Source organism: Mustela nivalis (assembly GCF_964662115.1).
Source record: "Mustela nivalis genome assembly, chromosome: 12".
NCBI classification, from domain to species: Eukaryota; Metazoa; Chordata; class Mammalia; order Carnivora; family Mustelidae; genus Mustela; species Mustela nivalis.
The window spans coordinates 45,930,154-46,210,933 of NC_139031.1; the positions used below are offsets into that span (position 1 = coordinate 45,930,154).

Consider the following 280,780-nt stretch of genomic DNA (forward strand, 5'->3'; position numbering starts at 1 on the left):
TAAGAACAAGGACATTCTCTTATATAACCATAGTACAATTATCAAGAAAAACCTTAACACCAATAAAATGCTATTCTCTAATTCATAATCTATATTTAAAATACAGCAATTGTCCCAATAGTACCCTTTCAAAAGCTTTATCCCCCCTGTTCAATGTAGGATCATGTGTTGCATTTAGCTGTCAGTTTATTATGCTCTCTCTCTTTCTCTCTCTCTGTCCATTTCCTTTGGTTTGATACTCTTTTTTTTTTTTTTTTGAAGCAAGGATTATTGAGATATAATGAAAATCTAATTATGGGTATATTTGATCATTTGATATTGTCCTACACAGCTCTTGGATAGTCTGTAGTTTTTTTTATCCTTTGACACTTTTAAAATCTTTGTAGTTCAGCTTGGATGACTTCTTTTGACCTATCTTTATATTTACTGATCTTCTTCCAACCGGTTCTATCTCCTAATCAGCCCTTTAAGGAATTCTTCATCTCTGATATGTTTTTTCCCCTGGCATTTCTTTTGTTTCTTTTTAAAAAACATGTATAATTCTCTGTTGAAAGGCTGCATCTGTTCATGCATGTTCTGTAGCTTCCCACTACATCTTTTAATATATTAATCTAAATTGAATTAAAAATCCCTTTCTAAAAGGTTCAACATCTTGGTCATCTCTGAGTCTAGTTTTATTGTGTCTATTTATAGTCTGTATTTATCTAGTTTTATCTTTAAACAAGAAGTAGTCTCTTTTATGTACTTTTTTGCTTTTGTAAGTCTTGTAAGTCACATACACATATATCTGTCAAACAGTATGTTTAACCTCAATTTTTAAAATCATTTGTTTTCGGAAGAACTTGTTATGCATAGTAAGTAAGAAGATTTCTTGATTCAAAAGACTGTTTTTGGAGATTTTGTACACATAGACAGATGTTCTTAAGTTAAATTTGTGCAAGAGTTTGTGCTAACAGATATGCAGATTAACGCCTAGTGATGGGTTTTCTTTTTACTTAATTCTTTTCTCTCCAACAAGGGGTAAAAATTAGGGACCCCTTTCAAGTAAAATTAATGTGAGACTCCTTTTGTTATGAATAGCTCTGTGAACGGGATGACGTTTAGATGTCTGAAAGAGTTCAAGGAAGGAGAATAAAAAACTATGCACTTCTTAAAGCCCCATGTTTGGGGTTCTTCACGTCAGCTTGAGAAAATCCCCAATCATGGTATCATGAATTCTCAGTTAGACATTTTTGTGGTGCATTTGCTTAGGAAGGAAACTTATCTTATAAAAGGCAATGACTTTCTGATGCACACATTGAACTGTAAACAAATTCTCAGTCTGAAACCAAATTGGTAGAAGAAGAGCCCAAGGAATGATCTACAGTAGGATTTGTGCTTTCTGGAATAGTGCCTCTCTTCTGGCAAGGACTGTGCAAACTTGACACTGTATAAGAATTACCAGATCTCAAAATTTTAGACAGACAAATTATAGCACATTGTCACAGGAAAAATAAGAATACCGAATTTTCATATTGCCCACATCAAAGGCATTATTACCTGATGCCATGGACCAATTTACAGAAAGGAGATGCTGTATTTGAGATTTTATCTTGGCTTTATATATGGATTATTTCATTTATGTAAACAGTTAAGGTGGATGTTACATAGAGTGAGCATGTAAGACCCACGTATTGGCTGTTTGGGGACAGAAGATAATTAATTTACTTAATTAATTACTTAAGTAATTAATTTACTTAATTTAACAGATTCTCACAAGCACGTATATTGTGTCAGACACTATTTTAAGAGCATCCCTCATGCTAATTCATTCTGTCCTCAGAATAACCCTCTAACGTAGGTGCTATTACTATCCTCTCATTGGAGATGAGGAAACTGAGCCACAGGGAAATTATGTACTTTGACCCAGAATCCTGAGTGGGGAGGTGTTTGAGTCTGGACGGGAAGCCAGACTGCCTGACTCCAGAGCTCTTGCTGTCAACCCCGACCCTCTGCTGCCTTGTGTGTACACTTGACCACTGATAAAACATCAAGGGATTGTCCTTGGGAATAGTTCATCCCCGCCCCCACCCTCCAATGTAATGCTTTAAAAATCATCTCAAAGCAGGGGGGCCTTTATTTTTGGCCTATTTTTCTCAATCTGTGTAATACACCAAGGGCGATATCAATTCGTCCTTAAATATTTAATGAGAGACAGGCCGTCCATCTCCTAGACACAAATGCTTCACTCTGTCTTGACATGGAGGGGTCAACTGTTGTGCACCATGGGGTCAGTTGTTTCCACTTGTTTGCAAGCTCCCTTAGGACACAAACCTCATTTTGTATTTCTTCTTGTGTTTCCACAGTGCCTGAACTCCGAGTTGAGTCCCTGGTTACCTGCTTACTGATGAGTGCTGCAAGGCAGCTTTTCAACCTTTTCCCACCGAGACACTGTTCACGTAAGTGACACACACTTGTGTAGAGGGGCAAGACATTTACTAGCCATAATTCTACCCAGATATACATTTATATAGCAACAGTGGGAAACTGATGTAAGATGGTGGTATGAGATGACTCTACTTTTTCTTTTCTTTTCTTTTTTCTTTTTTTTTTTTGACTCTACTTTTTCTATCTTTATTATAGGAATACAGTTCTCAAAAGGTGAACATTTGGGAAATGTAGCATTTTTCCCCTTGTCTACTGTTTATAGATTTCACATTACAGAGAACAGCTCTAGGATTATGCATCATTTATGATGGTAGTCCTATCATCTAGCATAGTGCCATAGTAGGTTCTCAATAAATGTTAGCAGTTTGTTTGTTTGTTTGTTTTTTAATTAAGCCTTAGTCCTATTAGAAAAGAAGTTACTATATCTTTTGGGTCTACCAAAAGCTGAGTTTTTACTTTCTAGACACGGAATGGAATATTGTTTTGTACATGCTAGTGACTTTATCTTCCACCTTGTCTCCATTCTTTAGTAACTTCTTGCCCTATGGAATCATGACCAAGACTTTTTTAAGAATCCAAGGCCCAGCAGTAATTTATGAATTTCTTTCGGTACCAGAAAGACACAATAAGACAAGTGTTTTTGTGAGATAAGAAACATTTCCGCGACACTGCGAGGCATGAATTGAAGTATAGGCAGGTAGTCCTACCAGGTGAATGATTATCTGCCGTTGCCAGAGTGAGCAGGCTCAGTGGCTGATGAAGCCATTGACCTTGGCATATTTATCATCATTACCCCAGGGGACAGAAACCAATGTATCTATTCTTGCGAATACACATCCATAAAAGGAGGCACAATCCAGCGGGAAAGAATTTGTATTTATAGGTGGTGTGTGTGTGCGTCTGTGAGAGAGAGAGAGAGAGAGACAGAAAGAGAGCAAGAATGTTTCATTTTTTATATTTTCTTTCCACTTTTAACTTTTTGCATGACATCCATCTCTCGTCTGCAAGCTCAGATTCCTAATAACCACTCCAATCTGCAAGACTTCAAGGGGCATAGTTTTTCCTTATAAGGGAGCTGAATAAGGCTGAAAAACAAAGACAATCTGTGTTATCATCTCTCAGACTATGATTGCCATCTGAAGAGGGGAGGCCAGAGGTGAAGGATGTGACCTTGGATGATGCTGGTGCTAACTATCCCCCCCTCCACCCCCCGCATAGTGCTATCTGCTTTCTGGATTGGAGTTTAGAGACAAATTTGGGGACCTGAGTGCACACAGAGCACCAAGCCTGCTTAGGTGATAGTGAAGAAGAGCCTCCATGGAGGCTGTTGAGGGGTGGGGGGTGCAAGAGGGTAGGGGCCAAGTGCTCGGTCCATAGCAGTCCTGGGACAAGATTCATAAGGGGAGAGAGGCTTTGTTTCCGGAAAGAAGTGGTCGCAGTTTCAGTTTGTTTGGGCTGCTGCATCAGAGTGCCGCAAATTGGCTCAAACAACAGAAATGTAGTGTCTCACCATTCTGGAGCCAAGAAGTCCAAGGTTGAGGTGTCGGGGTTGATTCTGTTAACTCCATGCATCTTTCCTAGCTTCTGGTGGTCTTCTGGAGATCTTTGGCCTTCCTTAGTTTATGCATTGGCTCAATCTCTACCTTCTTCATGCAGGATTCTCCCCATGTGCCTGTGTTCAAATTCCCCCCACCTTTTAAAAAAAGATTATATTTATTTATTGGACAGAGAGAGACACAGTGAGAGAGGCAACTCAAGCAACACAAGCAGAGGGACTAGGAGAGGGAGAAGCAGGCCTCTCGCCAAGCAGGGAGCCCGATGTGGGGCTCGATCCGAGGACGCTGGGATCATGACCTGAGCCGAAGGCAGACACTTAATAACTAAGCCACCCAGGCGCCTCCAAATTTGCCCTTTTTATAAGGACACCAGTCATACTGGAGGGAGTATGGGACCCACCCTACTTCAGGATGACCCCCATCTTAACAATAATTATATCTGCAATGGTCCTCTTTCCAAATCATGTCATATTCTAAGGTGCTGGGAGTTAGGGCTTCAACATCTGAATTTGTAGAGTGGGAGGTCACACAATTCAGCCCAAAAGAATTCAGAAATGAGTTGGTTCAGCTGGGGGTACCTTTTTTTTTTTTTTTTAAGATATTTTTATTTATTTGAGAGAGAGAGAGCAAGCAGAGGGGATGGGCTGAGGAAGAGGGAGAAAGTCTTAAGCAGACCCCCCACCGAGTGCAGAGCCTGATAGGAGGTTCCATCTCAGAATCCTGAGATCACGACTATGAGCCTAAACCAAGAGTCGAAGTCTGAACTGACTGTACCACCCAGGTGCCCTGGGGGTATCTTCTTATTAATTAAAGGCAATAGGAAAGACTCATGAAACCGAGAGAAGAACCAAGGGAACAGTTAACTTTTTTTCCTAACGAAGAATCAGACATGGGAAAGCAAAGCTGTGGGGCAAAAGGGTAGGATTCCCTCAGCGTTTATCAGGACAGTCATCTCTTTGAGGACACTGACAGTATCTAAGTTGAAATATGATCTCTGGGTCAAAGAGGACCAAAGCTTTTGCAAAGTCCCTGTGGTATGAGAATTCTAGCTGCCCAGAAGAATTACCCAAAGTCCTTGGCCTGATGCCTTCAGAAATATGGGTGTGCTTACTGGAAGGGCCTTCCGCATTCCTTGTGTTCTCAAAGATGGTGGGAACTATTGGAGGAGGCTCAGCTCCTGCAGAAGCATCCCATCTTTCAGCCACTTTGCTTCCCCATTTGTACGAAATAGGTCAAAATACATGATCTATTTCCCTGACAAAGGCCAAGATAGAATGATATTCAGTTAAGGTCGGGTGCCAACTGCTCCGTTCGATGCTGGCATACCTTACCTCAGTCCTCCCAGAAGCCTATAGTATGACTCCCATTTTCCAGATGCAGCCATCAAGGCTCAGAGATCACGGACTTGCCCAGGGGCGGTGAGTCAGAGCCCATCCTTACACACACTGTATTTCTTTCATCCTGCCTCACTGCTTCCCTAAGTATCTGAGGGTGAATCTTTGAAGAATGTGACTTTTTAAAAAGATGTTATTATCACAGTGAGGTAAGATTTCATTTTACCCCCATGGAGCCTCTGGTGTAAAATGAGGAGACCAGATTCAGATGATCTTAGTGGATCCACGTAGCCCTAGCATGCGTCTAAAATTATGAATTTATTTTCCTCTTTGGGAAGTAAGAAAAAGAGGATGTAGGCTGTCCATTTGGGTTTTTTTTTTTTCCTTTGTTTGTTTGTTTTTTTAAAGATGGAATTTTAACATCTCCTTGAGGAATTTCCTGGTTCTCAACCAAGTATGTAGAGCCTGTCTCTCAGAAGCTCGGCTATTTTTGACTGCAGTGGGATTACAGTCTGCTGATTTGGGCGGTAATGTCTTTGGAGCCTCATATGTTTCTGTCCTCTCTTTCAAGCGCCCCCGTGTTCCTACTGCTCCCGCAGAACTGAGTGCCCGGAGCCTGGTTCGCAGCGAGCAGTAGCCCGTCTCCCTGGCCAGGGACACACGCTGGTCTTTCTGGGCCGAGATCGACTTCCGCTCTGGGCACATCTCCTGTGGGCCCTGCGAACAGGCTTTGACTGATTGAGCTCAGAACACTCGCTTGTTTGTGGATATGGTAATGACGCCAGTAAAATTCAATTACTGTATCCCAGAGGACCTCGGGGAGCGATAATAAATTAGGGAACATGAGCTTTGGAGTATCTGAACTGAAATTATAATGGGGCTATTGAAAAACAAACAAACAAAAATCCCAAGCATTCATTTAATAATAGATGCTGCAGTTTTCCCCACCAAAAATTAGTTCATCAACCAACCTTTTGTTCTCGTCATAAAGGAATGTGCCCTCAACACAGCCAAGAACATTTTATCTTAATTACTTGGTATTGTCGTAGCCCCCAGAGCACACCTGGCTTCGGGGTAAGTGGAACACAGGGAGGAAGCAGCCGCCTGGAGGGGTCCCCCAAGGCCACGGCACTAATCCACTCTGGGCTCACAGATGCTCGCTGCCGCCCATGGCCTTGGGTTTCAGGTTGCCATCTAGGCCTGGGGTTTGAATGGAGGTTGTAATCTCAGAAGGTCCGGCTAGCACTTAACCACTGACATCCATCAAGAATGTCAAGGCTCGCATTGTCTCATTAATTTGAACCAGCTTTCCTGCTATCAGATCCCTTTTCATTTCTAACCTTTCCACCCTGCCTTTCTTCCTCTGTGCACAGTTTATAGCGTCTCCTGTTTGTGGTTTCCGTCGGAGACTTGTGCTCTGGGAGGCCACTCTTGGGGAGGTGGGGGAAGGTGCCTGTGCCCTCCTCCACGCTACAAATCGGCTTTGCGTGTTTCTTCTCCGATGTGAAGGTCAAGCACATGGAGAGAGAAAGAACATTGACAGCATTCTGGATGCATCTGTAGCCTCTATTCCGTAGATAATTTTCAAGCTAAAATTGCTATCTTCCTCACTTTATCTCCTTTCTCATCCAGATTCTAACATCCAAAAGTGTAATGCAGAATTGACGGATTGCTGAACAGAGGAGATATGAAGAAGATGGCCAAGGTGCTAAAAACAAACAAACAAACAAACAAAAAAACTGAATTAACACCAGCAGGTCATTTTCCACCTCTAAGAGACCAAGCCCCTTTCTCAGAGAATTGCTCCTCCCTGCCCTCCACCGACCACATGAAGGACTGTAAACTTGGGTCACACTTACTTTCCATGACTTTCTGAGGCTGACTGATCTTTGACCCAAGCTAGGCACAAGAGAATTTTGCTCTGGGAGCTGCAGCGTCAAACAGCTGTTTGTTTGGCTGGAGCTTGGAGAAGGTAGAGCTCTGGGTTTTAGGGCTGCCGTTTTCAGCTGTGTGTGCAGACAGGTGGAAAGTGAGGGGGTGGGATAAGTTTTGCCCTGAATCCGAGATGTTGAGAGAAGCAGACCAGAGATGTCCACCCGTTGTATAAAGGATGACCCTCCACTCTCTCTACAAACAACCCTCAACATCTGCTAAGACCTTGTGCCTAAGGCGGCATCTTTAACCTCAACCCTTTTTTCCCTCTTAATCTAATTAGCTTCTTGGCCAATGCCTGTGCCACGTTCATCTTCTCAGTGCCTTAACCATTTTCCTCTAATACCCACACATTATAAAAATTTAATGTATTATTTCATCAGAGACAAGTGATCTGGCAATTTGTGACACACTGTCTTAGGACTTGTCAAAATTAAGGGTGAGTCTTTCCATCCCAAAGAGACAGACGTTTCAGGACATCAAGAGACAAAAAAGCAGCCAAAGGAGGAGCTTACTGTCCTTTTATTTCCCGTGAAATACAACGCCGAGCAGGGTTCATATTTTACCCACACTCTTCCTGTCCTCTGCCAAAGGAGGGATTTCATCCAATGTCCCAGCTGTTCTGGGGTCTGCACTGGGGGGGCTGGGTGGGAAGGGGGCGCACGCAGGAGGGTTTTGTTTTGCTCACATGCCACAGCTGTGCCTGAGGCCTCTGTACAGGCAATCAAGCGACTTTCCCTCAGGCAGAAGCCTAGGGAAACGTCCAGACTGACTCTCCTCATTTGGCACAATGAAGGGCAAATATCTCTCCATTATCTATTAGGAAATGAATTAGCAAGCACAATGTCTAAATAAAGGGGAACTTAAAGAGGAGATCATATTTCCCATTCCCTAGGTGTTTGGGCCAACTGTAACCTAAACCTAGGCAGGCCAATCTCTGTGCTGGGCTTTTTACACGTACCTTATCCAAATGTCACAGTGGTTCTATAGTATGACGATGGCACTACGAATTTTCTAAGAAGTTAGGTGACTGACTCAAAGGCCACACAACTGGCAAATAGAAAAGTTGTTAAGTGAAAAATCTGGTTTATTTTTAAAGGTCACATAGTTGGAATGTGGCCTTGAATTTACCTTACTCTTAAAGCTAGCCTAATTCCATTGCACTCCAGTATAATATTTCCAAACTTGTCTGATAAGACTCCTCAGGGTAGTGCTTATTAAAACTCCGGTCCCGGGTCCAATCCTCCTGCAGATCTAATAAACCAGAATCTCTTAGAAACGGGTATGGTGGGGCACCTGGGTGGCTCAGTGGGTTAAAGCCTCTGCCTTAAGCTCAGGTCATGATCTCAGGGTCCTGGGATTAAGCCCCACATCGGGCTCTCTGCTCTGCAGGGAGCCTGCTTCTTCCACTCTCTCTGCCTGCCTCTCTGCCTACTTGTGGTCTCTGTCTGTCAAATCAATGAATAAGATCTTAAAAAAAAAAAGAAAAAAGAAAATGAAATGGGTATGGTAATTCACCCCAGGTGAATATGACCTGGTAAGTTAGGTAAATATTGCTGGAATGCCTTAATTTCTTTTTAACTTAGCAATTCTTGGCAAGATGTATGCAATACAAAACAAAACAAATAAACTTTATTTAAAAAAAAGATTTTGTGTATTTATTTGAGAGCAAGCAAGAGAGAGAGAGGATGAGTAGGGGGAAGGGCAGAGGGAGAGGGAGAAGCAGACTTCCCACTAAGCAGGGAACCCAAGGTAGAACTTGACCCCAGGACCTTGATCCCAGAATCCCAGGATCAGGACCCAGGCTGAAGGCAGATGCCCAATAGACGGAGCTACTCAGGATTTTCTCTTTTTAATATGCTTTTTATTTGGGGATAATTTTAGATATGCAGCTACGTTGCAAAGATAACGCAGAGAGAGCTCTCCCACCTTTCCCCACCCATTTCCCCCTCACATGAAGATCTTACACAACCATGGTCCATTTGTCAAAATGTGGAACAAACACTGACAAATGACTATTAGCTGTTAGGATCACTTGTCCTGGATATGAGGATGCGGAAGGAAAGAGAAAGACAAGCCAGACCATAGTTCCTTTTTCTCTCCTTATTCCTAAGTAAGCTGAAGCCAGACAGGATTGGCAGAACGTGTGTTCAAGAGGCAAATTGAGTTTAGACCTTTGCCGCATCTATTGTCAGAAAGAACACCATTCTCGGCAGTCACACTGCTAACATTCCAAAAAATGTTGACATCACTCCAAAGGGACCCACCCTTATTGCGAAGGGCACCAGAGAAACCCTGCAGAGGGACTTCAGTCCCATCAATGTAAACTCAGTCTCTTTGAAAAATTAAAAAAAAAAAAAAAAAAAAAAGAGGCTTCGAGTTGACAAATGGTGGGAACTAGAAAAGAATTGCTATTGTCCGCACCTTCAGTAGTCAAGGGTGTCACACTGGGTTTCCGTTACAAGCTCAGGTCAGTGTGTGCTCACTTCCCCATCAATGTTGTTATTCAGGAGAATGCTTCTCTTGTTAAAATCTGAAATTTCTTGGGTGAAAAATACATCCACAGTGTTTGGATGAGGCCACGTATGACTCGTTCAGTATTGCAAGCCCTAGAGAGATGAGTTAATTCTTGAAGGAAATGGCATTGAACTTGTATCCAACTCAGCTGCCTTGACTCAGCAAGCCACAACAGTTAAAAAAAGCGAGGGTATCAGAAAATTTGGGGATGGGGTCTAGGTTTCTGAAAAAGGAAGAGTTCATCAGGTTGGTGAGTAAGGCCTACGTTGTCCAGCTACCAAAATGACAAGATGCTGGATGATTTTTCAGACGTATTTGTGATATTTTAAAGAGGCAATAAAAGCTGTATTGATTTGGGGCTTTCGCTTAAACCAATAAAAAAAAAGAAGCAAGTTGAGACTATTTCCCGCAGGACTGAGATGGTTCTGGTAAGAACAAAATACATATGCATGTATGAGCTGTGAAATGCAAATTGTGTAATTTTGGTGATTTCATGGATGAGTTCAACGCGTTTCTATTTGCCTTTAAAATTGGCATTGCGAAATTCATACTAACAATTTAAATTTTTGTTTTCTTTACTTGGCATGGCCTCAAATAGCAGATAAAAAAAATACCGTAACTAGTTGAGGTAGAGGCTGGAGCAGAAGGAAAAAAAACTATAGGTTAGTTCCCCAACAGCACTTTTTTTCCCCTTATTTTTTGGACCAGGGGCTCCACATTTGCCTTTTACACAGGGTCCCACAAATTATCTAGCCAGGCCAGCCCATCCCTAGTTAAGAGCCATTGTCTTTTTTTTTTTTTTTTTTAAGATTTTATTTATTTATTTGTGAGAGAGAGAGAGTGAGAGCGAGCACAGGCAGACAGAGTAGAAGGCAGAGTCAGAGGGAGAAGCAGGCTCCCTGCGGAGCAAGGAGCCCGATATGGGACTCGATCCCAGGACGCTGGGATCATGACCTGAGCCGAAGGCAGCTGCTTAACCAACTGAGCCACCCAGGCGTCCCAAGAGCCATTGTCTTGACAAAGCCACTGATGGTGACGACTGTGGCACCCAGACAGATAACCCAGACAGATAACCGGAAAGACATGTCGGGGGAAGGGGCTTTTCTGCCATCCTCGGCAGTTAGAGCAGTGAGGCTACTCGATAGGGCCTGGGGCAGTGACATTCCTGTGGGATGTTCCCAGTGGCCAAGTGTTTCTGGATGCAGAAAGTGTCACGGCAAATGCCACATCAAGAAGCAGTTAGACACTTGACCTGCCCCAGGCATGTGGCTTCCGCACGTACCACCCTAGATCGTCCGGCTTAATTATGCTTGTGCTCCAGTGGGCAGTGTTTCTCTTTTAGCAGGAGCATTCAATCAAAGAGATATCCTCGGCATCTCCAAAACCTGCAAACTCATTAAACACAGAATGGGGTGTTTCTGTGAAAAGACCGCACTGTGGGCTTGGGACAGCAACTTTAATTTATATCTGAAAACAAATTAGCCTAATGGAGCAGAACGGATGCAAACGGCTGTACGCCCAGCCTGCACCAGGAACCAGAACATGGCTCTTGGGGTAATTAAAGGACGCGACCGACCACAGTCTCCACTGCTCTGCCGCTTGTGCTGCAGAGTGACTTTTAGGATAAGGTGTTTCTTTTAGAATAGGAAGGATTTCCAGCTGGTGGGGTGAGGTCTGTCTTCTCTGTGGTGTGGGGTCATATTGCTGGGACACCTGGAAAGAGATGGCAACCACAAGCGGGAGGAGTAACCCTTCGTGTGCCAAGGTGTGACTACAGGCAGCCCTGGTTGTGGGCGTGTCCTCTTCATCTTGGTGACAGCTGTGTCACCCAGTGGTGTGACACGGGATCAAGCATTGAGCATAGTTAGTAGGCGGTCAACTCAAACGTCCGCCTAGAGCCCTTCTGTCTGTGGAAATCAGAACGGGGGTAGGGGGGCGGGTCTTCTTCCTCCCCCTCCCCAGCCAGCCTCTGGAGGCTTCTCCCAACCTCCAGCCTCCGGTTCTTCTCTATACCTCTTGTTCTCCTACTATATCTTCATTAGTCTTCTTTCCTGTCTTTTTCTTCACCTGCACCAGTGTGATTTCTGCCAAGATGGGAACTCTCTCTGCCTTGTTTGCTGCCGTTTTCTGGGTCCCTTGCACATTGCCCAGTACATGGTAGGGGCTGGGTAATCATTTGCTGAGTGAATTGTCAAGTGGAACTGGCCAGCCTACTTCTCCATATGCTGCATCCCAACGCCATCAGCAACCCCCACCCCCACGCCCTGCTGCAGCCGCATTAGATCTGTGAAGATCTGTAGCTCACCTCCACACATCTGCGTGTGCTTTTCCTTTCTCCCACAATACACATCTCCCCTTTCTACCTGTGCTCAGGCTCTCCTTTCTCCCTTCACATCCCACTGCAGCTTTTATAACTCCATAGTGCCTTCCCACGGTGCACACTCACAGCTGAACCATGCTCAATGGGGCTTCTTTAGTTAGCATCAGCCTCAAGTAACGCTAAGCAACTTCTGGGCCAAACAGTGCCATGTGTGTCTTTTCCCCCAACCCAGGCACTTTAGGTGTTTGACAAATGAATATGCAAGCACCCTGTCCAAAGACACACAGCCTGATAGCGGCAAGGACCAGGCTAGTGCCCAGATATCCGGTCTTCCATCTGTGATACCTTGTTATTTCCATCAAAGAATGCCTTTGAGAGGACATTCTCACCAATTCTCCCTGAACCCACAGCATAGTTTTTGCACTTCTACAAACCTCAGCTTCCTGGTTCCTATTCTTTCCTCCTAAAACAACCCTTTCCTTAATTTGTCTTTGTCCTAACTCCTTACCTTAACCAGTGTCCTCTGATTAATTAATTTTCACAATGTGTTAAAAGCATAGAGAGATTTTGGGTGTGAAGATTTTGTTGGAATTTGCAGATGTTTTAAAGTTACTTAAACCGAAGGAAGACATCCTGAGCACATTTGCAAGTTTTTGGGTGTCTGTTTTATGAATTCATTTTCTTTTTCACGAAAAATTTCAAACATACATAAAAATAGCCAGACCAGTACAATAGTAGGAATAGTACAACCTTACAGATTTATCACTCAGATTAACAATTATCAATGATTCGCAACGTTTCCTTTTCTTTTGTAGTCTTTGTTGAATTATTTTAAAGCACATTCCAGACAGCATTTCATTTTATCCTACTTCAAAATGCCTCCTTTTTTAATGTAACGACACCTACCGAAGGTACAATAATTCCTTAGAAATGTAATAAAATTTTATTGGGGGTACTTGAAGGGGTGGAGCTTCTCTGTACTCTCTAATTGTATCACAGAACAGATTAACCCCCACTAAGGAAGGATGTGTGCCTCCAATTACTTTCTTACAAATTTTAGATGGAAGTGTGAAATGTCTCATACTTTTTGTCCTGGGTGAGTGGGGCTTCATTAGAACTTTCATAACCATCTTTGGGCTCCTGGGCGGCTCAGTTGGTTAAGTGCCTGCCTTCAGCTCAGATCATGATCCCAGGACCCTGGGATGGAGCCTGTGTCTAGCTCCCTGCTCAGCAGGGAGTCTGCTTCTCCCTCTTCCCCTCTACCCCTCCCCCCCAACCCCGGCTCATGGCTCATGTTCTCTTTCTCTCTCTCAAATAAGTAAATAAAATCTTAAAAAAAAAAAAAAAAAAAAGAACTTTCTAAATCATCTAGAATTTTCTCCTCTTAAGGTCTCAGTAGACGCTGGCTCTGGAGAGCTGCATGCTCTCGGTGGCCCTCCCGCGGGCCGTGCTCACACTCTTCAAGCCCTTTGAAAGCTCGCCCTCCACTCACCACCCATGAGCAGTCTCTCTACCACGGTCAGGTTGCACTTCGATGATCAGGTATTTTCATTTTCTGTCTTCCTTGTTGGCCCTGACATTCCATAAACATAGTGACAAGGTAACAATAAGGAGAAGGTATTCGGATTAGTTACGTGAATTAATGTTCAAGTTTAAACTTTCAAGATCCCGCTACACCCACAGCATCCACAGGGCTGTGGAGAGAGAACGGAGGAGACAGGGGGATGAGAACCACCTAGCAGAGCCTTTCTTGCCTCCCCAGAAACCAGTGACCGTGGGTGCGTCCTCCTCAGAAGACCCTCGGGCTCCTTCCAAGCGCCAGCACCCTCCCAGATTTGGCAGGACCCAGTTCCTCCCCCTCCCTCCTTCCTCCTACCCACCCCTGAAGCTCATTTCCCTTCCTTCTAGAGCACAGCTTTGTTTTCTCCTGTTGCTTAGCAGCCTGGTGCACTCTGGCAGTGCTGGCTGCCGCCTGTCCATTCCCGCCCTGTTCCCATTATTCAGATTAACCCTATGTGGCTGGACATAGATTAAAAACCTGGGCTTGTGTGACAGTTCCAAGAATCACATCAAGCTGTCAACAGCAACCTACACTTTGCATTCCCTAGCACGGGGTCCTTTCCGGGGGCAAGGAAGTGCAATGGGTGAGGGCTCCGTGGTCACACACACCTGACCTTGACTTCTGGTCCCACCACTTAGTAATGGAGTGACTTAGTCAGTTCTAGGAGGTTACTCATTCTTTCCAGCTAAATCTTGGTTTTTGCACCAGTGGAAGGGAATGATAACGGCTGCTGAATTTGCCTGCTCTGAAGGTCGAATTACTCAGTGGGTCAGGCACTCAGTACAGCGTCTACTATGTAGTGAGAACTCAAGAGACAAATGGCTCATACTGATGCCATTTGGACAGCACTGCCGTACCTAGCATCTGCTTTCACAACAGTTTTAGTTACCTAGTAGAGGTACCCGTTAGTACGTTCATTTTGGGCGTGGAAAACACAGGCACAGAGAGGTAAAGCAACTTGCTCAAAGGCAAACAGTTAAACTAGTGTTGGAATTAGACTTGTTTTGCATTTTTCCTCCTTTGCCACTGGGCCCTAGACATAGCTAAGTCTTTGTTTTTTTAAGATTTTATTTATTTATTTGAGAGAGAAAAAGAGAAGAGAGAGCATGAGTGGGGGTGGGGAGGGGCAGAGGGAGGAGGAGGCTCCCGGCTGAGCAGGGAGCCTGATCTGGGTTCCATTGCAGGACCCCAGAACCATGACCTGAGCTGAAGGCAGATGCTTAATGGACTAAGCCACCCAGGTGCCCCCAGATATATCTAAGTCTTAAGATCCATCCCCTTCCAGACCCTTCTTCGGGGAAGGGAATTAATTTGGAAGCAATCAACCCCATGGGTCTTGTTTCCCATTCTGAAACAGTATAATATTTGACCAATGTATCAAATCACCCCCACGATGAACATACATGTGCCTCCATTTCCATGTCTGGTATAATGAGAATGAACAAATAATTTGGATTTTGGTCCAAATCAGAACACAAGGACTAGAAAGGAAAACTTGGTTTTGAAGTACATGGCATTGAATCACACTGGCAACCCAGGGAAGCAACAGGGTTTAGGGAAGTCAAGCTTCCTACAAGAAAAGGAAGGAAGAGTACATCACGCTCATGTTGTCCGTCTTTTTTCCCAGCCCATAATGGACATAACGATACTACCATCCTGATTAGAGTTGGTTAATCCAGGCGGGTTCCTAGGAGACACAGGCTCTGGTTTAGTGCCTGACCCTCCCACTTCCCTCGGTTGTGCTTTGTAGCCTTAAGGCTGCACTTGACCCCTGCCTGGTCGCTGTCTCCCAAGGACCTACGCCAAGGCTTTCAAGTCCCTTGAAGGACCAGCTTCCAGATGCCACAACACTAAGTGGCATTGGAGTATCACTTTCACAATCCTGTTAAACCCTGGACCATCGTGTCGTATTTTCTTTAAATGCACTCCTTTTAAAATTTAAACAAATTTTAAATCCTTGTATTTGTCAGGATAGGATGGGCTTTGTTGCAGTAATAAACCCGGACATCTCAGGGACTTAACACAGCAAAGGGTGATTTTTTATTTATGTGAAATCCAATGTGAGTCGGATAACTTTCCAGGGCAGCGGTCCTGGAAGATGATTCCTAGACAAGGGCCCTTCATCCAGGCTCCCTCGCTTTCTAATGCCACCACCTCTTGGTGTGCTGGAGAAATGTCAGGATGGGCTACCCCACTATGTGTCACTTTGTTATGTTGATTATTTTGAGTTGAAGATGCTTGAAAAACTGCAAAGGCAGGGAGAAGACAGGCTTATTCTGAATTCCCCTTATTTGCCTAAATACAGAGGTTCCAAAAGGACTCAACTGTCCTAAACCCCCTCCCTGAGAGTTGCACCGACCAGAGAGGACTGATTCTAATCATAGAGGGGGACACCACACCCAGACAAACTGGGTCACAAAGGATCACACCTCCCATCTGTTCTTCTAAGGGCCCGTTCACCGTTTTGAAAAATCCTTTCTCTCCCGCGAGTTGCCTTTCCCCCACTCCCCTTGCTAAGATGGTCTATAAGCTCTCCAATCTCACTGAACTTGGGGGCATTCAAGTTTTCTCTTGCAATGCCCCAAGCACAAGATATTTCAAATTGATATATTTGCATACCTTTTCTTCTGTTAATCTGCCTGTTGTCGGTTTACTTTGTAGACCCAGCTCTCGCACCTAGCTGGGTGGAGGAAAGGGCTCTCTTCCCCTTCTGTGGTCCTCCAAGATCCCTGAGGCAGAAGAGGCGGGAGGCGCTGCCCGCAGGCTCAAGACTGTTTCAGCCTGGAAAGTGGCATCTGCTTTTTCAACTACTCAGTTGGCAGGTCAAGAGCAACCCGCGGCCCCGCCTAACTGCAAAGGGGCGTGGCCACGGAGCGGGGATATAAGGCATTTGCCTAGCAGGACCTGCGTCCACCGCAAGGACCATAATGGAAAGCTGGTGTTACCGCTTGCTGTGAATAAGAGATGGTCCTAAGGAGACGTAATGAGAACAATGTCTTCAATTCTAGGTAGATATTTTTGTCTGCTAACCATTCTGATGCTTAGATTTATTGTCTTGTCCTAGAGACGCTGGGGGGCGGGGCGGACGGTGGAGACAGAGATATGGAAGTTGAAGACATGTTAGCACCAGATGGAGACGCCTCTCTCTGAAGGAATCAGAAAGATGGAAGGATTATTGAAACAGGGAAATAACTTTCTCATTATGTGAATCAGTGTTTTTGTTTAATACCTTGCAGATGCCCTATCTAAAATCATCTCTCTTTCCACCTAAAAACCTCTGATGCACCGCCGATGTCCACCTGCTAAGCTCTGGGACACGCTGCGTTCCTGGGCTTGAGTCAACATCACTCTCCAAGACCACAAAGATATTTATGAGATTTGCCCTGTGCCTGGCCTGGAGCACAGAGCTGATGATGGCTGTCCCTACCCGGAAGATTTCAGAGAATGGAGAGACAGAGAAATAAAACAACAGTTATAATACAGCGCACAGAATGCATTGGGAACTACGACCTGTTACTGGAGTGATCCTTGAAGGACAGCTGGTTTTTCAAGAAAAATTCTTTTGTCTTTTTAAAAAAGATTTTATTTATTTATTTGACAGAGAGAGATCACAAATGGGCAGAGAGGCAGGCAGAGGGGGAGGAGGAAGAAGGCCTCGATTCGGGGCTCCATCCCAGGACCCTGAGATCATGATCTGAGTCAAAGGCAGAGGCTTAACCCACTGAGCCACCCAGGCACCCCTCAAGAAAAATTCTGTAACGTTCTGGTTGTTTTGTGTTCAAACTAGTTGATTTTGCTTCCTTGTAATTTTTCTTTTGGTAATATTAACGGTATTCTATTTAAGGTAAAACCCACTGCTAGAAGGAAAAATCCCAGCTAATGTCTTCTATGTACTTTGAATTTAGTGCCTCTTGAGACATGAAATATTTTCAGGGGGCCATAGGATAAGCAACACAATACCATTCCAGGATGTGGAGAAGCCAGATTGCCAGTCGTGGAGAAGGTCAATAACAATGTCAGATCAATATAGCAGTTACTGATGGGACTAAAGGGACAGGGAAGGCGGCAAGCTCTGGGACTAGCCCAGGCTCTGGGTCCTCTGTTCAATGTAGCACCGACTGCCTTGGTGTGCAAGTTTTCTTCTGGTAAAATCAGAGAGCTGGACCACATATGCAGTTCCTGCTCTCTGAACGCTCATAGATGCAAAGGAAGCTCTCCCATCAAGCTTACCCTCAGAGACCAGATGACCTTGGAGCGCTTGGGCTCTGTGTTTAGCCACAGCCATTCCCTCATTTGTTATTCTAGCGCATTTGAGTTCTGGTTTTAGGGGTTGGGGAAACAGTATTAACCTCATCACTGTTGTTTTCATTTACTTAGATCTCATTAGTACTTACTCCATTCCAGGCACTGCTCCAGGTGCTTTAGCAATAGTAATTAACTTGATCTGTATAAAATGAGTACTGTTACCATGCCGATTTTAGGGATGGGGAAACTGAGGCACAGGGGGTCGAATAACTTCCTTGGTGTTAGCAATCTAGAAAGGGATAGACAGAGGTTCAGTCTCAGGCAGTCTGGGTCTAGATTTTTGCAATCACTACCTTGCCCTGTCTCTGGGCAAAGTAGTTGAAAGTGCTAATAATAATAAGACAAGGAATGGAATAATGACTCATGCAAAACAAGTATTTTTTTTTTAATTAAACAGCATGAGAAAATGACAGACATAGTGCATGTCCTTGAGTGAAGTCCTTTTAGAAAAGAAACACAGAGTGAATCACACAGTGTGAGAGCAAGGCCTAATGGACTTACCAGGCCTTAGGTTCATTAGCTCATTTGCTCCTCCCAGCACCCTGAAAAGGTAGGGCCATGATCATCCCCAGCTAAGTAACTGGTTTAAGGTCACGAAGCTGGTAAGTGGTGGAAGGGAGATCCCAGACCCAAGTGCCTAGAGGTAGAGTTTGTGCTCCAGACCACTGCCTGGCCACCTGCAAGGGTGAGGCTAGGGGGTCCAGTGAGGGGGGCAGCTGGTAACACCTGTGCCAGGGACAAGAAGGCTGTCCTAAGTTCAGGTGTCCTGGGGGCTATTCCTTGCAGTAAAAGGCTCTCCCAGTGCTGGCAGGCATCTGAAAGAAGGTTGCAGCTGCCTTAACAGAGTTCTACCAGACTGACAGGTCTGCTTAGGGCAAAGACTACTCGGTGCCTAGGGGATGCATATAGACAAGAAGAGGGTCTGGTTTTAAGTGCTGCAGGACTAGATTACACCCTTGTTTGGTGGAAATCCTCTACAACCTGCAGTCACTCCAGACCAGCGTTCCTCAACCTGAATTTTTCTTCCACTTTGCCTTAAAATAGAGGAAAAAATGTTGGCTTCACACGCACAATATTTTATCATTCAGGTTTTTTTTTTTTTTTTTTTTTTTTTTTTTAATGTTTTGGGGAATGTATGGCTGTGGCGAGGAGGGCTTGGGAGGAGCATACTCCGCACACTTCTTTACCTCTATTTTACTTTATCTAGCTGTGTCCACAGAACGGGTGATCAAGCTCTTGTCTTGCACTGCACTGCCCCCCAGCGGCCACTCTGTTTGGCAGCACACGGAGGAAAGGCGTTAGTAAATGGCTTTTTAATGCGGAAGTCCAGCGGGGGTTGGGGGCGGGTGGGGGGGTGGACTCGCAAGGGAGGGGGACGGGGTTCGTAGAACAACTGAGGCTTCTGGCTTCGGCGGAACTGGGACCCTCGGGTTTCTCCACCCGGCGCGCCCCTCTCCTCCGCGAGCCCCACCCGTCTTCCCGCATCTCCACTTCTGCACATTCCAGCACCCAGTGACCCCTGGCTCCTTCCTGCCCGCAGCCGGGGCTTCTTCTTTGCGGAGAGGATTCAAAGCTGTTTCCATTTTAAACAGAAAGAGCCTCCTGTCACTAGAAACATCCGACAAGAAGCGTTTTATGAATGCTCAGAAGAGCCCAGAAATGATTCAGCTGAAAAAATATGGATGATTTGTTGTTGCTGGTTTTGAGCTAGATCTCGAAACGTCCCCCAGAAAGTCCTTCCTTCCGAGTGGAGAGTGCTGCTTTGCAAGTGCCTGTCTGTTCCCCCACCCAGCCCCAGACCACTTAGTTAAGCCGATGCGACAGGCGTAGCTCTGCAAATGCATTTATTTGTCATCTTAAGAGCTTTGGTGAGCCCGGTGACATCTCAGAGAACTAGAAACCGCTCGCTCTAATGGCCTTCTTCTGTCAGTAGGTGACACTGTGCAATTAGTAATCCTATAAAGCTTTTTAAAAAGGTGGAAACCCAGGAGAATGGAGACAAAAGAAGCTACTCTATGATTTTGAACCTGGTCTTCAAGAAGAACATTGTTAGAATGTATATCTGCATACGGGCTTCAATGACAGGTTCAGCTGTCTCAAAATATGGCACTCGAACATCAACACACCCAAGCTTGGATGGTGAATTCATGATTGATGTTTATTCTTTTTGCAAAGGGCGTTTTCTATTTCCAGAGAGTAAAAATTCATTGAGGGCTCTGGGAGATAGAAAATGCTTTTGGCAATTAGGTCAAACAAATAACCAAAAAGTTTCATTCTAATCTAGAGCTGTTGACATAGTTCTGATTTTAGGCCTTATCACCAAAGCACAAAGAGCAAAATGTCTGGAGGGTCAAATCCTGTGAAGGGGAAATTTGCAGAAGCCTTGTGATGGGCTGCAGCTGGGTACCCTTAAGATTTATAGGCTTAATAGAATAAATATGCACTTGCTTATTTCTGGTTTATATGAACATTCATCAGATGAAGAAACCCCACTATACCTTTTACCCTGCCCCGCAGTTAAAAAAATTTCCCCTCCTCTTTTCTCGCCTCTCCGTGTGAATGGTTTAAGCAACAGCTTGTGTGTTGTTGCCGTTTTTAAAGATTTTGTTTATTTATTCAACAGGGAGAGAGGGAACAGAAGGAGGGGCAGAGGGAGAGGGAGAAGCAGGCTTCCTGCTGAGCAAGGAGCCCCATGGGGGGCTTAATCCCAGGACCCCAGGATCATGACCTGAGCCAAAGGCAGATGCTTAAAGGCTGAGCCCAGGCGCCCCCAAAGCTTGTGTTTTAAAACAATAAAACGTACACAGAGGTTTTCTAAAAAGAAATGGACAAGATAGAAACCTCCTATGTATTTGTTTATATTTCTGAAGTTTACTTAGCCTTCCTTGCTTCTTGGTTTGACCCTGAGACCCCAAGTTCACAGAAGCCTGAGCTCCAACACTCTGGCAATAGATACTACGTAAAAGAAAAGACAATATATATTTTGGTAGATGTTAACTTGTCAATACGGTCAAGATGGGATTTGTGCGTATGATCAATACGGGTGCTGGAGTCTGCAGCCTGGGCCAGCGAGGTTGGCATGGCCGTTGAATTTGCCATTCTCCGATCCAAGGATCTCTACTGGCCTTACAGCTCCATCCACATGGTCCCCAAGATGAGTGGAGGGAGCTACCGTGTGACAGAGGTCATAGCTGGCTGCTGCAAACTTCCATAACAAGCAGTCGAAGTGTTAAGGAATTTTAAACCCTCCAAATGGAGAAGCGGGATGAAGCAAAAACAATACATGATTGATCACCGGTGGTTCATATAATCAGATGATCCATGTTAGCAGAATGTCAAAAAAAATCATAGGAGCAAAGTCTAAATCCTGTCTCTAGCTCTACGGTGCCTGGGGCAATGTGACCTTTTTGGCTTATTATGGGATATCCTATTGAAGGCTTCTCTAAATGTGCTGGAACTCTCATAAGAAAAGAAGAGACCCAGTGTCCTTAGAAAAGGTCGCTTCCTTTAAAGAGGTGCTCCCTTCACTGCTGACTCTCCCTTCACGAATTAAGCCAATTACTAACTTCACATACAGCCCCGTCCAGCTCCTCAGCCCTGCCTCCCCTTCCTCCATTCCTTTCATCTCTTTCCTTCTCTCTCCTTTTCCAGGACAATTTTGTTGCAGGCACTATGCCAAGGACTGACAGCCTGAAGACCTCGGAGAAATTGTTTCAGCCTTTCAGGAGATGAGAGGCAAAAGGTTTGACAACAAAGGCACAGGTAGGGGCAGGTCCTGTTCCTGTGAAGCCTGAAGCCATTCAACTGGGGAAACTCTTAAAAAAAAACAAAACAAAACAAAAAACAGCATGTGATTATAAATACAAAACCAGGCATGAAAGTGAACATTTACTGAGAATGAGAAAACCTATTACCACAAATTACTGGACACGTGGATGGTGAGGTTGTCGCTCCTGAAGATCTCTTTTGGCAATGCCCAGAACTGCTAATTGGAAACGCTTTCTGATTGCAGCCTGACTTGCTCCGTGTTGTTCCCCTCTCTAGAGTGACTCGGTGACTCCTGGACCCCCCAGGGGCCTGAGCTGAAGAAGCCTTAGGTTTTATTCACTCTTTGAGGTCCACATCTAGTCTCAGGAGCCCTCCATTGTTCAGAGTGGTCAGCAGCTGAAAGCAGCCGAGGCTGGGCGGTGGGTCCCGAACAGCACAGGACAGCCGGTATCCTGGCAGCCTGCTGGGAGGTGGCTCCCGGTCGCAAGGCACCCAGCAGTTTGGGTGTGAATTTCACTTCTCAGAGGCTCTTTTTTCATGTTTGTAAAACAGGGCTAATCAAAGAAGATGAAGCATAGAAAACACACGGCCGAGGGCCTGGCATGGAGCAAACACACACGGAGCCTTTGCCTGACGGAGGAATTTATTTTAGAGTTTGAACTTGGAAGTTATTTGTGTGTCTCTCTGAACGTGCCTCACTCCCTCCCACCTTCCTTCCCTGTTGACTGGAGGAGACATGGACTATCAGTGAAAAATCCATTCCCTAGTTAACGTTCTCCGGCTCGCCTTTTACACCGTCTGTCGGATCCAATCCATCACGAATGTAATCATATTATACATTGCCTTTTCTATGAATAAGAAATGAGGGGATGGCATTTTGTTTGCGGCAGTCGCCTATCATGAGGGACTAGCTACAGAATGCAGGTGTTAGCTCCAATGGCTGAAGGGAGGGTACAGATAATATATCATTTCATATTTCTGGGATGGAAGACAGGCTCCTTGGGGATTCTGGAACTGTGGAAGCTGTGGTCTCCTCATGATCAACACCTTGGAGGCCAGTCTGTGCTGGCTGAGGGGGAATGAATGGAGACCTTAGGGTCCAGCCATATTCACCTGGGTAGTTGTGGGGAGTGCTCTAGAGTTAGAGGGCCCAAAGGGTTTAGGCAGAGAGTCTGTGGGGTTTATTCTCTCTCATAGGCATTACTTAGATATCAGGACCTCAGAAAATTCTTCAGAGCTGCAGTCTGTGGGTGCTAGGAATAACCACTTAACTTCTTAACATCTCCGCTTCCTTAGCTGGGAAATGGGGGATCAGAGCTCCCTTACCTGCTTCACCGGATCACGTGGAAAACAAATGTAATAACGAAAGTGAACATGCCTTGTACATTCCGGGAGAGCTATAAAATATTACTGTTAAAGTCAATAGCACTAATTAATCCTATCAACTTCATGCATAATTTCACAAACAACTCACATTTCCGGAATGGCTTCCTCATGCATTTTGGTGCTGCTTAATTGTATAGATGGGTTATGGAGACTAATTCTAAATGTCCAACTCTACTGGATTCCCTCATTCAAATTGGAGTAATACAGGGAATGTAATTCATACATTCACAGTCTTCTTGTTTTCAGCTGGGTTCTCTCTAGCAGGTTGCTCAGGAATTTCTTTAATCAATGAAGTAGCGCCACCATGTGGTCCAATGACATAATGCCCTCCACTGCTCGTCTTAGAATTTTAAATGATGAATATTGGTGAGTAAATGCCAGAAAGACTATTTCCTATTTAAATAAAAATACATTTCATATATTTACCTGTAAAATTCATGGAAATAAGGGTAATTTAAGGAAATTTAGTGCAATCTTCTGTCAGCTGCATTTGTGAACTACTTGGTAGAGGTTATCCATTTGTTTTTGGCATGAACATGCTTTAGTGATATTTCTGAATGATAACAAGCCTAATATCAGTCACAATTCTACCTTTTTGATGGTTGCAACTATGAAAATATACCTTTTCCAGGACATCTCCTCCAATTCTCTGATTAACAATTACGTCTGATGTATATATTTCACAAAATACTTTTTATTGAGGGAGGGTGGTCTATAAGGTAATACATATTTAACAACAACAAAAAAGAATAAAAAATTTTAAAATGCACTTAGTGCTGTACTCATCTATACTTGAATTACACAATTTAGGCTGAACACTTTGGAAATGGTGTGATACCCTACACTGGACTGATGGTAAATGGGAAAACCTGAGCAAGGATGGATTTGTTAGGGAAAATATCAAGGCAAGGAATGGCTATTTTTTTTTTCAGTGGGATATGAATGACAGTAACAATAACTCGCTGAAGGTTTATTTCGCAAGGATTTGTGCAAAGCATGTAAACTGCATTGTTAAATTCAGTAATTTGGGATGGGGTTCAATCAAAGCCCTTGAGAAAATTTTAATGGAATTTTAAAAGAAGAAACAAAACAAAACAAAACAAAACAAAACAAAACAAAACAAAACAAAACAAAACAAAACACAAACCCTAGCCAATGGAAGCAGAAAGAGATTTTCAAGCTGGAAGCCAAGCATTTGCCTGCATTTAGTAGTCTTCAGCCGCCTGGCTTCATCAGTGTTGACGCTCTGGATGGTTGGTGCCCTCTGGTGGCCATTATGGGAATTTCTAAATTTAACCCTGAAATTTGCGGTAATGAACCCAAAATAAGCACCAGGAAGATGCCTGTTGGTGAGGGCGGAGTTCTGTCCAGGGAAACCAAAGCCACTGGTATGTGATCAGTGAAGTACAACCAATCTTTATTCTCATTAAGTTCCTGCTGTAGATGAAGGAGATAGTCAGCAAGTGCGTTCAGATCCACCTATGTGTTAGGATTCAATATGAACATGGAGTTACAGCCCGCAGTGATGGGTGCTAACAATGCGCTGACGTGGCCACTCTCTGTTTTCCCATTTTAGCTGCAAAATCACGTGGGAGCAAGCATTGAAAACACTAAGTAAATCACCAAAGGGGTAAACAAACTGTGGTGTATTCATCTGATCCATTTAACATCGAAAGCTCCTTTTTGCAGTACCTACCACACTTATACACATGCAAGCACGCGCGTGCGCATGTGTGTACATGGGAAATTGCAAAAGGATAGACATAAAATTGTTAATAATTGTCACCTTTGGGGATTCATATGAGGAGGGCAGGAAAATGAAAACTTGCTTTTTATTTTATCATTCATTTATTAACACAAACTTGTATTTCTTTCATCATAAGACAATCTTAAATAAAATAAACAGATTAAAAAACAAAACAAAACAAACTTGTGCCCCTCTGAAATATAACAGGACCTGAAAATGTGATTAAAAATGTTAGTGAGCTGTTGTAATTTATTTTACTACTTAGAAATTTAAAATGAATAGCCTTATCTATTAGTTTTGGTGGGGTTTGTATTAATTCCCTGGTATGTTACTTGCCCCTTAAAACAAAATGGAATTTCCTTGACCATCAATCTAAAATATTTTCATTACCTACTGTGGGATGTGAACCAGCAGTTAGGACAAGAAATCTGGAATCCTTCTTCTAAGGCCCAATTTCACTATTTCTGTATTTGTCGGTCTTATTTTAAAATGTTCTTCTTTACAAAGCTGACACAACAAGGCAAACAAGGTTTTACGGACCACAGGAAAAGTCACTGTGCTGTCATTTATTTTATACCAGGCTTTTGTGTCAAAATATTTAAGGTGGTTTTTTAAAATCTATATAGAATCCAAAATAACAGCAACAACAACAAAAAATGTGTAAGGGATAAGGAAAAAAGAGAAAGGGGTAAGAACATAAAATAGAACCAGATTTGAAACACGTCCACAAAGCACATGAATGAAAATGAAGATTTGTAAAGCTTTTGGGAAAGGTGAATCCTCAAGTCAGTTTGGAGTTTGTTAGCAATTGAAACAAAAAAGAAACACAGTAAATTCCAGGGTAAGACACAAATTAATCAGTACTTAAGGAGAAACAACAGCTTCTAGGTTATAAAAGCAGGAAAAAAAAATTGTCCCTTGACTGGCTTCTAGAACCTTCTAGATGCTGTTCATCCATTGCAGAGGAAGATGGGATACAAGTATTGGAACATTCCTTTATCCTGGGCTCCAGACAAGACAGTGACTGTTAATCAGTCTTCAAAACCCCAGAAGTTTTCACTGCCCGTTTCCAGAAGTCTCCAGTCTTTGTCTGCCAAATCTCACTTGCAACCCACTCTCTCCTTGGGGGGCCTTATGCTTTCTCTATCTCCTCCTGTTCAGACTGTGCTCCGTGGAATGTTTCCGTAAGACTCCTTCATAGTCATGTATAAGTGATTAAGAATAAAGGGTTCCCTTCCCTCAAAGGGCATTTGCATTTATTTTCTGTGCTCTTAGAATGGCAGCTGGGCAGGTGGGGTGTCATTATTCATTCTTTACAACAATGGTTCCATTCCACTTGGCGACCTTGGTTAGCATCTTCTTTGACTCTTTACTGTATTTACAAATTCTCCTTTGGCTGAGGAGATCACCAGTGAACCCTAACTGATTAAATTATGTCAACATTATTTAATACAACCCAGTGCTTTCTTCGACATATTTTATTCTAGAGCTGTTTATTTTCTTACAGCCATTGCTCACTGATAATCAGGTTAGAGTCTACCATGACCCCCTCGTCTTCTAAATCAGCCTTGAAACCTTGAAACGAGTCTGCTCATTCCCACTGGCTGTTTGTCATCTCTACCCTCCCTCCTACCCCAAACGACACTTCAAGCGTTCATTTGCCATCCAAGTTCACACATCAAAAACACATTGCGCAATGACAGACCGTGATGTCCTAACCCAGGGCAATCAATGGACTATTCATCTCACCAACGTCTTGGCCTCAGAAGCAGACGTGAAAGGAAAATAAACAAAGTAGTGAGTTGGTATAGGTGGAACCCTCCAGATTTCCTTTCCCAGACAGCACAAGGAAATTAGGCTAAATGCCCATAAAAGTGGAGGCACTGACATTCTTTGCTGCTGTACAGTTTTCTTATATGGAAGACAGGAAAGTGGTGGGGAGTCCATCAAATTTCAGGCACTAGGTAATGGATGGGCCAATTCAAAAGCTGAAGACTCTCTTTAGGACCAGTGCTCCCGTGGTTATTTTTGGTCATGAGTGGATGGATGATCAAGGTCTAAGAGCAAAACACTTTACGGTGTGGGCGCATAGAGACCAAGGTCTCTGATGGTCTTGGGGAAGAATCAGTGCTGACAGTAGCCTGGGAACCCCCTCATCCCACTTTGGCCCATCTGACGCAGCCCCATCTCTGATGCGTCGTCTCCTCTCTCAAAGGCACTGTGCAATGAGGGCGGATTGACACTCTTCTAGAAAAGGTCCACATAGTGCCCCTGCCATTAGGTCCTTAGTTAGTCCTTGTGAAGAACAGAGCTGTTTCAGGTTTCGGGCTTCCTGACCAAGGAGGAGGTAGTGGTGTAATCAGCTTCAGTGAGAGGAAGTTCAAGTCAAGCAGACTCTGTCTGTACCATCATCAATTATTATGTACATGTTTGTAATTGAGCACCTACATGGTAGAGGCTCAGTGGATCCCCTGAAAAACTTCTTTTGGCAAATGTTTTATCTTTCCAATATTTTGTTTACTATAATTCAACACTCATTGATTTCAGGGGTAGAGGTTTGCAACTGGTGACCTTTATGGTGGATCGATCTGTCAGTATAAAATGGCATTTTAGTTTTGTTTGTTTTTAGTGTATATTTGCTTTAAAATGCCCCCAATTTGCTTTTTTAAACATTTTTAAAAAGATTTTATTTATTTATTTGACAGAGATCACAAGTAGGCAGAGAGGCAGTCAGAGGGTTGGGGGAAGCAGGCTCCCTGCTGAACAGAGAGCCCTATGCGAGGCTCGATCCCAGGATCCTAAGATCATGACCTGAGCCCAAGGCAGAGGCTTAACCCACTGAGCCACCAGGTGCCCCACAATTTGCTATTAAAATTAAAAAAATTGGGGCATCTTGTGGCTCAGTGGGTTGAAGCTTCTGCCTTTGGCTTGGGTCATGGTCTCAGGGTCCTGGGATCAAGCCCCACATTGGGCTCTCTGCTCAGCAGGGAGCCTGCTTCCTCCTCTCTGTCTGCCTGCCTCTCTGCCTACTTGTGATCTCTGCCTGTCAAATAAATAAATAAATGATCTTTAAAAAAAATAAAAAAAATTATATGGAAGTATAACATACATACAGAATTGGGCATGTATAACTGATGAATTTTCCACAGTGAATACTTCAGCATAACCTACTCCTAAGTCAAGAAATGGAACACCACCAGCATCCCAGAAGTTCCCTCAAACCCCTTCCCGGACAGAATACTACTCCCAAGATAAACATAAACATGTCTTTTTTTTTTTTTTTTTTTTACAATTTTGTTTTTCAAGTCATCTCTATACCCAACATGGGACTCAAACTTACAACCCCAAGACAAGGGTTAGCGTCATGTAACTGGACTTGGATTTCCTAACCCCACCTTGAAAATAGCATCTTTTGGAAAAGGGGTTTTATGAAACCATTTGTCATTATCGTTGCAGTTGATAGGTTTGGCCTTGTTTTCTCTTTTCCATTTTGATTATTCCACGTTTCCTTTCTTTCCTATTTGCTTAAAAACACCTAAAATCTAAATAAATGTAACTGTTAAAATCGGTAAGTGTACAAGTACTAGCATCTTTTCGGTCATATCCTTGGTGTCGACTCAGTGGCAGCTTTTCCTGGAGTTTCCTGCCTTTTATAGGTTGGTCTTGTGTTTGCCTCCAGAACGATCACCTCTCCTTGGCTTCCTCATTTTGGGTTTCCTCCCGATCTCTTAAGAGATGTCTTGACCTCTGATTTGTTGTCCTAAAGCATCATTTTCACTCTTGGCCATTTCCCTATTAGTTTTATTTTTGCTATTGTGATTTTCATTTTCTAGTGTTTTGGCTCGTCTCCTAGTCTCTGAGCCAGGAATCAGACCACATAGGAAGCAGGAGAGTTTATTTCTACCTTCTTTTGGTTTGGCAGGTTGGTTCTGCATTCCTGATGAGCTCTGGGCTTTCACGGTCTCGCATTTTCAGTCCAGCTCCATGATCTCTATAAGTTCTTGGAAAGTCTTCCCTGGTGATGGTGATAACTTGACTCTTCATTTTAGTCTTTGATGCTGTGAGACTTCCTATTACGTGTCAAGTGGGATAGATGTAGGAGAGGACTGATAGAGATTTCCTCCATGGCAATCAGCTGGAGGAATCAGGACTCCCTCCAATATCGTATAGGCTATATCTTTCCAGCTTCTGCACAAATATATCCTTAAATAGTTATTACTATAAACTTAGAGGTTTCATGTTTCAGCAGTCCTTCAAGCTGGGATGCTCATTAACTCTTTATACGTGATTCACTTGCCCTTGGACTAGCCTCCCCTATGAACCAGAGTCTTGCATTTTCCACTAGTTACACGTTCTTGCATAAGTCACTCAACTGCCGACGATCTTGGCTTCTGTAATCCAAACAATGAGGTCCCTGAATGACACTCTTACAATTTGAAACTCCACACTTCCGTGAAATGCCACACAGGGTCATTCCCATTTTTTTTTAAAACTACACTATCAATGATCACCAAACAAAACCAGGTCACAGAAATCATAGTTCTTGGCGTTAATCACTTGTCCTTCCTAACAGCTTCTCTTCGTTAATGTTAGCCCAGAAATCACTGGCATGGTGACAGAGAAGTGCTTGTTCATAACCAAAATATCCCCAATCTGCCTCTTCCCCTTGGGTGGGCTGGGAGTGTTAAGGTGTCCACACTACATACACTTATTTCTAAGGGGTTCAAAGTTGCCCCCTCATAAGGCTTCTGTGGAAACAGTGCGTGGTTGACCTGCGAGGTAAGAGAAATCTTTTAAACTTTCTGAAAAGATAAAAGATAATGAGGAGATTGCAATGACTCTAGAAAACACGACGTTGGGACTTATCCTCTGTCATGTGCCTACATTTCATAGTTTTCCCGAGTATTTTATCCAAGGAAGAGGGTGAGATCTCTCCATCGTGTTTTTGTTTGTTTATTTAAACCAAAGTCAGTGTCTTTTGCAGATTGCCACTTTAAAAATAATCTGATGGGTCAATGGCTCATTGCATAAAGCCTGAATATCCAAGACACAAACAAAAGAAAATACACACCACATCTGAATCTTTGTTCTCGGCTCCGCTGAGCCCAGGCCCTTGGTGACGGCTGCAGGCTGCGTGTTTCTCTCTCTGACTGTTGCAAGCTGTGTTCACGGAACGTGCCTGCGCCATTCCATGGTGGTTCCTTGGCACCAGGTGGGCAGCCTATTTCTTTGACCATTTAAATGACCCCTTATAAAACAGAATGATTGTTTTAAATGTCACAAGAAGCTTTGGTAAAGATTTTGAGGGGTTGCCTCCAAAAAGTTTTTAGAGTCTCCCCATGGGAATGGTTTTAGCATCAAAGACATTGTTTCCAGGCTGTAAAACACCACTTTTATCCACAACGAAGTCAAGTTTAATCCTCAGGAAAGCAGGGTTAGCACAGACCGGGGGTAGTTTAGTACCAGAGATTCTTGGTAATGACCTGTAAGATTTAAAAAAAGAAGAAGAAGAAGAAGAAGAAGAAGTTCCACTGGTGAATTCAGAGGGAGGCAAAATGAAATGTGTTCAACCCTCTGGCCAGCCTACAAGTCGCCTTACATGTTAAATGAGAGGCAGGTGTCACACTGGAGCCAGGTGAGACAGTGATCGTAAAATCCACACGTATCTACTTGAAAGTCCCAGGCTGCATAACCATTTACATCAAAGGAGGCGTTGGGGGTGGGGGGTGTGCAGGGTCCTCAGCCAGCCTGCGCAGACACCCACGGGTCAGAATATTTTTAAAACAAGGGAAGTCGGTGAGGAGAGTTTTCAAACAAGAGGCCTCTGTTTTGAGGCTCTTTTAAAAGCAAATTAAATTTTAAAGCGATTTAAAAATAACCCAAAATTGTGGCATCAAAGGAAAAGTAGCACAGGCAGCATTTAAAACCTGTCAGCAAGTGTTGTCGCGTCCTCCACAGAACCGGGTGGATGGTTTGCATTCAGAGGGATCTTAGGGATCGTCTAGGACAACCTCAGTGTCCCATTTACTCGCGCCACAAGCGTTTCATCAGCCCTACTGCGCACCAGGCCGAGAAGGAAACTGAGGTCGTAGAGGAGGTCGGTGGTTTTTCCCAGCGTCGCACTGAATCTAATAGTGATCTACGTCGGCCACAGATTACCCCCCAAATCTGGCAGCCTGCAAAACTTGATGTCTCACAGTTTCTGTGAGGAATCATCACGGCTTAGCTGGGTCCTCTGCTTCAGGGTCTCCCAAGTCTGCAACCACGGTGTCAGCCAGGGCCGGAGCGTGTCCTGAAAGCTCTCCTGAGGAAAGGTCCCCTTTCCAGGCTCACTTATGTGGTTGTTGGCAGAATTCAGAGCTTAAGGCTGTTGGACTTCGGACGTTGGTTTCTCGTTAGTTGTTCGCTGGAAGATCTCCTAGTCTTTTGCCACTTTTTTTTTTTTAAGATTTTATTTATTTGAGGGGCGCCTGGGTGGCTCAGTGGGTTGGGGCCTCTGCCTTCGGCTCAGGACATGATCCCAGGGTCCTGGGATCGAGCCCCGCATCGGGCTGTCCGCTCTGCGGAGAGCCTGCTTCCTCCTCTCTCTCTCTCTCTCTCTCTGCCTACTTCCGATCTCTGTCTGTCAAATAAATCAATAAAATCTTAAAAAAAAAAAGATTTTATTTATTTGAAAGAGAGAGGGAAGGAGCAGAGGGTTGGGCAGAGGGAGAGGCAGAAGCAGACTCCCCTGGTGAGCAAGGAGCCTGACGTGGGATGTGGGGCTCAATCCCGGAACTCTGTCACCTTGACCTGAGCTATGGGCAGACACTTACCTGACGGAGCCACCCAGGTGCTCCCACTTGGACCTCTTCGATGTGCAGTTTGCTTCACCAAAACCAGGAAGACAGTTAGCAGAATAGAAGACAGGCTCTTCTGTAACCTAGTCACAAAGGGACCACCATCCCTTCTCCCACATTCTATTGGTTAAAAGCAAGTCACTTGGTCTAGCCAAGGAGAGGGGATCTCATGAAGGCACTCAAGAGGAGGCGATGGTCTAAGAGCATACATACCAGGAGGCCGGGACTATCTTAGAAGCTCACCTACTACACAGAATAAATGGTAAGGCTCAAATACACTACAGTGTGTCTTCCATGCTGCAGACAACACACTTCGGGTGAAGAACAACGAAGAACGCCTTGCCCTTTTCTGAGCCATCTCGAGTGGTATCTGCAGAGAAATCCAGTGGATTTTTGTCAATAATTTTTTAATGTCTCACCAATGACTTATTATTTAGAGGAGGTGATTTTAAAATGTTTTCAGTATAGCAGTCATAACCCAAGGGCCCCTGTCTCCTCACTCTATACATTAATCGACTTATATCAGGGTGACCATATAGATCATCATCCACATGAGGACACTTTGGGGCATGAAAGGGGATAGTATGACCTAAAAACAATAGGAACAAACCAGGGCCAGCTCTGGCAAACCTGACCAGAGAGCCACCCTACTTTTATCCAAATGGAAGAAACATCCTCATCCATCCTAAAGGAAGCTCAGGCTTGAGTGGTGAGGAAGGGGAGAGCCATGGACTCGACCCTGACCTTCAGTGCAGCCACAGACCTGCAGCCGATGACCTTTCCATCCTGTGTCTGAGCTGCCTCTGGGGGAGCCTTTTCATGAGATCAAGGATCCAGAGAGCCTCTTAATGGCCTCATGTTGCCTCCCTTCGTGGTCACTTCTCATTCCTTTCTCTGTCAATTTAATGAACAAATAAGAAATGTATCTTGCCTTCTTCATGGTTCTGTGATTGTTCCATTGTCCTTCAGCTCTTTTATTTCATTTTTAATATTTCCAAATCAGAATATGCAAAACAGACAGTCAAGTTGGCCAATGAGGGACATTTGGGTGAATGGGTTATTGCTTGATACAACACTGACAACAGATTTTTTTTTAAAGATTTATTTATTTATTTGACAGAGATCACAAGTAGGCAGACAGGCAGGCAGAGAGAGAGAGGAGGAAGCAGGCTCCCTGCTAAGCAGAGAGCCCGATGCGGGACTTGATCCCAGGACCCTGAGATCATGACCTGAGCCGAAGGCAGCGGCTTAACCCACTGAGCCACCCAGGCGCCCTGACAACAGATTTTCAATGGAAAATGGTAGTCTGGTGTTTTATCCATTGCTTGCTTAAACATGAAAATCTGTAACACCACTATCCATTAGTTATTGGTTCCTCTCCCCCATTGAACACTCTGGTCAAATACTGCCAAGTTAAACCCATAGTAGGCATCCTTAGGACTTGATTAAGATAACTATTTAAAGGCAGCAAGCATTTGAAATATTTATGGACACTCATGGAAATACTGTCTGGAATACAAGCATTTCGTTGGTTAAAAAAAAAAAAATCTGTTGAATACTTTCACTGAGAAACAAAACCTGGGAAAACATTTACTTTGACTGAATCTATATACCCACTACTTTAAACATAGTCCTAAACATGGAAATCATTTCTGTAGGCCCAAGGTATCAAATAAAAGTGAGGTCAGACAAAGAAAGACAAATACTGGATGATTTCACTTGTATTGGGAATCTTAAAAAACCTGCACTCAGAGACCCAGAACAGATCGGTGTCTGCGAGGGGTGGGGGGTGGGCAGAGGGCAGAATGGGTGAAGGTGGTCAAGGGTGCAAACTTTCAGTTGTAAGATAAAGTAAGTTCCGGGGTGTGACGTATGGCACGGTGACCATAGTTTAAAAGAAAAACAAAAAGGTTTAAGGTAGTTTCTCTTATGAAAGACTTTGCAGGAGTACAGTGCGTATATGATTGAACTTGTTCTCTGGTGGCCCCTTGAGGACCCCCTCCTTGTCTGAACCATCCATCAGGGGTTTCCTGTTGTTTCTAATAATGTGATCACCATGGCGGTGATCACAATCTGATCACCTGACCATGTTTACACTTTTCCTTGCATATGTATGTACTTCCTTGCATATATATATATATATATATATATATATATATATATAATTGATTGTATGACTTTTTATAAAGCTTGGAATATTTTATCATATCATATATATGATATGATATATATATCATATATGATATACCTATATCACACATATATGATATACATATCATATATATGTATATCACATATATCATATATATGTATATCATACATATCATATATATGTATATAACATATATCATATATATGTGATATAGGTATATCATATGTGATATATATATATTTCATATCATATATATATGATAAAATATTTCAAGCTTTATAAATCATATATATGTATATCACATATATCATATATATGTATATCATACATATCATATATATGTATATAACATATATCATATATATGTGATATAGGTATATCATATGTGATATATATATATCATATCATATATATATGTGATATGATAAAATATTCCAAGCTTTATAAAAAGTCATACCATCAAGCACAATTACAGTATCATTCCCTGGGCAACCATCATTAATGATTTCTTTTATATCCCCCCAGGATTTTCCTATGACACACAAGGGTATAAACCCGTGCTTCTTTCTTTCTTTCTTTTTACACAAAGGGGAGAATAGTATCACATTCGAAAACAAAAACCAACGCTATCCATTGTTGACCTGCTTCCTTATATCCAGCAATGCCTCCAAGTATTCCACGAGTGAATGTGCCATGTTTAATGGAGCCAGTCTTAAGCCTGTAGGTTGTTTTCTGTTACAAAAAACTTGCTGCTGTGAGTGTCCTTGTCTTTGTATGTGAGTGTAAGCGTGTCTGCTCGTAAGCCCCTGGAGGCTGAATGACTGGAGCAAAGGGTATATACATTTTAAAATTCTGATAAATATTGCCAAGCTAATTGGGTCTGTTGATACTCACAGTATCTCCAGAAACAGCCATGTCACACTTCCATCCACAGGAAATAAGCCTGCCCTTTCCCTATGTTGTTAACCTGGGTGTCACCAAACTAGTTCGTTATCACTTATCTCATAGGTGAAAACGTTCAGGGTCCCTTGGGTGGCTCAGTGGGGTAAGCCTCTGTCTTGGGCTCAGGGTCCTGGGATGGAGCCCCGCATTGGGCTCTCTGCTCAGCAGGAAGCCTGCTTCCCCCTCTCTCTCTCTCTGCCTGCCTCTCTGCCTACTTGTCACCTCTCTGTCAAATAAAAAAACAAAACAAAGCAAAAGTTCATTTTTTCTAAATTGCTTTCCTTTAGTTATGATTATGCTGATGTCTTTTCAAATATTTCTATCCCACTTATATTTCGTTTCCGGCAAATACCATGCTTTCGGCTTACTTGCCCACTTTTCTATCAGATTGTCGGTTCTCTTCACTCTGAAATTAGAAAAGTTCTGCTAGCTCTCGGTGGAATTTTTATGTAGATACATTCTAAATCTATGTAGATTCATACCAAATCCTGAATCAAGGGTTCTTGGGAACTATCTAACCACCACAATGTTCTTATATATGATTTTTATTACCCTTCAGCTGCTATGGCTTTGGGCTTTAAAAAATACACAAGGCCTGTCTTTTACAGAATGGATTTCAATTTTTAATGTCAGCTCTTACGAAGGCCTTATTCCTATCTTTCCCTTAACGATGTGCAGGCACTCAACATCCACAGAAGGCATTTTGCTTCCATGAAAGCATTAACTCTCTCTGGTCCTGGTTTTCATTGACTTTCTCTGGATTGTGGTCAAATACTGTGGTAATAATGAAAGTCACTCGGTGCTTCACTTTGAAGTGTTAAAGCTGAGGGTCGCTGGAAGAGGCTGGTTTCATGTGGCCGATGCGAGAAGGCTTTATGAAAACGGGGCATGTGGGTTCGCCTTGACCTAGCTAATGCACGTCTTCCGAGAGGCTATGCAAATAGAACATATTTATCCATTCTTTGGATTTATATGTTTTCTTAAAGGTCATGATTTACATTCTGGTTCTCCATCTCTGCTCATGCAGCTTTCTGAGAAATGCAAAACCTTGTGAGGAGAAAACTGTATTCCAGGATCTGGCTTTTGAGAGATTTTCAAGTGCAGCTCCCATTATTATCACCAGAGGCGGGGCTCCCCAGCACCCTTGACCCCAGCCAAATGCCTGGAGGGGAATGGATTATCTTCCTTTTAGGGACTCCACGGGAGACATTCTCAATGCTTTATGCATTCTGGCCTGCAAATGCTCCCGGCAGACGTGCAGGGGGATTTCTTCCTGTGTTCTTCAGCAGAGGTCCACTGGGATTGACTCTGGCTCACCAAATGTAAACCCCACGTCCTGTAAAGAGGAGATCAGGGGCAGCATTGGCACTAAGCGCTTGTTCAACAGTTTCCAACTGCTCCAGCTTTTCAAAATCAGAGAGCGAGTTCTTGCTGCTTTAGCCTTAGGGAATACTTTAGGAAGGTGTCTTTAAACACCCCCTCAGAGTGCCCAGATTTTCAGAGGAGGGAAAGAAAGCCATCAGAGGAACGAAGCCATTGGTTCCACATTTGGAGAAGAAAACAGAAAGGCAATAAATAACTAAATAAAATGTGAAATCCTCCAGAGCAGAACTTTCTGTTTGTGCAGGAGGTATTTTCAAATTGGAAGCCAAACAGTGGGTAACCAGAAAATTATTTGATAGCTCAAGAATATTCCCTTCCTGGGGTGCCTGGGTGGCTCAGTGAGTTGGGGCCTCTGCCTTCCGCTCAGGTGGTGATCCTGGGGTCCTGGAATCAAGCCCCGAGTCAGTATCTCTGCTCAGCGGGGAGCCTGCTTCCTCCTCTCTCTCTGCCTGCCTCTCTGCCTGCTTGTGATCTCTGTCTGTCAAATAAATGGATAGAATCTTAAAAAAAAAAAAAAAATTCCCTTCCCATGGAATGGCCATTGCATTACAGTTTAGGTATCTACAATGTGATAAAGCAGAGCTGTGAGCTTGGTAAACGACTTAAACGCACTTTTGGGAAATTAGCAAGAAAATCTTTGAGGGCGATCCAAAGAAAGAAAAGAGCTTCCTAAAAAAATAAAACATAAATAAAATAAAAATCTCTGGGGTGGAGTTGTTTCTGTATCTCGAATCCTGAATCAGGAATATCGGAAGATTGATGCCATTACCCAGTGCGTCTTCAACCAGAGCAACCTCATCACGTAATGTTTTTCTGGTTGTTCCACCGAGCTTGAAGGACAAAAGGTTAGCAAACTCTTAAATTACTGGTCACATTAAGCTTTTGTTTCGTGATTCTTAGGCTCCGGGGAGGCCTACAATTTTGGACTTGGGTTGATAAAAGGCAGATTCAGGGAGTTATTTATTTTGCTCTTTTTCCATGTGGGCTTCCCCCATTAATTGAATGGATTCATTTGGTGCCATTTTTGTTCCCTTTAGAATTTTGGTCATGAAAATTAAGAATCATAACTCTAATATCTCACACAGCGTGTGAGTAATGGCAGGATGCTTTATGGCGCTGACCTTTCCAGTTTTCTACGTTTTGATTTGCTGAGTTCTTTCCTCCTCTTTCTTGCAGTTTACTTATTATAATTATTAATGAGGAAGCAGAAAAATGAGCATTCAGTCAAACTTTAGGGAATGGAACATAATAAATGGTCTCTGTCTAGGATCTAACATTTGCCCCTAAATACAGTAATTATTAGGTTGCCTGATGATATGCTGAATTTTACAAGGCTCTTATTAGGGGAAGAAAAAGAACATAATAAATCCACTAATGTGGGTAATGACTGGTATGGAAATTGAAGATGTTTCAAAATTAACCCACTCCTTTTTTCCATCTCCTAAATGCCCTCTGGGTCCTAATATTATTCATCTTGTAGTATATTTGCTTTTCTCTCATTTCAAGTAGTTCTGCGCTGCCAAGAAGATCTAGAATTGTTTGTAATTAAGTGCTACCTGGCCTTATCCAAGCATTGCCAACAAAGTGAACAGAATATGCGGGAAAATATAACCAACTTGCATTAGTAGATTGATTCAAACATTGGACTGTGAGCTTTCTGTATCTTACCCATCGTTAGCTCCCTGGCATTCTGAACATCACTGGACAGAGAGGTCTCTGGTGAGTGGGAACTTTTCGCATTATCACTGGGTACTCAGTCATAACTGCTAGAGGGCTGAAGAGCATAGATTTCTCTTTGGGCTTTTCCCAAAGAGAAACTTCTGTGCGACAAGATCGTCATATATATTAAATGTAGGACTTCCTATGTGCCTTTTAAAGAAGCCAAATGACAAAGGTAATTAGGGGGTATGGTGAAGATTGAGTCAGGGAGAGTGTAAAGAAATGTTTTCTATTTCATTATTTCAAAATTATTTGAGGTCTGGCTTTCACTATTTGCAGTGCTATTGTCTACCTTTCAGGTTGTTAAAAAATTTTTGTAAAAATAGTTCTATAATATGTAATAGATAAAAGATCAATATTAAAAATTTATAAACCATGTCTGTTAATCAGTAAGAGATGATCAAGAAGTTATCAGAATAAGGACACAGGAAACAAATAGTTAATTCACACCAGATGTACTCCAAGTGGCCAAAAAACTTAAGAACTTGGAGCCTCATTAGGAATCAAAAACAATGAAATACCAAATTTTATTCATCATTGGTAAAAATCGAAAGGATTTATAAGTCAAGGATTGGCCAATATGGAGAAAATGATATTGAAGATTGGCCAATATGGAGAAAATGATATTGATGAAGATTTCTGGAAAGGCAAATTGACAGTATCTGTCAAAATAAAAAAAATTCATCATATACTTTGCCTAGAGATTCCTCTTCTAGTAATCTAGCTTAAAGGAAGACTCACACAAATATGTACGTACAAGGCTTTTCACCAGAGTGGTCTATGTAGCTACAAAAAGTTGGTGTATTATTTACTGAGCTTGTTGGTACTGCCATAATGAAGTACCACTGACTTGGTGACTTATTTCTTCACAGTTCTGGAGGCTAGAAGTTTAAGATCAAGATGTTGTCAGGGTCTGCTTTTTCTTGGGCCTCTCTTCTTGTAGATGGCCATCTTCTCTCTGCATCATTACATGGTCTTTCTTCTTTGTGTGTCTGTGTCTTAATCTCTTCTTTTAAGGACATGGTCATATTGGTTTAGGACTCTCCCCAATGACCTTACTTACCCTAATGACCTCCTTAAAGACCCTCTTTCCAAATATAGTCACATTCTGAGGTATTGTGAATTTTGAGGGGACATCATTCAGCTATAACAGTCGAATTGATGCCTCTTTTTCCTCATATGAAAGTATCATATATAATATGGCTGCCCACCTCAAAAGCATTAAGAAAATTAATAAATTCAACCTGTACAGCACTGTGAGATATCAATACTTTTATTTACAAATTTATTTCATACTTTATATGTTAGGGATATTAGCCCTTTGTCTGTGGTATATGTTGCAAATATTTTTCTCCCAGTTTGTTAGGTGGCTTTTGGCTTTTTAAAAGTGGTATTTTGCTTGTTTTTGTTGTACAAAACCTTTTAGTTTTCATTAGTCGAAACTATTTTCCATCTCTTCTCAGAATGGCTCTGGGGTTTGAGTCATTGTAGGAAAACTTTCCTGCATTAAGGCTACAGAAGAGTTCCCCCCCATAAACTTCTAGTGCTTTGTGGCTCTATTATTTTTTTTAAACTTTATGTCTCCAGACTATTTGAAGTTTATTCTTGTGTGTAGTGTGAGATATTGGATTTAATTTTATCTTTTTCTTAGTAGTTATTCAGTTGTCCAACATCATTTATTTTAGAAGTTCATCTTTACTCTAGTAGTTTCAGATACCACCCTTATCATATACTAAATTTTTATGTGTATTTGAATTTATCTCTGGATTTTCTACTGTACTTGCCTGGCCCTGTGCCAGTACCACACCGTTTTAATTACAGAGACTTTATAGTATGTTTTAGTGTCTGCTGGTCCCCACTCAGAAATATTCTTTTTCTGTGTTTCCTGGCTATTTCTGCACATTTGTTCTTCCATATAAACATTGGTATTATCTTAACTCCAAAGAACAGTTTGTTGCTATTTTTGTTGGGATTACATAACATGTATAAATTAACTTAGAGGAAACTCACATTTTTATAATGTTGAACTATCTTTTCCAAGAACAGAAGATGTCTTTCCATGTGTTCAAATCTACTTTTGAGTCTATCAGGAGTTTATTAGAATTTTCCCTGTATAGATTTTACACATTTATTATTAAATTTATTCCTATGTAGTTTTTCTGAGGCAAGTGTAAATGGAATTTTTTCCACCATTACATTTTCTAACTTTTCATTGTCTGTGTGCATGAAAACTATTGATATTTAATGCTAATTTTATATCCTGCTACCTTCATGAATTGTTTCGTTGTTTGAGTTTGTTTCACCACTGATTCTCTGGGGATTTACTAGTATACTGTCATATTATCTCCAAATAGAGATCATTACCCTTTATTTTACTACTTCTTTACCCATTCTTATACCTCTAATTGATTTCTCTTGTCTCATTGCATTGGCTAACAACTCTAGGAGGACAATGCTGAATAGGAGAAGACAGTGATCATCCTTGCTTTGTTCTTTTTCTCAGTAAGAATGCCTTAAAGACCTATTGATTTTACCTCTGTCAGTGACTCTTTTCTATTTTTCACTTTCTATCCTCAATGATAATGCCCAGATTCAAACCTTATCATTCTTTTCCTGGACTGTTGCAAGTCATCTATGTAGATTCCCAGGTTTTTATTTCACTCATCTATATCCCTTCTAACCCGCAATGTATGATGCTGCCAGAGGTGGTCATTCTAATACAGCTCAGAGGATGAAAATTTCCTCCTCAGAAACCTTCCCACTGTTTCATGAGTGAAGTCCCAATTTGAAAGTGTGGCATTTACGATCTGATCTCACATTATATTCTCCACAACCTCTCTCCATTCTTATGTCATGAATCTCTGATCTAAACATTCTATCCTTGTACACACCACACAATAGCTCAGCTTCACATTTTAACTTTTGTTGTTTTCTCTAATAAAAATAACCTTTTAAAATCTTTCCAAATTTTTGAGGCATGCCTGGGGCCTCAGTTGGCTAAATGGCTGCCTTCGACTCAGGTCATGATCCCAGTGGGATAGAGTGAGCTTTGAGCTCTCTGCTTAACCAGGAGTCTGTTTCTCCCTCTTCCTGCTGCTCTCCCTGCTTGTCCTCTCTCTCTCACACACAAATAAATAAATAAAATCTTTAAAAATAAATAAATAAATAAATAAAATCTTTTCATATTTCTGAAATCCAGAACACCCGGGTGGCACAGCTGGTTAGGCATCAGCCTTCAGGTCAGGCCATGATTCCAGGGTCCTGGGATGAGGCCTTACATCGGACTCCCTGCTCAGTAGGGAGTCTGCTTCTCCCTCTCCCTCTCCCCACCCCTTCTCATTCTCTCCCTCTCTCTGTTTCTTTAAAGAATATAGAATAATAAATAAATAAATAAATAAATAAAATCTTTAAGACAAAAAAATTTTTTTGAACTCCTACTCATTTTTAAGAACCCAGCTGAAATGCCATCACCTCCTCAAAACCTTCCCTATCCCCCAAGTCAGAATTGTTTTTTCCTTGTATTCCCATAGGATTACTTGTAACAACAATTGCCATTTACCTAAATATGTATATTATATATATAATTTATAATAAAGTGTTGAGTGCTCACTATATGTTAGATAGGGAGTTAAGCTCTTAAAAATCATATCTCATGTGTCCTCCAAATTCAGTGAGTAAAGACATTGCTACATCTATGTCACTTGAGGTGCAGAACTTTCTGATAAATTAATAGCAACTTCTATGAAGTAGACTCTTACTGAGTCAATTTTGCTGAAACAAAGAAATTTTTTTTTTGATTAGCCTGGAAGTCTTACTACTAACAAGAGGCTAATTCCTCCTTTCAGGAAACTTAGTCAAGGAAACATGTATTGAACATTTACCATGAAAGCACTTGTAGATTTCATATGATCTTTAACACAAGCTCTTTTTTATTCTTTTCAAATTTTTATTTAATAAAACAAGTTTTTTTTTTTTTTTAATTATGTTTCCCCACTTTACAGTTGAGGAAACTGAGTTTTTAAGGGAGTTGAGTAACCTGCTTATGGCCACACAACTAGTAAGTGGTAGAGGCCAAAGTAGAACTCATGGCTTTCTGTTTCCAGAGCTAAAGCCTTTAGCCATTGTACTATCATGCTTTAAAGAGCTATTTATAGGGCGCCTGGGTGGCTCAGTGGGTTAAGCCGCTGCCTTCGGCTCAGGTCATGATCTCAGGGTCCTGGGATCGAGTCCCGCATCGGGCTCTCTGCTCAGCAGGGAGCCTGTTTCCTCCTCTCTCTCTCTCTGCCTGCCTCTCTGCCTACTTGTGATCTCTCTCTGTCAAATAAATAAATAAAAAACCTTTAAAAAAAAAAGAGCTATTGATAATTGGAATTGGTTTCAAATTTAATATTCAGTGTACCTGACACAGACCACTATTTGTCTCTTTAAGTTCCCCCTCTTTTTCTTGGAAACATGACTTCCCAGCTGAAAACTAAACTTTCCAGAATCCTGTGCAGTTAGGAATAATTATATGGCTAGGTTTTTTGCCAATAGAGTATAAACTGCCATGATGTGAGCAATTTCCACCTCACTTTTGTGAAAGAAAATCATTTGCTTTCTATTTTCTTTCTTTCCCTTTCCCAAGGTGGTGGTGGTAAGGAGGTCTTTTTGTTATGGCAGCTTAGCCATTATTACCCTAACTAATACACCATGCTTTTCTGAAGACAATTTGAAGTTTCTCATCATTAGATTCTCAGAGTGGGGGACAGATATGGACCAAACAGGTACTTATGAACGCATCAGTAACAAACCAGGCATCAGTGAATAAATTACAATACTAATGACACAGCTAAAGTGTTTTTCATCATGCTTTGTGATCCCCAATTAGAATCTCTTTCCATTGCACACTTCATTTCTGCAACCAATATACTGTAATTTATACTGGCTTACATTCCAGACACAGAAATGTTAATATTTTTCTTCAGCTAATATGAAGCAAGCCCTGAGAATTTAATGAAATAACCAGCTGGGTGACACTGAACATATCCTTCTCCATTCTCTGGATACACAAAGTGGGGAAGAAAACTGCCCCATCAGGGGAATAAAAATAGGAAGACACCTGGCCAGCAGATAATGAGAACCACATCAGCATAGAGAACGGAGAATAGGCTCCAGAGGGCTGTTCAAATACTGAAGTGTCAGAACAGGAAAACTGTCCAAAGGAAAAATTATGTTTATTCTATATGTGCCATGAGCCAAGGTGAGGCCTGGTTTGAGAGCCTAGAAGGATTTAGGTCAGCCAAGCACACACACACACTCCCATCAGGTTAAGGATGAGAGAATGAAAGGGTAAGAACAAGGAAGAAAAGGTAGAAAAGGAGAAAAGAAGGAAGGAAAAAAGGAAGGAAAGGGGCTATATGGGGAACAACAAAAACAAGCCACACAAACTGTGTAGATGGGTTAGTTCATGTTCCTCCCTCAGAGGTTGTAAAACTTTCCTGTGGGCCTCCCTCTGCAGATGTGTGACACACCCAAAGGAAGTCCATGCGGGGGCCCAATGACACAAGAATCACACCTCATCTCAAGGCCCTTCCAGCTTCTGGCAAGACTGTTGGTGAACTTTATACTCCGGCAGAGTTTTGTTTCTTAGGCAGGCACTTCCCTCGTACAAGCAGGGAAAAGAGCCAGAGGCAACAGAGAAGCATCTTTGCTCCAAACTCTGACTTCTTTGGGGGTTTTCTTTTTTCCAATGGTACGTTTGTCACGTGACCATGGATACTCACAGGGAGCTAAGGACTCCCACAGAAAATTGGCTTCTTGGTCCATCGAGGACAACAGAGGTGCCCTGGGGTCTGCAAGAACCTCCCCAGGGGAGCAGCAGACTTCAGGGGTCTCCAGAAGCACCTCAGTTTCCTAGGAAATGCCAACTTTATGATCTTCTCTCCTTCCTGGAAACTCAGTCCTTTTGCTTTTTACACATTGTTGTTGTTGTTTTCTAGAGGACGTTAGCTAGTGGTCCCTCATATTGGAATCTTTAGCTATAATAGATTTTTTTTTTTTTTAAGATTTTGTTTATTCATTTGAGAGAGAGAGACACACACACAAAGAGCATAAGCATGGGGAGAGGCTGAGGGAGAGGGAGAAGCAGACTCCCCGCTGAGCTGGGAGCCTAATTCGGGGCTTGATCCCAGGACCCCAAGATCTTGACCGGAGCTGAAGGCAGCCACTTAACCGATTGCGCCATCCAGGCGCCCTCCTAAAATAGATCTTAATTATAAATTTGCAAAGTAGTTTATACTGATTGTCCAGAAATAAGGGTATAGTCTCGATGGCCCAATATTTAAAGGAAAGATTTTTCTTTTCTGTCTTAAGTCTAAAATGAACTCTTATTTCATGGTTAAATGTTTTCTGGTGTGATCATTTAAGGGTATTGGTGACTTTGTCCTTTTAAAAGCACCATTGGTAAAATGGTAAGGAGATACATTTCAACATTCTTTACCAGATTTATCTTGAGAGTTTGTCTGGAGGATCATGAAAGATAATAAAATAATCTATAACGTACAAGTTATAAGAAGGGAAAAATGAAATAATTAAAAATTAAACTAAAATATAATCAGAAAAAATGATAAACGGGGCAACTAACTGGTGAGACATACAGAAAACAAATGGCAGTGAAAGATTCAAACTCAATATATAGGTAATTAAACATAAATGGATTTAAAACTACAAATAAAAGACAAACTTTGTTGGGCGCCTGGGTGGCTCAGTGGGTTGGGCCTCTGCCTTGGCTCAGGTCATGATCCTGGGGTCCTGGGATACATGAATAAATGAAAAATGAATAAATGAATGAAATTCTTTAAATACACAGGAGATTCAAAAAGCCAGAGTAAGTTTCCCAAATTTACACTTAAAGAACTCTGCATCTAGTATCTGTAGAACAAATACTCTTTTCCAACCCACATGGAACATTTACCAAAAGAACATTACGCCCTTATACCTAGCTCTAAAGCAAGTCTCCCCAAATCTCACAGGATGGAAACAAGCTGTCTGAACACAATGGAATTAAACTTGAAGTCCATAATCACAAAGAACCACTAAGGAAAAATCCCCAAACGTTTGGAAGTTAGGTAGTACACATTTGAATAACCCATGGGTCGAGAAGACTTTTTTCTAACACACGAATTTTTATTTTTTTTTTTAAGATTTTATTTATTTATTTGACAGAGAGAGATTACAAGTAGGCAGAGAGGCAGGCAGAGAGAGGAGGAAGCAGGCTCCCTGCTGAGCAGAGAGCCCGATGCTGGACTCGATCCCAGGACCCTGACACACGAATTTTTAAACTGTAAAAATTCCTCTAATTGCAGCTTTAGCTGCATTCCTCTTGGTACGTTATATTTTCAGTATCACTTAGTTCAGCTTACTATTGTTAGGTTGTTCATTGTCATTGCATCTTTACAGAGGATGTCCAGTTAAATTTGAGTTTTAGATAAAGAATGAATACTCTGTTATAGTGTTAGCATAACCTAAATATTGCATGGGACTGTTAAAAGATAAACCGAGGCATATTAAAAAAAAATTTAAGAGTTTATATGGGCAAAAATGTACTAGAAGAGGGCATCGCCAAACCAGTAGTGATTAACAGCCCTTTACCAGCAAGAGTGTGGGGAGGGACTTTTCTGGAGAAAAGAAAGAAGCAGGTATGGACATTATTGATTGGCTATAGCTTAGAGCTTAGTTGGCTTGTTGTGACTGGATGTCCTTAGCACTTAGTTTGTAACCTTGAGGCATTTACAGGCTTAGATTTTGGTTTGCTTACTTGGGCCACAACAGCATTAGAGCTACGGTCTAATGGCTTCTTTGTTTCATTAATTTACAGAATAAACTTACACCGAAAGGACTATTAGCTGTTGATATGTAATTTATTTAACTGGGCATTCTGTATTTTTATTTGTTAAGTCTTGCAATCCTATTCATGTAAGAATTATAAATGACATGGAGGAATTTTTATTACAGCCTTGCTATCATTCACCCATTGCAGTGTTAATTTGTGTTTATATATATATAATATATAAAAATACATTTTTATATAAAAATATATATTATATAAAATATATGTTATATATAATATACATATAAATGTTAAAAATTTTAAAGTACACTTATTTGCTATGGTTAAATGTTTTTCTAATTCACTGTGACCAGAGTGCTTCTAAACATACAATTTGTGTGAAAAGATACAAAACATACAATTTGGGTGAAAAGATTTTCCTAGGTTGAGGGCACCAAGAGAAGTGTGACCTGAAAAATAAAGGTTTTACAAGTGGAGAGAAAGCAGGGTGTGTACGAGCTGCAGGCCCCTGGATGGTAAAGAAGAGAGGAAGGTGGGAAGCTGGGAGCATCCAACACAGGCTTTAGAGACTGGATTCTGAGCCTCATTTAATTTGTAACCACAGCAAAAATCTCCCACCCCCGCTGATGCTCTTTAATTGTGACTGTTTTTCTACCTTGGTACACATTAAGAGTGCTATTCTATAGAAGATGCACTGTTTTCCTTTCCTTCTTTTTTTTAAATTTTTTTTTTTAAGATTTTATTTATTTGTCAGAGAGAGAGCTCAAGAAAGGGAGGCAGCAGGCAGAGGGAGAAGCAGGCTCCCCACTGAGCGGGGAGCCCGATGCAGGACTCAATCTTTGGAACCTAGAATTATGACCTGAGCCCAAGATAGAGGCTTAATTGACTAAGCCACCCAGGTTCCCAACCCACTGTTTTCTTGCTCAAGCCGAAATTACTGCAAAATCATTTCCCTATCATTCAGAACACTGAAACATTTGTTAAGGTGGAGGATGTTGATTATTGGTTTCAGTTCTGTTCTTTTTATTTACGTGACTTCTCTCCCTGAATATATTTCCTGCCTGTAGTTCCTTTTTCTTATTTCTATCATTTTTCCAACTGATTCTTGTTCATGAACCACGAGTGTGTTCTGTCTGGCAGGTGATGTTTCAATGGATATTGTCAATTCTTTGCACATTTAATATTTCTTTTTTAAACCAATTTAAAAAATTTTTAAAAATATACCTTTAGCTAGGCACACATTTAATAAGGTCAAGGCTACTTTTTCTGTACTCTATCACGCACTGGACTGACCTGCAAGTCCCGTGTGTACTACCTGCTCTCTCTTTCTGCACCTTCATAGAGAATATAAAACTCCATTCATAAACATGACTTACAATACATCCTGGGTACAACATTTAAAAGATTGTTCAATATGTATAACTCTATCTCCAGCAAAGAAATCCAAATAAACAGCCTAAGGAGTCAATGTCACCATTGAAAAGAATTTATTCAACATTCACTGGATGGAAAATGCTCAAAAGATTTGTGCTATTTTTATAGAGTGAGTTATAAAATGTGTGGTCCATAGAGAGTAGAGAATTTATATTTATAGCAGAGTGCCTAAGACCCCTGCCCCCACCCAGAAAACTTGAAGTTCATCCAATCACCTTGTCTTAGCTTTATAAACATGAAACCTTGTATAAATAACACTGAAGAAATGCAAAGATGCATTGGCATTAGAACTACTTCAGAATAAACACAAAAGTAATGTTTTAATGTGACTTGATTTTCTAAAAGGGCAGAAAGGGTCAACCATTTACTGCAACATACCTCCGTTGAGGCCTTGAAGCAAAAACAGAAAAGTAAAGTCAGATTTCACCCACTTCATTGGAATCACTTGGAAACCTGAATTATTTGTGTTTAAAGCAACAGTCCACTCACCTGACAATGCAATGTGTGTGGCATCTAGAAAAACTAGCAGGCATTTCCAATAGCAGTAATCCTAGCCTTAAGGAACTACCGCTAGATAACAGGTACTATTTTTAAATAAATGACGACCTAAAATCCTTAACATCTTTTCTACTTTCTTACTTAGAATGTTTGAAACTCATTCTCCTTCTAAAATTCTAGTTGTAACTTACTTACTAGAAAGCCCTACTGGGGGAGGCCCTACCAGTTATCAAGACTTCAAAAGTCAGACTAATAGAGATGGTGCCATTTCGGTGCAGGGAAAGATAGATCGGTCAAGGCAACAGAGCAGAGGGCCCTTCAGTGTCCCACGTCCACCAGACAACCTCACCACTTGGAAGAGGTGGTTTTGCAGATGACTGAGGAGGTGGAAGGGGCGTGACTGGGATGACTCCCAACCAGGCCAAAACATATCCCTCGTAAGTTAAAGATTTAAATGTTCAAAGCAAAACTTTAAGACTCTTAGGAGACAAGTGAAGAGGATGTCTTTACAAAGTTAGGACAGGGATGGATCCCTTAAAGAAGACACAAGGAAAAGTTCAATACAAGTGGCTATTCCAAAGCTGAGAAGTTTTATTTATCAAAAGGAACCATAGAAGTAGTGAAAAGACAAGCCACCTAGTTGTAAAAGATATTTGCCCTCCATGTGATTGGCAAGAGATTAGTACTCGCTATTTACAATGAACTGTAAGAAATCAATAAGGAACTAACAGAAATAAGAACATAAGCACATAAAGAAGCGCTTTGCTGAAGGAGGAACATGCGTGGTAAATTCAGTTGTGAAAAAATGTTCAATTTCATCATTAATCGGGGAAATACAAATTAAAACAAAATGTGATTTGTTTTCTATTTGCTTAATTGACAAAACCGTAGAAGTCTGACAATACAGTGTTGGTGCAAATGTGGTTCAGCAACAATTGCCATATGGCTATGGCTATATGGCCATGCTAATGGCTTATAAATGAATACAACCTTTACGGAATTAAATTGCAAAAACAAAAAACAAACAAACAAACAAAAAACCAAAAAACACCACCAACAACAAAAAAACAGCTTATAAACCAGAAATTCCACTCTGAATTATATATCCCAGAGAAACTCTTGGACACGTGTACCTGGAGACACATATGAATTCACTGGGAATGGAATTATTTGCAATAGCAAAAACAGGACAGCCTAAAATGTTTATGAACTAGAGAATGAAAAAACAAACTGTGGCGTATTTCTGATAAAGCTGATCATGGGAGCAGTGAATCTGAATGAACTATTGTGACTCCAAAGAGTGAAAGAATTTCAGGAACACGATAGTGACAAAGTGCCAGGAGATTACATGCAACGTGACATCATTTTTATAAAACTCGAAGATGAGAAAACCTCGATAACGTATCCTGTTTGTTGGAGAGCGCGCACACAGCACAGAACAATCTCCTTTAAAAGCAAGAGAATGACAAACACAGCTTTCTGATAGTGGGATCAACAGTAGATGCTGGTTTTGAGGTTGCCAGGTGAGGTGGGGGGGTCTCATGATAAGGTTTCCAAGTTTATATACGTCACGTAGATTCTCGTTTGTGTATTACATATTTCATTATCAGCAAAAGCATCATCATCTTCATCAAAGAAGCTCACATCTTTCAGAGATATGGTCTCCAGCTTCTCCCCCCACTTTTTATTCTTTTTTAAAGATTTTGTTTATTTATGAATTTGAGAGGGGGGGAAAGGGGGAGGCACAGAAGGAGAGGGACAAGCAGACTCCCTTCTGTGCACAGAGCTAGATGCAGGGCTCGATCCCACACCCCGATATCATGACCTGAGCCAAAATCAGGAGCCAGGGGCTCAACTGATGGAATCACCCAGGTGCCCCTTTCCTTCCTATCCAAGAACTTGGCCACAGAACCCTCACAAAAAGCTCACTCGCCTTCCCTGCATGTTCTCAGCAGCTCTAACTTCAGAGTACCCTCGTACCTCCCTTCCTTTTGCCAGTTTTTTCCTGTCTACTCTTCTCTCCAACCACCTCCCTGGACTCTTGGCCTAGCTGGTCCTCACAGGCTTGGGGACACTCATAAACACACACGCTGGCCAGACCTAGTTGTCCCAAGACCCTAGCCTTGGATGGAGGCTCAAGCCCCAATGGCCTGTGAGAGGAGGCGGGACGGCAGTCCCCAAGCATGGCAGGACCCCAAGAAGCATTAGCAGATGGGCCAGGTGAACAGTACTGATGCCCAGGCAAAGGAAATACAGAGGGACTTCCACATCATCTTGCAATGTATTTAGTAAACCCTTTGCGCAATTTCAAGAGTGCACACCATACTTAGCCCAGGCTTGGGCCGATTCTGAATAAGTGAGGAGAAGACTAATAACAGTTTATGGTCACATAGTGCATTGACTGAACTTGAATTCATGATGCTAGTGTTCTGTGAATTATTTAAACAGACAAACTAAATTTTTATTATAGGATCCTAAGCTGAATTTTATACCTGGGTCATGGGAGATTGACTTCTTGATTCCATTTCTTGACACTTCACTCTTCTCCGTAGCCACAGCTTTTGCCGTGTGACTTTGCAGTTCTTCCCACTAGAGATGGAGAGGAAATCTCTGCCCCTAGACTCAGGTGCAGGTAGGCATATGAGTTGGAGATGCAAACGGAGCCAATCTGCCCCCACCTCAAGAGGCCTAGGCCCATGGCAGTCTGCTCATCCCAGACAGCTGAGAGCAGACGTGGTTGGAGCCAGGAGGCTGGAGCCAAACCCAGATGAGATCAGCGGAGTTACCCCAGCCAACCTGCAGATGCATGAAATACTTATGGATGCAGATAGAAGAAATGCTTATAGTTGTACGCCACTGGGATTTGAGGGGTTGACACAGTGTTGTATTGTCACCAGTTGGCTGGTACCCTGGTCTAAGGATTGCATAGCTCTCCAAGGGTTATTAAGTACCAAAGAGACCACTTGGTGGAAATGATGCTTCTTACCACCACCACCATCACCACCAGCAACAACACTATTGCCACCACCATCACCACACCACCACCACTAGCACCACCACCATCACCAGCAATCACCACCACCACCACCACCACCAGCACCATCATCATCCCTTATCATCGTTATCATTAGGAAGGCATAATTGCTACCAGCTCTAAAGCAGTGTTTCTGACTTGGATTCCTGGCTCTGCTTCTTAATAGCTCTGTAATCCTGGGCAAGTTTCCACTTTAAGCACAAATTTTCTTATCTACTTACTGTGCCTCCCTCTTGGGGTTACCCAATGCTTATTAATATATGAATGACTCTGAGAAGTTTTATAATAAAGAAAGTTTTAAATTTCTTTAATCTGGTTTTCTCCGAAGTTGTTTAACTGTGAAATCCTTTCATTTGCAGAAAAGCATTTAATTAATATCTTACAGGACACACATCACTTGGGACAGAAAACCAGTTTTCAAGTGTTTTTGAGTGGCCAATAACATGGTTGAATGCCTTCCATGTAGGGGAGTCTTTGCCTGGTTCTGAAATGCTTCCTTTCTGGCAACAGTAAAAATTTACTGCCCTCTTCTGATTTTTCTGCTTAATAGAATAATGGTCAAAAAGCCTTACTTTAACTCTCCAGTTCTAAGCATTATGTCTTTGGGTAACTCCTCAAATACAAGATAGAGCTTTACCCATTTAAAAGTAGAAGCTTAGGGGTGCCTGGGTGGCTCAGTGGGTTAAAGCCTCTGCTTTCGGCTCGGGTCATGATCTCAGGGTCCTGGGATCGAGCCCCACATCAGGCTCTCTGCTCAGCAGGGAGCCTGCTTCCCTTCTTCTCTCTCTCTGCCTGCCTCTCTGCCTACTTGTGACCTCTGTCAAATACATAAAATCTTAAAAAAAATAAAAATTAAAAAAATTAAACACTTCAAAATAAAATAAAATAAAAGTAGAAGCTTAAAGTCAAAATTATACTGTCTACAGGATTATCAATTTTCTCTTATTTTTTCACATCCATGCACACTGTTCCAAAAGCCAGAACTTCATCTATAGGCGCTTGCCAAAATACCAGATTCATATTTTCTGTTCTCTTGCTGCACATTTTTGCCAGCACTTGGAACTCGGGAGGCCCAGGGTACAGCCAACCATTAAGCGTGACAGCCCTTCCTGGTGTCCTCTGTGTAATAGTGCTGCTCTCTCTGGGTCTTGAGCTAGAAACCTCCAGGTTATGGGTTCTTTCTTTTGCTTACTTTTCCTAAGACCAAGCTGTTACTGGGTCTTATAGATTTGACTCCATCCTGTCCTTCACATTGGTCACCTCTTTTGACTTCTGATACTCAGAGTGAGGGATGGCAAACTTTGTATACAAAGGGTGAGATAGATATTTTAAGTTTTGTAGGGTCTCTTGCAACCACATGTTTCTGCTGTCGTAACTTGAAAGCAGACACAGACAATCTCTAAATGATTGGGCATGACTTTTTGCTGGTAACAGTTTATTTACAAAAATGTTCCACCTGAGTTGGCTGGAGAGGTGTAGTTTGCTAGCTCCTGCTCTAGGCAAGCCTTCCTTATCTTTGCAGTTAAAATTTGAATTTGTTTAGGGATTTAGAGGCTGGTTTTTGCATGCGTAGGAGTGTGTAATGCTTCGCAAACTCCCAGCCATTCCACACTGCAAGTATTATCTTAGTTGGCCAAGGAAGAAATTGCATTTGGAGGGATTAAGAAACTTCTACAAAACCATCAGGTAATAAGTGGCAGAGCCAGGATTCAAACCCAAGTTTTCTGCCAGAAATCTAATGTTCTGCTCCTGGAAATGATCTAGACCACTGGCTACCCATCTTCTGCCTCCATCTGCAACATTTATCCTTGTAAATGGCCATGCCATTTTTCTGAGTTTCAGCCTGCCTCTGCTCAAAGCCTTCTTGACTCTCTATTTCTCAGCTGGATACAGGCTCCTTACTAGCCTTTGGGATGTTCCAAAACACTCACTATTGACTTTTCTACAAGATCTACATAGTCCTGTGGAACATGTCCTCATCACCCAAGACCAATTTCCTATACCAAGTTTCCGGGAAGAGTTGTCTGGTCTACCCAACCATTAGGGCTTGGATTCTCTGGGAAATAATCTCTGAGCCGAGCTCAGCATGCAGGATGTTTGTTAAGGAATGTCCTTGGGGTTAAAGCCTGTGGAAGGGAGGGAGGGAAGCAGGAGCCCTGAAGGCTCAGCGACAGGTCAAGCAACACACCGGGAGTTCTGGAGCCAGAATTGTCCTTAAGACAATTGAACCAAGATGGCCGAGTCAGTCTTTCCATATTAATCAGTGAGTGGATGTGGGCTTCTCAGGGAGGGGTATGACTTTGGACAAGATGGCTCTCTGTGGATGGGATCATCTCTGCCAGCTAAGGTTGTATGTCTCCAATACTCCCAACAGCTGGGACAATGAGCACTTCATTGAAAGCCAATCATCAATGTCCACCACATCACACATATATTGAGTTTCCTTGGAACTCTCTGATTCAAAATTTCTCAGATAATTTAATATAATTTACTCTGTACTATAGTTTTGTGTACACTTGCATTTCCATATTTCCATACTTTTATGATTCCCTTCTTTGTGAGTTAAAGGAGACCGTGTAGAAAGAGCATGAACTTCAGAGTCAGACACTCCTGGTTTGAATCTCAACTTTGCCTCTTAATAGCTATGTGACCCTGGGCAAGCTTCTGAACGTGACTGGGCTCCTTTTTCCTGATGCAGAAAATCATAGTACTGTAGTATCACAGAGTCACCATGAGAACAGCATGAAATGGCAAAGGCAAAATGTTTAGCTCATGGGAATGCTTGATAAATATTGGTTTCCACCCTTTTGAGGGAAGAGACTGTTTCTGGTGCCTACCAAATCTATTATCAATTTATTGTAGATGTATCACTGGATAGATACATCTTTGTTGAGTTGAATCTTTGAAAGATTCTTTAAATTCATTCCCCCTATTGATACGAATTCCACACATGTAGATGGCCTGTCCATGTTGGATCTAACCTAGAGACTTCGGGGTGGGGGGGAGAAATAAATGAAACAGAGTGAGAGGTAGAGGTAGGGAGAGGGAAGATGGAGGATCTTTCAATATTTCTTTGTATGGGTTTGAATGTCTGTTAGCATGAGACCATTAGGACCACTGGGTCAACACCTCGTGAGTGTCTCTTGTTGGAAATCCATCATTTAAAAACCGTCCGTCTTAAGGACCACAGGGCAGCAGAAAAACCACAAAAAATTAACCAGGGCCTTTGTTCTCATAGTTGGCAGTGTTTAATGACAGTTCTGGCCCTCTCTTTGAGGCTACAATCTCTTTTGCAGCAAACAGCAGTAAATGTCAACTCTGAAAGCCACCCAGTTTGACAACAAATGATTTAAGCACCAGGGGTGACAAGAAGACCATATTTTATGGAGCCATTGAGCTGGGTTTGAGGACTTACTTTCTGGCATTTTTATCAGATGGGCAAAAATGCCTACAGTAGCAGATGGGAAGTGTCAGCCTGGGAGTGTGTGTGTGTGTGTGTGTGTGTGTGTGTGTGTGTGTGTAAAATCAGCTTATAGCAAAGGATAGAAACAAAGCTGACTTTCTGCACTTTTTTAAAAAGAATTTTGGACATTCTTATAGTCCATATGGAGATCTTATATAGACCATATATTTCCATATAGTCCATATGGAAATATGCAATTCCAGAGAGTGAGACTATGCTAGTCCCAATTAGAAACTGGCCATGCATCTTGGATGCTCTCACGCATAACCTTCCAAGAAACCCTTGCGATTGGGAGATTGAAAGTGACTTTGTGATTTATCTGAAAATTAACCATTTCAATGGAATATTATAAATGGGATTTTGCAAAGAAAATGAAACTTACTAACACAGAATGCCTCTTTTCCTAACTGTCATTGCCTTGAACACAGAGCCACAGCATATATTTGTAAAGGCTAACTCCTTCCCAAGGGGACACCTCTCTCTGAAAGCTCAGATGCTTTCACTGAAGGCGAATAATCTTCACTAACTTGGTTTCTCTTTGTCGTGCACTGAAGTTCAAACAGGCTCTGAGAAAAGTAAGATACGCTATGGGGAAGGGAGAGGAGGGTGGGTGGGTGAGTATGAAAGAGTGACATGAGGGGGTCCTTGCAGTGCTGGAACTGTTCTGTTCTTGACTGTGGCGGTGCCAACACAAGTATGCACATAGGATAATGTTTCATGGAACTTACATGCACATAGACACACACAGATATCTGAATAATATCCATGTCAGTAATCTGGTTGAGATTCCGTGCTAGAGTTTTTGCAGGATGTTATCCTTGGGGACAATGGGGTACAGAGCACATGGGATCTCTAATAGTTCTTACAACTGATGTCAATTTACAATTATCTTTGAATAAAAAATTTAATTATAAAAGTAGATGCTCCAGGGGCACCTGGGTGGCTCAGTCGTTTAAAGTCTGCCTTCAGCTCAGGTTGTGATCTTGGACTCCCGGGATTGAGCCCCATGTGGGGCTCCCTGCTCAGCAGGAAGTCTGCTGCTTCTCCCTCTGTCCCTCCCCACTGCTCGTGCTCTCTCTCTCTCTGTCTCTCAAATAAATAAATAAATAAGATCTTCAAAAAAATTAAAATAAAAAAATGTTTTTTAAAGTAGTTGCTCCAGACTTCATAACACCCTTTTACAGGGTGGTCCTTTTCCTATTTATGATAGAGTTTTAACTTTCTCAGCTAGTGGGAAAAGATGAATGGCTTACCCTGTTTTATTAATAATAACATGACTTGGCCAGGACAGGAGGGAAATTATTCTTGATCACTGTCTGTGTGCATTACAATGACCTTATCTTGAAGATTTTTTCCATTGACATTTAAGAGAGAATATAAATATGGGTGTGCGTGTTTTAAGCAAGCCCCAAGAGACAGGAGCTTGAGATTACAAATCTTCAGAAGTGTTTTAATAGTCTGTCAAACTCGGTTGACAATGTTTTATCAATTATGGAAGCTATTTCCATAATGATAAAATTAATGGTTTAGAAGGAGTTGGAGAATTTCTTTGACATCTAAGCACAAAAGTCATCCCAAGGGTTTTGCATATAAATCAAACCCAGCGCTCCCTCTCTTAATGAAGAGAACCCATTTCAAGAGCAGACTTCAGTTCCAGAAACATCATTAGTGGGGAAGGAAATAATAAAGAAGGTACAGGGAAATGTTCCAGGATGTCAGATAAAAGGCGGTCCAGATTAAGAAAATATTAAATACTAACCAAAATGAAGTCCAGTGTCACAGAAAACCCACACCCTTCCGGTGGTGGTTAGGACTATGGTTTCCATGCCCTTTGTATCTTCAATTTGCATAAAGGACTCCAGGGAGCAGAGAGGGACTCCCCCCAAAAGGAAAGTGTGTATTATCTTGTCTCCTTTTCCCCATAAGTCCCCACTCAGCCTTTTTTGTTTTATTTTGTTTGAGAAAAAAATTAGGACCACATCAAACAACAGCACGTCTAAGACAGTACTAAAGAACAAATTTGTACATGTTTTTAGTATACCGCGATACTTCCCTCTTTTCGGCTCTTCATTCTTTCTCCCTGTCTTCCATTCCTATTGTCTGTCTCAGATTTATTTAGCAATGCTCCAGCATGCTGGAGGAAAATTAAGGATGAGCCCTTTTATCCCTTAAATAACTTTGAAGTCAAATAAACGAATAAACATTAAATGTGTCTGACATAAAATAACATTTTTTATTTTCCCAAGTTATTTCACAGAGGGATACTATTCCTCACATAGAAGGCACTGAATGCCCTTGTGCTTCTGTAGTAAAATTGATGGTTTCATTTATTATTGTTAATGCTAGCAATGAACTTGACCGGTGGGTTTGTCCAGATCAACCAAACCCAGAGCCTTTCATTACAAAACCTCAAGAGGCAGAAGCTGATGCTAATAAGAGACAAATGGCAGATGATGGGGTTTTTTTCCCCTCCATCTGCCATGTTAGAATCACAGAAAACTTAAATTTTAATTTATTTAAAAAGATTTTATTTACGTGTTTATTTATTTATTTGAGAGAGAGAGAGCACGAGCTGGGGGAGAGGCAGAGGCAGAGGAGAGGGAGTAAGGAGCCCATCTCGTGCTCAATCCCAGGACCCTGAGATCCTGACCTGAGCTGAAGGCAGACGCTTAACCCAGTCACCCCTTAAATTTAAATCCTTGAAGATACTGTTTTCTTTTTATTTGAAAATAGTAGGGTCCAACAGGTTGGTTAGGGATCATCCAGGGTCCGCTGATCATGGTCAGAGAGTTAGTTCCACAAGGATATTCTGTGAACAAACAATTCTTTCAGAGACTTGGGCCAGAAATCATTACATTTGTTTTCTTCTTTTATCTAGCAAATGAGACACTCTGAATTTAAGGCTTTTGAGGACAACAATCATTTATCTTTGATTGCTTGATTGATTGATTTTAAGTAAGACCTCAACGTGGGGCTTGAACTCGTGACCCCGAGATCAAGACTGAGCTGAAATCAAGAGTCCAACGCTTAACTGACCGAATCACCCAGGCACTCCTATCTTTGTATCTTTTATAGGAATGAATCCAATGTCTAACCTGGACCTCCTGAACTTCCACCCACGTGACCATTTTTCTCTCTCACTCCTTCTCTTTCTCCTGTTCCACTTATTCACCGGATCTTTCAAAGGAGTCTCGTGGCTCCTCATATCTCAGGATAATGGCTAATGTCCCTAGTGTCACTTTCCAGGCCCTGCATGATGTGCTCCTACCTACTTCTGTAGGCTCTTGCCTTTCTTGACCCCTTTAAGCCCCTCATCATCGTCGAAGGACCCCATCATGTCCTCATGGGCGTTGTCCCTGAAGCTTGACTAGCTCATCCCCCATGAACAGAACTCAGAGCACATACCTCTCCTAGCAGCCCCCACAAGGGGTGGTTTCCATCTATTTAAGCTTTTAAAAAATTAATTCCTGGCTTCTTCAATTAGACCGTAACTTTCTTGGTGGCAGCAATTGTTTCTTTTTTCTTGTTTGGCCATTAAGTCCCCAGTACCTAGCATTGTGCCTCGCATATCGTGAGTGTCCAATAAATGTTGAACAGATTCATGAAGGCCTGATGCAAAAATATTTTATTGATGGCCAAATTTGGGCATGGGTGGGAGTCAGAAGGAAGGAGTATAGGAAAAGAAGGGACAGTGACTATATCATATATTTAAATATTTTACGAAAGCAAAGAAAGATCATGTGATTATATCCCAAACACAAGAGAGTTGTGCCATGTGACTCGAACTCACATAAGCATGCAGGATTGATTTTGCAGGTCATTCATTCAAAAAGAATGTTTCCTGAGAACCAGCGAAGAACTATACTCAGTGCCAGGGCCACGGGAATGGTTAAAACACTCTAAGTTCCTGCTCTCAGACAGCTTGAGTTCTGTATTTGCAAATAAGTATTTTATAAATAAGCTGGTGCCAGAGAAATGTAAAAAAATTAAGTAGGATGAGACCATACAGAAGATGCTAATAGGGTAGTCAGAAAGGGCCTCTTTATGGGGCAAAACCTTGAATGGGGTCAAGGAGGAGATCTGTGGATCCTGGAGGAACAGCTTTCTGGTCTGAAAGAAGAGCAAGTTCAAAGGCCCTGAGGCAGCAGTGTGCTTGATAGAGGAACAGTGAAGAATGCAAATGCCTTCTTCAGATGTAGGGTGTTTTATTTTCTTAAAAGATAATTTATTCATTTATTTGAGAGAGAGCATGCTAGAGAGAGAATGCAAGAGTTCGCAAGCACATGCAGGGGGAGCAGCAGAGGGAGAGGAGAAGCCAACTCCTTGCTGAGCAGGGAGCCCGATGCAGGGCTCAATCCCAGGGCTCTAGGATCATGACCTGAGCTGAAGGCAGACACTTAACCGGCTGAGCCACCCAGGCGCCCCAAGACATATGTAAGGTTTTTTAAATCTTACTTCTCTCTCCTTGGTGCTTTCCTTCTGCCTTCTCTGGGTAAGTTCTCTTGAGCCTGGTGGGGGAAGGCTGTGCTCCTTTAAGCCATGAGGAATCTCAGTTACCCTATATTAAAATATCCAGCAGCCAGGAGTTTTGAGCGGCGTTACACCTGATTCTGTCTTAACCCTGACTTCATTGACCACCCACCTTTCTCTTCCGACTGATCTCACCTCACGCTTTATGACTGACTGCAACAGTGTCCTTGCTATCTCTTGACCATGACAATCAACCTAGGGCTGCCAGGTTGACTTGACCCGGGATCAGGTTCTCCATGGCAGTCACCCCTTTTCAGAGCAGCTCCTTCAGAATTCACTAGGTTCCTGGAGCAGAGCCTGTATGGGTGAGACATGAGCAAACCTTGCTGAGGTGTAATCTCATAGATTTTCAGGGTTAGCCCTCCAGAGGAAACTTCAATGTCAAAAATGCCAAGTAAATTAAAAAAATGCTAAGAAGCCAAAGAATGCTTCTTAAAATAAAGATGTAGAAGATACTGGGATGCAGGAGAGGTGGCTGTTTCTGCTTAGTATGTCCCCGATACAGTTTCTACGTTATCAGAACACTGACTTGACTAGCAATGTCATTGGCAGTTTTGAATCTCCTGGGAGAGGGAGTTCGTGCCATTGATGGCTCCTTGGGTCTGTTCTGCATGGTACACCCATAGAAAAGGACATAGAAGACAAACAGCACCACCCTTCCCTCAGAAATGCATCTTAATGCTCAGTGATCAATTCTGAAATCTCCTTGGCTGCTTTCAGTCATTCCTCTGAAATGTGACAAATGTTTGCATTTCTCTTAGGAAGACACCGTTAATCTCAAGACAGATAAAATAACATGCAGTTTCATGGCAGTTTGATTTTTAACAAATGCAACTAAAAATTTCTAAGGAGTGACGGACACGATTGTAACAATGGCGTACAGGGAGGAAGCAACATTATTGCCCTAACTTGCTGTTAAAGTAAACTCAAGCACTGTAACAGGGAGAAATAATACTGCTTTCTTCAAAGCTGGGACAAAGACAGGAGGAATTCTTTTAAAGGTTATTACAAGATCAGCTTATAAGCATCAGCTATGAACTTACAGGTGAGAAGTCGATTCCAGGTACATACAGGGTGCAAGCCTGCATTCAAGAAGAACAGCAGGGGGCACCTGGGTGGCTCAGTGGGTTAAGCCGCTGCCTTCGGCTCAGGTCATGATCTCAGAGTCCTGGGATCGAGTCCCGCATCGGGCACTCTGCTCAGCAGGGAGCCTGCTTCCTCCTCTCTCTCTCTCTGCCTGTCTCTATGCCTACTTGTGATCTCTCTCTGTCAAATAAATAAATGGAATCTTTAAAAAAAAAAAAAAAAAAAAAGAAGAACAGCAGGGCTCTCATGACCTTCCCGCTAGCGGTAACATATATTCCATGGCTAGTAACCCTCAGCTACCAAGTTATTGCTAGAAAGTGCCTCTTGGGCACCTGGGTGGCTCAGTTGTTAAGTATCTACCTTCGGCTCAGGTCATGATCCTGGAGTCCCCAGATCGAACCCCATGTTGGGCTCCCTGCTCTGCGGGAAGCCTGCTTCTCCCTCTCCCATTCTCCCTACTTCTGTTCCCTCTCTAGCTGTGTCTCTCTCTGTCAAATAAATAAATAAAATCTTCAAAAAAAAAATCCACTCTCTGTCAATTAAATAAATAAAATCACTTTTAGAGAAAGTGCCTCTAACATTTGCTCAACCTAGTGGTCGTTTGAACAGTAGTTTCTGTTTATGTGACTTGATAAGACATCAAACCCATAGCTATTAAGCAAATGATACATTCTACTGATCTTTATTCCTTTGCTTGTATTTCTGTTTGTCCCACAGAACGTAAAGTGTTTGGTGATGTAGGGCTTTCCTTGGGTGGTTATTTGCTGCTTCACGGAAAACAGTGATGAATAGCAATGACCCTACATAACTTTTCCGATGAAAGCGCACAAATACAGAGGCAGCGTGTATGCCTGTAATTTAAATAATGAAAGTTCTACATTATGCATTCGGGTTATGCTTACCTTAACTCATAAAATGAATGACATGTGCATCAAAAATACAGATGGTTTGAACTTTGTGTTGAGGGATTCCTTCCTTTCTGGCTGCCCTTTGTTCCGGGCATTCTGATTTCCCTTGGGGGGTGGGTGTTAAGGATTTCCAAGGGCAGTCTCCCGGGAGATTTGTGGTGTAAGAATCCCTTTGGCTTAAATTTGCCAGAAAAAAAAAAATCTCTTTTGCTTTTAGCCAAGAACCCTCACTGATCTACCCTTTATGAAGAACAAGGAAATTAAGTAAATAAATAGTAGTTAGAATTTCAGATATATTCCATAACTTAATTTGATGAAAAACCAAGAAGTAATTTTGGTCAGTATTCCAAGATGATCCAACGGGAAAGGAACTTTGCATGTACGTCCATTCTACATGGCACCAAATTATCTTCCTCTCAACCGTGGCATCTTCTCTTGTTTCTTCTCTATAAATAGCAGATAGGAAAAGACTGTATCTTACTCTCAATGAACATGGTGAAGTAAATGGGTTAATAATCATGCTTCATCTTAAATGTCTTCGGATGAAACATGTTTCGTTAGAACAGCAGATGATTATTACTGACTGCTCCCTAAGGTATGAAGAGAAGAGAAATCAATAGTTAAACTAACTTCCCTGGTCAATAGTGTTTTCTAAATCCCTATACAGTCAGACCTGAATTATTTCATTTTTTAAAACAGAGACTGATGAGGAAAAAATAGCATAAAATAGGATGTTTCTAACATCAAACAAGAATTACCTCCTATTTACTCTCCTCCATTGTCCCTTAATTAAAATTCAGCAACCAGGCAGATCTGGCGGGGAATCTGAGGGAGAATCCCCCCCCCCACCTCACATATTTCAATTTTGTCACAAGAGCACCTTCTCCATGGGCTACTGAGATAATGAGCTATTTCCTTCTCATGTTCTTTGCCCAGGATCCGTAGAATGTTTGATGTAAAAGGTGCTTTAGAGATCATTTGGTTGAACCCTGTCAGCTATCAGAGGAGAGAACAGAAGTTAGTCTAAAGAAACACAGGTAATACGGGTGTAGGAGAGCAGACAAGCCTTTTTTTATTTCTAGGCATGCCTTCAGTCCTTTACCAAAGTCCTTGAATTTCTCCCACAGAAATAGTGCTGTGGTACTGTGGTCAGTGCCTTGCCCAGTAAAACCATATTATTTGTTTAATGCTGTTGGCAACACAGTCCAATAGAACTTTCTGCCATGATGGAAATAGTCCCTTAACAGCCCTGCTGATGGGTCTAACGGGATTTCACTAGAGTGGGCCGTGTGACTGAGAAACTGAATTTTCTTTCACTTTTTATGGTGCAAGCACAAAGAGGTCTCCCATATCTTTCTCCCAGTTTCCCTGGGAAAATGGCAACTCATGTAATCTTGTTGCATTGATCACGATAAAGAAATCAGCCTTGGTATGATACTGTGACCTAACCTACAAGTTTTATTCTGATTTCACCAGGTTTTCGACTACTGCCCTTTTTTCTAGTCTAGGATCCAATCCTGGATCCTACATGGCATTTACTCCTTAGGTCTTCAAAGACCTAAATATCTAGTTTGACTTAGATTTAAATGGCCATGTGTGGCTAGCAGCTCCTGTAAGGGACAGGGTAGCCATGGAATGTGCAAAAACACGTTCACCTCTATTACCTTCTTTAATTCGGACACGGACCCAACGAGGAGCCCTTGTTACTCTCAAGTTATGGCAGCGGACACTGGGGACCTGGAAGACTTGGGACTTAGCTCTCATCACATCCCTAGTGAGTAGCAACGTGGTTGAAAGCTCCCAGGGTTTTCTGACCCCCGTCCGTATGCATTCTCCACTCTATCACAGCCACCTCCCTGCGGTGACACAAGTGACTTCACGCTCGCAGGAGACTCTGATGTAACATTTATGACTAAGATATGTGGGAAAATCTATATGTCTTAGGACATCTTTTAAAAAGCCAACAGCCCTTTGGAGTGGAAAAGGTCTCTGTATTCTGGAAGAATGGCCCCTCCTCCCCTTGACCTCTAGATAGATGTTGGATCCCAGACCCCAGTCTTGGGACCTCTTCTGTATTTACACTCTCTCCCTTAGTGATCTCATCCTTTTCCGTGGCTTTAAATAACATTTTTAAACTGATGGGCCCCAAATTTATATCTCCAGGCCAAACCTCGCCCTGAAACTCCACCTGCTTCTCTCCCGTAGTCATGTAACCGGCTAATGGCATTTGTAACGGAGAATTCTTAACATTGTGCCCTCCCTGGGGCCCCCAGGCTTCTCCAAGCCTTCCTGTCTCCGGAAATGGCACTGCTACTACTCATGTTCAGTCACTTGAGCTTAAAACTTAGACATTGTTCTTTATTTCTTTCTCTCCTATTCTCATTTGTACCATGCCAACCATCTGCAAGGCTTGTTTCTTTAATATGTACCCACTACCACCCACCTCCTTGGAGACTCTGTCCTCTCTCACCGAGGCTGCTGCTAGGGCTCCCTGCTCATCAGTCTCCACCAAATTTTGTACCTTTTCTCTTTTGAATCATCGAACAGCTTCCCATTGCTCTTCAAATAAAATCCAGCCACCCTGTGATGGCTTAAAAGGCCCTAGATGATCCCCTGTCTATCTCTGACTTCATTCTCTCTGGTCTCCATTCATGACATTCCAGCCCAATCAGACTCTTGTCCAACTGAACACCCAAGTGCACCCAGTAAGAACTCATCCACCTTGGAACTTTGCAACTACTGTTCCCTCTATCTGGGAGCTGCACCTCCAGATTTTTGCATGGCTGCTTCCTGTTACTGGCTTACCCACCACCTCCTGCTACAGACCCTTCCTGACCGCCCACTTGTTCTCTAACCACCATGCTCCGACCATTTTCTTCGCAGCGGTTATTTGTTCTGAAATTATCTTCTTGTCCTTTTTGTTTCCTTGGTTATCTTCAACTAGAATGTCACCTCCATAAGACCAGAGACCTTATATCTCTCTCAGGCCCCTTCTCTCTAGAGCTGTAAGTATTTGGTACAATAAATACTGTTGAGGGAAGGAGTGGAAAGGAGGCTTACACGTGAATATTTATTGGTTGGGCCCTGGGGAGTACTGAAAATCCATTCTCACTGCCTGGTGAATGATTTTCAGAGTGGCATCCAGGGTCAGCCCATGACTGGGTCTGCCTCTCTGGTGGGATACATAATGTGGTCAGCCACAGCGACAAGACCTTCCAGTCACGTGGATAACAAAACGACACATCAAAAGTCAAAATACCCTTTTTTTAGATAGGCAAGTTGAGGCAACAATGCAGTAACCAATACCTTCCAAACCTCAGTGGCTTTACTTACGCAAACTCCCGCGCAGGCTGGGTCACTTTCCAGGGTTCCTCTCCTCCCCATGTCAATGCAGACCTCCAGACTGTTTTGACGTCACAATGCCACCATCACAGTAAATGGCCTCCTGGTCTCACGGCAGAGTGAGCGGACAGTTCCTACAGCAGCTTCTAAATGCTCTTGCCCAGAGGTCACAAACTCCATGCCTGACCACAGCCTACCAGCCAAGTACTGCCCACATGGCTGGGGGCACCCAAGGGGGCTTGCCCTATGGAAACCTAAATGCCTACTTGATAAGCGGAAAATGGCCTGCAACAGTCCATCCTTGAATGCATAAAACTGCAAACCTCTCTCCAAGGGGGCTTGTCTAAAATCCCATGTAGGGTACCTGGGTGGCTCAGTTGGTTAAGTGTCTGCCTTCGGCTCAGGTCATGATCCTGGGGTCCTGGAATCAAGTCCTGCATGGAGCTCCCTGTTCAGTGTGGAGCCTAGTTCTCCCTCCCCCGCTGCTGCTCCCCCTGCTCGTGCTCTCTCAAATAAATAAAAACTCTTATAAAAAAATAAATTCCCATCTAGTCCTCGCACCCACTCTTCGTGCAGGATCTCGGGGGAAGCGCTAGATGATCAGAGCAGCATGAAGCTTATCATGGTCCAGAGACCCCAAACTAAAGTGACATCATCTGCCTTCTCCCACACCCAATACACAACAGTGCACAGGGTCTGACAACCACAAAACATACTCCCTTTTGGAAAAGAGAAGATTGTGAGATACAGAGCTGTCGCTGCTCAGTGACAGGGTCCAGAGTTCCATGGGACCTTTGGTTCCATCTCTGGAAGTTCCTTCCTTTTTCATTATTATCCTTTGTCGGATACAAAATGAGCTTTGGGGAACATGCTCTCCTAGAGAGATGGGTGACTTTCTCAGCCCATTTCCTGCTTGTAAAGTATTAAGTCTCAAATAGTCTCTTTCAAACCAAAAGCAACTTTCTTACCTTTCTGCTTCCAGTCAATGCCAGGAGCCAGCAACCACACCCACCATTCAGTTGTTGTTGTTAAATTGCATCAGAGAAACAATTTAATCTTTATTTCCTTGCTTTCTTGCCTCCACCACGCTCCTTGTCCAAGCCTCACGATGCTGTCTGCTTTGGTGGAACGGTCACTCTTTTCACAGGATTTTACCCTGGATCTTTTTGTCCAACAGAAAGACTTTCTTGAGCCCCACGCCATTTGTCTGATTCTTTTCCCTGAGTTGCTTTGGGTCGAATGCTTTCTCAGTATTATTAGGAATCATGAAATGGTCCCTTGACTAAATTCAACAGGTCTCTAATTTCTGGAATGTATCTCCTTTCTTTTCTTATTATGAAACAGTCAGTTCTTTCTTGAGCTCCTCTCTTTCTTCTGACACTGTGCCACACAGAGTCCACGGCAGCCTCTTGCATGGACCTGTAGGCTTCCAACCCAGGGATCGCCTACATTATGGCAGGCGATAGACTCACGCAACATGAAGTACTATTTTCCCCAAATTGGACGCTAGTTTCCTCACTGTCTGCAGCCTCACCACTGAGGCAGTGCTGCATATTTCAATTCTGAGTACTTCTGTTATTGCAATAGCCCTGGACTAGGTGATCTCCCAGATCCCTTTAAACTGTAACGTTCTATGATTCTAAGACCATGCGACTTGGTTTCTCCTACAGTAAAATCCTGTTGCCGGAACGCTATTGCTAAGCATGTGCCTTACACCCGTAAAGAAATCCGTATATGGAGTAAATAGGGATGTATGTTTTCCTCTGCACTTGCTTAGAAAGAGCAGTGAGAGAATGAAGAGGCAGTGGTGTGAGCTGAGCTGTATGTCTTCCATATTTCTGGTGGGATGGTACCATGTCAACCCAGGAAAAGGAGAGCAAGAGACAGGGCACAATGGAAAAGGCAGTTGAGTCTGATAAGGGAGGAAGGTACAGAGTGCTAAAGAATGTAATTAAGAGGAATAATTCCTATAGTCAAAGAGGGTGTGGGGGGCAAAGGCAGGAAGGACTCCACCTTCCAGAGTCTCCGGCGGCTGCTCAGGCAAGGAATTCATGGCAAGCTTCAGCAAGTGACTCAAAAAAGAGCAGGGTTAACAGTTAAAGCTCAGGGTCTTAGAGAGACCTGGTAATGCCAGGCTTCAGTGACTTTCTTTAGGGGTGTTTGAAATTCTAGTAATCCTGGGCTTTGTACGTGCCATAGCCAAATCAGGGAGTGGGACTATGGTTGTAGCAGAAACTGGTGGTTTAGTGAGAACAGCAGGGCCCCAGGGCTATTTGACTTTGGGCAAGTGATTGAACCCCTCTGAGTGTCACATTCTTCATCTGTAAAATGGGGATAATAAAAATATTTAGATTGTGGTGAGGAATAGATAAGATCATGCACGTACACAGAGTAGAGTTAGTGGGAGCAACTGCTGGGACTGGTGGGATAATGACCCCGGGTAGCATAGGGGAGGTCCTCAGCCTCATCTGCTCATTACCAGCACCTGGGAGCTTTTAACCATGCAGGCCTAAGAGGTACCTCACCCAGCCATCAGGATTGCTGGGGGCAGGATGCAGATATTTGTACTCTGATCTCTCCCCTGGGGATTCCAGCTTGCGGTCAATGTCAAGAAGCCCTGGTTAAGAAGAGTAGCATTTCTGGAGAAAACAGGGCTATCTTAGTAAAATCAAATGCTTCTAGCATTGCACAGGTCGCCTGGGTGGCTCAGTCATTGAGCGTCTGCCTTCAGCTCGGGTCGTGATCCTGGGGTCCTGGGATGGAGCCCTGCGTCAGGCTCCCTGCTCAGTGTGGAGTCTGTTTCTTCCGCTCCCACTCCTCCTGCTCATGCTTGCGTTCCCTCTCTTGCTGTGTCTTTCTCTGTCAAATAAATAAATAAAACCTTAAAAAGAAAGGATTGCATTTTAATTGGGCAAATTTTCAGAGATTTGATGAAGCATGGTCCACAGGAGTCATAGATGTGGAGATAGGGAGCCAGAGGTATCATCTGAAGACCGTTTGCCCCCCCGATGTGAAATGTGTAAGGCCTAGACTGAGACGTTCTGCAGTGAGGTGATAAATTCAGATACAGACACCATTGGATGTACAAGGTAAGCCAGAGGGAATCTGGAATGCCTCTTGAGTTCCTAAAGTGGACTTTTAGGCAAACACAGTTTGTGGCATCAGCTAGGGCTTCCACGATGAGCAACAGATTGGAAACAGGGGCGAGTTCATTTGGTGTTCATGGTACACCGAAGTACCCATCAGTAGAAGACATGGGCCCAGAGAGATGCCCAAGCCTGAGATGTTGATATGGAATCCCAGTCTATAGCTCATCTCTTCAGGAGACAGAATAGCTTCTGGGATGACCCACGCAGAACCCTTGAACACACATATAATCATGAGGATTGTGATGAGAAGAACATTCTTCCAAAGAGGGCTAAGAAGAAGCAGAGGTAAAATCAAGAAAGAGGTCTCACCAAACCCAGAGGAAGGTATGAATAAAATAACCCAAAAGCTAAAAAACAAAAAGAAAAACAAACAAACAAAAAAAACCATGTCAACAGGGTATCTATGAAAGGTACCACTAAATATAGAAATTTATTTGCAGGCCAATGGGGATTAGAAAAGCCATTTCAGGACACCATGCTGTAGAGGTGAATTTGTAGCATGGAAGGTACTCATTAAATGTTGTTGGATTGCACTGCACTGGGTCACTGCCATTGTGGAATAAGCCTTGATTGAGCCTTGAGGCAGGGGTAGGCAATGTTGGAGAAGGAATAAGGTCTTTTATTGGGCTTCTACGTCTGGCCCGGGAACAGTGCTTCTGCTGATGAATCTAGAGAGAAGACTCCCTTTTCCTAGCCTGGTTAGATTTGCTTTTGCCAACATTCTGCAGCTCTGATCTATTATCAGGAAGTGTCACCCCTTTGCCATATATAGAAACAGCAAGCTCAAGGAAAATGTCCTGTGGGGGTGGATGACTCAGGGTTTTTGGCAATGGGATAAATGAGCATTTTACCTTTCGTGGTGATAGACTGAGGGCCCTCAAGGCAAACACGGCTGTCTGGTTCTCCTCATGGCTCCTCTTCCTACTACACTTTTGCATAGCTCCAAGCCTGCCCCGGTAGTACCCACAGCAGACCACGAATTAAAGTTAGGGTCTAGTCCAGGTTTGAAGGGTCCGAAGCGGCCACATGGAGTTGGGTGTGTGTGAGAGAAGAGCATCACACACTGTTCTACCCACCGCCTCTCACATTCACCCACCTCACTTAGTGGCAGATACTGAAGCCACGGTTAGAGAAGAAAGCCTATCAGCTCTGTTCCTCGTGGTATCTCCAGAACGCACTGCCTTATGCCTATCACCAGGAGACATTCAGAAAGTACCTGTTGACTGTTAGGAGGAATTTAGATGGAATCTTCTAGACTTTGAATTTCCTTAAAACTTCCTCTGATTTAAGCCACGTGAGTTTTGTCAGCTGTGGTTGGACCAGAGACACAGAAGCTATCTATATTAAAAGATGTATTACAAGGCATTGGCTTATACTACTGTGGGAGCTGGCTAAGCAAATGCGCAATGCGTAGAGCAGGCAATCAGCAAGAGATTGCTGATTGCAATCAGCAGGCAATCAGACAGAGTCGAGCTTGCTGGGCACCACGGAAGCTCTTGTCCGCAGGCGGAATTCCTTCTCTGTCTGTCTCTCTGGGAAGGTTCAGCCAGGCTTTTATGAGCTTCCAGCTGATTGAGTCAGGCCCACCCAGATATACCCAGTATATCTCCCTTATTCAGAGTCAACTCATGAACGATTTAATGACATCTGCAAACTGCCCCCCTCCACCCCTCCCCCACCCACAGCCGCACACCTTGATTAGGGTCTAATGTAGTAACTGGGGGCTTTACCTTAGCCAAATTGACATCAAAAATACCAACACGTGGGTTTAAGAATAATGTGTTGGACGCCTTGCGGATGAATAAAGACAACAGGTGTGCACGCGCGTGAGTAGAGAGAGACCCCAGCTGATTGTGGAAGTCATCGGTTGGAATCTGGAGTCTCACAAAAGTCTGGGGAATGTCATCGGTGTGTAACGTATTGCTCAGGGAAATCACGAGGTTCTATAGCTTTGACACACTGAAGAAGAGCCCAGTCCAATGTTCTAGGTAAGTGATGGGCCAGAACGAGCAGCCCACCCGGCTTCGTTGACCACCAAAGCTGGACTGTGCAGCTGTCTCCAACCCCGTCCCCCGCCAGCCGCCGGCAGGGTTTCGCGCACCGAATGAATTTCTCTATAGCGGCGCCAGAGGGCGCCCGAGCTGAGGGAAACACCGCGGGACTCCAGGAGGAGCCAAGCAGGTGCTGCGATGCCAGAGACAGAGACGGGACGACCCCTTCCCCAGGGATACTTAGCACGCTCATATGCACCCATATGTGCACGTTTCAGGGATGAACAGACGCTAGCGAGAGCTAGAAGACTCGATTTCCTTTGTAAGGAGAGTGATGGGGTGTTTGCTGGGGAAGGAGGTGGTGGCTTCAGGACAAGCGAGGAGAGATAGGACTATCTCTTGCCTCACTTGCCAAAACGGTGGGCCCCCCTACCTCTTACTCCTGAAACCCACAGGCAACTTGTCTCCGTGCTGGGAGTGTAGGAAGGTCCGCTGTCCTGGGAGGAAGGCACCTGGGGTCGGCTCCTACTCCCGAGATCGTCTTTGGGTGCACACAGACCCCTCCAGGACGCCCTGCATCCCAGCTGCTGCAGTTTCCAGGCAGACCTGCGTCCATCTCCCACTCAGGAGCCCCTCTCCTCGGCAGCCCCGCGCCCCAAAAATCAGGGTTTCAAGGCAAAGAGGAGGTTAATATTATTTTTAATCTTGGGATGAGAAGAATGTTGTTGCCCCTGACTAATATCACCCATCTCTCCTTTTCTCTTCCCTCCTTAAAAATGTAGCTTTTAAATGCTTAATTAATTAAATGCTTAATTAAATGCTTTTAAAGGCAATATAGATTTTGAGGGCAAGAAAAATCACTAGAGGACTTCCACCTAAAATGCAATGGCCTTATTAAAAATAATAGTGGGCATGGGTGGCTTTTTGCAGTTCTCAAAGGTGGATGGTTACCAAGGACAAATAGAATAGATCAGGCCATTGGAAATGATAAAGAATGGCTGCTGCACTCATAATTTGCACAATGGGGACATGTAGACACTCAGTGAGACTGAGCAATAAACACATCTCTCGCTCAAATATAACGGAGGTCAGGGAGGGAAGCCATGTTCTTTTTTTCTTGTCTGATGCAGGCACCTTGTGGCCTCAGCTTACTTGTGGTTTTGGAAAACTCTGGCAGGAATGAGTGTCTGGGAGACTTCTCAGTTGTCAAGAAGTTCTTACATTTCCTAAAGAAACACAACCTTGGTTCATTAAGTCATGTCACAGAGCAAAGAGAATTAAATATTTTTTTAAGACTACAACTAATCCTGAAACTTAAATGTGGGCCAAAGGATCCCACATATGAAAGGCCTGTGAAATTCTTAAAGGAAATGGGCAAAATGTTGTGTTTAAGTATCCTTAAATGAGGAAAAATTGAGCTTCCCCTCCCCCTGCCCCACATCCATGATTTTTAGCTCTCTATTCCCAGATCTGTCCTCATGGACTTCAAGTGAATGAAAAAATATCTTTTTTGGAAAGTATTGTTATATTGGTGGAAGCAAGAAGAGTTTTTGAAAGATATTGCTAATAATGTATGCTTGAGTAAGGCCAACCCTTTAATTTATGTTTTTTTTTTTTCATTGAAATCATAAGCTTATATTAAGGATTTTCTCTCCCTTTATAGGCATCAGCAGAGTGCCATAACTTCCTTTATTTGCAATCAGTATATCCCATGGTTAACAAAGAACTTTTTAAAGAAAAAGTGTGCCCTAATGAATTCAGTGCTTCTTTATATGCATTTTTATATGCACTAAATATATAAGCATAGTGTGTACCTGGTAAAGTTGGTTTCTGCTGACGGGGTAACCCAGGTAAATCAACACAGAGTCCATAGCATGTTATAGGGTACATTTTATTGGGTTTTACCTTCAGGTAAAGACTTCTATTAAGAATGTACAAGAGCTCGCATACCTAACCTGCCTTGTTTTACACAGTGCTGTATACATAATCTCTTTAAAAAAAATTTTAATCAAAGCGTGCTATATTGAATACATTTAATTGGAATCCAGTGGTTAAAAAATATAAAAATTTACAGCTGTAGCAAAGTTTTGATTAGTACTTTCCATTAGCAAGTGTTGTTGAGTAAACCCTCTCACAGTCTATTTGCATTCAGACAAGAACTGACTTAGCAAAACAGGTGATGCTTTCAACTGTACAAATATATTATTTCCCATAAATATTCCTAATGAAAGAGGTGGTCTGTTTCAGAGGAAGTGACTGCAATGAAGACTTTTAAATGACCGAAAAAAAAAAATTGTTCCCAACCTTGATAAGTATGGGCAAGGAGACTTGAAGCTTGAGTTATTAGGTGTGGAAAGGGAGAGTCTAGAAAATTTCTCCCACATACATTTTAAAGTAAACTGCCCTACAGCGTGGCCGAAGGCATCTTTCATTGCCTTTCTCTTGCGTCAGAATCTAACCCTCTCTTCCTCCATCCAAAAAAGTGAACTCCAGATACAAAGAAAGGGTGTTTTACTCTAATGAAACGTTTCAGGAAGATGAGAGTTTATGCTGGAATTTCTTCACTTGACTATGCTAAAAAGATTTTTAAATAAACACAAAAAAGAAAGAAAAAAATACTAACACTTTTAGACAAAATTAAAACACAAAAATTTTTCAGTTCTCAGAATTTTGATTAATTTTCATTCGATGCTGGCTTAGCTTTCGATTTGGACTCTACTAGTTAATGAGAAAAGTAAAAATAAGATTCAGGTTTGAAAGGGAATTTTGTTCCCCTTTTCCCATTTATGATTCTCCAAGTCAAGAAGGGCTCTGTTTCTCTTCAATTGTATGTTTAAATCTGGAATCAAGATGGGAACACGTTAAAACACCAGCTATTTCTTAAGTAACAAGTCAGTGTTCTGTGTTTCATAGATGACAGACCTCTGACTTCACACAATGAAGCGTGGAAAAGCCCCATGTACCCGAGCCAGAGGGCTGAATCCAGACTTTTCTAGTACATAATTTCAGCCTATTCCTAGAGTTGAGTGCAGCGAATATCTTTATTTGTATTACTATTGTTATATTTGGGCAAATTCCTAGCTACTGTAATGCTGTGTGTGTGTCTCTGTGTGTCTGTGTGATGGAAATGGGGGGCATAAGAAGACAGAGCAGCAGGGGGAAGAGGGAAAGAAGAAATCAGGGATGCAAAAATGTTCTGCTTTGGGGCATTACATGTCTTTCTTTTCTACTGTCTTTTTTACAATAAATTTAAGAAATAATATTATTTAGAGAAGTAAGTTTCCCCTTCTTTCTTTGTCAAAATTGGTCAGTTATAGGAAACTATTTATTCTATTTCACTACTGTTCAGAGGTGATGTTTCTAGCCTCTGTTACTCTTTGTGTGTGATACCCGCGCAATTTTCTTTCCTTCTGAAAGTCATCACTGTTGGCGGACAATGAAATCGGGAACAACATCTCATTCTTTGTTGTACCCCGATGTTCTTTCTTTGCAAAACTGATACCTCCCTATAGTGAATGTAATTTAATGACAGCAGCAAACAATACTGATCTCAATGCTATGCATGGGAAGGATGTTATACGGTAAGAATACTTTGCGGGAAAATGACATTTCGTGTTGGAATTGTTAGATTTGATTATGGTTAAGAGAAAATGTTAATGTATTCAAATCAAATAGAAGCAGTCAAAAGCAGAATATGTAAAAGGATCTCAATTTTCAGATAAAATGTACTGTATTTGATCACTACTCATTTAGCATTCTGGCAGTTTGAACTTTATTAATTAAATCCCAAATTATGTAACCTGTTAATCTTGTAGGTTAATCAAGGAAAAAATTGAGTGCAAAGCCTATCGTATTACTTTTCCATATAAAGAACACTTCTCAGTGTTAGTTCCAAGTGGGTTTAACTGAATGACTATGGATAGATTCCATTTGTAAGAAATAGCCTTATTTGCATGTAAAGAATGCACTATTATGTGCATTAATATGACATAATATTAAAACCCCTTTAATTAGGTACCTATGCTCTGTCTGGCCCCGCACAGCATGGGCTTCCACAAGGAACAAGAAGGATGGGGTTGGTCCCCTAGAAGGCACAGTCCAGCGGCTTGTTTAGAAAAATCAACCAAGTCCTCATGTAATCTAGTTTATTTGTTGTTTTATAAGCCTTTCTTAAAAAGTAATTCTCAAAAGATAACTTCCCCTCAGCGACAAAAGATTTTTACGAATTCTGAACTTGTGGGATTTGAATTAATAAAACATTTCTCAAACATTTCCAAAAACGTTTAGGTTGAGAATTTTAAAACAGCCTTCATATGTGGTCTATTCCCTTTTATGCCAGCTTTATATCTTGAACGTGTCTTTATCACCTTTACCATTTGTTTTGTACTGTCTTCCCCTTTACAAGTATCTCTGAGGACAGACAGCTTTAGAGCTGGCCCAGCACTGAATGACGGCATGAGCTAACACAGTTTAAAATTGTGCTAACAGTCCACATTTTAGGGAAAAATATTTTAATTGAAATTACCATCTTTCTTAATACAAAGTAAGAGATATCCTGAATGAAAATGAAGTCATATCATAAAGGAAAGTCTAAAGAAGAAAATAAAAATCCATCATAATTCTGACCAACACTCAGGAATAACCAGTTAGCTTTTCAATATATATGCTATTTAAACATAGTTGCTCAGATTTTTTTGGTGAATATATTTGTACATTTTATTTTATTTTATTTTATTTTTAAGATTTTACTTATTTATTTGAGAGAGAGAGAGAGAAAGAGAGAGAGAAAGCATGAGTGGGAGTAGGGGGGAGAGGGAGTGGCAGACAGAGAGGGAGAAGCAGACTCCCTGCAAATGTGGGACTCGATACCAGGAACCTGGGATTATGACCTGAGCTTAAGGCAGACACTTAACTGACTGAGCCACCCAAATGTTCCTATGTGCACCTTTTAAAAACCAAAACATGCATTTATGTTATACGATCTAACCTACTTTTTCACTTAACAATATATCATGAGAATCTTTTGATATGGATAAAATCAGAAACCACCACTATTTTATTTTATTTTTAAAAAGATTTTGTTTATTTATTTGTCAGAGAAAGAGAGAGCGAGCATGCACAAGCAGGGGGAATGGCAGGCAGAGGGAGAAACAGGCTCCCCATTGAGCAGGGAGACTGATATGGGACTCTAGCCCAGGACTCCGGGATCATGACCTGAGGCAAAGGCAGATGTCCAACCAACTAAGCCACCCAGGTGTCCCTCCATCACTATTTTAAATGCACTCCAGACTTGGTGATGGACATTGGGAAGGGTATGTGTTGTGGTGAGCGCTGGGTTTTGTGTGAGACTGATGAATCATAGACCTATACCCCTGAAACAAATAGTACATTATATGTTAATTAGTTGAATTTAAATTTAAAAATAAGTCAATAAATGCACTTTAGAGCATTATACTGTACAAATATAACAAAATGAATTCAATCAAATTTCTGTCATTTACCATTTATATTATTTTCAGGGTTTGTTAGATGGTTGGTTGGTGTAAAATATCATTTAAAACCAGCAACTTTGTGTTTTGTCTCTCCTTAGAAAGAACCAGTTTTAAAAACTCCATGCAGGCAATTAAGAGGCCATTTGCGGTCACATCCTTTTCTACTTATCCAGATTGTTCCAAGGATCTTCTCCCTAGGATGTATACTTGTAAAGTGAATTCGGCTTCTTTAATGTTTGGAGCATGAGGAAGAGAAATTATGGAATACATAGGTTCTGCTTGCATTCCTTATGAGTCTAAGAATGAGACATTCTGCCTATAGAGAAAACAATAGCATTCCACACATTTCTACCAAATATTCAGAAAATACTCTCAATTTTAGATTTCGACAAAACCTCATATTTGCTATGAGGAAATAAAATTTATTTCTAAAATCAATTATGTTGTTACATAGGCAGCATGGACGAAGTTCAAGAAAAGTTAAGAAAAATCTACTCTCTATTGAGAAATGGTACCTAATTAATACAATGGACTTTTTTTTAAAAAAGAATGAATGTTCTTTAAATGTCCCAATCACAAAATTATTGCTTAAGAGATCAGGAAAGCAAAAAGAAAAGTAAATGACTAAACATTTCAGTAACTGCCTTTATTCTTTATTTTATCCCATAGGACCTTGAAGGAATAAGAGAACTGCTTTCCTCAGCTCTACTCTTTCTGCTCATTTCCTGTCACCCAAGATGTCATTTTTCAGAGGTGGTCTCCAGGTTTATTCACATACAGCTTCTAGATCAAGAGACTGACATTATCTGAAATCTATGAAGTAAAAAGCATCCAAGACCCACTCCCTGGGAAGTGTGTGCTAAGGAGAATACAAAAAAATGTGGGGGTGGCATGGGAATCTCTAATCAGAGCTCTCTATTTATTGATATGGAAGGTTCTGGAATGAACACAGTGCTTCTGAGTGTCCCTGAGCGAACATAGATTCAAATGCTGCTATAGAATTTTCTTATTTCTTTGTCATCTCCATTTATAGATGGAATTAAAACCCTCAGTCCTAAATGAAAATCTGGCCTTCTGTGGTTGGAGGGGAGGAGGCTGGATTCTCTGCCTTACTGCTTTCTATCTCCATCATCTCCTGCCAACAGACTGCCTGGTATGTAAAGCCACACTTGGCTTACTATCATGAACATTTAAGACTGTAGCCCAGGGTTGCCTAAGAAACATCTTCCTCTGTCATATTTTGATAGATCCCTACTATTTTTCTAACACCAATGAGGAAGGGTGAGCCTCTTAGGGGAAGTTACTGTTTCTTTCCTGAGATGCTCAGTAAGGACGATTAATGTGGGCCAGGGTGGGGCTAGGACCCGGCTGAAATCTTGGCTCGAGCTAGTGGGTGGACCCCACCTAAAAGCTGACAGAACATGAGGTCCTCGTCCAAGCTGTTCCACAGATGTAAGCCATTGCCTCCCAGTTCCAGCCGATCTGGCTTAGTGGATGAAATGGCTTCTTTCCCTTAGGAACTTCCATTCCTGAAATTTCACTCAAGAGATACACTGCTTGTGATAACAGTGCGTCGAAGAGGACAGCCTTTTACACCCAGTCCTTGGGTGACCTCAGCTTCAGGAGACCTACCCATCCAGACATCTCTGTGGAGAGGAGGGCAAGATCCCTGTCTCGTCTGAGACGACCGCTCCGTGCTCGCCTCAGAGCTCGAGGATGACTGGGGTGGGGAGCCTGGCCGCATGGGCTCAGGGGTGCAGGAGCTGTGGGGAAGAGCTAATGCTGGGGGCCAAGGCTGCTGTTGCTCTTATTTATTATTTCACTGAACTACTGCTGAGTGACAAGGGCTCTTTGCGTTCTAGGAGGCTGGCATCCACGGAGCATATTTTTAACATGAATCACTCAAGAAATAACAAAAATATGAAATGGCTAATTAAAGGGCCATTTCACAAAGGTCCTGCCTGATGACGAGTTTTTTTGATTGGTCTAACCATTCGCTGATTTCCAAGTGGAATGAAATCAGAGTCCATGAATCCAGGACTCAAAACTGAGGTTGGGGATGAATGGGGACAGGGAGAGAAGCAACAAAGCTGAATTCTTGACTATACCTTCCTGCATTCATTATGTTTGAGGGACTTCATTGATTTTGGGAAGTTCTGGGTGGCACCTCAGTTTTTGGTGGGAGGTGTGGACCCACAGTCACATAGTGAGTGATTCTAGCCTATTCTGGTATTCCTAAAACTAAAATATTCTCTGCTTCATGTAAAACTCAATGCCCTTAGCAGATTTGTTTCTCCTCTTTCATATCAATCAGGTAGAAAACTCGAGTGACTCTCTCCTGAGGTGCAGTGAAATGTTACATTGTTCTCAAAGAGATTTTAAAAGCCTTCAAAGCAGGTAATCATGTTCTGAGGTCCCATGAGTGATGGCCACCTATGTCTCTATTAATCTGTGTGAATATACCCTTTGGAGTTTATAGCAAAGATGAAAAATGGAAAAATAGCGTTTTCTCCATTGTTTGGCAGGCTAATACTCAAACAACTCCTTACTTAGAGGTTGGTTTCCTTACGTAGGGAAGGCAACACCCTGGGAGCTCCCATAGTTTCCACAAAAGATCTTTTAGGCATTGGGAAGGAATATTATGAATTGCTGTATTGTCTTCCCTTGACTTACATAAAGGGAGAAGATTAGTCCCAGCACCGGAATGGAAGTATGGAAGCTCAAAACGGAAGAGGGACTTGGGTTTCTCTTTCATCTCCAGGCTTACAGAGCAACACGATGACATCCTAAGTCATTTGAGGATTCTTTTCCCCTTGGCATCATGTAGCACTGTTAAGACCTCTATGTTTTGGTAAGTGTTCCACTGCATAAGAAGACTATTCCCCAAATTCAGCGGCTTAAACCAACCATTTATTTTATGCACAATTTTGTGGGTCTGGCATGCAAGAAAGGATTGACTGGGGAGTTCATCTCGGATCCACATGAAGTCAGCTGGGGCTGCTGGGCCTTGAGATGCTTTCCAAGGTGACTTCATTCATATATCTGGTACCTCCCTTTTTTTTTTTAGCATCTTTCCTCCCCATTCTCTTCCTTCTCCTCCTTCTCTCTTTCTTTCTCTCCACCAGTGTGACATCTCTTCCCCTAAGTCCTCTCCATGTGGGGTGGCCTTTCCCCAGGATGGCGACATCAGGGTAGGCACAATTCACACATGGGAGCTTGCTTCCAAGAGGCGAGAAGTGAAAGCAGCCAGGCCAGGGAAGTCTTGTGCGTCCAGTGATCTCACAGCTACCTCCACAGAATTCTACTGGTGAAAGCAGTCACAGGCCCACCCACATTTAAGGGCTGAAGACATAGAGTCCTCCTCTCCATGGGATATGGCCAAGGTCACACTGCATATGGGGATGTGGGGGTACCGTTGTCATTGCTAGAAACTATCATCTATCAGGGTAAGAAACAACAAAAGCTGACAACTCTGCTTCAGAATGTTTTGTTGTAAAGACATCACCTATGAAGTCTTCATTTTTTACTCTGATATCCAGGGCTACATTTCTGTTTTAAATTTTACTTCCTTGGAATCTGTGTCCACTAGGAATCTGCAAGCAGGTCACCTCCTCTGTGAAGCCCACTGGCAATCTGCCATACCTTGTTTAGGGCTCCAGTGCTGGGCTCACCTCTGTTACATCACCTGCCAGCCTGTGCTGGAGCTGCCTGTCCATCCTCATTGACGGACTATGAATTGAGGCAGAAGCTGTGCCTTATTTCTTACCATAATTTCTAAGCGAGTGTTCTTCATTTATCTTATCTCACTTGAGTTCTGCTGATTGACTTAAAAAGGGAATCAGTGTCACACTGATTCCAGGAGCTTGGCCCAATTGGTGCATTCATATCAGCTCAGGTAAAATTGGAAATGAAAAGCTGGTCTTCCTGATGGCAGTGTTTTATTCTGTGGGAGGGGCACGGGGGACCCATGTTTTCAGGTGCAGAGGTGGGGACGTGGAAGCTGTAAGAGCAGGGACCACCAGCTCTTGTCTCTTTCTCCATCATTCTTACTACAGTGGTGCCAGGTGACAGCTCAGTCAGGAATATGGCCACAGTCAAGATGGACGCAATGGGCTCCTTCTATTACTCAAACCACTAGCATATGTGGTTCCCCCAAACCTCTTGAGTTGACTTAGACTAAACATTTTCTGCTTCTGAAGCCTCTAGGGGATGTAAATGTACTGATGTGTATGTGTGTGTGTGTGTGTGTCTCTATCTATATCCATCTATCTATAGAGAGAGCGAAACAGACAGAGACAGAAAGACAGAGAAGCTGCTTAAAATATGACTTTGATAATATTAATAATAAACATTACAGCTTTGTCGCAAGAAAATTAATGGAATGACTCCAACACATCTTAAATCTAGGTCATATTATGGAGCATTTTATTTATAAAAATTTTTCCAAACCCATTTTACCAGTGAAAGAAAAACCTAAGGATAATGCCAGGAAGACTTTCCTACTTGGAACTGGGGGTAAACCACGTCCATCTTTTCAACTGATAATACCACTGATAAGAGAGAAGTGAATGAGAGGTGAGTTGCAGCTAACTAGCCTATTTATTCCCAGAAAATAGGATTTAATTAAACATTCTCTTCAACAGTTCTTACCAATCAAAGGATTTGAACTGCTCTGGCTGCCAAGGACAACCTCTCAGGAGGAAATGATCTGGAAGAGAAATAATTTTCTCCACCTCAAAATAGGAATAGGGAAAATATGGGAACAAATATTTTTGGTCTTTCATTTAGTAATTTTAAAATTCCATCTTCAGCTCTCCAGTGCCTTTTCCCTCCACGTTAGACTGAATGTCATATTTTTAAAAGATTTTATTTATTTATTTGGGAGAGAGAGAGAGAGAGAGAGAGAGTGAGCGAGCATGAGCAGGGGGAGGGGCAGAAAGAGAAGCAGACTGCCTGCCAAGCAGGGAACTTGATGGGGGACTTGATCCCGGATCGTGAAATCACTGAGCAGAAGGCTGATGCTTAACTGACTGAGTCACCCAGGCACCCCTAGACTGAATGATATTTTTTGCCCTGAGAATTTTAATATAATTTTTTCAGTGTCTTAATCACATTTCTTTATCACCTTTGAGACTTGCCCACTATCTGAATGAATCATTTAATTTATTTGCTAAATTAAGAAAAATGTAGACAAAGTCTGTGCTTGCTGGTTGGGAAATTGGAACGCCCAGATCCCAAGGGCACGTTGGCAATCTGCGCTGGGGCCAGACATCTGGGGAGTCACTGGCAGATCTAACCCTATAGGAGACTCATAAAGCTCCTTCCGACTCCAGTTTATCTGAAGGCTTATCTCGCACAGACTGTTAACTCCAGGGCCACCCATTGGGTGTGAGTCAGAAAATGTCAGATTTGGGAGAGAGCAGCCCGACCTAATCAAAGGGATGGTGGCGCCGTTAGGATTGAAGGCAAACCAGGGAGCCCAGTTTGACTGCCTGAAGGAGCCCGTCTGTGTGGCTTACCGGGGAGAGCTCCGCAGGGCCCTCAGAGGGCGGGCTCTCCCAATGCCAAGTGGGTACAGTCATCACGGAAAGGGCCAGGAGCTGTGCGGGGACTTCTCAAGCACGCGTGCTTTCCGGGAAGGTTGTGTGGTCCGTGTTCGTCACCCAACAATTCAACTAATTGCTTGAAGAAGTTATGTGACAAAAGTAAGGTCGTGGGCTGTGCACAGTTAGACAAAATATTCTTACATGTGGGCCAAAGAGTCCTTAGGTGGGATTTTCGTTTTGCTCTGGGGCCAATTGTGTGTGTGAGAGAGAGAGAGAAAGAGAGAAAGAGAAATGCCGGGGTCCAGCCTCGGCAGGTCCAGGTGTCCCTGAAGGAAGAATGGCATCAGCAAGATGAATGGGAGAGCCACAGAGTGAGTTCTGGTCAGTAGTCCGGCATCTCCGTTTTATTCTGATTATCGAGCTTCTTACATAGGCAGTTTACTTGGGGTAGGGGGTTACAAGCACTCATCAGATAACTTCTCTTTGTTCACCACATGTTATTTTAGTTAAGTCATAATGGTACAGACAGGGATGGGACACAGGATCCTGCTTCTTGAGGAATCATGTCCCTCAGAAAGCCATGGGAGGTAGCACAAATACGTGCTTTTTGGTAACTTATTTTGGGGTCTGCAGTAAAACAAGATATAGGTTACTGGAAAAAGAGAAGCTTTAGGGATGAACTAGATAATAAAGAACTGTAGGAAAACAAGGTATAGGTTAATGGAAAACGAGAAGCTATCTGAAGAAACTAAGTATATAGGAGAGAAGTAGGAACGAGAAGGCGTTACCTTTGCAGGAGGCAGGGTGTATTTTAATGGCTCGGTTTGTGAAAGCATTGGACAAACATCAATTTAGGTAGGAAACCATCTATCGTGGTACACATTTAAAGTTCTCTACAGTTCTAGGTACAGAATAATTTACCTCCTTGAAGTTGCTCAGGCCCACAAGCCTGAGAGATGTTTGTGGCACATTAGGAAGGGTCTCATTGAGAGAGATACGGGGATCAGAGGAAAAGGCAAGAGACTATCAGACCATGCTTATATCTGCGGAGCTATCCTGCTGTCACCTGTGGGGCGATCCCCACCTCAGCAGTGTTAGGCTTGCATTAGTTCAAACCTTAACCTAGTAGGGCAATGCCCTCAACCAGGCCTCATGGCTCCCAACAGAGAAATATGTATACCTCCAACATTATAGAAATTAATGGCATATATTGAAAACATTTCTTTCTTTTTTAAAAGATTTTATTTACTTATTTGACAGAGAGAGATCACAAGTAGGCAGAGAGGCAGGCAGAGAGAGCGGGAAGCAGGCTCCCCACTGGCCAGAGAACCCAAAGGGGGCCTTGATCCCAGGACCCTGAGATCATGACCTGAGCTGAAGGCAGAGTCTTAACCCACTGAGCCACCCAGGCGCCCCTTGAAAACATTTCTGAGCGCTCCCTCAGTGCTATGCTGTAGGCTAAGCTTTAAGGGGGGCTAGAAATGAGTGAGGTACAATGCCGATCCCATCGATGCCATAATCTGGTGGGACAGAGACCAGCATGTAGAAACAGTGACATGAAGCACACTGTGAGATGGCTACAACAGCATATGCAAGTAGAATAGAAGGGTAGATGCATTTCAGTTGGCAATATCGTGGAAAGGCTTTCCAGAAGAATGGCAGTGAGCCCAGGCTCGGAGGATGAGTGAGTTTGGCAGTCTCCCTTGGGGCCGAGGGGTCAGTGGAAGGGTTCCTGGTGGAGGGAACTGTGTGAACAGACTTCCAGGGAGACGGTGCCGGCCTTGTCGGGGGAGTGGCATCACTGGGCTGGTGTAGGAGCAGAGCATGAGGGTGGGGAGGGGGAGACAGAAGACGCAGAGAGATGGAAGGAGGTAGTTCAGAGTGACCTTGTGCCATCGTCTCTGCAGGCACCAGGGCACTAAATCTGGCTTCTCCCTGGCACACGAGTAAGAGTCATTGAAAGTATAGGAGCTGGGCAGGAGTGTGTGCGCATGTGCGCGTGGGGACAGGAGTGTGTGCGCATGTGCGCGCGCATGCGTGTGCGAGGGGGCGGGACGGGCAGGGAGGGAGGACGCAGAGGAGTTCCGCGCTTGGAGAAGGAGTTGGGTTGGCGACGTGGAAAGTGCGAGGACATGAACGGAAGCAGGGGAGACCAGTGAGCAGGATACTGTAGTAACCCAGCTCAGAGAGAATAAGCTTCTATGAAAAGTAAGAGCACTTGGTAAAGAGGAGGCAGATTCAAGTCTTATTACGAAGGCAAAATTGCCAGGGCTCGCTTGTTAGAGCAGGACGTGAAAGCGTAGGATAAAGGTGCCGGGCCCCAGGGCGCGAAGCTGGCCTGAGATGGAGAACGAGAAGGAACAACCGTGAGTTCCCATGTCCCTTCATTAATGCACGCGGTAGACTGTTACTGAGGGGCTCAGGCCCTGAGCTGGGGTCTGGGATACAGTCAAGGATGAGGATAGATAGTTACATGCAGCTCCAAGGGCACTGGGAACTAGGGCCAGAAAATCACGAGACTGATTGGGTCCTACATTATGTAGACCTGGGAGTTGTTCTCTAGAAGTGATTGGTGAATCTAGGTGGCTGAATGGCTCATCCTGAAGAAGTTCATCCGTGGGAAGAAGGTCTCATAAAATGATCTCATTTCCCAGTCCTCAAAGCTTCCTTGAGCCTTAGAATTCTTTTGCTGAGAACAAAGCAAAAAACTGAGAAATAAAGAACAATTGTTTCAGGGCTTCTCCCCAGTCAGGAAGAAGGACCTGCATTATATAAATTGCTATATATTTGTATAAAATATATATATTTAAATATGCATATTAAAATATATATACACATATGCATACATATAATATACAGAGTAACACTGTGTTATATACAATATATATTTATCTTTATATTCTATAATATATAAAAATACAAATATATTTATTTATTTATATACATACATATGTATATATATAATTGTCTTGAATTCAAGATCACCCTTTCTTTGCCTTTTCCTACGATTTCAGTGCTATAGGGTATTTAATCTTTCTTAGGTGAAGCCCCCTAGATTCAGTGACTCTTGAACCTGGGAACTAGTGACTCTCCTTGCATATCAGCTCTGTAGCCAAGGCTGGATTATTTGCCCAGTCCTTGGAGATTGGTCTAATCAGGTTCACTAATGACTGGATTTTTCTTGGTATTTGGTATTATTATATATAAGTTTTATATAATACATTCTATGTGTATTATATTAATACATATAGAATTAATATATGTATTTATATAATACATCCTATAATGTATCATATAAAACATATACATTATATATTTTATATATAATATAATATAGTATAAGTGATACTATAGTATATACTGTTTATGTTATAAATAAATATAATATAATATAAATATGCAGAACCCAGTAAAAGTAATCAGAGACAATTAAGGGCTCCTTTTTAAAGAGTGTGGAGGATGCTTGGGTTCTGAGCTTGTCGGAGTCCACACCTTGGGAGGCTTTCCTTGCATATCAGCCCTGTAGCCATGGCTGGATTATTTGCCCAGTCCTTGGAGATTGGGCTGATCAGGTTCACTAATGACTAGATTTTCTTGGTGTTTGCTTACATAACACTATCAGGACACATGCGTTTTAAATATTTTATCAGGTTTAAAGGGTAGTTTCCATAACATGGCATTGTACGGCCTGCAGAACAGGCTCAGGAGGGAGGCAGAAGGGTCTTGGCCTGCACTAAGTGACATTCTGATATTAAAAATTTGATTAAGTTGTTAACAAGACTGTAGGTATTAAGACATTGGCTTTCCCTATATCGTAAAGACAGCTATTAAAGCCTAGTGCACTTTACTTAAGTGCATCCCCTCAGCTAGTATAATATACTCCTGAACATAAAAATCACACGGTCCTGACCTGTGTCTATGCTGCCCCCTGGTTCTGGAGAACCAAGCATGGGCTAATTGCATGATTTGGCTGTTTGCATACCAAAATGGAGTTCAGATGCTTCTTAGGATAAGTGAACACTTGGAAGCCAAGTGGAAATTTATCCATTAGCTGAAAAGCTGAATGCACTATAGGATGAAGGAGAGCTGCTCTATCTGATTATTAAGTGTTTTGTAATCTGAAACTCTTAAGTTAACAGGAATAAAATGAAATGAACCAGGAGCAGAATTTTTTTTTTTTAAAATCTTGAAAGGAGAGAAGAAACACCACCAGAGAATTGCCAGGATCCTTTTAGGTCTTCTCTAGACAGCTAGCTGATTTAAAAGCAGTGTCTGCTTTGAGAACATTTTCATATAAATGAAAATTTCACGGTTTCCAACCAACTATAATTATCCTAGAACACAGTATTTCTACTTGACTCTTGAAACAATGGAATCCTCAAGTTTGCCTTTGACTAACTAGCTCTGAGTCTCATGATCCTAGTTGGAAATACTTGCCATGAGTATGTTTTAGATTTTTCTGTGGAAACTCCTTGGCTCTCTTGGCCTGAAAGGCCTTCTCAATGGGTCAATCTATTCTTAAATTAAATCAGTAGTTTTTAAATATAAGTGAGCATCAGAATCACCAGAGGGCTTAGGACACATATCGCTGGGCCTCATCCCTGGAGCATCTGGTTTAAAAAGTCCAAGATGGAGCCTAAATTTTTTGCATTTTTTATAGGTTTTCAGGTGCTGTACCTGGTCCCAGGACCACACTTTTGAGAACTACTGAATTTGGAAATAGCTAATCTCCCCTAACAGCACTAGAAAATCCAATAAGCTTTAATGGAAGCTCTTTTCTCATGATAACTGATCAACTCAAAATAATAAAACCTCTTACAATTTTGTATCCATCAGAAAAGTATCTGATTTCTATTAGAAAGGAGATTTTTCACAAGTGCATTTGTGTAGGGTAGTGGTAGAGTATTTGCAACAATATGGAGAAACCTTGAGGACATTTTGGGAAGTGAGGTAAGTCAGGAATACAAATCCTGTATGATATGACTTCTATGTGGAATCTAAAGAAGCCAACATCCTAAAAACAGAGTAGAACGGTGGTTCCTGGGGACTAGATGGTAGGGGCATAGGACACACATTGTGTAAGGTGCAAACGGGCAGTTAGCAGATCAGTAAGCCCTGGAGATCTAATGCACTGTATAGTGAATACAGACAGTGATCTTGACTATAGTCATTAAACTTGCCAAGAGACTAGATCGTAAAAGAAATGATAATTATGTGACCTGACAGAGGTGCTACCATGGCAATCATAATATGTAAATATGTTAAATCCACATTAAATTTAATGATGTTATAAGTGAATTACATCTCAATTAAGAATGAATACAAAAAAGTGGTATAGTGATATAACTTTAAATGTTGGATTCTGTTCCCAAGAAAAGGGCTGATTGACTGTTGAAATCCGCCCCCACCCCCCGGAAAGATTTATTTATTTATTTGAGAGAGAGAGAGATGGGGAGGGTCAGAGGGAGAGAGTGAGTCTTAAGCAGACTGTGTGCTGAGTGCAGAACCAGACTTGGGGCTCCATCTCATGACCTTGAGACCATGACCTGAGCTGAGCTGAAACCAGGAGTCAGATGCTCAACTGACTGTGCCACTCAGGTGCCTCTGACTGTTTGAAATTTCTCTTTGTGAGTTTTATTTATCAGCAGAATGAATTTTCTGCTTTATAAATTTACAATAGATGTTCAGGTTGGATAATATTTCTCACTGATGTCGAGGGAAGGCGGAAGTTAGAACCAAGCACTGGGATGAAAGGAAGGTCTGAGGCAAGTGTCAGAATGGGGAGTAGAGAAGGAGCACAGCAAAGCTGAATTAGAAATTAGCAGAGGAGGCTGCTTGTCTGTGCGAGAATGAAACCTGTATCTGTGCTAGTGAGTATATGTGGTCCTCTTAGGCCCTTTGGTTCCTTTCCTGTTACTTCCTTTCATGACCGAGGTCTCCACACTGAGGCTACCTGATGGACAAAATCTACCTACACGAGTACTTTTCAAACTTTAACTGCTTATCAGTGACCTGGGTTTCTTATTAAAATGCAGATTCTGGTTCATTCCATCGGGGGTGGGGGCAGAGTCTTGTTTCTAGTCAGCTCACAGGTGATGCCGATGTGGCTGGTGGGTGTTCAGCAGGGCGGTTTTCACGGGTCTGCACCAGTGCTGTCAAGCAGGGCAGAGCCTTAAGGCATCAGTTTGCTTTCTTCTGATCTAGCTTCTTGTCTTACAGCCATGCCAGCGATGTTGGGCTTATTTGCATAAGGACTGCCGAGGACTAATCCTGCAGAGTCCTGTTTCTCTCCCTTTGTCTAACTGATCCTGATACAGCCCAGGTCAGAGCTGGAGACTGTTTAGGAAAAGCTCTCTGTTATTTTTCAAATCACTCACTAAGACAGGCATCCCACGCTAAATCCTTAGTTTGACTTCACTTTTCAGATGAATCTTACGAGCTGGGTTCTGGGTTTTGGAGTCACCTGTGGGTTTTTGGACCTTCCCCGTGATTCTGGGCCACAAAGATGAAAGAAGACAAAGCAGGTGGTGATCCCCACAGTGTCTTGGAATCACCAGCGGCCTGTAGCCTGGGGAATGGCAGGCCAGCTCTCTTCATTCCCCCAAGTGCAGTCCTTTTCATTGCCTGACATATACCCAGCCCTGAGAGCTGCTGGTCGGGACAGTTTAATACATTTTTATTGAGTGTCTTACGTATTTAGGCACCCATGAGGATGCCTGTCAGGGTTCTCAGGTGGGCAATAACCCAGGAGAAAAACTTGGATGGAAGGGGGATTTGTTTGGGTGAAGCCTGAAAAGAGAGTGTTCTGTTGCTGGGTAAAGGAGCAAATAAACACTGCTGGTGTAAAGGCAATAGGGTGGCAGGAATCGGGGTTATTGGATAAACATTTTTCCTTCCGATCCCTTCAGAATCCAACCCCACCATCAGGGCTTTGGCATTACTGTCAGGCAAAAATAGATTTAGCTGCTTACATGGGATTTGCAACTTTCACCGACATTTCCTCCAGTCACTATGTTCAGTGATGAGGTTTTGCAGCTAGCACCGGTCAAGTTCAAGTCTCTTAGTCTGAAGGCTTTTCCTCGCCTTTGGAAAACAAGTATTTCCCAAGCCCTGTGCTGGTCTTCACGGAGCATCTCATAAACCCCTCCCGAGATATACACTGTTGTCCTGATTTTGCAGATGCAGGAACCAAAGCCTTGCGAGGTTAATTGGTCAGGTTAAACAACCAGTGAGAGAACCAGCATCCAGGCCCAGAAATGCTGACTTCAAGTCCATCGTATTGGCTCTTGGGATTTGTGTGCTTAAAAAAAAAGGTTCCTCGATGCTTTGTTCATTTGCAACTTCTTTTTTTTTTTTTTTTTAAAGATTTTATTTATTTATTTGACAGAAATCACAAGTAGGCAGAGAGGCAGGCAGAGAGAGAGAGAGAGGAGGAAGCAGGCTCCCTGCTGAGCAGAGAGCCCGACGCGGGACTCGATCCCAGGACCCTGAGATCATGACCTGAGCCGAAGGCAGCGGCTTAACCCAATGAGCCACCCAGGCGCCTCGCAACTTCTATTTTTATTGTCCTCGATGAATGTGCTCTGTACTTTACTACTGGGAAGAGCTTTAAAATTATTTTAAAAATAAATAAAACGAAGTGATTTTGGGGGACTGGCTTTGGAAACTCTCTAGCTTGAATCTAAACATTTTCATCTCTTGTTGGTAAATGCTGTGATGATTTAGTCAAGAAGTGGCTCGGGCACAATTAAGGATTGTCATGCCATCATTAATGTTTAATGCACAGTGTTTGGTTTAGAGACTATTATTGCAGTCACTGGACCTCCTGGTCTGAAGTGCCTGGGATTTGAGAGGCAGGCAGATTAGCCAGGCCCACAAAATAGGCCGCATAACTGGGACAGTGTTGGAAGGTTTACATTTGAATGAACCAAAAAAAATCAGTGTGTAATCAGTTTTAATTCACCTCTGACTTCTAGTTAAATGTCACCTTCTCTCCCTTCCCTGTTTCATTTTAAAAGAGAATTTCCTTATTTTGAGCCCTTATTGTTATGGGCTCAGTTTGGAGGACAAAAATGTATCCAGTTCCTAGGAAAACTGACATAAGAAACCAGTAGGGCCAATAGCACAAACAAAACAAGATGAAACAAAACCCTGGCCTGGAAATCAGGAGTTCTGGTGTCCAGTTTCAGCTTGTGTGATCTTGCATGAGTGGTCTCACCACTTCTGGCCACTGATTCTTTACTGCAGAGTGAGGAAGTTAACCTAGCTGCTCTGTGAAGGTTTCTTCTAGTTCTAAGTCCTACTTTGCTAGTATTATTCTTACCAGACAAAAGCATGCACGTGAATGGGCCTGCCTGCCTCCCTCCCTTCCTTCCTCCCTTCCTTTTTTCCTTCCTTCCTTTCTTTCTTTTGCATTAGTCAAACTAAGTTAACTGCTATTAGAAAAGCACCTTAGTGGATTAACAAAATGAAAGTCTACTTCTTGCTTCTGCAAACTCCAGCATGGCTGTTTCTGCTGTGTCAGCTCCCCTGGGTACCTCTCCTATAGGCAGAGACTCAGGAATCTGAGTGAATTTCAAATAGTGCCCCTGCATCTTCCTGGGTTTCAGAATCCTCTGCAGGAGCCTGAGCAGGCGAGCGAAGGGACCTTCTGGAGGATCTTGCGGAGGTTTTAGGGGCCAGAGCACCTTCCCCTGATCCGTGGTCATCACATGTCACATGGTTCCACTTAGATAAAGTGAGCCTGGGAAATGTGATCCTCTGTAATCGCCCAGGATGGAATACGAAGGTTTGGCGAGTGCATAGCATTGTCTCACCCACAGTTCATTCATTTAATTAAGAGTCTACTTACTATATTAATTAAGAGGCTGCTTACTGTGGATCAAGTGCACTAGTGGACCCTGGAACATGACAGACCACTCTCTTCTTATGAATCTTGATTCTAGTGGGGCAAATTATATGTGTGTGTGTACAAAACATGTATATATATAATATATATGTAGAAAACTATTAATTTTGAGATTGAAAATAGTATCTTAAGGTAATAGTAGATTTTTCAGGACTTATACCCAAAGCACCATTCTCAAGACTTTATGTGTGTAATTATATAGTTTGTCATTTAACCCTTACAGTAACTCAGGGAAGTAGATGCTATTATTATCCTCATTTTGCATATTAGAAAACTGAGGCACGGAGAGGTTAAAAACCTTGCCCAGCCAGGTTCAGACACCTGGAAAGCGGTGGAGCCAAGCTGCAAATCAAGGCAGTTTGATGCCAGTGCCCACACTCTGGTCTTGCTACTCTGAAATCATGTACCTGACTGGTGGAAACGTTCCTCCCCCTGCAACTTCCTTCATACCCATTCATAATTAATTTGCTGAAAATTAAGGAACCTATTGATGGGAATATGTGTGAAAGCACTTTGTAAACCAGGAAACATATGACCATAGCATGTTGCTTTCTCAAACCACACTTGGCCTTAAAGTCTTTGAAGGCTTCCTGTTGTCTGTTGCTTAAAGTCGAAATTCTTTGGACCTTCACCATCTTGCTTGGGTTTCCGTCTTCACTCCTCATCTCACCCCACCATAAATCATCTCCCCAGAATATGATCCAAATATTCTAGGCCTTTGGTCTCTCTAGTTTCAGTATACCATCGTCTGGCATTCTGAGCCAGCTCTAGGGTAAATCACCTTTGTGCCCTCCATACTACTGGTATAGTTTAGAGTGTTGGGATCCAGAGCCAACAGCCAAGAAAGAATTCTTGTGACGTCTTCAGTGCTAAAGTGATTTTATTAAAGCATGAGGACAGGACCTGTGGGCAGAAAGAGCTGCATTGTAAGTGGCAGGGGTGACTGATTAGAAACATGGGAGCTGGGGGGGTGGGGTAAGGAAAAAGGGAGGTTTTCAAAAGGACTTTCATATGCTGAAGAGGACTCACAAGATCCTGGAGACCTTGCTATGGCCAAGTTAAGGTAGTTTTTCTCTCTTGCAAAGCAGTAACTTTAAGACAGTTGGAAGTTTCCTGGAGAAATGTTATAGTCAGCCTGCCTCAAGTATTTATCAACGGGCTGCAGGTTATAAGGACACTTAATTTTTTTTTTTTTTAGGACACTTAATTTTATCTACATTTCCTTCTGCCTTTGTATCTTACATCAGTATGGAGGGGAGGGTGGTGTTAGGGCTCCATGAAATTGAATCTATGGGTTTCTGGAAGTTAGGCTATTGATAAGAATGCTTTCTCCATGTAAATCACTACGACATTTGTAAACTGAGGGAGGCTCCTGTCCTGAGGGACTGTGATCTCTATTAGTGAACTATTTGTTCTTCCCTTCCATTAATTTTAGCGCACCTGGGTGTCTGCTTTGTCCTCAGCTTGTCTTCTGCTCCCTCATCACTAGCACAGCATATGTGCTAAATAAATGTGTGGCAAATTAAATCGCAAGTAGGAAAGTGAGAAGGAGAGCCATAGATAATACAAAATTTAAGGTGATCAAGGCAGACTCAGTTCCCCTCATGAGATGCAGATGGGTTTTGCACCAGGAATTTTCTTCTCGAAACTCTGTTCTCAGAGGCTGGGAGATGGCAAGAGAACACCACCAAACAGTGTGGCCATCCCAATTCAGCTAGAATGCTTGGCTTGGCTTATGCCTGGCAAAAAAAAGAAAAAAAATCTGTTCAAAATGGAGTTATTCTGTAATGTTGTTATTAAGGTAATTGAACCATACAGCAAGACATCTGGAGAAAGGAGCTGTGCATGGAGAAGCTTCACTTAATTACTTTGTACTGGGGGCCAAGTCTTAGCATACCTTTAAATGAGAGCTAAGGAAATAAGCACACAATTACTCAATGCCCTGAAATGAATACAATGGAAACTTAGAAGCACTGTGGTGGATGCTGGTGGCTGCCCAGCTGCCATTCATTCTCCATGTCTTTGCAAAAAATGACCTCGCTGCCTTTAGGATGGTGGCATGTCCACCCCTGGGAATGGATGGTAGGTCTCAGCCAGTGCCTCAAAACATTTTTCATGACTTGACACATGGAAAATGATTAAATTTGCACAGTTCTCTGTGCTAACCTGGGGGGGATTTGGAGGCATCAGTATGGGGCTTGGAGAAAACAAACCAGTACACTTTTTGTGTATATTATGTAATTATGATAAGAAAAGTAAAAAAAAAAATTACAAAGAAATGAATTATTAAATTTGGATAAAATTCCCAAATAAAATATTTTCCAGTTTTTTTTTTTTTTTTTTTTTTTTTTTTTTTAATGAGAAACTCAAGTTTGCATCCACAAACCTAAATTTTAATAATCAGATTTCAGGGTTGAAATGATTAAATGTAATTTCTCCTCCAGTGGGGTTTTTTTTTTTTTTTTTTTTTTGGACAATCTCTTCAAATTCATGAAAGTCATTACAATTTTGCTTATTCAAATTGGTGACTAAAAAAAAACTAGAACCACATTTATAGCAATTCAAAATTTATAACAGCTGAAATGACTTTTTTGAAGTCTAACATTCTTTTGACAGACACAATGTTAAAGTTTTCTGTAATAAAGTGAATGTATTCTAAATCCAAACTTCTCATACCAAGGATCTAAAAATCATGATGAAGCTGTGATTTGCAGAACATGTAAATGGGAATGTGCGAGAGCGCTTTGTGAACTGGAAACGACTGAAACATGATGTGTTGCTTTCTCAGACCACACCTGGCCTTGGGTAGGTTGGCTATTACCAAAATGGTACGCAACTGCACATGGACGGAAGTTTCTGATGGGGAAGGCTGAAATTGGAGTAGTCAACAAGACTTGGTCTTACTAGGAGCCCCTGTTTGACTTCCCTGATTCCCAGTCACAATTGAGGTTCTGCAGTTTCCTGCTCTCGAACCCTCTCTGACAGCCCCCAGACCACTTGTCCCTGCACACCACTGCAGACTCTGTGCCTGCTGCTCCAGGGCCTGACTCCGTGGCCAAGCTCAGCATATGGTCAGCAAGAGCCAAATGCTACTTCCCATGCTCACCACCTGAAGGGAGTACTGGGTATGTCATTGGACACCACTCTCTCAGGCCATCCTGCAAGATGTTCTGGAGGACCATGTTTGAAGCCAGAGACAGCCAGCCAGAAGGCCCTGCTACACCAGGAGATGAGATCCGTTTACTGCAGCTGACCTGTAACCCAGAGGCCTTATGCAACACAGCATACTAGTTGGGAAACTTGGTTCTAAGAAGGCATGATGGTCCTATTTCTCACTCTCATGCCTCTTTTAAAGCTAGGAGTGGTCAGATGACCTAATATTAGCTAGTGTAAATATGGGTTGACCAGGGGAAAAGGGGTCCTGGGATAGTATTGTTTTCCAAATAAAAAAGGACAATAGGTAGTGTGCCTGGTATTGATCATTCTGCCTTCTTTCTACCTTGACTGGAGATGTGCTCTAGAGTATCAGCAGCCATCTTGTAACCAGGAGGTAAGAGGTATGGAGAGGTCAAGACTATTGTAGAGCTGCTGGGGCTGACATCATTTGATTTCCAGATCAGTGCCAAGAGTCCTAACTCTAAGATTCCTATTATGTAAGAAAAGTAAACCCCTATTTGTTTCAGCCACTGAAAGTCAAGTTGTCCATTATTTGCAGTCAAAAGTATTACTTACACAAACATTTTATTATGTACCTTAGGACATATGGGGAATGAAAGACGTTAGAGTTCTTTATCCGTTCATTAAAGTATTTATAACAGTTCCATTTCTAGGCAAATACAATGCTAGCTTTGCAGATTTTCCTTAAGCAGAAAAATAGTATGGATGTCCTTCAGTACATATAGCTTGTAGGTCTAGGGAGCCACCTCCAACGCATACTCAAATGTCATAATGTCCTGGTGTGTGGAATGAGAATGAGCTGCATCTGCTTGGATTGGCTGGGGACGTGACATCTCCTTTCCTCCATCAGTATGGTAGACACTCAAAAAGCTGAAGAAGTCCTTCAAGTGGTTTCTCATGGTAGCTTTAGGAATAGAGCATTAACTAGACCTTTATTGCTTCCAAGAGACCCTCCCCTGAACTAGCTCAAGCAAAAGACAAGATTTTTCAGACGGACCTGGATCTATCTGACAGTAAGACCATGCTGGGAGGAGGGGCATGGTTGCAGTGAACCATTAAGAAACAATTATTTCCAGAACTCTCTTTCTGCCTCTTGCTTCTGCTTCTGCTCCTTTGGTTTTATTTCTCTCTTGCTCTAGACTGAGTTCCCTTACCTGGCAGAAACTTGGATCCTGGTAGCTCCTAAATTTTTGCATATTTTTTATTCTAATCTACCAGAGAGAGAGAAAAAAGAAGAGACTGACTCTCTAGGACTCCCATCTAAGTATCTCGTTGCTGGGGCTCACTGTTCCATTGGAAGTTAGGAGCAGAGTATTGAACTAAGAAGCTATGGCCAGAGGGCTGAGCCATGGAATATCCTGGAGGAGTCAGATAATAGAAAGGGGGAAGAGAAATTTCCAGAGAAATGTGTGGTAGTGGTATTAGGCTGAATTCTGTAGATAGATACCACAGAAATAATTCCTACTTTACTCCATGCGTGTTTTTACTGACAAAGGAGATAAGTAAGGAACAGAAATCTGTGTTTGTTTAAGGTCATGTAGGAAAGAAATGGACAATTTGGTATTAAAATGAAGAATTTTTAATTCTGATTCCAGGTTGTTATATTCTTTTAAGCTCTTGTTCTAGTCTTCTTTGTGACAATTCTCTTGCTTTCTTGGAGGCTTATTGATAAAAACTGCCCTGTTTCCTTGTCATAAAGGCTTTGTTATCATAGAACCTGAGGGAGATTTTTTTTTTTTTAAGATTTTATTTATTTATTTGACAGAGAGGGATCACAAGTAGGCAGAGAGGCAGGCAGAAAGGCTCCCTGCTGAGCAGAGAGCCCAATGCTCCTGGGATTCTGGGCTCGATCCCAGGAGCCTGAGACCATGACCTGAGCCCAAGGCAGAGGCTTAACCCACTGAGCCACCCAGGCGCCCCTAACCTGAGGGAGTTTTAAGACAAGAGTCTTAAAAGTTTCTTTCTTTCTTTTTTTAAAGATTTAATTTTTTTATTTGACAGAGATCACAAGTAGGCAGAAAGGCAGGCAAAGGGGGAGGAGGAAGCAAACTCCCTGCTGAGTAGAGAGCCTGAGATCATGACCTAAGCTGAAGGCAGAGTCTTAACCCACTGAGCCACCCAGGTGCCCCGATATGAGTGTTTCTTAACCTCACCTAGGAGACATTATGCTGACATCCTTACAAACACAAAGACACTGGAATCGGGTATGGAGATTATATATTAAAAATATATATAGCAATAGTCTTTCTTGGAAAGTGTAAGTATAATTAGCTCAAAGCAAGAGAATGGGAAATCCTGGTAAACATGACAAACTAAAATCATTCTCACTCTTTTTGATGGTTAGTTTTTATACCAACTGAGCCATAATATCCAGAAAATTTTTTAGCTTGATAAAATTACTTTTGCTTAATCTCTAGTGGATACTCTATTTGTTTCAATTCCAAGCTTTCAATAAAACGATAATTCATTAACCATTCATTCATTCAACAAACATTTCTTAACATCTGCTCTATGCCCATCTTCACATTTATCTCCTCTCTGTACTTTTTTCTCTTGGTATGTTTTAAGGGTAAATGACTACATTTTTACAAGTTGTTTGAGACAGAACAACAATTTCCCTTTAGCAATCATTTTCTCCTCAGTCCCTTTTTGGAAATCCAGTTCTGCCCCTGGAAGTAGGAGCTTTCAAAGCATGCAGCCCCACTTTCCTAGACACAGTTGATTGTGCTAGGAGTAAATGCCTGACCCAATCCAGTCAATGAGATGCTCTCTTCCGGGAATACAGAGTAGAAAGATAGAGACTGAGTTGATGTTGGTGTTTGAACTAGAAAACCAAAGATATGCTGGAGGCTGAGGCTGTCATTTTGGAGCAGAAATGATGGGTCCACATGGAAACAAGTTAAGTGAATACACACACCAGTTTGCAGAGATGGAGAGAAAGGGAGGGAGAGAGAGAGAGAAGCAGACACAGAACAGAATGAGGAATGATACAGCCCTGAGAGAGACAGACAAGCCAGAGAGATGAACTATTTAATGACTTTCCAGACTTGTTGGGGTAGTTGCTACAGTACCTTGGTTGGGCTCCATGAGCGACCTCTTACATCCTTAGAAGTCCAACTTCACTCAAGCCTCCTTGGCAGAGTTTCTTTTTCTTTAAGCAAATTCTCTCTTAAGATTGATCAATGTCAGCAAGCCAACTTAACAGAAGAGTGCTCATTTAAGATAATGCAAATGTAGTAATAGTAGATCACAGATTTATCCTGTGTGTATACAATCATGCTCAGATACTCAGAACTATCTTCTTGCTTATATGAAGGAATTAAAGAAATGTGAATGTAGGATCTTCCTTTTTTATTCATTTAAAAAATATGTAGGCAGCTCTCTTTCAGGGAAGTGCAAGTGACTTATAGGGGGCCTTTTATAGCGCACTGGGTCTATGTTGATTTATGGAAGATTGCTGACAATGCTGTGATTCAGTTTCCGGTTGGTACAAGGAAATATGATACAAGCAAAGACACAGTCAGTACCTGACAACATATAGAATGAAACTTAGTGGTTACTAAAAGATTTACGAATTATTTTCCAGGTTTAAATATGACCATTTTCAATATTATTATTTTTTTTCTAGGTCTGTTAGCTGCTATTTTTAATTTTTTCATATTTTTAAAAAAACATTTTATTTATTTGACACAGAGAGAGAAATCATAAGTAGGCAGAGAGGCAGACAGAGAAAGAGGGGGAAGCAGGCTCCCCACTGAGCAGAGAACATAATGCAGGGCTCAAACCCAGGACCCTGAGATCATGACCTGAACCAAAGGCAGAGGGTTAACCCCACTGAGCCACCCACGTGCCCTGCTACTATTTTTTTAGATGAGATAATCGATCCAACCTTTCAGTCATTTTGAAAAACCATCTATAGTTGTTAAAAGATGTAGCTTCTAAAGTGTGCAAGCCTAAAGCCAGACTCTATATTTTAGAAATCAATATATTGTTTTTTCTCTTTTGAGGCCTAATTTTCACGCCTGTTTTGATAAAATCAGCATTACTGCAATGAGAACAGATCTCACAAAGTGTCTTGTTTTCAATTACTTTGAAAAGGGGGCTCATTGTGCTTCGGAGTTTTATGATCTCATAGCGAAGATACTTAGGTTCCAAACCACAAGGCAGGTTGTGTTGATAAAACACTGTTTTTGTTGGATAAGAAAATATGTAATGCAAAATTAAAATGTGATCCAGGGACCAACCAATAACTGACCACAATAACGAGTATAAGATAAAAGGACATTACGAAGCTCCAGAGACAAAGGGATGAAACGGAATGGAGATTAGAGCTGCCTATCTTCAAAGTATAAATGTGGGATCATAACAATTTTTTTTTTAACCAATAGTAATGGCTTTGAAATTGCAAATGAGTGTGGGATGGGCATTAGAAAGACTCTCTTGGGAACTATGAGTGTAGTGAGTGGTCTAATGTAAATGTAACAGATGGGATTACCATTAGAACAGCAGTCATCTTCTCCACCCAAATTGTTGTTTCTGTCCCAATTTCAAATATCCTGTAGGGCTATGTGTCAGATGACACATCCTGGTACTTGATTTTAAAATATGACTGTTGCGGCCACAGGACCAGGTGGTTGGGTTAGAGTGTTCTGAGATCAAGAAAGAAGACAGAAAGGAAACAGAAGCTTATCCATTCCCCAAATGTTTTTTGTGGGCCCATTGTGTTGTGTTTTAGATCTTGGGTCATAAGGATGAACGAAACAGAAAATGCCCTTGCTCTTGTGGGGCTTACATTCTACTTACAGGAGACAATTAAAAAATAATAACAGCAATTAAAAAAAACATAAAAGTTATGTTAGAGGTTGGTAAACACTATAGAAAATAAAATCTGTGCTAGGCAGGTGAGAACGAGAATTGAAGGTGGAGTAATTTTATATAGGATGGTCAGGAAAGGCTTAAAGAGTTGGGAGGCAGATGAGGAAGTGATGCTTACATTTGGGAGAAGAATATTCTGGGTAGAGGGAGTGTTTGAGGAATCTCGGGCATATCAGTGAAGCTGGAGAGGTGACGGGTAGGGGAGGAAAATCGGAGGAGATGAACTCAGGGAATTAATGAGGGGGCAGGTCACAGAGGGCCTTTACAGACTCCGGAGTAAGGAAATTGGTTTTTGCTTTGGACCAGGGGTGAAGTCCTTATAGGGTTTTGAGCAGTGGAGGGACACAGTCTGATTTACCTTTTCAAAGGTTCCCTCTGGCTGCCAGTTAGGAGAGTGTTGCAATAATCCAGGTGAGAGGTGTTGGTAATTTGGACAAAGCTATAATAGTAAAGTCAGAGATCTGTGGTGGTTCGATTCTGGCCACGCTGATGGATCAGACATTGAATGTAAGGCAAAGAGAAGAGTGACTTAAGACATTTAGTGAAAGAAGCAGAGGGAAAGAAAGAAGGGGAAGGAAGGGAGGGAGTTATCTTGAAGAGTGCATACCTAAAGGGGCTAAGACCTTAGTTAGGACTTCTCTGGAAGCCAAGGAGAGAACTCCAGGATTTGATTACCTGAGTGGCCAGCATGTGTTTCTTGGCTCCTAGACATCTTGAACATGAACTTATGCTGGCTGTTCTTCTTGAATGCTAAAATCTGTTGGCCCCAAAGCAAAGTTTAGTTGTGTTGCCAACCCACTATGAATGTGTTAGACTGGTTGCCTCAACTGGGAAGTTGGATGGAGGAGGCAGTGGGAGCACAGTGGTGGTCTAGGAAGGAGAAAATCTCACCTCCTTCTGTCCCTAGAGAATCATAACCCTGAAAGACCAAGCCTTGAGTTACAAGGCAGGAATGAGACCATGTGCAGAACAGATACCATTATCCCCAAACCCAAATTTCATCATACAAAAGTTACATGTATTATTTGCATTTGAGTGCTTTATTATATTGGAATTGCAGTGATATTATTAACATTTGTACAAATGCACAAAATCTTGTCTCCTCTTGCTCGAAAGAGATGTAAAATCTGACCTAGTTGAACAGTCTTCATGAACTCATTGTCCATTGGTAACAATAAATGTGTTCACGATGCAACAAAAAGCTTAACATAAAATTGAACATATTAAATGCTGTAGCAAGTATTTACATGTATGTACTCCCATTTTTTTTTCTCCTTCCAGTAAGGAAGGTGGTTGCTTTACAAATAGACAGACAAACATAAATGCTTTGCTGTTTACAATTACAAACAACCCCCCCAGTCCAGAACTTAAAGTGACAGCACCTTTTTTTGGGGGGGGGGGGCTTTCTTAGTTAGCACTTATTTTCCACAAGGCTAAACTTTTTTTTTTTTTAAAGTTCTAGTTTTGGATAATATTTATATTCCAATTGTCCTAGAACGTTGTGTTTGAACAGAGCCATTTTTCTGGGCCTTTTCAGAAGATCCTAAACCCCAGGTCCTCTCCAGGGAGATTTCAAGCTTATCATTTCTCTAAGCCAAACCTCAAAACGCAGAACTACTCTCTCTGAGGCAGGTGTGTTTAGCAGAATGTAGAAGGAAAGAGGGTGAGTAGATCTTCTCTTCCACTGGCTGGCTGGTTAGGAAGGACCCTTCTCTGAAGCTCCCTCCACTGCAGCATGGCTGAGGCTGATACCTTCCATTCTCTCCTGTCAATGGCATTGGTATTCTAAAGGAGCCAACTAGAGTCTAATGAGCTTATTGTGCATAAGATTTTAACAATATAGTTAAAGCTAATTTATTCAGATTCCACATTCTCAGTCCTGAGGCTAAAATAAATCTCTTTTTCAAAAAATCCTAGAAAGTTCTATAATATGAAACTCAAGGTAGGAAATTCTAAATGGCTTATGAAGAGCTTTCTAAATCCTGATTTTTAATGAGCTACATATTATAAGTTGGTCGAAATATAAGAGCTAATCGTTACTGATTCCCCTCTGATGATAAGCTTGGAAACGTATCAGAGTGCCACTTAAGAATATTAATCATTTAACAAATGTTGGCAATTTGGCCTTACCCCCCTCTTCAACTTGTGGTAAATAGTTTTTTTTTTTTTTTTAAAAATAGACAATTTATAAGGAAAAAAATATATAAACACTCTTTAAGCAATTTGGCTATAAGCATTACATCACTGAAAAACTCCACAAGAAATAGTAAAATATTTTGAGTGGACATACACTTTTTCATTTTCACAACATCATGAGTTAGGGTTTTTGTTTTTGTTTTCATTTCTTTGTTTTGGTATTGAATTTTACTGGTAAGTTTATTGCTCAGTGTCTTCTTGTCCTTTCTCAGATTATCATTGTAAAACACAGGTGCTGTCCCTAATTATGTCACAAGGCAACATTATATTTTTGAGACCCAGGAATGAAATAGGGCCACTACTACTTCCGCAGCCTCAGAGAGACGACGGCTGGACCACAGTCCACATGCACCATGGTGCACAAAAGAGTAAGTCTCCTGGCTCATTCAGGACACTTTGGTTTGGAGGATGAGATAGAAAATTCTTAAGTATAGCTTAGCTGCTGCCTCACATCTGTTGCATAATATGACATTTTTTTTTTAACATGCTATGAATAAAGGGTTAAAGAGTATAAACTGGCTCTTCTTCTTGGTTTTCTCATAGCAGGCTTCATCTAGGCTGACATGAGGAACATGTCTTTGCTAGGCTACTAAGGAACACAAGCACATGTACCTGGTGCAAATATTCTGTAAAGTATTTTAAATGATGCAGCTCAGAGCCTGAGGGGAAGGGTGGGGAGTCGGAAAGAGGAGAGCAGAAGGCAAGTCTGGGGAAAGGGAGGGTCTTTGAGAAAGAACCAGAGAAACAGGGATTGAAAAAGCTAAAGTGCAATTTTAAAATATAAATTATTTTAAAAGCAGAAGAGAGACTCTAAATTGCTACTGTTCGCATAGGCACAGTTTTATTCAAATTTAAATGGGTTGTTTCCTTTTCCTTCTCAGATATACTGCATAATGGAACTTGAATGGCTTAAAGCTACGGCACATTGTTTGGGACTGGACAAAGAGAGCACTAAGGAAGCTGAATAGTGCAAGGCATTCTAGGAAATCGGGTGGGGTGGAGAGAAGCAGAGATGAAGTTCCTACACTTTTATAAGAAAGCTGTTCCAGTTATAGTTACTGATTCCCTTTAGCCGAACTCTGCTTCCTAAAGGAAAGAGCTTACTTTAAGAATTTAAAAAAAAGAAGAAAAAGAGAAAAGAATGTTTTAAAAAACCGTTCAGAACATAGATTAAAAAATAACTCACAGAGCAATAAAAATCCTTGAAATTTCTATGCACAGAGATCTAAGCAAAATACCTCCACCATATGATGGAGAATAGCCATTTGAAACCCTGAAAAATGAAGATATACACAACTAGAGTAGTTTATTATGAACTAATACTTTAAAAACAAGTAGATCCTACAGAAGAATACTGTTCAAATGGAATGTTTCAAAATAACATTTATTAATAAATATCTTATAAAATTCTAAATTAATAGATTCCTGTTCAAATTTTGCTTTGGTCCTTGAATTCCACTGTATACACACATACATACAAATATATTTTCTTCGATGGTTTTTATTAACCAAAGAGAAGCACATTCTATCCTAACTGGATGGCTAGTTTGATAGCAATTACTGATGCTTAAAACTCCCCAGCCAAAGGCTGATCTTTCACCGCAGCTGGTTTCAGATTTTAATGGCAAACTCAACTGACACACTAAAATTGATGTAACAGCGACCCAACTCCCTGAACATCCATCACTGACACCCCTCTGTTCAGAACAGGTGCTGCATTTGATTTCTCTGACCAGCTAGGCTCCAAAGAGCCTTTGCTCCAAGTGAGTCACCCAAATTATCACCGTTCATTCAGTGACACCACAGACACTGCCATCTCCCACGGGCCATGTGAACACTGGCACTCGCGCACACTAACATGGAGGTAGGGAGGGGTGAATGGGGGTGTAAAGGGAAAACATCAGCTTAAGACAGACTTTAAAATGAGTACGTTCATCCTTAGTTAGGATTTACTCCACCTGTCCTGGCGTCATATGTTGGGAAATGTCTTAAGAAGAAATACAATGTGAACGCCTCAATTTAGGATCACCTGGTAAAAATGCCATCGGGGTACCTAAGTCGGGTCCCATCACAGAAGGCAAGGGAAGCACTGTAGAAATTTTCAGGTAGGCTGGCAGTGACTTCAAAGGCAGATGCTGCCAATAAAAAAACCCACACGTGAACGAGGAGAGGCAGTGTTGTAGGGCCCTTCCTTCCTCAGGATGGGTGCTCTGAAGGTCATTACACTGGCTCAGTGAAGATACAGGCAGATGACCCAGGAGTTGAGTGGGAGAGGAGAATAGGGCAGAAAAAAAAGATGTTTTCCCAGATTGGCAAAAAATGGAGGGCACAGAGGGGTTTTTCAGGCAGACTAATTGTTTCATGGTCTGGTGCAGGCTGGACCTTCCAGTGAAGTACTTAATATTGATAAGCTGAGTGTGGATTTGACCAACAAGCCTTTCTGTTCAGGGTTTCAAGACACTCTGACAACGAGCTGGCATCTTTCATTTTACTGTATTTCCACACTGCTAATGAACATACCTAAAGGCTCTAAATATAACAAGAAGACAGTTCATTCTAATTGTACATTGAGGGCCGTTTGCTAATGTGTGTGTGTGTGTGTGTGTGTGTGTGTGTGTGTGTGTGTGGTTGGTTTGCCTACTTAGCATAAAAAACAGACATAATTGAGCTCTATATAATGCACATCAGTCAAACTGTCAAGTTGCTGAATTAAGAAAACTCAAGCAAGTTCTTCACTACAGAGGCTTTCAGCTTAACAACTAAATATTCAATCAAGAGGTGGAACAGAAGTAAAGTAAACCATAATTTTAGTGACAGCCCATTCCCTGGACATTCTGATATTACCCGTGGATTTTTAAAAAATCCATTTCATTAAGTGCTATGCATGCAATAAAGAAAGAAAAGTTTTTGTTTACTTAAAGCAAAAAATAAGAAAAACATAAAAAATTTAAAACCCAAGCAAACATTTCAATGAGTTCTTTTTCTTTTTTAGAGAGACACATACATGGTCCTAGAAAGGAGTTTTGAAAAAATTAAATTTAATAACAGAATACAGATATATCTTAAATATTTCTTAGGAAGCCAGTTAGGTTCAACCGTTCAGCTGTTACTGCTGGGATGCGAAGTAAAACAACTATGGATTCAGTATTTAAAATACTTAAAAAAAGATATGCTTGTCTAAAATATAATAGAAAATCCTTTGCATATTTTTCTTTTCTTTAAAAAAATTTTTTTTTTGTTTGTGAGTGTGTGTTTGTTTTGTTTTTGCTTTTGTTTGGATTTCTAGATCACATAGCCAGTTATGAGTTTCTCTGGACACTCAAAACTTTCTTTTGAAAGCACTGCATACATTAAAAAAAATTGCTGATAAATACTGATTTGAAAAGTAAGTTTTTCGATAAAACTGAAACTAGTTATAAAAATCATGCTTCATGACCCTTATATTTTTTTTCTCCAAAATAGATTCTTAGGCTATAGTGAGAGATAAACACATAGACACACACCCATACATGTCTTTCCCTTTCCCGAACGCTTATAAAAGCTACACCTTTTGTAAAATAATATTATTTTAAATCCCATGAACACACACACATGTGCACACGTGTGCATGCACACACACACACACACACACACACACTCTCACTCTCTCGTGTTAGGTCAAGCATTCAAATGGAGATGAAACACCAGCACCTGTCTAGACTGCTAGAGGGAAACATTAGTCCCTGTTACTTGTGAGATGTGATATTAAAACATTGACACAGTAGAATGGCTTGTTTCAAGGAGGCACAACTGTGGTTCGGGACTATCTACTTTCCATAATAGGCAAGTCGATGAAAGTTGTTGGAAATATAAATCAGAATTATTCAGAAGAGTGGAGTAGCCACATCCATGGGATTCTTTCAGCAGCCAAAGAAGGCTTTGGCTGTTCTGGGAGGGCTGAAAGCACCCCTGTGGAAACATTAGTTTTCTCTTTCTCTTTGTTCCTCCAGTGGTACGTCTACTTTCACCCACCAGAACAGCAAAGCCAGTTCCATAGGCTTAAAAGAAAAAATAATAATAAATCTTAGTCTATTAGCAGCTGATGATTGAACAATGTAATACGTGTAGTGAATAGAGCCCTTCTGAATTATTATATAGCATATGGATTTTCAACCTTATAGACAGGCCATATAAACCAGTTGTAATTTGAGGGTGTGATGTTATAGCCTGCATCATAATCTGGACCTTCACAATCGAGGCTTAGAAGTCTCCCTTCCCTGGTGTCTCCACAGCTGGCATTCAACAGTGCCTCACCTATGGCTAAGCCACCTTTTATTTGCTCTGATTATTAAAAACATTAAATCAGGCACATTAAACATCTCCTGCTTACTACTTTGTAAAAAGCAAGAGGTGAATGAACTCCAGCTGTGGGTCACAGGCAGGGAAAGCAATGGCTAGATCCATATTTTTGAGATTTGCTTTTTTTTTTCCTCTTTAAGCATTATTTTTTTCTTTATGTGCAATTCTAAAGGGGGAAACATAAAACAGCAGAAAGTAAAAATAAAGAGTTCATAGGGAGCCCGGGAAAAAAGTGGAAATGGAAAGGAAGATTGGAGGAAATCAGAGGATAATTCAAGGAAGTGGACCAAGGGGAGGAGGTGGAGGGGGTGAGATGCTCGGTGGCTTTATTTGGACATCAGTGGGTCTTATGATTTTTTGTAGGAAGAGACAAAATTATGGAAAAGGCTCTGTGTTTATCTGGAATTCTGGCGACATCACGGCACAAACCCGATGTGTGTTACAATGTCATGAGACTCACCACCCAGTTACCTCGCATCCATTTACGTGACATCTAGGTTATGCCTCATTTTGGCTAAAAGCTGCGGCTTAACAAGGTTTGATGTTTCAAGCAAAGGGTTGGACTGATAAGAATGAAACCGTGTCTATATACAGAAAGAGTTCAGTTTATAAACAAGTTAACTGGTACCAGAAAATTGGAGAAAAGCACCAAAGCATTTCCCAAGCTGACAGATTAATTAATTGCATAACTCCCTTTTTTTCTTATATAACTAAGTATAAAAGACGACATTTCCATAATAACTATAAAAATGAAAGCCAGTCTCTGAAGGGCTGAGGAGTCTTCCAGGTCTGAGTTAATTCTAAAAATGCCCTTAAAAGAAAGGACGCATGATATGCGACAGCTCTTCTTGGAGGCAAGGTCTGACCCACCGGCAGATTTTAAAGGATGGGATTCAGGTCTGTTCTGTGAGTGGTAAGCTGACTGAGGGTGGAGCTTCCCACCACCTCGCTCACGGCAGAGGAAGTGGTGATGGTATTGTGTTGGATGACCTGCTGCTGAGAGCAAGCTGGGACCGGACTGGCAGGAGGGCTGCTCTCTGGACCTAGGAGAAAGCACACACACACACATACCAATATAGCTCTTCTTGGGTGGACCTGTGGGCCACTCAGGCAGACATTACTACGCATTTACTAGAGATAGAAGAGTTTCACACATTTGCTCCTGGACGTTAATTTCAAAACTTTATTTTAAACTGTAGTCAAAAGCTATGCCTTCCCACTTTATAGCTACAAGCAAAGCCATGCTTTCTATACCAGCAACATGATTTCATGTGTTCGAATCTTGGGATGTAAACTTCCCCATGTTTGTATCTTCAAATAGCCATCCATATATCAAATGTGGAAAAATACTCACATGTGGTGGGAGAATCTGTGTTGCTCAATCTAAAAAATTATTTGAAAATAAATTGACCTTCAGCCATGAATCCCTGCTCCTCCCACCATCCCCCACTCAGCTAGTATTTAACTTACTGACATTCCAGATGCAGAAACTGGGGTCTAGAGAAAGGGATTCACTTTACTTATTAGAAAGCTAAGACCAAGTCACTAGCTTTTCAGCCCAGTGAATAAGAGGCAGCATACCTTAAGACATTGGATGTGATTCCCCCAAGGTCTATACCCAGCCCCTGGATTTCTCTGGAAGACGGCTAGCCCACTGGTAGTTGGGCTCCCGCAAGCTATTTTCCTGCTGGCTGTGGAACTGGAATTCGATATGATTTTACAATGTGAAATGCCAGGGAAATTCTAGCCAAAAGGTATTGGGAGGTGGTGGGCATGGGGAGGAGGTCAGAAAAGAGGGATCCCCCTGGTGCAATCTACACTTTACTCTTGCTCTTTCAATAAAATCCAATGCAAAATTAGTGGCAAAAAAAATTGGACACTAAGAAAAGAAGAAAAGTCAATGACTTACTTAGATATCCTTGTGATTCTTTCTGCATGGCTGTTATTGGACAGTCTTTATGCGTTAACAACAACTGTTTCAGCTGTGCCACCTCATTTTTCAACATGGACACTTCATTCTGGAAAGAGACATATCAAAACTGTTGGAAAGGACCAGAGAATACAAGTCCGCGTGCACTTTCAACAGTGATATTGGCAAACTTTTCTATTGTGTCTGAATGACATTAAGGATAATATTTAATGGGATTCACCTGAAAATGTGTAGCTTCCTTTTAATTTGGTCCTCACATTTACCAGGACTTATTGAAAAGACCAGATTTTAACTCTAGAACTGAATCCTATTAAAAGTCCAGAGTATACCCTGGAGCGAGATGACTTAGGTGGGAATCTTCACCTGACACTTACTGGGTGAGTCTAGGCAGGAAACGTAAGCCAGATGAACTTCAGAGACCTTGTTTATAATTGGGGATCAAACCAGAATAAAGTTCTTTGAGTTGTTGTAAGGACTGAATGAGACAATAGATATAAAATGCCTAGCCCATACTGAGAACATTGCCTAGCCCATACTGAGCAATCACTGAGTTTAGCTAGTCATAATAATCATCTTCACACTGATAAGCTCAGGTTGACGTTCAATATGTGAAGAAAGTGAATGTTGCACATGCATTGGGGAGCACCGAGTGGCAGGATTAGTGGCTTTAGACTGAAATGTCTTCAGAATAAGCCAACCCATCTACCATCAGATTTCCCAAAACAATTGTCAAATGGGCTATAATTCAACAGAGCACATCCTTGCCTGACATCTGCTTAGTAGAAGGCATGGAAACACATGGAACAAATGTTGATCCTCTACTGGTGGATGAGGTCAGCCCTGGAAGGCGAGGGGCAATGGAGTTTTGGCTACAATTAATTTGTTTGGTTCATTAACTAGTTTGGCTAATTTCAGTCTATAAACTTTTCCCACCATCAATAACAGGGTGTTGTGGATTGTGTGTGTGTGTGTGTGTGTGTGTGTGTGTGCGCGTGTGTTTCTTATTTACTTAGATAAGTGCCTTGAATCTCTACTTTATGTAGTTATTCACAAAGACCAATTCATAGCTTTGTAGAATAATGTACTTGGCACCACTGTCTACAAATACGAATGTAGAATAGATTGGTTGGTTGTAAGGTGCTTCCACTTGATAAAAGTAAACTGTAAACATAGCACTATCTCAAGCAACCCATAAATTTATAGTTGTGATAAATATTACCCTCGCTCTGTCCAATGTTCATTTGTGGCTGCCAGACATTGTACTCCACATGTGGGAGACTTTAAAAAAACATGCACACAAAAAAGGGTGTTTTAACATTGCTGTCATTAAGTTGTATTTACACTTTTATTATGAACTTGGCTTTTTCAGGCATGTATTTATCACCTAAAAAAGTAAGTCTGGGATTCTAAAAGTTAATTAAAAAAATTTTTGAAACTTGTTTTAAAGGTTACCCCACATTTCTAAATTCATTTGCAAAATATAAGTAATCAAATGTTGAGTAACATAAATAACAAAATAGTAAGAATCTAGGAAAGCTTTTCTCTTCTCCAAATTTTATAAAATAAAAATGCCTATCAGAGAAATTAGCATTACTGACATATAAATCACTTAATTGCTCTTAATCCAAAAATATTCAGGAGGGTGAACTACATCTCCCACCTCCAAAGGAGTGTGATCCGTAAGGGGCCCTATCGAAACCAAAATTGACCCTTGTCAATTCTGGGGTTAGTGTGACAACTTTATTTATAAGACTACTTATTGTAGCCTTAAATACCAGTTCTTTCCTCTTTGATTTCATGCCCACTTAAATTCAGACAATTCTCCTTGCTTTTCCCAGATTCCCTCTGCTTAAAATGGCATGTGTAAAAGAAAGTTACTTTTAGACTGTTAAATAGAAGGCAACCCCTGGTTAAAAAAAAAACAACAGGAACTCCTGGGTGTCTCAGTTGTTAAGCGTCTGCATTTGGCTCAGGTCATGATCCCAGAGTCCTGGGATCAAGTCCTGCATCCGGCTCCCAGCTCAGCGGGGAGCCTGCTTCTCCTTCTGCCCCTCCCCCTGCTCATGCTCACTTGCTCTCTCTCTCTGGCAAATAAACAAATAAATAAAGCTATAAAACAAAATAAGCAAAACCAAAATCAAAGTGGAGAAAAAGAAAACATATATATATATTACATAACATATATATATATATATTTTTGGCCTCAAAATGGAATGTCATATTATTTGCATTTACATTATAGATAACAGTACTTTTCTAGAATCACAACCGCTGAGACAACTGCACCCTAATCTCTGCTGCAAATAATGCAGATAGTCATTCTTAGAGAATGGAGTCAAGCTCCAATTTTTACTAAACCCTTCCATAATCTTCTGTAACCTAGAAAACAACAAATAAGTAAAGTATATAAAATAAAACAAGATTCTCTTGCTTTCTTACATGTCTAGAAAAAAAAAAATCGCACCTGGCAGCCATCTTGGAGAGGTCAATTTTAGTCTCCGTTTCTTCCCCAACTATGTCCTGCTCCGTCCCACCTTTTCTAGGCATTGTTCGATCTCCCAGGCACAAAGTGTTCAAGGCCCCTTCCTTAAAAAAACACGTTCAATTCCGTTCTTTGGGCTTCTACAATCACAAGGAGCTAACTGCCTACAGTACTTGGCACACCCCAAGTTGTTTCATAAGAAAGTTTTTGCTTGCATGAAAGGCCACAATAAAACAGCACCAATCACTGCTATGAACAGCATATGTGGTGTCTTGGCCTCTAACCAAAGCCCCATACAAAATAGATGACCTGAGTGGCACTTTTTGTCTACAGATAGCAAAGCACTTTAGTCCTTCTTAAGTATAGGAACTGAGAACCTGCGAATTGGAGGGTCTGTAAAAGCGTAGGAACCTGAAGACTATGGTGATAACGGATCATCGTTTAAAGATATATGTGAATAAGGACATATTTCTTAAAATAATGTGTTAATATTTATGTTAGTTATCTTATGGTTGGAAAATGAATGCTGATTAGTATTCTCCATAAAGAAGAACCCTCAGCCTCTGTTTAGATCATACACAAGTAATTATGATGCTGATAGGAGGAAATCAAAGTCTAATGGCCACAGAAGCAACAGAAATTCATGGGGCAGCTTCCAGCAGGCAGAAGAGCTCTCAACAGGGGTTTCAGAAAAACATGGTTTGGCCCCCGCATTGGCCACACCAGACTGACCTAAAGCAAGATGGTGGGACTAGTTCCCTAGTTTCTGCCGGCAACATAGTTGTTTATTCTTTGTCTCTGTTTTGCCTTCTATGGAGAAAGCTAGCTACCAAATCGAAAAAAGGACTTGATCTTTACTTTTTATTCATTAGTTAACCACTTTTGGTATTCTCAGATAAGCTTGTATTTCAAGTCTCAAGTTTCCTGAGGGAGCCAGTTCTAGTACCTTCTGTGCTTCCAAATCTTATCAGGGCAGATTCCAAAGTTCTATCTACAGTTTCTGTGTAGCACAAAACCTTGAGTCCCTGTATGGGTTTATAGTGTTGAGAGAGCCTCTCGAGCCTCCATCAGATTCCACAAGAGAGACTTTGGGTTAAGAAAGGTCCAGAATCACTGCCCTAGAGAAAGCAGGGGGGACCGTGGGCTGTGCACATGCATAATCATCTTCAAATCTCCACAATGACTGATACAGGAGAGGCCAGACTCTATTTTAAATAAAAATCCTTTTCAAGGGAACACAAGTATGAATTCACCTTGAATTCATTTTGGAAGAGAACCACCAGATAGCAAATGTTTCAAAATGCATGAAAGAAATAAAATGTTGCCTACAGCTCTAGCAGGGAAATAAAAACCAGGCCTTCCGGAGGCACTTTCTTACTCTGAATTACCTTGCTTGATGAATTGATGCGAATCACCAATTTTTTTTTTACTCCCCTGCGTGGGTTATAGTGATCATTCTAGGTCTTCATATAAAAGTACTTTACAAAAACAAGTATTAATAATCAGGTATGAATTATCCTATTGAAATCAGCCCTTCAGTTTTTTCACTTTTGAACCTCGTATGGGTTAGCTACTCTAAAGCAGTTAGCCATTGAGACAGGGACTGTCGGAGGCTAGATGTGGTTGGATTAATCTGTTCTTTAATCCATAAGGTTGTCTGGGGGATGAAGTAGCGCCCCTATAGAGACATTCAACACCATAATAACATACTTTAAACAAGTACTCCAAGAAGTCCCTAATAGCTGCATTTGGAGTTTTTGGCTTTGGGGATGTCATTTTGTTAATATGAGAAACCCAGAATGCTTTTTGATGCAAAGCAGTAGTCTGTGCCAAAAACATAATTATCAAAATGGGCCCTATAATATAGCCCCTCCCCACTTATTTTTTTCTTTTTTGTAGATTAGCTGAGGCCAGGTTTGTTTCATGCTAAAACAAAGGACTTTCAATTTGTAAGGCAACAGTTCCCATCTGGCCTCTTCTCTTGCCAAGTCCCAAACCTGGGCTCATGTGTCTAAAATTTCAGCAGCGACTTAGGCCATGTGTCTTTGCACTAAAAAAGAAAAGCAATTATTTCCATGGGTGACCAGATGATTTCCATATCGTCTACTGCACACAAACAATCCACTGAGTGCCACATCAGTCAATGATGAATTCAGAGCTGATCTTAGCTACCCTGTCAGAGAAAAGCACGTGGGTTCTTTTTGTTTAAGAATTCTCTACAATCAAAGATCTAGAGCTGTGGGTTGGGTCAAGAGAAGACTTGCTTGCATACTCATCCTACTATGTGTTGCTGTCTTTGTGACTTTCGGGAAGACTCTTCAGGTACCCCCGGCCTTAGTTTCTCCCTATACAAAAATGTCACATCAGGTGGTTTCTAGTATTTCCCTCAATTCCTATACCTGTGTTGACCTCTTGGGGACAGATTTGTGGTGAGACAAGGAAATGAAGTCTGGGAGTTTGATTTTTGTTTTCTTAGGTCTGATTTTTTTCCAATCTGAAATGCCACAGCCCAGCTAAAAAGCTCTATGCTGAAAAACAACCCAGAAGTGGCTGCTGGCCATCCAGACCTTGGATATTCCGTTTGGCTAGAGTTTGTTTGCTTAGCACCTTCCATTTCTGTTTACTTAAAATTTGGCTCACTGGACCAGCCTCAAGAGAGACAACTTTTTCTTTTGACAAAGGTCCAGTAGGAGGGAAAGGGTCATTCAAAGGTAGCAGAAGCTGCGTATCCTCTCCAGCATCACAAGGCATGATGCAGAGCACTGAGCATCACCGAAAACATGGAATGGCTATGGTTTCCGTCCCTCTGAAGCAAAGCAGTGGTTGGAAAACACAAAGATTTTAGTCTTTTCAGAGTCTGTCTCTTTTTTGGGCACTCCTTTAACAACCAAAAACACTGGTGCCTGTTGACTGGCCCAAATAGAACTTTTTCCCCCCGGGCTTTTGGGGCCTAGAATTCTAGTATCTTCTTTTCCTTAGCCATGGATGGTTCTAAAGAGTGGTAAAAATTAATGTATTTGGGTCTCATAAAGGATAAATTTACCTTCTGTGTTTTATAAGAGCAATGACATAGAGGCATACGCCAAGTCATGAACATATCTGATCACAAGGTAGACCAGCATCTTCACTTCTCCTGGATCTCTGCTATGACCTCCTTCTGTTTTCAAGCTCCAGCACCACAGTCAATATGCTGAGATACTTCTGCAAGGATGCATTTTAGTTAAAACTGATTTAGACGTGTGGGCATCTGATAGGTGCCAGCTGGCTATTTATGGTTCCTTCATTCAAGACACTAGGGCTGATTTTGCCCCCACAGGGGAGATCTGACAATGTGTAGAAGCCTTTCAGCTGTCACAACTTGGGGGAGAGGTAGAGGGTGCTACTCATATTTAGTGGGTGGAGGAGAAGGATACTACTATCTACCTAAACAGGATACCATGGAGAATTATCAAGCCCCAAATTCAATAGTGCCAAGATTGGCAATTTCCAAGAATGGCACAATCTTGGCCATTTTCATGGTCCTCTTACAAACCTCAGAACTGGTAGCAAATTCCAGGGATTCCCACACTTTGGTCATTGCAGAGCCAGTGGCTGTAATATTTGCTAGACCCACATGCACCAGAGTTTTTATTGACTTAACGTGTTTGTACAAATTAACTCATTATTTAATATTTTAGCCTCATCCTTACCAAGAGAATCTGTGAAATTGAAGGTCTCGTGTTCTAATTACATTTTTTAATTCACATAAAAATAAAAACATTACTCTGCATGTTTAAATTGCTTACCATCTTCTACCTAAAAGCTTCTCACATACCACTGGGGCTATGGCTAGAACTAAAGCTTTTCAAGCTGCTACGGCTTTCAAGGTGTTCGAGTCCAGCCATCCCACTGTGGCTTGACTCCTCTCAGTCACATCCTGGCCAAGTGGTCAGGCGGCCAGTGCTTGGACACTCCAGAGATAGGGAACTCCTTCATTTACTCAACAAGCAGATATTGAGGATAGACACAAATGGACTCAGCAAAATAGCTTCACACTGTACTAGAAAGAGGGGTTAGGAAGTAGGGGGACAGGGCAATAAGACAAGACACAGCCCCCACCTTCATCTGCATAGAAGGTACTGGGAGGACTTACTATTGTACTTCTCCCATATCTGCTATATATGTTTCCCAGTTTCTTTCTCATGTCTACCACAAAAAGGATGAAAAATTTAGGGGAAAATGTGAACATCCATATGCAGTCCATGCATAACCCAAACTTCCTTATATATTTTCAGTTTATACATTGGCTGTCCCAAGGCCATTTCCTTTGAATGCATGGAATATGCAAAAACTTTGGGGGTTTGGTACCCCTAGTGTTCCATTCTAAGGACGCACAGAGAACTGGGTGGTGGAAGGGAAAGGTGACCTATAAACTACTAAGGTACAGATCCTCCCTATTTGGGGCAATCTTTCCTCCCTTCCCTCCTCTCTTCAGACTTTCTCTCTGCTCCTAGAAGCACCAGGCTATAATCTCTAACTTTTATTGCCCTCCGGGCATGCTTGCCACATAATCTATTTAGTTGCTTCCTTTCTGCTGGTGGAGGGGGCATTTCTTTTTGTGTGAGAACAGACTCCCGGGGCGTATCATTTGTATGGCATGAAGTCTGCCACAGAGGCCCTGGTACAAGACTTTTCTCTCCTTCTCGCAAATGTTCCCTAAAGGGGCCTTGTTGGAAAAATGTCCCCCACTGAGCGACCCACGAAAGGGAAATATCCCACAACATTCAAATCTTGTTGAGTTTGAAAATGAGATGGGAACATGTCTTTTCTTATAGAGCAAAACAACAACTATAAATGTTCCTTTCTTCCATGAAACCAAAACAGAGGTAACCTAGTGGGACTCAAAGCCACCCTCTCCCTGGTGAATATAAAGAACTACGGTTGGGCTGAAGATTTATTATGTGCTAGATACTGGGAAAACTGCTTTGTAGACATGAGTTCATTTATGACTCCCAACAACTCTACGATTCCCATTTTATAGATGAGGAGACCGAGGGCCATGGAGGTTAAACACAACTAATTGCTGAACGAGAGTGTGGACCTCCGTCCAACCAAAGCCAGTGCTCTCAGCCCTATAACTCAGCTGAGCAGGCTCTTCCTCCTCAGAGCTTCGTAGACAGGTTGGGTTAAAACTGAACACTTATTTTGTTTTGTACAGGGTCCTAGAGTGAATAAACCTTGGGGAGTAAGTGCAGTTGCTCTGTGGGCGAATGTGAGGTAGTACTGCTTAGGTCAACAAGTGCCCGCCGGGAGGCAGGAAATGCCAACCGTACACAGGGCCTTTGAGTCCCGAGAAAAGAGACAGTGGCCTGCACCTGAAGCTGCATGTTTGTCTGGGTGAGTTCTTCTGCTTTCTTTTCCAGTGACATCACCCAGACCTTCCTCTTCTGTCTGCAGCGGGTGGCAGCTGCCCGGTTCCGTTCCAGAAATTTCCTCCGCCTCTCGTCGGGATCCTCGTCCACCACCCTTCGCCGGCGGCCCCCTGTGGGCTGGGGCGGCTGTATTGTCTGGGTTGGCTGCATCTGTTGTGTCGCTGGTGAGACCTGCTGGGCACGAGGGGGGGGGCGGGTGGGGGCAGAGAAGGAACATGCTGGGTGAGAGAGGAAACCCAAGCTGGTGTTGGAACACAAAGCACAGAGGGTCGGCTGCTTTAGTAAGCAGATCAGACTTGTTTTCTAAGAGCGAAGTCAACAGTGAAATCATGCTCATGAAAAGAAAAAGCATTGCCGAACTATCTTCTGTGATATTTTGGCAAGACGTAGAAACGACTTGTGAAACAGAGTCAAATAGATTTTTCCCTGACAGGCATTTGGCTGAATCATGGCAGAGGAAACGGGTTTTTTTTTTTGTTATGTTTTGTTTTTTTCTCCTTCAGATGTTAAGCATGTTTTATTTAAGGTCCATTTTATAAAGTTTAATGTGCCAATGCAGGACTGCAGGTGAGAAGAGAGAGAGCAGGATTATTGTCCTAATACTGATGCATCTTCTGTCATCTGCAGAAAGCTCCTTCTGGGCAGGCTTCCATTCTCCTGGTGTTAAAACCATGTTCCTAGAACACACCTCTGGGACATCATCATCACTGTGACTCCCACCAAAAGAACCCTCTGAAGCCCGGAAAGCAGATGAAATCCTATTTTTTCCATTTCAGAGCTCTTAGTACAAAGGGTCTAGTTGGACCTGCAAATTCCAGGTGGGTCCATCTGCTCCTTGGAGCTCTGCCGGAGACAGGCTTTTCCAGGTGGCTAGAAGCGGGACCTATGTGAGGGATGCCCAGAGAGGCCCTGAGGTCTGTGATACACCTTGTCTGTGCTGCAGGGAGGGATGGTTGGGAGTCACCACACACTTATATTGTAAGGAAACCCTAGCAGTGGCAAAGCACTGTATTAAAACTTTTTACTATACTCCTAGATTCCTTCTAAGAGCTACAAAGGGCTCAGCAGTATCTAAAGTTTTGGAGACTCATGCCCATACAGCTTTATGTCCCTTCATGAGGCTGACACATAGCACTGAGCGAAATTTCCACGACTGCCTCTTTATGTGTCTGGACACCTAATGCCTTCCCTAATGTACCACACTCCTTTTCCCTTTCTTCGCTCTCAATATAGGGTGGCTTTTTTTTCCCTTCTCATTTCTCAGTCCCTCAGACTTATGGCTGTAATATCTATAAAGTTGTTTTATAAGAGACATTTAACCTACAGAAATAGACAACAACAACAACAAAAAAGTGTTTAAAAGAAAGCGCAGCAACCTTTCCTACCACATTCTAATTCTGTCATTGAAATCAATCAGAATGACTGTAATTGTACTAATCATGGCTACTAGTTGACATCAGCTGACTGAAAGTGATATATTTTTATATTAAACTCTATCAAAGCAGATATAACTCACTGTAGAAGAATTAGGCTTAGGACTGAAGTTGGACTGCACATTGGTCATTTTATTTAAACCAGAGACATTTTCTAAAATTGCTTATTGGTGATTCCTTTCCTCCCTATCACAGAGAAATAACACAATGAATTAACCGTTGAAGGTCTTACTCACCAGAGGGGCTGGTGAAGATGTAATCCTTTTTACTGGCAAAGGTATAGCACTTGTCATTTCAGGTGCTAGGTGCTGAGCTAATGACCTCAAAGCAAAGCATTAGAAAGGAATCTGCAAACTTGGCTATTTTTGCCTATACATTTTGAGAATTCGTGATGTCTAGTTGTCAGCACTGGACAAGATTCTTAAGTAGGCAAAACTGGGTTTGGCTCTCCATTGCCAAGGCCTTACATTCTCCCACTCCAACTTCAACCAAGCTCTATCTCTGACACTTGTCCTGTGCCTTTTCCCAACAGGGTAAGTTATGTGATGGTTACAGGCTCAGTCCAGGTTCAGGTTTCAAAGTGGAGTTTGGATAAGACGAATCTCTAGTGACTGAGGAGTGACACCAGGACTCAGAAAGCACATCTGTACATGCAAGAGAATCCTAAGCAGCCAGGAGGAAGTGCAAATGCAGCCCTAAGACCAGAATTTATGCCCTTGGTAATTATCGTTACTTATTTTAAAAATAGAATTCTGTTGGCATAGAGGCTCTGAAGTTTTGATTAAAAAATAATGATTTGTTATTTCATAAAGACAAATTTATTCCAAGTCATATTAGAATCTCACAGTTGGGAGGGCCTTAATAAACTTCTGTTCCTAATGCTTTAATCATCATATGCTTAAGCAATATGACAAGATCTCTGTAATCAGCCAAGTTCATACAATTTAAGAGTGGCATTTTGAGTACTGTCTGAATGATCTTGTTCAAATTTTAACAAGAGTAACCTGTATTCTTTCTCTTTAGTATGGGATTAAAAAGCAACTGTTTGTGCAGCTAATTATAATAGCAATTAACTAATTGCATATACAATTGGCCACTTACTGACTTGAAATGGAGGGCAATTGGCTAATTGGTAATTAGCTAATGAATGGCTTTTATATTCAACTAACGGTTAAACTTGTCTGTGAAGTAACTAGCTGACAAGGCAACCAAAGCTTGATGTTATCCTTTTCCTTAAAAAAAAAAAAAAAAAAGTGCACATGTGAATTTATTTGCCTGTCTTTGCACTTCTGGTTTTCTCTGTCCCTTCTAAAGGTCTCCATGTCCTACTATGGCATTTGACTAAAAAGGTGCTTCGGGTGGCATTTTATTGATGAACCACTTGGTAAACATCTATCATATTACTTCAGTTTGGAAATTAATCATGCCTAACATGTATTGATTCCTGTGTCAGGAGCTTTACAAACATTCTCTTAATACTCCTAAAAGTCTATGAGTTTTGTCTACCATTACCCCATTTTGCAAATGGACCACGGAAGCTCAGGGAGTTAGCTGACCGACTATAGTCACATAGCAAGTAAGGTGGGAAAAGAATTTACAGATTTCTCACTCCAAAGCCTGCACTCTTCCTCACTATATAGAACTCCTCTAACTACCTTTGCAAAAGTCAGCTGACCTAATGAACAAGCTTATCTATTGAATAGAACAGAGAATACTTGTGAATGACCCATTTTATGGGTGGCCGTCCAAGTTTGGTGTGTAATAGAGGAGAGGGTGCTAAAGGTCCCAAACTACCTTGGGTGAGGTCTGGAGGCAGACGATGGAAGAGATGGTGAATAAGTGTTATTTGGCGATTCCAAGCTCCCAACACCACTCTGACCCAACTGGTTGGAACCTGGCAGTGTGGAATGGGTGGAGGGGACTGACAAAGTTCATCCTGCTTAAAGATCCAAAGTATCTAGGGCCAGCCATGCTCCTAGACATGCCCTTCCTCCACTTACTAAAACTTACTCGGATACACGGACCCGCCTCTCTTCTTGGGCTGGGTGACATAACGTCTGCCTGGTCCCCCAACCCTCTTTCAGTTGCGTCTAAATGCTGGCTTTCTTTCTAGCCACTTCTGGTGACTCTCCACCCCTGGGATTTGGCCTTTCTCTAGAACCAATCATCTACAGAGCTTGGCTCTCTGTCGGCTCCCTCCAACGCATTTCACACTAGGTGGCATGAGTCACTTCTCTTCCTCATTTACCCAGCACCTTATGCCCTATCATCCGTTACCCAGCTTCTTTGTCTGCCTAGAACTGTTATTCTTTAGCTTTTTAGCATTTGGTTTTATCCAGAAGACTGTCCATTGTATTTAACTTCCATTTTAGAGGTGTCAAAATTGAGTTTTTACGTGAAAAAGCACTGCAGTTAAAAACACAGCTAGGATTAACTTATTTTCCTCATTCTTTATTCACATCTTTCCTCAGATGCTTCAGTTTTTCCTAATCCTTCCATCAGTATTACTTTTTTTAGAGTTACCTTTGTAACTCACTGCAAAAACAAAAACAAAAAACAGATTTTGGAGAACTTGAAGCTTACATTTGCCCCCAGGGACTAGAACTGGTATTTACCATATTATTTCTAGAAACTAGGATCTGGGAGGGCCTTATGGGTCACCCTTACCTCCTAAGAAAGAACAGAGCCCCCCCAAGTGTCAGACAGAACACCCACGCTCGTCAAACCAGCTTGCTGCCAATGGGCCCCGCATCAGAGCTCACACTGACAACAACAAGGGGGAAAGAGATCATAAAAGGCTCTACCTGTGCTTGGTTGCCGGAGTGCAGGGGTGGGTGTGGCGAGGTCTGGTGATGTGCAGGGTGCGCGTGGAGGTGGGAGTGGGAGTGATGATGTGGGTGGTTCTGCTGGTGATGGGGTTGAGGGTGAGGGTGGTGGGCTGGGTGCTGGTGCTGGTGTGGGTACGGGTGATGGGCTGGCAGTGTCTGGTGCTGATGCGGGTGTGAGTGCATGTGATGGTGTGGCGTCTGGTCCTGCCGGGAGCCCATCATTTCCATCATGTGTCCCATGGTGTTCATATTCCCATTTGACATGGCAGCAGGGTGGTGAGTCAACGCGGCCTTCAACCTCTGAAACAGAACAAAACAAGAGGGGACAACTGAGGTCAGTCGTGTACAGAAAAGGGATTTTGAATCAAAAGGACTCATATTTTCAATTCCATGTTATGGTGCTCCTGCTAGTAATAATAATGCTAACATTTGTTTACTGGTTGGTGCTATGACTTTTATATTAATTTCAAGTTTTCATCTATATTTTAGTAGGTAGGAGGGTCAATATCAGCTGGAAATGTTAATTCAACTGTCACAGCACGTAAGCAGGATATCCTGTCAAGATTTAGACAGTCTACTAAAAGGTATTTCATACTAATTTCCTACTATCGATTATCACCATATCCTATCAGCAGCTGAATATAAGCATAAACCAAATAAAACCACTTAATATGATAATGCCACTGAACAAACAGCTCATCTGATACAGCACTGTATTTTGTAAGGCTCACAAGAATGAAAGATTTCTTCCTCTCAAAAGACTTCTTGAGTACAAAGAGGAAATAACTTCAAATTTCAGAATACAGGGAGAGTACTGATGTTATTTTGGGCTTTAAATTAGATTCATGATCTATAACTTTTGGAGGCAGTAGGTAGGTCTTCTCCATTTGTTATCATGAGATCTCTCAAAGTCCTTCCTGATAACCTGATTTCTCTCATGTAGTAACTTCTTATTTTGGGAAGGAAATGAGGGACCCAGAAAGATTTGGAGGATTGCATTCTAGAGCTTCTTTGATGGCCATATCATTGGGTATATTTCTAACCCCACAGCATTATCCATTAACAAGCACACAGACGTGCACATAAATGACTTCTACCTGAATCTGAAGTTGGGATCAGCAAACCTTTTCTAGAAAAAGTCAGATAGTAAATATTTTTATCATGGCACGCCTTATGCTCTCTGTCACAATTACTGAATTCTGCTCTTTTGGGGCAAAAGCAGCTGTAGACAGTGTGTAAATGAATGAGCATGCTGTATTCTAACACAACTTTATTCAGGGACAGGAAGTTTGAATCCCATATAATTTCCACATGACATGAAATGCTATTCTACTTTTGATTTTTCATCACTTAAAAATGTAAAAATCATTTTTAGCTCAGACGCTTTGCAAAATTAGGCAGCGGGCCAGATTTGGCCCATGGGCCATAGTTTGTTGGCCCCGATTTAAAGAATCAGTTGGTAATCAGCTTAGTCACAGTTTCTTCAAAATTGCCTTTTCTTGTACACAGGCAATTATCATCATATCCTGAGGGGCACAATGTGCTAAGTACTGTATAATACAGTTATTCCTTGGAAACGTATCTTCTGTAGTGATGTTAGTCTGGTTGGCAAGCTCACGCTGGCTCCATGAAATATTTGCTAGGGGACTCAAAGTTCTCTCCAGATTTGTATTCTTATCTAATTAATGACAGTGTTGTTCAATCACTGCAGAAAGGAAGAGTTGTATTTAAATGAGCGTCAAAGCAACCATGCTCCAGCCCTGTATAATATTAATGATTCTCGACTGGGTAGAGTAAGCTATTGTTGAATACCAATTGAATTCATCAAAACCTTTAGTTAAACACAAAGAACCTCCATGTGTGAGTGTTTGTCATTTATTTACTTGAGAGACAGAGGCAGAGATAGTGAGAGAAAAAGCACAAGTGGGGAATAGAGGGAGAAGCAGGCTCCCCACTGAAGAGGGAGCCCAAAGCAGGACTGGATCCCAGGACCCTGGGATCGTGACCTGAGTCAAAAGCAGATGCATAATCGACTGAGCCACCCAGGCGTCCCAAGAACCTCCACTTAAAAAGAAAATAAAAGGGAGGGTAGTATGTGGCAGACTTTATCTTAACATTAGATAATCATTGAAAACATTTCCTACATCCAGATTCAGTGACCAGTAAGCCTACTTGCTTCCTCTTTCATGAGTATCATCTCCTGACCTTCATCGTAGTAATCCTGAAGAAGTTAAGCTTCCTGAATCCCTGGGAAAGATTAGATGCTGGGTATTGTGTTTATTGCTACACAGAAAAGTGAACTCATACTCCTCAACTCCAGTTTTTGAAATGATTTCATTATTTTTATAAAAACGCTTGTTACAAAAATTTAAGCAATGGTTGAAAGTAAAGTCAGCAACCAATGAACCAAACACACTGTTTATATTTGGTGGCTGAGTGGCATTTTTCTACATGCATATGCAGAGGCGGAGGAATAAGAATAATTTTATCACAGGGGGATAGTAATAGCATGGAACTTAGATTCTTCTTTGAATATAACATAAGCAAAAGAAGTAATAAAATAAAATGAATTGCTGGACTTTAGATATGTGCTTCTTTAGCCCAAGAAAAGTTTCCAAATGAGATCTCCAAACTTAAGGGTGAAGAAAATTATGGAAAAGATTATAATGAAATCACTGTTGTTGTTTTGTTTTTGTTTTTTGAAATTAGGTAGTGTTGATAAATTTTCTCAACTGTTTTTTGCAGTTTCATTATTATGAAAAAATATAGCTATGTCGTAAAAAAAAAAAATCAACTATCATAAGAATATGGGGTGAAAGACTAAAGGCACCTGCCTACTCTTCTCCTGCTAAACACCAGTCCCAAGTAATTTGCCTTTGTTCTCCTTAACAATAGATCTTCGACACCTTTCTATATGAGTAAAACCAGCTAATAACCATGGCTGGCATTATTCAAGCACTTGCCACACGCCACTCCTCAGTCTCCCCTAATCCTTAGACCAATCCTGCAAGGCTAAAAGAGAGACTAAGCCACCGGCCCAAGCTCACACACCACTAGAGAGATCTGTAGAGCCATGCTACCTCCACAGCCTATTCTCTAAACCAAGAAAGAAGGTGCCAGAAGGCACACCATGCACACTTGCCAAAAACAATTATGAACTATTTTATGCCACCTCCTTATCATCCAAAGAAAGGCAGAAAGAAGAGATAGGTCTATGATAAAATGAAAAGACAAGATGCCATTGCTGCGTGGTCCAGCGTATGGTTACTCAGACACACAATGAAGATCCAAATACACTCTTTCTGAAACTTGGCAGACAGAAGCGCAAATACAAGAATTTCCAGGAAGCTCCAGTGCAGCAAAGGATCCTGGGCCTATGGGGATCACCTCCTCTGTTATATTTGTGAAGAATGGATACTTGTATTTCCCCTCCCCACTCGCCCTCCCCCCACTCTGATAAAGTCCATGTGTCCCTTCTTTCTTGTCCCCACTTCCTCCTCACTTTTGGGTTTATGACCCTTTTGTCTTTCTAATGTTCAGAAGACAATATGGCGTATGCACAGACACTGAGGGGTGTGGCCCTGTCTTCCCATCAGCCCTTGCTCTTCCCACGCAGTTCCACAGGACTTTGCATTTGATAGTCTTCTTGCCTGAAATGTTCTTTCCCTTTCTTCAGACATTTTATTTTTAGAAGAATTACTTATTTTAGGGAGAAAGCGAGAGAGTGCACGTGAGTGGGGGGAGGGGCAGAGGGAGAGAATCTTCAAGCAGACTCCCCACCTGCCCTGCCCAGATCCCAACCCCGACCCATGAGATCACAACCTGAGACAAAACCAAGAGTCGGATGCTCAACGGACTCTGCCACCCAGGCCCCCCTCTTCAGACATTTCATAGCGCTTAGCTCTTGGTTCCTTCTTAGTAAAATTCTCCCTGGTCTCCTGGTCAAAATCAATTCCTATTATTGCATAGTCCCAGTAGGGTCATATTCCTCTTCCAATTTCAATCTGTAGTTATGATTTTTAATGTGATTATTCAATTCATATCCATCAACCATTCCAGACTGTAAAGCTTCATGAGAGCAGGACCCACCTTGGATTTTGCACAGCTGTTAAAGTGGCAGCTTTAGCATAGAGCCTAGTATGTAGTAGGCACTAAATTCATAGTTTGGTAATGAAGGTAAAGATGAACGAAGAATAGATGAAGGAATGAATGAATAAAAGAAACCTCTGAGGCTCATGAGGATGCAGCATTTTCATCTTGGATCACTGCAGGTGCTATTTGTCTGGAGGGATGACTCCATCAGTCAACCAAAGTCGGCAGAAAAGACTACAGAAGTCACGCAGGCAGACAGGCAGTAGAAATACTGTCAAGAGAGCTTCCCGCTTCACACTTAGCCTACCCTCCGAAAAATGATAAAGGAAAAAATTAAACGTAAAGAAACAAAAGGAATGTGGCTTAACTTTCTCTTGAAACCCTTTCCTGAAAAAGTGGTATGGAAAATTGAAAAGCTATGTAGTCGTGGGTCACTATGTTATCCCTTCAATCCTACAAACAACTTTCTCACTTTAAATTAGGAGCAAATGGAGCCTGACCAATAAATGCTCTGCATCAGATCGTCATCTCAAATAATTAGCTTATCCTGATAAGGGAAATTACTTGATGGCCTTAAGTCCATTGTTGCATATTTCACGCCAAGACGATAATACTAATACGGCTTATAACATTCCATTTAATTATTTTTTCCCTCAACAAGTATTGATGGAGCTTCTACCATGTGCCAGGCACTGCGTTAGGCATGTCGTTATTTGCCACTACTGGAAGGAAATGGAAGATAATAAAACCAAAGCTTTCTCAGCACTGGGGAGAAAACACACATACTTTGGCAAGGAAATGAAGATTTTCAAGCACCCTTTAGAGAACCTCAGGCCTTGGGGTTGAGCCCACCATCCGAACACCAGCCTATGTCGTCTTTGAAGGAAAGCAGTGCCACTAAATGGTTATCGGGGCACTTCTGAAAGTCCTAAAGAACATACTTGCTTCCCTGTATCCTCGTGCCAACATGAATCATTGCAGGGTAAATCATCACAGTATACCAAATAAAGAGATTTGTACCCCACTCTTTCAGAGATGATGAATGACCATTAAATGAGTCCAAGCTGTATTTTGCAGAATGGTTTTTCTTTTTGAAGCTGAACTGTGTCTTGTTTTAAATAACATTCTACCGAATGCCAAGAAATGGCAAGGGAGAGAGAGGAAAATTAATGAGCAAATAAACATATATTTTTCAGCTATAAAAACCAGGCTCTTACTGAGGTGTGGCTGCACGAGAGAAAAAATGATTCTGTTTACTTTCTCTCATCTTTTACCACATCCATTTATTTGAGAGAGCAAATCAGGAGAGACAGCGAGAAGCCTGACACAGCTGGTTTCAGTCAATAAGGGTCATTTTCCTTCGGTCTGTGTATTTTACAAGATCCTTGTTCACTGTTCCCGATGGGAGAGTGGTGGGCCCGCTGCCCAGGATTGAGTCCTGTTCAGAAACCGGCTATGGACCTTGTCCCCGTCCCCATCCCTGGTTCTGCCCTGCCACAGGGGCTCAACCATGCCCCCCGGCCCCCACCGAATCTCCGGCTCCGGGTGGTTGGCAGTGTTGCACACCTGGAGAATCCCAGGTACACCAGCACGTCATTACCGCCACTGGTTGCCTGCATGTGGGCCTGCGTGAGCACACACGCACGTGACACACCCACCCACACCCACCGCAGGCAATTTATCTCCCATTAACAACTCGCTCTTGCCAATTAGAAACATTTGTGGAACTGTAAAAACATTTCTCCTCCATCTTCAGCGCAGCCGATTGCTTATGTTTTACAGACTCTGAAAGCCAAGCCGAATTAAACATTATTTGAAATTCAGCTGGGTGGGGGTGGGGAAGGTTGGAACATTCTTTGGAGAAAGGTTTTCATTAAAAACGGCTGTTGGGTTTTGTTCCAGAAAAAAATGTGATAACATCAAAATGTAGTGTTGTGGAGTTGACCACAAGTAAGAGCCTATCTGTATAAAAAGGGCAAAATCCATATTCGCATTTCCTTTCGAACACAGGATAATTGCCATCAGCGGCCTCCCCAAGGTATTGCTCCAAATGTAATATTATTTCTTTCTCTTCTCCAAACAGAACTAATCAGGTAGGACGGCCAGCACAGGCTTCTGAATGGTCCACATGGTCACTGGTATGAGCCCGTGTGCCTTCACCAGAGGGGTGCTTTGCAGTGTCGGTGACTCCTGACTTGCTCTAGATGTCAAGGATTTCTGATTTTAAGTCTCTGAATTAGTAACAAAACAAAAATAACAAAATCAAAAAACAAAACCTGATATTTATCTACTGAATTTTATGACTATTACATGGCCAGTTGGGATCCCCAGTGCTTCCCAAACTTGAGGAGAGATAGGGATGGGCAGAAAGAGACCGGTCATATAAGGCCACACGTCAGGCACATAAACTTTGAGCTTTATTTTGCCAAGACAGAAATACTTCTTTTTTTTTTTTTTAAATATTTATTTATTTCAGAGAGAGAGAAAGAGTGAGGGCTAGCAGGGGGAGGGGCAGTGGGAGACAGAGAAAATCCCCAAGCAGACTCCCAGCTAAGTGCAGAGCCTGATCTAAGGATCTGTGATCCACATCTGAGCTGAAATCAAGAGCTAGCCATTCAACTGACTGACCGACCCAGGTGCCCCTAGAAATTGTTTCAATGCCCAGATTCACACCTGGGCATCAAGATATCCATTGAAAAAGATCCTATAACTCTGATAGCATCATGGATCTTAAAATGCACATTTATTTCAGGATCATCGTTGAGATAATTAACTAAAATTATACCTGGATTAATTGCTTAGAATAAAATACCTTTCTTTTCAAAACTTTCATAATGTAACTCAGTGGTTTATTTAGCTCTGATGGTTTCATAATGTAAGTATTGATTTGCTTTAGGTTTGGTTTGGAGAGTAAGTTTCAAATAAGTCCACCAGGTTGGAAGGAGAGATGATCCGGGAAGGGCAAGATGTTATAAAGTTGAGAAGGAAAAAATATTCTTACTTTTTGTCATGTTGTCACTAAAAAGTATTAACCCTAAAGATATTAGAGATAATGTAATTACTAACCCCCCCCCCAAATGTATTATAAATCAACAGTACCCTGGAAAATGATGGAAGGACAACTCACAAATAAGAATGAGACCTCAGAAAAATAGAACTTCATCAGTTTTAATGAAAGCAAGGAAAAGATTTGGTGTATGATTTCACTCTCCCATTTTCCACTTGTGGATATAACTTCTAAAATGAGGAAAAGCAGACCTAAGTGCTAGGTGATATGTTAAACTGTGGTGGTTAAAAAGCCAACCAAGCCCCAGAGAGAAATCTTAGCAATTTCCCTGCCAGCCTTTTTCCTATTAATATCCAAATCATATATCAATTACAGTCTTGTAAGAGTGAGCCTTTGAAGATTCTTATTAAATGAAGAAGTTAATGAAGGCACATTTATAGAATTATTTTATTTCGGATACCACTTCCCTGCATCTCTTTGACTCAGTAGCTACCTTTTATAAATCAGCAGGACGGTGAGCACTTTAAGAGGATGCACGTTTTAGTGAATTTCAGAACAAACTGATGTTCTGAGAGCCAGTGCTAGTGTTAATTCTGTTATAAGACTGCTTTCAGTCCTTTAGGTAAGTAAACCACTTTAGCTGTGTGCCTTAATCTACCCAACAAATGAGGGCAGAATCCAGAGCTCCCAATCCCATCCGAGGAAGAATCTGAGTTGAAGTCTCTGTGAGGTAGGAATCTGCTGGAGAAATGAGTTGCATGGATGTATAGAATAACAAAAGAAACTCATTGTTTCAGAGGATTTCAAAAGAAGAACAGAAGCCTTGGAGTGAGAAGTCTTGGTTTCGAAGCATGGCCCCTCGGGTGGCGCAGCCGGTTAAGTGTCTGCCTTCAGCTCAGGTCATGACCCCAGGGTCCTGGCATCGAGCCCTGTGTGGAGGTCCTTGCTCAGCAGGGAGTCTGTTTCTCCCTCTCCTCTGTCCCTCCTCCCTGCTCATGCTCTATCACATGCACATGTACACATACACACACACTCTCTCTCTCTCAAATAAATCAAATCTTAAAATGTATAAATGATAAACCATAAGGACATAAGGGATAATTAGTGGAACAGAGTGGAGTTGTCTTCTAGCTGGTACAACCAGCTTCTGATGAAAAATAACAAAATAAGATTTAAAAATATTTTTTTTTCTTAACATTAAACTATGTTTTACTCTCAACTTTAAAAATTCATAGTAAAGAGTAATAGAATATTAATCACCGATGAAAAGGAATGAAGTACTGATACATGCTACAGCAAGGATGAATCTTAAAAACATGTTTAATAAAAGAAGCCAGACACGGAGGGTCGTATCTCATATGATTCAATTTAAACAAAATGCCTAGAATAGGTAAATCCACAGCGAGAAAACAGATAAGTGTTTGCCAGGGCTTGGGAGGAGGGGAGAATGAGGAGTGACTGCATAATGGGTATAGGGTTTTCTTTTGGGGCCAAGAGAATGTTCTGGAACTAGGTAAAGGTAGTGATTGCACAATATTTTGAATGTACTAAATGTTCCTGAAATGTATACTTTACAAATTCATGGTTGTATCATTTTATATGACTAGGATGTCAATTAAATTATTTTAAAAATAAAGCAGAGTAAGAATCTCATCTTTTAACAAGGTGCCAATAGAAACTCTTGACTTGGTCTGAGAATTACTAATATTCACTTTGATGTCACCTTAAGTAAAATGCTGTATTGTGAATAATAAAAGGCAAAAACATATTTTGCCCTCGAATGGCTACAGTCAATGCTGGATTTTTGTCTATGTCTCAGGGAATTTGACTACTCTGCAAAGACATTGGCACCCTCTTTTCCCTACAGCTCTGTCATCTTCTAGCTGGCTTCAAACTAAAGAGAAAATGCAGAAGCCATAGCCACCAACTGTGTATGGTTCAAAGCTGTTAGAGAGTATTAAATACAAAAAGAAAAGATTTTGGCAGACTGGCATCAAGGAGTCTAAAGTGAGAAATTGAACAGGGATCAGGGTAACGTCTTCTGCTCAGTTAACAAAAACAAAACCAAACCAAACGCACAAAACCCCAGTACTGTCCAAAGGCAAGTCAGTGGAATAACAGAGGGTGCAGGAATTTCATGCAAATTTATAAAGCACCATTATGTAATGCACACATCAAAATAGCTGATGTGACTTTCAGTTGCATCAATGAAACAAGACTGTAAAACACAATGTAAGAGAGTGAGAGTCCTGTCTGTTCACCTCTGCAGGGGCCATGAAATGCACCATACAAGCCCATGTCCCTGCATCCCTGCCCCCTCTTCCAAAGATCTCAGCATCATGTCTGATAGGTGTTGGATTTTCTCCATATTCCAATTCTCAACTGGTGGACATACATGCAGTTACCATTCTTCCCTCTGTAATAACAGTGCAATGAACATTCTTATATCCACACATCTTGGCATGTTTACCTATTTTGAAAAAGTGTTCATTAAAAAAAAAATACAATGAATTGATCAATCCAGTTGGGTTTAGCTTCTGGGTAGAGGTGATAGTGATGGTGGTGGTGGTAGTGTATGTGTGCGCGCACATGTGCTCATGCAAGGAATGGGGATTGGGGGTCTGTTAACGGAGAGCTAAGAGGAAAGCAAGTCTTATACTGTCAAGTATAAGCTCTAGTTAAAGAGCCTTTTCTTGGGTCTTATTTTCATATTCGACCCATACCCCCATACCTAGGTGAGCTATTGCCTTATTATAGTTTTAGGGTTCCTTGCTCCCTTCAGGTCACTGAGCTTCGTAAGCACTATGGGATGACCTTGGGTACAAACTTGGCGCTAGTAGATATTACAGCCTCCTGGCTGGTTTCCCTGGCAATTTTAAAGGTGCTGAATACACAGTGGGCTTAGAATAAATATTTGTTGATTGCCTGCCTGCCTGCCGCCTGCAAGTCTCCAGGAGTAGTGCCTAACCATGGAATGTCTTTGAAGCACTGGCCTATAATTTTCTCCACAGAAAGAACACCTTCTGGTGGTGGTTGTGGGGAGAATAATGCCCTTTGTCTTGCTAGCAAACACTGCTCACCCCCAAAAACCCAGCACCTGCAAGCCTGGGTAATTTAGGTGAGGGCTTATTTCCAGCTTTTATGGAAGAAGAAAGTTCTATTGGAAAAAAGTAATCCTTTGTTACTTTATTTTGGACGAGCTTTTAATCAAAAACATAGGCAGTAACATATGTTAGAAAAATATATATGAAACATAGAACTTCGCATTTGTAATTTGCTATGGAAAATCCATGCTAAGGCAACATTAAGTTTGGGATTTTAATTGCACAGGAGTCAAGAGAACTCAGAGTTCAAGTTCCCATGGAAAGCAAGCTTCACTCCACATGTGCATCCCAGGACCCTTCTTGAGTGGGATGACCTAATTATTTGGCAAAACGTGGTGCAATGAAGAGTGATAGAAAGGATTTCTCCTCACTGTGACACTTCCTATCATCCTAAGCAAGATGGACAACAGTCGACACTTAGCTCTATAAACTGTATCCTTTTTAATGTACAGCAATTCCTGGTGAACCTCATGATGAAGTAGTCCAGGTCTTGTGAATGTGCTACTTGGGTAGAGGCACCACTCAGCACCACATGCCTGGGGCCCTCCAGTGGACCCTGACCCATGCCCTTCTGAGGACAGCTGTGTTGAGTGGGCACTGTCCCCCTCACCCGTACTCTACTGCCAAAGGACATCTCTCAGTAATTCAGATACTCAAACTTCTGTTTCTGAAAGTCTAACTAGAAGGCCTCCTAGGGATTCGAAAGACTTTCTTGGACACACCTCTGCCTCGTCCTGAAGAGACTTGTCCAAGAAAGCTGTTCCTCGTTGTCCTCTGGTTTCATTCCAGTTGTGGGAAGATGGCAAGATGTGCATTACTGTCTCTGTTAGAGACATAAGATGTCTGGCCAAGGGGACCACAAATTTATTATAATAAGAAGTCTCTAGGTGTTTCTCTCTAATTATGGGTAGTAGATTGTATGAAGCAAAAGGTGTCCTACCCCTTGGTATCTATATCCAAATCCATCTAGCATGTTCTATATGTGTCCTGTACTATCTTTCTCCTTGGTAAAATGGTAATGATATCTTCTGGTTCTCCAGGTCTCCTTTGCCTCCTGATCTGACCCCTGCCTGAGTTCTCTAAAGTGTGTTAACACTGAAATAGGAAAAGGGGAGGAGGGAGAGGAATTGGGGACAGTGCAGGTAGAGAGGGAGATTGTAATAAACTCTGATTCTTAAAGTGTTGCTTAACTTCCTTTTTAAGCTTTGCAAATGTTAGTGGTCCACAGTCAAATCAACTTGTGGTAGTTTCACTACACTGTTCAAGGAGAGTTCTAGGTCTGACTGTTAAAGATCTGGGTTATACAGTGATCAACTCAGTAGCCCTTAGACCATACAACACCACATCTCTAAACAGCCCCCAGTCTCTGAGCACATCAAGAATGAAACAAGATGAAACCAGAATGGGGGACAAACCATAAGAGACCCTTAATCTCAGGAAACAACCTGAGGGTTGCTGGAGGGGAAGGGGTTGGATGGCTGGGTGATGGGCATTGGGGAGGGTATGTGTTGTAGTGAGTGCTGTGTGTTGTGTAAGACTGAGGAATCACAGACCTGTACCTGAGAAAAATAATACATTATATGATTAAAAAAAAAAAAAAAAAAAGGATCCTTGCTGCCACCTATGAGCTGCCTGGTCCTGCTGAGCAGAGACCTGGAGATCCCTGTCAGACTCAAAATAAAGACACATCATTGCTAACAAAAACTCTCACAGCACAGTCTTTGGTGTTTTAGGCAAATCACACCAGGGTGAACAAAGCTGGGCTTGGGGAAGCCACAGAAAAACATCGACACTCTCCCCACCCCACCCCACCCCATGTGTTTACCTTATAGGCAATTTCCAAGAGGAGCCATTTACAATTCCTGGAGAACCTGGCTACTGGTGTGTGTACAGAAAGTTAAGCATAAGGAGAGTTTGTGAATTTTGCCCTGATGATGGTGAATTTTGAAGATAATGGTGCAGAGCACTGCCAAACAAAAAGTAAGTAACAACTTATTTCTGAGCTGATGTGCATCCAAATGATGTTCGTTCTCACATGTATTTTTAAAATTCCATTAATAGGGGCGCCTGGGTGGCTCAGTGGGTTGGGGCCTCTGCCTTTGGCTTGGGTCATGATCTCAGGGTCCTGGGATGGAGCCCCATATCGGGCTTTCTGCTCAGCGGGGAGCCTGCTTCCCCCTCTCTCCCTGCCTGCCTCTCTACCTACTTGTGATCTCTGTCTGTCAAATAAATAAATAAAATCTTTAAAAAAATTCCATTAATAACCACATTTTGGAAAAAAAAAGAAAACAATAAAATAACCATGTATTGAAACACTTCCAGTATTCTATGCTGTTCTCCAGTTTTAGAGTTTTCTCTGAAGTTTTTCTTTTTTTGTTTCAGGAGGCCTGACCCACAGAATACATGAATTGTTTGGCCCATTTTTGAGAGTGGAATCCCAGGCCCTTGAGAAGCTGCTTTTTTATCTCTTTGTTTCTGTCATCTCCCTGGTGTACAACTCAATGAACCAGAGATTTAAATCTACCATTTTACTGCCTAAACTAGTGGGGGTGCTGGGAAGGGGAATGTGGAACCATCTCTTTAAATCACATTGTTGGGGCACCTGGGTGGTTCAGTCTGTTGAATGTCTGCCTTCGGCTCGGGTCATGATCCCAGGGTCCTAGGGAATGATCCCCATGTTGGGCTTCCTGCGGGGAGCCTGCTTCTCCCTTTCCTGCTTCCCCTGCTTGTGTTCTCTCTCTTTGTCCCTCTCTGCCAAATAAATAAAATCTTTTTAAAAAAATCACATTGTCACAACTGAGTACCATTTTGAAAATGCCAATTAGAAAGCTTTCTGGTGGATTAATTGAAAATGGCCTAATAATTTATTTTCTAACAAGTTTAAAATGCCATTTTCATGATCTGTCTCCTTTTTTGCTCAAGCAATTTCATTTCTGGCTCCAAATTTCTCTTAAGCAACTGCTCACTAGGGGCTGAGAGTACTATAGTAGCTTGCCCTAAGTCAGAACCTTCCTTCCAGGGAGAGCAAAGCACTTTGCAGATAGTAAGCCTCTGCGGCAGGTAGCAAAAATCCCTCCCCATGTTCTGGAGATATAGGAAATTCCAGTGAAGACATGTTAAGTTCCCTGCTGAGAAGCCAGTGCAGAGAAAAGGACTTTTGTTTTAAGATTATGTTATATTATTTTATTTTCTTGTAGATGTTAGAAGCTCTTTTAAAAAAATTTTAATTCCAGTATAGTTAACAGAGTGTTATATTAGTGTCAAGTGTACAATATAGTGATTCAACAATTTCATACATCACCTGGTGCTCATCATGACAAGTGCCCTCCTTAATCCCCATCCCCTATTATCCCATCCCCCCACCCATCTCCCCTCTGGTAACCATCAAGAACTTGTTTCTTTTTTTTTCCCTAAAGATTTTTTTTTTTTTTAATTTGACAGACGGAGATCACAAGTAGGCAGAGAAGCAGGCAGAGGGAGAGGTCACTTCAGATCATGACCTGAGCTGAAGGCAGAGGCTTTAACCCCCTGAGCCACCCAGGTGCCCCAAGAGCCTGTTTCTTGGAGCACCTGGGTTGCTCAGTTGATTATGCATCTGCCTTTTGCTCAGGTCATGATCTCAGGGTCCTGGGATCGAGCCCTGCATCAGGCTCTCTGCTCAGCAGGGAGTCTGTTTCTCCCTCTCTTGCTCTCCTTGCTTATGCTCTCTCTGTCAAATAAATAAATAAAACCTTAAAAAAATAGTCTGTTTCTTGGCTTTTCTCTCTCTTTTCCCCCCTTGCTCATTTGTTTTATTTCTTAAATTCCACATATGAGTGAAATCACATGGTATTTGTATTTCTCTGATTGACTTATTTCACTTAGCATTATACTCTCTAGTTCTATCTATGTTGTTGCAAACGGCAAAATTTCATTCTTTTTATGGCTGAATAATATTCCATTATATATATAATATATACATATTTTACATATGTATACATATATACATATTTTATATATAAAATATATAAAAATATGTATTTTATATATATACATACTTTACACACACACAACACACACATACCCTACAACTTATTTATCCATTCACCTATCAATGGACACCACCTGGGCTGCTTCCATAATTTGGCTATTGTAAATAATGCTGCTATAAACACACCGGGATGCACGTATCCTTTTGAATTAGTGTTTTTACCTTTTGGGCTGTAAATAGAGAAGGGGTTTGAACCTGCTGCTCTTTGTGGTGCAGCCTGACAGCTTGTCTGGTTAGAAGAAAGCTCACAGACAATAAGCGGCTATGGTGGAGAAGTCAAGGAAGGAAGGAAAGAAGCAAAAGGACAGAGAGAAAGGAAGAAGATGTATAGAAGAGTAGAAAGAGGGGAAGGAAGTCAGCTCTACCTGGAACTGGAAAACATGCTCGACCCAAGGGCTCCAATATTTCTATTTATTAATTTACAATGATAAGGCAGAATCATTGTAAAAGAGAAGTGAATATGACATTGAGTCAAAGCGTTTCAAACTCCAACAAGTCCAATTCCCTTTTTTAGAGAAGTGTCCATTCCACTCTCGTTTCCGGATAAATTCATCACCAAAGGGTATTATCAAGTGGTTTCTTCTTTTCACCATATGCTAGTAAGACTGTCTGGATTTGATGTGGCAGGTAAGGAAGAAATTGCATCTCATAGGGTTGTTTTTATATGGGTAACATCATATATAGACACTTTCCCACTTCTGCGAGGTTTTCAAACCATGCGTGGTTAACCAGAGGCTAACAAAATGGTTAACCAAATGTGTCAACCGCTAAGCCAAGTGGAAATAGTGATGGTATTTGAAGCACTGGAGAGTTGTTCTCCCGTTTTGGGGACACATTCCATCCAGCATCCAGCCCGACTTTCAGAACGGTGTCATGTTTGAGGAGCAGGTTTGGGGCTGTCGTCTTCACACGAGTGAAGCCCAACCGACCAGGGGAAGGGCCATCTACGTTTATAGCCTGCTTCTCCTTCAGAGCACATGTGGCAGATCTGGGTATGAATTGAGACATTTTCTCCAGTGTGTCCACCGTAAGTGAGCTCACCACTCAGTTCTGGTCTAACTGAAGGGACCAAGCCCATCAAGTGGGAATCTTTTTAAAGTAGGAGGGTAGATTGTTTTTCTTGGTATCATTTCAGTGCCTGCTAGTTTTTCCTCTTTCTTTCTTTTCTTCTGCTCCAAAGTATCCTTTGATTTCCTTCCAAAACCCATTCACTACAGGAAGTATATCATTATTAAGCTTCCTTGGTGGGACACCCAATATCATATACTTTGCCAAAGAGGACAACTGTCAATAGTCAAACACTAAACTTCTTGGGTAATGTTATTTAGATGAGGGCTATTTTTTTTAAATGCACTGCATTAATTTGTATTATTTAGCAGTTCAAAATTCTTTCTAGAAGTAGGAAGAATATGTACTAAAATCCATTTTTAAAAAAGAAATAAATATTATACTCTTCTGTGACTGACCCTAAATAATTTGCCTAAGGAGAAAACAAGGCTTTAAATCAGAATCCAACAAAAGTAAATACATCTAGGGACACCTGGGTGGCTCAGTAGGTTAAAGCCTCTGCCTTCAGCTCAAGTCATGATCCCAGGGTCCTGGGGTCGAGCCCCACATCGGGCTCTCTCTTCAGCAGGTAGCCTGCTTCCCCCTCTCTCTTTGCCTCTCTCTCTTTTTTTTTTTTTTTTTAAGATTTTATTTATTTATCTGACAGAGAGATCACAAGTAGGCAGAGAGGCAGGCAGAGACAGAGGAAGAAGCAGGCTCCCCACTGAGCAGAGAGCCCGATGTGGGGCTCGACCCCAGGACCCTGGGATCATGACCTGAGCGGAAGGCAGAGGCTTAACCCGCTGAGCCACCCAGGCGCCCCTGCCTCCCTCTTTAAAAAAAAAAAAAAAAAAAAAAAAAGTAAATACATCTAATTGCTTTTGTTCATTCTTTCAAAATCTGAAATTTGATCTGGGCATACAACATTTCTCTGCTTCGTGTTTTTGGATGGAAGAGTAGGGAGGCACAGAGGAAGAATGGATGGAAAAGGAACATGTCTTCATTCTTTTCAATCTCTCTTTTCATCCCAGATTAAAAATTTTTCACTGGTCTTAGTTTTTCATTTAAAGATAGAGTGTGTATCACAGGACAAAAATCAGGAACCCTAGAAGTATGTATTCATGATCCATGCTGATTACACCAATATTTATTATTATTTTAATCTTTTTAAAAAAATATTTTATTTATTTATTTGACAGACAGAGATCACAAGTAGGCAGAGAGGCAGGCAGAGAGAGAGGGGGAAGCAGGCTTCCTGCTGAGCAAGAGCCTGATGTGGGGCTCGATCCCACAACCCTGGGATCATGACCTGAGCCGAAGGCAGAGGCTTTAACCCACTGAGCCACCAGTCGCTTCTTTGAATCCTAATTTTGAACCTTGTTTCAGATGCAGAGATAGAAGCACTGTCTTCCATTCTACTGCCCTTGACTTGGTTTTTATCTCAGAAATCAGGTCTTTGTAAACTCAGTTGGCAATTAATTTTAAGTACATTATCAAAAGGCTACCACTACCTTTCACCTGGTCCTGATAAGGTGTGGTGTTTCCAAAGCACTGACCATTTGAATTCAGTGAATGGATCTGTTGGTAAGATTGACCTATTTTAAAATGGAGACACCCCCCAATGAAGTGTAGTAAGGAGACTAGATGATAGGGTTGCAGCATCAGTCTACTTGATTTCCTTCTAAATGACGGTAACTACCTACGTAAGAGGCAAACATCACACGTTAAGCAAACTGTGATCATTTCAGAACTTCATGGTTACAAATATCATGAATCAGACATAACTCAGATTTAGATTTAACATTGTCCTGAGTTTCAAGGCTGGTTCAAAGAATACCTATAAAACATCAAGCATGCACATAGACAAACTCAGTGGAGTACTCACGTCTCCAGCAATAGACATAGGAGGATTCTGTTTATTTGGAGAAAATACGGTTGTCAGGACAACTGAGTGAGACATTTCAAATGTGATTTAAAGTCATACTCTTTAAGTACACTAGAAAAACAGCGAGGCTACCCTTTTAGGGAGATTAACACGTCAGATGCACATCTGAGATTTCCACATCCCGGACTGCCAAAATAGATGCCAATTTAGGAATATGGAAGACTTCAAGTAATTGACTCCCTCACTCTTCTATGCTCTTGGGGAGCGTGGGTGATGTACACAGCCGGGGCTCTGATGCACTAAGGCTGGCCATTAAATGTTCCATGACATTTTTTTTTTTTTTTTTAACCAGAAGAAGTTTAACCTGGCTCCACTTCAGCTAGGGTAATGGCAGCCTCCCTCCCGAAGATTCCTTCTACCCTTCCAACTGGCAAACGCTTGCTTTATTTCCTCCTGTAGAATAAGGATCATGCAGAATGGCTGGCTGAGCATGGCGCAGCTCCTCATTCCGCACTCAGCCGATGTTTGGAAGGAAGCGCTCATGCTTTCAACACAAATTTACTGAGCATTTAGTCCGTACACAGTAAGAAATACAAAGACAAAGCCGATACTGTTCATTTTGCCCCCAAAAGCTTGAAATCTAGGAGATTCCATCGTCTGTGAGGTGCTATGACATTAGAGATTAAGTGGGCTATTTCTAGTGAGATTTTTTAGTTCAGGGTTAGAGTGCTCTCCCTTGAATTAAATAGCTATTGCTGCTGCTCCGGGGCTGATCGACTTTCTTAAATTGCGGCGTATCAGATACATGTAGTTTCGCCCGGCCTAAGCTGGGACTTTAGTTATGGTTGCTGCCAGTGTTTCTCAACTAAGGGTGATTTTGCCTCTGTCCCTGGCAATATTTGGCCATATCTGGAGACATTTTTGATTGTCACAACTTAGGAGGGAGGTGCTATGATGTCAAGTGGGTAGAGCCTAGGAGGCTGTTAAACATCCTATGCATGGGACAGTCCTTCACAACCAGGAACTATCTAGCCCCAAATGTCACTAATGCCAAGGTTGAGAAACCCTGCCTTAACCTGACCCCCAGGTTAATCAAACCATGACTAAATGGCACTTACCAGTTATTTGTCTTATTACTTTGAAGGGGACACTCCAAGACCACTATTGGATGGGTATTAAAATAGGCTTGCATCAGAATCCAAGTGAGTAACAAAATATCTTTTGTGCAACATTTCTTCTTGGTCCTTAATGAAATTCATCACCTCCCTTTGGCTCATGAATAGTAGTGACAATCACAACACTGAGAATTTAGTTTTCTTAACCACAGGCTCTGATAACTGGAAGAGTTTTGGAGCCCACCTGGACCCAACCATTAACATTTATTTATTTATGAAGATAAATTTCACAGATTAAAAAGCCGAGGGTCCGAGAGATCAAAGGCCATTGTGAGCAGATGACAGGTTTGAGGTTGAGGGCGAGCGAATTAGAGCCCATGCCTCCCGACCTGCAGTCCATGTCCTCCTCTGCTACCCTGGAGATGAATGTGGGCTCATTTCCATCTTGAACATTAATAAGGAACAGAAATGGCATCTGAAAATGTGAACTAGTCCATGTGCTGTGTATTTTCCATGGCATTCAGTCAATGTGTCCTCAGGCTGGGGGCTACTTCTTGTCAGGAGCCACTGTGACAGTGTCAGCCACTGTGCCACCAAGGAGCCCCAGGGGCAGAGTCTGTGAAACCCATAGGCATCTGCCGTTCCTCAGCTGGAGACAGGTGCTATTCTGGTAGGATCTGCCAACCTAGAAGGCAAGGGCAGCTCCTAAAACCTTTTGGGGAGTGTTACCAAGGGCATAACCATATTCTCCTTTACCAGCGGTGGCTGGGGGAACTTCTCTCAATTTTCTTCCTCTGGCTTCCTAAAATGATTATTGGATTGTTATTTTTACCTCTCAAACAATTCCAGCCCTGGGAAGGTCCTCAGAGGGAATTACATAAAGCTTCAGGCCTGATATTCTCTTCTTAAGTCATTTATTAGTTTTGCATATATCTGGATACAGCCTATACAGTGGGTAAAGAGACACATGCCCCATTTGTCTGCTGAAAAGTAGTTAAAAGTGAGCTCTGTATTACGTAGTGAATTTAATAGTTCTACTTTTAAGTAATGAACCCCCAATCCAGAGATTCCAATGCACATTCTCATAAACCTTTTCGTACATAGACTGGACATCTATTTAGTCAACAAAGGTGGGGGGGGGACTTCCCTCCAACCCCCATCCTACCTTCTGTCTATAGAGAATTTCAAGAGGGGCCTAGGAGATGGAAAGCAAAGTATCTACAAGACTTCTCTTTACTTCCTTTCTCCTCTCATATCTGTAAAATAAATACAGAAACAATATTTAAGTTTGACTTTTCTGTTTTGTGTGGCTCGTTTTCTGGGGGGAAAGGCATGTAAAATGGGTGGCCATAAAGTGTGATACAACTTGGCTATCTGTCAGCCTCCTGACACTATCACTAAGATTCTCCTTGAAACCATCACCATCTGTCTCCTCACACTATTGGATCTGCCTCACGACCAAGGAAACGAACAAAGCAAGGGGCCAGAGTGTGAGTGTGTACATGTGTGTGAGTGTGTGTGTAAGATGGAGGAGGACAGGGGAGGGGGAAGGTACCATGGCATAGAACCAGGCCCCAGAAATAATGCAGAAGTCTGCTCTGAGATTTTCCTATAGACCTTTAAACAGGATCCTTGTTGGAATTTTTGGATTCCATCCCATGGAGTTTCAAGTGCATTCTCCAGGGCAGCCACTTACTGTTCCACAGAGGTGTGAATGTCCTGGAGTTCTACAAGCACAATACTTCACATTGTTGGTTCAGAATGACTTTAATTCCTCTTTCCACTACCCCGCCCCCATCCCCATTAAGAAGCTGCTAGAGCCACAGAGAGGCCGAACTCAGCCGGGACTGAAAAGGCCAAGGAGAGCAGAAAAAGGACCTGCACTAAGCATCCCAGTATAAGAATATAACCAAATACTAACGAGGAGCATAATCCTGATTTCTGCTTGGTAATGGTCAAAGTCTGACAAGCAATTACAGGAAGTTTACGCAAAGAGCCCTATTTTCCTAAAAGATTAAAAAGATAGCCATCCCTTTTAAATCAGCTCCAAGCCCCAGCTAAGTGTAGGGGATAAAGGTTCTGCTCTATTCGGACAAGAAAGCACACATGCTCTGGAAATTTCTTCAGCAGTGAATGTGTTTGCCAGTCCACGAACCAAACAGATCAAGAACCCCTGCATTCGGCCTGCCCACATCTGCTGTCAGTTCCAGACTGTCCTCTGTGGATGATCTGTATATTACTATACAAGACAACATCCTAAAATGAAAGCACCTCTAAGAATCACGGTGTTAGACTGGGACACACAATCCAGACGCTTCCCCTCGTGGGGAAACAAGCCCCGGGAGGTCTCCGCATAGAATGAGACAACACTGAAAAGTCTAATGATGTCTACACATGCGTTGAGCCTGACGGTGACTGTTCATTTTTTCTGACTTTGAGACATGGTCCCGGGGACTGGCAGAAAAACGAAGGAGGAAAAGTCTCCTTAAATTATATAGAACCTTTGACAGGCTTCGTGATTCTGTTGGACAGTCCAGAAAAACAGCTTATAAAAATCACTACCTTTAACAACAGTGACATGAAACCGGGCCTTGAGATTCAGAGAAAAGAGTGGAAGCGACACCGAAGAAAGGGGGTAAGATGCAAATATGGGTGAAGAGGAGTAGAGCCCAGCAGGCTGAGGCTCGTGTTCCCTGAGATGCTGGTGAGCCTTCACTCCAGAAAGGTCCCAAAGATGTTTGGCATTAGAGGTGGAGTGAAGGAAAAGCAGACATCACAACACTTTGCTCGTGAACCACATCACACTCCCCTCCCTTAACGAAAATCTTGTGGGCTTAAACCACAGACTCATAACCCAACGCTCCCTGCCAGGGCAGCAGACAACTCGCGCTTTCCCACAGGCCGGCGCGGACTTCTCAGCATCCCACCGCAGTGCCCGGCTTACCAATCCATCATCGGGCCGCCACCTAAATTCCTCCACCCACAGCGACTCGGTCCTGGACTCTGGCCAACACATCAAGACTGGGGAGGGGCAAAATCCTATAACCAAGCAAACTGAGCAGGAAGGTTGGAAGCAGTGAGAAAGGGTTCGAGCAGCTAATTTTTCCACTTTCCCCCCGCTGTGGTTAAAGCAGTGACAGATAATTTATCACACATTTTGGGTGCACGCCAGCTGGCCGTTAAAAAAAAAGGGGGAGAGAGAGAAAGAGAGTTGTTTATTAATTCAATTAGCTGGCTTATTTATCAGGACTGGGTTAGCAGGGGCGGTGAGAAGGCCAAAGGACACCCGTGTCAAGCTGTCGCTGGCGGGCCCCGCAGGCAAGTGGAGACGCGCATTCTTAACCCCCAAGATTTGGAGCATCGCTAGCTGTGTTTACCCTGAACGCTTGGTGTGCGACAAGAAAGCCCATCAACTGTAATGAAAGACTAGGGTGGGAAGATGCTCTAGAATGGGACAGAGTCATCCGAGTGATGACAGTCATTAGTGTTTCCCACCCATTCAGGGGCTGCTTTCAGAGAAAACGCAGCATCCCTTCCGGACTCATTTTGGTTGTTGCCCGTATTTTTTAACTCATTGGTTGGTGGTTATTTATGTACAAGCCTGCTAGTGTATCAGCAGTTCGCCCAGACCAGGATTGCTCAGGATCAGAGAAATCATTCATTCAGTAAGTGATTCATTCATTCATTCATTCATTCAGTAAATGGCTTATCACATACATCACATACACTCTGTTTACAGTGCTTTTATGGAGAGTACTGGTTCTACAGGATCCTCGTGTGGTGTGTAAGATGTGCCTATCTTCCCATGAGTCAGCAAAGGCAGCAATTTTCATCGATTCCTCCAAGGTCTCCCCGAGGATCAGAAATGAGATGTCCCCGACGGCCCCACTTATTTCACTACTTCTCTCCCTTCTCTCTTCTTCTGACCCTGCTCTTGGCTGATCTAAGCCAAATGTCTCCTTGGTGACCCAGACTACACATTTTCTGCTGATCTTATTGTGGCTAGTAGGAAAGAAGGGAGAAAAAGGAGGACGTGTCTACAGTTTTATTGTTTTGTTTCAAAATAACCTCACCATGAGAAATGGTTCTGATGTGTACATTTGATTTTTTTTATTCAGAATATAGCAATGTCTCTCATTAGCCCTACAACCAAAATATTTCATAAACTTGAAGGAGGACAACTTTTTGACTAATATATAAGGATACTAATTTTCACATGTAATTTGGAACAAGTGCTACTCTGTCTAAAACATCAGGGAGAGGAAGAGTAATGTAAGAAATATAAATATCTGGGTGAATCCACTGGGTAATCAAGCAGCAAATGTGACAGGAAAATGGTGCCAATGATAAGATCAAAATGACCACTCTAGGGGGGACATTGCATATTAAGGGGAAATCTGTGAGCATACACCAGGGCTAGATCTAGGGAAAGATGAGAAACACACCCACCTGAATGTTCTATTGAATGTTAGGATTCTGGGACTATATTGTTAGTTTCTCTATATCTTGCTGAGAGTTAAACCTCTTCATTGTTCCATATCAACCACTGACTACACAGGGGTAAGGGTCTTTCCCCAACCTCTGGAAATGTCACCTCGTCTTTCTCTCTGCTCTCTTCTCCCCTTCCTTCCTTCTCCCATTCATGCCATATCAAGTCTGAAAGTGAAACAACATGTCAGTTGCTCAGGCAAATGTGTGTGGAACAGGTCATGATGGTGTCACCACTGTGCCTCTTTTGGCGTGTCTGCTCCTTACAAACTGTGAACAAACCTGTATCATCTCTCTTTCCTTCACCATTGTCTGACTCAGTCGTTGCCTCCTTGAACTCAGTCTGATTTCTAAAATGCCCCAAGAAATATGAGCTTTTCTTGATATTTTCAACCGTTGCTTTACAATTAAAAAAAAAAAAAGTCTATTGAGTTAAATACAATCCAGGGGAATTAAATCCCCTCTTCCTAGTAATATCTTTTGCCTCACCAGTTGAGACTGCTTGGGAGTTTCTGCTTTCAAAAATGGGAAGGAAGTTTTAGGTGGCGATGTACTAGTATTTCTTTCATTTCTTCTTTTTATTTTCAGATCAACTTAAGTTAAAAAAAAAGTTAATTTTAAACCCATCCCTCTTACCTAACTTTAGGTATTTTCCTATTTTCCATATGTGTCAAAATTTCCCAGTTAAGTATACTGTCTCAATTTTGGTTGCTGATGATGTATCAAAATGAGACTTCACAAAATTTGTGTGACAATTATATCTGGAGATGGCAGAGCCAACAGAATGATCATCCTTGCATTTCTTTAACTTTTTATATCTTAAAGGATTCTGGGTAAACCTTTAAAAAATTTATTTAGCAGTTTTGGGTAAAAAACATTCTTACTGTTTTTCCACCCAAATGAGAGGCAGATAAACGAGTATGTACATACATCTATTTTTGGTTGAGAAGTTGATTCCTACCTACATAGGAAAAGCTGCACAGTTTAAAACTTCACATTGTTGAAACCTAATGTATTTTTGGATTCAGCAGTATCTCTACTAAATTTTAGTTACTAAAGTTTGTTTTCAAGTTTTAAAAAGGTATCATAGCCCAAATCCTGTGCTTTAGCACATTCTAAACTCTAGATATAGTATTTCCAGGGGGAAAAAATAAGTAAACGGTTATACAAAACAATAGACTATTTGAATGACAGGAAATTTCATGAAAGAATTCATAGCTTTCCTTTGTAACTATCTTGTGTGGCCTCTCACTTTATTTCAAATGGTAAGGTACACATTTAGAAGTGAGAGAAATACATAAAACTGAAGGAAATACCTTTGTATTGTATGGAAACCTCCTAGACACTGTAGGTCTGGCTAGTTTGGTAGGAAAGGCTGTGGATGATTTCCCCAGAGTTTTGCTTAACCCACATAGATATTTCTCAGATTGACTTCTGGTGTTTGCTTCCAGAAGGCTCTTCACCCTGAACACAAATTTTACACTTCGAACCCGATTCCTTTGGAAAGGGAAACACTGCCAGATAATTTCACTCATATAGATTTGTTAAGACCACATATCAACATCGTAGCAATTCTTAATTTTCCCATTGTAGCTATTGAACAGCTCTGTGCAAATAAGACATAATTTCCATAAAAATCAGGCAAATTAAGGATTTTTCAGGATTTCTCTTCGCATTTTCCCCAGAGAATGGGTATCCCATCTGCTCTGCTGAATGCAGGATAATCGAAGGGCACTGATCTCTCCAAATGGCTTCATTCATTACTGTCTCTGGATCCTCCAGAGCTTCTGTCCCCAGGAAGGTCACCTCAGCTATACTCTGGTCTCCTGTACATTGTAACACAGCCAATCTTCACCTCCTTTAAGATGTACAGTCTCTGGAGAAGCATTGACAGGAATGAATATTTCTCCCCTTAGAGGTCAGTATTATAGAAATAAAATAGTTCTATTTCTCCAGTTCCAGTTTAAAATGCATTCAGAATCTAGCACTATTTTGGCTAAGACCGTTGGAATGTATTTTACTACTCTGCCATCATAGATATAAACTACAGTGCAAATGGGAGGGGGGAATGGGTTGCAGCTACCGAATGCTGAAAGAAGAAAAGCATTGTGCTGTCTATTGGGTAGACACTCCAGTAGATTTTAAGCAGCAACAGTTGAAAAAACCATTAGAATTAAAGTCCAGGCAATTTAAACAGGTTTGATTTTGAATCATTTTAACAGAGCATTAATTCTGCTTCAAATTGTGAAAGGTCTTCTATTATTTGGATAAAGGCCATTTCCTCCATCAGAATGGAAAGTGGGGTTTTCTGTGGTAGAGAGCACACCGATTTCATCAGAGGATTGTCCATTCGGACCCATCAGTTGACATCTAGCTTCTTACCTCCTAAGTACACAGGCGTGAGCATTACATTGCAGACTGAAACCTCCCTGCCCAAGATATGGAAGCCAATCAAACAGGCTTGTGAGAGAGGGCAGAAGACTTGGTTCCTACCCTCAACACACTTACTGTCTAGTTGGAGGAATATAACGTGTCCACACCAAAGCCCAACAGGCAAATCCATGGAAAGGACAAAAAAAGAGTGTCAGAGGAAACAAAGCCTGACAGCTTCTGGAGCGGTCAGGAAGGTGAGTCACAGCAAGGTGTCTTCTAGGAGGATCTGAGGGGACAAATTACAGGTTTCTAACAAAGCTTGGAGACCTCCAAGCTTGAATCTCTAACAAGCTTGGAAATCTAGATAACAGTATGAGCTTCTTGAAAGAAGTCCCACACCCCCCCCTTCTTCTCTTCCCCGCCAAGACTCCTTATTTACTTAAAGTGACCTCAGATGTTTATTACATACGTAGGCCTACCCTTCTCTTTCACTATGCCTTTGTTCCTGCAATGTCATCTATAAACAGAAAATCATGGTCACTGCCACCAGTTGAAGGGAGTTGGGGTGAAGAGGCCTGGATGAGGGAGAGTGAGTGTAATTCAGAAAAGTGCATTATTTTTGCTGTAAGAATACTCCTTTCCCTCCCTTCTCTTTTACCTACTGTGGGTTATGCAGAAACAAATAATTCCAGTTAATAAATACCCCAGGGTAACAAGTCCAGTGAGCCCACTTCTTTAATTTTTAAACTGTGGACTTTCTTTGTGTCTACCCACCCCCCTTTCTTTTCCTCTGAAGCAGTGCTGGATCTAGCAGGCTAAGTTCCAAAACAGTACCCTTTACTCTTCTTCCAGGAAAGAACTTTTCAAATAAGGTCCTAAATGCTCATACAGTATTAGTGAGCTCACATACACCTACACGTAGTTGACACTTGCCAACTCCTGACATGGGAATTCTCAGAAGCACACCAAAGTCTCTGTTTGATTTAAATTTATTTTTAATCACATAAAATCCAATTTGGAAAATTGATGCATGGGATTTTCTGAGTCACCAGAAGCTCTCTATAAGATTGCAAATGCATCGAGAAGGAAGAAATCTGTCTTGGCATGGCTGGTATTTCACAACAACGGTAAAAATGATTGGTTTCCTCAGTTTAGAATGAATGAGATGAGTTTTAAAATCTATAAAAATATGCTATTAAATCCTAACATAAAGTCAAAATACATTTGATATGTCTGAGTCATGAGGAAGAATCAGGGAAAAAAGTAGTCAGTATTTTGAAAGAAGTTTATTTTGTTAACTTTCTTTTTTGGTCTTACTTAATTACCCAAGTAATATTTCTTATTCTGGATCCCATTAATTAATTTTAATAGTGATCTTTACTCTCTACCTCCAGTCATATTTTGTTGTTTTTGGCAATATACTACGACATTTTCCATTTCCTTAAGGAGTTTCCGAAAATGATAATGATAAATGTAATTTGAATTCATTTTATACTCATACTCCTTACTATTTATGTGCCCATGGAAATAGTCCATATATCTATAAGTGGATCTCATATGGGAAGGCATGAAGATATTTATTAAATCTAAGTAGTTTTGCATTCTCCAACATGATTGGGAAGCACATATTTATAAGAATAATCAGTCCTAATGACCACTGATAGTCAAATCTTCAAGGAGGGTAGGGGTAATTTCCTACCTAAATATCCCAACATATTTAATATGCCAAAGGTCCTTAAAGTGTTATTTGGTCTCTTTTTATGCACAATTACTATAATCCTCTACTTTTAAGTCAAAACTTCTTGCCTTGTCACTTCTACACTTAAATATTACACAACTTTTTATTAATTGCACATTAAATTACAAAGTGCAACCAGAAAACCATATACCTGAGAATGTTCTTCTGGTTCCTACAAGTTCCTAGTAATTTCTTATGAAATTTTCTTGTTTGCTATTCTTTCCATGGGAAGAGTAGGTAGGTTCTGTATGTCTGGGCCATCTTTCCCACCATAATGTGAAAACAAGTAAAAGGTATCCACAATTCCATATGGAAACATCAACAAACAGTACAGAAAAGACCAATAAACTGTTCTCCACCAGGGGGATGGCCCCATAAATCACAGTACATTCACATGAAGGCATGTCGTTCAACCAGAGAAATCATGTTTTCAAAGAATTATTTATGCATAGACAAAAGGCCAAAAGAAAATATTCTATCGACAGTAGTCATCTCTGAGTAACTGGGTTACAGGTTATTTTCCTTTATTTATTTTTCCTTCCTCTCTATTTTTTTGGCATTTCCCCAAAATGGTTTTTACAATTAATATATAGCAGAAAAAATAAGTCAGAAAAAAATAAGTATAATTTTTACAATTCACCAAGCAAAAAAAATATTTAAAAGAAACGGTGTGAAGACATATTTATGCAACAGAGAAAGCGTCCAAAACAGAGATGATTCACAAGTCCTAGAACTTTCGGTGGGCAAACATCTGGACAGCAGATTACTTTGTTCTCGTTCAGATTGTTTTGCGGTGGGGCTCACAGGACTTCCCACTTCCCACTGTCTGTTTTTTTTTTTTTTTTCATTCACGTATGAATCACCTACATTGTTACTTCAGTGAGTTACATGAAAAGTTCTATATTTTTAAAGTCTGTGTGTGGGGGGGTATTTTTCTGCTAACCTTTTTATATCGGAGCCATTTCAGTTTGAAAGATCAAAGGAATTAAGGAGGAAATGCTTCTATGGATTTTTCACTACAAGGAAACTGTACCAAATTGAGGTTCAGTATAAATGCAACCTGGAATAAGACTATTTCATTCACAAATGGAAGGGCAAATGTGAAATTGTTAGAGAGACAGTATAGTGATAAGTAGTGACATGGAATAATATAGAAAGTTCAGACATGGTTTTAAATTCAGAACGTTAAATTGGGACCAATGATAACAACCTAGGAATGTCTTTGGAGTAGTGAGCTCCTTATAAGGATCTACTAAGTGAAATGGTGCAGCTACTTTGGAAAACAGTGTGTAGGCTTTTCAAAAAATTACACATAGAATTACCACATGACTCAGCAATCCCACTCGTAGGTATATATGCAAGAGAACTGAAAACATACATCTACACAGAAACTTGTACACTAATTGTTCAATGCCACATTATTCATAACAGCCAAAAAGTGGAAACAAGCTTAATGGCCACTGGTTGACGAATGGATGAATAAAATATGGTATAACCATACAATGGATTATTAGTTGGCAATAAAAAGGAATGAGTGCTGACCCATACTGTAACTTGGGGGACCCCTGGAAACATTATGTAAGTGCAAGAAGACAGGCACAAAAAGCCACACACTGTATAATTCCACTGACAGGAGAAATTCAAAAGAGGCCAATCTATAGAGACAGAAAGTAAATTAGTGTTGTCAGGGGCTAGAAGGGAGAAGGAGTAACTTCGACTGGGTAAGGAATTTCTTTTGGGGTTAATGAAAATGTTTGAGATGAGCGTTGGTAAGTGTACAACTCTGTAAATATACTAAAAACCACCAAACTGTGTATTTTTAAAAGGTAAATTTTATGGTGTATTTTAAAAATTGTTTTTTAACTCTATCATTGGCCTTCTTATGATGGGCTGTAGGTCCTCCAAATGAAAAACAGAGAGAATACAATTTTTAAATTTTTCACAAAATTTTCAAGTTCTGGACTAAAAAATTCAGACTTTGTGAATATATTTCGACAGAAACATAGAGATGAAAAAATTTCTTGGTCTTCTCTAGTAAATTCTGATGGCTTTTAAGTGAGCCCCATTTAACTTTCCAACCCAGGGAACCACAAGATCTTGCCTCTAAACTGTGCTCATGGGGCACAAACACAGTGCCAGTTTTCTCATTTGTAAAAAGGTGATAATAGTGCTGGCTCTGTGTAGGGATTTAATCCAAAAGAACAAATATGTATGAATCACTTACTGGGCTCACAGGACTGTAGTAGGTATTGTGGCAAACACAAAGATGAGCAAAAGGTGATCTCTGCCCTCAAGAAACATTTAATCTCATAGAGGGTAAGAAATAGATCTTAGGATACAATAATGATGACATAATAGTAATTCAAAAAATTTTATGGGCTCAGATGAAAACACCTTGTGTACCAACAGAATGATAAATAGGTTTGGATGATGGATACCATGTAATGCTGGAAATGAATGAACTATGAGACTCCACGTGACAAATCTGATAAGTAAAAATATGAGCCCTCCCCAAATAATCAAGTTTTAGAAAAAGACTTGTAGCATAAAAACATTTATAAAAAGCTTAAAATACACAAAAATACTGTTATTAATATTATAGGATCCCTTAATGTTTTATATGTACATAAAATTATATTTATATATAATGTATAAATGTATTTGTGTAATATATAATTATATGAGGCTCTCCACGAGAATGATAAATGCCAAGTCAGTGGTTTTTCTAGTGCTCAGCGTCTTCTGCACCATAAATGATGGTCAAATCAGTGATTGTTAGATTATTTCTTATGACATTATAGTCTTAAACATTGCATGATAATTTTAAAATATTAGAGGAAAAAGTCAGAGGTCGGTTTCTACTGGGTATTGCTAGAGGGATAAGGGAAGACTTCTAGAAGGAGGTACCAGAGCTGGACCTAAAAGGATCCATGATTTCCATAGGCAGAGAGAAAGGGAAGGCACTGCGGGCGAAGGGAATAGTACAAGCAAATTAAAATCATAAGATTTTAGGGTTATAAATCCACATGAAGCATTTCAGCTCTCAGGTTCTTTTAGATTTTTGAACTGCAGAACACAAAGGACAAGGGGATTTTTATGAATCGCGGTGCCGAAAAGCCTGATACGTTATAAACCAAACAGAACCAGAATTTCAAACCGTGTTTGGAGACTTGCAAACTTGTTCTTTCTTTTTAACAGTGAGAACAAATTGGGATCCCCGGAATATATCACTTGGGAGATGGTGGGAGAATAATTTTATCCACAAGTATTAAGTTGTTGCCCGAGGACAGCTGAGTAAACAGTTTGCTGAAGCCTGTTTGAGGACTGCCAGCTAGTTACACCCATAATTTCATCTCTATTAACAAAAACAACTCATACTGTCGCACTGCCCTGCTTTGGCTACCCTGGGGTTCTCGGTATTTGAATTATGGAGTGTCACTTGAGTAACATTCTATAGCAGTGGGGGCTGTGTTTTGATGTCCTTTCGTTACCCACCCCCACTCTGCTGATTTATGGCATACCACGCAGAGACTTAAATCAAAACTAGAAAATACGTGTGAAATAATGCAAAACAGAGTCGCAGGGTTGGCAATTCCGTAATTACACCTAAAGGGAAAATAATTATGTAATACCGTATGGCAAGAGTAAGTCTCAGAATAACAAATGCCCATACTGTAAATGCAGAATTCTGGGAAGAACACGCAGCAGCTTTGAAGAGAAGCTGACAGAAAGGTTGCCTTTTAAAAGGGCCCAGAGACACCTTTGTGAATGACGTTTGGCCTCTGCTAATACTATTTGTCGTCCAGAAACTGAAGACCTGAATGAATGAGGTGACATGGCCCTAACAAAAGGAATGCCAAAAAACGGGACAAAACTCGAGTTATTTATTATTGAACTCACTCTCAACTACTACCCGCAGCAGCCACGGGTTTTACCTATTGGTTACAATTCTCAAAGTGGGAAAGCTACTTATTGATAGAAATCAGAAAACTCTCCAAATCTTGACAGCAACTATGAAATGGAAACCAAGTCAAGGTTTAAAAAACCACCACCAACACAAACCCCGTAGTATTGGAGAGCTTTCAGTTAAAAAAAGAAACGACGAAAGAATTCCTCAGGAGTCAAGAATATGAAACTCTCCCTTCGAAGTCTATCAGTTAATGAACAACCTCTGAGTAGAGGGAAATATGAGAGAAATGACCCGGGCAATACTCCAGCCTAAATCTTCATGTTGGAAAACAACTCTTCATCCACCTCTGTATTGTAAAGTACTGGCAAGGGAACAGAAATAAAAGATGTTAGGAAAATATTAGGAGACTAAAGCTTTTACAGGCTGACTTCCTCATTAAAAATTAGCTCTGAATTTAAATGTTCCCTAAGTTCCTCCAACCATTCAACTGGGCAGAGCCATACTAAGCGAGCTCAGGGGATAGGGGTGTCAGTTAAAACCATTCCAAACAGGAAAATCAGGGAAAGATATGGCTTTAAGACAGGGCTTGGCCCTTGGGCCATATCCAGCCAGCTGTGTGGTTTTGTAAATAAAGTTTTATTGGAACACAGCCATGCCCATTTATTCATGTATTGTCTATGGCTGCTTTTGAGGTTCAATGGTAGTCTTGGGTAGGTATAAGCATCACATGGCCCACAAAGCAAAAATACTATCTGGCCCTGCTCAGAAACAACTTGCCCACTTTTGCTTTAGTTTACCAGTTATCTAGAATAGCTTTCATGGTTAAAAACTTTTTAAAGTAATAATTTATAAGAATAGCTATCCAACTGGCCATAACTGTTAAGAGTTTATGCTTAAGCTTTAGAGTAAAAAGATACTTCTCTGTGTCTTTTTTTTTTTTTGCTTCCCTAATTAAGAGTAAATCTATATTATGTATTCAATTGAGCTATAACATTTGAAATGAGGTCCATTTTTTTTCTCTGCACAAAAGAATGACAATAGAGGTAGCTCAAATTCAGTACAAATAGTCTTAAGATGATTCCTTTTTGAAAACCAAGATTTAAGAGATTATTAATAAAGAAATTAAAAAGGAAATGTTGGAATAAAGGATTAAAGGCGGAATTTATATGCTTGGAAATAACAGTAACAATTTCTAAATCTCCTTAACAACTTGCCTTATAATAATTCATTTAATCCTTATAATAGCCCAGACATAATGTATTATTCAGTTGATTTTATAATGGTGACATTGAGATCAATGAGGTTAAGAGAGCTGTCTATAATCACTTCTCTAGCAAAATTGTAGACCAGAACCAGATTACCAGGGTCACCTTCAAAGCTAAATGCTTCCATTCTCCACTGTGCCCTGCAAAGCAGGGAACCACAGAAGGAGGACTTGCTTAGGAAAACCAAGTTCTCTTATCTTAAAGTTAAGTGAGCTTGGACAAGTCTTTTAGTTTCTTCAGCTATCAGTTCATTTATCAAACAATGAGTGATATGTTCTACAAAAGAAATATTACTGTGAAACCAATACTTGGTCATTTTACTATATTTAGTATGAAAATGTCTATTTTTTTAAAAATATTTTATTTATTTATTTGATAGATATCACTAATAGGCAGAGAGGCAGGCAGGCAGGCAGGGGGCAAGGGAAGCAGGCTGCCTGCTGAGCAGAGAGCCCGATGTGAGGCTCCATCCCAGAACCCTGGAATCATGACCTGAGCTGAAGACAGAGGCTTTAACCCACTGAGCCACCCAGGTGTCCCCTGAAAATGTCTTTAAAAAAGGATTTACCTTCCTTTTTCCTCTGTTCATAACAATTCTTGTTTTTTTCTTTTCAAGCATTTGGCAAGGAGAATTGGTAGTGTTCTGTATGGGATAAATTCTGCACCTAACCCACCTCTCCTCACCTTCTGCTGCCTCCAGGAGTCAAGGTTCAGGTAATCCTGAACTCACAGCCTCTTTTGGTGGGTTTGGCTTCATACTTCCCTGGGCCCTCATAGATGTCCTGCTCCCCATTTTTATTTTAATTTTATTAATTTATTTATTTTAAAATATTTTATTTATTTATTTGACAGAGTGAGACACAGCAAGAGAGGGAACACAAGCAGGCAGAGTGGGAGAAGGAGAAGCAGACTTCCTGATGACCTGGGAGACCGATTCGGGGTTCAATCTCAGGACCCTGGATCATGACCTGAGCGGAATGCAGATGCTTAACCATCTGAGTCACCCAGTCACCCCCATTTTTATTTTGCCTCCAAGATGTTGGTCCCTTTAGTATGCCCAGGTCACCCTGGTGCCCCCACTGCTCTTTTGCCCCAAATTCCAACACTTTGTGTGTGTTAACCTGAGCATTTTCTTTCTTCCTTTCATAGATTTATTTAACTGAGAGAGAGAGAGGGAGAGAGAGGGCACGTGTGTGTGTGTGCACTCAAGGCAAGGGGGAAAGGGGCAGAAGGAAAGGGAGAGAATCTTAAGCAGACTCTCTGTCCAACTTAGCATGGAGCTCAACCTGAGACTCGATCCCTTGACCCTGAGATCATGACCTGAGCTGAAATCAAGAGTTGGACGTTTAACTGACTAAGCCACCCAGGTAGGTACCCCAACCTGAACATTTTCTAAACCTGAGCCCACAGTTTCCAGTGTCTGTCAGTCTGAAATGGAATCTCTCTAAAGAGAGACTCCACCAAATTCAGGGAACTCTACCCCTGTCTTCTGTCTGAGGAAGCAGATTTCATAAGTGAAACTACCCCCATGTTCCTTAAAGCCTAGGCTAGGCCACCAAGGTAGGTGGCTGCCCAAGAAAGTGGGTGGGTTTCAGAATGAAAACTGCCCTTCACTGTCTAGCTTTTAACCAGGCCAGAAAGAAAATGGTGATTTGCTCCTCATGAAAACTTTACTGCCAGGAGAAAAGAGAGATTCACACATGAACCACGCAAAGGAGGCATGGGATGTTCTCTTACTCCGTGGAGAACAGTCGTTCAACCTTCTTTTCAATGACCAAAGAAAAAAGTTACGAGCAAGGAGAACGTCTTCTCCTAAGAGACTGGACCCCACCCATCCACCCACCCACCTACAGGGAGCTGTAAATTAGATATTTTACCGGCACAGCAAATTGGCAGCCAATGCTTTAAACATTATGAAGTGCCAGGTCTGGGCCTCAATACAGATACTTTTTTGTTTTAGGCCCTTGCCATTTAAAAATATACTTGGAATTTTCTGGAAGGGGTATGGCTTTAGATGAAATGCCCACATAGAGACAGAATGAGATGAGAAGGAATGTCCTGCTTTTAACACATGCTAGGAGCCTGATAAGAATCATTTCATGTATTTACACAACACCTCCAGGAGATGGGTGTCATTATCTTCCCATTAAAGATTAAGAGGGGCCCTAACTTGCCCAGGCTCGCTTTTGAGTAGAATCCCCCTATTCTAAGATGGCTTCCTTGACAAAACTACATTAACCGACTGAATATTTCCCTTGAAAAAAATCCTGGGAGTTGTGACCATGGAATTTCAAGCCTTGTCTTTCTCCCCTAAAGGAAAACCCATGTTTTTTGTTTCTGTTTACAGAACCCCTGGGGCCTTAGAGATCAGTTCATCTAAACCCTGTCACAGAGCAAAGGAGGAAATAGAGGTGTGGAGATGTAGGATGATTTACTCTAAGACAGAAACTCACTAGTAAGAAAGCTCTTCTTTTTGGCCCTGCCACTATTTCATATTTCTTTTAACATAAGAGAGAATGCCCCAGTTAGTGTTAGAGAGAAAACCATACTGCTGATGTTGCGACTCAAAATTTAAGTCCCCCCCCAACATTCTGTTCACAAAACCATCAGTAGATTATCAGCTCATCCTATCATCATTGGGGGGTATGACTGTCTTTACCATAACTAGATTTTTCCACCCTCATTCTTCTGGGTTATTTTTCTGGCTATGAAAACCAAAATAGTAAGTGGACTAACAAATGAAAAAAAAAGGGGGGGGGGTCATGACAAAAGGTCTGAAACGTACCCCTCACATCCAACCAAAAGTGTTCCATTCTTTTCCTTCTTGTCCTTTATTCAGGAAGGTTGGCTAATGAAAAAGATGTCTTGGCAGGACTGCAAGAGAATGTGCAAATGCTCTGGGGTTTGTTGTGTTTCTCTTTCCTTACTCCCAACTTTGGTGCTGGGACTAAGCTTACTAGAAACTAAAAGCAGATGCTCTAGCACACCAGACAAAGGGCTTCTACAGAAGTCTAAGGAAGCTTGGGAACAGCTTGTGGTGGCCACAGTTCTGCTAGAGCCAGGACAATAGACCTTGGTGGCTAAAGCTCTATTGGATGCAATTCTCTAGTCTCTCTTCTTTCCAGTGGCTCCCCTTCCTCACAGCTCACTTTTCACAGCTCACCTCCTAGAGAGAATTTTCTACCAGAGGTAAGAATGCAGCTGTGGGGAGAAGTTGCTGTGGCGGCCTTGCCCCAGTCTGATAGTGGGTTTCACATCTGTCACCGGCCAGCAGTAGCTCACTCTGGGCATGCTTATATAGAACTTTGGGGCTACTGTCAATAACTGGCTCATTTCTTCATTGGCAATAGCCCCCCTCGCCCCCTCCCAACTTTTGTTGTGATGGAAATGCCTGACTTAAAGCTGGAAGAATGCTCCTAAAATCCTATTCACTTTCTAACTCTGATCCCAGTTTTCAGCTTCCTGGATTACCCTATTAAACCAAATAATGAACCTCTTAATTTTGGCCATGGTGATATCCAATTGACTGAATGGGGTCTAAGGAATTGTGTTTCGGTCAGGTACCCAAGGAGCTTTCCTCCATCCTCCTTAATAAGAAGTTAACTTTGAAACCTCACTGTACCAACTTTAGGGTACAGTTAATTACTCCATAGCTGCAACAGGACATATGCTTTGAGGCTCTAGGACATGTCCTTTACATGTATGGGAGGCTCATAAGTGGACAAGGCACCCACTGAATGAGGTTATAACTACAGGCCTGGTCAAAACAGAAGTGATTTGTGATTTATCTGTTTGCATTTCACTAAAGAAAAAAAAAAAAGGAAGGAGATAAATGTCATTTTTTAGCTTTTTAGCTATCTTCTTAACTCTTTGCTAGAGTTAATAGTTAATGGTTCATCATTGAGACCAAAGAGATCAGTTTTCTCTAGAGTATCAGAAGACTGATAGCTCACAGCGCATTTATAGGACAGAGACGGAATGGTCTAGAAGAATGAGAAAGGTCCTGCTTTGCTCATGAGGCAGCCTGAGAAGGAGATGAGGTGAGACAGACTGAAAGCTACCCACAGTAAATGCTGCTTAACTCAGATCCCATCAACTGGTTAAAACTATCTCCTTGTGGGAAGATGGCCAACATGGTTAACTCATTTGGGTGGGAGGAATTCTCTACATGGCGTCATAAATGGCAGGCTTAGAGGGGAGCTCATGATCTAACTTCAGGACTCTCTTGATACTCATTCAGAAATGAATACTTAAAAAACCTTAACTTATTCATAGAAGAACTAGAGCTAGAAGAGACTTTATGCAGGAATCCCTCTTCCCCAAACACATACGTAGTTTCCTCAGAAGGCTGCCCTTTTAGCTTCTGATCCAGAAAGGAAAAGCTCACTGACTATAGAGCAACTTATTCCCGCCTTTTGTAAGATCTTTCTGGAACTCTAACTCCTTTACCAGACTGCAGAGTTTCAAATGTATGAGGATAATAATTACATTTTTTATTAGATATTTGTATTCCTTCACTCTTTCTTTGTGCAACAAGGTTTTCAGATTCTTTACCAATTTTGGTTATGTTAAAGTTCTCCCAAGGACTTTATCTCATTTCTACATTCATGAGAAGACTAAAGCATGGGATATGAGTGCCTCTACTTGCCACCAGTCAGTTCCTTGAATCTTCTCCATCTCCACACCCTCTTACTTCTCTCAAGAGTCTTTCTCTTTAATAACCTTTCCTCTTTCACTTCTGAGGAAAGGGAGGAAGTGTCCCTCCCCTCCACATGGGCACTTCATGCCCTCGACACACTGTAGAACCTCCCCCTCAGGCTTTTCCTCTCCCAACCCCTCCTCCATTTCATGACACATGCAACTCAGATTCAGTTCTGCATTTTTACCAAGTAAGTCCAAGATGTGCAAAATCCCACAATTTTATATATGATAGTGTTGTTTTCTATCCTTGTGGGGATCTTTTTCAATTGAGCAACTTTCAAATATTTTAAGGGTATTTGGATGGTTTTTATAGAGGAGGTTTCATCAATTTTAATTTTTTTTACAGTAAAATTAAACTTTAATGTATTGTAGGCCACCTTACAAAATCCCTTACACAGTAATTAAATTTTAGATGGGTCACGAGAGGCATAATCTTTAAGGAACTGCTTTAAGTTGAAGAGACTTTAGGCAAAACGAGCTGCTTCTGTCCCCCAGCTGGAAGCTTTGAAGCAGAGGCTGGATGGATACAGATGCTTTGCAACTTCATAGTTTTGAAAGTCACTTTCTTTTACATGGAAAAAGCCAGAGAAATAAAATTGAGGGCAGTAGAAAGGGTGTTTGCCAATTCACAGTATGCCTCTTGTCCCCACCCCCTCAGGTTAAAGGTTAAAACGCTCATCAGTCTATGCCATGTCTGTCCTGATTCATCTTGGAAACTCTGAGTCTTTAGGCCCATGTTGGGCTGAATGGTTATTTCGCAACATCTATAATCTGAATCATTGCCAAGCAAAATGAACCCAGGTTTATTAAGGTATTTACTAATGGGACGATTCCTGAAAGGACAGAGCAAAGCTCAAACAAAGAAAACAACGTGTTGTGAATACAGCAACTAGAGAGTTTCCCTGAGCCATCTTTGAATTTCCATTCATCTCTCTCCCCTACTTCCTCTTTCCCTCCTATCCTTACTTCCTCCCTCCCTCTCATGCGTTCTGACTTGTCAGTGACATACTGCTATAGCCAAGTCTGGTACACATAATCAGAGTTTTTAAAAAATCTATTCATACACGGGGGTGAGTAGGGGGTGGGCAGTGAGGGTTTTTAAAATGGGCTAAGTTATTTGGGTACATAAATCCTGAATGAAGTCATTTTAATTTTTCAAAATTAAGTCATGATGCGAAGACAAAACATAGGGTCCTGAGAGATTCTCCTTCTAAAACTTTTCTGCTAGCATGCAGTTTAAGACCAAATGTGTATTACTCTTTGTTAAAACAAACACACAAACAAATGAAGCAGAACTAGTCATTAGTATAGAAATACTATTCAGGCTCTGGGTTTGAACAGGTACACAAATAACTCGTACTTCATACTTTATTGAGGTTCAAAGCATGATATCACCCTGACTCCAAGAGTTATCTTATAAATGAAACCTTGCTGAGAAGGCAAGGTGGCCCCTATATTTTACACTGAAGATTAACATACAAGAGGACCCATAAATCTAGATTTACCGAGTCTTGCTGATCTAGAGCCTGAGAGAGGATCTTCCTCATTATTCTGCACAAGGCTTAGTTATCCATAAAAGCTGTCCTAAGGTCTCCATCTCAACCAACAGCCACAGTCTGATGGACATTCTTCATTCTAATGGCTGAAACTTGATATTCCCACTCCTGGATCCTTAAATGTTTGCTATATACTGATTCAGCTTTTCCTGCACTTTCTAGAAGAAGCTAGATGCAATGAAACAGGGTTCAAGAGCCCTGTTTAAATCCTTTATAGAGAACCAAGCAGGAAATTTAGCAAAAATCTTAAGGCATAAAGCACCACATTTTCTTCTTTTCATAGACTGTGTTTTATTTCTCATTTATTTAGCCAAATGATTTTTAAGTAACTTCAAAAAGATGGTGTATAACATAAAGAAAATAAGTCTAGTGGCTAAACCAATAAATAATATTTAAGAAGATCTTACTATGCACCAGGCATAGGCTAAGGAACATACAAATATTATCTCGTGAATTTTTTTTATTTGGTGTGTATTAAGAGTTACCATTTACACTCGGGAAAACTGCAGCCCCAAGTCTAAGTAACTTGTCCAAGGTGTTAAATTCACATTAGTCTGACTTCAAAGCCCTTGCTTTTGCCCGCTATACCACCCAAAGAAAACTTCTGAGATTAGAGTCAGTGATGATTTGTGGTTAATTCCCAAACTGACTTGAACATAAGCATTAGCTTCAGTCATCTGCCACTACTGGGTAAACAGAGGGAGCCTGAAGCAGGATGGGAGCCATACTTGGAAACACGTGCTATGCCTTACTCCATTTATTCTCTGAAGAAATGGGTGGGCACCCATCATAAATACTGCTGAGTTTGAGATCTGGTGCAATGTATGAGAAACAGATTTTCTGCTGTAAATACCAACAGGCAAAGAAGAGATTCCTTCTTTTCAGCCATTCATGTCTTAACCAACATTTTCTTCTCTTTTTACTGCCAGGGCTGACCCTCTCTTTCAGTTGTTCGTTCTTTCTTTCTTTCTCCTTTCTCGCCTACTTATGTCATGGCTCTATGGGAAAGATACTGATAGATGTATACGCAAAGATACAGGTGAGGCAAATGCAATTTTGTGGCATTTGCTTTCCTTGAGAGGAATGCCAAAGGAATAACAGCTAAATATCAAATTGCACACCTAAGATGCATCTTGAGTTTCTTTGAATGAAATGTTGACAAAGAGTCTTAGATAAATATTTTCTCATTTTAAAGTGCTAGGTTTGTATAATAGTAAAACAGTTGGTGATGTAGAGTCCGGTGTCACTGACCTTTAAGAAAAAATTCAGATTGTGTTCAAGAAAATCAGACCAGATATGGGCGATGTAAATATGCCCACTATTGTCTCTGCTCTTTCTGGTTCCCATCATGACACAAGTGACAACTACAGGTGAAATATTCAAAGTCTAATTTATATTAAAGTCCACTTTGGGATTCTATCCAACACTTAATAATTCAAAACAACAAAAACATCATTCAAGTAAACACCAGGGAAATATTCAGCTCGTCCCTGTCACCATTTTGATGACCAACATTTTAGATTCTATTTCATGGCTGTATGGGCAGAGAAGCTGACTATAAACGCAAAATTGTGTTTGGTCAGATAAGACACTGAGGTGACTAAAGATGATTTATGTGACATCAACATAATGTAAGTGGCCCTTCCAAATCTCATTATCCTCAGAAATAGATTCTTCACAACCAGAGAAAGAGAAATTACCATCAACATTCATATTTAGACACTCAGGAAAAGACAGAAAGAATTCTCACTTCTTAAAATATTTAAAACTTTAAAAAAATTTAATAGTTAATCTATGAAGAAGGATTGCCTTTCTCACAGAAAGATAGCAGCTTTATAAATCAGTAATATTTGCAAAGAGTTTCGAAAAGTGGAAAAGCATACTATAAAAATAGAAATCAAATAAATTATAGCTCAGACTTTCTTTTAACCCACCAGAATCAAATAGTCTAAGACCATCCAACAGGAATATTTGCGCTAAGCAAATATTTGTACATATAAACCCTCTCGTTTTAGTTTTGATCTTTCTCTTAAACATCATGAATTTTACAGCTTGGCAAAGTGTTGTGTTTGCCATCCAAAACCCAGATGGCTAAAGGTAGATTGAAAGTGTAAACTTCTAGGTCAGTCTTTTAAAAAGAAAATCAGGGCCTTCCCTGAATTTCAGCTCTGGCTTGTGTGTCACACTGTGTAATTTTTATAATGTTAGCATTGTATCATTTATTTTGGTGGAAATATTTAAAAAAAAGAAGTGATATAAGAAAATGATAGAGAATTTACTGATCACTTCAGGTCAATAGAAAAATGATTTTTGTATCTGACTGAGTGATCATTGAAGGACACCTCTCCAGTGCCATGAAATGTATTTCTGTACTACCCTCACCAAGTAAAATAAACTCACACTCCTGATTATGCATAATAATAGTATTTATTGTTATGAATAATAATTAATCTCATGAATAATAATTTTTTAAAAGATTAAGAAACCTTTCTAACGGAAATATGTCTGTGATCAATCCCTAAACCCCAGAATCCCAGAAAAAGAGCAGGATGATTTATAGAAATATTGAGAATCTACTCGAAATATATTCTAAGGTGGTCAGGTCTATGCTACAAAGGGTCTAGGCACAGGAAAATTGTCCTCCAGCAGAAGCGGCTTTTAAAGCTAAAGTGGGTAGGATAATGGGGACTTTGGGGTAGAGGATGTTTAATTACTTGGGGAATTTCACAATTTCTTGACACTATTAAAGCAACAATCCCAGGATTTTCATATTCCTGGAAACTAAAATTTTCTCCCCATCCCCAACCTCCTCAGAAATAGTGTCCTATCACGAAAAGCAAGTTATAGAAAAAAAAAAAAAAGAATTATAGAAAGAAAAGCATTGGAATAGCACTTACAGCACCACTAAAAAGAGATGGATATATTTATACAATGCATACACACCTCAGAACTTGAGTACCTGTTAATAAGCACTAAGGTTGCAGAAGTCTAAGTGAGGAATTTTCATGGTAGTGAGAGCAAGCATGTTATATATTACAGAGCAGAACAGATCATTAGGAAAGGCTCACAGGACAAACAGAACTTCTGACCTGATCAGCATTGAGAAGCTCCAAGGGGGATGCATACATGAGTCCTCCTTTAAGCAAGATTAGGCCCTTTCTGTTACAATTTCTCCCTTCCTTTTTAAGCTCCTGACAATCTCTATTGTCCCTGGGTCAAGTCAGGGAAGGTAAGAAACAAACCTCACATTTGAGTTGAATGCTTTCATAAATAAAACCCCCTGGGACTGTGTATTTACACTAATTCATGATTAAAATCAAGAATCTTTAATAGATTTACTGTGTCTCTCAGTTCTCAAGCACAATGAAACACTAAGGATGTGTAAGAAAATAAATGGATGAAAAGAAATGTAATGTCTCTCCACCTCGTACTGTCTAGAGTGACCTCTTCTTGTACTGAGAGTCTCACAAAGAGAAAAAAAAAAAAAAAAGAAGCCAAGACTTTAGCATAGATAATTATTTTGCTGAGGGAAAGAAAAATATACTTTGATTTGTCAGGGTTTTTTTGTATTTGCTTTTGCGTTGTGTAGGAAGGAGGGTCCCAGGCACAAGAGGGTTCTGAGTTTCAGGTGCATAGTGATATGGAAATACAAACAATTACAGGACGGTCATTAAATTATATCAAAGCATTATTTTGCTTTAAGTTCCTCAGCATGACTTGTATTTCAGCATGAGACATGCATTTTAATTGTGAGTGTTTAATTTCAAATCCTCGTCAACACCAATAAGAACAACAAAAGTTGCTTAATAAATATTTGCCCGAAAATTCAAACCACTAAGCACAACATATTAAAAAATTGTTTAAAATCAAAAGTAACTTAATCTATGGGATGTGAACATTTGAGCATGTCATTTTGACACCTAAATCTGTAAAGTTCTTTTCATACAGAATTTATCTTGGGGTTTTCTGTCAAATGTAAGCTGTTTCAATTCACTGACCCAAACTGACAAAATAATAGTTTACGTCAAATGTGGTAACCACATTTAAAACACAAATATGGGTTGCATCATCGTAGAGCTGCACGGATATTTGGGGAAACCTGTAAAGCTTTAATTAAATGACTTGGCGGGCAAGTTTTCTTTTCTCCTCACTGCAAACTCTCTTCCTCAAGAAGTTTGAGAATGAAGTCAGTTTTATCCTCAAGTAGTTACGTGACAGTTTAGATTCATACTATTTTATCCTGATGTCACAAATTCATTTCTAAAAATTATTCTGCTTCCAAAACAACCAGAATCATTTTATTACAAAAAATGGATTTGAATATTTAAGGAGTCATCAAAACCTTCTGAAGTCCTGGCATATATGATTGGTTTATTTTCTTCAATTATCAATTTTATGCCCCCCCATGCAAATATTTCCATAAGACAAATGATAAACACCCATCCACCCATCTTCCACATGTTTAAAGTGACTATAAAGATAGGAAAAACAAAACAAAACAAAACTAGAGTCTCTTCCAGTCATACAAAATAATAACTATATGACTTTCTCCAGCTACAAAAGGCCCTACACCATTTGTATTTGTGATACTGGTATAGCACCACGACAGGGAAATCTTTAATTAAGGCTTGAGTCTAAATTTAATTAGATAAATGTACTGTGTGGAGATTTATACCATGTCTCTGCTCACCAGCTAATGAGGTACCCACTCAGAAAACATTCTGCCGAGACCTCTTTGAGGAATAGAGACATGCCCGTTGACTCACCATTTGCCTTGAGCACAGACCCGTGAATCTGAGAACAAAAGGGACCTTAAAGATCTTGTCTGACACCCACAATTTTATAGAAGAGGAAACTGAAGTTCAGAGCAGTTACTAACCTGCCCCAGGGCCCACCGCTGGTTAGCAGCAAATGTGATCTTCCCAGCTCTAAGGAACACATTTCACACCTCAGTAAACAGCTGTATGTAAACTATATATTTCTCTCTTAATTTGTTTTTCATCTTGAACTTGAAAACATTGGACTTACGCCAATTTATTTAGAATTTTTGGACACTAGAATCCACTTCACCTCTCTTTCTAACCCAGTCAGTCTTGCCATGCACCACAGTTGCCCTGAACAAAATTCACTTTGGCTTAATGTGTGAGAAGCAGGAGGAAGTATATGTTGACAGAGTCCTTGAGAGTTTTCCTGTGAGGTGAGTACCCTCTACATGCTACCCTCGGTACAAGTAGAAGAATATACATCCGTACCGCTTGGAAATATTATGGATGATTAATTAGTTAGCATTTGTAAAGTGCTTTGAAAATGAAAAGTGCTATTATTACACCTAATTAAACTTCTCTCTTATATGTTCAGCAACAGTTTCATTTAGTATTTGTTTCTGTGCCAAAAATAGAGCCGTGTAGCCTCCAGAAGCATTAATATGAGAGGTAGTTGCAGGGAGGTTTTGCTGGTTCTTCTTTTTAAAAAAAATTATTTAGCACTTCTTGACACTAGACCCAGATTTGTCCTAAATGGGCACATATTCATAAGTCAGTGCTATATTTTAGAGTGAAATGCTTTTTAATAAATAGCTTTGTTGTGTGTGGCAAAACAGTATACCAGCAAAGTAAATGCTGATTCACAAAGAGACAGCCACAAATGATAATATATGCCTAAGTTATGGCAAGACTGCCCATCAGATGAATGCAAACATGCAGAGACAGCATTGGTTGAAGCAAAAACTCTGGCGGGTCTGAATCATTCCCTCGGATCTTCAAGGTGGTATCATCAGTAGGACCTTGTAAACATCTTTCCCCACTGGTTAGGCTACTGTCTTAACCTGCCATGATGCATCAGGAGTGTGGAATAATTTGGTTGGTCTGGTTTTGCTGCCACATGTAGATACCCAATGGAGTCTCCAGGGAGAGGAGAGAGAGGTGTGTGTGGAAACTCAATCCGATTTAGAAATCAACTCTCCTGTAGGTAATGTTGTGTTCTAATAAAGACCTGGAAATACAGACTCAGGGTGTAATTAACAGAGTTGGGAAATCAACAAGCCAGAAAACTGTTGATAGAGAAGTATTTCTATTGTTCAAAACATGTTTGGTGCATTAGGAAAACAAAACCAAATTCTTTCTCTTGGCATCGACCTCGACAAGCACATCAGCTAATGAAGGGGGCATCAGGGTTGACATCATAGCATCACCAGCAGCCTGAGACCTATTTGTATGTGGTTAGAAGCTAAGTTCTAGTTTACTGCTGATGTCATTAGTCAAACTTGCATTAGTGAGGTGGGCTGGCAAGCTTTCCATTTCTTCCACATAATAAACAACCATGGCATACCACAGACAAACATAAACTTGAGCGTGTCATGTGTTCTGAAAAGATGCGTGGTCTATACATGCCGAATAGGTCTCATCGCCAGAGCTGCAGAGGCTGGAGTGATGACACATGACCCTTCTCTTTTCCATCCTCTCTACAAAGGCAAGTGACCCTCCATCCTGGCCTGAGCACAAATGAATGGAAATGGTTTTACAGCAAACTTCTTAGCTAGAAATCCTGGCAGCCAACTCTCCACTTGGTAAACTCAGCAGGAAATAAAGAAAACTAAGCCCTCATTTAAGGAACACGGTTTGAACTGCATGAATGTGTACATTGTAAAAATCTAATTGTGCATCTATAATTTCCGGCAGACTGCACATATCTACTGTAAAAACCACAGAAGTCCATGGCACATCTGCTCTAGCTATTGAAGTGCTATATTTTAGAGTGAAATGCTTTTTAAAATTCTGAGACAGCATTCTTCAAATACATTAATCTAAGAAATCCCACGTTAAGTATAAATAACCAAAGTCAGACTTCACATATCTGGCAAAAGTAAATGTCAAAATTGGGTAAATTTATATTTTATTGCTCCTTCTCTTTATTTTGGAGCTATTTCCTTTCTACTTGGCAAGTTATATAGCACCTTAGCCCAAACTCGGTTGCATTTCCAATACAATCTCTGTGGCATATATGTTAGCAGAAGGACACTTGATAGGTATTCCAAAGGCTCAATTAATCCTTATTTACTGGTTTTAAGAAGAAGAATGTCCATGTGGGTATGGGTATGAGTGTGCCTACACACACACACACACACACACACACACACACACACACACACCCCTCCATTGCCGGAATAATCTCTAGAGGTTTCTACTGAAGTGTTTCCTAACAAGCGTAACAGTTGAGTTAATCACCCCAGTACAAATTAGGGGTGCTCAGAACCGAACCATTTGCTCTTCCATTGGCCTCCCGACGGTGTGTGCTTTTCATTAATGCCATTCCCTCAGTGGAATTACTGACGTGGTGCTTTAAATGCACTTTTCTGTAAGTCAACTAACAAAACTAATTAGGAACTGTGAAAGGCTATATTGATAGAGTAAAAATATATAAAACAGCTCTGACAATTTTTCTAGAGGACTCCATACATCATGGGAATTTGAGCTTTTTTCTTTCTTTCTTTTCTTTTTTTGGCTAGAATGTAAATAAACTAAAGTAAAATCTCAGGTTTTAAAATGACTTTCAAGAACCACACATTTCCTGAAAGAGCCATTTTCAAATTACATATAAACATGTTTAATCAGTCTTTACTGCTCTAAGTGGCAGGGGGATTTCACAGGGGCCCAAGTCGGTGACCTACGGACTGGTGGTTCAGACCCCAGTGGTGTCCACATAAGGCTACTGGCTTGATCCGTCTCACTGCTCTGACAAGTTAGTTCAGTCACAACTAATTTGACTAGTTTTTCTCAGCAGACTTCCTTTCTTTCACACAGCAGCCCTCACACTTCCCAGCTGCACCTCCAACAAATTGGCCACAGAATAGGACAGTCTTGCAACCAAGGACAACCAGCACAATGAAACCATCCAAGCACCACACAGGGTATGGCACCATCGCAAAACCAATGGCCATGCTGTCTTTGGCATATGCACACCTGGGCTGTGATTTCTGCAGGCTGCTACCTCTTCTGTATTCATCCCAAGAGATAATAGAGGACACAGAGAAACGTAGGCACAAACCCTATTCCCAACCTTGCTAGTTACTAGTCCTTCCTAAGCCTCATAATCCTCATTTCTGAAGGGAAATACACTGACAAGGATAAGAGACAAAATGATGGCTGCTTGTGCTCACTTCAGCAGCACATATACAAAATGATGGCTGCTGTACTACCATGCTACTATCTCCACTAATACAGAGTACCACCATGCTGTCGCTTCTACAAAGAGTGGTAGTACTACTACCATACTACCACCACCATCACCACTGCTACTATATGCTACTACTACACAACTACTACACTATTACTGCCACTAATACTATAGTAGTACAATATGGTTGCTTCTACTCCTGCTACTACAATACTATCACCACCATCACCACCACTACTATACTGCTACTACTACTACTATACTATTGCTACCACTACTACAGTACTACAATGTGGTTTCTTCACCCCTCCTACTACAATAGTACCACCACCATTACCACTGCTACTGTATTCTACTACTACTACTACACTATTACTACCACTAATGCTATAGTACTACAAGGTTGTCACTTCTACTCCTGCTACTACCATACTATCACCACCCTTAACCACCGCTACTATACTCTACTACTATTACATTATTACTGCCACTAATACTATAGTACTACTATGCAGTTGCTTCTACTCCTGCCACTACAATACTACAACCACCATCACCACTATCACAACTACTACTACTACTATTCTATTACTACTACTACAGTACTGCATCCCCAGTACTACAATGCTGCTATAATACCACTACCACTGTTCCTGCTGCTACACCACTGCTATGATTCTACTGCAATATCTCTGCTACAACATTACTCCCACCAGTACCATCACCACCACTTAATGCCACTATTTATACTATCACTCTCTATATTCCTCTCCTCAGATTGCTGCCTAGCATTATGCTGGCATCATAGTTGGAGGCAAGAATTAGAGCAGCGAGTCTCCTAGATTTACATGTCCTGTTCTGCTTCCTTACTAACTGTGCACCTTTGAATAGGTAAATCTTTCTGTGCCTCAGTTTCCTCCTCTATAAAATAAGGGTGCTAGTAGTAAATATCTCACAAGATCGTTACTAGGATTCAGTGTGCTAATATTTATAAGGTCTTTAGAACAGTGTTTGGCTCAGAGAAAACACTACGTAGGGGTATGTTAGAAGAAAAAAATCAGCATGGGTAGTTGATAACTGGCAATAACACGACATGATGCGCACGAACTGTGTTTAACTTGGTGCCTGTAAACAACATATTGCAGACTGCCAAAATTCGCTTATTAATGGTTGGCCATACAATTTTAAAAAGGTGAGTGGCTGAACCAATGATCCATAAAACCGCTGGAATTGTCGTAACCCACAATTTATACAGGATGCAAGAACAGCCAACTGACCTCTCTCTCTGAAAACTACTGTCAACTCCCAAGAAATGTCTCAGAGCCTTAGTTACAGAGTTCGAAGTCTGTGGTGGTGGCTGATATGAGTAGTCCATGTGGTGTGTGAGGAAAGGCTGTTTTGGGGAACACCCTTGGTAGTCACGTTGGTCAGGGAAGTCTGGGGTTCTCAGTTAAAGTGTCTGGAAAAGATTCCTTTGCAAGTACAAAATAAACAGGTCTCCAATCCACTAAAGCTCAAGGGCTCCTTGGATACAATTTACTTCTTACTGAGAAAGGGAGCCGGCCAGCCCTTCCCATGATGGTGGTTGGCCTTCCATTATGCTGCTCTTGTATAAGCCCGACCTCCAAGTCGCTGGTCCTCAGCCTTGCTGATATGTGCTTCCCAACAGGCAGCTAAACTGCTCAAGGTGTACTTAACATTCTTTCACACCTGACTGTACCAGAAGGAACAAAATTCCGAAGGAGACACAGTTAAAAATGCCACAGGTGTCCCAGCTTGTCAACACACCATCTTAGTGTTTTCATTGACCACGTGTATAATGGAGTCCTAACTTGCATACAGTGGTATCCTCTATGCTGTAAATTCTGGGCTTCTGCACCTTCCTATGATTTGTGGGGGGGAATCAACAGCAATTAGGAATAAGTTTTTGAGAAGATAGAATGTGTTCTGTTTCACCTCATACCTCCAGAGGCTGTCCTGGTGGCCAGCACACAGCAGATCTGAACAAATGCTTGCTAAATGAATGAATGAATGGATGGACTCAAAGATCTTCAAGACATTCTGACGTCGCACGTCAACCTCCGAAACATATAGGCTGGAGAGGTTCCCTGCCTCGTGATTGGGTCTTTGGCTGGCAGCATTCATTTCATACTTTCCACAGTGAGCAGCTGTCAGGGTCACTGTTCAACAACCTTCCACAGAAATGAGCCGGCCTTATGGTTTAATCACTGTGTAATGCTGCCCAAAGGGTAACTTGTAATATTCCTGACTTGGTACTCTTGTTATTGGCTTCTATGTGCTTCTTACACATCACTGCCAGATTCACCTCCCAGAAAAACTGATTTCACTGTGTCCCTCCCTTATTCACGATCCTCAGTGACTCATTATTGCCTAAAAGATAATGACCATTTCCTTAAGTTGGCACCCAGTGTGCTGCCAACTGGACCTCCCATCTCTTTCACATGGATGGGACCTCTCAGGTCAACACGTCTGCCACTGAGGGCCAGACACAGAGTGGGTCTGCTGTCGGTGGATTTATCTATCTGATAATTGGTATCTTGACGAGCTGTTGTAAATGAGGCATCACCACCTCTCTCTTCATTCTGTTTTCCTCAACTGAAGAAGCCAAGCTTGTTTCCTCCCTCAATGACCTGTCGGTGTCCTGCCTCCTTTACTGGGACTTCTCTCCAAGTCCACCAAGTCCAGAAGCACATTCTCTTCCCTTGAATTTCTAGAGCGCTTCCTCCTTCTAGCACGCCCGTGGCACACTGGTCAGAAACAGCTTTGCCTTAATTAACTTCCTGCTCCCCACCCCCAACTTCAGAAGACCTATAAGCTTCTTCAGGGCAGGGATCAGGAGCCCCATAATGCCTAACCTTAACCTAGTCAAACTTAAGCTTTCATTTATCCCCAGTACTGATTCCTGAAATGCAATATAGAGGGTATGATACTTTTGAAGAAGCAGGCTTACCTATTCTTACAGTTTATGTTCAGGGAGGGCTTTTTCTGTAATGGGGGTTTATAAGCTAAGGCCTCAGGAGACACAGCTTTCATGGAGAGCTTCTAAAGGCTCTCGTTATTCTTATGGCATATACTGAGGCAGATACAAGCAAAGGCATGGTGTCCGCTAGCCTTAAAATATCTTATTATTTAAATTGGATGCTGCCCGATGCCAAGTGGAGAGTGAGGAATCCCTCTCCACTATAAAGCAGGAGGTTAAAAGCCTGGAGAATTTGTTGGGGCAGGAAGAGGGGAGGGAAAGGAGAGTTTCATCCAAGTTCTCACAGCTTGGTAAAGATGGTGTGGGCAAAGTGCTATTTGCCAGCATGTTCTTGGTAACTGACTTATTCCTCTAAGTTAGTAGGAACTGTAGTTAAAATATGAACGGACATGCTTTTTAACTCATCTTCTGGTGACCTGGCTCTGACATGTCAGCCTACCAGTGCTTGGGAGGGAGACACCGTGCAGCGGGATCCTCTACCCACAGCAGGGTGTCCTCCTGGGTCTTGCGACTGAGCAGTAGGGAAGAGAAGGTGCGGTCTTTTCCTTTGAGAGCAGGTGGCCAAGGGGTATGTGCTAAAGGGAAGATGCAATACACTACTGTGTTCTGGCTACATGTCACTCCTTGCACCTCTGGCTCTGTCCCGGAATACTTGAATTATTCATGATACACAGTACATCACTACACACAGGGAAGGGGTGCTGCGGCCCAGCATAAACACACTGAGGCCCTTCCGTGTGAGAATGGCCATTCTGTGGCTTTAAGAAAGAGCTGGTGCACCCTGCAGCAGAAAAGCCTGTAGATTCAGCTGTGTTCTTACCTCACTTTCCCTTCTGCGGTGACCTCACCCTGCCACAATGCTACTATTCATGCAGATGGAATGGACCACGGCATACAAAAGTTTCATTTAGTCACATAAACACGAATATTTAGCCTGTTTGATTAAAAATGAAAGCTAGATATTTGGCTTTCTGCAATTAGATGGGGTTGAAAAAAATGTTTAAAATAAGTTTAATTTTAAAGACTAACCTTGAAAAGAATAATAGAAAAAAAAATCCCTCCCACTTTTTTTTTTTTTTTTTTTCTGGAGAATTATTCCCTGGTAGGGTTACCCTTCTTTTATCCTTTCTTGTATCACAGTGCTTTGATCCCATAGAATTTTCTACTTACTATTAGAAAGTCAATCATAGAAAATATAGACATTGAATCTTTTTCTTGTTTAATTTTTAAAATTGCTTTTATTTTATTTAACCAAGCAATCCATTATGACTCCCCGAATGTGTATGTGTGTATATGCCTATAGACACATAAATATTTCTGAGAACAAACTCAGGAAGTATATGCCGTTTGGCTGCTTTCAAGGCTATAATCTACTCAGGGCTGAAAAGAGGACTTGGAAAGAGGTTTCAAAGAATCCACCCCTCAAAGGATGCCCATGAAATTAATGCTAATTTTAATTTCTCAAAAATATCTTCTGGTGGTTAATAAAAGAAGCCTAGAATGGAAGAATTGGGAAACAAATAAGTATAAAGAAGAAAATGAATATCACTCATTATTCTATAACCTAAAGATAACTTTATGACATATTCCTTCCAGTGGTGGTGGTGGTGGTGGTGGTGGTGGTGGTGGTGTGTGTGTGTGTGTGTGTGTGAAAGAGAGAAAGAAAGGACACATTATCTAGACAGTACTATTTCTATTTTTTCCACATAGTATATTATTGTGATCTCCTGAGCCTTTTCTTCTGACATTATTTGTATTTTGCAAAGATGCTTTTAATTGTTGTACACCTCTGTATTCTTTATTACTGGGTATTTCCACTTCCCCAATACTTGAGAATAGCACTGCAGTGAATATCCTTGATCATAAACCTCTGAGTAAGTCTGCAATTATTTTCTTAGGACTAATTTTTTTAGATAGAACAGATATCCTCAAGGCTAACTCCTTCCAAGGGCTTGGTACATCTTGCCAGATTGTTTTCCAGAAAGTGAAATCATATGTATGGCATATAATTGACATCCTCATAGCCTATCTACTTTGATATTAAGTATGTTATAGAATAGCATCTCTTAAAACATTTTCCACTAAAATATAAATTTCCCTCCCTCTAACTATTTCCGACAATAAAAAAGGATTTCCCTTTAAAAAAAAAGGACAAAGAGTGGAAGATAAACTCTAGCTTCTTTTTTCAGTGACCTACCAAGGCTATGAGAAATTCTACTTATCATTTTAATTCTATAAAGAAATGAGAATACATTCACCACTTATTTAAGAAGATATACATTATCCTCAAAGAAGATATTGTAGTAGACATTGACTCAAAAAGTTGTATAACTATCAACATTTATTAGGCGAGCCATATTTTAAATGGGCTAGAACTGAGATTGCTATTTAAATTCCAAATATGTCTGTTTTCTCTTTTCTGACAAAATAGCAATCCCTTCAGAAAGTCATGGCTTTCTTAGAATGCTGAGAACAGCATCTTAGTTAATAAATATTCATGGACAAGAAGTGTCTGTCTTTCTCACTCATCCCTACTGGTCCACACTCAGTCCACTTGTGCTACCTGTTATTTCTCAGGCCTGTGGGCAACCAAATTACTTTCCATGTTGGCTAATGAGAAAGGCACCTAATTGCCTTGATATTTGGAAGTAACTTAGAGAACTTAATCCAAAATCTTTCATATAGGGATATGTCATTTAATTCTTTTTTTTTTTTTAAGATTTTATTTACTTATTTGACAGAGAGAGATCACAAGTAGGCAGAGAGGCAGGCAGAGAGAGAGAGAGAGAAGGAAGCAGGCTCCCCGCAGAGCAGAGAGCCTGACGTGGGGCTTGATTCCAGGACCCTGGGATCATGACCTGAGCTGAAAGCAGAGGCTTTAACTCACTGAGCCCCAGGTGCTCCTGTCATTTAATTCTTGATGAGACTATCAAATATTCCATTTCTACCCTTAAAAATTTCAGAATCTGCACTCAAACAGATAGGTAATTAAAGATTCTATAGGGATGATTAGATGTAGGCTTAGCACAGTCCTGAAAGCTGAGAAAACCTGAAATTTCATTGCCTAATAAATTTGTTCCATAAAAATTAGATTTCAACTCATAACACTCAATTACATATTTAAAATGAGTACTTAATTTGATAATTATTACATACTAATTAGGTATTAGTGTATCGTGGAAAATGTATCTTCTCTGTGTTTAATTACCACATTGTAGAAACATCAAAATAAGATTTAATTCATATGTTTTAATCATTTCCTAATAAAAATATAAATAGGAGAACTACAAGCATTCCTAAACCCAACAAGAAAGAATTACATACCTTACATCAAGGCTCAAAATGTATTTCTTATACTTCTTATATATCAGACACCTATGGTATAGATTTAAAATGATCAATATACAGCTATCCTCTTCTTTAAAAAAAAAAATATTTATTTATTTGAGAGAGAGACAGTGAGAGAGAGTATGAGCAAGGAGAAGGTCAGAGAGAGAAGCAGACTCCCTGTGGAGCTGGGAGCCCAATGTGGGACTCGATCCTGGGACTCCAGGATCATGACCTGAGCTGAAAGCAGTCGCTTAACCAACTGAGCCACCCAGGCACCCGAGCTATCCTCTTCTTTAAATGAAATTCATGAGTTTCCTTGTCAGAAATTTGCATTAGTCAAAAAGCAAGTCTAGACCATTCCATTCAAGATACCATTTTATATAAAACCCTAAGAAAAGCAAACTTAAATAATATTACCTTTAAGAAACTCATATATGCATGATAAAACTATTTTTTAGATGCTAAGGAATGATGAGCTCGGATTTCAGGATAGTGGTGACCTCCAGGGTGAAGTAGGAGAATGGAATATGGTCTAGAGCACATACATAGTTAAAAATGACAGGCAATCTAGTTCTGTGGTTCTTTGTGATGGGTTCATGGATATTTGTTATATCACTGTGCTTTGTAACATACATGTGCATGGCATACATTCTCATTTTAAAAATAAAGAAGTTTATTTTCATTTGAAATGCAGTCTATTGCTATGACCAACAGTTAGGAAATACACTTGATTATTTGTATAGATTGGTTTATTATTGTATTTTGGGTCTAATATATCTAGAAAAGATACAGGGTATTTTTTTACATTATGCACTTACGAAAAAAAAAGTGATTCATTGCCAAGAATGATGTCAAATTTCAGCTTTTAGCCAACTTCTTGGCCAATTGGATTCTACTTCTGAGACATGTAAAACTATTTATCTTGCACAAAAATCTGGCAACTGCATTAAACATTTCTTCTACTCATACTGATGTATTAGGTACCCCTAGCAACCTAATAAACACAAAATAACTTTAAAGATTGCCTTGAAAAATCAACTGATTCCATCATTATGGACACTTGTAATGAGATCTATAAAATGCAGATGACATCTGATAGAACTCGAAAACGATCATTTAAAGTCTATGTAATACTGGCATCTATGGTTTTCTGTTTTAACAAAGGCAGCATGCAATAAACATATGAAAACTGATCAGATTTGACCAGTGAACAAACTGCCTCACACTTTGTAGTATCCAACGATTTCTTGTCCAAGAATAATTTCCTCCAAGTTAGTTGTGTTTAACCCACTTATTCCAGCTGTCCCTTTAAGCAGGTGGACCCTCTAATGACTGGTTACCACCCAGTAGGGCTTGAAGCAGAGGAGGCAAGAGTGAGTCAGGTCAGAGGAGTGCCTTGTAAATTAGCCACATGCAGCACTGAGACATCCATCAGGGCGGTGTGCCCTTTCTCCGCTGCTGCAGTCATGAAGTCATGGGCCTGCCATGGGGCTAACATATTATTAAAATAAATCACTGGCCCGGAGACTTGAGTTTAAATGCCAATTAACTCATAAGTAAATGGGAAGAGCTGACTTGTCTCATCCAGATCGCTGTTTGGGAAAGTTGCTGAAATTACCACTCTGTGTTGAGGCCTTGGTTTTCATAGAGGCTGAAATACCCAGAGAATATGGGGCTAGCACATGCACCTTACAAAGCCAGGCTTAGATTATGCTTACAAATGCCCCCTCCCAATGTTCTTCCTCAAGGACTGTGACAATTGGCTCAAGATAGCTTCAGTGGAAGCATGAACTTTGAAGAGCATTAAATCCTCAACTGTTATAAAATATCATAGCCACCTGTTCTTTGATTGCTTTCTTTGTCCCTGCACAGAAGTGGTGTGACACTGGAAGGAAAAAATGGTACTGTGATTTTCTTCTCCCCTTTTATTGTGTTGCTTTTCAGGCAGCATCTCTCAGAGACACACAAGATCATGATGTCTGGAGAGCCAGGACTCACAAAGCACTCTGAAATCCTAATTGCATGCTGGGGCATGGGCAGTCTTCTTTTCCTCACTGGAATGCTATAGTAAGTCAAGTCTGTTTGAGTAGAGACTTCCTTGCTCAGCAATATGCTCCAATGCCAAGTTCTAGGTTCATTTGTTCCATGGATAATGAAGTCTTACCTCTCAAAAATGAAGTTGACTCCAAAACCTGCTCCAGGCAATTAAAGAGTCTTCTCCAGAACTCTGAGATCCTTCTTGTTTCACAACAGTAAGATCTAGCACCTTCCTTGGCTAGGGCATATTTCCTCTACTTTCAAAGGGTCATGCTCAGAAGGCAGGCTCTGCCCTTGAAATCACCAACTCTGGCTTTGAGGAAAGAGATTTCCCCTACCCACACAAGTTCTGTCTCCTGATGACAAGAAGAGTTATAATTTGGATTTCAAAGGAGCCTTACACATCTGTGTGTTTGCCTCATTCATAAAAATCTAAAATGCCTGCAGATCAAGGAACTACCGTTACATTTGGCTTGTATAGATCAGGACTTGCAGAGACTACCAAGAAAGCACTACAGGCCTTGCCTGTAGAAACACAAAACAAAACACCACACTTCAGCTCTTTACTGTCCCTGTTCCAAGTGACCTACAGACATGTTATTAAAACATGGCCTATTAAGTCATTATTTTGTATCCTGCTTATCCAATGTAATCAGGTAACAAAGGATGATCTGAAGCCAGGCACATGGCCATAGGCCCAACTGGAATACATTCACTGACTCTGTCATATCTTTCTGGCTTTTCTCCTACAGGAACAGACATCATATACCACTGAGAGTGGTGATTCTAAAGGGGTTTTCCTGATACCTTCCAGGACCTTCTCCATCTCCTGTATCCAGCTTGTTCCTTCAGGGAGGGATGCTATTAAAAAATTAAAGGGCAAAACTGGTAAAGGAAGGCTGTTTTTTTATGATACATGACATGCTGGGAGGCTTTGATCTTTGTGTCATGTGAAGTAGGATCAAGCCATGCCTCACCATCATTTACAGCACAGGCCACAGGCAACATGTCAGCTGCCTGGTCCAGGGGCTTGCGCCTTGCCCAGAAGGAGAAACGGGGCAAAAAAAAAAAAAAAAAAGCCTGGTCTTCCTTGCCTGGGTGTCCAGCTTCAAGTTAGGGTTCAAGAATGTGTGTGTGTTTTCTCTCTGCTCAGCTGTGGAAGCAGAAAGGTAAGTCCCTCCACCATGACAGGTACTAGACAGTTGCCAGCCAGCCCATAGGACATTGCTTCCTCCCTCACTTAAAGGGAATTGGCTCTAACTCCCTTTGGTGGGAATTCTGCCATGCTGCAGATAACAGTGAAGTTGCTCAGTTACTTTGCAGATCTAAATGCTCCTTTCTTATTATGGGATTCTTTTTGACTTTACTCTTAATGAGGAGTGATTGATGCATTCGTCAACTGTTATAGAAATGATACTGCTGAGAATATTTAAAATACAGATGATGAAAGACCATTGAATCTCTGACCAGGTGCTACTTGTGCGTGCTTGTACACGTGTGTGTGTGTGTGTGTGTGTGTGTCCCTTTTCCTCTTCCTCTCCACCTGACCTTCTTGTTCATATAAGATTATACACCTTGGCAGCTCTCAGATTATTTACTTACAGCAGAAGTAAGGAGTTCCAGAACTGCTTCAGGAAAGAAAATCTTATTTCTAATATGAAAAATTATAGAGAAGATAGAAGCTTAGAAAATAAAGTATTAAAAAACAAAAAACACAAAAAACAGCCCTTACCTGATTTTTTTTTTTTTTAAATTGGACTCTTTTTGAACTGGAACTGTTTTCTACACTGGACCCTAAAGCTTCTGGATCTATCAGCCCCAATGCTACTGAATCCTAAAAAAGTTCTGTGAACCAGTAACATTTTCTCAGGAGATTTCATTACTGAAAGAGCTCATTAGTAAAGACATTAAAATACGAATTACCTCATAAACTATTTAGTTGTGTACCCAGTGGGAGTGTGTACTTACTAGGGCCTGAGCTTTTCACAAACAGAGCTCATCAACTAAGCTTCATTAGAAACTGAAGTGGTCTTAAAAAGATTGGATAAGTCAGGAACCAATCACAAAAGGAGTGGATAGGAAAAAACAGCTTTCTGTAACACAACTGCTAAGGGTCATTAGCCCCTTTTGGGGAGAGTAGGTGATTCAAATACTCCTGTTTTGGGCCAGAATCTCCTCAGGTTCAATAGTTCTTACACCTGTGTTTCACACAACTTACTGTGCTTCTGAGCCACCTGAAGATTTTATGAAAATGGCGGTTTGCGTTTATTAGTCTGAGGTGGGGCCCAAGGTCCTGGATCTCCAGCAAGCTCTCTGGTGATGCTAGTGCTGCAGGCTGAGGGACCCCACTTTGAAAAGCAAGGTCTCAGATTATGTAATTTAGGCACAAGACACAATTCAAGTAGCCTTCATGGTGTTAAAATGGGCGCTCCAAGATGGATGCCACATTGAACATAATTTTCCTTGTGAGATTTCTTTTTCCTCCTTTCACTAGTGAGATTTCTTTTTCCTCCTTTCACTAGTGAACTTATTTCTGCTCATATTCATGGTGAAACTTTCCTGTAACACTAAAACAAGGTGGACCCACTGTAAACATAGTTTTGAATCTCCTTAGAGACCAACTTCTTAAGGAAGTTTTACAATGACACTTTTAATAGTCAGATGGAAGGGTCAGAGATACCTTTTATTTTTCCTTCAGAATAGGAAATATTTAGTACGTCTCTACAAATTCACATTAAGGCACTGAGCTAGCAAGGAGCTGAACTTCTTAGAGGCGCACTCATGCAGGCTCTCAGAAGACTTACATGTTCTAAGGTAAAGGGAAGAGCCACAGGGTCCTGTGAGCATGAAAATGGGAAGCCTGAAAGCGTCGGACTGAGCTGTCCTCTCCAGGCTCTTGAAAAACAGCAGCCTTCGTTGCCCCATCAATCATGACACTTCTGAAGAAAACCATCATCATTTTTCAGTGGTCAGATCAATGGCTGCAGGGGTAAGAGGGAAACTTCTCTCGCGTCTAGATGGTTCTGAGCCAACGCTAGAGCAGTGGTGTGCTCTGGCAGTGGACACACGTATGCTCTGGGCGAGGGAGCTCTGCATTGCTACAGCAGGAACAGGTTTCTCAAGTTCACAGCAGAGGCAACAGCCATAGGCAGTGGTAAGGGTACATCTGTTCCTTCTCAGCTCTCAGAATACAGCTGGGCAATCCAGGGAGGATCACGGCACTAATGCAATATGGACGACCAAAGCCAATTCTGAGCCTGAAAGTAGACTCATGCCATGAGGCACTGACCCACTTCCCAAATTCCATCCTTTCCTCTACACTTGATCTTAGCCAAAAGGCCGAGAAGCGATTCCATCCTTTCCTCTAGACCACTGCGCACATTGTTGAGAATACAGCCAAAGAAGAGCAAGTACCCCATCGGGTTATGGATGTAGATATAAGGTACATGAACCCTCAAACCTATTCCTGGTTCCATGGCTGTCACTAACAACAAGGAGGGACTCAGGACCCAGGCTGCTTCCCTCTACCCGTTCACTGTCACACTTTCAGCGCATCTCTGAAACACTAGTTAATGCTACCTAAATTCTAGGTATTTGCCAGAACTTGGTTGAAAGAGCTGTGTGGATGACACATGGACAGATTTTGCCTTCCTCCAGAGAAGTGTGGGGACTAGACCGAGGCAGGAGAGACGCCAAGGCAAAGGTTTAAGGGGATACTCATTCTCAGTGTCACGCAAATATGTTGGAGCAGGGTCATGGTACAGCCCTGGCCAGGAGTGCTTTTTTACATCGCACCCTGGGTGCCTCTCTGGTCTCCCTTGTCCTAGCCCTGCTTATAAGCTTTAGCAATGGGCTAGTCTGCAGGCTATGTTTATCAAGGGAGAGCTCTTTATTGAAAAGGCCAAAACAGTGCTGTTAAGCTTTACTATTCCCACAGACCTTCCACTGGAATTCGAGATCTGATTTTGCAAAGGTGAATCATGGGGTCTTGGATAGGTTTTGTTTAAGATTTAAGTAATCTTCAGATTACTTCTGGAAACTGTTATGGGCTGAATTTGTGTGTCCCTCCTCTGCCCCCCAAATCATACATTGAAGTCCTAACATATAGTACTTCTAAATGTAACCATATTTGGAGTTAGGAACTTTAAAGAGGTAATTACGGAAATCCTATGGGTGGGCTCTAATGCAATATGGCCAGTGTCCTTATAAGAAGAGGGGATTAAGACACAGATATACAAAGGAAGACCATGCGAAGAGACAAGGAGAAGGTGGCGATCACAAAGGTGAATGACCTGGTACAGAACCTTCCCCCTCAGAGGAACCAACCCTGCTGACACCTTGATCTTGAATTTCTTGTCCTCAGAATTGTGAGATGGTAAATTTCTGTTGTTGGAGCCACCCAGTCTGTGGTGCTTTGTAATGGCAGTTCTAACAAACCAAAACAGAAGCAAATTAGTTTCCTAAGTGTTCTAATGTCCACTTCTCTGTTTTTTCTTTTTTCATAAACATCCTTGATTACTATGGACAACTAGCCAGTGTACCTTAGGGTCTATTTTGTCATCCAAAACTCAACTCTCCTACAGTGAATGCCAAGCAAGAGAAAGCAATAGTCTATGAGACGGGCTGAAAATTTCCCAAGTATATCATGATAGGTGAATGAGGGTTGCAGGGGTAGTAACTCATGTTTTAGGAATCAGATATACTTTCTAGGTGGGCAAAAATATTGGAGAATGGTAGTGCCATTGATGATGAGGAGGAGATTAAGGGCTTGCTCTCTAAGAAGTAAACAGATAGAATTGCTTCCATTAGCCCAGTCTTCATAGGGGAGAGGTTTAACCTTTCTCTAGGTCATCTCCATCACTCTGATCTTTGGTTTCAATGCTAAAAAGGATCAATCAATGAATCAATTGCTCAGACATCAAAAAGTCACAATATTATCAATCGAATGTGAGACTAGCGCACAGCAGCTATTTTTAAGAGCTATGAAAATGTCATGATCTAAGTTGGTGGAAGATGCGGGCCTTTGCTAACAAGGAATCCTGGGGACACTGATTTCTGTGGCCACATGATCATCATTCTCTTGGTTTCTAAATCTAGTAATGGTATGGAATAGCACCACTGAGCTTGCAGTAATAAAGAAGACAAAGTTCAAAACACACTTAATTCCAGAGGCATCGTGTTGTCATTTTAAAGAAGTAATACAACTTGACGAATAAAGGTTCACTCTACAAAAGGCTGTACCAGGGATAATTTCAGGGATAGGCTCCCCTCAGAGAGGAACATGCCTCCTTTCCTTCTCACTGAAGCCCAGTGGCTGCCTCCACGGCAAATAACAAGGGCTGTCCTTAGCGGGGTGGGTGGGGAGTCCTGTCCCATACTAGTCCATTCTTTTCTCAACACATGGAGACAGGCTCTTTCAGATACATTACAGAATAAAAGGCTTTTGTGGACAGTCCTGGGAAAGTAACTATCTCTGACATTTCTCGTGAGGAAAACTGTGTTTTGAGTTCTGAATGACTGACTTTTAAACACACTTTCGGAGCACCACTCCTGTGTGAGAGTCAGGCCAGCCTTTAACAGAATTACTTGCAGAAGATCCACCTTGGAGTTCCAAAGGCGGCACTGAAAACCTTTTGAAATCTGCTCAACCCCAGAGCACTTCTGGTAACTCAACAACCTACAGCCAAACAGAAATCAGTTGATTTAAGAAGTGTGGAGAAAGTCCACTGTGTACCCAAGTAATATGTTCATAATGTCTTCTTGGTCTTGAGATGCTCAAAGCATAAATTCCACTTAGAATGTTGTCCTTCTGAATTTCTTTTTCCTGCATAAATATCAAACTACATTTAAATAAGGTTCAGAAATTATATATCAAATGATAATGGAAAAAAAATTTCTCCTTTTCTCCCAAACCATTCATGCCATCTTTCCAATCATCTTTCTGTTTTCTTTTTTTAAGATTTTATTTATTTATTTGACAGAGATCACAGGTAGGCAGAGAGGCAGGCAGAGAGAGGAGAAGGGAAGCAGGCTTCCTGCTGAGCAGAGAGCCTGATGCAATGTGATGCGGTGCTCAATACCAGGACCCTGAAATCATGACCTGAGCCAAAGGCCGAGGCTTTAACCCACTGAACCACCCAGATGCCCCATCTTTCTGTTTTTCTAAAGCATTAGACCTTCTGGAAGGGTTTTCTACCGGCAAAGGATGAAGAAGAGAGCTTGGATTACTCCCCATTTTAAAGGAGATTCTAAATAGTCATCTGCAAAACTGGTTTTCCCTTTTTTCCACCTACCATTTTACACAATTTCTAAAGACCTTATCTCAACCTGAGTCTCAGCACACATCAGAATAGTTTTTTATTAAGAAGATCTTTCTCTGTTACCCTCTCGAATCCTTCTCTTCCTGGATGGCTGGAAGATTTCCTTCACACAGTCCTATGACTGGCATTTCCCAAACAACAAAGTACATCATAATCCTAGAAATGGAAAGACAAGTGGCTTTTGTGATAAGCAAGACCTCAATTGCACTTTGTAGATGCTTCCAGCGGAGGAAAAATAACAAACACGAAAGGGAAGTGGTCATTGTCTGTAACTCCAAGGAATAAACGGCCAAGGATGAGTTTCATGAGATCTGATTGTACAATTCAGAGACTTGAATTTATATATGTACATAAGCATTTACTGATATTTTCATTGGCTCTGCCTAAGTCCTCTGCCCCATAATACGCCTACAACTGCTTCCAAGCTCTCTCACCTATTCGCACATAAAAGCTGCTTTTTATAGAAGTCTCCAGTTTCCAGCCTACATACTGGTCAGTGATTTGCATAATCCTTAATACCCAACCCCCCCCCCCAACACACACACACCCCGATCCTTTTTTCAACCACCTAATGCAAACAAGATCTGGCTCAAGCTTCCCTAAACTAATCCATGCTAACACCATTTAGAAGGGAGACTATTCCGTGTAAGTTGGCACAGCCATTTTAAATAGGCTCCCCATTGTATAAACGGCAGTCTTAGTAGAAAGACATTAATGAATATGCCAGTGGGGAGAGCCCTCAGCTTCTCAGTTGCTTTGCTGGATCCTAATGCTGGAGTTAACTGTGCGAAACTTGAATGTTTTTTTAACCAGGTAGGAATTTAACTCCACCTTTCATCCTAAGAGCTCTTCAAGACCCAAATTAAAAGCAACAAGTTCGTGAAGGTTTGGAGACAGGCCTGCCCCTCCAATTCTCCTTCCTTACACCCAATAATCAATGAGTCTCTCCTCGGAACTCAGGATATAGTTTTTCGGTAATTTTGTATGGTTCCTTCCTTGCCCATTTATATGTAAGTTATTTAGAGGCTAGAACTTGGTCTATGCCTCTTTGCAAAGACCACAGCTATAGCATAATAAATGTTTCTTGCATCAATACAAATGTCCATATATAAATTTTTTTAATGTTTTTTAATAGATAATTTTTAAATGCCATTTCTTCCCCAGCATCTACAGGTTTGGGATCATTCTGTTTATTCTCCCTGGAAAATTCTTCCCCTCCCATCAGGCCAATCTGCTCAGACCAGGGCCTTAAGTAGAAATTTCTATGATGATGGAAATGTTCCTTATCTGTGTAGTACAACATGGTAGCCACTGGCTAAATGTGGCTATTGAACGCTCAAAATGTGGCTATTGCAAGTCAGAACCGTATTTTAAGTTTTATTTTATTTTGATAAACTTAAATGTAAATGGTCACATGTGGGTGGTGGCTACTTTCCTGGAGATTGCAGGATTTTCCTCCATCTGAGAAATCTTCCCTGCGGGCCCTTTTGGAAGCCTCACCACCATCACCCCGCAGGCAAATTAGGCACATGCTTTGTACATGTCTTTATCATAGCATTTATCACAATATCCCCAGTTGCCTATTTATTTATCTCAGTCTTGCTTTGGACTATAAGTTCCTAAAGCCTTGAGTTATGTCTCATTCAGTTTGATCCCCCAAATCAAGTACAATATTGGCATTTTGGAGGTGCTCAATTTTGAATAAAGGGATGAACAGATGAATGGAGTGCTCAGCAGACTGAGCTTTATATGTAATAAATCTACAAAACAGATCTCTTGGAACTAAGTGAGCTGGGAACTAAGAGATTAATGGTGGTGATGTGGCAAATTATCTTTGTCTGAGGAACATGCTCGACTTTTTAGCTTATCTTTCCTTACAAACACAGGCGCGCTGTCTTTGCATAACTGGAACTTAGGAACAACCCTCTTGTAGAGCCCCTGGTCATTAAGCCATGACTCTGCCCAGACTTGCTCTTTAAGAAAATTCCCAGGAGATAAAGTTCACTGCAATGATGGAGTGAGATAAACATGCTTTTGCTGTGATCCCATGTTCTCACATACCCCATACTGGCTTGCAGAACAGCTGGACTCATTCATCAGATTTGAAAATAATCAGGTCTTCACACTCTGTTATCACGGGTATGGTTGTTCCAAAGGGTATGCTGGCAAAGAGCCTTCTTAACCATGTCCTAGAGACTCAACTACCTTCACCCAAGGGACTGAGGGACTCTTTCTCTCCTTCACTGGCACTTCTTCTAAATGCACTCACAGAGCATAAGGGATGCTCTCATTCAAACCAGTAATGACTCTAGGTGTTTTGGAAAAAATTAAATGCTAGAAATGGCACTGCTTGTGTCATTTTAGGGTACCCAGCTGAGTCTCATGGCTAGACGTAGTCCAAATATTTGTATAATTTAAAGTAATTTGTACAGACATAGTAAAAGTCTATTTTAGGCAATGGAATTTAATATATATTTCTTGGTAAGCCTTTGGTCTTTCGTGTAATTTCAGCTCTAATACTTTAATGTTAAAAAATGTTTTCATATTCATGTGTTTGTGAGCTAACAAACCATAAAACAATAGCATGTGTTTGAAATACGAAAATATGCCACACTGAACTCTGTTTTCTAAAATAATTTTTTAACTATTTTCAAACAGTTTTTAAATTATCTTCATTTTTACATGTTTCAATTAGTTGGTGAATTCGAAGCAACAGCTGTATAACTCCCATGGGTTTCTACATCTAAGCATCTATAAAGAGCACAGTAATTTAGTTCATTAATCAAAACTAGGAGTTAAGTTCTAGAACTGAGTTTACCACTACTTTGCCGAATGATCAAAGGTAAGGTACTTAATCTCTCTTAGTTTCAGTTTACTATGAGACTATGGACTTTGTACAAGTATGTTTTAAACATCATGAATTAAACCAATAAAAGAAAAAGAAGTAACCTTTGAAGCAGAAAAAAAAGGGGGGGGGAGAGAGGAAGCAAGTGAGAATACTATGTGCCAGTTACTGTGCCCAATGATCGCCCTGTATTACCTCATTTAATCATCAAAACAACTCTCTAAGAGAGGCCCTCCCACTATCCCCCATTTTATAGATGGGTAAATGAAGAACAAAAAGGTCAGGCAACTAGGTCATGCAGCCAGGATTTCAAGCCAGACAGCCTTATTCTTGGGTCTTTGCTCGTAACCAATGCTTCATTCTGCTACTCAGAGAGAGAAAAAATTAAGAGCCATCTTATTCTTAATTCCCTTTGAGAGCTGTGGCTCCATGGAGAGACTAGCATGACAGTCTATATGAAAGGTGTGAAAATGTTCTGCAGATCTTAAAATATGAGCTAGAAGTCATTATTCACATTATTGCTAACGACCAAGACTTGATCTTTTCCAGTTTAATGTTCAAGGTTTCAAATATGAAGAAACAACCCTCAGATGCCGTAACTGACAGTAATTTGAACTTCTGCCGGGACCCAGATTTGTCCTGCATTTGCTACAGCTCTGGGTGGGGAGAAAACAGTCAGTCTGGCCCTCCATTCAGGGTCAGGATTACAATTTGGTTTTGTTCTCTGCTTGTCGCCCTGGGTGCAGGAAATGATGGGCCACAAGCAGGGGTTTGGAAAGTCACAACAAAGCCAGGCAAAACTGCTCAGGAATGTCAGAGGCCTACTGTTTAAGGGGGGGAAAAAAAAAAAAGAGGCCTAGTGCGTAGTTGATGGTAACGATAAACATTTGTCAATTGATTCTCACTGTGTGCTTCCACCCCTGCTAGAATCCAGTTGCCACTTTGTTTTTAGGTTGCCAAAGCATGGAAGGGTCAGACCCCAAAGCTAGGTTTAAATCCTTGGTCTGTCATTTGTTGGTTGAGTGATCTTGGGCAGTTCACTTGCCTATAAAAACAGGGGTACTATTTTTATAGGACAGGTGTGAGAATTAAGTCAGATAATACATAGAAAGATAATACATAGAAATACATAGGTCTATGTATAGAAATACATAGGAAGTGCTTAACACAGCGCCTTGCTAAGTCTTCACTTCATGGAAATCACATAGTTAATACGGTCTGTGATCAGAACTCAATGCATGTTTGATATTATATAATTAGTTATTCATATTCGTTCATTCAACACAGGGATATTCTGTGCCAACTATGGGCTAGGTACTCAGAGCCCCCCCTTTGGGGAGCCTAGACGCTAGTGAGGAGGTCACAGTCTGGTTACCAGAAGACTCACTCAACCTTAAAATAATACTCCATTAATATCATCCCATGGGACTTACCGCTCTTTCATATTCTCTGTTTAACTTTCTTGCTTGAGAATGAAATCAGCCACATTTAACCATCCAGTCATGATGATAAAGTTTAATCAATATAAATCCATTCTCTTACATAGTGACTGGTGAAATAAAATGGTCAGGGGTTGATTTCCCATAAATGGGATAAGAGCAGGAGCCATATAATCCTACCTCAGGTAATTGTGAAAGACACAAACATATCTTTAGTTTATTTAAGGTACTTGGGTATATATTTAAATAGACAAAGGCTTGGCTAGATAAACAGAAAATGTGGAAGAGCCACATTTATATTCCTAGAGAAGCCAATATTAAGCTGAATAGCTACAAAACCCAGAAAACTTAAGGAAGATTTTTAAAAACCCTCAAAACTGTGCTTCCAAGCACAGTTCGTTTCGTTTGTGTAAACAAACGAAACAACCTCCTCCCCTCAAAAAACTACTGAATATATTTTAAAGTATGCATTTTAAGGTCTTAGAAACAAGTGTATAATGAGTGAAATAAGGTAGGAAAGCCAGCTAATTAATAAGGATTTGAAAAATGCAGTAGAGGGAGGACAGCCTGCTCTACCCTTTTCCCCCTGGATTCCAATATTAGTCCTAATTAAGGAAAATTACTGTAAAGTACAGAAGTGTATCAAAGATGAAAATCAACTAGCCAACAAATATTGAAAAAGACATGTAACATGACCCACAATGTAAAAAATACAAACGAAAACTGGCAAAGATTTTGTTAAAAGATGATAATGCTTGAGGTGCCTGGGTGACTCAGTAGGTTAAGCATCTGACTCTTGATTTTGGCTCAGGTCACGATCTCAGGGTCCTGAGACTGAGCCTTGTGTTGGGCTCCATGGTCGTGGGAGTCTGCTTTGATTCTCTCTTTCCCTCTCCCTCTGCCCCTCCTACCCACCCTCCCCAGCACATTCTTTGTCTCTTTCTCTCTCTCTAAAGTAAACAAAGAAATCTTTAAAAAAAATGATAATGCTGAACACTTCTGAAAATGCTCTGAGACATCCTCTTGTATTAAAGATAGGAATCAAAATAAGTGTAAATTTTAAGAAATTTGGCTATATCTATATATATATATATATAGATATAAATATTTAATTCTCTTTGACCTCATATTCCTAATTCTGGGAATCTATGGTTTTTAAAATTTATTTTTATAATCAAAGGGTTTTTTCTAGTTGAGAAATTCTAAATATCCAGAAATAGAAATAAGGTAACAGTTAAAATTTTTATGTGACACCCGTAAGATAAATATACAATTATTAAAATGTTTTCAAAACACACTTAATATGGGAAAATGCTTATAATATGAGAAATTTTTTAAAAACAGGATAAAAAGTATATATTCAGTATACGTAATTTTTGATATATTATATATATGAACAGGGAAACAAGAATATTTTCATTTTAACATATCTCTAAAAGTTTGCCATTATCTATTAATTTTTGACCAAAAGTACACTGGAATTCATGAATTAATTAATTTATTCATTAAAATATTTTATTTATTTATTTGTCAGAGAGAGAGAGAAAGAGAGTACTAGCAAGGGGAGAGGTAGGCAGAGGGAGAAGCAGTCTCCCCACTAAGCAAGGAGCCTGACATGGGGCTCCACCCCAGGACCCTGGGATCATGACCTGAGCTGAAGGCAAATGCTTAACCGACTGAGCCACCCAAGCGTCCCCGGAATTCATGAATTTATGTATTAAAAAAGTACTCAAGTCTTGGGCCTACATCAAGGGGATTTCAATACTTAAGTATCCAAAACACCTTAATATAAAGCCACCTAACTGTCAGAAGGGGGCACACTGGGCCTTGAGGGCTTGTGCAGGGCTTCCCTGCAGAGCTGCACTTGGCTGTGGCTGGCAGAGTCCCAGGTACCAACCAATGCAGGGATTTGGGGAGTTGTGGGAAGGATTCTCACCTGCTCAGATATCTCTCTCCCACTCACTTTTCATAGGTCCTGAAATTCTATCACTGTGAATCAATCATCTAAGTTAAGTCCTACCTTATCCCTGGAACTTAAGGGGGGAAAAAAAATCCACAGTGTGGGGTGGGGTGATGTATTAATTCATAGTAACATCCCCATCTAAATTAGTTGATCAGACTTTCCCTTGTTCATTCTAGCAACAAACATTTCCTGGGCACCTAGAACATTCGGGAGAGATGCCAACTTGGGGACAAAGAGCTGAATCAATTTGGCCTCTGTGGCCTCTGAGCTCTAAGGGATTGTAGGCTGGTCGTGAGGCCAGAATGCAGACAATGACACATAATAAAGCTCCCCAAGGAAGAGATAAATAAGGTACAAATGGAGTCCACCCTTGAGTGCAGAAGGCATGCAGAAGAATTGCACCCAACCTGAGGAAGCTGAGAAGACTTCACAGGAAAGGTGCATTTCAGCCGAGTCTGGCGGCTGGGGGTGGGGGAGTCGGGGGGTGGAGGATGGGGAGTGAAGTTTGCAGAGGTGAAGGAAATAAGATAGGAGAGGCAAGGCAACCAGGGAGAGCCAGAAGCCTCCAGGAAGGTGCCAGCCTCCTGGGAGGGGCTCTCAGAGAGTGACCCTGGTGTGCAGAGCTAGGTCAGGCAGGACAGGCTAGAAGGGACACAGGTCCAGACCGAGCCCTCGAGTACCATGGAAACACAGGCGCGTTCCCATGCAAAGTGCCAAAAGGGAGAAGGATGTTCCAGGAAAGGGTGCAAGTGAAACACGTGCCAGCTCTGAAATTCTAGCCCAGTATGCTCCTGTTCCCTCTTCCACTTCAGATCCTGGCTGTCTACTGGAATCACGTTACGCCTTGCCTCTCTGGTTGCACTTTTAATCTCTACAATCCAAGGCCACAGTTGGATGAAAATCTTGTCCTCCTTAAACACGTCTTCTGTTCTGGTGACTGTGAATACCATTTCAACACACAAATACTTGCTGTTTGGTTTTATTGTGTGGGACTTAACTATTCTGAGAAGCTAGTGATTCATCTTATTTCTACCAAGGCAAACACAACAGTCAAATAGTACACCAGTACCATAGTACGGCTAGCTTTTCAAACTAACGGGAGAAAAAAGACAATTTTAAAAGGATACAAGGAGGGATACTTTTTGTTAGTTTTTTACTCGAAGATTAAATTCTCCCTTTTATTTTTTAAGAAAAGAAATATCCCAAAACTTTAAGAAAACATTACTTCTTCCATCCATTCCTGCGTCCCATCTTCAGTCACCTTCATAGCACAAATTTTCTGACAGATTTTCTGTACTTGCCACATAACATGCCAAATCAAGGCAGAGCCATCAGCCCAAAGTGCAAAGCAAACTTTCGTTATTAGTCGTGCTGGCAAAAGTCTTGGAAAGATACACAAATTCCAAGAAAAGACCAAAATATATCTCTGCAAAGCAGAACTTCCCTGTAACAAGATTTATAAGATTTCCTCACCATGCCCCCCGCCCCCACCCCCGGCCCCGGGCTATTCTAACAGAAGCTGAACTTATTTGTACAATGTTCCAAAGCAGACAGGGACACACGCACACGCACCCGTACACAGATACACAAAGAAGACGTGCCTGAAAACTGTCTGAGAGGGGGTGTTCCAAACCGGACCATGTGCGGTGGTGTCCTTGCCCAGATGCATCCGACTTCAGGCTTGGGAACACGAAACAAACACAAAAACAAGACCCGGCAATGCGCGTGCTGGGCTGGATGACAGAGGCGGCAAGCAAATATTGGGATTGTGTTTCACCTATTGCCATGGTTACCAAAACAGGGTGGATACGGACAGAAAGAGAAAGAAGTCAAACTGGGAAGACAATGCATCCCAGGAGAATGTCTGAATGTGTGTTCGAGGAGCTTGCTGGGGAGGGTAGTGGGGGAGCCAAGAGAAGGGATCCGATGGAAAGAGGCGTTTCAATACCCCTTTGTGTTGTGTGAGAAGCCAGCTCAGTCAACTCTCCGCACCGGCACAATACAGACCTCCGAAGGCCCATGGAAGAGCCCCACAGCCCAAGGAACCCACAGAGGAGATGTGGGAAGTTTAGTTTTGCTTGGTGGCAGACAAGATCGGGGCAGTTTGTCCTCAGCACGAAGAGATGAAATACTGTGTGTGTATGCACACTCTGGATGATGAGTAAGAATAACTTAGTGGTATCCGAGAGGGAGACCACCAGAAGAGACTCTTAACTACAGGAAACAAACTGAGGGCTGTTGGAGGGGTGGTGGGTGGGGCAATGGGGTAACTGGGTGGTGGACAGTGGGGAGGGCACGTGTGGGAATGAGCATTGGGTGTTATATGCAACTGATGAATCAATCACTAAACTATCCCACTGAAACTAATAATATAGCATATGTTAAGTAATTTGAATTAAAAAAAAAAAAAGGAATTGCTTAGTAGTATCATGTCAAGACCCGCCCCTTCCTCCCCCCACCCAGTCTCAAGAAGCATTATAGAGAATTGGGCCCATTCTTTTGGGCAGTCTGATGGTTAGCTTCAGTTCCCAGTTGACATGATATAAAAGGGAAAAGCTGATTGACCCTCTTCTCCCAGGTACTTTGCCTCCCTAACCAAACTACAGAAAACACCAGGAAACCCTCCCCTTACAAAGTTTGCTATCACAGCAGCTAGCAGATGGCTTTCCTTGTCAACTCCTGACTGACACAGGAGAGTGAAGTTCCATAAAGTTGAAAATCCAGAAACTGAATTTTAATTCCTTTTCTTCCTGCTAATTAGCTATGTGACCTGGGAAAAGCTACTAACTTGAACTTTAGGCCTTTTTTCCTCAAAGGGAAAGGATTTTGCTGAAATAATCTCCAAGCTCCTTTCCTTCTTTGGAATTTGGTGATTCAGAGGCAATCAATAATCTCTCAAATTCCTATTTTCAAAACAAATATAATCAAATGCATAATCCTATGTATTTGAGGTTCTGATCAGCACATGAAAAGTAATTCTGTAGGAATTTATTGTGTTCTAGAGTAATAAAAACAAGTGGCTTATATTACATGTGGTTAATATTACAAGTGGTTGTTAGCTCTTATCAAGGATCTGATAATTTAGATGTTACCCCCCAAATGGCACAATATATTCCTAAAATTTAAATTTCCTAGAGTTTAAATGAGCAAAGTGGCAATGGATATGAACTTGTATACTCTCAGCCGACAGAAAGGAGTTGGGAATTCTTTTGCTGTTAGAGAACTACTGCTGCTTTTAACTCTTTAATAACCATAAGTAAGCTCACCTTCAGCATTTGTCCTGGCCAGAGAGAAATATGGATCAGGCTTCTCTCCTGGGTTTAGCCGATGAGAACTAGAGAGTCTAATAGGCATAAGGGAAGAGGTAGCTGGGTCTGAGCTATTCGTCTGAGCCTCATCTTCCTTTTACCGCTGAGGTTTGTTTTTGTAAGAACTTGCTTCTACTTAGGACAGGTTACCACAGGGACACCTGGGATGGCATGATGACATAGAAACAGGACAAAACCCACAAGAAGACTCAGGTGCAGGGCCTGGTGATGCCACCAAACAATGCTGGAAAAGCCACTAAACTTTTCTGTGTCTATGAAATGAGGAAAGTACTATTTCCCTGTTGACCTTACAGGGTTGCCGCAAGGCTCTGATGATACCCAAATATAGAAAGCTTTGCAATTTGCAAAGGGCTCTATTAATAGAAGCCCATAGGGTGATCATCGCTCCCGCTGGCAATTCCTGACAGTTTAGAGCTAAGACCAAGAGCCCAGTGCCTGGGTTCCCATCCTTGCACATTTTACCAGCTTGTATGTTCTTTCCTAAGTTACTTAACTTCTCAGTTTATTCATCTGTAAAATGAGAGTAAGAACAGTATTCTCCCTCATTAGACTAATACGAGGATTAAATGAGAAAACATAAGATGCTTAACTCAGCTTCAGCTATATATACAAGTGCTTAGTTAATGTTAACAGTTACTATTTTCTCCCAGGGTGTTTTAAGAGAGCAAAGTGCCTTTAACAGGAAACCCACTGCTCATGTTAGTGAGGGCGTAGATTTTTGTTGCTGTCTTTGTTGTCATGGAATTGTACATAATTCCTGCTCATCTGGGTATGGGACAGTGGTTTTTCACAGCAGCAAGGGAGGAAGATTCTGAAAAAAAGTGGCCACCTTGGCTCAGGCCATCCTCATGTTTTGATCACTGGTTTCAGGGACACATGGCTGTTAGCATGATTCAAAAGTTAATGAGAGTTTCTTTAAAGTCAACAGTATTTCCTGCCTCACTACAAAGCTTCTGAGAAGCAGACAGCTCATTCATTCACTGTTATTTTTTTTTAATTTATTATTTTTTTTAAATTCCTGGACTTTTAGGAAGTGAAACTGGGGATGATTAAAGCAAAATAGGCAAATCGCAGAGCGGCATTTCTTAGGAGAGTCAGGGAGATGTTACCTGGAGACTGTCTTTTCATGTGTATAAACTTTCCAGGCAACTCCATATGGAGCCAGGCTCCTCTGTGATTTATCTGTTGGACAGTGGGTGGCCAAGGGGCACCGTAGGCAAACAGTTATCCAGCTCGATAATTAGGGAGGGGAAAGGCAAACACAAACACACCCAGGTTGACATTCAAAACAAAGTGGAGATTGAACCACAGATTGCGCATTATACCACCCTAGTTCTTGTCTGCCTATCTGCCAGCAGAAAACCAGGGGCCAAGAGAAGAAGCACTGGTAATGATTTATCAGTACAGCTGATGACAAAGGCACAATGCTGGGTAGAAACCTGACAGTCTGAAGTAGGGGCCCAGCTTTGTGTTGAGATGATGGCTTGATTTCCCTAAGTTTTTACTTGCCTTTGGTACCCTCACTTATGAAAGAAGGAATTTGGGCAAGGTCTTCACTAAGTACCTTCTACCTCTAAAAGCCTCTGACTCTCTATATTTTGTTTGTTTGTTTGTTTCATTCACTCATTAATGCACATATTTATGGACCTATTCAATAAATTGTAAACCTCACTATAAATGAGTTATTGACAAGTCGACAATTGAAATACAGCACAGTTAGCCTATCACGATGGAAAAAATAGCACTTAGTATTGATCCTTCTCAATTCCTGGGAGGTCAGTGTTATTCCACCTTCTGTTTTCTAAGTGTTCCAAACCGGACCATGTGTGGAGAAAAGATATATTGCTTTTCTCTCAAGGAAAAAAAAAAAAAAAACATGCCAGAGGTCATTTCTAGATATCCTTCAAAGAAATCAGATGTAGTCAAATACTCTTTCTTTCTTTTTTTTTTAAGATTTTATTTATTTATTTGACAGAGAGAAAGAGATCACAAGTAGGCAGAGAGGCAGGCAGAGAGAGAGAGGAGGAAGCAGGCTCCTCGCTGAGCAGAGAGCCCGATACAGGGCTCGACCCCAGGACCCCGAGATCACAACCTGAGCCTAAGACAGAGGCTTTAACCCACTGAGCCACCCAGGCTCCCCTCAAATACTCTTAGTTGATTACTTAGCTTAGCCTTTATCTATTTTATCTTCTCCTTCGGAGACCCACCCTTGCCCCTTAGCATTCCATCCCACCCCCACTTCCACTGCTACTGTTTGGTTCCTTCTCCTTATTTTAATTCAACTCAACTCAACTGATCAAATTCAGTTCTCAATCATGGGGCCTCTCTTAGCACAAGGAACCTTCATGATGCAAGGGTTAACTTCAAGGTGCTCCATCCAGATGGACCGCCCCTCGCCTTTTCCAGGTTATCTGGAGGTCTAAACCTCTAAACGGGAGGTCCTTGCCATCCTTATCTCCCATTTTGTTGTCAATATAAACGAACCCCGAAGATTTTAGTATAATCTACTGGTTGCCGTTACCAGGAAGCTGTAGATATTTTTATCTAAAGGGTCAATATTGTGATGAAAAATCTTTGTCAGTGGAGTCTGAGATGTTAGTTAGCCTTTGCTATGTGACGCATCATTGGGCCAGTATTAGTAAACCTCTTGGAGCTTCAGTTGTCTCAGCTATAAAATGGGGAAAACAGCCCTGTCATGGCACTGTCCTGAGGGCAAAATCAGGTCTCAGGTATATGTACTTTCTTGGTATCAACATTCCCTCGGCTTCCCTAAGTTTGTCTATACTGAAGGTTGGGTATCCAGTGACCTTCCTTTCTAGCAGACCCCACTTTCATGAAAGATACCCACTGATCTCAGGAATCCGGGAGGAAAAACTCATTGTTTTGGGTGGTTAGAAGTAGCTAAAGTTCTCACAGGTTTGAGTCTCCTCTGACCTCTAAGACAAAATCCAATAAGCATATATTCACTTGTATAACATGAAGCCATAGGTTTGTAGCCTTGATTCTTTAGAAAAAGAATCCATAAGTCTCAATTAGAATCTGCCAGAATCATGACAGTACCAGCATGGACAGCTGTGACTTTAGTCCACTGAAGTCTACTGCCTGATGTCCACATACATTAAATCAAAAAAGAGCACCGTGCTACTTGATTTGGGTTTCCCAGGTTATTACACTGTATAGCTTACTGGGGACAGTTATTTTACTCTCTTCCACCATAGAAATGACCAATTTGTGGCAAGAAAGATGGATGCATCCTACTGAGCAATCACTATTCGGACAGCTTCTAACAAAGCTGTAGAGTTAAAGCAGTCCTGCCTTAAGCTTTTGTCCACCTCCAGGACCTCCAAGTTTCACCAGAGATGCAGGATGATGGCTTTTGTCAGTGGTCAATAGAGAGTGTGAAATAGACACTCTGACACCAATGTCCCCAGGAGAATAGGTCTGCAGTGTTGTGGTGTGAGCGACACCCTCCCTGGCCGCTCTCTGGTTTCTTGTGTGCTCCGAGAACATACCCCGCAGAGTGCATTCATCACAATAGCCCATGTGTGACCTTTGGAAAAGTCCTTGAAAACAGTGAAACAGGAGTCTTAGTTGAAATCTGGAATCCATTCCAGTCTTACACAGGAAGAAAATTAGGCATAGAACAACAAAGCCCACAGTTCAGAGAAACCTGGGGAGGCTCTGGCTGACATTAAAATCATGAAAGATTTTTTTTTTCTCTATTACTTTGTGTTTCGTAAAAGCTTTTCATCTGAGCAGCCCAAAGCTTCTAGAAAATACTGTCAGTTAGTAGAGGGCAATAACTGGTTTCTCCAGTGAATAAAGCAAGCAGAATGAGAATAGAAATGCTGAGTAATGTATTAAAAGCCAATTACTAAACATTTTCCAGGCTACTAAGTAAATGCTATTTCTCCAAAATGTGAATGGCCAATACCACCATTTTCCCCCTTGGAATAATGGATTGGCAATAATGGTGTCAGGGTTGGGAGCCCAGGACAGAGACAACAACTATGCTCCCTAAGCCTTAACTCCAAGATAAAGTTCATTAACCTGGACATCATGGATCTGGAAAGACACATCCATCCACCCAAAGCATGAATCAGCAGAATTGTGTGCTTGCTTAGTAAATTTAACTCGGCAAACATCTGTGGGGAAACATGATTTTATAGGTACAGACCAATTTCCTTTTGTCTCCGGCTGATATTATTCACAATAAGTGGCCATGTGATGTGTTTTTCTTTCATACGTATAAATAATAACAAACCTATACTCCCTTTGGAAGCATTCTCCTTCTTTGCCAGTGCGAAGAGAGGGGTAGGACATTTCTGAGTCAAGCAGTGGCAGATAATCCAGTGAAAATCAACTGGCAGGGAAATTTGGTTTGGAACTATGTGTAAGAATCCACCTAAGGTTTGTCTGGGAGGACCCTCAAATGGGATACAGACCCCCTACAAGATGATTCAGAAATAATCCAGCTGGGGGAGTAGCATTGGGTGCTCAGACCCAGAACACTTATTCATACACATGAATAACTTAATTTTGTTTTTTTCTTAAGTGCCTTCACAGTTCATTTTTTATTTTCCTTTAAAAAAAAAAAAAAAGAAGTAAATGGCACTACTCTGGTCTCTACAACAGATGCCAGTTTGAACTTCACTCTGCCAGCAAGTATTTGGTTTGGCTCTGCAGGGCTTGAGTTGAAAAAATATTTGCCAATTCCAAAAAGATTTAACGAGCTTTGCTGAAGATGCCGGTGCCATCTGGCATGTCACAGGGACTGTGGCATAGCAAAGAGAACTCTCTTAACCACAGATTTTTATTTGCCCGAGGTAGCCAACACTGGGGATTCAGGCGCTTCCTTGAATCAAGGAGCTGAAAGACAAATGAGTAAGATTTCCAAGAGAAAGTGACCAAGGCAGGCGTCCAAAAAACTTGCTGCCATTGAAAATGAAGTCACCTGGTTTGGGTGGCTGATTTTCAGAACTGTCAATAACATCCTCATACCAGCCACCAGACACGGTCCCCATCGCTATCTGTCAGGAAACCAAATAAATCTCCGACTTGTAGCAAAGCTACCCTGATCCAATATCAGATCTGAAAACTTTGCTACAGTGTATTTTGTTGCCATCTGAGACCTTACTAATGGTGACGCCAGAATTTAACTCTATGAAAACTGAACAACCCACTTCAAGTAACTCTCCTAAATAAAGCCAGCAACTTTACTTTATATTGCAAAGATGGACATAATGCATAAATCTTTGATAGAACATAATGCATAAATCTTTCACTGTGATTGGAAACACTGACCTACCTGCACATAAATCTCAAATGTTAAAAGTCACCAAAAGTTGTCACCTGAAATCATGTATTTCAGTAAGAGGTGCAATTACCCTGTGCAAAAACAAGGCTGTGATCCTTTGAATTAGTGTCACATCTGACAACTATAACAAAATATGAAAAATATTTCCGTGCTAGTGTGTGCTTAAAAATCACGTGTCTGTTTTCACAGATATGGGGACAGGAAGAGTGATGGTGAAACTGTGACCACCTTGAAGAAGAGACACTCTGGATTGTTTTTGCTAATTTTACATTATGAGAAAACATGCACCTACTTGAGTGTATCCTACCTTAACTCCTATGGATCTCCCCAAACCCCTACATGTCCCTTCCACGGAGGCTGATCCAATGCTTATTACATGGTCATCTGATGCCAAGATTCAATAACAAATATCCTCAAAGAGAGAGCCAAGTTCCCTATTGCCTTTCCACAGAAAAGACCTACTCACTGAAACAATGACGGAGCCATCTACCTGACTTAACTGAAATTTGGAAGTCAGAGTAGAGATCAAAGAAAAACTCATGAAATTTTAAAAATGATTATTATAACTGTCACTTACCATTTTGGCTTCTGAATGCATTGGCTGGACCTGGGGAGAAGCACAGGGGTTGTTCAGATTTGGACCTTGCATTCCCAGGAGGTTGGAGTTCACTGACATCTGTCTCTCCATCTAAGAGAAAGGAAAGCAACAGAATCAGAAGTCTAAAAAATGTGGTCTAGGTCCCAGACAAAGCTGCATTTCTCTTTCAAGTGGGTCATTTAGAATTTCTTTGAACAACTCCAGAGAAAGACTGTGGTTTGGAGAAGGGTAAGTAACACACTTCTGAGCCTTGAACTCCAGGACATCAAAGAATCACTCCAAAGCTATGCCTGCTATAGGAGATGCCCCATGCCAACGAGAACCATGTTGTCATGGTACATTTACAAACAAAAGTATGGAATATTTCCACTTTTGCAAACACTCCAACTGCCACGAGTCATGCTTCTTTTTATAACTGTAAAAAATAATGTATGCATAGAAAAATGCTGCAAGGATATATACCAAATGTTATCTCAGGTTATCCATGGCTTTTTTACCCCCCTAAATTTTATATGAAAACATGAATCATTTCAGTAATAAGAAAAACATTAAATTAACTTAAAAAGTAATACTCTTGAATATACTGGGTCTTCTTGCCACTGTAACTTATGAACACAATCGAGATGACCAAGAGCGGGGCGCCTAGGTGACTCAGTCAGTTACGTGTCTGCCTTCACCTCAGGACATGGTCTCAGGGTCCTAGGATCGAGCCCCACGTCAGGCTCCCTGCACAGCGGGATGTCTTCTTCTCCCTTGGCCTCTCCCTCTGTGCTCTCCCTCCCTCTTTGTCTCTCTCTCTGTCAAATAAATAAATAAAATCTTAAAAAAAAAAAAAAAGAAAAAGAAAAAGATGACCAACAGGTATCTGAGCTGTTGCCCCTGGCTCACCTCCCCTTCCCTGTTAACCTAGTCATGACACGACATAGCAGCAGGTTTTGGCCTCACAGGCGAGGCCTTTGGGGAGTGAAGAAAGCAGGTGAGGGTACCGTACCACACATGATGGACACTGCCCTCCTGGCTTGCCTAGAACTAACATCATTTCAAATACCTGCATGAGTTCTGGCCTTTTGTCTCCAGGGTATCCCCGTTAAAAAGGAAATACAGTAAAACCTCTCTTTCAGTCAAGGAAGGGTATGTCTGACTGATATTTTCTGTTGAGTAGAAATTGAGGATGTTTCAAAGAACTAAAAGAAAGCAAGTACACTTAATACTAAGTTCCACAGAAGACTTTCCTCAAGAGGAAAAAAATAAATTCTTCAATGCAAAAGCTCCTCTTGCCAAAGGATGGAAAGGAAAACGGCTCAGAAACTTGAGGGAATCCGGTTTCTGCTCAAAGTTAGCCCCGGGAGGCTGAGGAAATAAATACGGAGTTCTTTATCACTGGGGCTCTTCCCAGAGCGCAGGACAGAAACCTCACAGGCAAGAATGGAGAGTGAAAGCCAAGGTAAATGCCCCTTCAGGGTCCCTGCCATGGTCAGGTTCCAACCCTGCAATCCCTGCTGGGTCTGCCCCAGGTGCGGGGCTGCAATTACAGCATTAATGTGCGGCTTAGCTGAAGTGCTCACGGAATGACGTGAGTGACGAGCGGACAATCCCTGTCACAGCAAATCACCCTTCGCCATCCCTTAGCCTGAAAGAGCATATCCGTTATCTGGCAGTGTATGCTTCAAAAGGAGCAATCTGATGAAGAATTTTCTATACATTCTAGAAAATGCCAGCAAAACCTTTCGGGGCCTCATCAATTCAGCAAAATAAAATGTTCACTCCTATATGCCCCCTGATTCTCTAGGTAGTCTGGATATTTTATTTTTTATTTTTGTTTTTCTAATTCTGGTTAAATATGCATGTCATAAAATTTACCACTATAACTAGGCTTCCGTGTACAGTTCAGTGCTATTTAGTACGTCCGTGTACTCTGTTAAGTCACAAAGACTGCTCCACAGAATGCTTGTTGCTTATAATTCCCCCTTCCAGAGTCTGGGAGATGGAAGAGCTGGAAAGGCATTTGACCCTTTATTCCAACTGGTAACCATCTCCCAGAGGGAGATGAAGTCCAAAGGAGCTTTTGCTTTCAGTTTCCTGAAGGAAGGTCACTGAGAACTACAAAGCTATGAGCTACAAAGAAGGGCGAGCAGCTTACTTGCAGCCTCGGGATCCAGAATCAGTCATGCTTCCCACTCTGTGGAAAAGTTAGTTACAGACTACTCCTACTCCATGACTCACAAATTCAACAGAACATTGAAAACAGGCTGATTCCTCTACTTAAAAAAAAAAAAAAAATTGCATTTTTCCATCTTAGTGATGATAGGGGGTCAGCAAAATCCTCTGCAAGGCAATGATTTGGCTTTTACGCATAAGGTTCTGCCCCATGAGTGTGCTTTGGTGAGGTGCTAGAACCAAGAAGTCAGAAAGATGGGAGTGGTTTTGCCAGACACTAAGCAACATCTAGCCCTGGTGGTAAAGCATCCAGGTAAAGGATTTCACCTTTTTATGAGCTTCTCCTTTCCCTCTGAAACAAATCAGAAAACGGGAGCTACAGTCTCGACAACCTCACTGGGCTTCTGTGATTATAATTGAGTGTTCATATTCCCAAATGATGTAAACATTGGACTTTCAAGATAGGAAATCACAGGACCGTGAACTCCTGCCTTGTTGCTCACCGGAACCCCAGCATCTCGCATAGTCCTTCGCTCCTAGCAGGCATTCAGCAGAAGCTTGTGGAATGAACAGATGCATTATTTGCTTCACCTAGGATTTTATGAACTGTGTGGCCTGGTAGTAGGTACTGCAAATCAGTGAAGAATATTAGCTCGGCCCGCAGACAGACAGACCTTTTCTACCAAGGGAATCATGGTTCCCCAAGGGCAGGAACTCTATGAGAAGACTGTGCTTACAATGCCAAAATCTGAGCCTAGGAGCAGGGAGCTTGATAACAAGGAGGAAAGGACCTAGATTTCTGGGACCAGGAACTCATAGGGGTTTTTGTTTGCTTGTTTGTTTGTTGGTTGGTTTTTTAAGAGATTTTATGACAGCTTTCATGAGTTACCTTTGTGTCACTCTAAGGTTTCTCAGCCTCAGCGCTGTTGACATCTAGGGCCCAAATAATTAGTTTCTGGTGGGGGCTGTCCTATGCATTGTAGAATGCTGAACAGCATCCCTGGCCTCTACCTACAGAGGCCTCTACCCTCTACCTCTCTCAGTGGTGACAACCAACAATGGCATCTCCAGACGGTGCCAAGCAATTGCCCCGAGTTGAGAATCAGTGCTCGAGATTGACAATATTGTCATGGCAGCTGGGAATGTCGGTGACATGGGCTGGGGAAATACTGTGGGGGGTGGCATCCCTGACTTTCTGTTTACATTGGCTCTTGATCGTGTACCTGATCCTTTCCTTCTATTCTGAAGCATTAGCAGGAGGCCAGGTTGTACAATGAGATGATATGGTGGAAACCACTGCCAGATACTTACTCACTGCACACTCTCTGCCCGTGTCCCACCTTTGTCCTGGAAACAGTACAGTTTAGCCAAATGGAAAAAAAAAAAAAAGGTCACTGAAGTGGTATTTTTCTGGCTGATGGATAGAATTTATGATAGGACACTAATTTGGGACAAGGAGGCTTTAGCGTCTGAAGGAAAATGCTTATGGTGGGAGTCTTTGTGCGCCTGGCTGGGCTGAATAAAACCTGGGCAAGTGGCATTGGTGGCGCTGTCGTAGCTCATCTGAAGATGTTTCAGGAGAGCAAGGCAGGGAAAGTGTGTCAACTCAGCTGTTCCTTCCGGCCCGATTTTGCAAAGACTGTTCCTAGTCAGGACGACCCAATATTTACAGCAGCCAGGTCCATTTCTCTGAACTTGGGGCTCCCAGCCCTCATCTATCCCTGCCTCCACTCAGATACATGGGCGCACTGCTCAACCTTCGAGAACCTGAGCTGCTCAGCGTGAATTGAGATGGGGGTTCGTCACAGCTGTCAGCTTTTCATCTGGAAAATGAGCGTGTCAGTAATTACTGCAATCCCATTCCCACAGGATGCCGATGAGAGCAACGTGAAATGACAAATGTAGACGGTTCCTTAAAATGTGAACATGCTCTGCTAGGCATTGTTGATACTGTTTGGGAGGGTTTTCACACAATTGTCATGTCATCTCTTAGGGCTTTTGAGAATAGCTGTGGCCCCAGGAATAAGCACACCAGCCCAGGCTCCCCAAAGCACAAGGCCAGGAAGGGGATCCTGTGGAAGGAGAGCAAGGTTTGCCCTGAGAAACTCTGGATGTCCCTTCTAGGCTAATATGTTGTTTTCAGGGGTAGGGGATATGTTACGTAATGATCATAGACCTTGGAGTCATACCACCTGGATTTAAATCTTTAGGGTCCATCTTACTCAGCCTCCTGTGCCTCAGCTTCCTCATCTGTAAAATGGGGGTAATAATGGTATATCCCTCACAGGTTTGTTGTGACAGTGAAAGCAGAGAATATAGTGGTATCACACGGTGGTTGACTCAGTGAGCTCTGCGGCCAGGATTTCTGGGATCAGAACTCAGCTGTGCTTGCTTCTCAGCCAAGCAAGCTACTTGCCATCCTTTTCCCATTCAGACACGGGGGATAGAAACAGCACGTGCCTGACAGGATTGTTGCAGGTGTTCATGAAGTGCCTATAAAGGGACTAGCACATGGTAAGCCCTTAATAAATGTTGTGAGCATGCGTAATAGAACATGACACGCAGGGACACCTACTAGCAGATATTCTGTACCATCGTTATTATTTTTGTTATTATAATTGTTGCTCTGAGTCCTGGCAAGATCACTCCCTGGTGAGTTAAGGACACTCGGTATAGAGCCCAAGCTATATAGATTTTGGGCTAGGCATAAAACACTGTGTCCTTGAACAAATTCTATCCCCTGGGTGTGGCAAGCTCGCTTGTCACCAGCAGGAAGATGGGGCCAGGCCTCACTAAGGGAGCACTGGAGGGCGGGAGAGCCAGCAGGACGCCTAGGGACAGACAACCAGGCCCTCTCCACAAAGTAGCACACAGCTCAGCTCTTCACCCAGAAGAAGTCACTGTCTTTCCAGCTTCGATCTCCGCTTTTCCTTTACTGCTTTCAAAGGAGCAAGGCTCAGGGGCAACAAGAAGCACTTACTGGCATCAAGACGGCAGAAGAACCCGGCATCGTCGGGTTGGGCAGGGTCCCAGGCATGGAGGCTGGCATAGGCTGTCTCTGTCTGTTGTGGAGATGTAGCAGAGAAGATAGAGAGCCTGGGACAGGCCTGGCAACACACAGAAAAAGCAGACATTATTCCTGATGCCTTGGGGCGGGGAATTCACTGCCTGCTTCCCCGTGTCCAGAACCAGCGGGGACAACACCATTACATGAGCAACAGATCAGATCCTCTGATGGGAATCACATAATTGAGGATATTAGGGAAATAATAACAAATAAAACACAAGCCTGGCTTCCTCTGCTGCTTCCTAGTTAATACACCAAATTCCACTTCATTTCCTGACCTCTTGTTATCTAACTCATGTTCAATAGTCAACAAGTCGGCAAATCTCCTACGACTCCTGCCTCTTAGGGAAGGGACTTCGGGGTGAAATCCTGTGTTTACTCAGAATTCTCTGCCCTGTGGAGGATCTTAGACCCTGAGATCTGTGTATGTCATCTGGACTCTCCTATGCCTCTGCCTAGAAGCCCTCCTGGACACACTTTCACTGTCTGGATTATAAAGCCAACTTGATCCATGAATTCCCAATAGAAATCTGTTTTGACTTTTTCCGTAGTTCTCCACTGTGGGTGGAAAAAACAAACAAACAAACAAACAAACAAACAAAATAGCAACAACAACAACAACAAAAACAAAGCCAGGACACAGATCAAAGTAGCAGGAATGAGGTTCATGCCAGTGCAGCCAGCCTTTCTCAGGCAAGTCCAGAGCCCAGCCCCCGATTACCAATCCCTCATTTTATAATAACTGGAGGTGTTAGGCTGTTTGACAGAAACTGATTTTGGCCTGACCCACAGAACTTGGGTAAGCATTCCTCTGGGGAGTACATAGTTCGAACTTTTGCTTCAATTTGCCAGAGCGGGGAAAAAAAAATTTAGAACTTTCAATTGATTTAATGAGCCAGGGAATGTGTGGCTGAGGGAAAAAGGAAATTATTTGTGTTTATGAAAAATGGCAAATAAGTGACCTCCTCAGCTAAATTCTCAATCTCCCGATGCTTTTGCTCTGGGGAGCTGTATAAATGTCAAACCATTAAATTAAAGATTTAACAAATAAAATCAAACAAATAAACAAACACCCTCCCCCCCCACCGCAGGGACCTGAGCCTTCCACGTTAAACTACCTTATCCTGAATGCCATAAATGAAGCTACTGTTTCTAGAATTAATGCATTTTCTTAAAAAAAAAAAAAAAAAAAAAGATTTGTTCATGTTAAGTGCTGCGTAATGACTGGATGGAGATGTCCTGTGTGGCCCAGGGCCTTTCTCAGCTTCAGGGAAGTATAATCCCTTTCAGAGTAGCATGAGAAGGCTCTCCTTTGGACCTCAAATGTCTCTTGTGCCTGACTTGGGGAGAAAGGGGGATTGAAACAGGGAGGTCATGCCAACAGGATCTTCTTTTGCATTGTTGCTAAATCTCAAAGATTAGGTTTTCTACTCTTTTCACCCAACAGCTCCTTTGAGTAGAGCTAGCTCTCCCAGATGCATGGATTTTAGAAGGATTAGTGACAAATTAGTCAATATTTATATTCAGGAAGTTATATAAGTGAAAATATAAAAGAATATAAAACCTTTACCCAGACTCTCTGTAGATGTACACAAATGATACCCAGCTTTATGACCAGAATGTGTGTATGAATAGTTAGCTACACGGAGAGGCCAACCAGAAGTAGCCTGCAACAATAAAATGAGTGTTTTCAGAAAAGCAAATGCATGTTATAGGTATTTCTTGACATGTGCCCTGGGGCCCTCTGGAGTATAGATTAACAATAGGATTAGTAGGGTCTTTGAAGGTCCTTCACCTTTCAGAGCTGTAGCAAACTGCCAATTGTAGTTGCTCCAAAACTCTACAGTAGGTTGTACCTTCACTGGGTCTTAAAGCCTACCTCATTCAGAGATGGATAGCTCCAATCAGATAGGTATAAATGGTGGCTCTGTCAACAGACAAGGTTTGCTTTATATTCTCCAGTCTTTTTATTATTATTATTTTATTTTAAAGATGTTTATTTATTTGATAGAAAAAGAGACAATGAGAAAGGTAACACAAGCAGGGGGAGTGGGAAAAGGAGAAGCAGGCTTCCCACCAAGCAGGGAGCCCGATGTGGGACTCGATCCCAGAACCCTGGGATCATGACCTGAACTGAGGGCAGACGCTTAATGACTGAGCCACCCAGGTGCCCTATTTTCTCCAGCCTTAATGTTTTGTTTGTGACCTTTGCTGGGAAGAAAATAGCTGTATATCAAAATATGTCATCTTTAATAATGGTCAGTTCCTGCAAGTGCAAGGTTAGTAACCTAAACTGCCCTGTTTTATAAGGAGAAAGATTCACTGAGACTATCTCTATAGATAGTTGTTAATCATCTATCCATCCACTCGTGTACAGATACCCAGACAGGGAGATGTACACACATACATCCATGCATATGTACAGATACACCTAAACGTACAGACATACAACCTTCTACCATATGTCTTTTCCCCTAGTCACTGGGAGGAATGCTTTGGGTATAGATAGGGACAAGCAAAAAAAAAGACAGTTGAAAACATTGTATAATGATGATTTGTCATATCATCCTCCTAAAGAAACGACAGCATATTATCATCATTTACATTTTGTTTCCAACATGATATATTAATGCTAATCTTGGTGATCAGTTTCTATTGAGTCATTTTTAGAAAAGAAATCAATTAAACCATGCTTATGTGAATGAAGATGCAAAAGTAATTCAACTCAAAATGACTTTTCATTCTTTACACAACTAAGGAAAACTAGCTGGACAGAGTAGCTGGGAAATGGTATACTTACTTCCATACCATGCATAGATGTACCAGATTTTTAAACACCAAGCATACCTTCATTAATTAAGAAACCTTTCCAGCATACTGAGCTCCCTTGGAATTATAATAATAATTGCCTAATGATAGCAATCAACCAATTAACATATATAGTTGAAAGAGAAATGGCTATTTGAGAACTCTGCATGTTTGGATTCTAAATAACTCTCAATTATTGTTTTACACAGATCTATATTTTATTTATTTATTTGAGAGAGAGAGAGAGAGAGAGAGTTCACACATGCATACGTGTGCACATGCAGCAGGGAGGGGCACAGGAAGAGGGAGAAAGAATCTTAAGCAGGCCCCACACCCAGTGTGGAGCCTAACACAGGGCTTGATCTCACGACCCTGAGATCATGACCTGAGCCAAAATCAAGAGCCGGACACCTAACTGACTGAGCCACCCAGGCAGCCCTCCACAGATTCTATAAATAAATTTCCCAACCCTTGCTGGGAACAATACTGAGGGGTTTTCTATGCTTCTTGCTTGGGCTTTTAAAACTACAAAAACTGACAGAAAAGAAAAATGTACTCTTACCCATCGCAGGGTATACAAAGGACTAGACTGAGGTAATTATGTAGCTTGGCCCAATAAATAATCATTTGTCCAGAATATCCTGATCACTGAAGCAAGAGTGGTATCAGAATAATTATATTAATTATCTAATTCCTTTTGTGTATATAGAAATAATTATTAACACATTGCACTTGCTTGAAACTTTTTATATTGCACTTACACAGTTTCATATTTTTCAAAATATTTTCACCTTCCTGTGACTTGGAACAATGCCATGTGGTGGGTAGGTCAGATTACCCCCATTTTACTCAGAGTAAGCTGAATTCAGAAACATTTAAATATGCCCAAGGTCATATGGGTCATGAAAAGAAGCAAGGCTCATATTCAGCTTGCAACACAGGGCTTCCTCCATCATACCTTGATGGCTCCCATAACTAAGCTATTATTGATTTTTTATACTAAAATAAATTCACGGTCTATTTCCTTTGATATCCACACTGCTACCTGGACTGGGCAATGAAGTAGTAAAATTATGCAGTATTGCTAACATGAGAAGTCACTCATCCATGTGAAATTATGCTTTCTTCCTTTAAAAAAAAAAAAAAAAAAAAAAACTTCCCAAACAACATATCAGTTAGACTCTGAAAATAAGATGGCAAATCGCAGCAAAGTTGTGAAAACAAAGACCCAACAGTCTTTCTCCAGTGCAGGCTTGTTGCCATGAGCTAATAATTCCAGACTTTGAGCAAGCCGAGCCTCCTTTTTAATAACCATATGCCTCTAGGTAAAGTATTTCTACTAAAAATTATTGAGGCATGGAACAAGGTAAGATGTGTGAGCTCATGTTGGATTGTTCAATTACTAAACTGAGTCCCATAGCATTAAGAGTTTTCCAACTTGACAGATTATTCCTCTTTATACACTTGTATAAACATACTGCTTACGGCTGAAATCTATGTAAGCTTTTCTTTCAATTAAAATGTCAAGGATGACAGACTGTGTTTTCAGTGTCCTTAACAGAATGAAAGGTACCACAGCAAGCGATTTCATGTCCTCATTTTTACCCCCAAAGGATGTTTTCCAGTCTAGGGGTGTCTGAAAAGCGAGCTCTGTGTCTGCCGCTCTTTGCGCTTGGACAAGCCCAACTATCTTTACGGAGCGAGGGTCCAGTGATTTTGTTTGGTAGTCTCAGGAGAGTCACTGCAGACTGTTCTCCTTTCCCAAGTCTTCAAAAGGTCCATGGCACCCCAAATTGCCTATTGAACTCAAGACAGATAAATCTACCGGGTGTGTGGTCAGGGAAAGAGAAGAAGCCAGCAGTGGAAAAAAAAAAAATTAGATTAAAGAATTAGAAGATCAAAGTTAGCTTGAAAATCCAATCACAGACACCTGAGAAATGGTGAGCACGTAATAAATAACAACAGAAAGGAATCAGTGGGACTTGGTGTGCAGAATAATACGAAAAGCTTCAAAGCAATAAGATGGAAAGAAGAGTGGGCAGGGAGCAAAGCATCCAGATGTCGCTGCCATTAGAGTTTCTGACTCTGGGGGAGAGACTTTCTTTGCTTTGGGGCTCTCCATGTCATCATCTGTTTAATGAATGGATCAGACTACAGGCCATCTGGAAATGCCCTGAAGCTCTAAAATTCAGATTCTAGAACTTGAAAATGAGATGTTTTTAATCTCATGAGGCATAGATGTTCTGTGATGATTAGGGAGCTCTTCACGGCTCACTGATGAGTTCACAGTGCTTCGGCCAGCACGCGCAACATGGTGGGGGGTCAGTGTCCATACTGAATGGGACGAGTCAGTACAGCACTTCGTTCTTAATGTCAAAAATAAACTTGAAATATGAATGAATCGCAAATAGAAAGTGTCTCTAAAAAGCAAGAGAAGTTACTAAAAAGGACTTGATACATCTCAGGGGGTCCACACCTTTTCCTCATTTACACGTAACATAATTTCACACACAGACTAGAGAAAGAGTATTGCTCACGATCACTGTATTTGCTTCTAAAGAGAAATGTGCCTTCTTTCCACCTTCTTAAATGAACTGTTGTGGCCTAACCTGGCCAACTAGTTTCTGTCTAGGATGGGGAGACTGAAGAACTAAAGACGGGATTACAGACTCTTAAATGTTAAGAGAAGGCTGTTTGTAATGAGAAATGCTTATTCTATCATTCTTCTCTGAAGCGGAATTTAAAAACTCCTATTTTTGTAAAGAAAGCAAACTACAGAATAATCAAGTAGAGGGGGAAATGGGAAGATAATATAGTTAATTTCTTCCATGGGTGATAATTATATTGTAAGATGGGGTATTGAAGGACATGGGTTCAGAAGACAGTCTGCCTAGGTTGGAATCCCAGCTCTGCCCCTTACTAGCTGTGTAAACTTGGGCTAGTTACTTGGCCTCTCTGTGCCTCAGTTTTCTCAACTATTAAATGGGATGACAGAGATTGTTATCTTATGGCCTTAATTGAGCTACTACATATTAAATACAGTTGACCTTTGAATAACGTGGGCATTAGGAACCCTGACTCCTTGTGTAGTCAAAAATCCATGTGTAACTTGAGTCTCTCCAAAGTTAACTACCAGTAGCCTAATATTAACAATCTATTAACATATATTTTGGATATACTATATTCTTGCAGTAAAGTAAGCTAGAGAAAAAGAAAATATTATGAAAATCATAAGGAAGAGATATACATTTACAGTACTATACTGTACTTATTAAAAAACATCCACATATAAATGGACTTGTATAATTCAAACCCATTCAAGGGTCAACTACATATTGAATATTGAATTCAATAAAATTAGTTATTTTTGTTATTATTCTTCTGAAACCCAGACCAAACAACAGAGTAATCACTATACTTCAATCAAGGAACTGGGGCTTAAGGCTGGGATCTTAAAGTTAACACCAATCCTTCGCTTTAATTAAGAAACCACAGCCTAACCAAATGCCTGTAAAAGTGTCCCAAACTTCCAGCATATATAAGATATTTCTTAACAACCCATTGACTTTAGATTCCCAAACCCTTCTGCAGAGGCAAATGGACTTCTCTCATCCACAGTTTTACAGAATTTCAAAATGATTCACACTATTTCTCAGAAAGGATCTTTGAAAATATTTCCTCAAAATGGAACCAAACTAGTTCCCCAGAGATTGGTTCTCAGTATCTTGTTTTCCCTGAAAACAAGGACAAAAATCCAACAGAAGCAGTAATTGGGAAAACAAGACAGCTATCTGGCCCACATTTTAAAAGACATCCTATTACCAGTATCTTTTTTGAATGAGCTCATGCTCTGCACCAAGTCTCACTGCCAAGCTCCTAAAGTTGGATGGCAAAGACAATATTTCCCCTTTTAACAAATGAGGAATTTGAGACACAGGAGTAGAAATATTTAGCCTGAGAAAAGGCACCAAAATATCAGCAGAATTCAATTAAAATATGTATTTTTCATTTCAAAGCTTTCTTAGGCTCAAGGGAGGACCTCTTGTAAAGATCTGGAACCCCTCTAAAAAAAAAGGAAAAGAAAGAGATCTGGAACCTCCCTGCATGATTCTTACCCCTCCCGGCCTTTCTCCCCTCCCCCGCTGCGTTTCCTTTGATGACACAGGCATTTGGGCGTCTGGGGAGAGAATTTTGCCTTTAGACCTATATTTTTCCTAAAAAGCTAGTAAAACAGCCTGACTTTGAAAAAGAGCAAATTCTCTAGCTCATCAGAGATTCCAGGAGGCTTGGCTCCTTGGGACAACACTTGACATTGCTCCAAGGCCATCACACCAAGTGGCACCTCACTGCTGCCCCACTCATGGCCCTGGGCTCCAGACCGGTACCCTCTCTGACTTCCTCCAGGCTTCTTTGCATCGCCACCTTCCTTCCTGCCACAGCCTTGAACGTAAGTAATCCTCACCACCTTCTCTGGGTAACCAAACCAGGTCAGGGCCTTTTTTGGAGTGTGCTTACCCTGCATTCTTCGACCTGGTAACACTTTCTCACCATTTATTCAATCAATGAATAAACCAAAAGTCAAATTAAGTATCTAAGACAAGTCAGACTCTGTACGCACTCATTTCAGAGTGGAAAACGAGTTTGCCAACAATCCATCTACAAATTCACAATTTGTGACAATTTGATGAAAAACAAAATACATGTGTTTCATGGCCTCTTGGAATTTACCACTTCAGCTCCCCGGTTATAATTCTTCAGTGATTTTGAATGATTTTTAAAATGTCTCTGCTCCCACTAGACCATAAACTGCATCAGTGAGAGACTGTGTCTGCTCTGTTTTTAGTAATGTAATTACTAAATTACTAATTTAGTAATTTTTAGAAAGGTAAGGAAGTGCATGGTACCTAGCAGGTGTCAATAAATACTTCTTGAATTCTTAAGAACAGAGATATTAAGGGTCTCTTCAATTGGCAAAAGACATTGCAAGAACAGGGTTCAATAAATTATCTTTCCTAACTAATGAGAAGAACTTAATTGATTTACTAGTCATAAGTGAAACTCCAATTTACATTAACAGCCTAATATAACCCATTTCTGCTCTTGAAAAGCATAAATGGTTACCCCCAAGGTAATCTGTACTTTTTAGCAATGCCCCTTAAACTCAAGCTTTCTGATGAGTTCTAGACCCATTTGTTTTTGCATCAATTAAGTTAATTTCCATTTGAAATTATATTCTAGGCATTTCACAAGAAAAGGCCAAGAATAATTCAGGAACACTCATCTGTCTCCAATCTATATAATGTTCTAAAAATTGGATGCCTGCCCTGCAATAAGACTGTACTTTATAATGTTCAAAACTCTGGGCCCGGACGTACCAGTTACACCCACACCACGGTCAACTAAACATCTCATTTCTGCTTTGCACTGACTTATCGATATTGACAAGAACACTTTTGTAATCATTATCACCAGGGGTGTCGGAAATTAAATTTACCACGCAAGATAAATTTAGGCCTCCTTTTTATCAATTTGGTACTACTGCTGCATTTATTTTATAGATGTAGTATTTGATATCTTGGAAATGTAACTTCTTTTTCTTTAAATAAAAGCCTGGCTGCGAGAGAGCCAATGGCGGTCATAAAATGTAATACAGCGAACAGAGCTGCATCCCGCTGGAGCCTGTGTTGGGTTTTATAGCATACACGCTGTATCTACTCAGGCAGAGGAGATATTTACTAGTGCTTTCAAGTGTTTTAAACAGAGAGAACAGAATAGAAAGGGAGATGTAAATTTATGGCCATTCTGTTAAGACTATTAAATCAATCTCTTTTTCTCCCCCTCTTTAATGACTGATTTCTGCACCATTAATCTGAATTAGTCATGCAGTCAGCCTGATTCATTTAAGTTAACCAAAAACACGGTCGGATTGGTTTCTGATGTACTATTGTCACAAAAAAAAAAAAAAAAAAAATCCGATTCCAAAATCTGATATTTTTCCTTGTAAAGAGCTAAAGGCTCTTTTAAAAGACCCTTTATAAAAGACCCTAAATGCCTGAACAGTTTGGCTTTCGCCATGGGTCAGGCTCAAAGACATGACGAGATGGCTTTTCAATTAGCCAATAACTTCTCAGTTGCATCAATTATTCATAAAGTTACACTTAGAAAAGGCAAGTAAATGTAGATCAAAAGAGATGAAATAAATGATGATTTTGAATGCAGTCTCAAATAAATGATATACATCTGGCTGGCTGGGGAAAATTTTTTCTTTATAGAGAGCTATCTCTAAGTAAAATTTCTTCCGGTTTCTAAGTCGTTAATAAGCTTCCTCCTTGCTTCATAAGGACAAATAAGGAGCCCTCTGATTATGAGCCTTGTCATTTACATGTGATTCCTGCTTGCATTCATTCACCATCAATGAATAATTCATGTAAACATTCACTAACACACTTGTCTGGATGTTCTGTAGGGGCAGAGCTCCCTGGGCTTACAAACACCCACCCCCACCCCCAACTCTTAAGTCAGCAATTCTGTTTTGCTTTCTTCTGGACTTGCAGCTTCTCAGTTACCAGCTTTTAATGGGTAAGTCGGGGCGGACTCCACACTCTGTACGATCTCCCCATACCTATGCTCCAAATACATAACATCATTTTGTAGCTGATGGACAAAAGCTCCAACTGCAGAAGACTTCAGCAAAAACAGAAGGGCTCGAGAAAAGATCATCTGGACAACCTCTACCCATCCTTGCACTTTGCAAGTTCTCCCTCCTGGGTCACCCCCACTAATGCCTTTACCTAACCTCTTCCTGAAGCTCAAGGCAGGGTCTCTTAGATAGTCTTCAAGTACCTCTCCCCGAGGATACCCAGTTTAAAACACTCTCCACCCAGCCACTTGCCAGGATTCTTTCACTCCTTAGGAGGAGGAGCTAGAAACTCAGCTCCACAGCAGGAGAGGGGCTTTGGCAGTGATGCTGGAGGAGGGGCTCTGACTGTGGCGTCGGGCAGGGACGCAGAGTGCTATGAGCCTGACTGCTTAGGTCCTGTTCTTATCGATAAAGTAACACAAGTGCTGAGAGGCTAACTTGTCCTCCCAGGAAACACAGACAAGGAAAGAGGCACTGCTTCAAGGCTCAGCAAACTCCTCACCAGCTTATATCCTGACAGACAGCCGCAAACTCTAAACCATGGCCCATACTCAAATGACCAGAAACTGTAGGGGAGGGTGTGAGAGCCTAGAGAAAGCCTTGTCGGACAGGGCTGAGCAGGAAGTGGGGGAAGAGGGCAGGGCAGGGGGCGGGGGAGCGAGGAGAGAACCTGGAGAAGGCTCCAAAGAGCAGGGAGAAGGACTGAGAGGCCAGAAGGGAAGACCTAAATGGAAAAGTAAAAGGAACAAGACCAGGAGATGACGAGAGCAGGCTTCAAGTTTCCAAATTACTATATTCAGAGAATGGTGGCCAGTTACTCTCAAAGCCAACCAAAGCAGAATAATAACTGTAATAAAACAGCAGCACATGGGATTTACGTTAGAAGAAAGAGTATCTCCCAAGAACGAATAGTGTAAAACAATTAAATGGCTTACTGAAGTTTTGGAATTTCCTCTTATTAGGCTCTTAAAAAAATAGATTCGTCCCCATCTGGCAGGGTTTCTAGGGAGGAGGACGAGGAACTGGCAGACTTCTCATAGTCCTAAATTAGGGCTATTATTTTCACTTATTCCAGTCAGAGTGGCTGACAGAAATGATAGAGATAATGCTGGTGGCCATCATTAACCGGTAAATAGAATAAAGCAGCCTTGTGTGGCTGACATTCCGGCCGCCTGCTGGCCTAGTCATGGCCCCTGAGTGTGTGATCTGTGCAAGTCATTTAACTTCTCTTTTTTCTCATCTGAAAAAAAAAGGATTATACTACCCACTTCCTAGGTATGGTGAGAGGGTACTTTGATAATCATAGATGAGATAATATCTTATACGTGTTAGGCCCCTGGAAGATGATCAATGTATATTCTATTTAAGAGATGATGAATCTATTCTAGAAGACAAAATTATTGCCAGTGCCATTTTACAATACAAAGTAAAATGATATGGCTCTCAATCTTAGGGTGAAATAGTTTGGAAAAAAAGACCCAGAAACGTCCAGGCTCTCTGAAAGACCCGAGTGTCTTTTCCATCACTATGAGACCTGGCGTCTCGTGCTGCATCATCTTCTCAGGAAAACTTGCTGTGTTCTCACAGCACGTGCTAGTATCTCCATCAGATGCAAGAGAGAGTATCACAAAACGCAGAGCTCGGCACATAATAGGAGCCTTGTAGAGGTTTGTTGAATGACTTACTGAGGTCATCTCATTATACACGGTCTCTCATTTCCCAGCAGTAGTATCCCAATAACACATCCAGGACAGGCTTCTTATTAAGGGTCATGATAACTTGAAACACTATCTTGAAGGGACAGTCAACTTATCATTGACTTGAGCAAGGGGATTGGGGGGAGGGGCAGAGTTTCTAGGAAACTGGTATCCTCCTTGAGCAACATTTCCTGAGCTACCTTTCAAGTTCTCCCACTTTGCAGCAGCACTTATCATGAGCTAAATTGATATTAATCTCAAACACTTAATAAAATAATAGCAATAAAGTTCATAATAATGATACTTGGCATTTACTTTGCACTTTGCATCCAAGGATCTCAAAGGGCTTTGCAATTTTCAAAGCCACTCATGGGCTGGACATACAAGCAAAGAAGCCATTGCATGTAGCTTTCCTGTGGACAGAGTTGGTTCTGTTATTATGTCCTGAGATTGAGACAGTGGCCACACTATGTGCATAAACACACCCACTATCCACAGACACCCCCAGACATCTATATGCTAAGAGGTAAAAGTGATAAACAGACATTCTGTTTCAAACCCACTCTTATCTGTATCAGCCCTGTCAAACCCTGGAATGCAGATTTGTATTTTGATAGACTTGTTTTATTATACTTCTTTCAACCCCCTCTTGGTGTATTTATAGGTATAATTGGAAATTCCATGTCTGTTCTTTAAAGACACAAAGCTTTAAAGGGCTTATTTTCCCTTTAAGTTCATTCCGAAGGAAATTTTGCTTAGGCTTAGACATACAGGGGTTTATACATAAAGCATCTCTTCTAAGGCACTTTTCCCTTCCTTGGTGGCCTGGCATTTGCCAGAAAGAGTGACTTGCTCAGTTTCCCATATTATTCCCCAGACAGCCCTATTCCTACTTCCAAACAAATGTGGTATTTGGGGTTTCAAGTTTAAAATGTAATTTGGTATCATTTCAGATGTCTTCTTACAGCTTAATAAACATCTTCCCCAGAGGGATTTAGGATCTGATTTTAATTTGTGGTAGGGTTATGGTCACAGTAAATGTCAATTTCAGCTATCGACAATAAGCCCTACTAGAAATAGAAATTGTATGTGAAATGACAGTACATTTATAGGATGGGAGGCATATTCTGCGTGCTCATAGTTGACTGTTCCCCAAGAAATCCCTTCACTGGTCTGTGATGAAAGTCTGGTTTCTCTTCAGGCCTCTGAATATCAGCCACTCATCAGAAGAGAATGTGTCGATCTGAAGATCATAAAAAGATGCAGCGAAGAAACTGAGCCCTTCCTGGTATGGCTTTGAATCCTAATACCCCAGCCAACATCAGCCACTGGTTTGCCTTGTGATCCTGGGTTGTATCCTCAAGACCTCCTCAGAGTTTCTGTTTCTTCATGTATAAAATAACGTGGCTCAGCCAATGATCTGCAAGGACTTTTTCAACTCTGAAGTTTATATAATCAGGTATAATCAAGAGTGAGTGGGTAAGTTGACTTATGGAGAGGGGCCCAAAACTACATATTTTGGGGAAGCAACACATCAGTTTGGGGTGAGTTTTCCTCAAAGGTAGGGACAGATGGGTAACTTGTCACTGGCTTCTCTTGGACATTCCCTTTCCTTGAACAAAAGGCACTCAGATCGGAGTACCTGTAACATTTAACAAAGTAGGGCAGGAACCAGGAGTGCTGAAGGGTAAGAGAGGGGCTAGTTTCTTCTCAAACATGAACAATGATCCCTTTAATTAGCATAAAATAAAGGTCTCACTCCTTTGTATACCAGAGTTAGCCACTTATCATTAAACAGAATCACATTCTTTGGGAGAGGTTAGGTCAAGTCCTCAAATAACTGGTTCTGTCTGTTCAGTGTGGTGCCATCCGGCCCACTGGGATTGGGAAAAAATTGGGCATTCTGAGAATGACAAAAGTCCTCCAAGTCTGACAGCTGCCAGGAAAAAAAAATTTCACTACTGAATAGGAAACTCTACCTTGCCCTACCTACTGAAGAGCTGTGATAACATTCCTTAAGTGCTTATGTTAAGCCCCATGGCTGATCCTGTCCGTGGTACCTGGGATGGTTGATTTTATGGTCTGCTTGACTGGGCCATGTAGCACAGAGCTGGCTGGTTAAACATCATGTCTAGGTGTGTCTGTGAAGGTATTTCTGGAAGAGATCCGCATGTGAATGAGGGAACTGAGTAAAGCAGATTGCCCCCTTCCAAAGGGGTGAATGAGCATCATCCCAAGTGATCTAGGCATTGCCCAACCTATTAAGGTTCTAAATAGAATTTTTTTTTTAAAGGAAAAAAAGTTGAGTTCTCTCTCTCTCTTTCTCTCTCTTGCTGATTGAGGTGGAACATCAGCCTTCTCCTGACCCTGGACTGGAACTTGTACCACCAATGCTCTTGGTTCTCAGGCCTTTGGACTTGGCCTGAAATGTGTACCACTCACTAGTTTTCCGAGGACTCCACCCATCAGATAGCAGATGGTAGGACCATAATTGTCATGAGCCAATTCCTTATAATAAATCATATATGATTATATATTATAGTATAAGAAATTATATATAATATTTTATATACACATGTATATATATTCCATATCCTATTGGTTCTTTTTCTCTGGAGAACCCTGGGTAATGCAGTACTCATCTTTAGGCCCTTTTCTTTAGAATGTATCCTATATTTCTTTAAATTTATTTGATAGCAATAAATTAGTAGAATCTAGGCATTAACTTTGACATCCCTCATCTTCTACTTCCAGTCATTCACTAAGTTCTATGTACTCCACCCCCCAAATAGACCTGGAATCAATCCACTTGGCTCCATCTCCACTACCAAGATCCCAGTCCAAAACACAATCTTCTTTCACTTGGTTTTTCCAACAATTTCCACCTTCAGTTTCACTCCTCTCCAGTCCAGCCTCTGCACTATAGCCAGAAAGATCTCCATGAACCAATGATCTAATCATGTTTCCCTACTCAACATTTTTCCATGGCTTTCCTCAGCATCTGGTATTTAATAAAATCATCCTTTAAATGTTCTACCTCTTGATGACTATTATACTACTTTCTAATCTGACTTGATGTGCTTCACCCACCCTGGTATTCAATCACTCCCTAGGATGTGCCAAGCTCTTTCCTACCCCAGGGCCTTAATACCTCCTATTGTCTTTGCCTGGAAAGGTTAGCCATCTGCTCTTCTGTCTACCAGTTCTTATTCATCCTTTAGGTCTCAGTTTAAATATCACTTTCTTAAAATTTTCTCTGACCCCAAATCAGAGGTGCCTCCAACTTAGAGGGTCTTATAACTCTGTGTGCTTCTCCTTCATGCAATGTCGAATAATAGGAATGATTATTATTTAGTGTCAATCTTTTTTTTTTTAAAGATAGATTTATTTATTGATTGATTGATTGATTTGAGAGAGCATGTGCCCTTGGGGGAGAGGGACAGACGGAGAGGGAGAGAAGCAGACTCCCCACTGAGCACGGAGCCAAGCGCAGGGCTCTCAGTCTCAGAACCCTGAGATCATGACCTCAGCCAAAATCAAGAGTTGGACACTTAACCCACTGAGCCACACAGATACCCCTATTTAGAGTCAATCATTATCATTATGCTCCTACCTCCCTGATGGCAGGGACTATATAGCTTTTGACTACCAGAGGTAAAGTCATTCTGATTTCTCTTAACCACTGAGAAAATCTGTGCTTACTTTCTGGAATATTCTACCCCATAGGGATGGAGAAGGAAGGAGAATACCATAATACAGCTGAAAAGAGTTTTAGAAGTTAAGAGGATTGATCTAACAGAAGTGAGTACCATGGTATTTGCCTAATGCTAATAGTAATAGATCGTTCTGCCTTTCTAAAGCTGGGGTCTATTTCTTTTGAAAAGCACAAAAGCAAAAATGCCAAATGGAAATGTCTGTTCCAGGGCTTATAATTTTTTTTTTTTAAGATTTTATTTATTTGACAGAGAGAGATCACAAGTAGGCAGAGAGGCAGGCAGGTGGGGCGGGGGGGAGGAAGCAGGCTCCCCGCCTAGCAGAGAGCCCGTCGCGAGACTGGATCCCAGGACCCTGAGACCATGACCTGAGCCGAAGGCAGAGGCCTAACCCACTGAGCCACCCAGGCGCACCCCAGGGCTTATAATTTTTGCCTTAGGTCAACGCTGAAACACTCAACTGCTCTTATGACACTTAAGTGTCTTCCATTTTTGCCAGTGTTTTATTTCAATCGTTGAGGCTCTCGAGGAGGGTCAAAACCCATTAACTTTTATGTAAAGTTCCTATGCATGGAATATATATGCCAAGAAAACCTCTTTAGTTAAAACAGTGCATGAAGAACTATAGTTATAGGTGCCTTGGACTACTTTCCTTATAAGGCAGAACACTGGAAAAAGATCTGTTTTTTAACTCAGAAACAAAGTAAACAAAATCAATGATTTCAAAGTCCAGTGTGACTGAGAGAATTCATTTTCTTAATATGGTATGGGCTCACGAGTGATGGGGAGAGAGTGGACATATAGGAATGACTGTCTACAGCAGGCTTCTGGCAACGTTTCTGGCCTATTGGTTCATAGCCAGTGTTTTTCTTCATAAATGAATTCCACATCTTTATTAAGTTAAGTATTTCTTTTTTTATTATTATTTGAAACATACTTTAAATATTTTGTTTTATGACGTCCTGGAAATTGATACAATTCCTTCCAGATCAGGGAAGATGGGAAAATCAATTACTTTTTTTTTTTTTTACACTGACAGTGATTACACAAAAATTATGCCCCAATTTATCCATTACTATGAATATCATTTGACGTCATGTGTGAACAACACAAGACAGCTAGAATGAAAGGTGTCTTTCTGATTAGATTAATCAGTTATTTTTCATAGCAAAGCCCTAATGGTTACTAAATAGAAATACACCCGTAGTGTGAGTTGATTTGTAGAAGAGTATCTAGTAAGAATTATAGATTTTAAATTACAATTGACCTTTTATAAGAAAAATCTTTGCAAGAACAAATCAAAAGACATCAAAAGCCTGAAGTTTCTGATGTCAGATCCTTTATACAAATTACAGTTTGTAATCCAGAAACTGAATCTTATGAAAATGAATTCTATCTGACATGGATGGAATTACAAAGTTGGTTCATTTACACATGAGTTAACTAGCTTTATCCAAAAATGCAGGAATTTTTAGGGTCCTTTAAATCATGAGAATTGTTGGTTCAGAATGGAGAGGAGGACTGGGGAATAAAATGAAGCCCAACCCTTAGCAGAAACTAGAGTTGCCCTCCCCAATCTTCAAAACCAAGTTCTCAAAACCTCCTAATGGGTTTCACTGTTTTCTTTCCCGTGCTTATCATAATCAGGGAACCACACATTTGCATCCCTAATGGACGCTTTTCAAAAGTGTGTTGACATTTCAGTAGGTTTTGAATAGCTCTTAATGCTTCTCTCAATTTGGTCAGGTGCCCACAGATCTCCTTATATGGGTCTCAACATATAGACTGTCTGCTTTACTCATGGTTTGTTGTGTTTTTTTTTTTTTTTTCCTAGTCCCTGGGAACCTAACTTAATTATACTCTTAAAAAAGTGAAAACTCAGAAGTCAGATGACTCAGAAAATGAGCATCTAGCTGGATATTCCACACAGGGCAACATCTTAACTACATCTGTGAACTCAGAAACAAGTCAGAAGTATCATCCCTTGTGTGGTAAATTCACTTTTTTGAGCTTCTATTTTTGTCAGAAGGAAATAGATATAAATAAGACCATCAAGATAAACATAGGTTAGGGGAGAAAGTTGAAATCAGGCAGGGAGCTCTTCTGAGCAAAAACTACACTGCACTTTACTCCTTGCGTTTTTCTACAAGAACTGAGAACCCAGAGGAAATTTCAGTCCCACCTACTTTCTGCGGCTTCAATAAAAAAAAATGTGATCCAACAGAAACACAACTAAAATTATTTTTTAAGTTTATTTTTTTAAACATTTACTCAGCTCCTGCTATGTTTCAGGAATGGAGGCTAAGAGTGAATAAAAGATCATCCCTGCCCTTAAGAAATCCATCATCTATTAAAAGAAACAGACAAGGCATGGAAGTCAGGGCAGGGGTGTAATGGGAGAACACCCCCCAATGATATCTAATACCACAGGGGCTTTCGGGGGGATGAGTCCTGGAAGAGGAAACGCAAGAACTGCTTCAGGAAAGATGAGATGTTAGCTTTGAACTGCATGTACACACGTGTGTGTTGGGGGGAGGGGATATTGGTGGTAGGGGCTCCGGGCTGAGTTAACCATCTGTGCAAGGCAGGTTGTTAAAGTACATCAACACAGGCTGAAAAGATAGTAAATAATTACTGTGGCTCATAGCTTAACATGAGACGAAAATGATCTCTTTAGAATGTTAACAATCCTACGTAGAAATATATACTATCTGATGTGCATTCACTCAGCCTGATCCTCTTGTAGGGGCCAAATTGGGAATTACATACATTTAGAATTTTGACACCGATTTTCTGGTAGTTTCTGTAGGTGGCTGAGTTACAAACCATGAGAACCATTTGATAGACTATACTGTACAAATTGATCTTTTTGAATTAGGGAGCTGTGGAATAAAGGGAGAAAGAGGCACGGGGTAAGTGGGAGGGAGGTACCTGCAGCTCTGGGAGGGGGCTCAGCATTTTTTCAGAATTAAAGGAGCCCTTCTTGGCCCTCTTATCCTATATTACATTGCTTTGGAAAAGGTAAAAATGCAGCTAGAATTTGGCCCTAGTTTTTCTGATTCTGATGCCCTTTCTAAGACGGAAAGTTGGTATCACTTGAATTTTCTCTCCCAGATTTCTAGTTTCCATTTCTTATCTTGAGCTTAATGAACATAGATGGGCACAAGATGGGGAGTGGGGCACATATTTTAACCATCACTTTTACATAGCATTTTCATCGGAGGTGCCAAAAATAGTTTTCTCTGGTTTTTTTGGTGACTTTTACTTTCCCTTTTGGATACTCCTTTTGCAACAAATTAATTTTGGTTCCTAGGGAGGAAGTCCTACCTCATAGCATTATGTCAAATGCTGTACAAACAAAATAATAGATCTGTTCCATTACTTCCAGCATAGAGTTAAAACATATAGGTTTAAAGATAGGATTTGTTTGGTTTTGGTTTTTAGTAGTTTTGAGGTTTTTTGGGGGGTCTACATGACTTGAAACCTTTTGAAATGTATACTGTTGTCCCTTCGTTTCTAAATCGATATTGGCAGTCACTGAACGCACCCTTTCTTTCAAAGGAAAGAAAGGAAGGAAGAAAGGAAGGAAGGAAGGAAGGAAGGAAGGAAGGAAGGAAGGAAGGAAGGAAGGAAGCAGGCAAGCAAACCTTGGTGCTCCCGGCTTAACCAGGAAGAGGAAACAAGGGCATGAGACAAGGTAGCTTCAGAGAGTGGGTGGCCCGGCCCATGCGTTCCCATCCAGACTCTTTCTCTCCCTTGCAGCCCCTTCAAAACCCACTCCTTCTGTGCTTTTGCATATGAAAAATACGGCTGTAGAAGTGTCCGTGGGCTTCTGACCAGCTAGCAGGAATAGCCAATAAAAGATAATTGGAGGTCATTTCATCCATAAGATGCACAGCTCTCCCAAGATCAGTCCCTGGGTCCTTAATCTGTTGCCCCTGAGTTTTCTCACGCCGGCAAGAATTCTGAAGTATGAAGTTCTAAAACAGCTTATCAAATAAAGAAGATGTAACAGAATTCAAGTTTCCAAGACCAGTCCCAGCAACTTAAAAACCTCAACCCATGCCTGCCTCCATGATATACAGCATTTCCACACTGCGGCTGTTTTAATAAACCAATGGATATTTCCCTTCAATCTGTTTGCTTTTAGTGGGCTTTTTCCCCTCTCCAAAGAAGCTGGAATTATACTGTCAGACAAATGACTAGAATAACCGTGCATTGCTCTAGACACCAATGAATAAAATATATCAAATATTCCATATCCCTAGAGTGTATTATTCCACTTAGAAAATGGTATAATTGACTCTGGGTAGTATAGGGGGGGGAAATCCAAGTATTTTTGAGTTGTAGGGCTATTTTCTGGTAATTGCCTGACTTGAAACTTTAGTTTGTCAATCAGACAGTTCTCTTAGTCCCATAAATGCTTTTTTTTTGGTCGTGGTGGTGGGGGGTGGGAGGTTATTGAAGGAGAACTAAAAAAATGGCTAAGCCCCACAGGCCCTTTTTCTTGTCATAAAGTTGTTGTCAAAAAGATTCGCTATTATGTCTGGGATGGGTGAACTCCATGGCATTCTGCGTTCAGTAAAAATGTCTCAAACCATTTTTCAGACATTTTGAGGTTTGGCAAAAACCTGAAATCCATCTTGCCAAGCACTTTCCCCCCTTAATTCTTAAACCCATGTGTCTTTCAAGGGAAATTTAATCCGTATGTTTCTGATTCATTTACACTTAACTCATCAAAATGGTGTTTTGTAAGAGCTATTTGATGTTCAAGAAGTCTTATGAGCTTCTCTTTTTATAAGTCTGAAAAGTCTTTCTTTCTGAGAACCAGAAAATTGTATTTTACCAGCTGTAAGCCAAATGATTTGAGCTGTGTTAAAAATCAGGAACCTGCTGAATTTAGGAGGCAAGGAAAAAGCAGACACAATGACATAAGTAAACGTCTTCACATGTCTCCCTGCTCACGCATCTCCCGAAGACCTTTCAAAAACTCCTTCTTTCCCTGAAGAAGCCTAGCCCATGGGGCCCAAGAACAAGCAATAAAGCTAAAGGAGGAAGGAACAATGGTCCGAGAACAAAAATTCCCATTGATTCTGAAGACCTCCAATAGAGAATCCTAGCTCACAATCAACAGAAGTGAAACCTGGGGTGCTCCGTTAGATAAATCTATTAACTAGGAGATAAAAATGATCACTGAATTCCAGGATTAGAGGGACTTAATGAAATTTCTAGCCCAGTATTGTTCAGATTGTGTCCCAATGGCTCCTGGGAAGAGGGGGTGGTGACTTAAGGTAGCTGCTACGGGCCAGTTGGGGTTCTGTTTTCTGTAATTGGCTTCCACTTAAGAGATTTTTACAGAAAGTACTCTGAGAGTAAATGCGGTTTAAAAACAACTACCTTAATTTTATCTGAGGACCCTCAGATTTAGAGAAGGAATCTCAGAGTTGGGACAGAGCTGGCCATATGAACCAGGTCTCCTGACCCTTGTCCTGCATTCTTGTGATGCTTCCAATATACCAACGCTTTCCCAACTTTGGATGGAGTTCATTGGTGGGTCAATTGGCAGGAAATTGGTGAAATCAGTTAATCTGACATGACTTGTGTCTTAGAAAAATGAAGAGAGTATAAGATACCCAAGAATGTATACACAGTAAAAATTAAGCATGATCTCATCAAACTATATACGCACACATCCACACGTATGTAAGCACGCACATGCGAGTGTCCGAGGCTGCAAGGTAAAATAATACTTCTTACCACTGTTCGTACCAAAAAAGTTTCAAAACCGCTTTACCATACGGAAAAACATGTTTCTTTTACTGGTAGTTCAGCCAGTAGCCATTTTCAGTTTGCCTCATTTGAGACCACGTGGCTAACCAGAGCCCAAATGATACTTCTCACTTCAATGAGGAAATCCTATGAATCACTGGCCTAGTGCACCAAAGGCGGCTTAATCCACAGACTGGGAGAAATGGACAAGGAACAAATGTGTGGTGGAGGCGGGAAGGGAGGAGGGCCAGATACCTGGCTGAGAAAAGAAAGGGTCATCTCTATCCTCATGTGATTTACAAACGGCAGGAACAATTTCCAGCTTGCCTCCACCGCGACTGCACAGGGGACGATTCAGGCATATTAGCACCAGCATATTTCCAAAGTGCAATTTCCAAGCACTTAACAATCATTAATTAGTTAGAAACATCCTTTCAAGGTCGGGAGGCACAATAGTTCATCTACGCACAGCAAAGCTTTGGAGACTTGAGGGAAGCTGAATCGTACAGCACCTGGATAATTACTGTGGGAAGATTAATTGGGTTAACTGGCTGTGAAGAATCTTGTGATAAGGCATTATGAAAAAACGCTGCCCCTGCTGCACGGTGAGATGTCAGAGCTGGCATCCTTTGTGCCTAACAGCTGAAAGCTGCCTCCATGGGAAAGGATGCAAAGTCATTAAAACAACTATGAATGACCCTTTGCTCTCCTTTTTCAGAATCGTAATGAAGTGACAAGTTTTCTGTGGTCACAAAGTGCCAGAGTCTCTTTGGGATTAAAGTGTGAAGTGGTTTGTGTTGGGAATTGTGGTCTAAAACCGGTCCCTAGGTGGGGAGGAAGAGGGAGGAAGCAGGGAGTTTCAGAGCCCAGAGGTCACATCCTGCAGGTGGGTGGGTGCTGTTTCTGGGGTGGATTCCAAACGCTGTCCTCATCAGACATGCGCTCAGCACTGTGAGGGGAGGAAGGAGAGAGTGGTGGGAAGCAGAGAGCGCCAGACTCCTGGACGTTTACCCCATCTCATTTATGGCCCAGGGACAGCACGCCGCGCCCACTAACTAGACACCAGAGAACTTTCGGCTGGAGGTGGAAAGCTAGCTATCTTGTCCATCTCCCCATCCCTCCCCCCAGACCAGAGGGTGGAGTCTGCACTGTGAGGTGCCTAAAGGACTCCCAGCTCCTCAAAGCCAGCTGGTTGGGCTCCCCCATCCCTCTGCTTGTCTAAGTCTTTCTTTGCACTCTCCTCACCTTGCCATCCCCAGGAGCCAGAACTCAAAAGAGGACTGGAAAGCATACATTTGAGAGAGAAGATGAAGTTCCTGGCACCCGGAAGCCCAACAGCCTGGCAGGACAGAAATGGGCTCCTCACTGTATCAGAACCCAGTCCTGTCTCTGCCACCAAATAGATTTATGCTAATCCACCACTCTGCTGTGTGGATACTGATAATTCATCACATCTTTGGGTGGCCTCAATTTCTGAATCTGTAAAATGAGTGGCTGGGCTGAAGGATCTCTAAGTTTCCTCCCTTATCAATGCATTTAGAAGTATGGGATTATGATTCTGTCACTGTGGAAATTCTGGATAGTGAGGGGGAAGCCTGATGAAATGGCATCCCTTATGAGCTGCACACTGAAGCTTCCTCTTTGCCTCAGATGGAAGGAAAGGGCCATAGGGCAACCATGTTCTAAGCTAGGTCAAGACCTGAATTAAGAAAAATAGTGTGGCTAAGAGAGAGGCCAGTGTGCAATCGTCCGAGGGTGGATACTGCCTGAGAGCAGAGTGAAGGCAAACATGCAACGCCAGAGTAATTTACATCGACATTTACACTAAATGGGTTTATCATAATTGCTGTTATTATGATTAATTCCCGAGGAATTAAAAGAGATCAGCCCTTCACTGCGCTGCTGCTGAGCTGACTTAGAGTATTAAAATAAATAAGAAGGTCAAGAAGACACAGATGCAAAAGGAAAACTGCTTTACGCCATCTAAAAAAGAAACCTACTACTTAACTAAAAGCGGTGGGAAAAAAAAAAAGACCCGCCTCTTCTTGGTGCTGAAATAAGCTGCTTTACCATGAGGTCCTAGACCTGGTTTTCTGGCTAGTGCAGAGATCTGGTCACACAGAATAGGGTCCATGATAGGATTCTCTCCTCACCTCACATACTACTCACAGTCCCACCTTCATTCTGTGACTCAGTTTACCTGTCTAGGAAGGAATTGCTGAACAATGGCATTTCTCTCAACCTCACAGAGGCCCAAAATATATCATTATCCGACTTCCAAGGAAGTCAACCGGTCCCATCCTGTCCCATTATTAAATAACTAACATTTACTATGCTGTGCTTTGCAGTTATCATTTCACGAATTCTGTCTCAGAGATGAAGTAAACTGCGGCTCAGAAAGTTTCAACAGCTAGCAAGTGGCAAAGCGGGAACACGGATCGAACTCCAGCAGACACGTGGGGCACAGTCCTGTGGGCCGTACTGGATTTTGCACAAACAGGTTCCACCTTTGCAGAGGAGCCTGATTTACCGACCTTCGTTTCCTGGCAACGGGAACCCCATTGAAGGTAGAGGGGCATGGCCAAGTGGGCAGCCAGCTCCACAGGCTAGAAAAGACCCGCCTTGCCTCTCCCCCATATGAACATGTGCTGAGCTCAAAATGACCTCAATTCTTCAAAGATCTTTGATTTACCAGGGAAAAAAAGAAGTTCACGGGCTCCTAGAACACAGTAACTCATGGTAGGTATTCCAGGGTATAAAACAGCCTCTTGGCCCCATTTCCACCTCCCATTAAGATGAGTGATGGAAGGCGTGCATTGATAAATACCTTGGCATTCTTTTGGAGCCTTATTATTATTTTTTCCAGGCTTGGCTTTTTTGGACACATCCGGTCCTATTTCTGTCATTCAGACAGCAAAGAAAGAAATTATAAGGTACGATTCAATTTTTGGTATCCTGCGGAGGAAAGGAAGACTCTGCTGATAGTTAGATGGGCTTCAGCTCTTGTACAACTACTCACTCTCGCTCTCCATAATGATTACGGACTATTGATTAATTCTTCTTGGGTACAGTGTTGCTTCATCAATCATTAAGTAAGCTCTCCTGCCAGGGTAGGTACAGGAAGAAAAGATGTATGGACTTGTTATAAAGTCTATGTGTACTATGTCGGGGACTTGGGAGTTCTAAGGGAAGTCAATTTCAGTTTTCAAGGATGAAAGTAGCCAAGGACCTGTGCTTGTCACAAGGGAGACTCATAAAATACACACTTCTGAAAACATTAGCAAACTATTTAATAAGCCTAGGGTAGTTTGCTTAAAAGTCCAAAAAATGTGGACCAGGTAATTTTGATTGGCCTCGCCCACCCTTACCAATGTCACCCATTTTCTTTCCTCCTCTTGGCTTTTCTCCCATCCCTGAGCTATGATCACTCGCTCAGCTACTTGCACATACATCTTTCTGCAAACCAATGCAAAAAGACTCCCCTCCAAAGGTCAAAGGCCCATGTAAGCCACACAAAAAGGGAGCAGAAAGGAGAAGCCAGTGTTCAAACCACTCCCTTTTTTTTTTTAAGTGCAGTTCCAGATTTGCCCATCCCACTTTTTTAAATTAACATACAATGTACTATTGGTTTCAGAAGTACAGGTCTGTGATTCATCAGTCTTATAAAATACCCAGTGCTCACTACATCACATGCCCTCCTTAATGCCCATCACCCACCCATCCCACTTTCAATTAGGCACATAGCAGTACTCATTCTCTCTCAGTCCACACTAATTTCCACCTCTTTATGTTGACCTGGACTTCCTGGTCAACGCTTAACTAAGTAAAATCCGAGACGACATTTCTATCACTGGACTTGAGACAGCCTGGGCCCATTTCCAGCATAAACTCAGGGATCCTAGAATGGAGCCCTTGATGTACGTTTTGGGCCCCACTGCTGTTATAGAGTTCCACAAAACTCACCATCGTCACACTTTCCCATTTGCCACACCTTGGAAATCCCTTTCTCTTCAGTCTCCAAAATACCAGTTTCCCCCCCAGAGAAGATACACGAGGGGAGGTAGTAAGCTTAGAAGGCAGCCTCAGCCAACTCAAGATACATATGCTATTGCAAATATAACCTCATCTTGTTCAGACCAGGAATGGACGTCGGTTCTCAGGAGGGAAGTCACTCTTCTCCATTTCACTTCATTTCCCATTCATCAAGCCACAGCTGGGCATGAGTGTGGATGCAAGAGTCTTCTTCCTAACCTGCCGTCTTCATCTCTCTCCACTCTGGGCGCTGGAAATTTGGTAAGTCCTGACCTTACTCTAATCAGAAAGGTACCTTCACCTCTCTCACACCTGATGTGATCTCAGACCTCCTTTGATTTTCTGGATAAAAAGCAGCCTAAGAGAAGGCAGGCTGGGGAAGGTAGAAGCCTGAGTGCTGTGTGGACCAGCTGCCTGGGAAGGGTCTGAGGTTGGTTAGCTACATGGAAGCTTCTCCCGGTGGATCCTTGGCAGCCCCACTGGAGCAACAGCTACAACTTACTTCCTGTGATCTCACTGTAGGCCGGGGTGGGGGCTGGGGGCTTAAAACAGACCCCCATTCCTGGCAACTCTCATGGTAGGTACGATTATCCTCACTTTACAGAGAAGACAGAAACGATGGCACAGTGAGGTGCACTGGCTAGCCCAAGACACTGGTAAATGGAAGGGTGATTTGAACATGGGCCTTTGGGCCCCAGAGGCCATGCTGTTTTCAGGAAACCCTACCCTACACTACTCCTCCGATCAACAGATGGTTGACCCCTAGTGCTACAGGTGTATCCACCAGGGAAAAACTGAGAGGGCGAGAGGAAGAATGTGGAGTTCAGCACTGGCTGTGGTTAAGCTGAGGCACGGACAGCTGGCATTCTTCAGCCCTCTGCCTGGCAGACAGAGGGAATATGCTTGTGCCTCTTCTGCCATTCCATCAAAGCCTTGCCTCCCCACTCACCTGCTAACATGTGAGGCATGGCCCCAGAGGCCCCTACAGAGGGCAAAGCTGCATATCCCCAGAGAATGTAAAACATGGCCAATATCACCAAGATTGCCCATTAACAAACACAGCCATTAGGCTCCTGACCGCCACGACAGTGGTGGCAAGTCTGTCAGTGCTGGCGAGGTAGACCTAGCTTGGAGTGAACAAAGGGGTTAGAGCTGGTGTGACCCTCCGCTTTCCCGTGGATAAAAACAACACACATGCAAACTAACAAATGAGTACAAATAAAACCAGAAAAAGCTGAATAAGGGCACTGGATTACAGCAATGTCAATATTCGGGTTGTGATATTTACTATAGTTTTGCAAGTTGTTACCATTGGGGAAACTGGATAAAGGGTACACAGGGTCACTATTACTTCTTACAAATGCATGTGAGTCTACAATCATCCTGGTAAAAATATCAGTTACAAAGTAAGAATCAAAACAAAAACTTCAAACACAACAAAACAATCTCCAAACAGTGGAGCTGAGGATTCTTACCCTTCCAAGGCCACCACAGGGATGAAGTAAGATAATATTACTCTGACCTAAGAGCTCGGCTGGGCTCATGCTCCTTACCCTGCCTCCCTGTCAGTTGTGAGCAGGACATTTCTGATTATGGGTGAACGAATCAGAGCCAGGTCAACATAAACTGTAATGCTCTAAAAAAAGAAATTATGCCCTCTTTATTCCTGAAGAGTCTCGAGCACACATTTGGCACTCATCAGACTATGCACAATGACTAATAACCTTCACGAGTGGTTTCATTTCAGCTCGGGGTAATTTTTGCCCCCACATAGGCAGGGTTGGGGTCCTTCTCCCAATGCACAATTAAGCTGGGCCCATAAATACATACTTTACAATAAGGCCACTACCCTGGAATTTGGCTGAAGAATAGGGATATTGTTTGGGAAAATTATCTTTCTAAGAAGCACATATAGTTTTGCCTTTCAAGTTCTTTGAAGTTTTAAAATGTAGCCTTTGACCTCAACTAAAAACTTGAGTTTGTCTTAAAATTCCTGAAACATATCAAGGAGTCATATGATCTTTGAGGGGAATAAATTCATTACAAATACTGTTCTGTATTATTATGAACGAATGAACACTCATGTCTCTGACATTGTTTTAGCTTCATTTTATGCATCTGGGAAACTTGTGGGGTCTTTTAGAAAAATGTGCTGGATCAGTAATTCTCCCTTTCTCTTCCGGCTCTTTCTGACAGACTCGCCCACGTAATTACCTCTCTTCGAGGACTCCTTGCAGGTAGCATTTGAACACAGAGAATTTCACTAGGGGAATCTTCCATGCCAAAAAGCAAACACAGAAAACAGGCTTCAGAGTGGAGAAAGACCTATTCCTCCTTGCTCTCCGCCTTTCATTTAAGGCACTAATACATCTTGAATTCAAATGTACTTTTCTCTGAAAAGTATGCCAAATACCTCTTAGCAAAACTTTTACAGACCACGGACACAGACACAGACACAGAACTTTCCAGCTGGAAGGGACTTCAGAGACCATCTCAGATTGGTTCCACACGTGGGGGAGGGGCTTACAGCCCACCTTGTCTGCTCCCTCATTTTAAAATGAAGCCCAGATGCTGTAATTGATTTGCTCAAGGTCATCAGGATTTGCACTCAGGCCTCTTGACCTCTATCACACCACGCTGTTTCTTCCAAAAATTACCTCTGCTTCCCCGCTTCCCCTACCCCTTCCATCTCTGCTTCAAAAAGGAGAGTTGGGGGGTGGGGGGGAGAGAGGAGGGAGGGAAATCCATAAAAAATCATGATTAATTATAACCAAGGCATGCATTAAGGAAAGAAACATAAACACCTTCCTGGTATGTGCCCCATGCCTCATGATGCCTCTCACTGTATGGTGATCACAACTAAAAGAGCAAGAGAAGTTCTGGAGTAGCCCAGACTCAGGACGGCTCTCACGGGCTGGGTCTCAAGCTTGCAGGGGACTGCATTCTATAACAATCTAATGATGTTGGCTGGTTTCAGCAAGTTCACAGCCTGAGCAGTGCATCAGAGCACTAAGTACCTTCTGTGAAACACACAGAAACGTGGTGCAATTTTCAAAATATCAATCTCTCTCTCTCTCTGGGGACACTAGATCCTTAAAGCATAAAGAACACCATCCTTTGCCCACCCCCCCATTTATTTAGCATTGATTTCTGACTTGCCAACATTAAATAGCTGTTTCTAGACAAATCAGTCAGGAAGTTTTCACCATCTCCCGCACTACCCCAGCATATCATCTTCAAATTAATTCAGGAACACAGAAGTCCCAAAGATAGCACTGGATTAAATTATCCCACGAAACAACAGAAAGTTACAATTCTCAAGCAAATGCACAGTCACCGTTAACACTGGCCAAAATAAGAGGCAAAGCGGCTGCTTTGGAGGCTCGTCATACATGGGCTGTATGAGTCCACAGTCTAGTCTCAGTGACAAACGCCATTGCACACCTCTTGGCACCCAGCACACCACACCAGATCTTTCTCCAGGCATTCGCAATTTGCCAGTTACACTCAGAAAGCCACCCCCCTACACACACCCCGCCGCTCCCACGGTCACTTCGCTCAGACCTTCTATGAAAAGACAATCCGTTTTGAGCCATTTAAGAAAGAAAGAGAGAGAGGGAGAGAGAATCCTGCTGGAAAATAATACACAGCTGTGATAATATCATGTTTTTTTTAAATACCATAATATAGTTTTACTTTTAAATAATAAAAGATTAAAAAAGGGGGCGTCTGTGAATAATTAGAGAATGCAGGCTGAAGCCAGTTACAGTCACTGCAATTGATAATAAACTGAAAACCCCTTGAGAGCAGGTAAATGCTTTGCAACCCTGACCCCCTTGCTCTCACATTACTTAACTACCCTGCGGTTCTAGCATGACATCACCATTCAAGCGATTGGTTCCTGCATTTTAACTCTCTCCCTGTCTCCTCCGATTAGGAGCGACACCGCAGCAAAGAAACTTCTCCGGAGTTTGCTCTTTCTCGCTTCGCTTTTTATTTGTGGCCTCTTTGCTCCTGTCGCGCTCTGGCTTGCTCTGGGGTTTTCTTGTTTTTGTTTTTGTTTTGTTTTGTTTTTGCCCAACCCCGGCCTCCGTTCAACTCATTCAGGTCGCTGTGCTAGCACAAAAAATCTCTTATCAAAGTGAGAAGAAATGCCTCTTCGGGACCAGAAGAGGAGCGGAGGGGCTGGGGAATGAGGAGAAGGAAGAAGAGGAGAAACAAAGACGGGCAGAAAGGGGAGAAGGGAAAGAAAAAGAAGAGGAGGAGGAGGACGAAGACTGGAGAGAAGAAGGCAGTAGGGGCAAAAAAAAAAAAATTCTATAAAATCAGAAAAAAAGAAAATAAAATTAAAAACAAACCTCATGGACATCACTGAGGCTGAATTCCCTCCTGAGGTGCAGAACATGAGAGCTCTGGAATGAGTGTGTGTAGAATTTGAGCCAAAGCTTAACTAGCCTGAGTGAGTCATATCCTTCCCACTTGATTCCAGGCCAAGCGATGATGTAATGCGCTGGCCCTTCTCTTGCGCCTAGCTCTGGCTCTCTCCCTCCAGCTCGCTCACTTGCTCGCTCTTTCTCCTGGGCTCGCCCTCCTCCCCCTTCTCCTTTTTAGCTCAGTGCTGGTGAAGTCACCATTTAAATCTGGCAGAACTGAAGCAAAAACTTCAATGTAACCAAAACAGCCTCAGGCCGAGTTCCAGACTCGGGGAGCCTTCGTGGTGCAATTGCCCTTAGAAACGAGTAAACAGAGGGGGAAACAGTGCCGCCTGGGGATGGCCCAACAGCTGCCTCGGACTCAGAGAGGGACTGGGGGGCTTCTGTGGCCAGGGGTCCACTGGTTCCGATTTTTTTTTTTAATATGCTGGTTAAAAAAAAAAATAGCGTCCCTGTGTTCAGAAATAGGAAGGGAGACACCAGGAGAGGTGAAGACCCAGAAGGGTGACCAGTCAGGTTGGCAGGATGGGACTTGAACAACCGAGACAGGTCCCCAGCCCGGGCTTTTCTTCAGAACCAGGTGACGCGGTTTCCATTGCTCAAAGCTCTTTTTTTTTTTTTTTTCTTTTTTTCCTGGAGCTGGATGGGATATTCTGTTGCTGGATGCCAACCACCAGCCCTCCAGAGATTTCTCGCATCTGACCTCCCTGTCAGCAAGGGCAAACTCACTTCGGGGCCAAACACGCGCCTGCGTCTGAAGCCATCAAGAACTGGGCAATCACAGTGGCTTCGCGCCCCTCCAACCCCCCCCCCCCACCCCCGCCCTGTGTTAGTCACTCCGTAATGGGCGGAAGGGAAAAGGGCCCCCAGTCTCCAAATACAAAGCTTGACTTTCTGAGATTAGCACTCCACTCTCAGGTGAGCTGTCCAAGAAGAGGGAATTAAAACCTGTCCCTCCTCAAGATGAATGACAAGCTGTTCATTCCTCTACCTGCTGAGGGTGGGCTTGGGGGGGGGCAGGGCAGGTGGGGCTGTCTGTGAGTTTAAAAGGATACAGGGAGAACAAACAGTATGTGTGTCTCTTCTTTAATTACAGAGTGAGGAAAACCAGCCTGGGGTGGAAATGGGGGGGGGTTGTGGGGGAGTCAAACATCATCCCTTCGCCAACAGCCCCGAAACCCTTTTAACTGCAGATTCTACCCCTCACTTCACACTTCTGCTCAGACTTAACCTAGAACAGTCCAGACACTTGCTGCTCTGTTAGCACCGCTTTTTAACCCTACCTTCCCTTCCCTTAATCTTCCCCTCATTGTTAAATGCCTCCTTAAAAAAGAAAAAAAAAAAAGCAATTTTCAAAAAAATGGGAAGTGGACTAGAATTTTTTTTTAAAATACCACAAAAGCAGAAGAAAGGCGTGGGGTTGCAGGGTTTTGTTTTGTTTTCAAAAATAATCATAGCTTTTGCCCAACTATTGCCCCTCGTCACTTCTGTGCCCTAGGAACCAAGAGGCACTACTCCCACATCAGTCTCCTCTCCTCCCGTAGCCCAGCAGAGAGGATCCCCACTCCCCCACTCCCCAGTCTCTTAGTTTATGGAGATCTCTGCTGCTGGGGACAGGGTTGTTAATCTGAGTCCCTTGGAATTTAAATCACAGCTTCAGGGAATACGGAGCTAAAAAGCAAGGTCTGCTCACAGCGTCTGCCTGACCTCGGGGGGTGGGGTGGGGAAGAGCTTTCTCCAGCAGTCTGCCTGGAGCGTGACATCCCCAATTGACGCTGATGCCACAGTTTCTGCAGTGACACCTTTATCAAGGCAGGCAGCTCCGAATTAAAGGTGATCAGCCGTAATTACAGCTGGCGCCACGGAAGCCCGTGGCCTGACAGCGGCAAATGTGGTTGTTATAAAGTCTGGTCCACCATGTCAGTGGCCTGTATAACTCATTTACGTCTGACTCGCCAAGCAGCTATTGATTTTTCTTCTGATGCAGGGAATAAATAAAACAAACTCTTCAATCACTCCTACAGGCCCTTCCACTTCGAGGTAGGTTGACAAGATTTTATATAAACTACTCTCTCCCTTTTTGAAGAGCCACTGACGGTGTTGGTTAATATAAAGCTAAGGACTTTCCCTTTGCCCCTTCTGCTCCCTACAACTCCCCCCCCCACCCGCTCCCCTCCTTGCCTTAGCTTTCCTAGTTCACTGTTTTCTTTATATTATTATTTTGGGCATCTCAAAATGGATATGTGGTGGAAGGTTTACAAATTGACATCTTCCTGTAACCTCAATGGGAAAATGATCTCTCTGTGATTTTTCTTAAACTAAGTCACAGGGACAGGGTTCAGGGGCTAGAAAGTGGGTCCCTGCCCTCCTTTTTTTTTTTTTTTTTTCAGTGGAGTCGGTAAAATGGACCCTGTACTGTAGGTAAAGATGATGTAAGAGGAGCGTTCCTGTCTCAGTAACAAAGGGGATGGCAGCTTTGGCCAAAGCCAGGCACAGACTTCTCAGGAGGCACAACAGTGTCTTTGCTCTGGCCAAGAGAAGGAAGGGGCCAAGAGGTTCCAAGGTGGTGAGTGTGGCTCTGATCAGTGAGTGGTGTGGCCGCTGGGTTCAGAGTTTCTAGAACCCAGGCAGACTCCAAGATGTACCAGATGATGCTGCCATCACAGCAACAATGGGGAGGACACACGGACATTCCAATAAAACTTCTTTGGAGTACTGGCCTGAGTTGGAAACGATTTCAGAGTTCAAAGGGGTCTGAGTATTTACATTTGCACTTGCCGGTCCAAACAGAAGTACCCTTCCCTGCCATTCCAAATCAGGCGTTTTCACTGGCTGCTGGGTTTCTCCCCACTTGAAAAGAAACCCTGCTTTCCCATTTTCCTTCCTGTGAGCAGCTAATGATAGAGAATATCCTGTTCCCAAAAGGAAATTCCCCCCACCCCCTCACCCCCGGACTCCAGAGCTTCCTTTTTCACCCATCTGGCCCTCTCGTTGACTCCCCACATTGCCTCCCTCCCTCCCAGCCCCGGGCCCCTTCCGTGTCCTAGCTGCTCTTCTGAAGAACGGGGGCTTTGCAGATAGGACTTGTGAGATGCTGTAATTCCAGTGGGAGCCTTCTTAAAAGTAGCTCTCGGCCAGCAGGCTAGGCCTCCAGATTAGCTGGCTTGCTCAGGAATGCTTGCAACACCCTCCTTTCAGAACGTGTCATCCTTGGGGAGAGGGTGGTGGGTACCGCACAGCTGTTCCGTGTAACTCACTCCCAGACTCCCAGCTCCTGATGAAATGTTCGGCTCCGGAGAAGCGAAAGCCTCCGCGATTTGAGCTCAGAGTTCAGAATGCGTTTGGACCATCTCCAAAACAACCCACTAGAAAAGGCACCACTTGGATGGCAGGACTGAAGGGCACAAGGGCCAGCTAAAGTAAACTCTGTGTGCCTGGGTGAATTTCTGAGCTCAAACACATGGAAACCCACACAGCAAAGAGAAGAAATGACAGCGATCCTTCCTAGAGAGAGTGGATCTTTTTTTTTTTTTTCCTCCTCTTACAAGGGTTTGAATTTATTCTCCTGAAGGAAAGGCATATCGTCTTCTTTCAGACGTTGTTTTTAAAATTTGACCCATGATTCCTTCAGTCCCAGTGGAGTTTGAGGGGCCAGATAATTTCAGCGTTAAATAAGCTGTAATGACTATCATATGTACCCGGCCATAAACCTAGTATTAAAAATTATTCAGAAAAAAGTGGCATCTCTTCCTTTTTTAATTTACAATAACCATCCAGGTGGTTTTCTAAGGCCTCCTTTGCAAATTGCTTCCAGCGAACCTTCCGGTCACAGACCATGGCACACCCACGTGGTGTCATTCAGCATTCCCTTCAACTTGGGTGTCCCGTGTTTTCACAGTGGACAGAGGCTGAGGGGCTGTCTGGGTGAACCTGTGCAGCATGCTATCCTAAGTGTGTACTAGCAGGATTAGCTGCTTTAGATGGTTGAGCCTGTTAGAGCCAGCTCCCAGCACTCCCAGGGAGAAAAAGAGACTGGTCAGTCCTTGGTTACTTCTGTCTCATACCTACTGCAGCTCTTATATCCCAGCCCTAGCTCCAGGTACTCTCAGGCAACTTGCTGGCCTTTCCTGTGTCCAAGCCTATTTGTAAAGTTCTGAAGTGGCAACATTAAGAGTGACTCAAACAAAAGAATGGATTTCTAATGGTGGAGGCATCAGGAAGCCTTAGGGGTAGGCATTGGGAGGTTATGAGAGCCCTTTGAACGGCCCTAAAATATCATCATTGGTTCTGCCTACTCAGAGCCTTTTGGCCCTAACTTCTCCATCTCTAAAAAATATATATGTCATTAAAAAAAAAAAAAAAAAAACCCAAAGTACATGTCATTGTATTGCTTGAACTTCTCACAGTATCTGAAAGTTAGTTGACACCCAGTTAATATTTGCTGAATAAATGAACAAGTGAGTGAATGATTATACTTCTCAGCTCAGGCACTACTTTTTCCATGAACACTTTGCAAGACTACTATGCTGGGATAGATGTTCATTTCTGTAGCTTCCCATGCCATCCTGGACCAGATCCTATTCCTCAGTAAGCCAGTTCTGGAAGGTACCTATTTCCATGCCTGTCTTCCTCATGAGTCTACTAGCTTCTTCAGGGCAGAAATGGGCTTATCCATCCATCCATTAGCACCTGGGCATCTAGCAAGCACCTGACTCACACACAGTAGGTCTTCAAGAAATGTGACTCCAGCTGGAGTGTTGACAGCATAGGCTGCTCTGTCTTCCTTGACTATTTTCCCTCCCAAAAGTCCTCTTTCCTTTTGCATCCTTAGCCTTTTTTTCCGTGGCTTCCTTGAGATGTGGAAACTAGGAAACCTGGAAGAAGAAGAAAATCCTAGGAAATCTTCTGGTTGGCCTTCTCCATTGTGCACTGTGCCATTTCTCCTTGAAGAACCTTCGATCCTCCCTGCTCCCCTTTTCCTGGATCTGCATGATGGCAATGCCAGAATGGGCACCCTGAAGTTTTTATCAGCGCAACTGACACTAGACTGTTCCCTCCAGTTTCCTCTATGAAGCACCCAGGGGAACTGAGACTTGAGGTCAGGGGAATGCATATTTTCCTATTGGTCGGGGTGTTGAGGTGTCCTGGGGAAAGGGAGACTGCCACCAGGACATGTTCATGCCCAAAGCAGCAGTGATGTCAGTTCTAACCAGCTGTCCCTTCAACTCAGAGTTGGAACTCTGGGAAGAACGTTCCAAAAACTGGTGAAGGACATTCAAACATTTGTAGGTAGAAGTATAGAGAGGATCAGAGCCTACTGGGGTTGCCTGACTACAGTGAATTCATATTCCGGTATTGAGTGGAGCTGGGACACGGTCTTGTAGATGAAATGGACTGGTTGAGGAGAAATCCCCCTGGGAGAGAGGGACCACCAGAGGAAGTGAGAGAAATGGACCTCTGCCACAGGCTCTGTGGATAACCCTGGTAATCTACCAAATTCTCCTGGTCCCTCTGACAAAGCATGGTGACCAGGCCATTCTAGAGTGAAGCAGGTCCGGGGCACAGGGTTCAGAATTTAAGGAGGTGCTCACTCTTGAGGCTGTACAAATGCAGGTCAGTAATTCTGTAATCCTGAGACTGAGCCCCTCCTTAGATGTGGAAGCTGCAGGGGCCCCACTTGCCTCTCCCAGTCCGGGCCCTGATTGGTGAGATTTACTCCTCTCTGTCCTCCATTAGCACCAGGAAAACTGGTGAAATGATATGGGAGAAACTCTAAGTCTACCTGGCCACCTGTGGGGAAGAGAGGTGGGGCCTACAATAGATTGAGCTTTCTCTTGGAAGTGTCACCTGTCTTCAGTCTTCCTTCTCAATTTCATGTCACTTAGCTTGCTGTTCTATTTTTCCCTCATTCTAATTATTGTGTGAAACATTAAAACTGTGGCCTTCTCTATCCTCTCTGCTAGAAGTTCTAGAAATTGGGGGCGCCTGGGTGGTTCAGTCATTAAGTGTCTGCCTTTGGCTCTGGTCATGATCCCAATCCTGCTTCTCCCTCTCCCACTCCCCCTGCTTGTGTTCCCTCCCTTATTGTGTCTCTCTCTGTCAAATAAATCAATAAAATCTTTAAAAAAAAAAAAAGAAGTTATAGAAACTGAGAATTTTTCCTAGTTCTGTAGCTATCATACATGTCTCACTGACATATGTACGTATACATTCATGAGTCCACACACGTCCATATATGCACACATGCATGCATACATACATACATGGAAACTTAAATATATTTGAATATATGCATAAATATATAGTCATCATTAGCCAACATTCATTGAACACTGATTCAGTGTGTGCATTGTGTTAGATGTCCTGTAGATATTAATTTTTTTCATCCTCTCAGGACCCAGCAACACTATGAAGTAGGCACTCCCCTTTTCCCCCTATTATGAAGAAACTGACTTGGGATTGAATAGAGTGTCTAAATGTCACACTGGGGCTGAGAGTTGTAATAAAAGTTGTCTAATGCCCAGGTCAGGGATATGACGCTGTCACCTCCTTGTTCTGCATCCGTGCCTTAACGCCTTCTACAACCCAGATGCTCTTGGTGAGCAAGCTAATCTGTGTGAGCGGAAGGAAGCCGTGTTCTGGGGCCTGGAAATCAGGAGGGGAAATGTGGATCTTTTTAGCACCAGGCTCCCGACCAGATTCTCCCATGAAGGAGGCCTGGAGTAGAAGCAGAGAAGAATGAAGCTGTACGGCATAACGTGGAGGGGTTACACCTGCAGGAGCTTCCCCCTGTCAGGAGACGAGAGGCCTATGCCCACCTCTCACTGCTCACCTGGCCTCCGCCACCTCCCGGAAATCTCGTCAGGGACCCCAACTGGTAGCTGCACTGCAAAGTTAATACCCCCGGGTCCCCAAGTGACCGCATACCACTGGTTTCCAAGCTCCATGTTTCCTGGTGGGGCTCCTCACTTCACATGGAGGAAAATGGGTGCTTCCCGGAACCCAAGTGTCATGTTCCTCAGTATCCACAACTAAAAAAGCAGCCAGTGGGGACGGTCACACACATAACGACTTAATATGCCTTGGCATGTTATAAATTCCAAGTATTGGGGGTATCTTCAATCTGAATGTTTGCCCCTCACCCCCAATACTTTGCAGATGCACAACAGGATTTTCTGAAACAGACGACTTAGTTGTTTGGATGAAACATTCTCCTGGTTGTTTTCAATGAACAATACAGTCTCCTGGTTGTTCTCATGATTAAGCCTCTTTAAATGAATTTTTAAAAAACTATAAAAGTAAGAATGAATTTAGAGACGTTTGAAGGGTATTAAAAATAAAAAAAGAAAAGCGGAAAGCCAGGAATTGTATTTGTGGTTTTTTTCTTTCCCAGAGATTCCTGCTGCATGGCTCTGTGTGTATTTAGTAACTGACCTCCTCGTCCTCTGAGCAGAGAGGTTCACCAGCCCTGATTTATTCAGGGGGTCTGCAAAGAGAGCAAGCTCTCCAACACTTGTGCCTGGAGGGGATAAAAGAAGTTTTTTTTTAACCCCAAACACGAAGCTCTTGGGCCTTCCAAATGAAATTATCTATGTTTTCATTAACAGAGCCCCTGAGTTTAAAAGTTGGTTTTGATAAGAGAGAATAAATGAAAGAGAAAACTGCTGACATAATATTTTGGTTTCCAGGCCCACACATTTTACTGTCCCTCTCAGGCCCGGACACAACGGCCGTGTCTGAACCAGCACCAGAATCCCAAATAGAAAAGGTGCAGTTTATCCCGTCTGATGCTGAAATTTAGCTTTAAACTTTCAGAGAAGGATCACAGGGACACTTTCATATGCACTGGTAGATGTTTCTGTCTTTCTAGAAGTATAGTACTCTAGGACTGATAATTAACTTGGTCTCCTTCTCTCCATTCCTATGAGACCAAAACTGAATATTCGGATGTCCAAAGGGTCTTTAAGTTTGGGGGTGAGAGATCTGAGCCTTCTCATGCTTCATCAGCTTTAGAATTCCTCTGACATAAGCAGAACTGGGAAGGAAAGAGATTCAAGTACCACCAGGGAAGTCCGAGTGCCCTATTCCTTTCCCTTAGCCCTCACCCAAACTGGAAAGCACGCTTTCAGCTGGTGTTGGAACATAACCTTTCTTGAGCAACAAGCCTCCTTGAGATGCTTGTGAAAACCATACACCCTCCTTTTAACCACAGACCCCAGGTTTACTATCCCCACAGAAACAAAGCATACTGCCTTTGTATTGAAATATCAAGCTATGCTCTTTTACAGGTAAAGTAAAGCAGCCTTGGGCAGCTGAATCTCGATGCTTTGAAGGCTGACCCAGATCCTGGCATGATAGCGTGCAAACCCAGGTCTTTTTCTAGCTCAGTCGTTCTCAGATTTGCTGTACCTGAGAATCTCTGGAGAACAGATTAAAATGCAGATTTCCAGGTGCTACCTCAAAGACTGTAACAGCAAGGAGGAGACAAAGCATGCATGTTTTTAAGCAAAACTCCCTAGAGATTTTGAAGCTAGTGATCCACAGACCACCCTTGATGAAAGATTGAATTCTACCTGGTCATCCTGTGGTCATAGATATTTTACAAGTAAATTAATAAATAAAAGGAAACACACTTAAATGTGTGTATGTTTCCCCCGCAATTCAGGGTACAGGGGAGCTATGATCTTGCTTATGTCTTATTTTTTAAGGTAAAAGTTCTAGTAATCTGACCTAAAATTATCAAGCCTATAAAAATTGGCTATAGTGTCTTTTCCAAAACAGGATGCTTATGATGGATGGAAATAAAACACTTATTGGCAGTAACATGACACCATTTAAATGGTCTGTGGAATTAAGGTCCCAGGACCCCTGATAAGATTAGAGTTTCCTGACCTGTGGCTAGCTTAGCAAGGCATTTCTCTCCTGTGTTTACTATCAATGCTTCCAGATGTTTACTTTGCAATATTCCCAGTCTCTTCATGTGACAGCCACAGGGTGGGTGCTTTGGGGAAGGGAAAGAAATAATAGTGGTAGCCAAAGAATGCAAGTGAATGGGGTAGGCCCACCACACCACACCTCTGGCTTAACTCGGTTATCTTCTAGAACTTTAGTTGAACAACAAACAGCAGTGTTGGTTCTGTGTACTACAGAATGCTACAGAATTCTGCATGGGGTCTGTCGCCTTCTCCAGAGTTGTGTGTGTGTGTGTGTGTTTTAACATTTCATTTATTTATTTGAGAGAAAGAAGGAGAATGTGAGCACGAATGGAGGGGGAGGGAAAGGGCTGAGGGAGAGGGAGAAGCAGGATCCCTGCTGAGCAGGGAGCCCTAAAAGGAGGCTTGATCCCAGGGTCCCGGGATTATGACCTGAGCCGAAGGCAGCTACTTAGCCCACTGAGCCACCCAGGCGATCCTTCTCCAGAGTTCTTCACCCATCTGTTTCTCTAAAGGATGTTTTGGAGTTTTTCAGAAGTATTTTATTTTTATCCTTGTAAAGTACCATGACCATTTGAGAAGAGAAAGTGCCGGTCCCTCCACAGACCAAAAACTCGAGTGACAGATTAAGGGGAACGAGGATCACGACCTGTGAGTCATCCAGGGCTGCCTCCACTGCTAAGTAGGAATTAAGTGTCTGAATTACAATGATAGTCCTTGTATAATTCCTGTTTGACCAACTCTCTGTCATATTAATACTGTCACAAGAGCCCTGGAACGATGATTAAAACAGAGACCACACATAAGTCCAGGGAACAGTCAGAAAGGAAAACCTTGGTAGGTGCTAAATGGGAAAATAATGCTTTGACAGGAGGCACCAAGGCTACAGGACATAAAAGGGCTGCGAACACGGAAAACAGTGATGGCGGTGACAAAAGGAAAGATGACTCTTCAGCATTTCTTTGGTCACTTACTACCCTTTAAGCCAGGGGCCATTACGCCCCTTTCATCCTGACACTTGTTGAAATTTTACATCCATTTACTCAGAGGAGCTTTGTGTCGACAGAAGAGGAAAGCCTCCAAGATCTGGAGCATAAAGAGACACTGATCATTATTAATGCTTCTCGTCTTTGACTAAGAGTTTGGGGATACCGATCTTCCTTAAAGTTCTGGATATTTTCAGAAATAAATAATCTGTAAATGCCAGAAAATTGCCTTTTCTGTGTGGATTAAAAAAAAAAACAAAAAACAAAACAAAAACAAGCGCTACTTATTGACTTCTTCTAGTCAAAGCCAGAGCCTTCCCTGTCTTACTCCTAAGATGCCGCTGTGTACAGAAGGGCGTGTGTATACCTTACCCAAGCTCCACCTGCAGCTCCCGGGTGCAGGGAAGCACAATTTGGCAAGGTGAGATGGTTTAGAGCCTAGAAGGCCCCATGACTTAGTCTAGGGCAGCTCCACTTTAATTGTCAACCTTTCTGTTATTTTAGCAAAGGCTGTTTGGCATCACCTGCTATCTCTTGACCTGACCAAACCGTAGGAAAATTGAGATCCTTTTGTTTCCATCTTGTCTCCCCTTTCAGTATCGCTTTCTGCATTTCCTGACACCCCTTGTTCTTAACAAGTCATCTCACAAAAGATTTTAGCTGATAAAGGCAAACGTATCACTCTCTATGCTGAGAACTCCAGGAAAAGCAAAGTCATAAGGTGTCATGGGGTCCCTGGAGACACAGAAGGTGGGAGGAGAATGTCTTGGTGGAAGGATATTGCTCAGTCTCAGGATTTAGATGTCAGAGAAACAGCAGAAAACAAAACGGACTGCTATTGACCTATAAGGTGCAATGGAGGGAAAGCATGAGGGTGGCTGCTGGGGTACAGGTGACCATGGTAGTCCATGAGGCTAAGCACTACAATAGTTATTTCAAATGTGGAGGGATGAGCAGAAAAATATAATTTTCAAGATACTTTCTTAATACAACCTCATAGAGTGCAAGTCCAAGTAGGAATGGTGGGTATGGTGAAGTCTTTGAGATAAGGTGTTCAGGGAAGTCCTCTCCAAAGAGATGACATTTTATCTGAAAACTGAATAATGAAATATGGAGGTGTGCGTGTAGACCCCAGGAAACGTGTGCACAGAGAACAAGGTAGACCAATGCCCTGAGGCCGGAAAGGACTTGGTGTGCTCCCTGCTGGGAAGGAGGTCAGTCAGGGAAGAGAAGTAGAAAGGAAAGAGATAACCCAGGAAAGGTATGGAGGGGTCTTGCTGGTCACAACAGCATTTCTGTTTTATTTTAAGGCAGAGAGAAGCCACTGGAAAGTCTAAAGAAAGGATGGACATCATCTCATTTTTATTTTGAAGAAATTGCATTAACTGCTGTATGGAAAATGGATTGCCTGAGAGTAAAGATTCAAGTTTGAGGAACAGCGAAGAGATTTTTCAATAGATGGGGTGAGTGGTGATGACGGCAGGCATAGGGCTGGCAGCAGAAGGCATGGCAGAGGAGGGAGGGCTGGGATCCACTGATGGAGACCGAGCCACACTCCGGGAGTCAGCCACGGGAGCACAGAAGACAAGGAATCCAGGACCACTGGATTTTTGACCCGATCAAATGAGTTAATGCTGTTGCTATTCGCTGTGATGAAGAAGACTGGTATTGCAGATGACTCGAGAAGGGTCAAGAGTTTTGCTTTGGACAAGTTAAATGTGAGATGCCTAGTGACACAGACAGAGAAATCAGGAAGGCGGAGGGATAGGAAGGGCTGAGCTCAGTGGGCAGTCAGGGCTGAAGACATCCGTTGGGAATCAATTCTGATTGACTGTCTTTAAAGCCACAGACTGGGTGAGTCTCAGAACTGAGTCATGCGGGACACTTACAGTAAGTGCCGGGCAGGGGAGGGGGAGCTGGTGAGGTGGGAGAAAAACCAGGAAGGAGGCAAGGGAGAATCCTAGAAGTCAGTGTAATTACAAGAGTCACTTCAGATGACCAAGAAGTACCCATTTGTTCAAAATCACCTATGCGGGGGTGCCTGGGTGGCTCAGTGGGTTAAAGCCTCTGCCTTCAGCTCAGGTCATGATTCCAGGACCCTGGAATCGAGTCCTACATCCGGCTCTCTGCTCTGCAGGGAGCCTGCTTCCTCCACTCTCTCTCTGACTACTTGTGATCTCTGTCAAATAAATAAATAAAGTCTTAAAAAAAAAAATCACCTATGTGGCCGCTCTTCTGGTTGTGTTCTGCCTAGAAAAAGATGAAAAGGCAACACGGAGAGTCAGCTGAATGAGAGAACACTTCCTCTTTCACCCCACCCTCCTGCCAACACTCAATCTCTTTTTTTTCCCCTTCTGGTTGTAAAGATCAAGAGAGAAACTATTGCAATGCAGAAAACTGGAGGATTTTACTTGCCAGCAACAAAAAATGAGTTTTAGAAAAAATTCTTCTTGGGGCCAGAATCATCTAGATACCGCTGCACGGGTACCTTTCCCTTTTACAATTGCTACTTGTGGGGGACCAAAAAACATGGCTCTAACACCCAGATAAATGTGTGTAGTTTTTGTTAGCAAGAGATGAACTTCTGATCAATAAGGGTTGCTGCTATCATTCTCATTTTTGAGATTGAGAATAAATGATAAAATTGAAATTACCCTCGGGTGTATTTTAAAATGGAGACCTTCTTTTTTCTCAAGGCTAGGGAGAAGACTAAAAAGAACATTCTAAAGTATGTTTTTAAACAATAAACTTGACTAGCATATGTGGTTTTCATAGCTCTAGGGCTTTTCTCACTTTTAGAGGGTCCCAGGGTGGTTTGGGAATGTGGGCTGTTCAATAGGTTGTAAGAGGCGTTTTCCAATATACATTTTCGAGAGAACACAGGGATCCTGGGATGGGTTTTACAATGGGAGGTCCTTTTGGAATGTGTGATTATATTCGTTATATTAGGCCCAGGAGGCTCTGGATTTAGAAAGAGAGAAAGAAAGGGAGAGAGACTTGAGAAATTCACCACCCAAATTTCTAAAACTAAATAATTTATTTTAAAATGTTAGAGCCAAATTGTGGACGTTTTGAAGAGGACCCTTATATTCCAGGTCAATCCCAATTTCCCTAAACAGCAATGGATGGGGTCTCTGTGAATCTATCCCTCCCCTGAAGATGACCTCTACTGACCTACAAAGGGCAATGGAAGGAAAAGCATGGGGGTGAGTGCTGGGGCACAGGTGACCATGGTAGTCGATGATGCCAAGCGCTACAATAGTTGTTTTGAATGTGGAGGAACGAACAGAAAAATCTTCTATAACTTTCAAGGTCCTTTATTCACGTAACATCATAGAGCGCAAGACCACAAAGATTTTAAAGTCCAACTTTCTTCCTTTTACAGAAATGAAAACTGAAGTAGTGGTAAGTGGCACTAACTCAAAATCACCCTGGGACCCTCTGCCCATTTCAGAGCTCCTTCTTTTGTAGCACTGGGAGACCTGGTATCTCTGGATTGTGGAGAGGGTCTCATTCATTTAATTCCCTCAATTTGTTCTTGGATTTGGGCTCTTGGGATTGGAAACTGTGCCCTGCACAAGGTCAGTCAAGGGGCACTGGAAATGGCCCATGGAAACAACAGCTGGGGCCCAGGGCATTTCCCCTTAACTGAGTCAAGACAGCCAGACTCTGTCGATCAGAATTTGTCAGAGCCTATTTCATAGTACATTATTAAATGCCCTGATGTTTTTGTAACCAAATAAATGCATTACAAACAGGACACTTTTCCTGCAGTTCTCTACAACATCCTGGATCTGTTCTTAGGAGTGGATAAAAAGCAGTAAGGACTCTGGTCACAATGATGCCAATTTATACATGTCGCAAAGCAATCTGTTACCTAAATGAGGGTCCTAAAACCTTTTCCAGGGAGGGAGCTGAGGTCTGAAAGGTGTAATGACTTGGTCAAGAACACAGAACTGTTAACCAGATCCCGTCTTTTGACATCTCAGTCCAGTATTTCTGTAATATAATTTTTTTCTCCTTGTTGCATCTCCTGAATGTGTGTCATTTTATTTTGGAAAGTGATTTTTGTATTTGGTTGGCTGGGGTGGTAGGAGTTCCTTTTTTCTTTTCTTTCTTTCTTTTTTTTTAACTGTGGTAAAATATACATAACATAAAATTTAGAGTTTAAACTTTTAAAAATGTACAGTACAGTGGTATGGTTGAACTTTTGTGGTAGGAAAGAACAAAGAAAGTATAGTAATAAGTATTATAAAAATTAGTAAGTCCTTACTATATGCCAAGCAATGTGCTAAGAGCTAATCTTCAATATCCCACTAAATTCTAAAAGCAAATCTGGTTGCAATTCTTACTCTTTTTTTTCCCTACAAATAAAGAAACACAGTTCAGAGGGGGTAAGTAACTTGCCTAAGGTCACACAGTTGGCTGTGGCAGTCAAGTCACAAACCCAGGCAAGCTGACTGATGCATTCACCACTCTAATCTACCACACCTTGTTGTTTTTCCTTTCGGGCTGCTGTTAAACAAAACAAAGAAGAACTGAAAGGCCCAATTCTTCTTTCTTGGCTTCTCTGTCTGCTTTGAACCCTCACGTGTTGATGGGCAACTGAGCAACCCAATTGCTAGCAGAATTTGAGAAGAAGTACTTGAAAGAGGGGAAAAAGGCCAAAAATCTCTTGCTTCTTTCCTAACCATCTGAACAATTAGGATCACTCTCTTCTGGCTAAAACTAGCTAGCAATGTCCCAGGGTATTCAAATTATGCTTATCCTAAAGCAAATTGTAAGAGGACCTCATGTTTTTGAGAAGAGATGATGGAAAGCAGGAAACACGTTTCTAAATAGGAAGTGTCTGAACTCGTTTCGCAATAAATGTCACTAAATAACTCAAGTGATCTAGTACACACTTTTGGATAACAGGTTGTTATAGGAAATGTAATTGTAACTTCATCAACAAAAGCAGACCTCCTCGAGACTGATGGAAACACACACACACACACACACACACACCCATATAAATATGTACACACTTACCTATTTCTATACCAGAGAACTTCTGCTATTTTGACTCCTACTGGTGCGCACCCTTAGGTTTTTAGATGGCACATGGGAGATACAGAGATTTAAAAACAAACTTTGAACAATTACCTCACATAAGCTGCATACTTTCTCATGTCCTACTCTTTGTATACAAGTAAGCATTCATGGATGAAACACGATATTATTTTTGGATAAACTGTCAGCTTCTCTTCACCTGTACTAATGACTACAAAAAACATTTCCAGTGACAGGCACACAGTAGCCCCTAGAGTCCCAAACTCAGGCAGATAGTCTAAATGGAGAGCTACCCTTAAAAATCCCCTATTAAAAGGCGATGAACTCAAATAAGCGCTCTGGTCTTAAAACCATGTTATTTTCTATCATGTGTGTCAGGGAACACTCGGAATGACATCAAGAGGACAGGCGATGGCGGGAGAACTGGGAGCGAAAGCAAGAAAAGAAGACCCAGGGAGCTGGGACTCAACAATGTGCCCAGGACATGGGGCCCTAAGGGGCAGCCCTTGGCTTTCAGCTGAGAGGCACACCCTCACGGCTGGACACAGGAAAAAGACCTGAAGAACAGGTGAAATGACAGAAACAAAGATTCCCGACATAGGACACAGACTTCCAGAGCTTACAGCAAACAACAAATGCTTATTTGGTTCCTGGAGTTTGGCTTGTGGCCACAGCCAGCCGTCCCCTGATACCCCTTATTTGAGGGTCCTGGGTTGGCGAGAAAGTCCCATGGTGATGTTTTGTTGTTGCTTCTTTTTATTTTGAAATTATTTCTGATGTTCAGAAGCGTTGCAAGATAATACAGGGATTTCCTATATGCCCTTCACTGAGTTTCCTTTAATGTTTGCTTCTTAATTAACCCTGGCACATTTATAAAAACTGAGAAACCACTCCTGGTTTAATACTATTAACTTAGCTATAGGTTTTATTATTTTTTTCAGTAATCTCTCTCTCTCTCTCTTTTTTTCCAGGATACTACCATAATGGGGCCTTTGTAATTTTATTCCCTTGTGGAAAAACAAGCTGTCTGTTGCAAATTCGAGTAAATGATCTTTGGTTATTTGGGTGTATTTTATATTTTTAGACTCCTCTGCCACTATTCACCAACATATACCCTATAAGTTTTGGCTCGAGCAAAACTGGCCATGTTTGCTGCCTCTCAGTATATCCTGATCTTTCCTACCTCTCCCACTTGGCTCATGCTTGTTCTTCTACTGGAAACATTTTCCAGGGCTCATGGTTCTATACTCTCTGTAAGCCTCGAGTCAAGTGCTTTCTACCTCAAGAAGATGTTACTAGTGCCTCAAGTCAGGTGTGTGCGTTCTTGCCTAAACTCTCCGGGGTGAAGTATTGGTGCCTTTTTTGGCGTGCGTATTGGTGGAGGGTACTACTGAATGAGACATCAGAGCAGGACAGGGTGGAAGGGTAAGGCTTGATCAGCTGAGGGTCAGCAAGAAAGAAGGCCCTGACCTTTGCAACAGGGAGGGAACAGCAGTCTCTCGGGGTAGGCATTGCAGTGAATTTAAGAAGAAACTTCACACTCTTTCACCCACTGGTAGAACCCAACTCCTTAGAATGCTTAAGGCATAACAATATAATTTGATTCAGCTATAGAGTGAAATCATATCATAAAACAAAAGGAATAGGATATTTCCTACTTATAACATTCCCTTACATTAACCAGAATAAAGCCTGTCTTCACCCAAATTCTACGTAGAAGAAAACCTAACGCTTTATAAACCTTTTTGTTTAGATTTTTGCGTTTTGTCCTCCTTTCTTTACCATGTTAAAGGTGATTTAAGTACTTTTTTTTTTCTTTTGGAGCCACACGTCAGAGGAAAACATGAATGTATCACTGACTGTTGCAATTGTTTTGTATTTTTATGCTTTTTACCTCTGTATTTGCATACTTACAATACATTTTGTATAGTTACAGATATATAATAAAAATAATTACTAAAAAAGAAATAAAGTTTGACAGATCCAGAGATGTTTTCAAAACCCAGACTATGGAAAGGAATGTATGATGTGACCTCTCCTATCAGAATGCAGAACATGCATTTATTTTCTGCAAATGAAAAGACGTGTTATGTTCTTTATTAGTTTTCTTATATATCTCTTAACATTTAAGTGAGCAAATAAATTTAACCAAAGCTGAACAGTGTAAAGAGAGATCACGCATTAGACCTAGGAAGGGAAATCTCATGAATGTAATAAAGTGTGATATAACCTGAATGTAGGGCATTTTATGAAAAAGTTTGATTTTGTATATGACTATGCAGTATCTAAGGCTGGGGAGATCATGTGAGAAGACGTATGATTAACTTAATGTGACTACAAGGCAGACCTGCAGTTTTTAAACCTTTAATTATCTTACACACTATAACTGTTTTTCTTTCTAAAGGTAAAACAAATGCTTAGAAAATTCTATCAATAAGAACTGAATATTTGGGGTGCCTGGGTGGCTCAGTGGGTTAAGCCTCTGCCTTCAGCTCAGGTTATGATCTCAGGGTCCTGGGATGGAGCCCTACATTGGGCTCTCTGCTCAGCGGGGAGCCTGCTTCCTCCTCTCTCTCTGCCTGCCTCTCTGCCTACTTGTGATCTCTGTCTGTCAAATAAATAAATAAAAATCTTAAAACAAAACAAAACAAAACTGAAAATGGCCACTTGCAGTTTTTCAAAAAAGTCTAACACATCCCTCAAGTAAAAATATAAATGTGGACTATTTTCAAGTCTACCGAAGAGATATTTGTTTTTCTTTCCTGGGCTTTGTCATTTTAGGGAGACAAGCTGGATGTGATTTCAAAAATAATTGTATGGAAAAATGTTTATTTTATTTGCAAACTTAGAAATGTTTTGCAAGTTTACAAATAAACAGGATAATTTTTTCTCTTTTGTAATACTGGAAAGTTTTTTTTTTTTTTAAAGATTTATTTATTTATTTGACAGACAGAGATCACAAGTAGGCAGAGAGGCAGGCAGAGAAAGAGTGAGAGAGGGAAGCAGGCTCCCTGCTGAGCAGAGAGCCCGATGCGGGACTCGATCCCAGGACCCTGAGATCATGACCTGAGCCAAAGGCAGCGGCCTAACCCACTGAGCCAGCCAGGCGCCCAGGAAAGTTTTTTTTTTTTAACTGTTTCATCTTTTTTCTTCTCTTTCTTTTTTTTTTTTTTCTTAACATCATCCAAGGGGACTTACTAAGAAAAGGACCCTGATCCCAAAGAAAATATTTAGGCGGATTTATTCATGTCCTTGGGTTTACTACGAGTAGAAGGAGCCTAACTATATTTGATTGAGGAAAGGAAATATATTGACCATTCCTCTTGCATATTAACAAGTGCTTTTTACTCCAAAAACCTCAAAACATTTGGTAAGAGTTTAAACACCCTCAAAACAGCTTCTAGAGAGGGGACAGTAGCATTTTAATTGCCAACAACAAAACTGCTGGTGGCAGTTTCAAGCAACAAGGAGGGCAGTGTCGTGCTTACAAGAAGACACACGGAAGACCACATTATCTTTGACGGCTCTGGCTGGCATTGCAGTGTATGCCTTGGGACTGAATGGGTCCACCCAACGACAGCATGCATCTGAGAACTCTTAATGAGACTGTGCAAATCTGCTGGGTTTGTGTTGAGGGGGTCATTCCTGGGCAAGTCAGAACTTTCTACAGGATCCCAAGAGCATCGATCCTTGTTTCACTCTCCATGTTAAAGCAGATCCCTAAGTCTTGTCACCGATGACCCCACTCCATTGAAGCAACCACGCCCTGATACAGTCCAGTAACTTAGGGGCAGCATCCAGGAGTTTCTTGACATAGTATGTGGCCTGCAATGGATCACTTCTCTCCGGTTTCAGCTGTTCCCTTCCTTGTCCTTCTCTCTTTCTTTGGCCACCTCCCACCCCTGACTTTTATTTTGTATTTTTTAAATCTTATAAAAAAAACACAACGAAATAGGTTTTGGATTGATTCTCAAAAAAAGCTGCACCTGCATATATAAAGGGCCCGTTAACACCAGGAAAGAAAAGTGATTTGGGACTGATTCAAGGCAGGGAACTACCCACTGAATCATCGCTGACACCTCCAGGTTTCTTTGGAGGTCTCCCATAAGAACACTGACCCAGCCCAGCCTGGTTCAGCTTATGAGAGCTTAGCTGAAGGTGGTATGGCCGCCAGCCATATTACTCACTGGGGATATTGAGTCATATACATTTATAAGGAGTGGGCACAGCACATTAAATATCCCTAAGGAGTTTTGTAGCTTGAATGATGCTGCTGTGAGACCCAGAGTGAAGGAACACAATTTCTAATTCTGGGGAACATGCAAGTTTCATCTCCACAACATGCGTTTCTTGTTTATTTCCTAAACTTTTGGCAATCGCTCCTTGCAACAATGCTCGTGCACTTCCAAATAAGAATGTTTATTATTTCTTGAGAGCTTAGGCCATTCGATCTATCAGGGGTGGAATGGCCTTTTTATATGGGATTGTGTATTTACTTAAGGTGTAAGAAACACTCTTTGTTCTTCTTTGTGCTTTAGACCTGACCCTTAATTCCACTTAAGTAAGTCAACCTCAGAAGTTAGATCACACTCACAGTAACATGTGTGAGATTCTATGAGACACTATTCAGGCTGAACACAATTTGAATAATGGCTTTGCAAGGAGAAGAATAAATCTATCCTTTATCTTAACCACTAGTTGCTGAGACTTATCAGTTCAAGCCATTCCTCCACCCCATATCCTTCCCAATTCCTCTTTCTTACCAAAAGGGGGAAAAAAATGATAGAACTTGCCTGTCTGTTTTTCCCCCTTCTTTATAAAGTTCCTAAATGCATTCTCTTTAAGTTTCATTTAAACTGGGGCATTTGGTAAGTTGATAGTTATAGCATGCTCACAGCTGTGGGAAAACTGACATAAAAAATAACCAGCTCAGAAAAATGGCCCATGCACAACATCTTTGAGTTTTTATGTTTTATTAGCAATTTGGACTCATTACTGTTTGGGGGAGGAAGGAAGGGAGGTAGATGTTTCTGCAAGTTGTTTCTTTAATGGATTAAGCAGAGTTTCCCAATCAGGTTTAATGCAACTCTGCCCAGTCCTTTTAGCTGGGCTCCAGGAGATCCAGGAAACGTTGATCACTGACCCCCACTCTCCTCCACCCTCTAGCCCCCCGTTCCTCTGCATTCCCCCATTTTCCTTCACTGAAATTCATTATCCAATAGCAGAGGTCAAGCAGAGTATTTCATGAAACTTCATAGAAAAATGAGATAACCTCTTTATCTCAACCCAATATGCTCTCTGATCTTTCCCAGCTTTTGTCTTCCTCTTAGTCTTTTCCCCAAAGGCAGGATTACCACTTGCAGCTGTGTCACCGTAGTTCTGAATTATGACAGCCAGAAAGAGCTGGGTAATATTTAATAGCCTGAGATCACAGACTTTCCTGACACAATCCTTAGCCAGGTCTGTCCGTCTTTCAGAACTCTCATCATTTGTACACATCCTAGGACTTCTGGAGAGAATATACTGTCTCAAAAACTCTTTTCCTTTCCTTTTTGCTCTCCATCGTATTAATCATCCCCACCCCTCACCCACCCACCTGGAAAAGCTGTCCATTTTGTCACAGAAGAGCATTAATGAAGACTATAGCAGTTCTGTTCCCAATCTTTGTGCCTCTTAGTGAATCTTTGGAATATAAAAACAAACTACATGCTGAAATAACTTTCTGAGGCTAGACTCGGAAAAATCACCAATTATCACATTGGAGAAAACATTAAATACACAGGCATCAAGTCTTCCAACTCAATTGTCACTCTTTCCCTAAGAACACAGGAATCAGGATGATGAGAAAATGACAGGCACAACAGCGATGAATGAAGAATGAAACAGGAAAATTCACTTATTTAAGCCCTTAGAGAATAAGGAAGGGAAAGAAGGAGGAAGAGAGAGAGGAAGGATAAAAAACAACGGGTAATATTTTTCATTTTTCCATAGACAAAAACTTTCCTATCAGAAATTGTAACTGGAAAAGATTTGGCATCTGAAATATCAAATCATATTGGAAGGGTTGAATGAGCTTGATACTCCTTGATTTGACGCATAGCTGAGACAAGAATGTTAATTCCACCTCTACCAACAAGATGACTGGTTCAGCTTGTTTTTCATGACTACTTTGAGAGCTCTCAGGAGGAAAAAGAACAGAAGCTAAGTAAGCAGAAAAGTCCTGTATGATGGGTTTCTAGGGCAGTATAGCTCTTAATTGAGGTCCTGGGACCAGCAGCATCAGCATCACCTGGGAACTTGTTAGAAATGCAAATTCTTGGGCCCCACTCCAGACCCACAAATCAGAATCTCTGAAGGTAGGGACCAGGAATCTGTGTAACTGCCTCCCCAGTAGTTCTTCTGCAGGCTAAATTTGAGAAGCACTCTAAACACTCTTCCCCCCAAAGATTTGAGCCTGCACTTGGGAAGAACAGTAATTACCTAGCCCTCATTCAATGAAATAGCAGTACAGTTAAAGTCCATGAAAGACTATAAGACAAGGTGTAGAAAAACACATTTATTATGAGCAAATGAGAGAAGAGACTAGAATAAATGAATACACATACAAACACATCCACATGCACACATCAACAGGGAAGATTCGAATCATTGAATTCCTAGAAGAAAAATAAATACCAGAACTATGTTGGGAGAGAAATCAATCAGCTATGAGAACAGGCTTCCAGTCTCTGATACCTCGGCCTAGGAACTAGAGATGGTTTCAATTAGAAAATACAAAAATGAAATTTTAAACCAAGATTTATGGTCCCGTCTTGCCTTAGAGACTCCTTTGGGCTTCGAACGCAAGGGGAGAGAGACTTCTCCAGGTAGTATCATAGTCCCCATATACTGACACACATAAAAAGTGGATTTTGGTAATAGAGGAAACAGTGATCTTTCAAGTATAATGATGCCCTCTCCTCCATGCTCCTCTGCATCCGTCAATGAGGATTAAATAGGAAACCTGATAGTTCCACAAAAGAGGCAGACAGTGGCTACCTCATAAACCAAGGGCTCTCTTGTCCCTTCGTTATTCTCCCTGAGAGAAACAGAGACAGAGCTGGCTCAAGGCAGAAGGTTCCAGAGAAGCCTCATCGCACACCTCACAGCATCTTCATGGGTCAGTTCATGGGGGCCACTGTGCCGTGTGTGTGTGTGTGCTCGCGTGTGAGCGTGTGCTGTGTACGTGCGTGTGAGGGCGGAGGGTCACCGTTTGCAGGTAAGGGCTTAAATCAAACTTCAGAGCGAGATGACAAGTCAGCTTTCTGGTTTGGCCCCCAAAGACTGACTGTGGGGAGCAAAAATCAACAACCCTGTGCAGGACAGGTTTCAGCGGGCCAAGTTTAACCACCACCATTTCCTGCTGAGGCAAGCACGAGAGCGCACTTAACCCACATTGTGTTTGGAACTCCTCTCGGTGGCATAAAAAACTGAGCTGTGGGAAGCCACCTGGTGAAGTCACTCACCATTAGAGCTTTTTAGGCACTCGGGAGGTCTCCGCCTCATAAAAGGCTGGGCGCATCCAGTATCTTGTCCAAACCGCCTTAGGTTTCTTTTCTCCCCTTTTCAGTCAAGGCTGGTGGCTGACCCACAGCAGTAAAGCACCATTTCAACTCACCAGACCATCATCAGAGGATGGACCTGGCTTTTCTGCTGCTTGTACCATTTTGTTTCGTCACAGTGATCTGAATGTGTCCTCTTGATCAGGAGATGTGTGCAGCTGGAAGAGCGGCGTATTTTCCTGCTGTTTGCTAAGGGGCAAGCACATCATCCCCGGGGGCTGACAGGCACAGACCTAATATGAAACGCACTCATAGGAAATGGATCCAAACAAAGAACCGTGTTTCCCTATTACATGATGTTTCTGCCCAAGTACAGCATGTCAGTTTCCTTCACAGCTGGCAAGTGTGCCTATTGTTACAGGAGAGGCAGTGGCCATTTGCACTGTTTACAATTTGTCTGCAACTTTCATACTAAATCCTCATCATCTTCCCCTTAAAAATAATGTATTGGATATCAAACTCTGAGACAAATGCAAAGGAACAGCAGTGAACCCAAAGGGATCTTCACTCTAAGGACAGGTGAATGAGTATACTTTGAAGCTAGAAAGAGTCAGGATGAACTTCAAAAACCCATCAACTGTTGCTTACTTCAGAGAAAAAAAAATTCAGAAGAAACCAACCTTCTTTTTTTTTTTTTTTTTTAGATTTTATTTATTTATTTGACAGAAAGAGATCACAAGTAAGCAGAGAGGCAGAAAGAGAGAGAAAGAGAGAGAGAGGGGGAGAAGCAGGTTCCCTGCTGAGCAGAGAGCCTGATGTGGGCCTTGATCCCAGGACCCTAAGATCATGACCTGAGCCAAAGGCAGAGGCTTAACCCAGTGAGTCACCCAGGCGCCCAGAAACCAACATTCTAATGAATTTTGTGTCTCTGTTTCAATCAAGACAAGGAGTCTTATTTATGAAGTTAAAGTCTCTCTAAACCTAGCAAGTAATTTATGCTGGCAGACATGCAAATAGTTAAGAGAAAATAGATAATGACTTGAGAAAATTTTGCTTTCATGTACAAAGAGGGAGAAACAATTCCAATGACATAGAAACTATGTTCCACGGAAGCTGGAGTGCTAGATGGAAAAGAAAAAGAAAATAGGTATGGGAACATCTCTATCCCCAGTCAGTATATTAAAACAAACAAACAAACAAACAAACACTGAGATTCCAGTAGAAATTATACAAATAAGACATAAACAATCACAGTCTAATACAATGCTCTGGGAGCATAGTAGGTTGTGTCAGAAGACTGGCCACTGGGAATGGAGGATGAGGAGGAATGAAGCAATTCAAGATTCATGAAGGCTTTGCTGACAAAGTAACATGTGAACTGGCTTTTGGAAGCCAGAGAGAGACAGAGCAAAAGCAGAAGATATCAGACCATCAAAAGAAGGGCCATATTTTCATCTTTTACACCCCAATGGCACCCTCTCCCACATTACACATTTCAGCCTGTAGCAAAGACTCAATTGGTGCTCATGAATGAGGGCTGAAAAACATTCAGACAGAGCAAACAGCACTGAAGAAGGCAAGGAGCTGCCAAAGCTGTTGGCATGTTCAAGGCCTGGCAAGTAATGTAGAATGGCTAAGGGCAAGTTTTGTGGAGAGAGAGAAAGGGGGGAAAGTAAGCTGAGGTCAGATTGTGAAAAAGCTTTGTAGGTAGTGCCAAGAAAAATGGCGTTTTCCTTTGGAAACCAGCATTTCCCAGGATGTGTGTAGGGAATATGAGTTCCTAAGAATATTGATTTAAGAATACAAATGGGAAGAAGGGGTAGGGAGGAGAAAAGGAGGAGGAGACATAATACCACATTCAAAAAACATTTAGGAAGTATTTAGTTAAACAAAGTTATCCAGGCATTTTATGGAAAGATTTCTCCATTTTTAATAAAATAATATTTTATCTTCAAGTCAGTGTGGGCAGTATTAGATGGTAAAACTTATGCCTGTTTATAATTATGTATCTGTTAATGTAATTAATCTTTACTTTTCCAATTAGATTATCAATTCCAACAGTCTATCTTTGCTCACCATTATATCTCTTGTGGATAACAGAATGTCTAACACATAGTAGGTGCTCAAGAAAATTATTGAATGAATTAATGATAGTTTGGCTGGGTATAGAATTCACGGTTCAAAGTCAATTTCCCTGTTTCTTTTTTTTCTTTTTTTTTTGGACAGTTGTACTTTGTTGCTGATGAGAGGTTTAAGGCCATTCTGAATCCTATTCTTTTATTGGTAATAAGGGCCTGTTTCCTTCCCTTAAAAACTTATAAAACTTTCTCTATTTCTATAGGTAAGCTATAAACCATAACAGCTATGTTACTCTACATAGCATATTTTTGACATTAGCGTAAGGAGAGAAACACTATTAACAGGGGAGAATTAAGAGCCCCGGTAATCTCATTTCACGTGAATGCAGTTCTTTTGTCCTAATGCCATTCCTATTCTTTGGAATTACTGACTTTAAGTTTGGAGGATAGCTGAGGGACCTGGGGAAAAACCCATTTTCTCCTGGTGTCTTTGGCAACAATTTTCTCTACTTTTTCTCCTCTGTGCTGATCATATTTTCTAGGAAATCCTCAAAATTTTGGACCCAATAATGGTACCATTTGTCATTTCCCTGTGCTGTTATAGTTTTACATATATATATATATATGGGTTTTATTTCATTCATATATGTGGATTATTTCAAGGGGAGGCAGGTATGTGAACTTGGTTTACCACCTTGAATCACTGCATGTGTATTTCATTTCAAACTCATTTATTAGAGATAACCAAAATTATAATGAAATTTAATTCAGTTTGGCCTAATCTGTACTGAAATTGATTTCTTATGTATGTAAATTAGGAGGCAGCCTAAAAATTTAAAAAACAAAAGAAGGCAGAATTTGCTGTCACAAAATGATTTGTATTTATAACTTGGTTAGTAGCTCTTTCTGCCAAAGGGTACCATGAGGCTCAACAATAGAATGTTGGTCCAAGGCTTTAGGCTCTTTGCATGCGAGTCATATCTGGCTAGAGGACAGTGTCACAGCATACTGAAAGAAGAATAAAACAGCTCTGGAAATGGGTTTAGAAAAGCATTCTGCAACTGACACCTTAAACTTCCTCCTTAGTGGAAAAATGCCTGTTGCCTCATTTGGAGCCCAGTTTACCCTCTTTGGCTTAAAATATCCAACATCCTATCAGGCATTTAACTGCAAACACCATTTCCATCTTCTGAAACGCCACAGGAACCGACTCCAGCTGCTAAGGGGACTTTCCAGATACTAAATAATTGCCTGCAAAGGCTTTCCTCATGCGTGTCTAATAAACAGGAAAAATCTCGTCCGCCCAGTACACTTATTGAGAAGATTGTTTAAAACATTGACTCTCTTGCACATTTGTGAAAGGAATGAGTCAGTAGGTCAGGGTTCTGAGGCAGATAACCAAATAAAATGTTCATGCTCATTTTGGGGGTCCCTCAACATCTAGACTCATTATAAATTACAACATATATATTATATTTAGTGCAATGACTTAAAGCTTCGAGAGTTAGCCAATAGTGGGACTACAGAGAAAGCATTCATTTACTGCATATAGTCTACAGCCTATCTTGGTGCTATGGGTTATTATTTTTTTTCTCCTACAACAGGAGGCTGTTATCTCTACCCGTGTTTGTGTCCAGTTGTGCAGCAGCTGTCAGCTCTTTTCTTATCCCCCTCCCCAAACTAGAGACTCAACATAGCCTTCCCATCACCCCTTACTTTAATCAGCTCGGAGTCTGAGAAAGCCAGGCTGCATCCTCCTGGGAACTCCATGAATTGCTGGTGGGCTTCTTGGCCAGACCTCAGCGAGCTGTCTATTTGATAGTGTCTCTCACGTTTCTGTGTGCATGAGTGCAGACGTGCTTTGTTCAAGGATGCCTGAGCTCCCCAGTGCAGCTGTAAGGACTGACTTCTCTTGCAATGAACATAATTGCTGTATGCACAGAACAGAAACTCTTGCCTCCTGCACCAATGTTAAGCATCTCTAACCTGTGCAAAATTGCAAATGAAAGTCAATCTAACAGAAGAAGTCTTCAAAACAAAACAAAACAAAACACCCAAATCAGTTCATGGGCAGAGGTAGAGAGGAGCCACCGTTTTGACCAATAATACTGTTTCTTTCTGTATTCACACCCCCACGGAGTTGGTCAAGAAATGAATTTTTTATTCCTTGACTTGGGACATTTTACCCTTATTCTTCAGAAAACAAAAGTCTAGGGCATGCAGGGGAGGAATGGCTCCAAAAAGCAATTAAAAACTCATCCTATCATTTGTCTGGAGCCATAATTATCCTTGGTGTGCAAGGATGCATCCTCATCGGTACATTTATTTCTATTGCATGCTCTGCATTAAGAGGACAAAGGTGTGGAGTAAATGATGTTCACAGTCACTAAGATACTGTTTACGCAAGAGTAACATAAGATAGACCATAATGTGCCTGCTCAGTGAGCAGACAAGAAATGGAACCAGCAGTTCATCATTTTGTTCAATCAGTGTTCTCTGTGTGCAAACAAAAAGATTTATACACACAATAAAGCAATAAAAACATCCTTCAGAATATTTCTATGAATGAGTTTATGACCGCACTCTAATGAGCCATGCCGGCATATATCTAAGCAGCTGGCTTAGGATAGCTGATTGGTTCCACTACTTTACAAAGGAGACACAATGACTAGAATAGAGCTTTGGGACAATTTTTTTTTTTTTTTTAATTGTAGGCCAACGGGTGGGGAGGGGGTTGGTGAAGAGTAAAATTGCAGAGACAAAGGGGATTCAACTCAGCACTAATGCCAATAGACAGAGTTGTCAAAGCAGGCTCTGGCTTGGTCCCTGAAGTCCTCCTGACCTGACAGGTTGTATATAGAAACCAATTGTCCAGAGACAGCCCCCTGGAACTATGAATAGGTTACCTACTTCTCCAATGCATGGCATGAAAAACTATTTTTTTACAAAACATCCACCATATGTTTAACACCCTTTGTGAGTATGGCAGGTGTGGGTAATGGGGCTGGTGCCTTACAGATGGGACAGGTGCATTTTCAGAAGGGATTATGTGTGCTCGGGATCATATCTGCATAGAACCATATTCCATGCATCCCATCATTTGAAATTCTCTTCAAAAAGCTCCTTTTCCCCTATTTTTCTTCCCTCCACAATAAATAGTCTCATGTGTTGCCCTATGATTTGGCTGTCTGGCAGTATTTGTTGAAAAAAAAAAAAAAAGAAGAAGATACTGAAAGAGGAGTTAAAATCTTCTTGGATGCAGATATAAAGACAAGAAAACTGGCTTCTTAAAATCAAGGAGGAATACATTACAAACAAAGTGCCCTCGAGGGGTGCCTGGGTGGCTCAGTGGATTAAAACCTCTGCCATCAGATCATGTCATGATCTCAAGGTCCTGGGATTGAGCCCCACATCAGGCTCTCTGCTCAGCAGGGAGCCTGTTTCTACCACCCCTGTCTCTCTACCTGCCTCTCTGCCTACTTGTGATCTCTGTCTGTCAAATGAATAAATAAATAAAATCTTTAAAAAAAAAAAGTGCAATAAAATGAGAAATAAAAGTGCAATAAAATCTCGAATAAAATGAGAGTTTCCTCTCTAAGCCTCCAGCATGAGTGGAAGTATGACTAAGCAGAGATGTACTTTCTTCAGAAGGTCTGTCTGATTTCTTCATTCGACAATCCTGTCTTCCCGGGTGAGTCCAAGAGCTTACACTGACAACCACTGAAGGTATATACAGTACCAACCAAGGCTGTACCCAGTCAGCCTGCCTGGGACCCCATGTTACACAGTTTGGATTGTTTATACACCATGCTGCTGTGAAAATTGTCTGAACTCAGAATACTGCCTTTTTCACAGCAAAGGAAGTAATTATTAGATGCAAATAAATAGGAGTGATTTCTTTTTGGTTGTTCATAGGAAGGTTGCCTGCAGTGGTATGACTCAAGAGCTTAAACCATATCACCAGATTGACTCTGGGACTCAGGGGTTCTGTGTCAATCCGGGTACATTTCATTGTTTTAGGTACAGTATCTCAGTAGGAATCTTTCTAACCTTTACCTCCATAATTTTTTTTTTTAATTTCAGTTGAACTACTTTAAAAAGATAAGCTTATCTCTAATGAGAGTCCAGTTTTTGTCCATAATGCCTTACTGGTTATTATTATAATTGTCATGCTATTTTCATATAACCAACCCACTGAGGGGCACAGGTGGGCTGAAACTTAGACAAGTGACTAAACATACCCTCATTTCTTTTCTCTTTTAATCAATAGAAATAGAGACCCTTTGTGAGGGTCAATTTCCTACATTTAAAAAATGTTTGAGAGTGTGTTATTGAACTGTTAGCCTTGATGGGGATTAATTAAACCCTGGCTGTTATTCCTGTTACAATCTTTATACACAGCTCCGTTGACTGAGGACACTCACAGCTCCCCAAACTGCACTCTTGGGTAAAACAAGGGACAAGCCACATGTCCCATACCTTCATTTGTCAATATGACACCATTATGAAAGCTAAACTCATACATATCATGACTAACAGAAACATTAAGTTTCATTTTAAAGACTTTCTGATGTAACTTTATAGACAGGTAAAAATTTAAAGAGTAATACCATAAAAAGCTAATATCCACCACTCAGACTAAGAAATATTACAAATAGAGTTGGATGAGTTGGATGTTTACCTAAAACCCTCTCCGGGTCCTCGTCCCTCACCTCCACCAGCTATAGAGGTCATAACATCTTGGATTTGGTGATTATCATTCCTATATGTCTTTATGTTTTTGCTACATACATGTGTACTTTTGAACCTCTCACTAATTTTTAGCTGGGATGCCTAGTTGGTATCCATTGTGATGTTTGGTTATGTGAGAGATATAAAAATAAAGTAACCCTTAAAAAAAAAAAAAGATTTATTTGAGAGAGAGAGAGAGCATGCATGAGCAGGGGGAAAGGCAGAGGGAGGGAGAGAATCCCAAGCAGACTCCCTGCTGAGTGCATAGCCCAATGGAGGACTTGATCCCAGGATTCTGAGATCATGACCTGAGCTGAAATCAGGAGTTGGACGCTCAATGGACTGAGCCACCCAAGTGCCCCAGTAATTCCTTAGTTTATAAAAAAAATTGCCCATTTGCCATCCCATGTCTCTAAACCATTTGCAATCTCATCCCTGGTGACCCCATTCTCCAAACATACAAAATGAGGTCCAGCAAAGGGGAATGAATTATCCAGAGTCACACATTATACATATCTCAGTAGCAGAAAACACCACATGGAGGGTGTCCAGCCCTGCCCCCCACTACCCCATGATGCTGTTGTGCTCTAGGGCTTCATAATATATTTATAAGTGCTCCACAATATGTAATAAATCATTATGTATTGATTTAAACAGTGCCATTTGCAAGCCTCAAAGCGCTTTACTGTATTACATACATAAAGGAATCAAATCACTCTGCCAGTCATTGACAGGCAGCAGTTAGAAGCCCCGGCTGTTAGAGTGGTGTCAGCAAAACTCCGCAGCAAACTGAGAACCAGAAGTGAGTGAGTCCCATCGACTCCTGGAAGCAGCAAGCCTGGACTAATGGCTGAGGGAACGTGCACTAGAGTATATCTTAGATTTTTAACTGTTTGGGTAGAGAGAGAATCTTTTATTTGTATAAATCAATGTGTTCATTAGGAGTCTGTTGTGTTGGAAACCTCACAGGTGTGACGTGTATCTGCTACTGGAAAGAAAAGCTTTAAATGATGCAGTAAAGGCAAGAAAACGGGAAAAATCCACAGGCTCCTATGTGATAGGCACCTGTCGGTCTCACAAGGATGCCTTTGGAGCCAAAAGAAATCAAATGGTCAGGTCTTGAGATTTAAAAACTCACTCTGGGGCGCCTGGGTGGCTCAATGGGTTAAGCCGCTGCCTTCGGCTCAGGTCATGATCTCAGGGTCCTGGGATCGAGTCCTGCATCGGGCTCTCTGCTCAGTAGGGAGCCTGCTTCCTCCTCTCTCTCTCTCTGCCTGCCTCTCTGCCTACTTGTGATCTCTCTCTGTCAAATAAATAAATAAAATCTTAAAAAAAAATAAAATAAAATAAAAATAAATAAAAACTCACTCTGAAGGCTGAGGTGTGTTAAAGGTATATTAAAGGTGTTGCACCAGCTTTGTGAGAGCCATTTGTTAAATATTCAGGAATCTTGTAAGCCATTCTTCAACTGTTGAGAGGTTAAAATGGACTGGGGTAGGAGCACAGAAATTGGTAAACCCTACAAATGAAGACTTCGCCGAGCAGAAAGTGGTTTGCCAACACACCACTGCTTCTATACACCTTCTGGGTGGTGGAGTTTGCCTCTCAACCTAATTTTTATGGGATTCTGAAGAGTCTTTTTGAATAGCTTATAGATTCATTCACAGATAGTTGTTATGAAAAAACATCTTTACCTAGCTGGCAAACAATATAAGGGGATGTCTATCGTGTTCTCCTGGATGAATGGAAAACTCCTATTTTCCTAAAGTGCAAATGTCTATCATGGAAATAGCAACTTCTAGAGAAATAAAATAAATGTATAATGAATGTTTTCACCCATATTCAGTCAGCCTCAATAAAACACTACTTGCCTTCATGCTGGAAATCTGAAAGGGCATGGCTTGTCAACACATAGACAAGTTACAGGATTACTTCTGTTCCTGAGAAAATCACCCACACCTCAAAATCCCATCAACCCAAAGTGCCTCCAAGGGGAAAACGGCACATGTTCATAGCAGTTTAGTGAAAACGCTCACTTGTACTTTTCAAATGGTAACTCTAATTTAATTATTTATGGGTAGCTCTTCCAGAATAAAAGTTGCTGTTAAAGTGGTAACTTCACATCTTTTGATTACAAGAAACATTTTCTAGTCCATGTTAACATTTTGCATGGAAATTATCCAAGGTAATTACTCTATTTCTCTGCCAAATGAAACACATTGGATTACTTATTTTCCTGATCATAGTTTCTTTCTAATTTTAGTTGTTTCCTAATTTTTGTTTCACTCCTGTCTGGGGGTACAGGGCTCAATGCCATGCCAAGTCTCATTGAAAAGGATTTTCATAGATAGAAAAAGCAGGATTGAATTTGGAATATCTATCACCACGTTTTTTCACTTCTTGGGCATGTGTGCAAAGGCAGCTGGACACCAATCATCTTTCATTGAATCAGATTTTCCCTGTATTTACATGACAGCCTGCACTGAAACTACATATTGGGGTAGCGTCACAGGAATCCATCATGATCATCCCATTAGCAAGGGGCACCTAAGCCTTAGAGAGTTCATTGCCAGGTGGATGTGTGGGATATTTATGTAATAATAGTTTATTGAGCATATAAGGTGTGTACAAAAGTCCTTGCATGTATTCTCTCTAACCCTTACCACATTACTACGGGATATTATTATTCCCATTTTCTACTTGGGGACATTCACATTCAAAGAAGGTAGAGGAATCATACAAAAAGTATAGGAGACAGAATTCAGGCTAGCCTCTTTTCACTATGCCACCTGTCTCAATACAGGTGCTGTCTCAACGAGACCATGGAATGATGCTCTCCCTTCCCTTTCTGCTTTCCATGAGTAGTCATGTTTCTGACATTTATAATATTAGAACCATTAAGAGTTTCGGTTACTAGAATAAATTTCTTTAAAACCATAATGTGAAAACATTTCCATTATAGCTTTAAAGCAATTTAAAAATGGAAGCTTTCAGGGAGTGAAATTATGAATTATGAAATGTTATCCAGTTGTTATAACTGTAATAATATGTTTGGTTAAGCAAAATTATTTAATATATAAGATATGAGAAATTAATATAAAATTTGCTATGTGTTTATCTTTAAGATTAAATTGTTTATTAATTATTTGGGGAGTGAGAGATTACTTCATAGCCAAAATACATACTTTGGTTATTTTTACCAATTTGCCAAATAATAACATCAATATATTATTTCACTTTAACTACAAAAAGCAAGTAGGTCAAATATTATTTATTTTATTTTATAAATGAAGGGTTGAAGCTCAGATAGATACAGACACACCTCATTTTATTGTGTTTCTTTATATTGCTCTTCACAGATACAGCTCTTTAAATTTTTTTCTCTTTTCTTTTCTTTCTTTCCTTTTTTTTTTTTTTTTTTTTTTTTACAAATTAAAAGTTTGTGGCAACTCTGTATCAAGCAAATCACTGGGTGCCATTTTCCCAACAGCATTTGTTCACTTCATGTCTCATTTTGGTAATTCTTGCAATATTTCAAACTTTTTCATTATTATTATATTTGTTGTGATGATCTGTGATCAGTGATCTTAGATGATGTTATTACTGTAATTGTTTTGGGGTACCATGAACTGCTCCCATATAAGATAGGGGAGCTTAGCTGACAAATATGTGTGTTCTAACTGGCTGTTCCATGTCTCTCTCCCTCTTCTGGGGCCTCCCTATACCCTGAGACACAACAATATTGAAATTAGGCCAATCAGTAACCCTACAATGACCTCTAAGTGTTCAACTAAAATGAAGAATCTCACATCTCTAACTTTAAAGCAAAAGCTAGATAGAAGTGATTAAGCTTAGTGAGGAAGGCATGTTGAAAGCCAAGACAGGCTAGAAGCTAGATCTCTTACATTAAAAAAATTAGCCAAATTATGAATGAAAAGGAAAAGTTCTTGAAGAAAATTAAAAATGCTACTCCAGTGAGCACACAAATGGTAAGAAAGTGATAGTCTTATTGATGATCTGGAGAAAGTCTGAGCGGTCTGGGTAGAAGATCAAATCAGCCATGATATTCCCTTAAGCCAAAGCCTAACCCAGAGCAAGGCCCTAACTCTCTTCAATTCTATGAAGGCTGAGAGAGGTGAGGGAGTTGCACAAGGAAAGTCTGAAGCTAGCAGAGGTTGGTTCATGAGGTTTAAGGAGAGAACCCATCTCCATAACAGAAAAGTGCTGATGGAGAAGCTGAAGCAAGTGACCCAGAAGATCTGGGTGAGATCATTCATGAAGGTGGTTGCAGTAAATAACAGATTTTAAAAGTAGATGGGGGCACCTGGGTGGCTTAGTTGGTTAAGCAACTGACTTCAACTCAGGTCATGGTCTTGGGGTCCTAGGGTCAAGCCCCATGTCGGACTCCCTGTTCAATGGGGATTCTGCTTCTTCCTCTCCCTGTGCGTGCTTTCTCTCTTTCTCTCTCTACTCTCTTTCACAGCTCTCACTTTCTCTCTCTTACTCTCTCAAATAAACAAATAAAATCTTAAAAATAAAATAAAATAAAAAGTAGATGAAATAGCCTTGTAGTGGAAGAAGATGCCAGCTAGGACCTTCATAGCTAGAGAAGAGAAGTCAGTGCCTGGTTTCAAAGCTCTGACTCTCTTGTTATGGGCTAATGCAGCTGATAACTTTAAGCTGAAGCCAATGTTCAGTTGCCATACAAACATCCTATCGCCCTTAAGAATGGTGTTAAATCTATCCTGCTGTGCTCTATAAATGGAACAACCAAGATTGGCTGACAGCACATCTATTTACAACATTTTAAACCCACTGTCAAGGACTACCACTTAGAAAAAAAGGTTCCCTTCAAAATATTACTGTTAATTAATAATCTACCTGGTCACCCAAGAGTTCTGATGGAGATGAACAATAAGATTAATACTGTCTTCCTGCCTGATAACACAACATCCATTCTGTAGTCCATGTATCAGGGAGCCATTTCAACACTTAAGTCTCATTATTTAAGAAATACATTTTGTAAGGCTGCAGTTGCCATAGAGAGTGATTCCTCTGATGGAACTGGGCAAAGTACGTGGAAAACTTCTAGAAAGGATTCATCATTCTAGATGCCATTAAGAACATTCATGATTCATGGGAAGAGGTCAAAATTTCAACATCAACAGGAGTTTGAAAGAAATTGATTCCAGCCCTCATGGAGGACTTGGAGTTCAAGACTTCAGTGGAGGAGGTAGCTGCAGATGTGGGGATATAGCAAGAGAACTAGAACTAGAAGTGGAGCTTGAAGAGGGGACGGAATGGCTGCCATCTCATGATCAAACTTGAGCAGAAGAAGAGTTGCTTCCTATGGACGAGCAAAGAAAGTGCTTTCTTGAGATGGAATCTACTCCTGGGGAAGATGCTGTGAAGACTGTTGAAATGACAACAAAAGATTTAGAAGATGACAATAAACTTAGTTGATTAAACTGTGGGAGGGTTTGAGAGGACGGACTTCAATTTTGAAAGACGTCCTCCTGTGGGTAAAATACTATCAAACAGCATCACACGCTACCAGAGAGACTGTTCATGAAAGGAAGGGTCCATCAATGTGTCGAACTCCATTGTCTTGTTTTGAGAAACTACCGTTTCTCAACCTTCAGCCACCCCAAACTTCAGCAACCACCTCCTATCCAGCAGCAGCCAGCAACACTGAGGCAAGAAACTCCCCCAGTAAAAAGATGATGACTTGCTAAAAGCTCAATTGTTAGCATTCGTTAGCATATTTTAAATCATAAAGTATTTTTCGATAAAGGTATGTGTACTGCTTTTTTTTTTTTTTTTAAGCATAATGCTATTATTTCCATTTGACAGACTACAGTGTAGTGTCAACATAGCTTTTATATGCACTGGGAAGCCAAAAAATTCATTTGACTCACTTCATTTCAATATTCACTTCATTGAGGTGGTCTGGAACCAAACCCGCCTTATCTCTGACATATGCCTCTAAAAAGTACCGGAGTGAGAACTGCTGTTCATCTCTTAGGACTCCCACCTAGTGCATTCTCTGCCATAGGACACAGCACAGTAAGCTTATTAACAGCGAAAGCCCAAGACACAGGTGAAGCACTTTTGACAAAGGGCTAACAAATTCTGGCCCAACATGTGACCGGCACAGCTCAAAACGCAAACAGCACCTTCCAACAGTTGGGAGGTCAGGAAGCCTAGCTCTGGCACAGGCTGGTCCCCAGTACCTGGTGAATGAAACAGGACCAGAAAAAGTTGAAACAGAACCAGAAAGACCCAGAAGTCTTCCTAAGCCTGTGTTGCAAGTCCATCTGAGGCTTGTTCTCTATGTTGTTACACGTATGCTGCCACAACCTTAATATACCATCTCGTGAGGCTACTTTTTGAATATATGCATGGAGGGACACTCTTTCTCCATGTGCCCCTTCCCCCAAGAATGCAGTTGGAGCCCTTTGTGTTGTTTTTAGCATAGCCTCCAGCACATTCGAGAAAGACAGCAAGAGTCTTATTCTTCCAAATCAGCCTCTAGTCACTACTGTGATTTTCAATAAAATTTACCTGGCCCATGCTAAAGTCTGTTTGTTAAAACATATATATATATATTTTACAGGTTAATTTTCCAGGAGGTGCAAACCTGCTTTTCCTACTAACTAAAAAAACCAAACCAAAACAACAACAACAACAAAAACCCCACAGTTAAAGCAAAAATAATGTCCTCCAGCCATGAGCTGTCTTTATATTTCCATTCTCCCTTTTTACCACAACTGCCAGCTCTGGATTACTGCCACTACTGAAAATAATCTGCAAAAGGGGTTTTGTTCCCATTCAGCTCGGTACTTTGTTTTCCAGGCCCCAGACCCTTGCCATCTTTATGTGAGTCCAGTAAACACATCAGAAAACTCCAGTCCAATATGCCAACATCCAGTAATCAAAGGTGATTAAAATCACCATTTGTTTCCTCGTTTTCAAAAAAGATAATTGAATTTCAGATCTAAAGAGCCATCTGCTACCAAAGGTGTTTTCCAGTCTAGGTGAATGAAAACTTAGTTTGATTATTCTTTTTCTTTGTAACTAAGGAGTATGTATTCCAGAAATTTCTGATTTACTTTGGATTATGGAACAATATAACCTTCTGATGATTTGTTTCCTCTGAATCTTAACATTAATGTCCTATGGGGCAACAAAAAGAATGCTCGGCTAATTCTCCAGAGCCTGGTGTTTTGATGCTTCAGTGTTCCACTTGGAGGATTTGAGACAACCTGGATCGACATGATTGAAACAACATAACTGTGGCCTGGCAGAAGCAATCAGTTCAGGCAGCTAAATGATGTGTATATGGAAATGGCCACACAATTGATTTGACCAAGGCAATCAATACTCCTTATGAAGACAGGGGGAAAAAAAAAAAAACAAACAAAAAACGAGATCAGTTAGGCTATGGTCCCACTCAGCGGCTGCAAGTAGATATCATTTACAAACAATTATCATGTACACCAGGATATCTTGCTCTGGAGACTCCGGGTTTCTAGGTATATGTGAAGTACCCAAGTCAGCACCTGGCCTAAAGAAGGTGTTTAACAAATGTTACTTTTCTCCCACTTTATTTTGGTCATAGAAGTTTTCTACTATTTCACTGGATTATGCATTTTTAGAAGTACAACTACCATAAACAAATATTGGGGACAATTAGTCTGTATACAACCCAACTGTGGAGTAGGTATAAATGGGAGCCAATGAAAGTTACACACTGGCTTTGTACATTTTGTGGGACATAGCCATTAATCCCCATGTTTTAAAAAGGGATGGTTTTCAATTAACAGAACTTCTGTCATACTTTACTGTTCTTGATATTGTCCTGTTTTCTAGTAATTAGCTGGTTAATTAGCTCACTACATAGAGACTATTATAATTTTGATATTCATATACAGCAATAATGCAAAGGTAAGTAATTTGTTCTAAAATTGTATCGTTCTATTCATCTATCTACCCATTATTTCAACAAATAACTATTAATTACCTTCTATTTGTGAGGCACTACAGAAGATATAAGAGAAAATAACACATGGTCTATTCCTCCAAAAAATTATAGTTCATTGGGAGGATGGTGGGGAAAAGTCTTGAATGAAAAGGCAAACAAAACTATCCTCGGTCTAGAGTCAAATACATTCCAAGTGGGCTGAACACTCCCTACGGGCTTAAAGGATGATCCACGCCTCCTGCCATGTGTTAGAGGTTGGCAAACGTTTTCTGCAGAGTGCAACCTTTGCCATTGAATGGCCATACCGTCTCTACTGCAACTCCTCTGTGTTGTAGCAAAAGATAATATGTCGATGACTGGGCATGGGTGTATTCCAATAAAACTTTATTTTTCAATACTGAAGTTTGAATTTCCTATAAGTATTACACGTTTTGAAATGTCATTCTTCTTTTAATTTTTCCAATCACTTAAAAGTGTAAAAGCTATTTTTAGCTTATGAGCCATATAAACACAGGTGGCAGGCTGAACTCGGCCCAAGACTGTAGTTTACCAACCCCTGACTTAGTTTGAAGAAAGGCACTTTGGGGACTTCCATTCTCTGGTGAATCTTGATGGTAGCCAAGAATCACAGGAATTTCAATCACCTGCTTTGTATATAGTTCACCTTTGGCCACATATGTGAAGTCACCCTTATAATCCATGCCTTCCAGGGAAAGTACTGTGGGCTCTCGGCACACTTACTGAAAACCAGTCCCTAGTTGGCATTTCAGTGGTTGGAACTGCCAGTAGTGTTCTGTTTAGATTCCCAAAGCACAAATACTTTGCTGCTACATCAAAAGTACTCAAGGCATAGCTTTAATTAGAAAGAGTGAAAGAAGAGAAACTTCAGAAAAGCACAGGCTCCCTGTTTTGTTTCTTTTTCAGTAAAAGGATCCTCAAGTATATTATGGAAACTCACAATAATATTTTAGTGACTCTTGATAGCCAAATATTCAATAGCGCTTTTTCAAAGCTAGGATCTTATTATTCCTCTTATAATTCATGAGGTCCAGCTTTGAGAGCAATGCTGTTTGTTCATTGTCCCTCTGCTAAGTGTTCTTGCTTGTGAAAGGAACTGGACACTCTTTTTCTAAGGTCAGAACCCATCGTCCTTCTATCTCTGCTGAAATACTACCAAGAAAAACCATGCATTCTGGTATTAATCTGTGGTCCCCTCCCAACATAAATTCTTTTGTGATCCTGATTATCTTTTATCTAACCCCTGTGGATGAGTCTTTATATCCTTCCATTCCCTCTCACCAGGAGTAAACCCTACCATCTTTTTCATATTTTACATGAAAAACTCAACATACTTTACATTAAAAATAACAAACTTCCAATGTGCTATAGGAATCTCAAATAGCCCTTCCAGTTCTGTACTATGAAACTGTGATTTTCATAAGACACAGTATCTGCCAGCAATAGGTGGCTATTTGTTTTTAAATTTAAACTGAATAAAATTAGGTAAAATAAAAAAAATTCAATCTCTCAGTTGCGGTAGCCAGATTGCCAAGTGTTTGAGAGTCACACTTCCACTTCCATCATTCCAAAAGTGCTACTGGACCATGCTGATCTAGATGAAAAAGTAGCAAGATAGCAGTTATGACAGTCAATCTTCTTGATTTATTTATATCAGCTAAGAATTATCCTGACCAACCTAGTTCTTTATTCCTCTAGAATAAAATTAGTCTTTTAAATTACAAGCATGAACAATGTGTTGGTATTAGCAAATCCTACCCTTTAATAGTAGGCTAGGAAGCTTTTTTCTTTAAGTTTTCTACCTCCCATGTTCAGTGCCAGAAATTAGCAAAGTAATTTTAATCATACACCTATGGTCTACAAATGCCATCTCAGGGAGTTGCCCAGCATCCAATCTACCTTCTTCTTTTGGGGGGAATTCCTGTTGAATAAGGTCTTGGTGGAGCACAGGATATGCAAGTTTGGTCAATTGAATGATCCACCTTAGTCTGGGACAAGCGAGGAAAGAGCAGGTGGATCATTTGTGCCTCATCTGTGATGGTGTCCTGTGGTGGGGGGGTGGAGTGCCCAGTGGCCGCCACAGTGATATCCTGGCCAGGCTGTTTGTGTTGCAAATTTCCGAGGCTATCTGGAGTTCCTCTGATCTCTGCTTCCCTTATAATGTTGATTGCTTCCAGTCTCTGGCTAATTCTGGGAAATCAAATACCCTTTGAGTATGTTCCCTTTTTCTGCTTCAGGTAAATGAATTTTTTTCTTTTTACCACCAAGATACACTCAGATGCAAAGGACTCTGTTGTTGTTGTACAAAGGGCTACTTTTTTTTTTTTTTAGAAAATCTGCAATCACAATTAATGGAAATAAATAATGTGGACGCCTAATTGAAAAAAAAAAAAAAGAAATCTTACTTTTCAAAAGGTTATTTCAGCCTACAAACAAAGATGAGGGAACATAAAGAAAACACATTTCAAATTCTTCGTGGTACTTCCAACCTGCCCTTTGGGTTTCTGTGTCAAAAACATTCTTCCCTCTCTGGAAGATTTCTTTCTTCTAAGTTTAAAAGCTTTGTTCTCTGTTATCCTTGGTTAATGCTATCATGGTAACTGGCACTATATCTCTCTTCAAAACACATGAAATAATCCTGGTCTGAAGGCACTCAGAGGATGGCCTTTTGCACTGTTAATACAGTCATAACCAACCCTGTGCAAGTGGGGATGGCTTTGAAAGATAATGTATCCTTGCAAAGGGTTACCTCAAAATACCTCAGGAGATGACAGCATTGGGCCTCCAGAAAAAGGTGTGACTGATGTTTCTCTTTTCCTCTCCACTTTCTTGGGATTTCTGGACTAAAATATTGCTTGTGGAAAAACAAGGTTAGGAAGGTTTCTCCTTAAAGAGGGAGTTTGGAGTTTTTCTAAGTCCCGGCTTTTCACCAAACAGAAGCAGCCTCATGTCCTGGTTCATATCACCAACTGATCATGTGCCATTTCAGTTCTCCCTGTGACTGCCAAGAAAAACAAAAATCTTGAAACAATCCTAAGAGTAGATATTCTCCCCTCCTCCTCTTCTTCATCCCTCAGAAAGAAGGTAAAATCACCACCCACAGAACAACTGTAGTTTTCTGCTAACATCCAGGGAGATTGCATTTTTGACCATTTGTATCTTCCTTAGGAAGATTCAAAAGTAATTAGGATTTTATGTAGCAATTATAATATCAAGAGATCCACAGTTTTCCAGATAAGATGAAGAAATTATTCTGAAAGCCACCCACTTCTCTGTGGTTTCAACTCCTTCTAGGCTTACTCTTTTTTTTTTTTTTAATATTTTATTTATTTATTTGACAGAGATCACAAGTAGGCAGAGAAGCAGGCAGAGAGAGAGAGGAGGAAGCTGGCTCCCTGCTGAGCAGAGAGCCTGATATGGGGCTCAATCCCAGGACCCTGAGATCATGACCTGAGCTGAAGGCAGAGGGTTTAACCCACTGAGCCACCCAGGCACCCCTAGGCTTACTCTTTATTCCCCACCTAAAGGTTTAACCAAAACCTAATTTTAAACAACTTAGAAGGGGCACTAACCGGCATAGAAACAGAACTTGACCTGGATATTCCCATCATGAAAGTGGCATCAGAGATCTTCCATCTGAAAACAAAGCGTTGGGTATGCACTGCTGGGAGAGTTTCTACCACGTCTCCTCATGTGTCTGTGTTCTAATAAGCAAAAACCCTCCCTGGATTTTGCATGCTACTTACAGTGGTCATCATTCACAGGAAGAGGAATCTAGAAAAATGGTACAAAGTGGTACTGGTGGGACTGTGAAACTAATCAGGTTTCGGGGGGGGGGGGAAGAAATCTAATATTGAGGGTCAGTAGGCACTCTTTTTTTTTTTTTTTAAAGATTTCATTTATTTATTTGACAGAGAGAAATCACAAGTAGACAGAGAGGCAGGCAGAGAGAGAGAGAGAGGGAAGCAGGCTCCCTGCTGAGCAGAGAGCCCAATGTGGACCCGATCCCAGGACCCTGAGATCATGACCTGAGAGGAAGGCAGGGGCTTAAACCACTGAACCACCCAGGCACTCTTAATCTTAGGTAAACAATTTAAATGCAGATAGATGCACTAGAATGCTTCTGGCTTTTCTTTTTCTTTTCTTTTTAACTGTCAGTGATATCTGCCAATAGAATTTGAAATTGGATCCTAATTTTGAATCTCTTGGCACACCCCACTCCTCCCTCCAGGTTCATTTGCATGTAATATCTTTTGTTTCCTAGTTTGCAGCAGGGTGGAAGGCTGCAGGCCAGAGAGAGGCTCACGTTTCTAGATAGAGTTGGATTTTTGCCATAATGGAAATCAATTTCACTGATAGTCTAGCCACCCTGCCTGCCCCGCAAAATGGGTTTACATCTGAATATTCTGGAATTCCCACTGGTAAACTGTAAACACTTTTTTCTGATGCTATTCTGGAAAGCCTGAGGGAAAGGCATTCATGAAGAAAAATGATCAGCCATCCGTCAGCCCAAGGTCAGGGTATGCAGCATATCTACCACCAATAGGCGCATCCCAAGACAGTGTGTTGCTTTATATGAGCTCCTCTCTTATAGGCATTTGCCTCTAGCTCAATATAGTGATGATGATGATGATGGTAAAAGTTGATACCTCTTGAATCTTCCCATGTGCTAGGGACTTTTCAGCCTCCTTACTTGTATTATTTTATCTAGTGTCACAACACTATGGAAACAGATGCTTTAAAAAAAAAATCCCCATTACCAATCAACAAACACAGAAAGGATGTAACTTTTCTAAGGTCATTACAGTTCCATTCAAGTTAGAGAAGATGTGTGTCTGAGAGTGTTGTATATGTGTGTTTTTAGGGGGTGGCTGCAGGTCAATCTGGGGACGGGGTGGGCACTTCAAGTGAATGGAGAATGGAAGGTTCTACTCCAGTCACTTGGGAACGGAACAGAAGCACCAAATACACAAAACACCTAGAAACTCAAACCAGACAAATATGCCCTAAAATTAGCTGAAAGATTCCTTTGGGGATTAGCTAGTGTTTTTAGAAATTCCTAGGAAAGCTGGTTCCAAGGGCAGATCTGTAACTTTTTGATTCACAGATATACTCACTTTATTACATAAATGGAGTAGCAAAGTTCATAAAGTCTAAAAGTTCAAAGCAGTTGCTACTACAAACCTCCAAAACCTGACAATTCAGAGTTGAGTCTTGAAAAAAACAGGCTTCTTCATAAGGTGTCTAGAACTTCTGGGGCCAGCTAGGCCAGGGGCTGTGTGTGTGTGTGTGTGTGTGTGGTGTGGTGTATAAGGAGGAAATTGATCCCTCAAAAATAGTGCACCAACATGAAAAATAAGGGTTAAAATCTATTCTCTCTTCTTTCTGGCAAATGTTGAATAAGATCTGTGTATTCTCTGGGCCAAGGTTAAGGCATGATTGTACTCATCCACTTCCACAAAAATGCTAGTTATTATATACGCATGCTTCTATCTGCTCCTACCTCTACTCTGGTTGCACATAGAAACTCACAAAGGATAGTTTGGTTGGCTAGAGCTACAGATCCTTTTTTGAACAGACCTGGGATGAGGCTAATATATGAGCTACCAATTAGAACATTTTTAGAGGAAGGAATGAAGTTCACCTCTGAAGTGTGCACAGTGGCCCTAATGAGTACTGTCCCATCATTGACCAATGTGTCTACCCTTTGACAAGTATTAACAAGCTGATTGGCAGATCATATTAAAGCACTTACACAGAGAAAAGGCCTTTGTGTGTGAAATAGCAAAATAAAGTTCAGCTTGAACTATTTAAAAAAATGAAGTTAGTAAATGCATGATTCTGTTGCACTAAATATGTTAGTGTTAGCAACAGCTTCTCACTTTCTGCAGTTTTAATTATGTCTCCTGGGACTGGGAGAAGGGTAAGGGCGGGGGATACAGCTTTTAACAGCTTATTTGGTTGCTGTCCCTACCTTTACGGCTGCTGAACTGAAAAATCTCCACAGGCTAAAATTCTTTACATTGCAAATAAAATAGTTTTTCCCTGGTTTTTATCAGCCTAAGTCCCACAAGGAACCGACAGCCGGTTTATGTCAATGAACAAGACTTATTGTTTTCAGATTTATTTTTTTATAGCCAAAAGAAAAAAAAAAAGTTGGTGTTAAGCTTAAAACAAAGGCAACAAAGAACAATGAGGACTCTAATTTGGGGTTCCAACACAATTGCTGGGTTGAATAAAGGCCATCTTGCACCCAGCTATTTGTGGGAGAATTCATTAATTTTGGTGCTGCTCTTGAACTTGCCTCCCATTATGGCATGTTCACACACGAACACATACACACACATGTACACACATGTCTTTCTTTTTACCCAGTGGGCAGATGTGTTTGCTGCATGTGCATTTCTGGTTTCCGTGATCCATCCATAAAAACTAATGAGACAGGGAGTGGAGGTCAGAGAAGGAAAAAATGAAGGAAAAAAGAGAAATCCTGAAGAACTTGGGATATTTTATCTGGGACAAGAACAAGGACATGACAATACTCCTTTCCTAAGCTGGATTTACAAAGTCTTTTCTTATCTTAGTATAAGATTTCCCCCAGAGAAAATGATGTAGCTAGAAATATGGCATACCCAAAGTACTTTTTTTTTTTTTTCCCCAAAGAAGATGTTGCTACTCCTCTATCCTTGCATGTGTGAGGATAAGTCCCTCTGGCAGAATGGAAAGTGATGGGTTGGAAATGAAGAGACCCAGGTGCTAGTCTGGCCCATCATAAATTTGCTAAGTGGATTTTGCCAAATCACTAAATTCTTTTAGTCTCAGTTTCTTTATCTGAACAGGGGGACTTTCCAAGAGGACTATTTGGGTCCAATATTCTTGATTCTATGCTTTTCTCTTTGAAATATTAGACCCATCTTCCATAACCCAAAGACGGTCACTCTAGCCATCACCAATGGATATTTGTCATGGTCCTTCACATCCAACTTCTGGATTGTTCTCCTAGAACTTATTAACTGTCAGGTGCTGTGTTCTGTGGAAATCACCTGAGACAGATAATCTCCTCCAACGTATTAACTAACATTAACCTGAGGTTGTCAGCTCTCAGGGAACACTGCATTTCCACTAGGGATTCTTACAGGCCAGAATGAGCCTTCCCTAATAATGAAATTTCAGCCCCAGACTCGAGGTTGGAGGTGAAAGAGACGCCTTTCAGGATGACACTCATTTGGAGAAAGACTACTTTCTGAGAGGAATCCCAGCTACGTCAAAGATTTAGAACTGGGACAAATAGCAAAATGTGTCCGAGAATAAGACTTGATTTTAAAAGCTTTGTCAATGAGGCTCTGAGGGAAAATAGAACAAGATATTAAAACCCCTTTTCAGGGCTATACTACTATAGTGACCAACCAACGGAAGATGAGGAAATAATTTTCTGTCTAGTACTATGGGAAAGAGGTCTTGCTCTGGGGAGGATGCAAAAATTATCAGCTTGAAGAAGGGGAGACATGAGTTTCATGCATTTATAGGAGGTATATAATTTTGAAATGTTGTCCTGTCACATTCCCAATTTCAAGGCTCATTTTCTGCCAGAATGTGGCCAGCTCATATTTATTTTGTAATCTCTTTTAATTACGGAGCTTACTATCTGCAAGTTATTTCCACAGTTCTTCCTTACAATCACCATAAAATTAAAGAATGCCCCAATCTAATTTTTTGTAATCCAATTTTGTTACAAATAGTCATTTGATAGAAATAACATAAAAGGAGCATTTCTCTTTTTCCCAAATGGTGACATGAAGAGCCATGTATCTGTACTTCTGGGTAGTTGTTGAAATTGTTACTTCTGTCTTGTTGTTGTTATTTTGAAAGATGTTTGGTAAGCCTTCCACCAACATCAAAGTGTTTTGGGCATTCTTTTAGTCCAGATGTGACCAAAGTCAAAACGCCCCGCAGGCATTTGTCATTGAGTTCATGTGGTAAAAATGGAAATTTCCGAGTCATGTTGGCTAAGTGACAGTTGCACATCATGTCTGTTGGGTGTGAGCAGCCTGGATGGAGACTTAGGTTCTGTGGCTCAGGCTCTTGATTTGTTGTCTAAAACCTCACTATTTGGGGCTGTGGTGGCACTACATAGCACTGTGTTCACTTGTCTACGAGGTTCCAGTGCAGACAATCTCTGAGGTAAACATTTTTAAACAAATTCTTCCCAGACCTGCGGGGCTCAGGTTCCTTCCAGAGTGGAGAGGAGTGTGAAATAACAGGGGTTTCTATTTCTCTTCTATATCCAACTGATTCATGTGCGTGTACACACACGCCTGCTCTCCAATTTTTGCAGCAGTGTATGGAAGACCGCAAACACAACAAGTTGTGAGTCCCTGTGGTCTCTGTCGGGAATGAGAGGCCTCTGTTTGAACTCTACAACAACTACTGTTGGCCTCAGGGTTGAAATGCTTTTAAATAGCAAAGGAACCTCAGCCAGAACCACCTCTTGCCTGTGGCAGTTCAAATGCAGTGGAGAAATGGGTTCTACATAGCAGATTAAGACAAGACGTCAGGATGCCCTGTTTGGTTTTGGTGACCATCAGAGAAGGCTTTGTATGGTTTTCAGTCCACGTTTAATGACTAGCTTGCGTTATTCTACTTCTGGTGAGAAGCCAGCAGCAAGGAATGATGGATGTTTTGTTTTCAATTCAGTCAAATGCTATGAAAAATTGAAATATGGATTCCTTTTATTGAATTTGGATATACGTTCATTTCTCATTTTTAAAAATAAGAAATGTATAGTTGAGGTAGAACATAATAAATACCAGAAAAATCCATAATTCTGTTTCTTAGTTCGCATATCTGGAGACACAGAAATGAAACCTACTGAAATGCTTATTCTCCTCTGGAGCTAAGTGTCTGTTGACAATTTAATACAGCACATTTGTTTTCAGGAATTTTGTTTGGTTGTATTCTGATTTATTTTAAGAAGAGACCCATGCGGGGTGCCTGGGTGGCTCAGTGGGTTAAGCCTTTGCCTTCAGCTCAGGTCATGATCCCAGGGTCCTGGAATCGAGTCCTGAGTCGGGCTCGAGAACCTGCTTCCCTTCCTCTCTCTCTCTCTGCCTGCCTCTCTGCCTACTTGTGGTCTCTCTCTGATAAATAAATAAATTCTTTAAAAAAAAAAAAAAAAGAAGAAGAGACCCATGCTTGCATCAGAATCTTAGACACATTCTAGAAAATGCTAAAGGCCAAACAGAAACAAGACTAAGGCAAAGGAACTTAGGGGAAATTGGAATCATTATACTGAGTCATTATCATTCAATGGGTCCAAAGGAACAAATGTTACATAGCACTCATGAAGCATAGCATGACGGCTACTGGATGGGGTGTGGGCATTACATGTTCCCAGTTCAATATATTCCATTAAAATTTTTTCATAAAATGTATTTCAAATAAGTATATGTGTTAATTTCCCTCTCATATAATACATAATCAGAGGAAAATGGATATAGACATTTCACTTCTTTGGAATTAAGGAAGGAGTATACAAAATATTCTCTCCTTAATGATTGCGCCTCCTTCTCAGGGGAGGCAAAATGTCCAGGGTTTGTTCTCTGATTTGCTATATGAGTGGAAAATTATCGGTAGATTATCAGTCCTAGATTACTCATATATAAAATGAACTAATATCTAAAGGCTATGTGGAGTATATTGTTAATACAAACTGTAATAATATCAAATGCATTGCTGTATTGTTTCTTATTTAAGATTAAGAGAGAAAGAACATGTACACTCTTAGTAGCAACCAGCTCTGTATGACAAATGAAGGCAGACCTCATTTTCTCATGTTTTGCTTTACTGCATTTCGCAGATGGTGTGTTTTTCCAAATCAAAGGTTTGTCGCAACCCCGAGTCAGACAAGTCTACGGGTATCATTTTTCTAATAGCATTTGCTCACTTCATGTCTGCATCACATTTTGGTAATTCTTGCAGTATTTCAAGCTTTTCCATCATTGTCATATTTGTGATGGTGACCTGTGATCACTGAAAGCTCAGGTAACAGTTAGCTTCTCTTAGCAGTGTTTTCAAGTTAAGGTATGCACATTGATTTCTTTCTTTAAGTAGGCAGAGAGGCAAGCAGAGAGACAGGGGAAGCAGGTTCCCCACTGAGCAGAGAGCCCGATGTGGGGCTTGATCCCAGGATCATAACCCGAGCTGAAGGCAGAGGCTTAACCCACTGAGCCACCAGGTGCCCATGCATGTTGGTTTCTTTAGACATAATGATGTTGCATGCTAATAGGCTACAGTATAGTATAAACGTAACTTTTCTATGTACTGGGAAACCAAAACATTCATTTGACTTGCTTAGTTGCTGTGGTCTGGAACTGAGCCTGCAGTATGTCTGAGGTGAGCCTGTATGGGGCTGATCTCTTTCTTTAAGACAGTAAGCTGAATGAAGCCTGGACCAAGACTTTCTTGACCAACACTATAATGATTGCTGCAATATTATAGGTTCTCAGTCCATGTCTTTGCTGACAGACCTCACAAGAACCCTAGCATCCAGCATTCACAAGCCCAGAAATTTGATAAATACTGGGAAAATCTGGGAAAGACTATTCATTAAATGTTATAAAACAATGTTTACAATGTTCTTCCAGGGAAAGAGATCTTGTGGCTAATGAGGCTAATAATGAAGATTCCAAGAGACACATATTAAGTCAGTAAAAAAAAGATGTACCCAATTTACAGTTTGATGAAACCATGCTGTTTCAAACACTGATCTGTCTGAAATCCTTTTCATTTCTAAAACTAGTATCTGTTTATCTTCTCTGGTCAAACTATTCACCAAGTGTTACTGGAAAACCACAGTGACACAGTAAAAATAAAAATAAAAACTGTAAATCACCCAATGCTTTATGTTTAAATGTTAAGTTCTTAATTGATTGACTTGCAACACCTTTAATTCACAGACTGAACAACGCAAATTCTTCTGTGCCAATGGGCCTTCACCCCATTGTTTTTTCTGTGCAAATACTTTCCCTCTGCATCTTCACATGGACAGCGCTTTCTGATCCTTGGGGTCTCAAGTGTAATGTCATGTTTCAGATGTATACTCATTTCCTCTGAACCCATCAAAAACATCTCTTTTCTCTGTCTTCCCTTCCCTGTTCCATTAATCTCTATTTTAGAACTCCACCTATTTCCATCATACAGACCATCATCACAAATTTTAATTTTAATTGTATTCACACACACATATGCACTTTATACTTGTTTATTATCAATCTTGCTCACTCGTCTGTAAGTTTCTTGAGAGCAAACTAACCTCTACCTAGGAAGTCCCTCCTACAGTGCCTAGCAAATGATAGCCTCTCAAGAACTATTTCTGGAGTGGAAGCATGAATGAATGAAAGTTATAGGGCACCACTAACACTGGAGATATTCTGAGATAGACAGCATCATGCAATCCAATGTGCATTTGAGAAAAGTAGCTCTCGCTGCAGAGTTGTGGAGGCTGGGTAAGAGAGACCAAGTGGGAGACTAGAGAAGGAGGAATAAGGGGTTGAACTCATGCAATTATGATAGGAGTGAAGACAAAAGGACAAATATGAGACTTTCACAGTAGGAGAATGATATATAGAACACAAACTTTCAGGTTGTATGTTACAACTGAAAGGGAAGAGTCTAGGATGACTACGGTGATTTATTCATTCAACAAATAATTGAAGATATAAAAAGCGTCATGGAGTTTATTGTATAAGAGAGGCAACAATAAACAAATAGTTATATATAAGCAAATTATTTTCTCATAGTAGAAGTAAATGTAAAAGTAAAACTAAAAAAAGGCGACCAGGTGTATGTGAATGCAGAAGGAGGATCAAACCTGTAGGAGGAAGAAATTGATAATGTCATCAGTAATGTTATGTTAATAATCCTTGTCAATCCTTCTGTATGTGACAATGATGACATGTGAAAATGTTCTAAGCACATTACACAGATGAATGTAATTACTGTTACTCCTTTGTGTCCCTCATCCTTCCCAGTAGAGAACCTCAGACATGGTCTCTCAGAGGGACCCAGGGCCTGAGCTAGAAGCACAAACATGGCTTCTGGCCACTAGCTGTATAGTCTTCCCCTTCCTTTGTTCCTGTCTGTCAAATGAAGGGTAATGTGAGAAATTATTTGCTTATTAGAAAAGATGATTAAAATATGAAAATAAAGGGATGCCAAGGTGGCTCAGTCAGTTAAGCAACTGCCTTTAGTTCAGGTCATGATCCTGGATCATGGGATCGAGTCCCACATTGGTCTCTCTGCTCAGTGGGGAGTCTGCTTCTCCCTCTGCCTGCCACTACCCTGGTTGTGCTCTCTCTCTGACACATAAATAAATAAAATCTTTTAAAAAATACACGAAGATAAAAACTCAGTCCATTAAACTTAAAAAAAGGAAAAAATTGGAACAGATGATCTCTAGGGTTTCATTCAGTTCTGCAATCCTATTTTTTTGTTTTTGTTTTGTTTTGTTTGCTCAATAATTATTTGTTGATTTTATTTGATTCCTTTGGCATGTTCAGCTTACAAGCTGCTGGACATGCTTTGCCCATCTATTCAGCAAGCTTGGTCACAAGCCCAAGGTAAATGCATCGATAGCATGGTTTGGGCACAATTCAAAATCCTCAGGTGGCCTGCGACGGTTTGAAAGGCACCATATCTACTGACAAAGATTATTCTGGAATGTGAGTAGGCCCAGAAGAGAATATGAATGAATGAATTTTTTAAAAATCAAGAAGTCAGGGCTCCTAGTGACACCCTAAACCAAAGTAAATACAGAATGACAATAGATAAAGAAGCACAGAAGACGTATGAAGATAAAATATTGTTGATTAATTTGGCCAGTGTATGGTTTCAAAATGTCTAACATTTTTTGTTTCTGCAGCTTGAAAGCTGAGCCAGACCTTCTAGTAATCTTAAAGAAATATGATGATAAAGACCAAGAGATCCATGATGATAAAGAAAAGACCAAAAGATCCATCAAGATTGGTCTATGGATTTTAGTACCTTATTTTTAAGTGTTTCTTGTTCCATGAGAACAACAACCTGTTTTTGTGTTTTCTAACTTGCAGGCAACTGCATTCCTAATGGACACAGTACTCTACCCTTAAGCTACTTACATCTCTTTGAAAAGTCAATAGTAATATGCATAAAACATGAGAAAATAAATGAAGATACAACAAATTAAAGGAAGATATTAGAGATACAGATTAAATTCCTCTAACAGTTCAGAGAAGAAGGTGGACCAGAGCTAAAATGCCAGAAAAGAAGGCAGAGCTTGAAGGATGAGTAGAAGGATTTTGGTTTATGGAAAAAAGAGGGAGGAACCACATAACCAAAGTGCTAGACATGAGTCGCTAGGGAGAACAAGTTTGACAACTGAGACAATAAGGCAAGACACATACTGGAGGGCTTGCCATGTCCTTAGAAGTCAGGCCATTTAAGATTTTTGAGCAGTGGATGAAGATGGATTTTCCTAGTGCGTTAGCTCATAATAATTTTTAAAGAAAATTTGTCAAAATGATGTAACAATATAAACTTTAAAATATTTTTCCTTAAGGAAAGAGGGAAGTGTGTGAGTAGATTTGAGCATCTATTTGCCCTTGCCATTATAAAATATCGGTTTACTTTAATTCATGTGTATGTGTTTATCTGTTCCACTGGCCTGAAAGGGAAATGACATGATTAAAGCATTAGGTGAAAATAGTTTTTTAAAAAGAAACTCCCTCTGGAGCCAAGAGCTGCCAGTCACTGTTCAGAGACAGCTTAGATGGGTAGATTAAAGCTCAAATGAAATTCCTGCGGAAATGTGTCTGCCATGTTTTAAGGCTATAATGGGAAACACCAAGATCACACTTACAAAACTCAGAGAAAAAGATGAGGCTCAAAATTGTTATCAATCGCCTCCATTTTACTTTTTATTCTGGGAATCTTGACTGATCAGATAGCCAAGAAGGCAGGCTAAGATTTCAGACTCATCGATTTTCTTTTCACTCTTTTGTTTAAGAGCCAGACTCCTGGCTTCAGATAACAGTGATTTAGAGATTTGGTCTCATTTTATAGGCAGCACAGAATCTGTGCTGTCCAATAACTGGAGACAGGCTAGATTATTATCTTTTAGATTTGAAGATGCAGGACCAAGGGGACCTAAAGTGAGACACAGGGCCACTGCCTCTGTATTTATTTCTTTGGACAAACTCATAAAACCCAAACATTCATAATCCTCCTTCCACACTCCCCCTACCACGAATCCCCACCATCACTATCATCACTGTTAAATACAAGTCAAAGAGTGGCCAGCAAGGGGTGCCTGGGTGGCTCAGTGGGTTAAAGCCTCTGCCTTCGGCTCGGGTCGTGATCTCAGGGTCCTGGGATTGAGCCCCACATCGGGCTCTCTGCTCAGCCACAAGCCTGCTTCCTCCTCTCTCCCTCTCTGCCTGCCTCTCTGTCAAATAAATAAATAAAATCTAAAAAAAAAAAAAAAAAAAGTGGCCAGCAAATCAAAAGGATGCCAGTAAGTTTCCAACTCATCATTCTCAGCCTGGCCTGACCACCATGTGAGCGAGCACCTTATACCAGGTAGAAATGGTATTTATTGATAGAAGGGATATGTTCCTTACCCTCTAAGTGTTCTCAAAAGTATTTTCTAGATGTGTGATATGAGATGTAGACAGAAGC

General features: G+C 41.5%; 1 protein-coding gene, 2 long non-coding RNA genes and 1 pseudogene across 6 annotated transcripts; 2 read left to right on the forward strand and 2 right to left on the reverse strand.

Moving 5' to 3' along the window:
• Positions 1-3,284: 3,284 nt before the first annotated feature.
• LOC309845352 lies at positions 3,285-16,483 on the reverse strand. The gene is made up of 3 exons (XR_014301226.1): positions 16,267-16,483; positions 3,938-4,120; positions 3,285-3,512 (listed from the first exon to the last, which is right to left on the reverse strand). It is a non-coding gene; the product is annotated as an uncharacterized lncRNA (long non-coding RNA).
• Positions 5,081-10,024, forward strand: LOC309845798 (large ribosomal subunit protein uL6 pseudogene; annotated as a pseudogene). The gene is made up of 3 exons: positions 5,081-5,132; positions 5,889-6,027; positions 9,445-10,024. The product of its transcript is annotated as a large ribosomal subunit protein uL6 pseudogene (transcript).
• An 81,687-nt stretch (positions 16,484-98,170) lies between the features above and the next one.
• CREB5 (cAMP responsive element binding protein 5) lies at positions 98,171-228,770 on the reverse strand. 3 transcript variants are annotated; one of them, XM_082693200.1, is made up of 8 exons: positions 228,671-228,770; positions 199,567-199,693; positions 194,409-194,519; positions 117,744-118,067; positions 113,450-113,677; positions 105,593-105,701; positions 101,130-104,726; positions 98,171-101,081 (listed from the first exon to the last, which is right to left on the reverse strand). In XM_082693200.1, exons 1-7 carry the CDS (start codon positions 228,715-228,717, stop codon positions 104,563-104,565), a joined length of 1,110 nt encoding a protein of 369 aa, XP_082549326.1. In that variant the 5' UTR covers positions 228,718-228,770; the 3' UTR covers positions 98,171-101,081; positions 101,130-104,562. The 3 variants fall into 3 exon arrangements, with proteins under 3 accessions (XP_082549326.1, XP_082549325.1, XP_082549327.1); XM_082693199.1 differs by having other exon boundaries at positions 113,450-113,680; XM_082693201.1 differs by lacking the exons at positions 98,171-101,081; positions 101,130-104,726 and adding an exon at positions 104,741-105,066 and having other exon boundaries at positions 113,450-113,680.
• Positions 113,582-130,803, forward strand: LOC309845355. Its single transcript, XR_014301228.1, has 3 exons — positions 113,582-113,670; positions 129,803-129,950; positions 130,353-130,803. It is a non-coding gene; the product is annotated as an uncharacterized lncRNA (long non-coding RNA).
• Positions 228,771-280,780: the final 52,010 nt, after the last annotated feature.

What these genes read in the sequence shown, in the direction of transcription:
- CREB5 (XM_082693199.1), bottom strand. Translation starts at nt 228,717, where the DNA reads ATGTTCTGCACCTCAGGAGGGAATTCAGCCTCAGTGATGTCCATGAG. An exon ending in GCCTCAGTGATGTCCATGAG is followed by an intron (nt 199,694 to 228,670) that starts GTTTGTTTTTAA and finishes GTGTGTTGCCAG; the next exon opens with GCCTGTCCCAGGCTCTCTAT. An exon ending in TGCATTCAGAAGCCAAAATG is followed by an intron (nt 118,068 to 194,408) that starts GTAAGTGACAGT and finishes GTTCTGTTTCAG; the next exon opens with AGGTTGAAGGCCGCGTTGAC.